General features: G+C 40.9%; 7 protein-coding genes and 7 long non-coding RNA genes across 21 annotated transcripts; 2 read left to right on the top strand and 12 right to left on the bottom strand.

The window, feature by feature from the left end:
* The first annotated feature begins 11,614 nt into the window (after nucleotides 1–11,614).
* LOC147571133 (uncharacterized) lies at nucleotides 11,615–20,902 on the top strand. 7 transcript variants are annotated; one of them, XR_015247676.1, is made up of 5 exons: nucleotides 11,615–11,631; nucleotides 15,102–15,234; nucleotides 16,188–16,780; nucleotides 18,675–19,102; nucleotides 19,214–19,688. It is a non-coding gene; the product is annotated as an uncharacterized LOC147571133 (long non-coding RNA). The 7 variants fall into 7 exon arrangements; XR_015247675.1 differs by lacking the exon at nucleotides 11,615–11,631 and adding an exon at nucleotides 13,050–13,182; XR_015247674.1 differs by lacking the exon at nucleotides 11,615–11,631 and adding an exon at nucleotides 14,782–14,913.
* On the bottom strand, nucleotides 12,807–16,188 carry LOC147571134 (uncharacterized). Of its 2 annotated transcripts, none has more exons than XR_015247682.1 (3): nucleotides 16,028–16,188; nucleotides 14,546–14,745; nucleotides 12,807–13,187 (listed from the first exon to the last, which is right to left on the bottom strand). It is a non-coding gene; the product is annotated as an uncharacterized LOC147571134 (long non-coding RNA). The 2 variants fall into 2 exon arrangements; XR_015247681.1 differs by lacking the exon at nucleotides 16,028–16,188 and adding an exon at nucleotides 15,002–15,116.
* A 4,294-nt stretch (nucleotides 20,903–25,196) lies between the features above and the next one.
* On the bottom strand, nucleotides 25,197–68,226 carry LOC147571130 (uncharacterized). The gene is given in 19 exon segments (XM_086696618.1): nucleotides 25,197–25,367; nucleotides 25,447–25,501; nucleotides 27,032–27,081; nucleotides 31,265–31,369; nucleotides 31,751–32,055; nucleotides 32,058–32,646; nucleotides 32,648–33,064; nucleotides 42,375–42,444; nucleotides 43,007–43,078; nucleotides 53,152–53,232; nucleotides 53,992–54,063; nucleotides 57,922–57,993; nucleotides 60,087–60,143; nucleotides 62,639–64,010; nucleotides 64,013–64,831; nucleotides 65,395–67,055; nucleotides 67,057–67,186; nucleotides 67,189–67,513; nucleotides 68,206–68,226. Coding segments are annotated over 19 exon segments (6,444 nt in total).
* On the bottom strand, nucleotides 45,270–46,461 carry LOC147571132 (uncharacterized). The gene is made up of 2 exons (XR_015247673.1): nucleotides 46,158–46,461; nucleotides 45,270–45,533 (listed from the first exon to the last, which is right to left on the bottom strand). It is a non-coding gene; the product is annotated as an uncharacterized LOC147571132 (long non-coding RNA).
* Nucleotides 48,188–50,067, top strand: LOC147571131 (uncharacterized). Its single transcript, XR_015247671.1, has 2 exons — nucleotides 48,188–48,377; nucleotides 48,663–50,067. It is a non-coding gene; the product is annotated as an uncharacterized LOC147571131 (long non-coding RNA).
* Nucleotides 68,227–70,426, bottom strand: LOC147571129 (uncharacterized). Its single transcript, XR_015247670.1, has 2 exons — nucleotides 70,239–70,426; nucleotides 68,227–68,867 (listed from the first exon to the last, which is right to left on the bottom strand). It is a non-coding gene; the product is annotated as an uncharacterized LOC147571129 (long non-coding RNA).
* A 1,169-nt stretch (nucleotides 70,427–71,595) lies between these two features.
* LOC147571128 (uncharacterized) lies at nucleotides 71,596–93,993 on the bottom strand. Its single transcript, XM_086696617.1, has 7 exons — nucleotides 93,752–93,993; nucleotides 92,651–92,739; nucleotides 87,327–87,495; nucleotides 80,673–80,737; nucleotides 78,782–78,890; nucleotides 77,828–77,960; nucleotides 71,596–75,413 (listed from the first exon to the last, which is right to left on the bottom strand). Exons 1-7 carry the CDS (start codon nucleotides 93,991–93,993, stop codon nucleotides 75,156–75,158), a joined length of 1,065 nt encoding a protein of 354 aa, XP_086552743.1. The 3' UTR covers nucleotides 71,596–75,155.
* Nucleotides 93,994–98,035: 4,042 nt separating this feature from the next.
* Nucleotides 98,036–117,359, bottom strand: LOC147571127 (uncharacterized). The gene is made up of 15 exons (XM_086696616.1): nucleotides 117,272–117,359; nucleotides 114,093–114,146; nucleotides 113,335–113,439; nucleotides 113,105–113,158; nucleotides 112,734–112,835; nucleotides 112,163–112,216; nucleotides 111,370–111,474; nucleotides 110,523–110,576; nucleotides 108,047–108,145; nucleotides 105,206–105,259; nucleotides 104,052–104,156; nucleotides 103,472–103,522; nucleotides 102,470–102,574; nucleotides 98,299–98,441; nucleotides 98,036–98,212 (listed from the first exon to the last, which is right to left on the bottom strand). Exons 2-15 carry the CDS (start codon nucleotides 114,106–114,108, stop codon nucleotides 98,036–98,038), a joined length of 1,224 nt encoding a protein of 407 aa, XP_086552742.1. The 5' UTR covers nucleotides 114,109–114,146; nucleotides 117,272–117,359.
* Nucleotides 117,360–119,222: 1,863 nt separating this feature from the next.
* On the bottom strand, nucleotides 119,223–127,728 carry LOC147571126 (uncharacterized). The gene is made up of 11 exons (XM_086696615.1): nucleotides 127,628–127,728; nucleotides 126,881–126,934; nucleotides 126,015–126,119; nucleotides 125,361–125,414; nucleotides 124,593–124,697; nucleotides 123,967–124,020; nucleotides 123,517–123,621; nucleotides 122,026–122,079; nucleotides 121,341–121,445; nucleotides 120,474–120,527; nucleotides 119,223–119,356 (listed from the first exon to the last, which is right to left on the bottom strand). Exons 1-11 carry the CDS (start codon nucleotides 127,686–127,688, stop codon nucleotides 119,223–119,225), a joined length of 885 nt encoding a protein of 294 aa, XP_086552741.1. The 5' UTR covers nucleotides 127,689–127,728.
* A 9,200-nt stretch (nucleotides 127,729–136,928) lies between these two features.
* LOC147571125 (uncharacterized) lies at nucleotides 136,929–146,593 on the bottom strand. The gene is made up of 2 exons (XR_015247669.1): nucleotides 146,488–146,593; nucleotides 136,929–137,385 (listed from the first exon to the last, which is right to left on the bottom strand). It is a non-coding gene; the product is annotated as an uncharacterized LOC147571125 (long non-coding RNA).
* Nucleotides 146,594–148,731: 2,138 nt separating this feature from the next.
* On the bottom strand, nucleotides 148,732–153,904 carry LOC147571124 (uncharacterized). Its single transcript, XR_015247672.1, has 2 exons — nucleotides 152,935–153,904; nucleotides 148,732–148,786 (listed from the first exon to the last, which is right to left on the bottom strand). It is a non-coding gene; the product is annotated as an uncharacterized LOC147571124 (long non-coding RNA).
* Nucleotides 153,905–158,249: 4,345 nt separating this feature from the next.
* Nucleotides 158,250–193,281, bottom strand: LOC147571123 (uncharacterized). The gene is made up of 15 exons (XM_086696613.1): nucleotides 193,174–193,281; nucleotides 192,752–192,793; nucleotides 182,047–182,151; nucleotides 178,845–178,898; nucleotides 177,502–177,606; nucleotides 176,932–176,985; nucleotides 175,696–175,797; nucleotides 172,536–172,589; nucleotides 168,220–168,324; nucleotides 167,618–167,671; nucleotides 163,444–163,548; nucleotides 161,626–161,679; nucleotides 160,916–161,020; nucleotides 160,046–160,099; nucleotides 158,250–158,507 (listed from the first exon to the last, which is right to left on the bottom strand). Exons 1-15 carry the CDS (start codon nucleotides 193,247–193,249, stop codon nucleotides 158,479–158,481), a joined length of 1,098 nt encoding a protein of 365 aa, XP_086552739.1. The 5' UTR covers nucleotides 193,250–193,281; the 3' UTR covers nucleotides 158,250–158,478.
* A 1,264-nt stretch (nucleotides 193,282–194,545) lies between these two features.
* LOC147571122 (uncharacterized) lies at nucleotides 194,546–222,987 on the bottom strand. Its single transcript, XM_086696612.1, has 8 exons — nucleotides 222,969–222,987; nucleotides 218,981–219,124; nucleotides 218,007–218,078; nucleotides 215,255–215,398; nucleotides 212,466–212,528; nucleotides 210,342–210,395; nucleotides 206,455–206,559; nucleotides 194,546–194,697 (listed from the first exon to the last, which is right to left on the bottom strand). Exons 1-8 carry the CDS (start codon nucleotides 222,985–222,987, stop codon nucleotides 194,555–194,557), a joined length of 744 nt encoding a protein of 247 aa, XP_086552738.1. The 3' UTR covers nucleotides 194,546–194,554.
* Nucleotides 222,988–233,256: 10,269 nt separating this feature from the next.
* LOC147571121 (EF-hand calcium-binding domain-containing protein 13-like) lies at nucleotides 233,257–256,958 on the bottom strand (the record flags this gene model as incomplete). Its single annotated transcript, XM_086696619.1, has 8 exons — nucleotides 233,257–233,282; nucleotides 236,789–236,929; nucleotides 240,374–240,442; nucleotides 241,025–241,168; nucleotides 247,358–247,429; nucleotides 251,324–251,467; nucleotides 254,950–255,021; nucleotides 256,815–256,958. Coding segments are annotated over 8 exons (812 nt in total), but the record flags the coding sequence as incomplete, so codon positions are not given.
* Nucleotides 256,959–260,161: the final 3,203 nt, after the last annotated feature.

Genomic DNA, 260,161 nt, shown 5'->3' with positions numbered 1-260,161 from the left:
GCTGTAGTTGTGTCCCAGAGGTGGTGAGGGGGTCGAGCTCAGAGAGCGGGCAAAGCCCAGAGAGAGCCAGTGGGGTAAGCATCCACTCGTTTAAGATGACAGACTTGTAGGAGAGCTCGAAGGATAAGGACGTCAGTCCCTGCAGGAAGCTGAGGAGGAACTGGCCCTCCTCGGCGTCTCGAAGCAGGGCTGCGGGCTGATAGTACTCGCACAGGCGGGCGGGCTCCTGGAGGAGCAGCTTCAGGTAGCACTCCATCAGGCCGTCATTGAGGGCCAGCCTCAGCCAGGCCCGGCAGCGGCCCACGTCCGTGCTGACAAAGATCAGGTGCTCCAATTCCGAGACGATGTGTCTGCGGGTGGAGAGGACAGGCTTGTTTCAAGAAATGATTTCAGATCACGGAGGATTGTTTTATCCACTGGTGAGCAGGAGCCAGTAATAATGACTGCAAGTATATACAGGCTTGGGAAAAAATCTCAGATAGCAGTGTTCTACAGGGAATTGAGAAATATTTAGCTACAACTCCCCACTTTTTCGAGGTTACTGTCATGCAGGATAATTGCCATTTTTGTTACAACTCCCCAGGCGCCCTTGACATCACCTGCTCATCCGGCATACATCTGATGAGCCCCTAAGTGCCAGGTCTTTGGAGCCGTGAAGATACAGGATACAGACATGGTCCTGCCCTCAGTCCAGGTTACTACCTTTCAAGGGCACACGGAGGTGAACCCTGTTGTCAGTAGAGCTGGGGTGGGGGGAAGGCAATCACTTCCAGGTTGCAGTAAGAACAATGCCTTAGGCAAGGCATTGAGGGATTAGGCATAGGGATTACGGATAGGCAAGGCATTGAGCTGGGCCTTGAGGGATTTCAAGCAGCAAAGATGGAAGGGGAACCTTAGGCACCAAGGACTGACAGCAAAAAGGCACCAAGGGTAGGGAAGCAGCAGCTGTGTAACAGGAGTGGTGAGCACTCCCGTTACAGCACGGGGAGGAGGAGGAGCGGCTGATTGCGTTGCAAAGTCAGGTGATGCAGGGTCTCGAGCATCCAACCGGTGAGGCAAAGTGGGGCAAGGGTCCCCACACCTGGCTCTGCGTCAGAATCACCTGGGAACCTGGTCAGGATACAGATTCTGGGGCCCCAACGAAGTGAATGGGACTCCAGGCTAGCACTGGGGAGCCTGAGAGTTTTTACACCGGAAATGACTCGACCGCAGTCACGCAGACTTCTGGGTGGGCTGCTCGGGATAAGATCAGGTACCAAACTCAGTTCCCGAACCCTTGGTCTGATGTAAATGCCCTTCCTCTGACCATCACAGTGCCCTGAGCACGTCTCGCCCATAGGCGTGCGTGCTCCACAGGGCTCAGGGAATGAGCTCGGGTTAGCTTAAGCTCAATAAATGCGGACCAGCTGCCTGACCTAAGGACAGACAGAATGAGATAAGGGGGACAATTAGAAAGCCACTGCCACCTGGGAGTGAGGTAAGACCCTGAGATAGGGCGGTGGCAGTCAGCAGGAAAAGGAAGATACAGACCGACAAGGCACCTTCAGGCTGAAGGTGGCATTTAATAGCCCTTAGAGGCAACGTGCCAGCAGCTGCTTGCTCCAAAGCCCAGGCAGTTAGGGCCAGGGCCGCAGAGGCAAACGTCCCAGGGTGGATATTCAGATGATCTGGATTCCACTGCTTTAAAAAATGCCACAGCCTCTTAGGATATAATACTTAGCATAGAGATGTTCAAACATTCCAAGGCAGGGTCAGCAAACCTCTTCTGTCAAGGGCCACTTAGTAAAGATTTTAGGCTTTGCAGGCCACACATTCTCTGTTCCAACTACCTAACTTTGCCACGGTGTGGCAAAAAAGCGGCTCCTGCTAAAGGCGACCAGCCAGGGGCCTGAGCAGCCCCAGGCCATTGCCTGTGCGCTGAGGGGCTCTTGAGGCTTGGTCTAACAATAACCCCTATCTCACCCATCTCCATTCTAGAACACAGAGCGTCTCTGCTGCCTTCCCATAGAGCTGTAGAGGGAGAGCCCAGGGTCACCCACACTGAAGCTCCTCCCCAAAGCAAAGCCTCCCCTGCTGATCTCACTTGTGGGTGACAGCTTTCAGGAGGGGCCAGAAGACAGGCTGAGGCAGAGGCTTCTGGTGGGCGCTCTTCTTCCTTTTCCCTCCGGCCTCGGCTCGGATGTGCTTGGCATGCAGTCCGTGGATAAATACAGCCTCCAGGGCACTGCACATGGTGCTGGCATCTCCGTCTTCGCTAGTGACCACTGTGTCCGAGGACACGTACTGCTTCTGCAACGCCTTCACAGATCCCACTAGCTTCTTCTTGATGACCTAGTCAGTGTCAGACATAACACAGGCCTTTAGAAGATCCTGCGGTGACCCCTGGAAGGGAAGTGCTTATCACCAAATACACGCACACCCACACACGCCTCACGTCTACCTGTGGGTGTGTATACAGCAAAACTAGCACAAGCTAATCATAGAAAACAAAGATGGGTGCCTGGGTGGCTCAGTCGGTTGAGCGTCCGACTTCGGCTCAGGTCCTGATCTCACGGTTCATGGGTTCGAGCCCCACGTCGGGCTCTGTGCTGCCAGCTCAGAGCCTGGAGCCTGCTTTGGATTCTGTGTCTCCCTCTCTCTCTGCCCCTCCCCCACTTGCACACGCACACACGCGCTCTCTCTCTTTCTCTCAAAAATAGATAAACGTTGGAAAAAAATTTTTAAAAAAGAAAGAAAGAAAACAGAGACAAAGCATAGAGGAGAAAAGGAAAATTACGTACTTATACCCCCCAGAGATAGTTATTTTTTTGCAAAGATAGTTGTATGTTTTTCTTTTGTTTTGCTTTTTAAACCGAACTTCAGTGATTTGATAGCCATAGAAATCTTGTGTTTAAATACCGGCTCCATCATAGTTACAGGTGTGGGAGCCTGGGTGATCCATCTAGGGCAGGGGTGAAGCTTTCCACCTTGTTTAGGGGTCTACGATTCCATGAAGAGGCTACAAGTGCCACTTTAGAACCATAAAAACACCAAGAAAACAGGAGCATGGTCCACATTACGAAAGATCCTAGGGGCACCTGGGTGGCTCAGTCAGTTAAGCATCTGACTCTTGATTTCAGCTCAGGTCGTGATCTCACGGTTTCTGAGTTTGAGCTCCGTATCTGGCTCTGTGCTGACAGTGTGGAGCCTGCTTGAGATTCTCTCTCTCTCTCTCTCTCTCTCTCTCTCTCTCTCTCTCTCTCTCTCTCCCCCCCTCTCTGCCCCTCCTCTGCCCCTCCTCTGCTCATGCTCACTCTCCCTTTCAAAATAAATAAAATAAACGTTATTTATTTAAAAATATCTTTTTAATGTTTATTTTTGAGAGAGAGAGACAGAGAGAGAGACAGACAAAGTATGAGGGGGGGAGGGGCAGAGAGAGAGGAAGACACAGAATCCGAAGCAGGCTCCAGGCTCTGAGCTGTCAGCACAGAGCCTGATGCAGGGCTCGAACCCACGAGCCGTGAGATCATGACCTGAGCCGAAACAGGACGCTTAACTGACTGAGCCACCCAGGCGCCCCTAAAATAAATAAATAAACTTTAAAAAGAAAGAAAGAAAAAAGGAAAGATCCTTGACCTGGCAGTCAGAGGCAGATGTTAGTCTCAGCTCTGTTGGTCAACAGCTGGGTCACTGCAGACATTTCACTTAACCTCACTGAGCTTAATTTCCTCATCTGTTAAACGGAACGAATACTTCCTGACCTACAGCACAGGAGTTGGGGGGTGGGGGGGGGGATTACTCTGAGGGCAGGACTTGCTTTTTTTTTTCATTCTTGCATCCTCAACACTTGGCCTGGTTCCTGACACATGTAAGTATTCCGTTAAGGTCTGTTACATAAATCAATTATAAAATACATATATGTAAAATCCTTTGGAAAGATAAAGACAGTTCTGTCATAATATAAGCATGTCAAAATACCTATGTTTTGGAAAAGGATTGGGAGGGAATACAGAAAACCTGGTTTGAACTGTTAGCTGATAGGATTATGGATAAATATTTTACTGTTTTATTTTTATCTTAGCCCAAACAGTTCATGTTAATGTTCTTAGAAAACTTGAATGTTCTTTTTTCTTTAAAAAAAAATTTTTTTTTAATGTTTATGTATTTTTGAGACAGAGAGAGACAGAGCATGAATGGGGGAGGGTCAGAGAGAGAGGGAGACACAGAACCCGAAGCAGGCTCCAGGCTCTGAGCTGTCAGCACAGAGCCCGACGCGGGGCTCGAACTCATGGACCGTGAGATCATGACCTGAGCCGAAGTCGGACGCTCAACCGACTGCGCCACCCAGGCGCCCCTGTTCCTTTTTTCTTTATAACAGCTTTAATGAGACACAATTTACATTGCATAAAATTCACTCATTTAAACTATTCAGTTCAGTGATTTTTGGTATATTCACAGAATAGTGAAACTACAGCCACTACCTAATTTTAGGACATTTTCATTCTCTCAAAAAGGAACACTGTGCCCATGAGCAGTCACTCCTCTCTAGTCCCCTCTCCCTCGACCCCTAGCAACTACTAATCTACTTTCTGTCTTTATGCATTTGCCAATTCTGGACATTTTGTGTAAATGAAGTCATACAGTATGCAGTCTTTTGATGTTAGACATCTTTTCATATGACTTATGGGTCATATACTTCTTTCATTGTTTGCTTATTTGACTTGAGAGAGAGAGAGAGAGAGAGAGAGGCAAAGAGAGAGGGGGACAGAGGATTCAAAGTGGGCTAGGTGGTGACAGCAAACTCCCAAATCGTGAGATCATGACCTGAGCCAAATGGACGCTCAACCGTCTGAGCCACCCAGGCCACCCTAATGCCTTCTTTTCTTTTCTTTTTTTTTAATGTTTATTTATTTTTGAGAGACAGAGAGAGACAGCATGAGAGGGAGAGGGCAGAGAGAGAGAGAGGGAGACCCAGAATATGAAGCAACCGCCAGGCACTGAGCTGGCAGCACAGAGCCCGATGCGGGGCTCCAACCCATGAGCCGTGAGATCATGACCTGAGCCGAAGTCGGATGCTCAACCGACTGAGCCACCCAGCTGCCCCTTCTTTTAATGTTTACTTATTTTTGAGAGAGAGAGAGAGAGAGAATGTGCATACGTGTATGTGCCTGTGGGGGAGGGGGCAGAGACAGAGCGGACCGAGGATCCAAAGCAGGCTCTGCTCTGACAGCAGAGCGCCCAATGCAGGGCTTGACCTCACAAACTGTAAGACCATGAGCCGCTTACGATCATGACGCTTAACCGTGTGAGCCACCCAGGCGCCCCATATGTATGACTTCCTTTGAGAAATCCTTGGTCTTTAGGCAGCCCGTATTAAAATCCGTCGTTTTTTATCAATTCCCATTCCATCACCAAGAAGATGTTCTAGAAAGGGCAGGATCTCCTCAGAGCCTGCTTCTGCTATAACTCTTTCTCAACCCGAGGCCTCGCTTTCCAGACAGTACTCATTCATTTCAAAGTGAGGAAAACCAACGACATGGCTGTCCCGTGCCCCCTTCCCCACCCTTGAGCCTCTCCGACTGCCTACCGGGATGGCAGCCCGGGGGTCCAGTCCATTCTCCACCACCGAGAGCATTTCCGCTCACACTGCAGCTCCCTCGGAGAATCACATGACACCTGCAGAGACAGACGGCGGCGGCCAGATGAGCAGGTTCCAGCTCCCCACCCGCAGCCAATTCTCCCCCTCCCCCAGCAGGCAGCGGGTCAGCCCATCTTCCTCAAACTGCAATGCAAAGGCCTCTGAATTCAAAAGTAAAAGCCAAGAGTGGATTTTAAGGAAGGAAACAAGGGAAGAGAAGAAATCTGAGGGCTCGGATCTCAGGAGGTGGGGAATCCTATGTGCCATGGGTGGGTCCACCCTAATCAGGGCATGGAAAGGCCTCTGTATGCCACACCACACGCTGGCACAAAAAAGCAGGGAATGAAGGGCTGATTTGGATACAGAACTAAGGGTGCGAGGGGGATGCTGCCGCTGGAGGTGCCAAGAGCCCACATGGACCAGGAAGCAGGGGCTCACAATTCACATTCGGAGCCTCTGACTCCTGTGCCAGCCCCATGTCTGCCAGCTCGGCGGGGACAAGCACAACCGAAGGAAGTTTCCAAAGGGAGGGCCTCTTGCTACATAGCTGCTTCCCCTCCAGGCACGAGGGTCCAGCTGGAGCAGCACAGGGACACGCCTAAGGGAAACAACACGGGTTCGAATCTCGATTTGCCACTAACCACTTAGGCATGCTAGGTGGGGCACCACGGCAGACGTCTCAAATGGAGGTTATGAATGTGGAAAATGCCCAGCACAGGGCCTGACGGTACTAAGGATAAATGGTGTCTATTACCCCGGTTGGATGTGGCCAAGCCTTACAGGCAAAGGCCACTGTCTGAATGAGTCCGCTCAACTACCTGAAGTCAGTACACAGGTAAATCCCTCAGGGCACTGGCTCCCCCCCACCCCCCGGGGGTGGCTTAGGTCGGGGGTGGGGGGGGCCTCAACCTGAGCCTCGGGGGGGGGGGGGCTGTTGGCTCGCCTGGACCGCCCCAGCCACTTGGACGGACCAGGATTGGGTAGGCACATTCCCATCTAAACAGATCTCTAGTGACCACACTGCCGAGCATGGAGGGACACCAAAAAACAGGTCATCGCTGTCTCTGTTCTCAAAAACCGATGGCCCAAAGAAGTTATCAAATGGAGGCATGCTGAATGGATTTTGTACTGTTTACACACATTGCTTCATTCATTCCTTGGAACCACCCTAGGCGAGCTCTTTTATTATCCAGATCTAACAGATACGAAATCAAAGCTGACCCAGGTCAAGGAACTTCCCAAGATCCCAGGGCTGATCAGTGGCGGGCTCTACCACCTTCGGCCAGGATGACATCCACCCTTCTGGAAGAGGCAGGTGTGAGCTAGGGCTAAGGGGTGGCTGGGGAGGGGGCAGGGGAGTCTTGGGAGGAGGGCTCTTCGGCCGGGGGCCCAGGTGGCGGGATGCAAGGGAGCATCGGGTTGAGTCTGGCAGGAAAGGTTTACAGGCGAACAGCGAGGCATGGAAAACGGCAGGGTGGCCCTAAATGATGAAAGACGCTCTGATTCACCCCTGGCCTCTGGATCCGGCAGAGGGTGAACAGGACCCAGCGCCGACCTTCCTAAGTAAGGACATGCAAAGGGAGACAGGTGTGTGGAGGACGGGCCCCACGAAACCAGCTCTGGTCAGCGCACAACAGACTGACAGGAGGAACACTAGCCCCTGGCCACAGCCCATCACACTGTCTCTCCCTCCACCACTTTCCCAGCTCCTACCCACCGGGAATCCTCAGGACCCTTTGCTGGAGACCAGCTCCATGCTCTGGCCACCAGGGCACCGGGAGAAGGGGACGTACTACAGAGTCGGTCCTGAAACCGTGCCTGATCCTAGAGGCTGGGTTTCTTCAAGGCTACCCTACGCAGCCCTGCAGGCCAAGTTCAGGCTCTCTGGCTTTGAGACCCTGGCATCCAATCCCCTTTGGTAATTCCGGGGGCCTGCCCTTCTAGACAGAGCCTCAAGCCCTAAAACTGCCCTTCCCTCAGCCGGCCTCAAGGCTTGGGCCTCAGCAATCTGAAGAGGAGGACCATTGAGGCCTCATCAACTAATTAACTGAATATAATATTCACTGGAGGGAGGGAGGCTTATCATTAAGTGGGTGTCCTGGCCAAGTCAGGATCTGCTGAAAAAACAAAGTAAACTGACACTGAGGTCAGAGCAGGGCCAGACAAGAGACAACTGGGACCTAAAACAGTGTCAGGAACGTCACAAAAGGACAACCGTGCAGAGAAACCTAGAAGAATGGCCACTTGACAATTCACAAAACAGAACTGAGACGTGGGGGTCAGGCCAAAGTTCCGGGCACATCTTTCTTTGCAGGAAACCAAAGCTCCCTACATAGGCCTGTCGGTGCTAGAACGCCTCAGGAAGGCAGGCAATGGCTCAGAGGCAGGACCACGACCATCTACGATGTGAGATCTCTGGGCTCTGGGTCTCCTGACTGCTAGGTCAGCACTCCAGCAGGCTCCTTGGGTGGGCCAGACCCCCATCTACCATGCTATGGGACTGGTTTCACTTTCTATCCTCAGAACTGTCTTCACTGACACCAAGAAGCAAACGAAAGAGGGGTGGGTCTTCAGGAGACCCAGAATAAAGAGAGCAAGTAGAGAGTTCAAACATCCCTGATACAGTTGAGCAGAAAAGGTGAGTGCCGTGTGCCTTTAGGAAACTCCTAAGCCACCCTTCGTCTACCTCTGCCCCTCGGTATCGGTTCACTCTGGCACAGGATCTCATTCTCTATCCTCATTTAATTCTTAAAACAATCCTGTGAGAGAAGGATGATTATCCCTCATTCACAGAAGAGAAAACTGAGGCTCAGTAGAAACACGCCTCAGGTGAGGGACAGAATTTTCTCATTCCAAGCTCTGTGCCTTTCGCCAGTTCATACTGTCCCAGGTCCTTGGTTCAAAGAGTTTCAGGCAAACTTATTATTCACAGACTCTTCAGAAGCTCCACCTTATCAAAGAAGGCCTAACACTGACAAGAAACAATCTTGCCCATCAGATCTGTGGCCCCACCTAGCTGACCACAGGTCCTTTCCATGGCAGCCAGGTTTCCGAGCTGTCCCTCCTCAAACGTTCCAACACACAGGAAGGAATCGTTGTGGTTGATTCTCTTCGTGATACTGCCTGGCCTTCTATAAACATCCAATTTCACTTCCTCAGGAGACTAAGGAAGAACGAAAAGAGGAGAAGGACTCAGATGAGACTTACATTAAAAGAAGAAATGGATAACCTGGCTTCACCACTTTCGAAACACTCCGTTCATCAGTAAACAGCAACCTCCTCTTCTGAGAGACTTCCCCGCCATCCGCGACAGCCTCGTCTCTACGGCCTGACTCCGATCCTGCACCTGGCTATGCACGACAACAGGCCGGTGTTTAAGCCCTCCAGCTGCTCTACCAGGTGATGAGTCAGGGTTTTCAGTTGGAAACAAATGACAAAGTTATCTTCTGATTCAGAAAGACAGCGGATACTTCAGACATGTGAGTGCTGAGTAAACAGCACCTCCTTCTACCTGAAGAAAGTCGGATTTCTAGACAAGAGCCCTGTGGGGGGTGGGATGGGTGTGTGTGGGGGGGGGGTAGGGCAGCAAAGCAACTGAATATCAGCTGGAGGGCAAGCAACTTCTAGCTCGTGATTCCCAGTCCAAAGGCTAGTGGGGGAGGCCAGAAATGTGAAGTCTAGGAACACTGGGTATCTTTCTTTCCTCCCTCCCTCCTTCCATCCAACAACACCCATCTCTCCCATATTCTTGTCCCAGGTCCCTTAAGATTCTGGCAAGGACCAAACTCTGAGTGAATGAAAGCAGGACCTTTGCCTGACTCATTCACCATTGTATTTCTAATGCTTCAAACAGTGCACGGCACAGGGTGGTGCTCAAGAAATACTTGCTGAATGAACAGATGAGTAAAATAAAAAGGCTCAGACCGTTGCAGACCGTAAGAGGTTGAGGTATACAACTTTTCAGTGGTGGGGTCACTGTGGAACTCCTTCCATTACACCAAGCTGCCAACAGGCTGAAACCCTTCAGAGATCACACCTTCACGGAAGGGGACATTGAAGGTCAAAGGCCATCCGATTCTCGAAGGCGTGAGACTACAAATGCAAGCAAAGACAATGGGTCTTCTTTGGGGTCCTTTACAATGGCTGTCAAATGGCCAATCCTTCGGAGTTTGGTCACCAGAACTTAGAGGGGAGGTGCACCCCCAAATCCCAGGAGATTATAAATGTTAACAATGGAGCCTGGGTGCCTCAAGAATGTCTAGCTACTCTGAGATAACTTGACTCTCTGTGTTCATGGGTAATCAAAATGGTCAAAACTCAATGCTCCAGCACCTGCCAAAAGAGGAAGCAATTCAACAGCCTCCACGGAGGCCTCGGCGTCCCCAGGATCCACTCATCTCTACTCTTCACAACATGTAACGTCACCTCTGGCACATTCGGTAGCGGGACTAATCTACAACCAGTTCTGGCCAGGAGGGGCACTGGGTGAGGGTCCTTTCTAAGCGGCAGGGCAATACACATGGACATGATTCTGTGACCACAGCCAACCCCACACAGTGGAACCCCTGGAGTTTCTCCAGATCATCACCCAAAAGGAAGTGATAAGCTCCCACTGCCCCAGCTGAATGAGTAGCTGTCCCTCACCTTCCAGGTATTTGGATGATACCTACCATTCCAGCAGCCAACGCGAGTGATGTAATATGGATGCCAGGAACACAATCCTTAAGGACAGCTACAGGGGACCTGACATCCAGGAAAAGCACTTGACCCACGGGAGAAGGATCTCTACTCCTCCACACTTACTTACCATCTGAGGCCCTGCATCAATTGAGGTGTTCGGCAAGTGCCTGGCTCTGAGAAAGCAGGTGGGGTCGGCAGGGGACTGCACTAGGTTCTCAGATCAAATGGGGACCACATCAAGGGAAGAATGGGCGCAGAGTTGGGATGAAGAGTTGAAACGGGGATAGGAAGACGTCAGTCTAACAAGATTGGGTAGGGGTGGTGGGAACTAGGGCAGCAAGAGTTGGGGGGTGGTTTAGCAAAGACTCAGGAATGAAGTGTCCTCAGGCTGGCTGGGGATGGAAAGAAAGTACGGGGTGGGCTTGGAAGTTAGGGGTTGAGTGGGCGAGGACAAGAAGATACATACAAGACTTGAGATAGGGCTGAGATCAGAGTTATCAAGAAGAGGGGGGTAAGCGCAATAGGGCATCTACTGTGGTGGTAGGTATTAAATGAGTGGGGGGAGGTGGGTGTTTTGGCTGAGCAGACCTTGGGGGGCTGAGCAGGGGGGCTGGGATAAGAAAGCTGAGCCTGAAAAGGGGTAAGCCAGAAAGACGGGGAGGGGGGAGGGGGGGTTCGAGGAGGTCTGCGTGGAGCACTGGGATCGCCAAAGGGGTTGAGGGGTGAGAATGAGATGCGTCAGAGGGAGGCGGAGGGAAGTGGCTGTCCTAGGGGTTGGAAGTGGGCTGCCGTGGGGTCGAGTGTGGCTGCACTTACGCAAGACCAGTGGTGAAGGGGTGAGGGTAAGGGCTGGGCTCGGGTCACGGGTGAAGAAGAGGAAGGGGACGGGTCAGCACTGGCTGTTTGGGCTGAAGGCTCGGGTCCGAGTGGGGTAGGGTGCGGGGCTCAGGCGGGGAAGGGAAAAGGCTCTGAAGCAGGACAGTTTCAAAGCAACCAAGGGTTTGCGATCACGGACAGGGCTGGTGACCCATCGCCCGTTCTCGTCTCGGCCCCGCCGTCCCTTCTCACCCTCCTCGCCCTCTGACCCCTAACTCACCAGAGGGAGCGGGGACGGGGCGCGGGGCACTCCTGGCCACGGCAGCCCCTAAGCCTCCGACCAGGCGCTGCGGCCTCCCGGCCAGCGACAACAGGAAACGGCGCTCGCGGCGCCGGACGCCATCACGTTGGTTCGGCGTCCGGCCCCGCCCCCGGACCGCGGAGCCAATCGCAGGGCCGGCGGAGCCTCGGGGCGGGGCCACCGCTCGGGAAAGCCCAAGTCACCAGCCCCGGAGCAGGTGAGTGATCTGGGAGGCTGGGGACTCTGCGACCCGAGATGCGCACGAAGAGGCGAGGCCACCGGGGTAGCCCACCAGTGTCGGGCGGAACGTGTCCTACTGCCCGCCCCCAGAAGTGTCTGCGTCTCACTAGATCCCGGCCGCCTTCTGGGTTCATGACCTTGCCTGGGCACAGCACTATCTACCATTGAGGCTGTCTGTTGGCCTCCTGCCCGGAAGGTTCCCACTTGTAAAATCGGACCAATAACGTCTACCCTAGTTTTGCCTCCCTGAGGGCATCAGTGCAGTAGGTGCTTCCCGCCTGGTGGTTCTCAGGAAAAGCATACAGGTTTTGATCACCGCTGTCACCAAGGGAGCACCTTTAGGTACCCGTCAGCCCCCAGGCATGAAGCTTAAGGTTCTGGTTATTCTCATCTAGCCAGCAAGTTGTTTGTTTCCTTTACTTGGTAGAGTTGATATTTCTCTTTCACATGGACTCGGAACAGAAGGTCAAGAGTGTGTGTTGGTGGGGGTGGGGAGAGATGTCTTGTGCTTTGGACACTTCATACCTGCAGGCTTAGGTCAAATGGGATCTTAGGGCCTGAGTGTGGGGTGAGTAGTGGGGTGGAGAGGTACTGCTATCTGCAGGTTCAGGGGGACTTTGGGGGTGTCTACAGGGCTGGTCTGGGAACGGGACAGTTCTTGGAAGAAAGCTCCACTGATCTGGGCCAGGCTCTCCATCAGCCTTTCTGGGAAGGGGAGAAGAAGGGGTCCCAGTGCCTGTTTCCATTTATAAAACCAGCTGTTGAAGATGTGGCACCTGAGTGTGTGCGGGTTGCCCCTTCAATAATTCTCTCTCTAGGAGCGAGAACCACCTCTCCTCGATTTTAGACTAGATGAATCTGAGTACATTTAGTATGGTTAACAGTTGAACAGAAAGTTAGAAATAAGGACACGGAGGGATGCCGGGGTGGCTCGGTCGGTTAAGTGTCTGACTTCGGCTCAGGTCACAATCTCACAGTTGTGAGTTCCAGCCCTGCATTGGGCTCTGCGCTGACCGTGCAGAGCCTGCTTGGGATTCTCTCTCTCTCTCTCTCTCTCTCTCTCTGTCTCTCTGCCCCTCCCTCGCATGTGCTCTCCCTCTCAAAAGTAAATAAACATTAAAAATAAATAAATAAGGACACAGAAGCAAAGCATTATCTTAGCATTAAACAACTTGGAAAGTAAGGAATTTACTAGGAAATCCAGCTTCCTGGGCAAAAGGATAGTGTTTCTGGTTATAATTATAGCACATCAAGAGCATCAGTGTCTTGATACAAGCATGCCCTCCCCCAGATGGAGCCAGCAACATTCCTCAGTTCTTCCAATGAATTTGTACGCAGCCGCTGTCTGCAAAAGCTGTGGGAACCCCGCATGGTAATCTCTTGTCTATCTTTTCAGGAGCCCCCGTCTCCTGGTCTTCTCTTACTTCTCAGGCCTCTCGGCCCCTCTGCAAAGTCGACGGGCTTGTCTTCCTCTCTCCATCTTACTCTGGCGCACGTTTCCACCATTCATGGGCCACGAGTCCACCAGGTAGTCTGAGGCCGGAAAAAAAAAAAAAATCTCCCATTACCCTGTTATTTGAGCAATAATAAAGGTACATGCAAAGTGCCATGGTGCCAGAGAAGAGGCCTGGAAGGTTATCCTGGCGGAAGCACCTTTTATCTGAGCCTTCCGGGTGGACACAGGAAAGGGCGATGCCGATGCCGGCGAAGAGACTGGTAGAGAAACGGCTGGTGGGTAGGAATGCAGACTGAGCTCAGGGGAGGGTGCACGGAGAGGTGGAGAGGAAGCTAGGAAGTAAGGCCAGAGTAAGAGGAGGGGGATCAGAATGGAAGGGGGAGATAAAGACAGATTGGGCAATGGGGAAAGGGAGGAGGCACAGACAGAGCTGGAGGCCAGCGCAGGAAGGGCTCAGACGCTCACAAAGGCACTGGTCTGTCAGAGTCAAGCACTAGGCATAGTCATTCAAAGCCAGGCAGGAGAACTGCAGGCATCTGAACTTCTCGGGGGTCTAAGGTGTCGATTCCTGAACCCCGCCCCTGCCCTGGAGAGTCACTCTGGGATGAGGCCCAAGCATTTAGCCTTGGCCCAGACCTTTTCTGTCTCTTGCCCTCCCACCCGTGGATCTGAAGGGTGAGAAAATGTGAGGATCTCTCTTTAACCTAGGAGCTGAAGGGCAAGGGATTTAACAGGTGTGGAAAACAGAGGCTCCTAGTTGCCAGATAGGAATTTTGATTTATCCTTAGCAACCACCCTGAAGGTAAGCACCATTGTTATGCCCATGGCATAGATGATAAAACAGGCTTAAGAGAGGTTAAGGAACTTGGGGGCCCAAGGCCATACAACTCATAATTACTACGGGTGGGATCCTCACCCAGCTCTGATTCTAGCTGGAGAACTAGCATAATTCAGTGGCCGAGCAAGTGGGCTTTGGAGCCAGGAATGCTTAGGTTTGAATACCGGCTCTACCCCATACCGTTTTCTAGGCCTTCCCTAAGACAGCGCGGGGCCCAGCACAACCCAGCAAGTGTGGGCCTGAGACCACTGCCACAGTCAGTGGTTTTCATAGGCCCCTCGAGATGGCACCAGAGATAGAAACTTCTAAGTTTGATTGGTGGTTAGAAAAGAGAAGTAAATCACAACACTCTGAGGCCCCTTCGCCTCAGGCAGAGGGGCCAGAGTGTGTGACTTCCGGGAAGTTCCCCAAACTATCTGAGCCTCAGTTCCTCATCTGTAAATTGGGGAAAATATCAGTTGCCGTGAGGATTAAAGAAGATAATATCCTCAGGACGGTTTCTGGTCTGAAGTAAGCACTTGAGGATAACTAGCTATATTATTATTATTATTATTATTATTATTATTATTATTACAGTTTTGGCTAATTTGTACCTACCCAGTCCAGTCAGATCTCCGTTTTCTAACTGGTCTTTGAGCACTGGAGTGAGAGCCTCTCTTGTTGGAACCCCAGATGTATCCTTACTTGGTCTCTGACCGAAATCATCTAAGTAGGACTAATGCCACCATTTCTTTTGAAACCGGAATAGGTAATGTTCTCATGGCTTCTGTTGCAGGAAGCTGGTTCCTCCCACTCTCCTTGAAGAAACGGATTTAAAGGGTTCATAAAAATGATTTGTCAATTCTATCTCAATGAAGTTGGACACAAATACAGCTTTGAGGTGCAGTTGACAAAAGAATGGACTCTGTAAGCCTCCCAAATGTTATCACACGTAGTTTACAGTTCAAATAGTACGAAATGAAATGGTGAGGAAACAGAATGACCCGCAGCAGCCTCTTGCCTCGACCATCCCCACCCTCCTGGGCCAGCTCACCAGTCCTCGGTCCTCCTTACCTCTCGCTGGGTCTTCGGGTGCTTATCTCCACCTGTCTTGTGTTTCTAGCTCTTAATTCTTCCATTTAAAAGATTTAAAAAAAAATTTTTTTTTTGAAAGAGAGAGAAGGAGAGAGAGAATCCCAAGCAGGCTCTGCACCGTCAACACAAAGCCCGATGCGGGGCTCGAACCCACGAACCGTGAAATCGTGACCTGAGCTGACGTCAGACGCTCAACCGACTGAGCCACCCAGGTGCTCTGATTCATGCATTTTAGACACTGTCTGTGGACGTCCTGGCAACACAGGCAAGGAGTTAGGTCTTTAACACCCCCCACCCATTCCATTCTTGGGGTTTACTTTTGTCACTCTTGCCCCACGAGTGACAGTGGTTGCAGAATTGTGACTAGGCAAGTATTGTTCACCGCAGAGCTTACTCATGTAGTCCGATGGCACTCGTTTCTGTCCCCCGACCCCCCGGGGTTTAATTTCTTCTCCTTCTCTTTCTGTGCTGCCCGCCACGATCACTCCTCCACTCCGCTCCAGTGCTCTGGCATGACAGTTAGTGCCATTCCCCTCGGCTACCTCCTTGACCTGTCCTACGCTGCTGTCCTGGAACCTTCCTTCGCTGCTTCCTGGGCTGGGCTTTTCCTGGCTCCCTTCTCTTCTTGCTTTCTTCACTCTCTCTCTTAATCTGCAGTTAAGAATCCCTTTCTAATATTAAAAAATAGAATGGTCTTTGGACCTGCTCGTGATCGTAGGTATCCTTTCGATATCTATTAATTGGGACAAAAAATACAGAAAGACCAAAAGTTACTATGAAGGCACTCCTGCTCTTAAGTGAATTTGTGTTTTACTCACAATAGCATCTATGAACGTGTGAAAGCCTGTTCAAAGTTCAGGCTTAGGGTTAGTTCAATCTAGCCTCAATGTCTGGTCTTCCATTTGTCACCTCACCCCCTCAACTTGCCGTGAGACAACCCCTCTCTTGACTTTCTATTCAGTTCCTGTGCCCTAGCAGAGACTTAAGTACTGGTTTCAGGCCCACCTTGCAGGTGCACGTGGCCATGGCTGGCCAATCAGGGTCTCCTCCTACCAGATACAGGGTCCAAGCAGACCAATCAGAGGCTTTTTGAAGACTGGCTTTCCTTTATGAGGCTTGCTCAACCTCAGTGGAGAGTTGGAGTTACTAACGACTATCTTTGCAGTCTTGGGGCATGCATCCTGAAGCCTGAAGCCATCATGGAGGAAAGCACAACTGAGGGACAGCTGCGGAGAGAATGACGTTTGAGCGCTAGATGCGGCCAGCTTTAAGATCTTAGGCTTCCCGGTTATGTGAGCCGATACACTGTATGACATTTTTGGTTTAAGCATATTTTAGTTGGATTTCTTTCACTTGGAGCATAAAGAGCGGCGACTGATACATTGTCTTTGCGAACTTGGGCAGGTTATACAAGCGGTGTGTACAGACTTGGACCGTGACAACGCAGCTCCCATTAGGTCCCCTGTGGCTGCCCTGTTATCAGCCTGAGCCTGAGACAGCTTGACGTGGAATAGTCCGTTTTAGGGTCTGGAGGAAACGACTTACCATGAGTCACTGCCCTAAAATATACTTTCTACCCACATGCCCGGTGCCTGGAATTCTGTGGTGATGGTGGCATTCCTTAGCGTCAACCATGGCTCTCTTCAAGCGGTTCTCCTTTGGAGTGTGGAGTCTGCGATATTAAACTTGTAGAAGTCCTTTCTTCTGGAGGTCCCTCTGGGAGGCAGTGGATCCAGGATGCGGTGTAGACAGACCTAGGTACACATCTCAGTTCCCAATGGCACGGTCCCTTTGCAGCTTTGGGGGCAAACACATAGCACTGTGTGCTGACCTTTAGGAGGTCAGTCTGTATTACATAAGGAATCCTATGCAGAGAGTGAAGAAATGGTCTCAGATTCACCCAGTAATATCCCCGAGTCAGCCCTGAGGGCAGGGTCTGGCACTAGGCGTTGGGAAGAGGAAGGAGATGTGATTCTTGTCTTGTCAGGGCTCCTGACCTAACAGAGAACTGCGGTTGAGTCTTCACATGGACGGACGCTATCTTTCACTCCGCGCCATTCGTAGGTGACGCCTAGAAGAGCAGGGCCACCGTGTCGTAGCCTCTAACCCACGACTCTGTCACATTCTGGGAGAGAGAATTATGGGCCCTCCCCGCATCCCCGCTCCTGCTGTGTCTCCTCGTGGCCACAGTGTACTTTCCCATCCCTGGCTTGGGGCTTGGGGCTGGTTCCGTGCTTAGGCTCAAAGAGAGCAAGAGTGCTTGCTCTCTTCCGCTTCTCTTGGGTAGCCGCTGCCTCTTCAGCCTGGGTCCCGGCAGCAACGCAGGGAGACAGGACCAGCAGCGAGAAGCCGAGCCGATCCAGCCAGCAGGGCATTAAAGTACAGCGGTAACGGCCAACCTGTGAGAATCGGTTTCCCAGCCTCCTGAGTTTTGAGGATGGTTTATTAGTTAGCACTGTTGTGGCAAAAGATAACAGATACATGGACTCCCTCCGTTATCAGGTTACGTACAGGTTCAGCTGCTGCAGTAGAGACCCGACACAACAGTGGGTTAAGTGAATTTTTTTTAATTCTTTTTTTTTTAATCCTTTTTTTCGGGGGGGGGGGGAGTGCAGGCGGGGGAGGGGCAGAGAGAGTGGGGCAGAGGATCCAAAGCGGGCTCTGCGCTGACAGGCTGACAGCACAGAACCCGACGTGGGACTCAAACTCACGAACCGCGAGATCATGACCTGAGCTGAAGTTGGATGCTTAACCGACTGAGCCACCCAGGCGCCCTTTAATTCTTTTTGGTTTTAAGTGTTTATTTCTTTTTGAGATAGAGACAGAGATTGAGTGGGGGAAGGGCAGAGAGAGAGGGAGACACAGAGTCCGAAGCGGGCTCCAGGCTCTGAGCTGTCAGCACAGAGCCCGATGTGGGGCTTGAACCCACAAACGGTGAGATCCTGACCTGAGCTGAAGTCGGACACCTAACCGACTGAGCCATCCAGGCGCCCCAACAGTGGGTTAAATTAAAAAACAGCTTGGGGCGCCTGGGTGGCGCAGTCGGTTAAGCGTCCGACTTCAGCCAGGTCACGATCTCGCGGTCCGTGAGTTCGAGCCCCGCGTCGGGCTCTGGGCTGATGGCTCAGAGCCTGGAGCCTGGAGCCTGTTTCCGATTCTGTGTCTCCCTCTCTCTCTGCCCCTCCCCCGTTCATGCTCTGTCTCTCTCTGTCCCAAAAATAAATAAACGTTGAAAAAAAAAAAAAACAGCTTCTTGGGGGCACCCGGGTGGCTCAGTCGGTCAGGTGTCTGACTTCGGCTCAGGTCATGATCTTGCCGTTCATGGGTTCGAGCCCTGGGTCGGGCTGTGTGCGGACGGCTCGGAGCCTGGAGCCTGCTTCACATTCTGTGTCTCCCTCTCTCTCTGCCCCTCCCCCGCTCATGCTCTGTCTCTGTCTCTCAAAAATGAGTCAACATTGAAAAGAAATTTTTTTAAGAAGCAGCTTCTTGATCTCTCATATGATAATCCGGTTAAGTACTGGATCTGGGGCTGGTTCGGTGGCTCTTATGTCAGGGAGCCAGGCTCCTTCTGTTTTCCTGCTCTACCACCCTGGGGTGTAGCCCTCATCCAGATGAGGCCTTTGTACTGTTGAAATCTTCATTTCCTCCACAGGGTGGCGCCAGACCGCTCTCTGCCACTGCCCTGGAACACAGGCAGCCTAAGCACCATTCCTGCCTCTGCTTCGGGCCTCGGGACTTTTCTTCTTCTTGAATGAGTGTGCTCCCGCCCCCCAGCTGGTGCTCCACGCCATCCCCCAGGTCTCAACAACATACCCCCACCAGGACCACAGGAGCCAGAGCTGGTCGTGCCTGGTGCTCCTCAGGACTGAGAGGCCCTGACCTCCGTGGGGGCAGGAGCCCGCCAGCATGACCAGTCGGGACTCCCAGGTTAAGAATCCAGTGGAGCCTCCTGGTCATCCTCAATCTGCTCTGCCCTTCGTCTCCCGCTCGCAGATCCCTGCTGACCTCCAGCCCTGAAGAAGCCGGAGAACCTCTGCTTCCCCCACCTCCCCGTCCGCCTTGTCCTACTTCAGTAGTTTGGTGAGCATAAAAAGGCCTGTCAAAGTGGTCCCTCTGTTTGGGGGATGGGCTCAGGAGGGGTGGGCATGTGGGTTCGGAGGGTGACAGATTCTTTCTCCAAATGCTCGCCAGGCTCCTCCGAGCCCTCTTCTTGATTCAACCTTGCTTGGCCTGTGAAGACTTGAACAACCACGGGCATGGTTGCTGGCAGCTCGTGGCCGCATCCCTAGTAGGACTCTAGCCTCCCTTAAAGTGCCTGCCTGCAAAACTCCCGGCTGTCTAAAGGATTGGCTGCTTAGTCCAGCCGACGCCTGAAGATCGGGCCCCTGTCTCCCAGCTTCTGTGAGAGGGCAGGAGCTTAACTCTGAGAAGTGTCAGCAAAGCCAGATGGGTCTCCTATGGGCCAGCGTCCCTTCCTGCTTTTTGTCATCTTTCACTTCTGATTATAGAGCCCCCACTCATTCCCTTCCCTAGTCCCTCATTCTCCCTGTGAAATACCCCATCACCTCTGTAATACTCCCAGTTGGGTGCCTGCTCACGATGAACCCTTTCCCCTACGGCACTGCAATACTATGTTACTGACTGAACTCTGTCTGGATTACTTTAAGTAGTGTCTGCTTTTGTTTATCTTCATCAGGGGAGGTGTGCGGGATCAGCCTTTTAATTTTTTTTTTTTAATATTTTGTTTTGAGAGAGAGGCAGGGTGCAAGCAGGGGGGTGGGGGAGGGCCAGAGAGCGAGGAAGACACAGACTCCAAAGCGGGCTCCAGGCTCCGAGCTGTCAGCACAGAGCCCGACGTGGGGCTCAAACCCAAGAACCGTGAGATCATGACCTGAGCCGAAGTCGGTCGCTCAACTGACTGAACCAGCCAGGTGCCCCAACAGCCTTTGAAATTAAATTATTTTCAGGATCAGCTTTTTAAGTAAGCATCCCAGGGATGTTTGCGTATAGAGGTCCAAAGGCTATATTTTGAGAAATCATGTTTCCCTGTGGAGATCTTTTCTCTGGCAGCCCTTTTGAATGGGGGCTATGTTTTCTCAGATACCGCATTGCCAATAGTCCATCCAGCTTTAATTCCAGTGAGAACGTTCCAGAGATGAAACTAAGAATCAACTCCAGGCGCTTCTCCAGTCACCTCTGGGAATGAGTGTATGTCGTCAGCATCCAGCACCTCACCTGCTGCCCAGCTAGAATGACACCTTTCAGGGTTTCTGACTTAGAAACACGACCACCAGGTTACTCCATGTGGACACCACCCCCCTTTTACAAAGCCTTTGAACACCCACCCATCAGGAGGGGTTTGCTGGATAATGTTGGTTGGCTCTTGACACCCATTTCTAGCCCCTTCTTTGCAGGTCCTGGAAACCCACGAACCATAGTTCACAGATTCCCTCGGCAGCAGAATTCTGCCAATAAAGCGTACCTGTGTGAGATTTAGAAGGCGGGAAGGAGGCGGAAGCCATGCTTTTCTCCTCTGCAGCAGCAGACATGCAGGCTGAATGTTGGAGTCCATACTCCCCACCAGTCAGGCTTGGGGCCATGGGGCTGTAGTGACCCCAGCAGTGGCTTCCCGAAGTTTCCTGACTGAGTGGCAGCAGCAACTTTGAATCTATGGAAAGCAACTGTGGTAAAGTAACCTGAGAGCTAGTGGTGCGATTCCCCCCTGGCCCTGACCTTCACCACCGCGAGCCCCACCAGTGGTGAGCACCAATTGCTTGTATAACCTTTGCGTGTGTGTGTGTTTGAAATATCTAGAATGGTTTGTTTTCCTGGCTATGGTAGTTTTAAAATATGTTCACAAAACTGAGGGTTGACGGGGGGTGGGAGGGAGGGGAGGGTGGGTGATGGGTATCGAGGAGGGCACCTTTTGGGATGAGCACTGGGTGTTGTATGGAAACCAATTTGACAATAAATTTCATATATTGAAAAAATATAAAGATCTACTGAATGAGTGCTGGAAAAAAATAAAAAATAAAATATGTTCACAAATTCTGACTCTTCTCTTTAATTTTTTTTTAACGTTTATTTATTTTTGAGACAGAGACAGAGCATGAACGGGGGAGGGGCAGAGAGAGAGGGAGACACAGAATCCGAAGCAGGCTCCGGGCTCTGAGCCATCAGCCCAGAGCCTGACGCAGGGCTCGAACTCATGGACCGCGAGATCGTGACCTGAGTTGAAGCCAGACGCTTAACCAACTGAGCCACCCAGGCACCCCGACTCTTCTCTCTTTAAAAGTTGGGGTCTAAATTCCCACCCCTTGAATGGGAACTGGATTTAGTGACTAAGTCACTGCTAAATGCTGCTCTGTGCCATCTGAGGTGAGGTCATAGGAAGGCTACCTTCTGTCATTTCTGTCTCTCTTTCTCAGCTCACTCACTCTGGAGGTACCCAGCCATCATGCTGTGAGGACATTCAGTCAAACAGCATGTGGGCAGGCTCATATGGCAAGGATCTGAGGCCTCCCTCCAACCCCCTTGACAGCCATGTTAAGTGAGTGAACCACCTTGGAAGTGGACCCTTCCGACTCAGTCAAGCCTTCAGGTGACTGCAGCCCTGTGGTATCTTGAGAATCTCACCAAAGACCCAGGGGCAGAAGTGCCCAAGCTATTCCCAAAAATTTGACTCAAAACTTTTGAGGAATGGGGAGCCTGGGTGGCTCAGTTGGTTGAGCGTCTGTCTGACTTTGGCTCAGGTCATGGTCTCACCATTCATGGCTTCGGGCCCCGCATTGGGCTCTGTGCTGACAGCTCAGAGCCTGGAGCCTGCTTCAGATCCTATGTCTCCCTCTCTGCCCCTCCCCTGCTTGTACTCTCTCTCTTGTTCTCTCTTCAAAATAAACATTAAAAAAGATGTTTTTTGAGGAATAAATGCTTATTGTTGTTTTAAAAAAATTTTTTTAAATGTTTATTTTGGAGAGAGCAAGAGACAGAGACATAGAGTGCGAGTGGAGGAGTGGCAGAGAGGGTCATAATCTCGTGGTTCATGGGTTCGAGCCCCGCATCGGGCTCTGTGCTGACAGCTCAGAGCCTGGAGCCTGCTTCACAATCTGTGTCTCCCTCTCTCTCTGCCCGCACGCTCTCTCTTTCTCTCAAAAATAAACATTAAAAAAATTAAAAGAGGGGCGCCTGGGTGGCGCAGTCGGTTGGGCGTCCGACTTCAGCCAGGTCACGATCTCGCGGTCCGTGAGTTCGAGCCCTGCGTCGGGCTCTGGGCTGATGGCTCAGAGCCTGGAGCCTGTTTCCGATTCTGTGTCTCCCTCTCTCTGCCCCTCCCCCGTTCATGCTCTGTCTCTCTCTGTCCCAAAAATAAATAAACGTTGAAAAAAAAATTAAAAAAAAAATTAAAATATGGCAGGGTAGCATTTGAGACTAATAAGTATTGTGCAAATTTGAGGTAGTGTTACAGAAACAACATTTTCTAAGCTTCACTCTATGAACCACATTTGCGCTAATGGAAATATTCCAAAATAGGAGAATGGAGTTGCCTGGAATCCCGGCCCACACTTTGGGAAGCCCAACGATGCACAGATGGGTCTTCTTGGTTTCTCGTCAGCTCTGTCTCTGTGTCCACCTCTCTTATTCAAAAAGTCACCACCAGCCCCCGCTCCACCCAGCTCATTAAGGAGTTTGGGCTGGCATGAGGAGTTTCTGCCCTTGTGACCTAAGAGTGACTACAGGGCCTGGTACTGCGCCTGGCTCAAAGCAGGTGCTCAACAAACAGTAGCTGCCACCATCCTCATCGTTCTAATTATTGATTCTTTGATGGTAACCATGGCTTAGACGTCTCTGTACCCCTGCACCCTGCAGCAGGGCAGTATAACCGTCAGCAGGCTTTGGAGTTAACAGGCCTGGATTAAACCCCTACCTGGCAGTTTTGGATTTGCGGCTTTGGGCACCTGAACAGGTTACCTACATCCTTTAAGCCCTGTCCCCTTATCTGCCAGATGGGGATAATAAAGTATGTTTTCACGGACTGTTGGGCGAAATTAAGACTGCAACACGCCCAACCCAGGCCTTGACACCAAGTAAGCAAATAGTGAACTAGCTGCTGCCGCTGCTTCCGATTACTGTTACTCTCTAGTCTTGTGCTTTCAACACAGTTATTTGTTGGCTCACTGAAGTCACCACACCGAGACAGACACTTGGGGGCCATTCTCACTAAAACGCTGGGGGAACGGGAGCAGGCACCCGGAGAACAGGTGTCCTTGCCCAGCAGCAGCAAACTAATAGAGCCGAAGAGGCACTGATGGGCCAATCACTCCGCTTGGAACCGTTCCTACCAACCCTGCCAAATCTGCTGGGCTGTGCCCCAGTCCTACTGTCCCCTCGAGGGACTCTGTTGGTGGCCAGCGGTTGGTGCCATATTCCATCACCTATCGCTAAGCCACCAGCATTTATTTGGGGGCATGTAAAGAGATTGTCAGGGGCGCCTGGGTGGCTCAGTCGGTTAAGCATCCGACTCTTGATTTCAGCTCAGGCTGTGATCTCACGGTCGTAAGATCGAGTCCCTTGCATCGGGTTCCACACTGAGCACGGAGCCCGCTTGGGGCTCTTTCTCTCCCTCTCTCTCTGCCCCTCCCCCCTTGCTCTCTTTCAAAATAAACAGACATTAAGAAAAGAGATGATCAAACCTTGTTCATTCAGGATTTCTTTTATTCACTACTGTATTTTGACTCGACGTCCTTTTTCTAAAATCTGTCATTCATTTACTCAGAAAGTATAGATGACTTCATTATTTTTAATGTTTATCTATTTTTGAGAGACAGTGTGTGAGCTGGGGGGAGGGACAGAGAGAAAGGGAGACGGAGGATCTGAAGTGGGCTCTGTGCTGACAGCAGAGAGCCCAATGCAGGGCTCAAACTCCCACACCATGAGGTCATGACCTGAGCCAAAGTCGGATGCTCAACGGACGGAGCCACCCAGGCACCCCGACTCCTCCCAACATCCCAAATGTGACTGGTTAACGCCCTCCTCTGCAGAAGTGGAGGGATGTTTGCGTCTTCTGCACGTTGTGCTGCATTATCTCTTGGAATCGTGCAGCCCTGATCCGAGCTGGGTAGGAAAGCAGTGGTAGGTGCGGTGCTGGGCTGAACTGGAGAGAGCCCAGCCGCACGCATCCGACCCTCAGTGGGGTCAGCAGAGGCTAGTGTGGTACAGGTGAACAGGAAGTGCCCCCACCAATAAGTTTTCTGAAATAAAGGCCTGAGCAGGGCAGTCCTGGGTGATTACTGCTCTCACACATTCTTTACTCTAACCCTCCAGCATCTCCCTGCTAGCTCTCTGAGGGTGGGGACTTTTTTTTTTTTTAAAGAAAACAAACACAAAAACCCAATGGGAATTGTCTACTAGCTTGTAAGGTTGAGGAACACCCTACTTCCCGCTACACATTTTGTGTCTGAGTTTGAGCTCTTGGGAAGACAGACAGGCCTCAGCCCGACAGTGGAGGTAGGCTCAGCGATCCAAATACTCTGGCAACCCCAAAGACCTCACGGAGGGGCCAGAAAGAGATGATCCTCTACGGGCAGGGGGTCAAGCGCGTTGTGAGTAACTGGTATTTGGTGAGCCAGGGGAGAGAGCACCAGAATAAGCTGTGAATGAACTTAATAGTCTAAGCCCCTTGAAGATACGTTGTCCGGTTTCCAGAGACTGACTGTATCAGGGAAATGAGGGAAAGACGCCCCATTCACCCTACTTTGCCCATTTGTGTCTTGCGGAAATCCTGGCTACCACGAGGGACTCTGGCTTCAGTCCTGCTTCTCTCGCCCGTGGCCCCTGTTGTCTGTAGATAAATTCTGAACTGTTTACGTTTTACTTCCTTACCACGTGGCTAGAATTGGTTATGGATTTATACATTTCAATATGAGAAGAAAAAGTATTTTATAAGCAATGCTGAGAAGCGAGTATCGGAAAGTAAACTTTGTAGGTGGCCTGAGGCAGGACGGCGTTCACTCTGTGACAACCTCACATAGTGTCTCACTCTCGTCACCCAGCTCTTCAGTAGTGGAATCTGTGGCCTTCTCTGCTGTGGCTTTGCCAGGCTCCCTGGGAAAAGGAGAAGAATGCCAAGGCTTTGACTCTCGAAAGGAACAATTCAACTCTTCATAATTGCCTCATTTTAGAGAAAATCTTCCCCAATCACGTACCCTAGTTCCATGTGGAAAATCTCATCTTAATGAGAAGAATCCTTGTCGTGTAGCTTCTGTGCCATGTTTTTCTTGCGTGTGGCATTGAGAGGTCTGTACATGTCCCTAAGCCAAAGTGGCCGCCTTCTCCAGAAAAAGCCCTCCTAGAAAACAGAAAGGACAATGTTAGGTCCGTTTCCCCTGCCTTCTCCAGCCACGGTACTTTATCCTCCTCAGATTTACCTGACTGTCACTTTCCTTTGAGCATCTCTTACGCAGCAGAGATCCAAAGAAGCCCCTTGAAGGAAACACACACACAGACAATTAGTGATTCGTACCATTTTCCATGCCTCTCACAATGTATTTCTCTAGTCTTATTAGCAAGCAAAATCAACACAGACCTGGGATCTCAGAAATAATTCCATACATGCTGGGCTTTCAGAATTGTCCTGTGTCTGTCCATAATGGCCCCACAGTGTCCCTGGGAGACCTTTGTATGTAACTTGACATGAAGTATAGGCAGGATTTTCACCCTGCTCCCCTTCTGGCCCTTGGCCAAGTGCCCTTGTGCAGTCAACAAACTGGGTGACCACACGGCAGAAGCACCTAACTCTCTCCAGAAGCATTTTACATCCGTCCCCGCCAGGCTTAGCCTCCCAGGCATCATTTGCTGGCGGGTGGGGAGGTGTTTCCATTTTCCTAGCTGCTTTGCCTTACGAGATGAATCGCACCGAGTGAATGCCTGAGTCCAACCAGCAGTTATCTAGCTCACTGACTGTCACACTGCAGGCAGATGAGGGAGTGGGTCGTGAAATCACCTTAAAACACACGGCTAGCGCTAAAACACAAAATACTCTTTTTGCATACAAACGGAATAGGGGGTACCTGGGTGGCTCAGTCAGGTGAGCAGCCCAAGTCTTGATTTTGCCTCAAGTGATGATCTCACAGATTGTGACATTGAGCCCTGTGTCTGGCTCTGTGCTGATAGTGTAGAACCTGCTTGGGATTCTCTCTCTCTCTCTCTCTGCTCCACCACCCCCCCACCAAATAAATAATAAACTTAAAAAAAAACAGAACAGAAAGAATCAGAGTGTATGGTAAGTTTGTTTTAGAAGGGACTTATGTCTATACGGTATGTGTGCACTGAGTTGTGACATAAAATGCAGTTCACAGCCCAAGAACAGTGTAGTCAGAGACGTGCCCAACTGGAAAGGAACCATCTTCTTTCTGGTTCTAGTGGTACTAGTGATACAACCGTCCGGCAAGACATCTTCCTTTTCTCCTTCTCCATCTCATTATTATAAAAGGAAGAGATAAATGATTATCTAAGGTCTCTCCCAGTTCAAATTCTATTGGGTCTGGATAAAGGGAATGGAGAGCGGGGCCTCGAAAACCAGAAGGAGGAAGAAGGAAGTTTCCCCCTCCCTCTATAGACGGACTCATGTATTCCACCTTCCATCATGCTTGAAGACTAGCCCCTTCACCCCACGACTTTTGGCCCTCCCTATCCCTTCTCCAGAGCCTCTGAGAAGGTCTGTGGCCAGGCCCGATGCCCACCGCCAAGAGCAACGGGTCTGAACATTTCCACCCCCGTCCCCCCACGATCTTTCTTTAAAGGTCTAGTGAGCAGGTGCTCTGTGCCAGTCCCATTCTAACTCGGGTTTGGCTGGGCAGCTAACTTTGCTGGATCCAGGTAAAGCATTAGGCCAAATATGTATTCTTTCTGCCTTTGGTGATTTCCTGGCTGTAAAACAAGGGGATTGAAATAGATGAGTTTGAAAATCTAGTTCTAAAATTCTACTGTAACGATTGCCAGACTAATATTTACCTTGAGCTTCCTTCTTTACCTTCCTTGGCTGCTGCTCTATGAGAATGAATCTGTTTTGGAAGAGAACATGATCACAGTTACCCATCACAATAACCACTCCCTCCAAATCTTTATTCATTCCTTTGCATTTTAGGTCTTCTCTACCCAGTGAGAGGATAACTTTTCCTAGGACAGGAATTTGTTTAATAGTCCTTTGACTCTTCAATAACACCTAACTTGTGTGCAGCTGGTAATACGTTTTACTGACTGTCTCAGATAACATTCGACAGATAATTCCTAATAAAAATTCTTGGGAGGAGGAAAAGAAAAGTGTCTACCAGAAACCTAAACAGCAGCACTGTTTTAAAGTCAAGGACAAGAGTAGGATGTGTGTTATCACTGCTTCTATTCATTGGTGTTGAGGAGGTCCTAACTGATGCACTGGGAAAAAATGGAGTCGTGGAAAGGAAGAACTAAGACGTATTTGCATACGAAATTACAGACAAACTAAAAGGCCCAAGAGAATCAACTAAAATTTTATTGGAAGAAATATGAGAATTCAGTAAGATGGCTAGATAGAAAATCAAGAGATCAACATGTAAACCTCAATGACTTTCCTATGTTCCATAAATAATTAATCAAAAAACGGAAGAATTATCCCATTTACAATGATCAATAAAAAGGCATAAAGTACCTAGGAATAAACTTAGCAAAGAATGGGTAAGACCTATGAGATGAAAACACTAAAGCTCTTCTGAAGGACATTAAGAAGAAACGAATACATGATGTGAGACACTATTTTCCCAGAATAGTGTAAAGATGTCAGTTCCCTTCAAATTAACCTACAAAGTCAAGGCAATCCCATTCAAATCCCAAGACAGTTTTTTAAACAAAAACTGGCCAGCTGACATTTGGTAGAGAAAATGTGCAAGCATAGCTACAAACTGTATGAAAAAGAAGATCACAGAGCAGACATTAAAATACGTTCTTACGGAGCAACTGCAGTTAAGTATGTAGCGTGATACTGATACAGGAAAAGAAAACCAGATTGATAGAATAGAGTCCAGATAAAAATAGTATTTTAGATCCATGAAGAAAGAATGAACCATTCAATAAAAGATTTTAAAGTAACTGGATCTTTACGTAAGGGAAAAAAGTTAGATCCCCTACCTCGACCGTACCAAAACACCACACAGATTCCATACAGATTAAAAATAAATAAATCACAACAAATATTATAAGAGTACAGAAGAAAATATCAGAGACTGTTTTTATACCATGAGGCGAAAAGGCCTTGTTAACAAGACCCATGTCCCATAAGCCATGAGGCAGATATGGTGACGGACTGTCCACACCCTCCTGTTCATCGTAGTCCTTGCCCCCTTGATCCCCTGGATTGTTTGTCCTCTTCCTGTTGATTTATAAAACTCTCTTCATATGAGATATATTCATCCTTTCAAGGGCTTTCACTGAATTTCAATGTTTCAAATATTTGTCAGTGTTTTTATCGTGAAGGAGACGGAACCGTGGGATAGGAGACAGGCTGACTGCAGGCACAGCTGGGTTCTGCTTTGGGTTTTGCCACAGGGGCCTTAAGCTGATCCCCTTCTATGTATGAAAGAAGGATGGTGATATCATCCTCACAGGACTGTGGGGATTAAATCAGATGTCTGGTTTATTCCAAGCATAAATCAGACAAGACGATCAAATCTATCAAATGTTTCTGCATGTGGTATCAGGTCACAAAGCTTTTTCTCACCACAAGATCATAAAAGTATTGATTCTATTTTCTTCTAATACTTGGGCGGGTTCTTGTTTCTCTTTTTTTACATTGACTGAAATATGTTTTTTTAAGGTGAGAAATAGGGATCTGTTGTTATTTTCCTCCCAAATAATTAAGCAGTTGTTCTACTACCATTTATTTATTTTCGTCCACTGATTTGAATACTAAAAGGTAACATTTCAATGTTTATTTATTTTTGAGAGTGACAGAGAGAGAGAGTAAGAGTGAGAGAGGGGCAAAGAGAGAGAGAGACACACACAGAATCCAGAGCAGGCTCCAGGTTCTGAGCTGTCAGCACAGAGCCCAACACAGGGCTCGAACTCCTGAACCATGAAATTATGACCTGAGCCAAAGTAGGACGCTTAACCAACTGAGCCACCCAGGCGCCTCTAAAAGGTAACATTTCAAAAGTCCTAGTCACCCACGGATCTGTCTATTGCTGGACTCTGTAGGCTACTTCACATAAATATTAGGTTGCATTATTCCTCCTTGTGAAATTGACACAATGCCTCATCTCTTCCTTTGAACATCATTATTGTCCACTACAGGAAAAAAACTGCATGGTCTCTGACCTCAAAAAGTGTATCATCTAAGTAGGGAGAGGAAATAATGAAACCACATAAAAAAATATACACACAAGGTTAAACCACATAGGAATTTAAAACAGCAATAGGAGTTTATAGAACTTCCCCAAAAGCAAAAGGCTGCAGGCCACCTCAAGATGCAGAGTACTGACTGGACAATGGCCAATGATTTCTCTTCCCAGAGGTCATGGTAAGCTGACCCCACGCTAGTTCCTAGGCTCTTAGGCTGAGAAATCAGACCCTGATCTCATCAAGAGAGAACGCACTTCTTTCTACATGGAGGCAATATCACCTCACCAATGTCACAGGATTGATCAAAATCAGAATGTCAGGTCAAGACTTGACAATAAGGAAAACATCCGTTCCATAGATAGGGCATCTGTGTCTACATGATTGGGCATTACCTCCTGTGGAGACAGGCCTCTGTGGCACGCTGAAGTATAATCAGAAGGCTATTTGGTGAGAAGAGAAGTGGAAGAAAAGTAATTAGCTGAATCCAGTGTTTAATGGAAAGGACTGAGGTAGCTAGATCCATCCATCTGCCCCGCGGGCACAGCCCGGCTGGTGGGCCTGACTCTCATCTGCTGCCTGAGGTGCCATCTCTACTCTTAGGCAAGGCTAGGTGGGCACTGCCCATGTTGGTCTCTTCCTCACCATTTCTATGCCTTTACTACTGACCAACCCTCCAGAAGACAGACATGTTTCTCCTTAGCAGTTAATACATCCAGTCAGGCTTTACTCGAGTCTGAGAGACCAGGAAGCCTTACATATCTCTGCTCTGATCCATGACCTTGATATTTCTCTCTTGAGGAGCTGCCTTTTAACAAACTGTTTAGCATATTTTTGTTATCAGGGGAGGGGAATGCGTCACTGTAGACCCTAAGAAATGGTGACAATCTCACAGAAGGACTAGGTCCAGGAGTATTACAGTATTCGGGGAAGGCTTTGTGAAGAAAGATGAACTCGAGTTGGCTTTTGAAGGCTCATGGGACTTCCACCAGCAGAGTGAAATAAAGGAATTTCAAGTGGGCAAAGTCACCAACAAAAGTAGGAATGGGCATGGTCTGACTAGGGGATGGTGGGGGGCTGCTTTGGCTGAAATGGAGGGTTGCCATGACAGATGGCAATATATATATATGTATATATATATATATATACATATATATACATATATATATATATACATATACATATATATATAATAAGCATATGTATATTTGAATAAATATATTGAATATATATTCAATTCATACATAATTGAATAAAAGGTAAACAGGCAAGCTCCAGGAATAGGCAACTGTAATTATGACAAGCTTTGAGTAGCCTGATGCAGGATTTTAGCTGCAGGGTTTTAACTGAACCTGTCTACACAATGCCTTGCGAAGTGGAGGAGAGAGCTGTAGGTACATCTAATTAATCAACAAGATGACACTTTTATCTCTAAGCCATGCCCTTTCTTCCGAGATGACTGATAGCTCCATGAAGGTGAAGACTATTTCTCTCTCACCATTTTAGCCAACGAGGAAAGAAATCAGTGGTAGGAGGAGGATGACTGGTGAGTGCATCGAATCGACATAATTTTTTTGAGTTGAAGAAATTTTACTATCGTGTCAACTGTGGCCTTCTTAGACCTAATGTCTCAGAACAAGCTAATGGCTTGTTATCTTGGTTACAATCCACAGATGTCTCCCGGCAGTGGGGTTCCTTTTAAAATCCCTGGAATATACTTTGCAATGAAAGGACAAAGCCTATCTCCTTCCTCCAGACTGAAGAGGGATATCAGGTCGTGATAGGTGGGAAAGTGGCTTTGATTTTCAGTTTGTGGGTTCTGAATCTATTAAAAAGAAGGAATATAGTCTGGGAATCTGAATTAATTGTTGTCCTTACCTCAATGAGACAGAAAACTATGATCAAAATCATCACTACTACAGTCACAGATATTGCCAAGATGAGTTTGTTGTTATAGCCATAGCCTGGAACTTCTTTTGTGAGCTAAAAAAAGGGAAAGAACAATGTTTTTAGAAAACAGAGATAGGATGAAAGTTAACTATTCTTTAACGACTCTAAAACCCCATTCTTTCCGATGAATCGCTTATAGGTTCTTAAGGAATATACCAAATCTAATGTGATATGTAATCTTAATCATTAGCATTTTCTTCAAGAATTTATGTATCTTGTATGTTAGGTCCTCTTTTTGTCTACTCTGGGAACAGCGGCACTGTTTCCTAAATGAGCAAAGTGGCAGATCACTGCCTTAGCCAAAATTATGTGGCCAAGACAAGACCCGGACTAGGAGCCCCTGGTCCTTGTGCTTGGGTCCATGTCCTAAACCACCTAAATGTCGAGACCCCACATTTTGGGATTTATCCTCACCTCCCTTGACTCCTGCCCTCTCTGTTCACTCTGGACTTCTGTGCTCTCACTGATATAGTTCTCATTTTCCCATTGGTCCGTATCCCACTCTGCCTTGGACACCTTTACTTCTTGCTGCTCGCTGAGAAGCTTCATCAGGAGGCCTGTTCTGGAGATGAGCTTGGCACAGGCCAGCTGCATGTGGGTCTCGGAGCAGTCCATTTTCAAAGTCCGGATAACATGAGAAATGAGGCTTCTCACGTCATTGTTGGGGATGAGGGACTGTAGCTGCTGGTTTAACGGAATTTCAAACAGATCACCTTTGACACAGTGAAGCCTGTGGCTTTTGGGGGCAAGCCAGTGCCCGCATTGTGGTATTCCCATTGTGTATCATTGGTTTGTTTAACGGTCGGCATAGAGTTGTCTGCAGTAACAGTAGAATTAGCAGTGGAAAGATTCTTACGGTTTGTGAATTCAGGGAGGGTTTGTGCTGGCACAGTAGTGTTTCCTGTAGAAATATTTTCGTCAGAAACATTTTGGGCAGTAGCGTTCTCTGCAGTAGTGTTTTCTCTGTAAGTTCCTGAAGGAGCAAATAATTCTGGAAAAGGATTTTTCTGAGGACTCAGTTCTCCCGGAGATGAAAAATCCTCTCGTGAAGGGGAATTTATGAGGCTCCTGACTGCAGAGGATGGAGGCCTCTTTGCAAGCAGCTGTCTATTACTGAGTGAACTTTCCTTTCTGGACTTTCGATTCAGTTTGGCCTAGGGTGTTCTGTGGACCACATGGGAGCGACTTTTATGGAAGCGGTGTGTTTTTCTGGGGTGTGAGGCTGGCCCGAAAGCCTTCATATTTCTAACTCTAGCATTTGCATCTTCTAAAACAAAAACGCTGTACATGAAGTCTTTTGATTTTTTTTTTCACGTCAGGTGGGGATTTTGGAGCGGGGGTGGCAGAAGGCCTGCCCAAAGAGTATTGCTTCAGGAAAGAAGAGACCGCTGCCTTGTGCTCCTCTACGAACGAAGGCTCTGTATTGAAGGAGCTTCCCATTAATTTGCTGGGCCTGTGCGCCACGTGAAGCTCCCCTGGGGATGGTCTCCTGAGCCTTCTTTCCTTGGCCATGTTCTCCACAGACGGCTGGGCGTTCTGTTTCCTCTGGATGTTCTGACGTCTCAGTTCTTTTAAGTGCCTTTTCCGTATGCCCTTTGGGCCCTTGATGACCTTGTTCACTCTCAGGAACTTTTTCCCCACACTCTCAACCTCGTCTAGGCTCTTCTCCTGCGGTTGGGCAGTTTCCAATTTCTTTGGAAAGATTTGACATTTAAACTTGGGACCTAATCACTTAGATTCCACCTACACCTGCCTAAATAACCCAGAAAGCCGCCAGAGGATTAGCAGAACGGAGTCTCCGGAGCCAAGCGCAGATGAGAGGCCCACAGAAGAGGGGCCCCTCCTGAAGTGGATCACCTAAGGAGAAGCGAGCTAAGCCTGCCCCTCCTGCCCACCCCAGCTAATACGCCTACCCACGTTGCCTACCCACCCCAGCTAATACGCCAGATCCCCAGCATCACAAGCCTGGCAGTGTGCAAGTAGCCCAGATGGGCCACGCCACCCTACAGTGAATCCCGCCCCTAGGAGAGGAGAAGGCACACACCAGTCTGACTGTGGCCCCAGCGGTGGGCTGGGGGCAGACATCAGGTCGGACTGCGGCCCCGCCCACCAACTCCAGTTATACACCACAGCACAGGGGAAGCGCCCTGCAGGTCCTCACCACTCCAGGGACTACCCAAAATGACCAAGCGGAAGAATTCCCCTCAGAAGCATCTCCAGGAAATAACAACAGCTAATGAACTGATCAAAAAGGATTTAAATAATATAACAGAAAGTGAATTTAGAATAATAGTCATAAAATTAATCGCTGGGCTTGCAAACAGTATGGAGGACAGCAGAGAATCTCTTGCTACAGAGATCAAGGGACTAAGGAACAGTCACGAGGAGCTGAAAAGCGCTTTAAACGAAATGCAAAACAAAATGGAAACGACGACAGCTCGGATTGAAGAGGCAGAGGAGAGAATAGGTGAACTAGAGGATAAAGTTATGGAAAAAGAGGAAGCTGAGAGAAAGAGAGATAAAAAAATCCAGGAGTATGAGGGGAAAATTAGAGAACTGAGCGATACACTAAAAAGAAATAATATACGCATAATTGGTATCCCAGAGGAGGAAGAGAGAGGGAAAGGTGCTGAAGGGGTACTTGAAGAAATTATAACTGAGAACTTCCCTGAACTGGGGAAGGAAAAAGGCATTGAAATCCAAGAGGCACAGAGAACTCCCTTCAGACGTAACTTGAATCGATCTTCTGCACGACATATCATAGTGAAACTGGCAAAATACAAGGATAAAGAGAAAATTCTGAAAGCAGCAAGGGATAAACGTGCCCTCACATATAAAGGGAGACCTATAAGACTCGTGACTGATCTCTCTTTTGAAACTTGGCAGGCCAGAAAGAATTGGCACGAGATCTTCAGTGTGCTAAACAGAAAAAGTATGCAGCCGAGAATCCTTTATCCAGCAAGTCTGTCATTTAGAATAGAAGGAGAGATAAAGGTCTTCCCAAACAAACAAAAACTGAAGGAATTTGTCACCACTAAACCAGCCCTACAAGAGATCCTAAGGGGGACCCTGTGAGACAAAGTACCAGAGACATCGCTACAAGCATAAAACATACAGACATCACAATGACTCTAAACCCGTATCTTTCTATAATAACACTGAATGTAAATGGATTAAATGCGCCAACCAAAAGACATAGGGTATCAGAATGGATAAAAAAACAAGACCCATCTATTTGCTGTCTACAAGAGACTCATTTTAGACCTGAGGACACCTTTAGATTGAGAGTGAGGGGATGGAGAACTATTTATCATGCTACTGGAAGCCAAAAGAAAGCTGGAGTAGCCATACTTGTATCAGACAAACTAGACTTTAAATTAAAGGCTGTAACAAGATATGAAGAAGGGCATTATATAATAATTACAGGGTCTATCCATCAGGAAGAGCTAACAATTATAAATGTCTATGCGCCGAATACCGGAGCCCCCAAATGTATAAAACAATTACTCACAAACATAAGCAACCTTATTGATAAGAATGTGGTAACTGCAGGGAACTTTAACACTCCACTTACAGAAATGGATAGATCATCTAGACACACGGTCAATAAAGAAACAAGGGCCCTGAATGAGACATTGGATCAGATGGACTTGACAGATATATTTAGAACTCTGCATCCCAAAGCAACAGAATATACTTTCTTCTCGAGTGCACATGCAACATTCTCCAAGATAGATCATATACTGGGTCACAAAACAGCCCTTCATAAGTTTACAAGAATTGAAATTATACCATGCATACTTTCAGACCACAATGCTATGAAGCTTGAAATCAACCACAGGAAAAAGTCTGGAAAACCTCCAAAAGCATGGAGGTTAAAGAACACCCTACTAAAGAATGTGTGGGTCAGCCAGGCAATTAGAGAAGAAAGTAAAAAATATATGGAAACAAGCGAAAATGAAAATACAACAATCCAAACGCTTTGGGACGCAGCGAAGGCAGTCCTGAGAGGAAAATACATTGCAATCCAGGCCTATCTCAAGAAACAAGAAAAATCCCAAATACATAATCTAACAGCACACCTAAAGGAAATAGAAGCAGAACAGCAAAGGCAGCCTAAACCCAGCAGAAGAAGAGAAATAATAAAGATCAGAGCAGAAATAAACAATAGAGAGTCTAAAAAAACTGTAGAGCAGATCAACGAAACCAAGAGTTGGTTTTTTGAAAAAATAAACAAAATTGACAAACCTCTAGCCAGGCTTCTCAAAAAGAAAAGGGAGATGACCCAAATAGATAAAATCATGAATGAAAATGGAATTATTACAACCAATCCCTCAGAGATACAAACAATTATCAGGGAATACTATGAAAAATTATATGCCAACAAATTGGGCAACCTGGAAGAAATGGACAAATTCCTAAACACCCACACTCTTCCAAAACTCAATCAGGAGGAAATAGAAAGCTTGAGCAGACCCATAACCAGCAAAGAAATTGAATCGGTTATCAAAAATCTCCCAACAAATAAGAGTCCAGGACCAGACGGCTTCCCAGGGGAGTTCTACCAGACGTTTAAAGCAGAGATAATACCTATCCTTCTCAAGCTATTCCAAAAAATAGAAGGGGAAGGAAAACTTCCAGACTCATTCTATGAAGCCAGTATTACTTTGATTCCTAAACCAGACAGAGACCCAGTAAAAAAAGAGAACTACAGGCCAATATCCCTGATGAATATGGATGCAAAAATTCTCAATAAGATACTGGCAAATCGAATTCAACGGCATATAAAAAGAATTATTCACCATGACCAAGTGGGATTCATTCCTGGGGTGCAGGGCTGGTTCAACACTCGCAAATCAATCAACGCGATACATCACATTAACAAAAAAAAAAAAAGAGAAGAACCATATGATCCTGTCAATCGATGCAGAAAAGGCCTTTGACAAAATCCAGCACCCTTTTTTAATAAAAACCCTTGAGACAGTCGGGATGGAAGGAACATACTTAAAGATCATAAAAGCCATTTATGAAAAGCCCACAGCTAACATCATCCTCAACGGGGAAAAACTAGAGCTTTTTCCCTGAGATCAGGAACACGACAGGGATGCCCACTCTCACCGCTGTTGTTTAACATAGTGCTGGAAGTTCTAGCATCAGCAATCAGACAACAAAAGGAAATCAAAGGCATCAAAATTGGCAAAGATGAAGTCAAGCTTTCGCTTTTTGCAGATGACATGATATTATACATGGAAAATCCGATAGACTCCACCAAAGTCTGCTAGAACTGATACATGAATTCAGCAAAGTTGCAGGATACAAAATCAATGTACAGAAATCAGTTGCATTCTTATACACTAACAATGAAGCAACAGAGAGACAAATAAAGAAACTGATCCCATTCACAATTGCAGCAAGAAGCATAAAATACCTAGGAATAAATCTAACCAAAGATGTAAAAGATCTGCATGCTGAAAACTATAGGAAACTTATGAAGGTAATTGAAGATTTAAAGAAATGGAAAGACATTCCCTGCTCATGGATTGGAAGAATAAATATTGTCAAAATGTCCATACTACCCAAAGCTATCTACACATTCAATGCAATCCCAATCAAAATTGCACCAGCATTCTTCTCGAAACTAGAACAAGCAATCCTAAAATTCATATGGAACCACAAAAGGCCCCGAATAGCCAAAGTAATTTTGAAGAAGAAGACCAAAGCAGGAGGCACCACAATCCCAGACTTTAGCCTCTACTACAAAGCTGTCATCATCAAGACAGCATGGTATTGGCACAAAAACAGACACATAGACCAATGGAATAGAATAGAAACCCCAGAACTAGACCCACAAACGTATGGCCAACTCATCTTTGACAAAGCAGGAAAGAACATCCAATGGAAAAAAGACAGTCTCTTTAACAAATGGTGCTGGGAGAACTGGACAGCAACATGCAGAAGAATGAAACTAGACCACTTTCTCACACCATTCACAAAAATAAACTTAAAATGGATAAAGGACCTGAATGGGAGACAGGAAACCATCAAAACCTTAGAGGAGAAAGCAGGAAAAGACCTCTCTGACCTCAGCCGTAGCAATCTCTTACTCGACACATCCCCAAAGGCAAGGGAATTAAAAGCAAAAGTGAATTACTGGGACCTTATGAAGATAAAAAGCTTCTGCACAGCAAAGGAAACAACCAACAAAACTAAAAGGCAACCAACGGAATGGGAAAAGATATTTGCAAATGACATATCGGACAAAGGGCTAGTATCCAAAATCTATAAAGAGCTCACCAAACTCCACACCCGAAAAGCAAATAACCCAGTGAAGAAATGGGCAGAAAACATGAATAGACACTTCTCTAAAGAAGACATCCGGATGGCCAACAGGCACATGAAAAGATGTTCAACGTCGCTCCTTATCAGGGAAATACAAATCAAAACCACACTCAGATATCACCTCACGCCAGTCAGAGTGGCCAAAATGAACAAATCGGGAGACTGTAGATGCTGGAGAGGATGTGGAGAAACGGGAACCCTCTTGCACTGTTGGTGGGAATGCAAATTGGTGCAGCTGCTCTGGAAAGCAGTGTGGAGGTTCCTCAGAAAATTAAAAATAGACCTACCCTATGACCCAGCAATAGCACTGCTAGGAATTTATCCAAGGGATACAGGAGTACTGATGCATAGGGGCACTTGTACCCCAATGTTTATAGCAGCACTCTCAACAATAGCCAAATGATGGAAAGAGCCTAAATGTCCATCAACTGATGAATGGATAAAGAAATTGTGGTTTATATACACAATGGAATACTACGTGGCAATGAGAAAAAATGAAATATGGCCTTTTGTAGCAACGTGGATGGAACTGGAGAGTGTGATGCTAAGTGAAATAAGCCATACAGAGAAAGACAGATACCATATGATTTCACTCTTATGTGGATCCTGAGAAACTTAACAGAAACCCATGGAGGAGGGGAAGGAAAAAAAAAAAAAGAGGTTAGAGTGGGAGAGAGCCAAAGCATAAGAGACTGTTAAAAACTGAGAACAAACTGAGGGTTGATGGGGGGTGGGAGGGAGGGGAGGGTGGGTGATGGGTATTGAGGAGGGCACCTTTTGGGATGAGCACTGGGTGTTGTATGGAAACCAATTTGACAATAAATTTCATATATTAAAAAAATAAATAAATAAAAAATAAAATATAAAACAAGGTAAAAAATAAAAAATAAACAAAAAACCAAATGAATGAATAAACAACAACAAAAAAGAGAAAACACTTGTAAATATGGAGAACAAACTAGGGATATGGACAAAATGAGTGAAAAGGGTTAAGAGGTACAAACTTGCAGTTATAAAATAAATAAGTCACCAGATGAAAAGTACAGCATAGGGAATATCGTCAATAATACTGTAATATACTTATTGTGGTGAGCATTTCATAATGTATATAATTGATCACTGTGTTGTGAGCATTTCATAATGTATATAAAAGATCACTGTGTTGTACACCTGAAACTAATTTAATATTACATGATCTATATATACTTCAATAAAAGAGATAATTGAGGGGCACCCAGGTGGCTCAGTCAGTTAAGCATCTGACTTCAGCTCAGGTCATGATCTCATAGTCTGTGATTTCAGGCCCCACATCAGGCTCTGTGTCTACAGCTCAGAGCCTGGAGCCTGCTTCAGATTCTGTGTCTCCCTCTCTCTCTGCCCCTCCCCCACTTGCACTCTGTCTCTCTCAAAAATAAAAAATAAAAAAAGATAATTGACTATTTAAACAAAAAAAATAATATGGTGTGCTAAAAGTAAAACGTATGAAAACAATAGCACAAAGGTCAGGAGGGGAACAATGGAAGTACACTATTTATTGTAAGGTTCTTATACTATTCATGAAATCATATCATATCATTTGAAGATAAACTGTGATAAGTTAAACATGAACACTACAAACCATTAAACAGCTACTAAAATAACAAAACCTGAGTTGTAACTATTTATCCCCCCACCAAAAAATAATAAAACGTACTAAATCAACCGAAGAGCAGGAAGAAAAAGAAAAAGAAAAGAAACAAAGAACAGATGGGATACATAGAAAGAGTAGACAGTAGCTTTAAATGTAATCCTATAAATAATTACATTAACTATAAATGGTGCAATCACCTAATTAAAAGATAGAGTTGTCATACTGGATAAAAAAGCAAAAGCCAACTATATGCTGTCTATAAGATTCATCTTCAATACAAAGATATAAGTAGGTTAAAAATATGGAAGAAATTATGCTTTGCTAACACTAATCAAACGAAACCTTGAGTGGCTATATTTACTATAGGACAAAGTCAATTTCAAAGCGAAGATATTACCAGGGATAAATGAGGTTATTCCATTGTGATAGAAATGTCAACTAATAGAAAAGACATAACTTAAAAATTTATGTATCTGATAATAGAACTTCCAAATATATTAAGGAGAATAGGAAAGAGAGACACAAAAGTACACAATTATAGTTGGAGATTTCAATATCCCTCTCTCAATAATTGACAGAAAAAATATATAGAAAATGAGTAATGATACATCAGACTTGAAAAATACTACCAACCTACTTGACCTAGTTGACATTTATAGAATACTCCACACCAAATCAGCAGACTACATATTTTTTTTCAAGTGGGCACATAATATTTATCAAAATAGACCATATTCTCATCTATTACCAGAATTCATTGGCTATAAAACAAGCCTCAATAAATTTAAAAGGATTTCAGTCATCCAACATATTGTTCTGTGACCACAATGGAATTAAATAACAAATTAACAGATCTGTAAAATCTCCAAATATTTAGAAACTAACCAACACACTCCTAAGGAACCCTATTGGTCAAATAAGTCAAAATGGATATTAAAAACGATTTTGTACCGACTGAAACTGAAAACACATGTCAACATGTGGGATGTTGCTCATATAGTATTCATCTTCCCCAGTGTCCAATTTTTTTTTTAAGTTTTTTTTTTTTTTAACGTTTATTTATTATTTTTGGGACAGAGAGAGACAGAGCATGAACGGGGGAGGGGCAGAGAGAGGGAGACACAGAATCGGAAACAGGCTCCAGGCTCCGAGCCATCAGCGCAGAGCCCGACGCGGGGCTCAAACTCACGGACCGCGAGATCGTGACCTGGCTGAAGTCGGACGCTTAACCGACTGCGCCACCCAGGCGCCCCCCCCCCCCCAGTGTCCACTTTGAAGAAACTAGAAAAAGAAAAGGAAATTCATCACTGAGTAAGGAGAGAAAATGGAATGATGAAGATCAAAGCAGAAATTTTTAAAAAGGAAAACAAAAATAGAGAAGTCAGTGTAATGAAAAGGCACTTTTTAGAGAAGATAAGTAAAACTGATAAACTTCTGGCCAGATTTATCAAGAAAAGACAAGAGAAGACACAAATTATCAATATCAAAAATGAGAGGAATGACATCATTACAATTCTACAGATACTAAAAGGATAATAAGGGAACATTATAAAATACTTTATGTCAATAACTTCAAGATGAAATAGATTCCCCGAAAGACATGAACTACTCCAAAAAATAAGTATGTAATTTAAGTAGCACTATTACAAAAATAAAATCTGTAGTTTAACACTTTCTCACAAAGAAAGCTTCAAGCCCACATGGCTTCACTGGTGAATTCTAGCAAACATTTAAGGAAAACATAATGCCAATTCTGCACAAACTGTACTAGAGAATTGAAGAGAGGGGAATACTTCCCAACTCAATTTTAAGGCCAACATTCACCTTATGAAAAATAGATCAAGACATTAGAAGAAAGGATAGATACAAGATCTCATATACTGCAGGCTGGAATGCAAAATGGTACATCCACTTTAGAAAACAGGTAAGCAGTTTCTTAAACAGTTAAATATACACTTAGCATATGATGTAGCAATCCTGCCATTAGGTATTTTACCCCCTCCCCCCCTCCCCCAATGAAAACATATGCTCATACGAAGACCTGCATGTAAGTGTTTTAAGCAACTTTATTCATAAAGGCCAAAAAGCTAGAAACAACTCAAATGCCCATTAACTGATGAACGCATAAACAAACTGGTATATCCTCACAACTGCAATACTACTCGGCAATAAAAAGGAAATGAACTACTGACATGTGCAAACACATGGATGAGTCTCTGGGGTGCCTGGGTGGCTCAGTCAGATAAGTGACCGACTTTGGCTCAGGCCATGATCTCATGTTCCGCAGGTTCATGCCCTGTATTGGGCTCTGCGCTGACAGAGCCTGGAGCCTGCTTCGGGTTCTGTGTGTGTCTGTCTGTCTCTCTCTCTCTCTCTCTCTCTCTCTCTCTCTCTCTCCCCCTCTCCTGCTTATGCTGTTTCTCAAAAATAAATAAACGTTAAAAAAGTTAAAAAAACACATGGATGAATCTCAAAAGGATTATGCTGAAAGGAACCAATCACAGAAGACTGCATACTGTATGATTTCATTTATTTATTTTTTTTAATGTTCATTTATTTTTGAGAGAGAGAGAGAGATGGAGGGCAAATGGGGAAGGGGTAGAGAGACAGGGAGACACAGAATCCGAAGCAGGCTCCAGGCTCTGAGCTGTCAGGACAGAGTCCGATGCAGGGCTTGAACTCACGAACCGCGAGATCATGACCTGAGCTGAAGTCGGACGCTTAACTGCCCGAGCCACCCAGGTGCCCCTTGTATGATTTCATTTATAAGACACTGTGGAGAAGGCAAAACTATAGGGACAAAAATTAGGTTGGTGGTTGCCAGGGCTGGTGGTGACAAAAGGGGATTGGCTGCAAAGGCACATAGGGGCCTTTTGGGGTGACAGAAATGGTCTACGTCTCAAATGTGGTGGTGCTTACATAACTACACGTTTGTCAAAACTCATCAAACTGTACGCTTAAAAAGAGTAAATTTTATACCTCAATAAATCTGACTTAAGAAAACAATAAAACAAATCTAAATCAACAACTAAGTGAAAATACACATAAGAAAAATCAACTTACAGTGTTTCCAAATTCAAGGGTCATCATGAGGATGCTCTCAACTGTTGTAAGTGACACCTGTGTTGATCCCATGTCTCTGAAGGAGAAAGCCCAAACATGCGTGATTTGAACCCAAGGATAAAAATTCTGTACCTAAAAAGATACTTAACAACATGTGGTTACTTCAATTCTGGCTTCTTTGTCAAGTCAGCTCAAGAGTTTTCTTGCTATGGACAATAATTTCAGAAAACTCCCAATGAAGACATTTTATGTGCATCATCAAATTAATCACCTTGGTGCTCAACAGTACAATCCTTTTTACTCTTATCCTCATTTTCATTCTCAATTGCATCCACCTCTCTTGATTAGTCTTTTTTTCTTTTAATATACACCTTACTCCACTTTCCACTTTGAGATAAATGGTATTTCTACCTACATCTGCAAGTCCCATGTCTCTTATGTGTTCTTCACTACTACGCCTTCCTCTGCAGGCTATCTTGCCCATATACGTTTTTTCTTTGCTAATAATGCTTATTTCAATAACCGAGTTAAAACTTAAATTAGGACTTTTTCCCAAAACGCAAAATACTTAATCTTTTGATGACAACAAAAAAGATCAGAAATCATCTCATGAGCCATGAGATTGTTGCAATACTTACAAATATTTTAATGCTGGCAACTTAAAAAGATAGGAATCTTCAACAGCTGACAGAGGGTTACGACTGATAATTCTGAAAAATGCAATGGAATTAAAATGATCTGCATTTCCAGTAATGACTACCACGAAAGTTTATGGTCATTTTGGGGGTATGGAACTGGAAGGTTAAAACTAATCATTTTCTGCCTTTGCCTATAAATCACCCTTACATTCTGTAAAGCACTCTTCCTTTGGGAACTACCCAGCTCTCTGGACGATAAAGTGGAGAACAGAAAGAGAAAAAAAAATTTTTTTTTTTTACGTGGACAGCAAAGCCAAGATATGCCAAAGAACTTTTTGGGCTGAAAACCCTAGAAGTGACTATGCTGGTAGGAAGCCCAGGCTCTGTAGGAAATACTGTTTCTAGTGTCCTCTATAATTCTAGGTGCTTTTCCTTTATCTCTAGAAATGTAAAAAATTCCACAGTTTAAAACACCCGGTTAAAGACAAAAATAGGACCAATTCCTCAGTTTGGGGGCCAAAGACAAAGGGATTAATCTAAGAGGAAATGGTGAAAGCTATACCCCCACCATGTGTATTCTCCTATGACAGCCTTTGTTAGGTGGCATATGATCCCGTTTCCTTATCCATCTCCTGGACTGCCAGCTCCCTGAGGGCAGGGACCATACTCTATTGTCATTTTTGTCCCTGTGCCTGACAGAGTGCTTGTTATTTACTAGTTACTTAGTGAAGGCTTGTTGAATAAATAACATTTTGTCACTGCTTGACACAAGTTTTTATTCCAAAATGCTGAGTAGATTTTCTTCTCAGTTCTTTACAGCAAAAATAAAGTGAAGGAAACAGGAAGAAAGAAAAGAAAATCTGCCTTTAGGTTGACTCTGCTCAAGAATCATCACTGTACTTTTGCAAAATTATAAGGATAATCATCACAACCAATACTATTGAGCTATGGGGCATCTGTGATCAGCATTTCACATTTAAACCTCACAATAACCTTATGTGATAGATACATCATTACCCCATTTTACAAGTGAGGAAACTGAAGTACAGAGAGGTTGTATAATTTGTCCCAGTTTGTCCAGCCAGTCAAGAAGCAGAGATGGAATCTGAACTCAGTTCTGACTCCAAAGCCTGTATTTAAATTGTATGGAAAAAAGGGGGTTTAAAATAGCCGTTACCTTAAACTTAACTTTGAGAGCATTAAATATAGAAACACTTTGCTGAACTTCATCTCTCCATCTGGGAGAGCTTCTCTAAGAATTACATTTTCTATTTTTATTCCTTTCCTCTAATCATCTCCCATGATTAAGTATTTAATTAGCCTGTGATCATTGAGACTTTACAGATTTCATTTCTTATTTTTTTATTCTATTTTTTGAGAGAGAGAGTACAAGAGTATGAGTGAAGGGAGGCAGAGGAAGAGAGAGAGAGAGAATCCCAAGCAGGCTCCATGCCCCGTGCAGAGCCTGACATGGGGCTTGATCCCATGACCGCAAGATCATGACCTGAGCCGAAATCAAGAGTCAGGCAGTTAACTGAGCCACCCAGGTGCCCTGAGACTTTAGAGATTTTAAAGCCCTGTTACAGGTGAATCAGTGAAAATGAGAGAGGAAGGACGTCTGAAAATTCATCCTTCCGTAAAAGCAACAACAACAACAACTAGCAAAAATGGTCAAAATCAACTTTCTCAGAACTTTGGAAATTTTAACCAATGGGCTTGCAGCAACCCGGAGAGCATGTATTAAAGAAAAAATTACTAATTTCTATAAGAACAGTGAGCTCTGTTGTTTTAACTTGTCCTCAACCTCTGCTCTCCATCCTGATGAGAACCTTAAAAATTGCCCACATCCCAGGGGAACAAAATGGAGCTGAAGTTCCTTAAAGCCTCATTCCCAAAGAACAAACTGTCATTGTTTTACCTGTCTAGTGGGGTCCCTAAAAAACTTCACTTGAAAGCCTTGCCCTTGACCTCACTGAGAACTGCACAGTGCTAAAATAGCCTCTTCCCAAGGGGCCTTTTTTGAAAACAATTATAGATAAATGTTTTAATCTGGCAGCTATGTGAGGCAATTGATCACAAGACAAAAAATAGCCTAAACAAAAAGCCTAAAAGGGAAAAGCTGAGAAATGAGATGTCCATAGGGACTTTGAAATGCTCCAACATCTTCCTGGGTAACTAGAAGACCACAAGACATATGCCTGGGAATGTAGAAAAAAAACCTTAGCACTAATAAATGAGTTCAGCAAGGTTACAGGACACAAGATCGATATGTAAAAATTAGCTTTATTTCTATACATCAGCAATGACTATTCCAAAAATGAAATTAAGAAAACAATTCCATGTATAACAGTACTCAAAAGAATAAAATACTTAGGAAAACATTTAACCAAAGAAGTGCAAGAATCACACTAAAAACCACAAAACGTTGTTGAAAGAAATTAAAGAAGATTGAAATAAACGTAAAGATATGCCATGTTCACGGATCAGAAGAAAATATTGTTAAAATGGCACTATACCCCAGATTGAACTGTGGTTTCAGTATAATCCCTATCAAAACCCCAACTGACTTCTTTCCAAATATTGGCAAGCTAATTCTAAAATCTGTATGTCAATTCAAGGGACCGAGAATAGCCCAAAATGATCTTTAAAAAAAAAAAAAAAAGTTTATCTATTCATTTTGAGAGACAGCGAGCATACACACCCGTGCAGAAGAGCAAACATGAGCGAGTGTGAGTGGGGAAAAGTGTGAGCAGGGGAGGGGCAGAGGGAGAAGGAGAGGGAGCATCCCAAGCAGGCTCCATGCTGTCAGTGCAGATGGCAACACGGGGTTCCATCTCACAAACTGTGAGGTCATGACCTGAGCTGAAATCAAGAGCCGGCCACTTAACCAACTGAGCTACCCAGGGGCTCCAAAACGATTTTGACAAAGAACAACCAAATGGGGAGACTCACACGCCCTGGTTTCAAAACCTACTTCAAAACTACAGTAATCACGGTGTGGTACTGGCATAAGAACAGACATGTAAGCTGATGGAACAGAACTGACAGTCCAGGAATAAATCCTCACATTTATGGCCCACTGATTTTCAACAAGGGTGCCAACACCATTCACTGTGGGAAGACTAGTGTTTTCAAATGATGCTGGGACAACCGTATATCCCCATACAAAATAATGGAGTTGGATTCCTACACTTCACACCATATATAAATATTAACTCAAAATGAGTCAAAGACCTAAATGGAAGAGCTCAAGCTATAAAACTCTCAGGAGAGAAATCTTTATGACCTTGGATTTAGGCAACAGTTTCTTAGACATGACACAAAAAGCACAACAAACCAAAGGAAAAATAGGTAAGCTGGACTTTATTTAAAAATAAAAAAACAACCCAAAACTATCATATGTCTGATACAAGTCTAGTATCCAGAATATCCAGAATATATAAAGAACTCTTAAAACTCAGAAAAAGACAAATAATCAAATGTTTAAATGGGTAAAGGATTTGAAGAGACATTTCGCCAAAGAAAATACATGAATGGCCAATAAGCACATGAAAAGATGCTCAATGTCTTAGGTCATTAGGGAAATAGAAATCAAAGCTACAATGAGATACTACTCTACACTCACTAAGATGGCTATGATCGAACAGAGAGACAATGATAAGTGGTAGCAAGATTTGGGGAAACCAGAATCTTCATACATTGGTGGGAATGTAAGATGGTGTAGTCACTGTGGAAAACAGTTTGGCAGTTCCTCAAAAGGGTTAAATATAGAGTTACTACATGACCCAGCAATTCCACTCTTAGGTACGTACCCAAGAGAATTAAAAACATATGACCACACAAAAACTTGTACATGAATACTCATAGCAGCATTATTCATAAGAGCCAAAAAGTCAAAATAATCCAAATGTCCAATAACTCACGAATGGATGAACAAAATGTGATTGGAGCACCTGGGTGGCTCAGTCGGTTAAGCATCTGACTTTGGCTCAGGTCGTCATCTCACAGTTCATGAGTTCGAGCTCTACATCAGGCTCTGTGGTTTTGGATCCTCTGTCCCCCTCTCCCTCTGCCCCTTCCCCGCTTGTGTGTGCGCTCTCTTTCAAAAATAAATAAACATTGAAAAAAGAATGAAGTACTGAAACATGCTACAACCGGATAAATCTTGAAGCCAACAAGCTATGTGAAAGAAACTAGACACACATTTCGATGAAATGTCCAGAATAGGCAAATCCATAGGGGCAGAAGGTAAATTAGTTGTTGCCAGGGGCCTGGGGGGAGGGGAGAATGGGGAGTAAAGGCTGATGGGTATGGTATTTCTTTTGAGGGGGGTGATGACAATGTTCTGGAATTAGCAGTGATTACTGTCTATCAAAGTATACCATTGCACTATATACTTTATAACGTTGCATATTCTATTATGCGGACTATATCTCAATTTGAAAAAAAAAAAAAAAAAAAGAACCACGTTGTGATAAATAGAGAACCAGTTGCCAGAAGATAAACATGTTAGTAGGTGGAGAAAAGGGGAGCGAAGATTCAAACTCTTCCACAACGGAGGTCAGAGGGAGTTAGCGGTGCGGCTGGGAGCCATGCGTTTTTGTTCCTGCCTTGGAAACTCCCCTATTCTTCCTATTCCAGCCCATTCTTCTACGTTTTTTCAGGCCCATTAACATGTCGGGTTTGTGTAACACTAGTTAATATCCAGTCAGACAATGTTATGAAGAGAAAGAACGTGAGTGTCACATGTCTGGTTAAACACAGTTCCTCAACCTTGAGGCTCTGAATGTCCTTTGGCTTTGAAACAATAACAATGGCATTCATACCTACAAGCTTACTGGTGGGCTCTGTGCAAGTAAGCTCTTCCACGTGTGTGTCTTCCCCTGCCCACTGCTCCCCCCCCCCCCACCCCGCGCCCACCCCCGGCTCCCTATTAAGAAAGACTATGAAGAGTTATGCAGCCAAAACAATTTAGTAGTTCGTTATCCTTCCCCCCAACTATCTCAGTGCTCTACCCCCACTGTCCCCCCCTCTTTCCTGGTAGCTCACCCATGGCCTTATACCCATCGGCTCAGTGCTTCCTCTTACCCAGGCAGCCCTCCTGCTGAGATGAATGCCCCGTGTTTATCTGTAGTGAAAGCAAAATACAGGCCACTCCAAATTATCCTATTTCCTCCTGTCTTTAGTGCCGCCTTTTCTTCATGGAGCTATTGTGCCTGAGCCAAGGGGAGAATGAGAACTGACCCGACAGGTTACCTCTGCTGGACCGACAGCAATTGTTTTTCCACAGACTGCGATACGAACGAACGGTGGACATTGCACTAGAGATCATCTCCATTTCCGTTCAATTCCCTCATCTTACAGATAAAAGGTGTGCTGACTCAGTCTATTGGCTTTTGGATATTCGTGGGCTTATCTTTATGGGAGTCAAACATAACAACAGTTATCCTCAAAGACTGTCTCATAATCAAAGTTGAAGAAATACTGTTCTAGGTATTCTTTTGTTTTTTAAAAAACTATCTTATTTGAAGAGGAAAACTCAAGTATTTTTGCAAAAGCTTTCTGTTGCAGAGCAACGGGACAGACTAAAGGTAGCTCACAAAATAAGGGAACATTTCTTACGTGTTATTTTTTTTTTCTCCAAATTCTTCTACAGAGGTCCAGACAGATGGGCTACGTTTCCTTTCTATTAACTGAGGAGACAGAGAAGACTTGAGGACTGAAGCTTGTCACCACTGTCCTGAATGTACTGAAATCCTAACAGCTTTAGCTGAAAAAATGTCCAAAGCAGGCAGTGAAAATAAATTTCAAATAGGACAAACTCCAAACTCTCTACGCTGGAATCCCAAGGCATGGAGGGAAAACTGGCTCGTTGGAGGAAAGCAGTTGAAGAGATAAGTGGAGTGATCTAGACCCTATTCCAGTCTGTTTGAAGTACCTGGGGATAGAATAACCCCTTTCCTTTATTCATCTACATAGGTCCATGAGCCATGAGAACGTGACTCCCCATGGGAAGCTCCTCAATGCAAGACATCTAAGGGCATCACGTAAATCCTTTCTCAGGGGTTGGGCGGGGGGAGGGGCGAAGCCTAAAGAATCTGAAATGGTGAGCCTATGTTTTAATTAAAGTTCTGAGAATAGCCTTGAAGAGGAGTTTCTGGCAGTGAGGACCAGCCCAAGAAGCAAGGGCCCTGGAATCAGGCAGACCTAGGTCTGAATTCTGGCTGTCACTTCCTGGTGAAGGGACTTAAGTAACGAACATCTCCGAGTCCTTTTAGCAGCATTTACCTCATAAGGCAACTTGAGGATTAAAGGAAAGAGCATGTGCAAAGCACCTAGCATAAGGCTGGGCACAGAGTGGGTGCCTAGCAGTGACGATGTGATAGTTGCACCAGGCGGTGAGCAGGAAGCCTGGGGATGCCCATAGGTGGCATGGCCAGGAACTCCAGAAGCATAGGGAAAAGGAGCTCCCTGCTCGAAAGGTCCTATTCCAGTGAGAAGCTGACTCCAAGGGACGACGCCCAAAAGGCCAGTTGTCATTCAGGTCCTACCTAGTGCCAGGGAATGCGGAATTGTATTACTCGCGAAGCTTCTGAAGTGGTTCTGTCACTTATTGACAGTGTGAACCTAGGCAAGTCACCCGATGTCTCTGAGTTTCAAGTTCCTCATCCCCAAAATGAGGATAATACTACCTGTGTCACAAGAGTTGCTGGAAAAACGAAAATGAAGTGCCGTGTGAGGGGCCACGTCCGGAGCACTTCCCACGTGCCAGGCTCTATTCTAAGAGTTTAAGACACATTGTCTTACTTGCAGCACAAGCGAAAGGTCTTAGCATAGTGCCGGAGCGCAGTAAATACCTAATAGAGGTCGGTATTAAAGAAATGATATGGGGCGGAGGAGCAACTACCATGCTTCCCAGAGAAAGAAGATGCCTTGGTATATACGTGGGAAGACTCAGATGCAGCTGGGAGAAGAAAAGTAATAGTTGGGTATGACTATGGCAAAGCTTTTGAACTACCACACACGGAAAATAATAAAAGTTACCCTAAATCACCCCAAAAGGACAGCCCTGAGTTGTTATCTTCATCCTTAACGTTTATGCCTTTCTGAATCTGAGAAGAAGCTGCCAGGATTTCCAGTACATACCAAAAAGCGATGACAATATCCTGAAGTGTGTCAACTTTTGTGGGCACACAGCTGTCTAAAAGGAAGCAGATGCCGGTTGACTGGGGGAGCGTTAGGGCGTGTCTGTGACTGGGGCTCGAGTTTGCCTTCAGAGGGTGGCCACACCTACCTCAATGATATTCTCAACAATAATTCAACAGGGGCAAGGCTTAGATTTTCCTTATTCTCCCTTAGAGCTTATGTTCTTGGCACAATACGGATGCGCCACAGACGAGCCAGCATGTGAATGTGCTCTATCCCGATAAGGTACAGCCTTTCTACATCGTAGAGTCCTTCAGCTTCTAAAATCATGGAGCTCGTACTGTTAGAACCAATGAAGTGAATTTTTTAAAATAAGCCACCAGTCTGGACCTGTGTAGGTGAATGAAGGAGAAGCACTTTAAAGTCAGGAAAAAAAAAAAAAACTATACTTAACATTTAGGATTATCAACCACTGTTGGTTTTCCATAATATATTTCATTCCTGATTTCATCTGAAAGAAACAGGATTATTACTACCATTCAAAAAGTGGTACCTTATTAATAAACTCTTGGCATGGCTTTGAGGTGGATTTCAGATTCAAAATAGACTTTACCACACCGCTAACGTGTTCACTCAGTGTTTATCAATAACTTAAGAGGCTTCATTCAAAAAACTTACTGAGATATAATTACCTGAAACCCAGGGGTGAATCAAGGCCTTGTAGGGTCTGAACCTCATCTACTTTGGGAAATCCTGCCTCATCAAAACATGCAAAATTATGCGTACAGGAATTGCGAGGGTCCCTCCCAAGACTTTGGAAGGGGCCTATGTAAGTGAGGAGACCTGAAGTTTAAGCTCCAGTCAGTTCAAGATAAATCCACCTCAGCTGGGGCCCAAAAGGTTTACAAACTTATTTAATGCTGGAGAAAATACTGTTTCAACTTATAAACACCCCAGTAATAAGTCACATAGGTAATAACGTGACTGAATTCACGGGATGGCATCTCCCCTGCGCACGCTCTCTTTCTCTCAGAATAAATAAACGTTAAAAAGAAAAAAGAAAAGAAAAGTTTGGCCCCAAACAAGGAGCCCAACCTCCAATACACACTTACTGTACTGTGATAATGTTTTGGAAGTTAACTGTGAATTCGTTTTAGTAGTACAGCTCTATTCAAACCACATTGAAAGGGCGGGCCTACACCGGCCGACTCCATCTTGTTCTGTGTCCTTCACCTTGACCACACCTCCTCCCCTTGAGTAACCCCCCCCCCAACTGCCTAACAGGACTCTTCCCCAGGACCCTTCCCCAGCCAATCAGCTGAGGCCGCAGCCATTACCTCACCAACTGCCACTAGGCACCAGTAAAACCTTTGTCCTTTTGAAACTGGCTCTCTCTCCCGGGTATCTCACAGCTTCGACAGTGCAGGTAGGGGATTGAGCTCGAGCTAGCTCCAATAAAGGCTCTTTTGCTTTTACACCGGACTCGGCTCCCTGGCGGTATTTGGGGATCACGAATTCTGGGCATAACACACATGGCATGAGTATTAATTTATTCTCAATACCAGCTAGCTCTGGTTCTTTAATTACCTTTCTCTGTCATGTAAGATTGATGAGGGAGCATGGGGCAAGTTGAGGGCAAAATACAAATTAGCACATGCCCCCGCCCCAGGTGGGATATGTGTCATTCTGGCTGCTGGAGGACAAAGGAAAGGAAAGAAAACAAATGGTTAACTGATAGAGATCTCAGTCGGGCAAGACAGGGGTTTCCATCAGTTTACAAATATCTTAGTAAATTACAAGAAAAAGGCCATCTTTTTCTCCTTTTTCCAGTATGAAAGATTCTTGGGGACAGTCCCTGTATATTCTTTGTACCCCCGGTACTTAGTACATTGTCGACATAGAGTGCGCGTGGCACGGATTGTTTTTCAATGAATTCATTCATTGTTATCAACGGATTCCACCCTATTTTGTCCTGTATTGCCTACATAACTATGAAATTCAGATTCTTAGAAGAGACTCTTGGTGTTATAAGATGCTTAGTAGAGGTGGTGACTTTTAAGACATTATATTGACACCACTAAAACCTCTTGGTGGAGAAACTCAATGAGCCCGTTCTCTGGCATGCTGGCAAAACAAAAAACTGACCCTCAGTATTCTTTCCCCAAGTTAGGCATCAGCAAATTAATGAGAGAGGAGGCCCCTGCTCTTGGGCACCCGCAGGAACTTACTCCAGCTCCAGACACACCGTAAACACTTTCATCTAACGGAAGATAAGCTGTGAAATCGGATTTCTGAACCACAAGACAGTGAGCCAGTCTTTTCCAGCGTCTGCTTTAGTGGAGGGTCTTCAACCTTGAGTCTCAACATCCCCCTCAGGCCACTGAACATGCCCAGTATGATTTGCTTTTTGACAGAGAAATCACAGAATGTCCCTGCTGAAAGGGAGTCACACACTTCTTAACTGAAGAGTGGTCAGGAAAGAAAGCACATGGAGAGCAGTGCCCTGTGGCAGGTGTTCAGGAGTTCTTGCTGCTTTCCTGATGGCTGAGGAAGCACCCACACCTTTTGCTGCCTGGAGAACTCTGTGCTAAACTTAGTTCTTCGCAGTTCTCTTTTGCACAGGAAACTTGCACGTGAGCCAGAATCAAAGTTAAATTCAGAAGTGGATTTCAAGGACCACGCACACCTTGGGGAAGCATCACTGTCACGAATTCCCATGATAATACTGACTTGGGTGTTACTTGCTTGGGGCCTTCACTGCCCACACAAAGCTGGGTACGAGGGAGGGCAGAGAGTGCCATTTAGGAGTTAAGACAAGTCTCTTGGCCTCTTTGTACCTTAGTTTCCTCATTTGAAAAAAAAAATGGATTTTAAGACCTACTTTCCAGAATTCATACTGGGTTTATTAACACACACCTAACCAATCACTGTATGATATTTTTACATGTAGTTTTTTTTGGTTTTTTTTTTTACATGTATTCATTTTCTGTTTCACTTACAGCTTGTGTAAAAACTGCATTCCATGCCAGGCCTGAAATGTTCCAAAGTTCAGTTTGGTGAGTAAATTGCAACCAAGATTTCTACACACACCAAAAAAAAAAAAAAAAAAAAAAAAAAACCAAAACAAAACAAAACAACAACAAAAAAAAACAAGACACAAACGAAGAAGAAAAACAAGATATTTTCAGAATATTTATCCTTTGGCAGTGATTCTAATTTATAGATAACGAAACATAACCACAATACAATCTCCATACACTAAAGAAATCTCACTATGAAAGATGCTTGCCTTTTAAAAAAAATATTTGCATGAAAGATTTATACTTTCATGTTTATACATGTGGTGCATTAGATACAAATCAGTAAATGCTCAATAAATACTTGTGTTAAGTAAGTATTTTTTTCTAGAGAAGTAAGTTTATTTCTCTAGAAAAATGTTTCACAACTTTAGCACTGTTGAGATTTATGGTTGGATAATCTTTGTTATGGGGGGGGGGGTGCTGCCCTGTGAACTGTAGGGTGTGACAGCAGCCCTGGCCTCCACCCACTAGATGCCAGCAGCACATCTACAGTCTGACAATCAAAAATGTCTCTAGACACTACCAAGTGTCACCTGGACGCAAAAGCACCCTGGCAGAGAACTGCTGCTCTAGAACGATTCACTCTGATCTCTATAATAACTCTCACACCAAACTTTGCCACAGACAAAAAAGATTTGCTACATAATTTTAGTAGCTTTCGACTAATAAAGTTTCATTCATTCAAAATGAATAACAAAGAGGTTTACAATTAAGTTTAATAAAAATTCCAAATACAATGAAATTATATTTGTAACTTACATAAACTGCAAAAAAGGTAGGGATTCAAATATACGTCTTTCAATAGATTGTATTTTATTGCAGGATAAATCTCTAGGAAAAGGAAAAGGAAAATATTGCCTCAATTAGCTCTAAGCTATCTAATTAGTAGGATGATAGTATTGAATAAGTAGCTTTTGGCTAAACTCTGAGTATTAGGAATTGTTATTTGAACCTTCCAGAGCCCCTAACCCTGCCCTCACCTTTCTTAAGAGTCTCACCTTTGTGATCTTCATACATAAAACATACAACTATAGATCTTGATAGATCTTGGAAGTAATCTTTCCTGAGAGCAGAAGAATTGATTAAATGACTTTCTGTGGCCTCATCAATTTCTAAATTATGAGCTCAAAGTTGTGATCTCCACATATAATTTCTAATATTAAAAGGGATATTCTCACATTAGCACACCTTCCTGGTTTAGTTGTATTTCTCGACACCAAGTCAATACCAGAAGAGATAAAAGATACCTTTTCATTTAACTTGAAAAGAAGTTACTCCTCTAATCAATACCTAACTTTGAACGAACTCAGAATTATATTATCATATTAATAGAAATTTATTTTTGGTTGTACATTGCCTAAACGCTCTATGAATTTATCAACTGCTTCAGTTGCAAGTGGGGCCAACAAAAAAACAACATGGTACTGGATTTTTATTTGGAAACACCCATTCTTGATTATAGTTGACCCTCTTATTTCCATTGATTTCAGCCGAGTCCCTCACTTTCCACCTACATGGGTACCACCATCTTCTGACTGGCATTGTCATCTCTGGTCTCTCCCATTCTAATCTATACTGCACACAGTCACCAGATTAATTCTCCAGGAGTGGTTCTCAAATATCAGAGTCACTTGGGAACTTACTCAAGATGCAAATTCTCAGCTCTACTCCGGACTGAGTGAATCAGGAACTGTGGAGGTGGAACCTGTGTCCTGACAAGGCCTCCAAGTGACCCTGGTGCAGTCTAAAGTTTGTCCTAGAGCACTGCTGTGATAACACGGTAGCTTGGCATATTATCCAAGGCCTTCAAAATCCTAAATCTGGCTCTAGTTTCCTACTCTACAGATACCAAAGAAATTTCTCCTGCATTTTGCCTTTCACTCACTCTATTTTGCAAGCATATTCTTCCCAAGATGTCTATCCGATGACACGTCATAGCCATTCAAGGTTCTGTTCAAACAGCATTTCTCTAGTAACTTCCCTGATCCAACTTGAAGTCTTCCCCCCTCTTCTATGTTCCAAAAACAACTTATACTTCTCATTGCCCAAATCCATTTCTTCCCCTCCCCCTCTCCTCCTCCTCCTTCTTCTCCTTCTTTGAATTTTTTAAAGTAGACTCCACGCCCAACCTGGGGCTTGAACTCACGACCCTGAGATCAAGAGTCGCATGCTCTACTGACTCAGCCGGTCAGGTGCCCCAATTTCTTCTTAATATAGTTATTCTGGCATTCCATTTCCTCTGGGCATAAACTCCATGAAAGTATGGACTAGTCTTGCTCATCTGCGTTGTCTACTGTGTTTAAAACTGATGCATGGACAAAGAACAAACTCAAATATTTATAAAATAAATTAACAGCTGGGTAGTGAGTAGAAGGAGCAAAATGACTGAAAAGAAATGTGGTTTTATGACTTTGTGGCTCCCGCTTCTGCACTCTGTCAGTGCTTCATCATCCATTTAGTGCTTATGCGTTATGGTTTAAGCTTCTGTTTATTTTCCCTGTGAAATCATGAGTTCCTACAAGGGTGGGAAGCCTGTCTTAACCATCTGCGTGCCTATGGTACTGGGCATAGGGCCTGTCACATTCTTTTTTAGGTTTTGATTCACATTTTTTTTTGAATGAATGAATGAGAACACTTCACCTAACATGAAATAATTGGCTTACAAAGTACCTCATAGTAGAAATAATGAAAGGCCCAATCCATTGCGCAGTTTGTCTCTTTTGTTTTTCTCCAAACTGTGTTTGTAACGTTTGGAGCCCAGATGGCAGAGGTAGCCAAGAAGACCAATACAAAGTGGTTGTCCCCTAAGACTTGGAAGGTTTGATAATTTGAAGGACTATTTTTAGTGTCATATGAGATTCCTTTTACTCACTACCCTTAAGCCTTCTACATTTGCAAGAAGAATCTATTTTCTAAAGCACATCATTAATAAGGATTAATGAGGGGCGCCTGGATGGCTTAGTCGATTGAGCATCTGACTTCGTTCGGTTCAGGTCATGATCTCACTGTTCATGAATTCGAGCCCCGCATCGGGTTCTGGGCCAACAGCTCAGAGACTGAAGCCCGCTTCGGATTCTGTGTCTCCCTCTCTCTCTGAGCCTACCCTGCTCATACTCTGTCTCTCTCATACTCTGTCTCTCTCTCTCTCTCTCTCTCTCAAAAATAAATAAACATTAAAAAATTTTTAAAAAAAGGATTAATGAAATACACAGCTTTGGATGGCATGGGCAAAGAATAAACACTGAACCTCCATAGCAAAGAACATTAGTATCTCTGTATGTCTAATGTACAGAGATATATGCAAACATTTCTTCCTTGACAATGAGGCTGGAGAGATGTTTATTCTGTAATTAGCGAAGTTAGAGGCATTTCTGATGTTTGTTTAGTGTAAACATTTCTAACTATACCACTTAACCATCATTATATTTTTAAAGATTTCATTTTTTTTAAGTAATCTCTATACCTAACATGGGGCTCTAACCTACAACCTCGAGATCAAGAGTTGCAGACTCTAATGACTGAGACAGCCACGTGCCCTTTAGCCATCTTTTTTTTAATGTTTATTTATTTTTGAGAGAGACAGAGACAGAGCATGAGTGGGGGAGGGGCAGAGAGAGAGGGAGACAGAATCTGAAACAGGCTCCGGGCTCTGAGCTGTCAGCACAGAGCCCGACACGGGGCTCGAACCCACAAACTGTGAGATCACGACCTGAGTCAAAGTCAGACACCCAACCAACTGAGCCACCCAGGAGCCCCAACCCCTTAACCATCATTTTAAACATCTATTTTTATGGTGGCATAAGCATTTCCACACCGATCACAGGAATCTGCTCCTGAAGCCAAGAGCACACTGTATGTTAGCTAACTTAACAATAAATTACATAAAAAATAATAATAAAAAAATAAACTAATAAAATTTCCCACACTGAAATCCCTAATCTGTTCTCTTGATAATTTAATATGTACTTGGTAATACTGCTTACATAATTCACCTGCTTAAATATTTCATATTTAAATATTTCATTTAGATTAAATTATTTAAAAATTCTGGGTTAATGGCATTCAAATTAATGTAAGTGTTCTATATTTTCTTGTCTTGTAGGTGACAATTTGAGGTTAACTTCAATTCCTCTCATTTTACTAAGCCAACTTTTTCAAACCTTTTCTGTAAAGGCCACACAGTAAATATTTTAGGCTTTGCAGGCCATATACGGTCTCTGTCACATATTCTCTGTTTCTCTCTCTTCTTTTCTCTTTTACAGCCCTTTAAGAACATGAAAATCATTCTGAACTCATAGGTTGTATCAAGACAGACCATACACAGGATTTGATCCATGGGCCATAAATAATAAATATAAATAAAGGCAGATGGTATATGAACACTTACATAACAAGGTTCATATGGGTGTCCATAATTGCTCAGACCTCATTACCCCTTTTCCTCTACAACTGAAGGGCTTTTTCCTAGATCTTGTCTATAAAATTAAAAAGTTGAAAACGCATAGGAGGTATTTAATGCTAGAGATGGGCTGGGTCCCCACAGACTTACAGAGTTATACAATTTAATAGAGAGAGTTACAGAATTCTACTGTTAGAAGAAATTGTTGCAATTATCTAATTTGAACCCTGTATTTTTTAATAAATAATATAACTAAAAACTCATAATAAATGATGAACTGATTAACTTACAAATACTGGAGGGATAGCAGGCCTTCAAATGTGTCTTTACGTAATTCGGTCAGATAATTTTCACTGAGAATTCTGCAAAATGAAAAGGTCATTTCTGGGTCAAAATGCAAAATAACTACAACTATTTGCTACACAGGACCGCTAGATGTGAGAGAAACCTGGGTAATGGTGCCACCAAATACACTAATTCTTATTTAATGTAGGGATGGCGACCTCTGCTGTTTGATTCAAATATTTTCTTCTCACATACTCCTTTGTCTCTCTCTCTCTCTCTCTCTCTCTCTCTCTCTCTCTCTCTCTCACACACACACACACACACACACACACACACACACACACCCCTATCCACTCTTCACACCAAAATGTACATTTAATGCCTACTCTCTGGATCACAAAATCTCTGTTAGAATCCAGCCCTGAGTGGCAAAAACATGGACAGAACTGCCACTTCCTCCTCTCTTTTCCCAAATTTTATTGTGGAAGCCCTATTTATAACCATATCAGTGCTACGAGTAAAGCCATCTAATTTTTTTCCCCAACCAAAAAGTATCTGTGAGAACTAAAAATGTGCATAAAATGCACATAACATAAATGCTCAGTTTAATATGTATAGAGTAAATACCCGTGTAACGCTATTTGTTCTTTCTACTGTTGGTGGATACTAGATTTTTCTAATTTTTAGTTATTATAAACAGTGCTGCTTTGAACATTTTTCTGTTTATATCCTAGTACACATTTGCCTAAGTTTCTCCAGGATTTAACAGGGGTACAAAATTGCCTTCCTAAGAGGTTGTGCTATTTCAAGCTGGCAGATTGAAACATGCCAGGTCTCTACCAAACTCCAAACTCCACCAAAGTCCCTAAGAATGATTAGAAAAGATACAATTAGAAAATCCACAACCTTAGCTCAAAGCCAAGGGAGTAGCTCTACAAACACTCCCCACCAGAAATGCCTTGGAGCCACCTACAGGGTGATTAGCTGGGATACTGCAGTAGGACCAAGGACAGCACATCAACCCCACATCCTTCCTCCTGGGATCTGGCAGCAAAGGGTGTTTTCTTCCAGGCAGGAGCCATTGGTGTTAGAAGGGGGCAGGGTCCCAGAACCCTGGAGGAAGGGTCTACACTCTGACTAGCCATTAGAAGTCACCTCCCACCTCTTCTTTAACTCTCAGGGGGACCTGTCACCAATAACAAGCCCCGTGGTTCATTTCACCTCTTCCTTAGGACCAGAAAACAGAAGCAAGTCAAATCTCAACTACAAAGATAAATTGCACTCAGGAATGACCATGTGGAGTGAGAAAGCCAATTCCATTCAGGACAGAAAATAAAAAACAAATATAACAGCTTATAGTCAATGACACAGTTAACAGAGAAAACACAAAAGGATTTGAGAATACCAACATTAATGGGGCACCTGCGTGGCTCAGTCGGTTAAGCATCCGACTTCGGCTCAGGTTGCAGTCCATGGGTTCAAGCCCTGCACTGGGCTCTGTGCTGAAGCTCAGAGCCTGGAGCCTGCTTCAGATTCTGTATCTCCCTCTCTCTCTGCCCCTCCCCAACTTGCACTCTGTCTCTCACTCTCTCTCTCTCTCTCTCTCAAAAATAAACACTATAAAAAATTTAGAATAGCATCATTAATATATCCTCAGATAGAGGTAAACAGTACATCTAATAAAAAGAACCAACTCAAGATTATATGAATGAAAAGTATTATCATTAGTAAAAAACTCAGTCTATGAGCAGCAGAAATGGTCGTTGAATAAATTAGAAAACTTGAGGGGCGCCTGGGTGGCTCAGTCGGTTAAGCGGCCGACTTCAGCTCAGGTCATGATCTCGCGGTCCGTGAGTTCGAGCCCTGCGTCGGGCTCTGTGCCGACAGCTCAGAGCCTGGAGCCTGTTTCAGATTCTGTGTCTCCCTCTCTCTGACCCTCCCCCGTTCATGCTCTGTCTCTCTCTGTTTCAAAAATAAATAAACGTTAAAAAAAAATTAACACAGAATTGCAATCGGTAGAGGTTGAGTTGGGATATGGAAGGGGAAACACCTTTCCTCAGAGCTACTGACTTCAAAGTTCTGGACCAAGAAGGACCTTAGAATGCAGTTAGTTTTTGTTTTTTTTTTGTTTTTTTTTTTTTGTATTCATATTTGGAGAGAATATACTCACAGTTTCTCAGCCCAACGGTATCCCTTCCATACATTTTCATCAATGTATTGGAAATTTCTGTGAAGAAACACAGTTCAGATCCTTGAACAGGTAGGAAAGGAATGAACGGAATAAATAAGAGAATCACTGGCAACCTTGTGGGGAATATTCAAATGCAGTAAATGCCAACTTTCTACTTTCCACAGCTATCAGCATCCCAGGTGGTGCAATTAATAAAGAGCTAGCGTGGGGCCACTGGCACAAACAAGGCAGCTCCTTAGAACCTGAACGTCCTATTTGTTCCATTCCTTGGGTAGATAACGCCTGTTCATTACTCTGGAGGTAAGTATTATTTTCCCCCAAATCACTTATGTGCCTAAAATGGTTCCTTCCACAAATCAATGAGAAAATAATAATCCAACGAAAAAAATGGTAAAAAATTTACCATTATCAGCAAACAAATGTAAAGAAGCCCTCTACTGAAACCTCTCTAGGTGTTAGAAGGATAAGGGAAATTAGAAATTAGAATAACTAACATGGAAAGATTTCTTAGACATATTGCATAGGGAAAAGCAACAAATCACTGGGCAAGGAATTAAAAAGTATCCCCTCATTAGGAAATTAGGAAAAAATGCAAAGGAAAGAGATGGGAAGGAAGGACACACATCAAAAAGGTGACAGGAGTTATCTTATGAGTGGTAGGGAGGGTGGGGTGGGATTTTCACGTTTTATCCTCTATACCTGTGACATTAAAAACAAAAAAAAGTATCCATGATAACTCATGTATCCATGAATTACACATGTTTAAAAGAAGCTATTAAATGCCTGAGGTTCAGTTTCAACCGCTAACCCTGCGTATGACTTTGAACCTTTACCTGTAGTTTTGTCCTCTTCCCTCAACAACAGCTTACCTGGTCAGTTTATATACACATTTTTTTCAGGGGAGTCAGGAATAAATTCAAAACAGATACCCATCTGCCCCTGTGCCTGGTGGACATTTCCAGTCAACCTGAAGCCTTCTGGTTGCTCCTATGTTCCCTGGTAAAAGATGCCTCAACTTCCATCATTCTCCTTTTCTGGGACAGAAGTTTCAGAGTAATATCTGAGTTTTCTCTTTCCCGTGCACACCCCACCCGCGACTGTCATCAGTTAGTCTATCTTGTCACTTCCTCCTTTGCAGTGCTCTCAAGGCTTTTCTTTCTACTCTTTTCAGCAACTCTGATTCGGCCCCTTGTTACTTTACCCCTAGGTTTTGTTAGAACATTCTATCTGGTCTCGCTGGATCAAGCTCTCCTCTCCAGATCGCCCTATATGGGGAACTGAAAATAATCCTCGTTTCAATGGTCTGTATCTCATGCTTGAAAACTTTCAATGGCCCTCTGTAACTCAGAATGTAACGTTCAAACCTCTCTAGCTGATAGTCAAGGTTTCTCGTAATTGGATCTTTAACTGCTTAACCTAATTCTTTTTTTTTTTTTAATGTTTATTTATTTTTGAGACAGAGAGAGACAGAGCATGAATGGGGGAGGGGCAGAGAGAGAGGGAGACACAGAATCGGAAGCAGGCTCCAGGCTCTGAGCCGTCAGCCCAGAGCCTGACGTGGGGCTCGAACTCACGAACTGTGAGATCGTGACCTGGGCTGAAGTCGGACGCTCAACCGACTGAGCCACCCAGGCACCCCTAACCTAATTCTTAATTCCTGATCATTCCTGCAGCCATGCCTTTGCCTAGACTTATACCCATTTTTTTCTCTATTTAACACATCAGAGCCACTCTTTAAGTCTCAGCTAAAGTGTTAGCTTATCCATGCAGCTCTCCCTGACCTCCATACTCCACTGAGTACAGAGTCTGCTGAATTCCAACACCCATGGTACCTCTTTTAGTACTTAATTACATGCCACCTCCCTTTTTATGACCATTTCCTTTCTTCCCACCTGTCATTTCATGTTCTGAAGACGATTTCATCCTAGTGTGGCGCCCATCGTACTTACTCTTGGGTTGGGCCCAAACCGAGTACTGTATGTGGAAGGCCGGGGGTCAAAGATGAGGTCTGGGGAATCAAAATAATAACAGCTAACACTCATATTTTGCCAGGCACTGATCCAAGTGCTTCATATGTATTACCTCATCTAGATCTCACAATAATCCCATGAGATGGTAGCTATCATAATTTCCATTTCACAGAAAAGGAAACTGAGTCACAAAGCTAATAGATGACAGACCTCGGCCCAAACGCAGGCAATCTAGTTCCAGAATCTCTACTCTTCACTACTCTGTTGTATCCTATTATAGAGGATGGAGCAAAAATGGGAGAGTAGAGGTTAAGGAATGAAATAATGGGGCTAAAAATTGGATAAGGAAAAAGAATAAGGACAATTACAAGTAAAAGATTGGAGAAGGGCGAACAGTAGTAAAAAGGAAAATGAAGATAAGGGATAGTTGACAAAGAAAAGGTAAAAACAGAAAGTCAGTCAACGTGGTTGGGGAGATGAGGAAGGCCCAGGACGACATTGAGGAAGAGACGGCCATGTCAAGCAGGAGGCAGAGAACGAACAAGTAAAGGCGATTCTTACAAGATGGTGAAGGTGCCGTTGTAGGTGTCGGGCTCCGGCTCGGGCACTCTGCGGAGCCTCTGCTGTAGGCTGAGACCAACACACGACAGTGTCTCATCTTTGCAGGTACAGCGCTCACATATTTTGAGGTCTGTGGCGGCATTCTGTTCTGGTTGCCAAGTTAAAGTTGTGTATGCCTTTTCTGAGGTATAGTTTACAAAATGCACCACAGAATGTTGAGTTGTTGGAGGAAAACCTGTCTCAAATGACTCTGGTTGCTGACTTACAGGAATTTCTAGGTCCATAGGTGGAACCGTGACTTCAGTCAGGTTTCGATGTTGACTCTGAACCTGTTCTGGATGTGCAAGTGTCACCTCAAGGTCCTTTGGGGGAGGAGCTGTAGTCTTCTTCAGGGTTGTCAAATGTTCAGCCTCTGTAATAGGTTCTGGAGTTATAGTAAGCTCCACATGACGAAATGGGATGATGGGTGATGCTGGATGCTGACCTTGATCCTTACTTGGAGTTGGAACTGTCACTTCCTGCTCGAATGGATATTGAACTACAACCTCCTTAGGTGGCTCTGGAGGCTGAGTTGGGGTGTCTCGCATGGTTGGAGAAGGTTCAGTCTCCACACTGGATCCTGCAGTTACAGTAAGTTCCAGGTCCATAGGTGGAACTGTGACTTCAGTCAGGTTTGGATGCTGACTCTGAACCTGCTCTGGATGTGCTAGTGTCACCTCACGGTCCTTTGGAGGAGGAGCTGTAGTCTCCTTCATGGGTGTAGAATGTTCAGCCTCTGTAGTAGGTTCTGGAGTTATGGTAAGCCCCAAGTCCACATGATGAGCTGTGACACTGGGCAATGTTGGTTGCTGACCTTGATCCTTACTTGGAGTAGGAACTGTCACTTCCTGTTGGGATGGATACGGAACAACCTCCTTAGGTGGCTCTGGAGGCTGGGTTGGGGTCTCTTGCATGGTTAGAGAAGGTTCAGTCTCCGTAGTGGATTCTGGAGTTATGGGAAGCCCTGGGTCCAAAGGTTTAACTGTGACTTTAGTTAAGGTTGGATGCTGAATGTGCTCTGAATGTGGAAATGTCACCTCAAGGTCCTCTGGAGGAGCGGTAGTCTGCTGCAGGGCTGAGGGATGTTTAACATCCGTAGTGGGTTCTGTAGTTACGGTAAGCACCAAGTCCAAAGGCTGAACTGTTACATTCGGCAACCACAGACGCTGAGCTTGATCCTGATCTGGTGTTGGAACTGCTGCCTCTTGATATACTGGAGGTTGAGCTACAAGTTCCTTAGGCGGCTCTGGAGGCTGGTCTGGGGTCTGTTGAGTTTTGGCCTTATTCAAGGTTGAAGGCTGAACCTGAACCTGCTCTAGATGTGCAAATGTTACTCAAGGTCCTTTGGAGGAGCTGTAGTTTTCTTCAGGGCTGTAGAAGCTTTAACCTCCATAGTGGGTTCTGGAGTTATGGTAAGCTCTAGGTCCAAAGGCTGAACTGTTACATTAGGTGACAATGGATGACGAGCTTGCAGACCTGGAGTTGGAACTGTCACCTCCCGAAACAGTGGAGGCTGAACCACAACCTCCTTAGGTGGCCCTGAAGGGTGACCTGGGATCTCTTGCGTGGTTGAAGTTTCAACCTCTGTAGTGGGTTCTGGAGTTATGGTCAGTTCTGGGTCTAAAGGCTGAACTCTGGCTTCAGTCAAATTTGGATGCTGAGCCTGGACCTGCTCTGGATGTGGAGGTGTCACCGCAGTGTCCTCTGGAGGAGCTATAGTCTGCTGCATGATTGTAGAATGCTCAGCCTCCACAGTAGGTTCTGGAGTTGCAGTAAGCTCCAGGTCAGCAGGCTGAATAGTAACATTGGGCAAGTTTGGATGCTGAGCTTGCTCTTGTCCTAGAGGTGGAACTGTCACCTCATTACGGACTGGAGGTTGTGCTACAACCTCCTCGGGTGGCTCTGGAGGCTGAACGGGGGCCTCCTGCTGGGCTGGAGGAGTTTCTGCCTCCTTAGAGGGCTCCGGAGGTTGAGTTGGAGACTGCTGAAGAATTGGAGATGGTTCTACCTTCTCAGGGGCCTCTGAAGGCTGAGCTTGTACCTCCTGTTGTGTTAGAGAAGGTTCTATCTCCTTAAGTGGCTCGAGAGGTAGAGATAGGGTTTCCTGCTGGACTGGAGATGGTTCCACCTTCTCAGGAGGCTCTGAAGGCTGAGGTGGGGCCTCCTGCTGTGTGGAAGGTTCTACCTCCTTAGGGGGCTCAGGGGATACAACTGGGGCTTCCTGCTGAGTTGGAAAAGTTTCTGCCTCATTACCGGGCTCTGAAGGCTGAACTGGGGCCTCCTGAGGTGTGGGAGAAGGTTCCACCTCCTTAGGGGACTCAGGGGATATAGCTGGGGACTCCTGGAGGACTGGAAACTGAGCTGGGGCCACCTGCTGGGTTGGAGACTCTGCCTCATTAGGGGGCTCTGAAGGCTGAGCTGGGGCCTCCTGCAGTGTGGGAGAAGGTTCTACCTCCTTAGGGGGCTCAGGAGATACAGCTGGGGCCTGCTGGGGGACAGGAGACTGAACCAGGGCCTCCTGCGGGGTTGGAGAAGATTCTGCCTCATTAGGGGGCTCTGAAGGCTGAGCTGGGACTTCCTGCTGAACTGGAGATGGTTCTACCTATCAGGAGGCTCTGAAAGCTGAGCTGGGGCCTCCTGTGGTGTGGGAGAAGGTTCTACCTCCTTAGGGGGCTCAGGAGATACAGCTGGGGCCAGCTGGGGGACTACAGACTGAGCTGGGGCCTCCTGTTGGCCTGAAGCAGGTTCCACAGCCTTACGGGGGTCTGGAGTCTGAGCTAGGACCTCTTGTTGGCCTGGAGAAGACTCATCTTCAGGGGACTCTGGAGACTGGGAAAGACGCTTGGACTGAGCTGGAGAAAATTCAACTTGCTCAGGGGGAATAGGAGATTGAGCAGGGACATCCTGCTGCACTGGAAGATGTTCAACCTCCTTAGTTGCCTGGGGACTTATGAAAATCCTCAGATCCACAGGTTTAACTGTGATATTAGGCAACACTGGATGCTGAGCTTCACCTGGACCTGGAGGTGAGAATGTCACCTCATGCTGTACTGGAGACTGAGCTACAACATCTGTAGAGGACCCTGGAGGCTGAGCTGGATGCTCATACTGAACTGGAAAAGACTCGACCCCCTCATTGGGCTTTGGTTGCTGAGCTGGGACCTCTTGCTGGATTGGAGAAGGTTCTCTACTTGCAACAGGCACTTGAGGCAGAGCTGAGCTCTCCTGCTGGCTTGGAGAAAGTTCAATTTCCTCAGGAAAATCTTCGGGTGGAGTTGAGACTTCGTGCTGGACTGGAGAAGATTCAACATTTTCAGGGGGCGCTGGATGCTGATGTGGGACCTCCTGCTGGGTTGGAGAAGGTTCAACTTCGCCAGGATATTCTGGATACTGAACTGGGGTCTCCTGCTGTGTTGGAAGTTTCTCCTGTGTGGTAGATTCTGGAGATTGCGTTGGAGTCTCCTGTTGAACTGGCAAAGATTCAACCTCAGGGGACTGTGGAGGCAGAGTTGGGGCTTCATGCTGGGTTTCAAAAGGTTCCACATTAAGAGGCACTGAGGGCTGAGCTCTAGTCTCGTGCTGAACTGGAGAAGGTCCCACCTCTGTAGTGGGTTCTGCAGTCATGGTAAGCTGCACATCTGGAGGTTTCAAACTGACATTGGGCAGGTTTAAATGTTGATCACGGTAGTGACCTGGAGGTGAAACTGTCATCTTATGATGCCATAGAGGTTGAGCTGGGTGCTCCTGCTGGGTTGGAGAAGGTTCCACCTCCCTGGAAGGCCACTCTGGAGGCTGAGCTGGTTGCTCTTGCAGGGTTGCAGAAGATTCTATCTCCCCTGGAGACTGAGCTGGAGTCTCCTGCTGGGTTGAAGATTCTGCCTCATTAAGGAGCTCTGCAAGCTGAGCTGAGACCTCCTCCTGGGTTGGAGAAAGTTCAGCTTCTCCAAAAGGGTCTGGAAGCTGAGCTGGGGGTTCCTGTTTGCTTAGAGAAGGCTTAGCTTCCTCACGAGGCACTGAAGGCTGAGCTGGGGTCTCCTGCTGCCTTAGAGAAGGATCAATCACCCCAGGAGGCTCGGAATGCTGACCTGGGGTCTCCCGCTCACTTGAAGGCTCAACCTCCTCTGGAGGCTTACCCGAGGTCTCTTGCTGGGTTAGAGAAAGTTCTGCTTCCTCAGTATGTTCAAGAGGCTGAGGTGGGGCCTCTTGCTGGGCTATAGAAGGTGCAACACCTTTCTCAGGCCCTGGAGTTGTGGTAAGTTCCACATCTAAAGGCTTACCTGTAACCCTGGGAAACATTAAATAATCCCAACCTGGCATTGGAACCACCTCTGGGAGCCTTTGATGCTGGGTTAGCTGGTCATTCAGATCCTCATCTGAATGGGGGTAGTCCTCCAACGGAATGTGTGTTCACGAATGGAACCAAAGTCTCCTTCAAATCCTTAGGCGGGGCCAACATCTGGGCTGGAGCAGAGGACCCCAGGTAATTAAAGCCCCCCAGCCCAGCTGGGGTGTAAGTGCCTGGGGCGATTCGGGTGGGGGATCAGAGGAGCGCGACGACCAGGGCTCAGCCGCCTCCAGGGGGTCGGAGGTCAGCTGGGCAGGGTCCAGGGCCCACTCTGGAGGCTGAGCTGCCTGGACCAGCAGCCACAACGGTTGCCACATAAGGACAAGCAGTGGGGCCAACAGGCGCAGCCGGGACATGACTTGCGGAGGCTCCGGGGCGCAGCGACCCAGGCGAGTGGGGTACTGGCGCTGGGAACTGAGCGGGAGCCAAACCATTATGGCAGCCCCCTGATGCGCGCGTGCACTGTTAGCAAGTGCGCGCCCCTCCCCCGCCTACGTCCCACCCTTTATTTATTGATATCTTTATTTACGCCACCTTTATTAGCTCCCTGGAGATGGGCTCTGCACCACCAGAGCGGGCCCTTTTCCCAGAATCACTTGGGGCCCAGGCCTCCCTCCACCCTGCAAAGGCCACCACTCCCCCCGTCCCTTTGGAGGAATGGGGCGCCTGGGTGGCTCAGTTGGTTGAGCGTCTGACTTTGGCTCAGGTCATGGTCTCACCATTCATGGCTTCGGCCCCGCATTGGGCTCTGTGCTGACAGCTCAGAGCCTGGAGCCTGCTTCAGATCCTATGTCTCCCTCTCTGCCCCTCCCCTGCTTGTACTCTCTCTCTCTTGTTCTCTCTTCAAAATAAACATTAAAAAAGATGTTTTTTGAGGAATAAATGCTTATTGTTGTTTTAAAAAATTTTTTTTAAATGTTTATTTTGGAGAGAGCAAGAGACAGAGACATAGAGTGCGAGTGGAGGAGTGGCAGAGAGGGTCATAATCTCGTGGTTCATGGGTTGGAGCCCCGCATCGGGCTCTGTGCTGACAGCTCCGAGCCTGGAGCCTGCTTCAGATTCTGCGTCTCCCTCTCTCTCTGCCCCTCCCCAGCTCACGCTCTTTCTCACTCTCAAAAATAAATAAACATTAAAAAAAAAATCTAAAAAAAAAAAAATTCACAAATCTAGCCCCAAATTAAGCTCTCAATGACATGAAACACATTTTTGCTTTTTTTTTTTTTTTTTTTTTTTTTAACATTCTGTATGTGGCACATTAGTATTTTCTTTTAGAAATTATTTTGGCAACTTAATCCCTAATTCAGGGCATCCATGTGAGTGATTTACAGAAAAGTTCTTCAGCAAGATATTCATGCAAGATATATATGAGATGCCTACATCTGGGTGACACATCCTATTTGAATGGCATAATGGTTTCAAACGCTGTAGTATAATCACATTTAAGGCCATAGTTACTCTGTTCCCAAATCCTTGAGATTCTGTTTGAGGGGAGCTCTAAAAGGCTTGTGTCCTCTCCTATGTCCACAACTGTGGGAGTGCTCTGATGAAATTTGCTCTCCAAACTTCAAATAAGGGGTCAGAGCCAAGGGTCAGGACTTGAGGAAAAGCCCCAGAAATCCCCTGCAGTCAAAAGCAGTTTCTGAGTTTCACATTTCCCAAAGGATGATAGAGCTAATGCCAAAGTCTTCCAAATTCTGCTGGTTGCTTTACATTATGGCTACAGTGGCTATGTCACCCCTGAACTTTAATCTCCACATACTTGAATTAAATCCTGTAGCTCGTCTTCAGTACTGGCATCTGTGATCTCTTCACAGGGTCTGTATTCCACAGCTATTTTACCACTTTCTGAAATAAAGTGAATAAGGATTGGAAAAAAAAAAAAAAAAAAAGAGGGCGCCTGGATGGCTCAGTCAGTTAAGCGTCTGACTTCAGCTTAGGTCATGATCCCATGCTTCATGAGTTCAAGCCCCATACCGGGGTCTCTGCTGTAAGCACCAGAGCACACTTCAGATCCTCTGTCCCCCTCTCTCTGCCTCTCCCCTGCTTACTCTCTCAAAAATAAACATTTAAAAAATCAATAAAGTTAACAAGATCAATTCAGAATTTTCCTTGTTCTAAAACTAGCTGTATCCAATGATAGCACCCAATAACTAGACATTCTTTTTATTTATAAAAGCAGAAAATAAAAGCATTTTCCTAGAAGTTTTCTCATCTCACACTTCAGTTTTTAATCATACCTATGTGTGAAAAAATACATATGAAGTTAACGACTGTGTGGTTCAAAAACGCTATCATCTTAAGAGATAGGAACTAAGGAATAATGACACAGGAAGTTAAAACTATGGAAACAACAATGTTCAAAATCAGATGACTAGACAGTAAGGCATTAGGTAGAGGTCAGTGTGAGTTCTGGAATAGAGACCATGGACTATAGCTGATACTTCATATTAGAAACAAGGCCAGTGTCTACTCCCCGGAAACAAAATCCCACCAGATACAATGAACAATGCTTTGGAGAGAGGGAGAGGGGGAGGGGGAGGGGGAGGGGGAGGGAGAGAATGCGCTTGGACAGTTTATTGGCAGAAACTGGCCCATGTCCCTTATAGACAATACAATTCCCCTTAAGGCAAAGTACAGCTACAACATTTTGATCGTGTACAAGGGATACCAGAGCATGTTAGGGAGAGGTCAGCAACCCAAAGGTTTAGTTTGGTTCTTAAAGGTTGTTACTCAGAATTGACAGCTAATGGAGATTCTACCTGATGACCAGGGAAGTCAACTTTCACTGCAAGAGCTGTCCAGGCTGGAAGCCTGAGACCAATCCAGGGTCAACTCTTATGGGCAAATAAGGCCTCTGAAACTTAGCTAGGCTTTCTTAGTCTCTAAGCCTGCAAGACTGTGAAGCGGCGAGGGCGGGGTGGGGGGGGGGGGCGATTGTCTGGGGACTCATTACTAATTATAAAGTTCCCTTGGAGCACAGCCTGTAACATTCACACCATTGTAGAACGCAATAGAGAACACAATCGATGCTATTCAATAGCCTGACCACTTTCAAGGTTCACAAAAATATAGCTGACCCTAATATAAGAATCATATTCACCCAATAGGTCAGTGCCAAAAACAAAAACTGAAGCTGAATGGATTCCAAAAACATAATCTAATAAATTCTCCAACAGGAAGACGATGATAACAAGTTAACATATTTTCTCTGCTTACCATGTTTCAGGGATAGTTTTAAACTTTTCCATCATCTCATTTGCTCTTACAATTCATCCCCCATGAGGTAAGTTGAATTACTACCTTTACTTGGCAGATAGAGAAATTGCAGCGTAGAGAGATTAAATACTTCAAATCTGACTATAAAACCTAAAATTGCATAAGAAATCTAGGAGACAGAGCTAAGATTCAACACCAGACGTCCATAGCTTCAAAGGTTTTTTTTTTGTTTTGTTTTTTTTGTTTTTTTTTGTTTTGAGAGAGAGAGCACATGGCATGTGAGAGTCAGGGAGAGGCAGAGAGAGAGGTAGGGAAAGAATCCCAAGCAAGCTCCACGCTGTCAGCACAGAGCCCAACATGGGGCTCAATCTCACAAATCGTGAGATCACGACCTGAGCTGAAATCAACAATTGGACGCTTAACTGATTGAGCCACACACGTGCCCCCAAAGCTTATACTCACAATAGCATTCTGTGTTATGAGCAAACAATCAAGAAAGAAGACTGGGTCAAACACTTTCTGTGTGGACAGAGGTAAATCACTGTATATCTATATACTGGGGACAAAAATATTTGTGGTCATTTTTCTCACAAATGCCACAAAGAACAAGTTTGAGACTACTGCTTTGAAAGCATTTGGTGAATAAAAGAATATGAAGTGTTTTCATCCAATTAACTTTTCAAAATGAGTTTATTTGCTCGTTGAAACTGATATACTGCAAGGACAATCAAGTAAGTCTTACCTAAAATCACAATCAACAGTTTCTGGAATGCATCTGACACAGCCTTCTGAATAGCAAGCTTCTGGACTGTCCGCCTTTTCATAAGAAATGATAATGGCCCTGCATCCAACCAAAACAAATGGATTTAACATGCCTATCTGAATGATAACTGATTTGGGGGTTATATGTGTAAAGGTGAAAATACATCCATGATTCGTCGTTCATTATCTTAGCAAGTAAGGGCAGGCACAACACAAGGCTGAATGACTCTGCTGTAGGTATATCCTGGCAGGGCACATTTTGACTGCCCTGATCTACTCCAGAAGTTTTGGAAGTACCAAAAGGGAGACTCAAGCCAAGAAAGTGGCACAGATCTCACATCGCTCGTAGATTTCAAATGGACAGGCGGAAACTCTAGTTTCAGACCCTACTGCAGACCCTACTCTCCTGTGCATCAAGGGCTGGAGTCACATGGGGAGAAAGGTTCGGTGGTAGTGCACATGACCGCCTGGTCTCTTCCTGGGCATCACCCAAGGGAGCCTTACTCCCTTAGCCTTGCTAACAGCCCTGCCCCTCCCGGAAAACCCTAAGCCTAAGTGCTGTAGGCACTGGGAGAAAACACAGTACCAATGGGAATACCTTTTCTAGGCATCTGTATTTGACTCTTTACACTCCAGCCCTTTGATAGGAGGCAAAGGACTCAACATTCACACAAGAGTTTATTTAAGTCTTTAGATGATCACTTTGCTGGGATCACTGCAGGCTGCAAGAGATATGTATTTGAAGGACTATTTTAGCACAAGGCGAATTCTTAACCAAAAATGGGAAAAACATTACTTCCCTCCTCCTAAACTTCTTGGCAGAAAGTCAGCTTTAGAATTTTAAAGTTAAAGGTTCTTTCAGGTATTGCCTGAGATAAAAGCCTGTACCGTAGGCCAGAAAAACTCTGCCTAGGGCTTTAGGAGCTTAGCAAGGGGGAGGGCTGGATGATGAATCTGAAAAGATGAGTTTTTAGAGAGAAAGAGGGATTCTGCCTCCCCTCCACCCCCACCCCCACCGTAAACGGGCCTTCCTCCAGGTTATCCAAAGGCTCCTCGGCCATGCCAGCTCCGGGACTCCGGCACTCATAGGATGGCAACACCACCTCTAAAGCACAGAAGAATTTCAGGCTCTGCTTCTGAAGTGGTGGCACAGTATCTTCATTTGCCCTTTCTTCAAGGTCAGAAAGATCCTGAAGCTGTTAGGATTTTATTTTTTTTTTATGTTTATTTATTTTTGACAGAGAGAGAGAGAGAGAGAGAGAGAGAGAGCGAGCGAGCGAGCATGAGCAGGGGAGGGGCAGAGAGAGAGGGAGACACAGAATCCGAAACAGGCTCCAGGCTCTGAGCGGCCGGCACAGAGCCCCACGCGGGGCTCGAACTCACAGACCGTGAGATCATGACCTGAGCCGAAGTCGGACGCTCAACGGACTGAACCACCCAGGCGCCCCGAGCTATGTTGCAGAAACCAAATACAGGCATGCAGAGAGGATGCAGAGGAAAGCGGTGTAGAAAGGAAGACTTCCTGGCGGGCGTGGGCTTGGAACTGGGTTGTCAAGGTGGTGGTGGTTAGAGGGGGAAGCGCCCCCGCCAAGGCTGACAACAGGGCTGGCGGGTGGGGTGCGTGGACCACACACAGAGTGCTCTCTGGCCCTGGGGCCACGGAGGCGGGGTTTCATCCCTGAGCGTACCCGGGGGGCAAAGACTGGAGGCTCCCCTCTCCCCGGGGTTAGCAGGTTAGCGGCTGGCTTCGGAGCAGCCTCGATTAGCATTATCTTGCTCTGGAGGCTGGGCAGAAGGGAATGGAGGTCTTCGATGGTAAGCTCCAGAGGAGAAGAGGGAGGTGACTGACGCAGAAGCAAGAGGGGGCCACTGGAAGCAAGTTCCTAACCCGGTTAAGAAGTGATTATGCGGTCATTTTCAAGGGCTATGCCGGTTACCAGGCACCTCCCAGGAGGTCCCGGCTGGCAGGCTGCCGATTCACCATTACACCTGGGATGCGGAGCTGGGCCCGGTGTGCAGCTGGGCAAGGAGCCCGGCCTCAGGCAGCTGGGGTGGATCTTTACAGATGAAAATGATGGGTAAGGACTCTGCTGTTGCCATAGAAACTGACTCTGGATGGATGAGATATAGTTCAGTGGGTAACGGGGAGAATGACACCCACCGCCAGGCTTCGCTCTGGAACCCACCATTCCAGCCGTGGTCATGGGCTCTGTCCACCGCCGTCTGCGTCCCCTACGGGACATCACAAGCCGGCAATGTGTGTGCCAGTTCACGTCAGTATCTGAGGGGCTCGGGAGAGGCCCTCAAATCCGAAAAGCCTTTGGTATGGCTCCTGCCACCCCAGTTAGCTGTGCCTGGCGAGAATATGGGACAGTGCCAGGCCAGGGGATTGTAGTTGGGCTGAGGGCCACAAACTAGCACCAGGCCAAGATGGCCCGGGGAGGTGGCCCACAGGCAGCAGGAATGGCGGGACACTGGCCCGGGAGTAGGTGACCTCCACTCTGATTCCAGACCGACCATTACCGACTGGCTGAATGATCCCTGGCAAGTCACTTTCCCTGAGGTCAGCCGTGGTGGTCCCTAGGGACCCCTTCCAGCTCCACTTTCCCTCTGTTCTGGGCTTTGGAACCCGACGTTTTCATCTCAGCCCCAAGTGTCAGCCCACTGAACTGACCTGCCGTGGCACAGGGTACCCGTCCCCCGTCCCCACCCCCGCGCCCAGAGACAAGCCCAGGACTTTCCCAGGCTGCCGCACAGGGTCTGAGACAGGCAAGATGCCGGGGCGGCCCCCATCCTGCCAGCCTCTGCTGCTCAGGGCCATCCTGCCCCCGAGCTCAGGGGCGTCTGAGCACACAGAGGGACGTTCTCCTGTGCAGAGGGGTGGGGAACGGAGCAGGGCAGAGAGTAATGAACCTGCTTTCAGATACCCCGTACCTGGCCTTCAAGCCCAAGCCCGAGCCCTGCCCCCACTAGGGCACACCCCTTTGCTCACACTGTTCCCTCGGAGACCTTCCTCCCAAGCTGCACCTGGTCAAATCTGACTCATCCAGGGATTCGGTGCCATTGCTTCCCCCAGCGAGTAGATGCTACCTGGTACCTATGGCGACAGAGTTTGAGTATTTTACTGTTGTGAGCTAGATGGGCGCGTTGTTCAAGGGGAGTGTGGCCGACTGTGCTTCCCTCAGATGGCCACACCCATGGGTTTATCCCACCCCACCTGCTCTTTCGTCACACTGTGGCTGATGGATGACACACTGTGGGGGAGTGGGGGGGAGGCTTGAGACTGCAGAAAGATGTCCTGTGACTTCCAAGGCTTGGCCACAGAAAGGATGCAGCTCCCACCTGGCTCTCTCTCTCGGGCCACTCACTCTTGGAACATGAGGCTGCGAGGAAGCCTTGTGTAGACGTTCCAGTGGACAGCCCCAGCTAAGGAGCGCAGCGGACATCAAGCACCAGACATGGGAGTGAATCTCCAGATGATTCTCCTCCCCGGCCGTGGAATCTTCCGGCTGAGGCTCTAGCATCATGGAGCAGAGGTGACCCATCCCAGCCATGCCCTGTCCTAAGTCCAGACCGTTAGAAACCAGGAGGTGTAGGGGCGCCTGGGTGGCGCAGTCGGTTAAGCGTCCGACTTCAGCCAGGTCACGATCTCGCGGTCCGTGAGTTCGAGCCCCGCGTCAGGCTCTGGGCTGATGGCTCGGAGCCTGGAGCCTGTTTCCGATTCTGTGTCTCCCTCTCTCTCTGCCCCTCCCCCGTTCATGCTCTGTCTCTCTCTGTCCCAAAAATAAATAAACGTTGAAAAAAAAAAATTTTTTTAAAGAGCACAAAAGGTCTCGGCTATCAGGTGGTCGGCAGGAGGGGCTCTCCGGGAAACCACGTGAGGGCGAGGGGCCACGTGTGGCCACGTGTGCCTTCTCAGAATCGTGCATTCTGTAATTTCGGCAGTTGTGGGATTTCTTGGTCTCAGTGGTGCCTATCGTAGCAGCCACTTTCATGGTAAGTTCAGTAAACGGAAAAAGACCCAGATACCAAGTGATGCCAAATTATGGTTCGTCGCAAGCACAAGTAGCAGCTGCGGGCGAAGGGAAGGTGGTCACTTGTGGACTCCTCATACTTCAGCTCCAAAAGAAAGGACCCCAGACTCAGGGCTCTGTCTCACCACCAAAGTAACAAAACGCGAGGATACGTAACCAAGACGTCAACGCGGGTACCCAACTGGTGGATGAGGCCAGAACGAAGGGCCTCCTCCCTGTCCCCCAGAAAAGCCCCCACCTTCAAGGTCAGTCTCTGGGCCCTCAGTCCGTCCAGCATACTGTGCCCGCCTCCGGTGAGGTCGTCCATGCCATGGTGAATTTTCTGGAGGGAGGAGTTGAAATGCAGCGAGCTATCCATTGGGATGGTCGTGTCGGAGTCCTGTGAAAGAGACGCAGGCACAGGATTAGCTCTGCCGCCTGGTCAGCTCCTGGGGTCCCAGCGGGTCTGACTGCTCCGCCTGTCGGCCAAGGCCAAGCCAGAGAGACAGCCAGATGCACACGGCCTGTGAATTCCTGCCTCTCCACCATGACCACCACTTAAGAAGGAACATCAGTCCTGCAAGGTCTTGCTGGGCTTCTCCTGAAGGCTTTCTCTGACTACTCCCCTATTAACTTAGCTTGTTCCAAATGTTCCTTTCCTTGGCTTTCCCTTAACACAGTATTACAGGTTTGCTTTTGTTCTGCAGCTGTTTTATCTACAGCTGTCGCTGCACTTAGACGGAGTCTGACTAAGGACAAAGGAGACGAAGGCCTAATGGGTAGTCGGGATGGGACAATTCTCCTCAGCGGTCCAGAAAGGGCTGTAAAGAAATGAAGGAAGAAAAAAACTGACACCGATCAAGTACTTTCCACCCTGATGCCCATTACCCTAAGCTCACTTAATCCTTATCCTAACGTTATAACACAGTTACTGTACTATCCCCATTTTAGAGGTGAAGAAACTGAAGCTCAGAGAGGTCTAAGATCACACAGAGCTGTTCAGTCCAGCGGGGCCTGTATCTCACTACTGAGTGCAGAGCCGGCCCTCTTAACCATCCTGTGGGAAGAAACACTGAGACTGGCCTCAGGGCTCTAAGTTTACACCAGAAGCGGACTGGATACAGAAGGCAGTCAGGACTGGCCATAGTTCCCTTCTTTCCCGCCTCCCGACAATCGCACATTCTTCTGCCATGCCCGGTCATTCTCCCCTCTTTCAATCACCACGAAGAGGTTCAACCACCTCTTCCTTGCTGCATACGTTCAGAATCACTTTTCATGCACCTGCTCTCAGTGCCCCTGCTAACACGGGAGCGTTTCGAGAAGCAGGCGGGGACCACAGCTTTTCACTTTTTCACAAGCTTTACTTTCACAAGCATCTTCAACAATGTTCTGCATACAGCTAATGCTCAGTGGGTCACAAGACTCCAGTGTTTGAACGAATCAAAGAGAGGCTTCTCTTCATTCGACAAGCGTTTATTGAGTGCCTTCTGTATACAAATCGTTCTTACCCTTCCGCCTGAAAGGGTAGACCTAATTGGGCATTATCACTCAGAAAAACATACCATAGTTCCAGCTCACAGAGTGACCGGCAAGAAGTTCATTTGGCAAAGTCAACTTTGATTAAGGGGCACTGCGTGCAGAGCACCGCACCGAGCTGATATGCAAACAAAAGAATTCTGAGCGACCATCCCTGACCTAAAAGAGGTCTGAGTACCCAATGCCATAGTGATCAAAAGCCCACACACCTTTTGGCATGTTGTAGAGTTCATTACACTTTTGAAAGGCAGCTATGAAAACTTGAAACTACCGAAAGGAAGGAAGGAAGGAAGGAAGGAAGGAAGGAAGGAAGGAAGGAAGGAAGGAAGACAGACAGCTGCGCCTACCACTATGCCTCCAACACGTCCTCATCACACTTCTGAATTGTTAATCAGTGTTACTTGACTGCTTACTCTAGAGAAGCAGAAACTACACAGGCACATTCTGAAACACTCGGGGAAATTTGCCGCAAGTGTGGACACAGCAGAGAGACTTAAGCATCTGTGAAACGTGGGCTGATTTGAATTCTGAGGGCAGGCTTAGAGAGCTAAGACCTCTTTAGAAAATGAACCTCTCTGTTAAAACAAAACAACCCAAAACCCACCTCACTTGGTGGAAATACATTATAAGGGACCTGAAAAAGGCCAGTGTGTCCTCTAGCCATCAACAGCCATGTGCAGGAATGGATCCTATTAAGACCGAGGGGCAGGGGCAAGGGTCTCCCAAAAACCAAACATGCACACCAACCAGGCCACTTTCGAACAGGCTCAAGTCAAGCAATCCATCCAAAACAAAAGACCTGTTAACAAATTCCTCCAAATTGCTGCTCAGATTTGGGGCAAAAACATTTTAAGGCATCTGACACGGGAACCACACACATACACAGCACGGTGGCAAGTGCCTGCAGGCAGCTTTGAAATGCTGCCCCTCGTGACAAATGGTTTCCGTTCTCATCATCTGTCTCTACCTGATCAGAAACCGTTTCCACCATGGGAACTTCCACCTCTCAGTCAAACCCAGGTCATTTTCACCCCTGCCCACTCCTTCACTTTAACTGCTTCCACTTCGGGTTTTCGTGTTAGAGAAGGAGGTTCCCTGTCTAGGTCTAGTGTCTGTGGCAAGGCACAAAGCCCACTGTTACTTCCAGTCCATCGGCTGCGGACACCCCCTACAAAGATGAAGCTCCAGGACCCGAGTTTCAGTGGCGACGAGCTGCCGAGTGCCTGTAGACACTGCCCCCCCACCCCCTCCCGCCCCCCAACCAGGAGCCTGGCTTACGTTAGTGGTGAAGGTTCGAGACAGAAGTTCCTCTCGCTGTCTCTCCTGCTGCTCCCTGGCGTATCGCCGATGCTGGAAGTTTCTGAGAGAAGTCTGCAGGTGCTGGACATCACACTTTAACTGGTCAACACGACTGGAATTGATGGAGACAGAGATTACATTCCAGAAACCCAGGGCCGCACATTCTGAGCGGCCAGCCTTCGTATTCAAGAAAGATGCTTCCTTACTTCTCCCTACACCACTGCATGCTGTCCCCACCAAAATGATCTGATTTTGATCACTGATGTTGAAAACAAAGAAGCGGCCTGTGGTTAAAGTACGGTTGTAGCACAAGAGATCCCAACAGCTTTACTTAAGCATCTGCTGGTCTCTGATTCTGGATGCATGACAGGGAACAGGTGACAGGAAGCAGGCTCAACGACCTCTCCCTGACCTGCCACGGATTATATCGCTTTTCAAGAAGGAGCCCAAGGGCACCTTTCGAGTAAAGCAACAACAAAGTTTCATAAGAACTTTTGGGAGCAGGGGCTGGGCTGGAGGTGGTGAGGGTTTTCATTTGAATTTCATGGCGGAGTATCAAATGTTAGATCAGTTATTTCATTATAAATCGGCTGACTGAAGTGATTAAGGGCAAGATTTCATCTCAATCCAAGAATGCAGCAGGAACCAGAGGGCAGTGCACACCTCCCTGGCTGCTGGAGGCTTCAAGTAAGGCCACGGGTCTGGCCAGAAAAACGGTATTGGAGGCAAAATTTCAAAATGACCCAATGTAAGGAGACACAGGCTTCTGAGCCCCTAACCTCACAGGCTTTTTATTTTCAGGAAATATCATTGAAACGAAACCGTGCCCTTTAGAGGGACTCCATCTTCACAGAGTCTCAGTTTTTCAATGTGTAAATGGATTTTCAGAATATCTGACAGCCTCCCCTGGACAAGAGGCGTCACAACACTCACAGTTTGGCATTCTGTCTTTTGTTCGGGGGCTCCTTGCTGGACAGAATCTCCAGACGTTCTAGATGGCTGAATATCTGGTCAATGCTTGCTTGGATTTCGTTTTCTACTACTGCACAAAAGAGAAAAAAAGAGTAATTGCTGGAAAAGAGACAGCTTAAATTAGAATGATACAATAAACATGTCTTTTTCCATATCCAATAAATTCAAAGAAACCCATTCGAAAAGGAGAAAAACGCATATCGTACTGAATAATGGAAAAAAATTCAAGTGATACGGATTCTGTAAATGTCGCTCTAAACACACACACGCATATATACATGTAGCTGTTAATGTCATAGCAATGCCAATTGTTTAAAAAGCTACAGATAAGTCTGTAGAAATATATTTCCTGCCTTTAGAAAATACAATGAATATTTGGGTTGTCCAAATAAAATATTTTAAGCAAAATGCAGTATCTTCTGAAACAGAATGAGGTCTCTTTTCCTTTGAGATTATTCTCAGATACGAGTTAGAAATATCTAGTAAGAAGGCTGCCAATTGAATTCCCTACAGTAATGAGGTTAAAAGAAAAAAAAGCACAAAGGGGAAGATTAGTGTGTGAAACACAGGGAAGAGCTCCCTTGAGGCTTTCCATAAGGACGGGCAGGCTGATGCTGGAATCCCCAAAATAGACTGAATATCACTAGGAAAGGCCCAGGAAAGAATCCACAGAGGTAAAGATATGATAAATACAGTCATTTTCCTTATCCCTCTTGATAAACAGTCAACATGGCCTCTTTTCCATTTCTAATCATGTGACAGTGAGACTGCTGGGAAGGCAAACAAAGCAGATGGATAGGAACTAAACCGCGTACAAAAAGGGCACCCAGGGGGGCGTCTGGGTGGCTCAGTCGGTTAAGCATCCGACTGTGCCCGACTGCTGATTGCAGCACAGGTTGCGGTCTCACGGTTCGTGGGATCGAGCCCCACACCAGGGTCTCTGACAGCTCAGAGCCTGTTTGGGATTCTCTCTCTCTCTCTCTCTCCCCCTCTCTCTCTGCCCCTCCCCTGCTTGTGTGCTCTCTCTCTCTCTCAAATAAATAAATAAATAAACAAACAAACAAACAAACAAACAAACAAACAAACATTAACCAAAAAAAAAGGTACCCAGATTGCTTCTTGCCCAATAAAGACACGACAGTAAAGAAGCAATGTGACCCTCCTAGGCCAACCTGCAGCAGCTAACATATGCACTCTAGATTAGAACAGGGTGGGGCACAGAACCCAGAAAAGAGATGCTTTCGATGCTCCGAAAAGGAGGCATGAGCAAACAGAAAAGGGCATGAGGACAGCCAGGTGGGGAGGTGAACGGGTGGCTTCAGCAACGTGTGGGCAACCAGTGGCATCTGTTGTGGCCAGCTCAGAGAAAGGACCTTTTCTGGCCAACAGAAAACTGTAAAACAGAAAGCAGCACTCTTCTCAAATGAAACCACAGTGTGGGAACTACACTAATTAATGTTGCTATTCGTTTCTGAATAATCCTCCTAAAAAGCCACCGTTCTCAGCTCAGAAGAAATGACCAATTCCAGTTAAACATCTCTGAGTTTGTACGGAGTACATTCCTCCCAGGGCTCGGTAATTAGATTAAGACAGAGGAGAGGAGGTCCATTCCCACAGGGCCCTGTCAGGGTGAGTTGAGGGGTAATGGGGGATAAGGCCTGTGGGATTCCACGGGGCGCAATGAGAGAAGTCAGAGGCTTTGCCAGAGGGTTTTTCTGTCCACCCCTAACAACAGAACTCCTTCGGCATGGAATCATTAAGCCCCTGAGGCAGCAAGGCGGTCAGGAAACCCAGCCCATTAGCATCGTGTCATCGGGAGAAAGGACTCTGCTCTCCATAGTTAATTACTCACAGTGCAGAGACTGCGTGTCCGCGGTCTCCAGGCGTCCCACGTGAGACTGGATCTCGTGGACCTGCCTATCCAAGGAAGAGAGAGGAAATGAGTGAGACAGGAGTCATCGACAGTGCTTCGGTCAGGAAAGACAAACTTTCTGATGCCAACGTGTAACTGATTTAAATCGACAGCATCACTGAACTGTAAACTTTGTTAAGTGGCACTTGAGGCCACATGTTTTGGCCCGGTTTCTAATATTTTACCATGAATATTAATAAGAACACTAACTTACTTTGTAACACTAACAGGCGGCGCTTACTAAGTGCCTGCCACATCGGAGACATTCTGCAAAGTCAATAACCCTATGCGGAAAGGACCATTATCATCTTCGTTTTATAAATAAGACAACCGAAGCCCAGAAAGGTTATGTAACTTGTTCAAGGTCACACAGCAAGTGATAAACCTCAATCCGGACCCAGCCAATCCCACTCTCTGTTCTTTGACCCGATGTGCTGAGCGCTGGTCTGTACTAGGGAGAGTCAAAGGGCAAGAAAGATATAATCCTTGTCCTTGAGAAACAATGTAATTAGGAACAACAGGCCAGAGAGACATGACAAGTCCCAAGAAGATTTAGGGGAACATCACTACATGTAAGTGTAAACAAAAAGGAAGCCGAGGGGCTCCGCGCAGTGGCGTGGTGCCAAGGAAACGTAAGAAAATAAGAGTAAAAGCTGGCGGAACCCGGTGGCGTCAAGTGAGTTCTAAAGAGCACTCTGAAGACAGAAGCTTGACCTGATGAGGGAAGAGATGAAGAAAAGGATCGGCAAAAAGGCACGTGGATTACAAGCAGGTGGGCCTGCCCGGAAGCGAGTAGGGGTCGGAGGGGAGAAGGGATGAGGCGATCAGTGCGAGAAAACTATCAGAGGAAGGTCCTGAAAGACGGGGATGTCCCGTCCGGTAAAGGCCTTTCCCTGGCAATCCCAGGCGAGTGCCACCTCATTGGGAAATGCGACACCGTACCCTGGCTCGCCAGCGTGGTCTCAGGTGGCGGGCCCTAGCGTGCTCTCCGGAGGCTCCTCGGGGCTTGACCAAGGTCACCCCCAGAGCCCTTCCTAGCAGTCGTCTGCGATCAGTTCTGGAATACTGCCTATGCTACCCCAACAACAGGCTCCTGGTGCTTCCGGTCTCTCACATCAGAGCCACAGGAAAGCAGTCTGCTGAGCAACTATATCACCTCCAACCCTTGAGGGAAAGGTCAGCAACCAGCCTCCACCATGGGCACCACACTCTGTGAACCCAAATTTACCAATGCAAGCCAGAAGCCCAAACTGGGTTTCAACTCTGTCTTGTCTTTTCCAGGGCTTTCCTGCGGACTCTAAACATGACCCACGGCACCAGAAGCAAGGCCAGCGCTCTACTGAGTCTGAGCGCACCTGGGTAAGACCCACGGCCCTGAAAGGAAACTAGAAATCACCACTAGAGATGGAGGGACCAGACTGCTCCTCCGGTAAGATAGGTCCTGATAGTGTAGAATGAGGGCACGTGGAGGTACGGAGGTAGATGGAGGAACACAGCTTGAGTTAACCAACATCTGGGTCAGGGTAACCACAGAGACAGCAAGAGGACTGCACGGCGACGCCGATGGGAAGACAATTCGGATTTTACCGAAGGCCTGCACGTAGGCCATGAGGTAAGTTGTCAATGGCAGCTTCATAGAGCAAATGTGAAAATTAGCAGTGTTGACAGGAACGGGAACAGAAGAAAAAAGGGAGGGGGGCAGGGGGCAAAGAGTATCCAAGACAACTCTGAATCAAGTATGAGAGGGATGACCTGGTCCACCTGCTATGAGGACTTATGACAAAGCCATAATAACAACACAAAACCAAACAAAACAACATCATTGCAGTGCGGAGACAGACAAACCCTAACCCTGACCCAGGAGCAAAGAATAGAGTCCAGACACAAAAAGAAACGCAAGATGGTTTAAAGCCCAAATGTAAAAGGCAAGGCTTCAAAATTTTCTGGAGAAAATACAGGAATGCATACTATGACTTCAGGTTGAAGAAGAATTTCCTAAACAAGGCAAAAAACAATACTGTCCCCCAAACCACACACACCACAAGACTCGTCAATTTGACTACATTAAAACAAAACACCTGTCTACACCAAAGACGCTCTAAAAAAATAAAAAGACAGGCAGAGACTGGAAGATACCCGCGGCAGATAAGAAAGGACTAATGTCTAGAGTATATTAAAAAATGCTGCAAATCAACAGGAAAAGTCAAAGCACTTTTGTAAAATGGGCAAAGAGCAAATGACAGAAAAGAAAACCCAAACATATCTGTATCTATATCTATATCCATATCTACATCTATATCTATATCTATTATTCCACTTGACTAGTAATCAGAAGAATGCAAAGTCAAAATAATGAGATAGTACATTTCTCCCATGGATTGACAAATACTTTAAACTTTAAGGACGAGGGCTTCATGGCAGGCTAAATAATGGTACCCAAGGGATGCTAGCAAAGATTTCCAGCATTCTACCACAGGACTGCCTTCAGCTCTACGTTTTGTTCAAGATTTTTTAACAAACCAACTTACGTTGATGACATTTGCACATCACTCTGTGCTAATGAGCCTAGGTTAGGATGTTGTACCACAAAACAAATAGTAATATTTTCATTTAGGCTAAAATAGTAAGATGAAATTTGTCAGGGATGAAAAGCATTCCCACTTAAGACTTTTTTAAAAAGTCCCCAATGTACAATATCAAGTGGCATTCCATCCTGGGAGCTGTCTGTTAAAGGCCCCTATTAAAGACTTTCCCTGGGGGCGCCTGGGTGGCGCAGTCGGTTAAGCGTCCGACTTCACCCAGGTCACGATCTCATGGTCCGTGAGTTCGAGCCCCGCGTCGGGCTCTGGGCTGATGATGGCCCAGAGCCTGGAGCCTGCTTCCGATTCTGTGTCTCCCTCTCTCTCTGCCCCTCCCCCGTTCATGCTCTGTCTCTCTGTCCCAAAAATAAATAAACGTTGAAAAAAAAAATAAAAAAATAAAGACTTCCCCTGATGGAAGATGGATGAAGAGGATGACCGGGAAAGAGTCTAGAAGTCAAGTCATGAAGAGGAATGGTCAAAAGAGCTAGTGATAATAAGCCTCTGAGAAAAGAAAAGAAAAGAAAAGAAAAGAAAAGAAAAGAAAAGAAAAGAAGAGAAGAAAAGAAAAGAAAAGAAAAGAAAAAAGAAAAGAGAAAAAAAACCCTCCATTAAAATGGGGCAGCTGGTGCTTTTCAAATACCTAGAGCTGACATACAGGCAGAGGAATGGGCTCATTCTCCACTGCGGCTCCTGAAGGGAGAGCCAGAACCAAGAGCCCCATTCAAGAGGGTAGCTTTCAGCTCAACCTGCCCCTCCCCACAAAAACCCCAGAATAATTATGAACTCTCTCTCTTCAAGCAAAGGAAGAAGGGGGGCGCCTGGGTGGCTCAGTCAGTTGAGCGTCGACTCTTGGTAGGCTCAGGTCATGATCTCATGGTTCATGGGTTCGAGCCCCGTGTCGGGAGGGCTCTGCGCTGACAGCTGGGAGCCTGCTTGGGGTTCTCCCTCTCTCTGCGCGCCCCCCCAACTCGTGTTCATTCTCTCTCTAAACTTAAAAAAAAAGAAAAAAAGAAAAAAAGGAAGAAGAAAAAGAGCTCCTGCATGTTTAAACACAGGGTACATGAACTGCTTCGGGTTTTATAAAGGGTCTTCCTGACTAAAGGGAGTTGGAATGGAAGATTTTGCCAGTCCCCTCCAATTTTTAAAGTCTATGAGGACAGGGTGAGAGATGATGGCAACACTCACCCTATAAACACCCTTCAGGTGGCTTATACCGTTTTCTAAGCCAAAATGGACAAACTTTAAAGTTGCAGGGAAACAATACTGACTTCTCCCACCTAAGCTCCGAATGCTCTGAATGAACTAGAAGAGATACGGCCAAGAAAATGATTCCAATCTCTACATTTCATGCCTGGGAGGAAATCAAATGCAAAACAACAAAGCAAGCAGGCATGGCATAGGGGGGACTACTATGTGGCAAGTCTGTTTTAAACCGACCTGGGAATTCAGACAACACACTTGAAGCCAGTAAGGAACAGGTGATGCACAGGCAGGACTTGGGGCGGGCGGGGGAGGGGGGGGCAGGTGGACACTAGAAACCAGAAGTCTTAGCCCTGTCCAACATGGGGTCCGTGGTGGGCTTAGGTAATGACATCACCAAGCAGAGAGACCTAATAGTAAGAAAACAAGGTCACTGTTGCTGACTAAAAACAAACAAACAAACAAACAAACAAACAAACAAACAAATCCAGTCTGTAGAAATGAAATTGCTTTTTTAAAGTCCATGGAACTACTCTCATCCTTTCATATACACCTATTTTGTATCCATGCTGCCTCTGACCCCTACGAGCAGGGAACAGTTTTAGAGTTAAAAGATACTGGTTGCAAGTTCTGGTCCCACTATGGACTGGCTGAGGAACCAGGAACAAGCCATTTAACTCCTTGGTGCCTCAGTCTCCGATAAAACAGGGTACACACATGAATCAATAATCACAACTATTTAAAGGCTCATAGATCCAAATGCAATATGAAATTGCTGTGTAACCTTTACGGCATCATACAAACATTTGTGGTTGTTTTTGCTTTACTTAAAAGTAGTGGGAACCATCTGGTCATTTTCACCTCACCCACCTTGCCGCTTCTACATTTAGCCTCTCACCAGAAGGCAAAATCAAAAAAAGGGAAAAACTGGTCTTCAGATAAGGTAACAGTTTTCACACCCAGCTGCTCACCAAAATCACTTGGAGAGCTTGTTAAAAATAGAGCTTCTTGTGCTCCAGACCTACTGAATCGGAAGCTCTAGGGATAGAGGGACCTAGGTGGCTTAGTCGGCTAAGTGTCCGGCTTCAGCTCAGGTCATGATCCCACGATTCGTGGGTTCGAGCCCCGCTTTGGGCTCTGTGCTGACAGCCTGGAGCCTAGAGCCTGCTTCGGACTCTGTAGCTCCCTCTCTCTCTCTCTCCCCCTCCCCCACTCACACTCTAATTCTCAAAAATAAATATTTTTTAAAAAATTAAAACCGCAAAGAATCTCTAGAGATAATAAGGTCCAGGGCACTGAGTGATCCTAGACTATACAGGGGACAAATATAGACACCTCTACAACCACTTGAATATCAAAAATAGAAGCCTGGCCACTTATTCATCTATAAAGTTCATCCTAATGCAGTATTACTTAAGCATAAAATGTTTATTCTGATTTTCACCTCCCCTCCCTCCCCCACTCATTGCTCAGGCAGTTAAGAAGGAGTTTTCAAGATACAGAACTTTCAAGTACTGATTTCATTCCAACGTACTGTCAGGGACATGGCCAGAGATAACCACAAAGTGGGTTCAAAGTTCCAGTAAAATTAAGATGCTCAGTTACTGTTGTGTCAATTCAGCCTCAATCATTAATTTCTGCAACTGCAAAAGTTAATTGCTGACGCTCGCAGGATTGTGTGTTTCCTTTTAAGACACTCAATCACCAGTATCATGAAGCTGAAAGGAGCCTCAAAGTTTATGAGCTCCAAACTAACATTTTATAGATCAGAAAAAGAAGTCTAGAACCAGAACTCCCAGGACTGGTTCAATACTTCAGGGGAAAGACACACTAAAAGATCTGTCCTTTCTTAGTAACACAAAAATAATTCTATTTCATTCCTTTTCCAATGGACTCACAGGTCTGATTATTTAAGTTCCATCATATATATAGATATAAAATTTTTTTTTCTAAAGTCGTCTCCACGCCCAGCTTGAAGCTTAACGCAGGGCTTGAACTCCCCACCCAGAGATCAAGCCGTGAGCTGAGATCAAGAGTCAGATGTCCAACCGACTGAGCCACACAGGCGACCCGTCCCTTCTTATACTTTTTATATGAGAATAGGGCTCCCTATTTTAAAGGGCTCCGTTTTAAAACTGTTACAAAGTAGGTTTTATATTTGCACTCAAACCAAACACTTCATCATTATGGTCTCTGGTATAAACCAAATCAAAAGAAAAGGGAAAAAAGTGTAGCAGCAACAACAGATTAGTGTCAATCAAGAGTTGGGGCCGACGTCATTTAGGAGCTGTGAGTTACAATGAAACTTATTCTGACGACCTTAGCTCAATGATGGCTCTTTCTAAACTAAAGAAGATTCCGTTTGTATTGTTCCTTTACACTCCATCCAATCCTGCCACACCTTAGATTTTTTTCGGACGTCCCTGGGCTCTCCAAGTGAATAGTAAACTAGGTGTAGGGGCCCTGACTCCCACCATCTCTACCAACCCAGAGCAGTGAGTTGGCAGGTGCTGGACAAACAATTTATCATCTGTAAGTGTGACTTTCCCTTCACCTAGTCTACTTAGCAGGTAGTCGCGGCCTCGAAGATCCCATGAGCCGTCCGGCCCAACGTCCCCACGCATCAGGCCGGACCCTCCATCCGCCGCCGACTTGGGCATCCCGCCAGAGACAGAACTTCCGAGCCGCCCCCGGCAGCGCCCCGGCGGAAGGACTCGGCCTCCACACTGGCGGGCGCCCGAGGCCCCAGCCAGGGGAGCCGGCCTCGCCCAGCCTGGCTGCGCCCCCGCCCGTGCCCCGACGCGGCCCTCACTTGTGCGTTTGCTGGTACAGCGGCTCCACGTCGCCGGCCCCGCCGGGTCCGGCCCTGGCTTCCCTGGAACACGTCCTCACGGCCCCCCCCCCCGTCCGGCTTCCGGCTGCCGGCTCCCGGTCGCAGGACCCGCCCCCTCCTGCCGGCCAGGGCTGCCCCGGCGCGCGCCCTGCCGGTGGTGATGGAGACAGAAGAGGAGGGCGACGGAGAAGAGGCCCGGACAAAAAGGCTAAGAGTAGTCAGAGGCACTGCCGCAGATCCGGGACGAGGAAGCATAGTTGTGGGTAGGGGGGCGGGCTTCGGCATCGAGTCAGGCGTTGACAAGGGCAGTCGGAGAAGTAGGGACGTGAGGTCCTCAGAGCAAAGCTGCAGGAGAGCTGGTGGACTCCTGCCATTCCCCAGCGGAGGCAGGCTTGGGGGGGCTGTTCTCGCTCTGCTTCCCAGTAAACTGCTCAGTTGTGGGTCTGGAGCTTGCGCTCCGCTGGGCTCCTGTGCGCAAGCATCTCCTATGTCAAATATGTCCGGTTACTACTCCCCCCCCCCCCCCCATTTATCCTTCCAATAAACTCCCAATGAATGAGTGGTAACCGTGTCTTGTGTGCTGTGGGGAAACCGGTTCCTCTTGCCCTCAAGAGAGGTCGCAGTCTAGGAAAGGAAGTGAGATAGGGGTACAAATAAACAGCTGCAAGGGAGAAAGTCCAAAGAGACAGCTGAGCTAGGGTCAGCCCCGTCGGAGATTCAGGAAAGACTTAATGTAGGAGGTGGCATTTGAGTTAAGACTTGAAGGATCTGGACGCTTCGGTCTCTCCACGTGGACCTAACCCATGTCCACCCTCCAGGCTTATCTACAGTTCCTCCCAAGGGAGGAGATGTTCCTCTTCCTTTGACAAGTTGATGCTTTTATTTTCCTGTATCCTGGAGCCCACCCAGTCTTGTGTCCTAAGAGACCGTCCACCCATGTACGTTCTTTCCCTAACATTTTCCCACTTATTCTAATATTTATTAATGAGCACCTGCTATTACCAGGCACGGATATTGGAGGAGGAATACAAGTAATAGAACCCTCAAATCTCTCATCTTCTCTCATAGCCTGTTGAGAGGGTTAGTCACGCCCTCAAGCAACATTTTCAGGTCGAGTAAGTACTACAGTTGATATTCTGGAGAAAAGCAAGAAGGGTTCATGGACTAAACAGCCTATGAATGGGGCCTTCAAGAATCAATAGAGTTTTAACAGTATCTTACACAAGCTCACTACTCTGTAAATGTTGATCTTGTTGGCCTAATGGAGATGAAGGGAAGGGCATTTGAAGCTGAGGGGATAGCTTGAGAAAAGGAAAAAAGCGGGAAAGAACATAGACCTTCTGTGGCTGGGTTTAGGGGGCTTGGGGGCAGTAATAGTGTTAGAAGGAGAGCTGGAGCCAGATCATGGGGGATCTTAAATGTCATGCTTAGATTTTTATTTATAGGTTTCTTTTTTAATTCTATAAGTAGTTAGAAGCCTTTAGAGGTTGGATAGAAATTTTAAATTTTCTCAAAGAATTTTTATGCCAATATTTTGCTCTTCTTTGGACCTCACAGCTTCCTGGTGAGGTGGGTTAGGCAGATAAGGGTACTGAGGTCCAGAAGACCTCTCCTCTGCTTCTCAGTCTCTAAGGTGTTTATATGGACATGGCCTTTCTCTAAAGAGAAGAAAACTCCATCTCCCCATCTTGCTGCACTTGAAACTTCTCATTTCTTTTATGACTAAACCACATAGACAACAGATCTACCCTGTCAACATCTCTATGGGTAGCTTGCCTTCCAACCTCTCCTTTGTTCTACTAGAACTATTTTTCTAGGCTCACCAGAGTCTACCTGACTTAGTCCGGTGGTGTCTTTCCATGACTCTCCATACAGGTATTCATTGAGTTCATACTACATATCAGGCACAGTGCAAGGACTGGGGCACAAAGATGAGTAAAACATACATCAGCTTGCCATAGAAGTTCTTTAATATACACATCTACACAGGAGGGAACCATCTACAGAAATAATTAGAATACTATGTAGCTAGTGTGGGATAGAGGTAATTAGGACCTGTGTGATGACAGAGAAGTGACACTTAGCCTAGTTTGGGGATTCAAGAGGGCTTCAAAGAGGAGATGATACCTGAACCGAGTCTTGATTTATTTATTTAATGCTAGTTACATTATTACTCGTGATGCTGCGTCATCCTTCACACTGAACGTGAATGCTGACTTCCAATGACCCAAAGTTTGTCACTGTGCTTCATTGATGATGACACTAATGGCACGTTTTCCCTAGAGTATGCAGGAAAATATGAATAATAATTCACTGTTCAGAATTACTCAGTATAAATTTACAATAATATATCTTCCAACTATGTTTTTTTTTTTTTCTTGAAATTTGTTAGGCCTTAATCACAGCTTTCCTAGAATATGATCTCTTTCAGTGTTGACTGCAACACTGCTTTCCACATACTGAAACCATTTGGCAGAGGGCAAAGGGTAGTTAGGCTACAGGTGCATGGGTGAAACAAAAAGAGAAGTCCCACTCATGTAAGGGATGCATGGCCCTCACCTCGCCCTACCTAAGACTGACCCAGAGGCTCGTGGCGTCAGTACAGTGATCAAAAGAAGGGAAAGACATTGATTGTAAAAGCCAGTTGGCAGAGTAATGGTCTCCAGCAGAAGATAGGCATGGCCACCTCTGGAGCACTGCCTGACCTGCAGTGCAAAGCCTGTGGTGGGTGTGGGATGACCACCCTTACCAGGTGGAGGTGGGGAGCCCCACTATTCTGGTGTGTTGTAGAGTGGAGGCAGCCTTGTGGTCAGAACACAGGCCGGCAAGTGCCATGGCACAGACCCAAACAGGTGGCTTAACTCCAAGCGCCAATGGTCGACTGTCAGTACCCCAGAATCCTGAACTCATCTTGTATCCAATGTGAATGGGAATCACCCCAAATCAGCAAGTCACTACCACGCAGGCAGCCTGATCTTATGCAATGCCACAAAAGAAATACTGTGCTGGTGGATAGAAGCAATATGCTCACCAGGTTTCCCTGGACAACCCACAGGCATGGGCCCTGAAGCTTTTCAGGGCACTTGGTCAGTCCCATGCATGGGACGGGAGTTTGGAGAGTACCCTGAAGAGGAGAAACAGACTAGAATGATTGCCTCCACTGAAGGGGGGTTTAGAAAGATTCAAAAATAGCACTCCAAAGTGTGGGGCCCACTGAGGCCTGGGTCCTTGGCCAGGGACTTTACTTGCCTGGGTCTTAGGACTATAGCGTGTAGTTGAATAAAGGTGGTTTCATATTTTTTGCTCCCATTAAACGATGGAGTCGAATTCCATTTCCTTTTTAATCTGAGCTGGATTTAGTGACTTGTTTAATGAATATAATGTGACAGAAGAGAAACTCTGGGTTTTCCAAGGCCAGGTCATAAGAAGCCTTGCAGTTTCCACCCAGCTCTTTGGAAGGCTTATGCTGGTAACCCCAAATCACCTTGGAAGAAGTCCAATTACCCTAAGGCCATCATTCTGGAAAGTCTATATGTGTAGGTGCTTCACTCAACATGCCCCAACTGAGCCAACTCTTCCAGCCAAGGCCCCAGACATGTAGGTGAAGCCAGCTCGTAACCTTTATACCAGTCCATCCACCAGCTGAACCCCTCAAGTGACCTCTCCAGGAAGAAGAATGGAAAAGAAGAATCACCCAGCTGAGCCTATGCCTGAATTCCTGTCCCAGGACATCAAGAGATATAGCAAAATGGGTGGTATTTTAAGCCACTGAGTTTGGAGGTCGTTTGTTATGCAGCAATAGCCCCCTGACCTCAAAAAGTTTATCATCTAAAAAAAAAAAAAAAAAGTCTATCATCTAGATGGAGAGACAGGGTACAGGGCTTATGAAAAGGCAACGACGCAGAGAAGACAATTAAGTTCTGCCACAATGCAGAGAAGAAAGAGATCTCTTTGAATGTGGATGATGAAAGAAGGCTTTCCAGAAGAGACGAGATTTCAGCTGGACCTTGAAATACACGAAAGATAAGACGCATGGAGAAGCGGGCCCCGGGCATTCCTGGCAAGCAGGGAAGTGATCTGTCCAACTTGATGGAACTTAATTCTTATCTCTGAAACCCAATGAATCTGTTGTGTGTCTCTGGCCCCCTAATTGAGATTGAATAGAGCAATTCTGTTAGCCCTTCTCCCAAACGGTCAGTGCTCCCTATGCTCCCCCACCCTGGTCTCTGCCCCTCCCTCCCAGTGCACCTTCTGGTCCTGTTTCCTCCTGAGCCCCCTTTGCCCCTACTGTCCATCCCACCTGTGCTGATGTTCACACACCCCTGTGTCAGCTGGGACTATGTCTCACTTCCCCTACCAGCCTATAAGAGCCCATCGAGACACCCTATCACTCCTCAACCACTCCCTCCCCTTTTCCATCATCTTCTTGAATGATGCCCAAGAGATCCTTAAAACACAGAGATGTGCTGTCATACCTACGCTGGAACCTTTGCCTGCCGTTTCAGAGGCCCAGAATTATTTGAGGTTGACTTTTAGGTGATTATAAGCTGTCTGCATCAGAGGAGCCACTCTTGCTGAAAGGCTTGTCACTTGAAATCGAGGCGGAGTGCTGAACACAATGCCTCCTCCTTAAGGACTTTCTCGGCAGGTTCTCATTCTGTGCTCCTAACTACCTGGGAGAGGCAGGACCCTGGTTTTCTAGACAAGTGTGCTGAGCTTTGAGAAGTGAACATGCCTGGCCAAGCTGACGGTGGGACAGGGGAGCCAAGGTCCAGGCTACGTAGTACTATCCTGCCTTTTGACCCAAAAAGGGCCTTGCCACAGATAAGTTAAGATGCCTCTGATGGCTTCTGCTTTGGACAGCAACAAAACCCTAGTCACTCTCCAAAGCCAGAGAAACATAATCTCATTGCCTCTGGGTTTGCTCCCAAACTCCCTCGATTAAAGCTGAGCAGACAGAAAGGATGGCATTTCTGAATTCAGGGGCTGCAACAAAGCTAAAACAAAAAACAAAAAACAAAAAAACCACCAAGCATGTGTGGCTCCTTCCAGGACCCACCAGGTGGAGGGGATGCTGCCCCGGGGGCTGCAGGAGGTGGGGAGGGGTCTCCACGGAAGCTGCCCTTCATGGACCGTCCATCAGCAAATTGTCTCATGTAGCCATAACAGCCAGGAGCGAGGTGGGGGGAGCAGGGTTTTGTCCAAGGAGAGCCAATGTATTGTAAACAGGATAAAAGGGGCTGGAAAGCCCCACTTATCACTGACTAATGTGTCCCCAAGTCATCAGGGAGCTAGACCCTCACCGACAGCCCTGAGCAAAGGGAAAGAGAATTCCCGATTAACCCCATCACCTGTGAGCAGAGCCAGGGCAAAGGTCTGGCTTTTCCTCTTGCTAAGTGATTCCCATGGGGATCAGCACAGTTTCTAGGGGGCCCTCTGCCAGACTGGAGAAATGCCTTCTGAGTCCTCAGCTCTTTGGGCCCCCACGGAACAAGGTGTATGTGCGGGTATGCTTGGGAGGAGGGGAGGCCGGAGGAAGACAGAGGTGGCATAAGGTTTGGGAGAAGTTGCAGGGGGAGGGCGGTGGTCTCCTGGTTCATCGTGGGGGACAAGGAGACCTGTGTGCCAGCACGTGGAGGAACCGATTGGCCTAACTTAGACTTGAGGGACCGACTGAGAGATTGCTGTCTGGACCCCAATGATCTCGTTCATTCTTTCCAAGCCCCTTGTGTGCAGGTATGTTAATTTACAGACGAGAAAACAGAGGCTCAGAGAGGTTATGTGCCCAAAGTTACCCAGTGGGTGGCCTCACTAGCTAGCGGCCAGGGCACCTCAGCACCAGCGGGAGCAGGTGTGTACCAGGTCGGTACTTGAGTGTGACAACTTTTGAGGGATGCTTGGCTCCACGGGGTTTTACTTCCCTCTGAACGTACCTCCCCCACCCCAAGAGCTTTCCTTGGTCATCTCCGGTCTCTTCCTTTCGGGCTCCCATTTTCCCGGACCATCGAGGCAAAGGGTAGTAGGCAGAGTTCAGGATTTGATAAAGACAGCCTGAGTTTGATTTTCCAACTTGACCCTTTGGACAAATCAATTCATTCCTCTGAGCTTCAGCTTCTTTATCTGTTAGATGGGGACACTCCCTGTCCTTTTACTGAATTGAAAGAGGATTCAAGAGAAGGGGAATGAAGGGCTTCGCACAAGATTTGAGTGTTAATGACTTTCACAGTGACTGTCGTGGGACCTTCTGAGTCCATTTCTTGCCTCCGTTTTTCTCCCCTCAGCCTGCCCGCCTCTCTAGACATATTGCTTTCAGATCCACCTGCCTAAAACGCCTCCTTATGCATGTCTCCTGCTCAGGAACCATCAGTGACTCCCTGCTACTGCTTCCTTGGCCTGGAACTCACCTTTCCTGGTCTGATCCATCACGAGCGCCCAAACCTAGAGCTTCTGCCTCCTTGCCTGACCATGGGCTTGAGTCACAGCTCTCACTTGGGCCGGGGTGGGGTGGGGGTGGGGGGGTCCAAACACATTGTGTGTTCACATCCTCTCGTATCTGCGGGCCTGTGGCTCCTTGGGCCGATCCATCACCTCTTCCAAGCTGGCTCAGATCCCAGCCCGTCCTGCAGCGGACTTCCTGACCACCCATCCTGCAGCAGCCTCTCTACCCTCTTGTCTTTATCTTCCTCTGTGCCTTAGCATTCACCTCGTGGAAGTCTTGGCTCTCCATGGATAATCAGTGTCCGGGTTAGATCATAAGCTTCTTGGGGACAAAGACCTGCTTGTATCTCTCAATGAATCTGCTCAACTAATCTAGGCTAGAGAGGCAGTGGGCTTACAGGGGATGTCCTCAGGAATCAATCCAGCTGAATATCAGGAGACAGTGCCTTACCTCAACACCTCAGCCCCTTGAACGGCAGTACTTTGAGGATCCGGCTTATGGGAGGACTCAATATACACCCATGAGTTAACCAAAGCTGTGGCAGTGTGTGTGTGTGTGGGGGGGGGGGGGGGGGCAGGGATTGTGTTTAGCAGGTGGCAACTTAGTGGGCCTTGGCAAAGGGTGCCAATCTAAAGGCCTCTATTCTATGGCCCCGTGGGCTTGCCCTAAGCGTGCAGGAGCCCCTGTATCATCCCTTCATTTCTGCCATTCAAAGAGTCTGCTGGGATTTAGGTGTGGCATGGGCAGTGAGAGGCATGGAGAAATCTCCTTCAATGACCTTCATAAACAGTGAACTGATAACCAAGCCACCCACTCATTTCCCATCAGAGAAACTGAGGCCCAAAGAGGGGATATGACCTACCCATATCAGAGAGTTCAAAGTGTAGCTGGGGTGGGAAGCTACATGTCTTGATTCCTGTCTGGGGCTTAACTCCCCTACCTCACGCTGCCTGTTGAGTGACACACGTGATGAGGCCCTGTAAACAGGGGTTCTAGAAGCGCAGGTCTGGGAATCGGAGCTCAGGACCCAGATTGTGTTCAACGTGCCAAGAGGCAAAACAGGCCAATCCAGACTGAAAAGTATCCAAGAAGGAGTCCCTAGGCAGGCCCCTCTCCAAGGCCCCCAAATTCGCCACACCTTGGTGCGTTCCATCTGGTTGTTTTCTCCCCTTGAAAGGAAGGTGCCGTCCCCACAGCCCTAGCTACATGGCGGTCACTAGCCACCAGCCACCTGTGGCTATTGAGGACTCGAAGTGTGGCTAACACACACTGATACGTGCTGCAAATGTAAGAGACACAATGGCTTTCACAAAATTTCGCGCAAAAATACGTAGAATATGTGGATACCTTTTCACGTTAATTCGTGTTGAAATGATAACGTTATTAAAATGAATTTCACCTGTTTCTTTTTCCTTGTTTAATATGACGTCTGGAAATTTAAAATTAAATCCGTGGCTCACATTTGTAGCTTCCGCTGTGCTTCTGTCAGGACGGCACTGGTCCAGGGTACTTGGCCTTGGCTTCCCTCTGAGATTGCAGGCTCTGGAGGGCAGAGAGCTGCCTTGAATAGTACTTGTCCACTCAAGTGGTTCCTCTAAGTCCGGCATCCCAGGACCTGCACGTGCTGATGCACAAACTGGGTACTTAGTTCTCCAGACTGCATAGCCTGTCCATATGGGCTCCTCTGGGGTGCCTTGGATCCACAGAGTCTCAGAACTGGGTATGGGAGCAATCAAGGCAGGCTTTCCGTTGGAGATGAATGGGGCTTTGGGTTTGGGTCCAGGATAAGGCAAGCCGGGTGCCAGGGGCACAAAATTTGAGTCACTCATTCTCAGGATGGGGCTAGAAACCTTACTTGCCACTTGGCTGTTCGCAGCCTTGCCAGCCTCCGGTATGGTTCCTTCAGAGGGCCCCAGGCCGGAACCACATCTCCACAGGGGTCCACAGCTAAATTCACCGCAGTCCCAGGGTGATCCTAACAGCCACCTTCCAGGGCAAAACCCCCCACTCAACACCCCGCCAAGTCAACCCCGCATATAATCCAGATTCAGCCCCGATTCCTCCACATCCCGGGCCCCTTCGCTGTACTTTGAGTGCCTCCAGGAGACAAGCGGCATTAATGGCAATAATTTTGCAGCTTTGAAAGGGAAGCGCCCAAAACCCTGAGGCGTGGGGGCTACAGGAGCTCTCTGAGGAGAGGGCCAGACAGCAGGCATCCCTCAGAGGCCTCCGTCCCGCTGCAGGCCATGGGGCCAACGTGTCCCAACATTGACAGGCTTCCTTGCACAAGCCAGACCTCACAGAGTGAGGGGGGTGCGTGAGGAGGGGGGACAAGGAGGCTCGACAAGAGGGTCGGGGGCTCATCCATCAAGAACCGTCAAACAGCAGGGCCACAGCCTGCCTGAACGTTAGGCTTTTTCAAGGGGACTTCTGCAGCTCCCCCACCCCAAAACCTTAGCCTCCTGAAATCAAGCACATTCCACCGGAGAGGGATTAGGGGGTTGGCAACCCAGGCCGGGCTGGCCCCTGCCTGCTCACCCACGGTGCTGGGACGGAACCCCCCCTCCACCGTCCCCCAACTGGAGCTGTGGTTATGGGGCCCAGGGCAAGGCAGAAATTGGTGGGGCCTTTTTGTCTGCCCCTGCTTTTAAGAAAATAGCACACAGTTTGAGAGGCGATATTTACTATCTTTTCTTTTTTTAAATCGGGAGAGGTGGGTCGCAGCGGGGGTCTCCAAAGCCTTGTTAGAGCCAAGGGCTGGGGCTGGAGAGTGGAAAGGGCCCCTTAGGTAAGAGCAGAGGACCAGTGCGGTCCTCCCCACTGAAACCAACACCTGCACTGGCTGATCGTCCACAACCACTGGGGATCAGCCAGCCTCAGGGGGCCTGAGTGCTCATGGACATGGTTAGGTCTCTCTGCCAGGGGGTCAAGGGCACAGGCTCCCTTGTCTCCTTCCCTCCACACTGGGACCCAGAGGACAGCGGGCCAGGAAGAACCCCAAACCTTGACAGTTGCTCATCAAGGCATCAGAAAGACCTATGTTCAGATCCTGGCTCAGCCCCCTGCCACCTGTTGACCTTGGCCGGCTACTTGAATTCTCCAAGCCCCGTTTCCTTAATTGGCAAGTAGTCCTAGTACGCTCTGGTATACTGGAAAGCCATCAGGTCTGGCTATCAGAGAGGCCCGAGTGGGGCCAGTGGCATGCTGTGCATCCTTGGGTAAGTTACTTGACTGCTCTGACCTTCATTTTCCTTATGAGGTTTTTACAAGGATTAAGTGAAATCACATGTTTGAAAGTACCTGGCACAACGCACGGTGGGTGGCGCCACCAGATGGAATTCATCCCCTTGTCTCCTGCCCTCCCCCCACTTCACGGTATAACTGCCCTTGGTGCCTGCACGATATAGCTCTGATCACCCTAATCACCCTAGCTGCAGTGTAGCTGTGGCAGTTATATGCTGGTCTCTCAGGTGGTGGGTTCCAGGCAGGACACTGTGATAGCGCCTAGTATACATATGGTGCTCAAGCAGTGCTCTTATTTTTGTACCTTTGGGAGGTAGGGTTGCATATGACTTAAGAGCATCGACTCTGCAGCCTGAGTTCAAAAGCCGGCTCTGCCCCTTACTGGATGGGCACTCTTAGGCCAGTCACTTAACTTCTGTGTGCTTCAACTTGCGCATTTGTAAAATGAGCAGGATGTTAGCACCATCCTCATAGAGTTGGGGGAGGGGGTGTTAAATAAAGTAATAATTATAAAGGGCACATACTACATGCTGCAAGCGTGTTTTGTTAAATCAAATTTACGGACGGGCACCTGGGTGGCTCAGTCGGTTGAGTGTTGGACTTCAGCTCAGGTCACGATCTCACGGATCCTGACTTCGAGCCCAGCGCTGGGCTCTGTGCTGACGGCTCGGAGCCCGGAGCCTGCTTCGGATTCTGTGTCTTTCCCTCTGCCCCTCCCTTGCTCACGCTCTGACTCTCTCTCTTTCAAAAACAAGTCAACATGAACACAATTTTTAAAAAATAAAATAAATCAATCAAATTTATTGACCACCTTCCTTGCCCAGAGATGCTCACCATCCATCTGCTGGCCCCAGTTCAGGCCTTTGGCTGGGCTCTGTCCTATTAGTTCAGGGAAGTCCTTTCTGACCCTGTGTCTATTTTCTTATGGGAGAGGGGAGGGAGCCGAGCTCCCAGAGAGGTGGGGGGAAGGCCTTGGCTTGGCCTCCGGGTCCTCGCCTCCCACCCATCAGCACTGGTCAGGATCCAGGGCTTGCTGCTCCTTTCCTGGGCTGGCTTTCTCCGGGGTGGGGGCTGGGCCGGGCTGGGTGGGCTGCCCCTCACTCTCAGGAAGAGATCCGACAGGCAGGGAATGCATTTGTAACCGCCCAGTGGTCCGCACAAAGGTGGCTACAGGAGGAGCTTCCTCTCCAGGAGGAAGGGAGAAGGTCAGCGGCCCACATCCGGCCCTGCCTGTTCCTCCCAGATGCTATGGAAAGATGTCCTAGTCACTTCGTCATTGCTGGGCGGGGTCTTTCCTTCACGCTGGGGCTGGTCCCTTGGAGGACTCTGGCCTGCAGGGCTGGGCACACACTCAGAGGCACAAAATCTCTCCTCCTTGCACTCCCTGGCCCCCCATACACACAGTCCAGAGCCTGCGGGACGAAGCAACCAGTTTCTGGAGAATGATCCATGTGCACTCGAGAAGAATGTGTATTCTGCTGCTTTAGGATGAAAAGTTCTGAATATATCTGTTAAGTCCATTCAGTCCAGTGTGTCATTCAAAGCCATTGGTTCCTTGTTGATTTTCTGCTGATGTGATACGTCCATTGTTGTGAGTGGGGTGTTGAAGTCTCTTACTATTATGGTATTATTATCAATGAATTTATGTTTGTGATTGATTTACATATTTGGGTGGAAACATTGGTGACACAAATATTTACAACTGTTAGATCTTCTTGGTGGACAGACTCCTTAATTACGATATAATGACCTTCTTCATCTCTTGTTATGGTGTTTATTTTAAAATCTAGTTTGTCTGATATAAGTATGTCTACTCCAACTTTCTTTTGATGACCATTAGCATGATAGATGGTTCTCCATTCCCTTACTTTCAATCTGTCAGTGTGTTTAGGTCTAAAATGAGTCTCTTGTAAACAGCATATAGAAGGATCTTTTTTCTTATCCATTCTGATACCCTATGTCTTTTGATTGGAGTGTTTAGTCCACTGATATTTAGAGTGAGTACTGAAAGATATGAATTTAGAGCCATCGTGTTGCCTGTAGAGTTGGTGTTTCTGGTGATAATCTCTGGTCCTTTCCATTCTTTGTTGCTTTTGGTCTTTTTTTGTTTTATCTTTTCTCCAAAGAGCCCCTGTAAAATTTTTTGCAGGGCTGGTTTAGTGGTCACAAACTCCTTTAGTTATGTTTGTCTGGGAAACCCTTTCTCTCTCCTTCTATTTTGAATGACAGCCTTGCTGGATAAATAATTCTTTGCTGCGTATTTTTCCTATTCAGCATGTTGAATATATCCTGCCACTCCTTTCTTGCCTGCCAATTTTCTGTGGATAGGTCTGCTGTGAATCTGATCTGTCTTCCCTTATAGATCTACGACTTTTTTCCCCCTTGCTGCTTTCACAATTCTTTCCTTGTCTGTGTATTTTGTGAATTTTACTATGACATGCTTTGTTGATGGTCCGTTTGTGTTGAATCTAATGGGAGTTTTCTGTGCTTCTTGGATCTTGATGTCTGTGTCCTTCCCCAGATTAGGAAAGTTTTCTGCTATAATTTGCTCACATGAACCTTCTGCCCCTTTCCCCTCTTTTCATCTTCTGGGACTCCTATGATTCAGATGTTATTCCTTTTTAATAAGTCACTGAGTTCTCTAAGTCTTGTATCATGCTCTTTTGCCTATATTTCTCTCTTTTTTTTCTGCTTCATTATTCGCCATAATTTTGTCTTCTATATCGCTATTTGCTCCTCCGCTTCATCCATTTTTGCCGCTGTGGCATCCATTTGAGATTGCATCTCAGTTATAGCATTTTTAATTATGTCCTGACTAGATTTTACTTCTTTTATCTCTGCAGGAAGGGATTCTCTACTTTTTCAACACCAGCTAGCGTTTTTATTATCATGGTTCTAAATTCTACATCAGACATCTGGCTTATATCTGTGTTGATTAAGCCCTTGGCCGTCATTTCTTCTTGTTCTTTCTTTTGGGGTGAATTCCTTCGCTTTGTCATTTTAGAGGAAGAAAAATTAATTAAATAAAAAATAAAAATTAAAAAATTGAAGACAAAATATCAAATGAAAGAAGCTAGATCCTATATGTGTTTTGGTCTGCTTCTTAAAAGAAGCTTGATAGAATAGAGGCAAGAAAGGGGAAGAAAAGGGGGAAAGAAAGAAGGTAAGAAAATATATATAATAGAATAAAATTAAAGAAAAGGTTAATTAATAAAATTAATTAAAAGGTTAATTAATAAAAAAAGGTAAGAAAATTTATATAATAGAATAAAATTAAAGAAAATGAAATGGAAGAAAGTATTTTTAAAAATAAAGAATAAGGTCTAAAAAATAAAAATAAAATTTTCTCTTTCTGTATCCAAGAAAGAGGAAAAACAGAAAACAATTTAAGCAAAAACAGAAGGAAAGGAAATGAAGAAATAAATGAACCATCAGGTGGAATGAAACCTGAATGAAGTTATATCCAGTTTCCCCTAGAACTGGAACTATGAAGTCTTCTTTAGTCCGTACACTAAACAGGTGGAGTGACTTGTGCTGGTCTTCGAGGAGATGTGCCTGGAAGCGCAGTTGGGTGGGGCTTGGTGTAACAGTCTGTTCTCCACTAGGTGGCGCTGCTTAGCTTGCTGGGGTGGATCAGTGTGGTGAGCATGTGCGTGCAAGGGAGAGGTGGCTTCGCCCAGCTCCCTAGTCTCTGGCATTGGAACTTTGTGCTTTCACTGACACAATCAAGCACCCCTCCTTTGTCTCAGGCCTTCCTCGACTCCCTGTCCCTACCCGGTCTGTGTCCAAGATGTCCACCTACCAGGTGGCACCTCCCTCTAGAGTTGATCTCAGATGGGGCTGTGTTTCAAAACCCCAGACACTTGAGAGACCCCTGAGGCTGGGACCGGTGCCAACTCTGGGGGAGAGTCTTGCTGAGCAATGGCCAGGTGCTGACTTGCCTCAGAAGACATCTGTGCGATCGTGCAGTGGCAGAGGGTCAGGGATTGTGGCAAACCACAACACACAGCCGGTTCCAGGTTTCATTGCACTCTGACGTCCGATACCAGCAAATGTGGCTGCTCTCTGGGGTCTGCGGGGACTTTTGCCCATGGGGAGGCCATATGGCCTCTACCAAATGCACCCCAAGGAGGAGAACTGCTTCTCCCTATTGGCACAAGGACCCGTCAAACCCCACTACCTGCCCCTGGGGATTTGCCCTACTTCCTCACCAGAGCACCACCAGGCACTGACCTCCAGAACTTCAGGCTCTGTGCTCCACTGTTTATAGAATCCTGGTGGTACTGACACCCTCTCCTTTCTTCCCATCAATAGATTTTGGGGGGCAGATTTCTTGTTCAGTCCCCTGAGAGTGTTTTCACTCTTTCTCTTTCTCTCCAGCTACTTTCAGGGAAGTGTTGTTCTTTCATGATTGTGATGGACCGCGCTCTCTTCCTCTCTCTTTTCCCTGTCCTCTCTCAGCAAAAACAGCTCCCTACCCTCCGTGGCTTTTCTCTCCCCCGGTCCACCTCTCCACACTGTGTACCTGCTGAGTTCTGTGGCTCAAGTTACGCAGATTGTTGTGTTGATCCTCAGCTCAGTTTCCTAGGTGCTTGACATGGTTTGGTCCTGATCTAGCTGCGCTTCAGGGATGAGGCAAGCTCAGGGTCCCCATGCTGCTCCACCGTCTTAACTCCCACCAAAACAAATCACTGACACAGACAACACCAGAGATGAATCTAAAACACGTATGCTGAGTAAAAGGAGCTGTGGCAGAACATATGTTTCAAGGATGGCTGAGACATAGATTTCCCGCCCCACACGATCTTATTACAGTGTGACTGATACATCTCCCACCAAAAGCTTAGACTGAATCTGGGCAGGGTCTGTGATTGCTTCAGTAACAGCATTTGGTGGAAGGGAGGCTCTGTGACCTCTGTGACTTCACTCGGCTACCGATTTAGAGAAGAACTGTTTTAAGTTGCCTGCAATAGACTTTTCCCCATAGGACCCATGTGAAGGTGAGACACAGACAGACACTGAGATGGCGGCCATGTAGTGCAGGGATACTCTGGACACATTAACAAAGGAAAAAAAACAACAACATTACAGATAGCCACACCTATACTAAGTACCCTTTTTGTAAATACTGATGTCACGCATTAGCAAATGTGGCCAAGGAGCTCAATTGTAATTTGAGCAATACCTATCAATTCTCCCTTACTCTGTAGGGATAAAAAGGTAAGGTTGAGTGAAAAAGTCGAGTTATCTTGAAATCTTTCTCTAGTGTGCATGTGAAACCAGCGACAGACAGGATGCGTTCTTTCTTTGGACCTGAGTTTTTTTCCCCAAGCTTTTCAGAATGCCTTCTTGATGTCAAACAAGCATTTTGAATGATTGTTTTAAATAGGCTTACAAAAGTAGTTTTTCTGGAGTGTTCAGTGGCATCCAAAATGCTCACCATTAACTGGCAGATTTTGCATTATGTCTTTAAGCTCCTTTTCAGTGAGGTCCATGCCCATAGCTCCCAAAACTTCACCCACTTTACTGGAATCAATCTTCCCTCCTTATGGAAAAAGAAGTATACAGGTAACAGTTAATGTCCCTAAAATGTGGGATAAACCCTCACCTCGAGAGGATGATGGTTATCATGTTCCTCCAAAAAACCAAAGCCTGATGAGATCTTTACAGGAGGACAGAGTCAATAATAAGAGTTCGAGTTTGAGTTTATTGTTTTAATTTTAATCTTAATATAAGCACGCCCAGTATAAAAACTGAAAGGTGACAGAATGACTTCTCAGAGAATTCTAGTAGGGTGATAACAATTCCAGCTTTTCTAACCACTATTGTCTCATTTTCATTGTGTTCGTTTTTACAATTAACGTCTAGTTACGTTAAGGCATGCTGTTTTTCCATTACCATTTAAAAATTTTTTTAATTTAAGTAAAAAGTAAATCAGTATCAGTGAAAATATTAATAGTAGTACCAATAGTGTGTGGATTTGGCAGAAATCATGAAGGTGGTATTCGGAACCTTGCTTAGACATGACCTTTTTCCTGGCCTGCTCCCTGTCTACCTATTCAGTCCCGTGTTCTTTCAGTTTCTTGGAGACTTTCTAGCACTCTCTTGCTCTCTTGGTCTAAATGTCAGATTAGTAGTCCTTTGTTGCTGAATAAACTAACTGAAGAGGTGCTAATTTTCCCTTTACTTTTGCTATGTAGCCTGGGCTCTGATAATTTCTACTTCTGTCAAAGTTTGAAAAATCCCAAGAAAGCATAGGAATTCTTTCCAAGTTACAACATAAAAGATGATCTCCTAAAGAACACGATCATCTACAAAAGAAACAAAAGTATATAATAATGTGTTAAGTGGCAGAGTTGACAATTTAATCACAAGGAATTAGTCTAAATGCCAAACGTGATGATCTCAGACTGATTTGTGTTTTGTTAAGTTTCTCCCTTACCTTTAAGAAACTTTATACCATCCAGCAACCTTCTTCGATAGACCTTTCCATCTGTAAGGAAAAGGACTATTCAGATCACAGAAGAGCCATGTGGAACTTCATTACTGTCTAGTAAGAAATCAGCAATTTCAGTAAGACATCTTTTGTGAACTGCCTTAGAAATTTTCTGATTTAGTGGCAAATAATGAAATTATAAGGGATGGGGATACTGACATTCTGCCATTCTGAAAAATATCTTTTATTTTTCTTTTGTGATATTTTCATTTTCCCCTATTAGATCACTCCTTTCTCTTTTTCTCATTTATTCTGGATTAAATTTTACATCTCTTGATAGACTCAAAAGTTATAAGTAATATAACTGAATCCTGATGATAGGAGTCATGATGATACAATGGTTACTTCTCAAACCAAAGATAAATTTGGCACAGAGAAAATTTTAACATATAATAGTCATTTAAAATTATGTAACATGAATCATAAACTTATTTCTGACAAGCAATAAGATAGAGACAATTTTACAAGTTTTCACAAGTTAACAATACACTTCCCTGTATGACTACATTTTTATTTAAATACTCGCTATCAACTGGCAGATTTTTCACCAGTTGTGAGAGTTCTTTATCTGTGAGTTCTATTCCCATGTTTCCTAGAACTGTTTCCATGTCATTGACATCAATTTCCTCTCCTTTAAAAGGACAGAAATGGTAACATGTGAGATTTTAAAGAACCATCTAGTTATTCTAAATAATAATGAAATCTCTTATTGCTGTTTAATTATTAGCACCAACTACTCAATCTGTAATAAAGTCAAATGAGTCCCGTTTGACTGTAGTTATGGTAAAATATTAAAGTGTTTATTTCCATAACTTTAGTAATAATAGAGACAAAATAACAGAGTGCAGAGTAATGCATTTCATAATATTCTGTTGTGGGAGATTACTAGTAGGTAATAAAACTTTAGTCTCTTTTTATTGCACTAATATGTGTTTAGTAAAAATCTGGAAAAAATGACATTACAGGGCCTAACAAAATATGGCACTATGTTTTGTTGTTAAAGCATTGACAAACCGGAGAAAGACAAATACTTTCTGATTTCAGTCATATGTGGAATTTAAGAAACAAAACAGATGAACATAGGGGAAGGGGAAAAAAAAGGGAGAGGGAGGCAAACTCTTAACTATAGAGAACAAACTGAGGGTTGATGGAGAACAAACTGAGGTGGGCAAGGGATGGGCTAAATGAGTGATGGGTATTAAGGGGGGCACTTGTTATGATGAGCACTGGGTGTTACATAAGTGATGAATCACTAAATTCTACTCCTGAAACCAATATTACACTATATGATAACTAACTAGAATTTAAAGAAAAACTTAAAAAAAAAAGAAAACCCTGAAAAACCAAAGTCCAGGAAATCAGTTTATTAAAAATTATGCCTAATTTATTTACTATTATTTTTAATGCCTCTTTATTTTGAGAGAGAGTAAGCAGGGGAGGGGCAGAGAGAAAGGGACAGAGAGAATCCCAAGCAGGCTCTGTGCAGAGCCAGGTGCGGGGCTTGATCTCACGAACCGTGAGATCATGACCTGAACCAAAATCAAGAGTCAGACATTAACTGACCGAGCTACCCAGGTGCCCCAAAATATCATAATTTAAAAGGAATATAAAGTAACAGGGAAGAATATAAAATATGTGTAAAGAATCAGAATCATATGTATTTGGTAACTTTTTCCTCACCTGCAACAGCTTCTACTTTCCTCGTCAGTTTTTGCAGATCAACTTTCTTAGAGCCTGTACGACAAAGTTTAATCAGAGAAGAACAATAACATGGACTCAGAAAAAAGATACACAGGACAGGAGGTTTTTTTTTTTTAAATCTAAGATTTATGGTTCCAGAAGATGACCAAGGAAAATAATTCATTAGCAATGAGGACCAAGATTTAATAATAAATAATGAAAAAAAATCTTAAATGGTTTTATTAAATAATAAAGATGAAAACTGTCAAAGTTTATTTCACCTAATATTTAAGAAAATTCAGGTTATAACTATTCCATGATTCTTAGAAGAAACAATGAATTCAATGCCGACTGTTACAAGTGTGTTGGGATGTGATTTTTTTCTGAGCAAATTAGGTTATTGTACTCCACAGCTTTTGAACTTTGAAATGAGACATATAAAAATAACCTTTACCAAAAGATTGACTTTGTTCCAAGAGGTCCTTTAAAATCTTTTGAAATTGAAAACACTGTATGTTGAATGTCCTATCATATTATTCATGTACATATTATTCATGTACAATTTTTTTTCTTCAATTATTAAATGTTCTAACTCTGCCAGGTCCACATTCGTTAGTGGCTTTGTGTGATTTGAGTAATCCTTCAATCTTACTTTCCTCACTTTTTAAAATTATGTATCTCTCAGTATTCGTTAGGATTGTTATCTTGTGTTAGCACATGTTGATGCAATGGGCAGGTAGAGACCAGTGTTAAGCAGTGAGGGATATTTGATAGGAACTAGTTACTTAAATGGTCAATTTAGTGATCCGCTGAACCTAATTGGTAGATAAAAACATAGCCCAAATCCTGTCATTTTACCACACCATTTGTATACATCTTTTTAAAAAATTTTTTAATGTTTATTTATTTATTTATTTGTTTTTTTAATTTTTTTTTTCAACGTTTATTTATTTTTGGGACAGAGAGAGACAGAGCATGAACGGGGGAGGGGCAGAGAGAGAGGGAGACACAGAATCGGAAACAGGCTCCAGGCTCTGAGCCATCAGCCCAGAGCCCCACGCGGGGCTCGAACTCACGGACCGCCAGATCGTGACCTGGCTGAAGTCGGACGCTTAACCGACTGCGCCACCCAGGCGCCCCTAATGTTTATTTATTTTTGACACACACACACACACACACACACACACGCACACACACACACACAGAATGTGAGCAGGGGAGGGGCAGAAAGAGAGACAGACACAGCATCCGGAGCAGGCTTCAGGCTCTGAGCTGTCAGCACAGAGCCTGATGCAGGGCTCAAACTCACAAACCGTGAGATCATGACCTGAGCCGAAGTTGGACGCTTAACCACCTGAGCCACCCAGGCACCCCATGTATTCATCTTAAATTAAACACAAAATAAATTAAGCTTAAAAAAGTAGAATTTAAAACATACTTTGTGTAACAGACTAAAAAAAAAAAAGAGCGTTTAAGAAAAGGTAAACGTCCCTTCTTTTACCTCTCCTCAGCTTCAGTACCTCTCCTATTACTAACAGTTTTGTGTATAGCCTTCCAGAACTTTCTTATGTTTATAAAGTGTATTACATATATTTTTTAAAAATTGTAATACTATACATATTTTTCTGTTAACTTTCTTTGTTATAGTGACCAGAAAAGAAAGCATCTCAATATCTATGAATAGAGAAATGAGGAATGGCTGAATAATTACATTTCATTTACATTTGTAAATAAAAAAGGCAGATGTTACCACTTTACACTGACAGATTCCTCAGAATGTGCCAATCTACACAGGCTCCTCTTTACACGGGACATACTGCATTATCAAGATTTGACACATGGAGCTTTCTCCTGAAGGCACAGACAGGTGTGTGGCATTTCTAGGTTTTAGTTTTGAGAACCCTGTGTCAATGACAGGTGCACTTAGTGGCTGTCAAATCTTCATATTCTTTTATAAGCGAATAAGCCATCCGGCTCAATGGTCAGAACACAGAGAGGACTGTATTTGGCAGGTACACACAATGGCCTTGGCACTGAGGAGTGGAGCCTCTCATGGATGATGTTCTGCACCATGGTGTGAATGGCAGTGATATATGGATCAGCGAGAAAAAATAAAAAAACCACATTGCAGATCCTATTTTTGTAAAACCAGACAACAAAAATCCCTCCCCTTCTCACTAGCATCCACCCATAGTCCAAGATGTATAAAGAAATAGATGAGAGGTTTTATTTTTTTTTTTTAATTTTTTTTTTCAACATTTATTTATTTTTGGGACAGAGAGAGACAGAGCATGAATGGGGGAGGGGCAGAGAGAGAGGGAGACACAGAATCAGAAACAGGCTCCAGGCTCTGAGCCATCAGCCCAGAGCCCGACGCGGGGCTCGAACTCACGGACCGCGAGATCGTGACCTGGCTGAAGTCGGACGCTTAACCGACTGCGCCACCCAGGCGCCCCGATGAGAGGTTTTAAAGCAACAAAAATGAACAGCCTTTGGGGCACCTGGGTGGCTCAGTCGGTTGAGCATCAACTTCAGCTCAGGTCATGATCTCACGGTTCCTGGGCATTGGGCTCTGTGCTGACAGCTTGGAGCCTGGAACCTGCTTCGGGTTATGTGTCTCCCTCTCTGCCCCTCCCCTACTCACATTCTGTCTGGCTCTCTCTCAAAAATAAATAAACGTTAAAAAAAAAAAAAAACACACAGCCTTTTTCCTCCCTGAGTTCTTCTGCAAGCTATTCAAATGCCTTCAGGCAACAAATAATTTAAACCTTCGAAACAGTCAAAATTAATTCTGCAAGCACAACATCTGTTTAAAATCACAGTGTTTTCTATAATGCTCACCACGCAGAAGATCCTTTAACAGATTCAGTTCCTTTTCTGTCAGCTTGACCTCCATGGCTTCTAAAACAGGATCCAGGTTATTTACATCAATCTTCCCTCCTTGAAAACATGAAAAGGAAAGAAAAAATGGAATGAATACAAAATATTTAGAAAAATTCATGAACGTATATTATTATCTTCAACTAACAGACATGAATGTTTTCCCCCTTTCCCCCAGTTTTATCTTATTTAAAAAAATTTTTTAATGTTTATTCATTTTTGAGAGACAGAGAGAGACAGAGCATGAGCAGGGAAGGGGCAGAGAGAGGGAGACACAGAATCCGAAGCAGGCTCCAGGCTCTGAGCTGTCAGCACAGAGCCCGACGCGGGGCTCAAACTCACGAACTGCAAGATCATGACCTGAGCCGAAGTCCATCGCTCAACCCCCGAGCCACCCAGGCGCCCCTCCCCCAGTTTTATTGAATAATTGACATATGACAGTGTATAAGTTTAAGGTGTACAATATATGCATATATATCCACTGCAAAATGATTACCACAATAAGGTTAGTTAACACATCTGTCATCTCACATAGTTACATTTTTGGTTGTGTGTATGGTGAGAACTTTTAAATTTACTCTTTCAGCAATTTCCAAAAATATGATAGTGTTGTTAATTATAGTCAACGTGCCTTACATTATATCTCCAGAACTTACTCCTCTTATAGCTGGAAGTTTGCATCCTTTTGACTACCTTCACCTATTCCTCTCCCCAACCCCCTGCCTCTGGCAGCTACCAATCAGGTCTCTGTTTCTATGAGTTTGGTTTTTTAGATTCCACCCATAGGAGGTTTCACATAGTATTTGTTTTCTTCTGTCTGACTTATTTCACTTAGCATAATGCCCTCAAGTTTCATCCTTGTAAATGGCAGGCTTTCCTTCTTTTCTGCGGTCAAATAATATTCTATTATGTATTATGTATGTACATATATATATATATATATTCTATTTTCTTCATTCATCTGTCAAGAGACATGTTGTGTCTTTGTCTTGGGTATTGCAGATAATGCTGCAATGAACATGGGGGTGCAAATATCTCTTTAAGATAGTAATAGTTGGTGCTGTTACATGAATATACTGCTAAAAGAGAATGACTTCACAATCTAGCATAACTGCTAAAATTTTCGAGCAAAGAACAAAACGACAATATATATGTACAGCTCTTTACAAGCTGAGTTACAATTTAAAGAGTTAAAAGCAGGGGCACCTGGGTGGCTCAGTTGGTTGAGCGTCCAACTTCAGCTCAGGTCATGATCTCATGGTTTGTGAGTTCGAGCCCCACATTGGGCTCTGTGCTGACAGCTCAGAGCCTGGAGCCTGCTTTTGGGTTCTGTGTCTCCCTCTCTCTCTGCTCCCTCCCGCCCCCACTCGCACTCTATCTCTCTTGGTCTCTCTCTTAAAAATAAAAAAGCATTAAAAAAATAAAAAAAATAAAGAGTTAAAAGCAGAGTTAGAATTAGAATTTGTTTCCTCAAACGTTAAACATACAGGCCCAGGAAAAAGTTAGGTGGGGCAGGGCTGAGCAAGTGTAACTAAAGAGCAATAACCAGTAATCTCCACCAAGAAGTAGAAATTATAGTCCTTTCCTAAACTCTTACTCTGAGATTGTTTTGTTTGCTTCTGCTCACATTTTGGAGTAAGTCCCAAACCTTCTTCCTTTCTCCTTGCCACCTTCCTCCCTTGCACACGCCTGCCTGCCTGCCTGCCTGCCTTCCTTCCTTCCTTCCTTCCTTCCTTCCTTCCTTCCTTCCTTCCCTCCTTACTTTCCTTCCATCTTTATTTCTGTTCATATAATTGTTTCTTCAGAGAAAGCTTCAAAAACACAATGCAGGGGCGCCTGGGTGGCTTGGTCGGTTATGCGTCCGACTTCAGCCCAGGTCATGATCTCATGGTCCGTGAGTTGGAGCCCGCGCGTCGGGGTCTGTGCTGACAGCTCAGAGCCTGGAGCCTGTTTCGGATTCTGTGTCTCCCTCTCTCTCTGCCCCTCCCCCGTTCATGCTCTGTCTCTCTCTGTCTCAACAAATAAATAAACGGGGGGCGCCTGGGTGGCGCAGTCGTTAAGCGTCCGACTTCAGCCAGGTCACGATCTCACGGTCCGTGAGTTCGAGCCCCGCGTCGGGCTCTGGGCTGATGGCTCGGAGCCTGGAGCCTGTTTCCGATTCTGTGTCTCCCTCTCTCTCTGCCCCTCCCCCGTTCATGCTCTGTCTCTCTCTGTCCCAAAAATAAATAAAAAACGTTGAAAAATAAATAAATAAACGTTAAAAAAAAAAAAAAAACCACAATGCAGTAGAGAACTTTTCATCTAAGATAAAGTAAGGATTACTACCAGCAAAAACATAGATGTGGTACAAGAAGCAAAATAAGGTGTTATATCCTAGTGATATAAATTTAATGCTTAAGGATATTTCATATGCCTCATCTTTGTGCTTCTTACTCACTTTTATTATACTTCACATCCTTCAGCAACCTGCTTTGAAACACCTTTCCGTGGGCTGTAAGAAAAAGTACAATTCAGATCTCCAGAAAACCAAAACATTACAAATTATATGATTGTAGAAAGATACATTTCAATGATTTGCTTTAAAAATGCATTTATTTTATAGTTATACGACGTGGACATTTAAAAATATAAATGTTTGTGGTGCCTGACTGGCTCAGTCGGTAAGGATCTGACTCTTGATTTGGGCTCAGGTCATGATCTCCGTCATGAGACTGAACCCCATGTCAGGCTCTGTGCTGAGTGTGGAGCCTGCTTGAGATTCTCTCTCTCTCTCTCTCTCTCTCTCTCTCTCTACCCCTGCCCTGCTCATGTGCTCTAGATAGATAGATAGATAGATAGATAGATAGATAGATAGATAGATAGATAGAGATAGATAGGTGTTTTCCACAGTGACAAACTTACCCATTCTTTGGAATTACAGACATTTATTAAACTCTCCCATGGTGCCATTCTAAAAAATACATTAAAATATTTCTTCCTTTTTATTCTACTGATGTCCTCTTTCTCCTTCATTATGTTTCCTTGCTCTTATTGCAAAACTAATACCAATCTGAGAGGATAGTATTAGTCACTCAGATTACTATATGGCAATGTAGTGATGAATTTCAGATTGTGTTCCACGAGGTAATGAAAGAATTTCTTTTCAAGTCAGAAGTGCCTTTCTCTATTAATTTATGGCATTTTAAGACAAAACTGTACTACTAAAAGATTAAGAATGGCTCGCACTGACCCATAAAGTCAGGTTCCCTGGAAGGCATGGTGGCATTTATGTGGCATTCACTTACCATCAAGGAGCAGTGTTTTCCTCAGTTGCTTGGCCTCCTTGTCTGTAAGCTCAATCCCCATGTCTTTTAGAGTATTTTGTAGGTCCCTGGAATCAACCTTTTCTCCTTTGAAAAGACAGAATAGTTACAGGTTAAACTATTAACGGACAATCTGATTATTTAACATGATCTAAACATTTACTTTTGCTGCTCTAGTCCTTACTCTGATACCAGAATGAAAAGGAAAGATGGAGTGAAAGATTTTCTAATAAAAAGAGTCAAATGCTAAATAAAAAATAGAATTTGTCCCTCGATATTAGCAAATGGGATGTATCCCTAACACTGGGAATGATATCACATAGTACAGAAGCAAATCTGGTCATATAATTATCCAGAAATAAGGTCAAGAGACGGTTAGTATGATACAAGACACAATTAACAAAGTGTGACATATTTTACTTTACTTTGTTAAAACTATGTAATTAGCTGTTGGTAATGGACTTTTATTTCTACAGCTCCACCCTGCTTTTGCTGTGATCATCTAGGTTTGGGTGTATAAATAAGAGCCAGGCACTTTTACTGAAAAAAAGCATCAAAGAATATATGACTTACAATGAAGAAATAGTCCTTTTGTTTTACTTATAAACCCAGATAATGTTAGATTAAGATGTTGATCAGTAGATGCACATATTTATCAAAATGAATACTGAAAGTATGTGAATCTGTAAAGCAGTAGTAGAATTTTGAGAAAATGCTATTAAAATTTTTAGTGTAAACCACAATTTGTTGCAAATCATTTATAACAAATTCTTGCCTGTAAAAGCTTTCACTTCATCCTTCAAAGTTTTCAGAGCAACTGTATTATCAACTGTAACAGAAAAAACACATAACTTGAAGCTCATAAAATGATATAAAATAGCATAAGAACGCTCTCCTCCCCTTCAGATTATAACAGCATTTTGTTACTGGGCATTTTGTTATGCACTTTAAATAGCCATTCAGCAATTCAAGCTGATTCAAAGAATATGCTTGAATATAGAACAGAAGAAAAGATTTAAAATATTAAAAATATACTTATTTAAAAAATGTAAATTTGACTTTCTATTTCATAAAATATCAACTCTTGAATTTGATAACAAAAAGATGAGATTCAAAAGCGGCCATTTTGGAAAGGCAAACTTTGTTGTCCTCAGAACTTCGCAGACTCTTCTAGTGGCCATGCCACCTGTGTCCAAATACTACATTCTCAACTTCTTTGTCAGTGTTCTTGTCCCATCTACAATCTGGACCTCTTCTGCGTAAAAAGTTCCCTCGTTCCATTCCTTTCATTGCTAACGGTACATAACACCTAAAGCTCAAAATCCAATGGTATCTCACGTGCTCACCACTGACTGGCAGGTTTTCTTTCAGATCTTCAAGTTCCTGGTCTGTGAGCTTGATTCCCATGTCACCTAGAACGGTTTCCAGGTTTTTGATGTCAACTTTCCCTTAATCAGAAAGAGAAAGGCTCGTGAGGGAAATTTAGTGACTCTAAAAAAGTTATTTTTAGATTATTTTTTTAAGAGAGTAAGGGTCTTCTTACCAAGACTTGAAGCTAAAATTTTATTACCAAAACACGAATACCACAAAGCCCAACTCTGGGCAAATATTTATAATACGGAGTACAGTAACAGAATCAACATGGCATTTAAGGTTAATGGTAAAATATAGTCAGTGTTCCAATGGGAATTTAGGTTTATAGTGACTTTGTGCTCACCTGTAATAGCTTTCATTCCTTCCATCACGTCATGCAGATCAACATTCCCGTTTGCTACAGAAGTCCAAAAGAGACATGTAATCAATGACATGAGCTCAGAAAAAGATACACTTTGTTTTTAGAGTATAATAAAGTCCAGCTAAATTTGTCTCACAACATAATTTTAATTGATACCCCTTTAAATCGAAGATCAAGATAAATAGATCCTGAATGCTACCTTTGGTACTCACCATCAACTTGTAGGTCTCCTGACAATCCAGCAAATTCCTCGTCTGTGAGCCCCATTCCCATATTTCCCAAACTAGTATGGAGGTAATTCTTTTTAATCTTCCCATCTTAGGAAAGAGACAGTAAAGCAACACTTGAAAAAAAAAAGTTGTATAATAGTAAAATTTAAAAATGTTTTTTAGGAAAACTATTATTAACTTCAATGACCACATATTATTAAAACAAAAGAAACAAAAGATAAAATATATTTCATGCCTCTGTTATTATTACACTTTGACAAGGCTGAAATCCCAAATAGGCTTTTCCACTTAAAGACTCAAATAGAAAGTCAATGGAGTCAGAACCGCATTTCCTTTAGTCTATTCTTGTGGACAAGCCTACAAAGTAAGACAAGGTTAAGGTGCTGGAACAAACAGAACTGCAGACCACTAACTTAATTACTCTGCATAAAAAGTAGGGTTCTTTTTTGTTTACTGGCTTGACTTATTAGTGATTATTGTAGCTGACCATTGCTTTTCAATAACAACCAGGGTTTTTTGTTTGTTTTTGCCAGGGTTGGTTTTTCTTCTTGAGAAAAAGTTGAAAAAAATCTAAGAAGACAGTGGACTTCCTGCCAAGAGAAAGTGTATATTAACAGCAGGTAAGATGTAGTTACGCTGGGAGAATTATAAATAAAAGCTTATATAGGGCCAAGATTCATGCTTGGATGGTGTACCTGGAGACCTAGATAACATGCCTTATAATTTCGTTTTTTACTTACTTTTGAGAGACTTCATAGCCTTCAGTAGTCTATTACGATATAACTTTCCATTGGCTGTAAGAAAAGTCATAATTCATGTAATGGTAGAATGAATACGAGTTTCACAAAAATAGCATGAACTGAATAATTTCAGAAGCAGAAAATGCAGTCTTGTATCAACATACAAAAATCAACTGTATTGCTATAGAGTTGCAACAAGCAAATGAAAAGAAAACTTAAGAAAGCAATTTCATTTACAAGAGCATGAAAAGCATAAAATGCCTAAGAATAATTTTAACAAAAGAAGTACAAAACTTATACTCTGGAGACTCTAAACCACTATAGAAAGAAATTAAAGAAGACCTAAATAAATGAAAAGACATCCTATGTTTATGGATTGGAAGACTTAATACTGTGAATGTAACAATATTCCCTAAACTGATCCACGGAGTCAATACATTCTTATAAAAAATTCCAGCTGGTTTGTTTGCAGAAACTGATGAGCTGGTCCTAATATTCATATGATAAAGCTCAGGCTCCAAAAAGCAAAAGTAATCTTAAAAAGGAAAAAGAAGTAGGGGACTCACACTTTTGAGTTTAAAAACTACAAAGTGACAGTAATCAAGACAGGGAGGTACTGGCATAAAACTAGATATATACATTAATGGAATAGAATTTACAATCCAGAAATAAACCTTCCAATGTTTGGTCAGCTGATTTTTGACAAAGGTACTTGCACATTCAATGAAGAAAGAACAGTCTTTTTAATAAATGGTGCTGGGACAACTGGACAGTCACATGCAAAGAGAATATTCTTTTGGATCCCTAGCTCACATTTTATACAAAAAGTAACTCAAAATGGATCAAAGACCTAATTGTAAGTGTTAAAACTATAAAAATGTTGAAAGAAAACATGACTGTAAATTTTCTTAACCTTAGATTAGACATTTTTGTAATATATGACACCCAAACACAAGCAACAAAAGAAAAAGTTATACCCTGGACATCATCAAAGTTAAAAATCTTTTGTGCATCAAGGAACACTGTCAAGAAAGTAAAAAGATAATTCACAGGACAGGAGAAAACTTTTGCAATCATGTATCTGATAAGGAACTTCTATCTAGAAAATATAAGGGACTTGTATCTAGAATGTATAAAGAACTTCTACGATTCAATAAGAAGAAGATAACCAAATTTAAAAACGGATGAGGGTTATGAGTGGATTTTTCTCCAAAGGAGGTATACGTTTAGCCAATATTCACATGAAAAGATGCTTAACATCATTAGCAATCAGGGTAATGCAAGTCGAAACCAGAATAAGATACCACCTCATACCCACTAGGATATTATCAAAGGACAGAAGTAACAAGTGTTGACCAGGATGCGGAGGAACTGGGACTCTGATACACCGCTGGTGGAAATGGAAAGTAATGCAGCCTCTTTGGAAAACAGCCTGCACTTCCTCAAAAGGTGAAACACAGAATTACCATATGACCCAACAATTTCTCTCTTAGGTATATACCCAAGACAAATGAAAATATATATCCATGTAAAAACTTGTACATGAACGTTCATAGGAGAATTATTCATAATAGCTAAAATGTGGAAACAATCCAAATGCGCATCAACCAACGAATGGATAAATAAAATGTGTTATATCCATAGAATAGCCTATTATTCAGCAGCGAAAAGAAACAAAGTACAGTTGACTTTAGAAAAACAGAGGTTTGAACTGTGCAGGTCCATTTATACGTGGGTTTTGTTTTTTTTTTTTATAGTATAGCACTGTAAATGTATTTTCTCTTCCTTATGATTTTCTTAAATTATTTTTTTAATGTTGATTTAGTTTTGAGAGAGAGCTGTCAGCACAGATCCTGATGCAGGGCTCGAACCCACAAACCGTGAGATCATGACCTGAGCTCAAGTCAGACGCTTAACTGACTGAGCCACCCAGGTGCCCCACCTTATGATTTTCTTATTAGCATCTTATTTTCTCTGGCTTACCTATTGTAAGAATAGGGTATATAATACATATAACAACAAAATGTACGTTAATTGACTTTACGTTACCAGTTAGGCTTCTGGTCATCAGTAAGCAATTAGTAGTTAAGTTTTTGGAGAGTCAAAAGTTATACACAGATTTTCGACTACACAGGGAGTCAGTGCTCTTAACCCGTGTTGTTCAAGCGTCAACTGTATTAATACATAACAGGACAGAGATAAACCTGGAAAACATTATGTTAAGTGAAACTAGTCACTACGGACCACGTATTATATGATTCTATTTATGTGGAATATCCAGAATAGGGAAACTGATGGAGACAGAAAATAGATTAGTGGTTGCCCAGGGCTGAGGGAGATGGAGAAATTGGGAGGTGACTGTTAATAGGTATGGAATATCTTTCTGGGATAATAAAAATGTTCTAAAATTGATTGTTGTGATGAATGTGGTGAATACATTAGAATTCACTTAATTGTATGCTATATTGGGTTACTTGTACAATATGTGGATGATAATTCGGTAGTACCATTATAAATATTTCACTTATGGGGTGCCTGGATGACTCAGGTGGCTAAGCGTCTGACTTCGGCTCAGGTGGTGATCTCGCAGTTTGTGAGTTTGAGCCTCGCGTCAGGCTCTGTGCTGACAACTCAGAGTCTGGAGCCTGCTTCGGATTCTGTGTCTCCCTCTCTCTCTCTGCCCCTCCCCTGCTCGTGCTCTATCACTCTCTGTCTCTCAAAAATAAATAAACATTAAAAAATTTTTAAAAAATGTTTCACCTAAAATTTTCATCTTTATATAACAGTGAAATTAAGGAAGAGAAGGCTTTTTCAATATGATAAGCTGGTCCCCTTGAGTGGGCCTACTGTACTGTACAAATATCTCTTTGCTTTCTTTTTAATTCTGACTTTTATTTTTAATTTCTTCCATTGCTCGCTTATCTCTCTCTTTTTCCTTCTTATGGTATAAGCCCTGAAGGGAGACAGTAGACATTTGTTGGCTCTGATGGCAACTTACATCTGAGGAGTTGCTTGGCTTCTAAAATAAACTCTAAACGACACTTACTGTTTTAAGATGTAGCTTACATTTTAGTTTTTTTAAAATGTTCCATCATGTTTGAGAAGAAGTGAAAATTTTCATGCAGATCTGCAAAAATCTAATTTCCTTGGAAGCTCCCACAGACACTTGTATGACTCACCATCAATTGGCAGTATTTTCAGCAGCTTCTCTAGTTCCTCATCTGTGAGCTCAATTCCGAGATTTCCCAGAACATTTTTTAGCTCACTAGATTCAGTCTTCTCACCTTTGAAAATAAGAAATTTGGTATACATCTTCATTTCAGATAGCAGTAATAATTTCTTTTTTTTTTTAAGTTTTTAAATGTTTTATCACTTATTTTTGAGAGAGAGAGCGAGTGGGCGAGGGGCAGAGAGAGGGAGACACAGAATCTGAAGCAGGCTCCAGGCCCTGAGCTGTCAGCACAGAGCCTGATGCAGGGCTTGAACTCACAAGCTGCGAGATCATGACCTGAGCCGAAGTCGGACGATTAACCGACTGAGCCACCCAGGCACCTCCAGATAATAGTAATTATTTCTAATGAAAAAAGTTATTTTAGGATAATTAATACCATCTCCTTGTTTTCAGACTGAAAACTACAGTAATAAAAACAAACAAACATTTTCAACTACAGAATCAATGTAGATGATAGGTCAAATTTATTTTCTTAATGTGAACAAGAGAGTCTTCTAAAATCAGGACAGACTACTTTCAGAATGAAATTTGATCTATTAGTTAGAAAAATAGATGCTTGGGGCGCCTGGGTGGCGCAGTCGGTTGAGCGTCCGACTTCAGCCAGGTCACGATCTCGCGGTCCGTGAGTTCGAGCCCCGCGTCAGGCTCTGGGCTGATGGCTCGGAGCCTGGAGCCTGTTTCCGATTCTGTGTCTCCCTCTCTCTCTGCCCCTCCCCCGTTCATGCTCTGTCTCTCTCTGTCCCAAAAATAAATAAAAACGTGGAAAAAAAAAAAATTTAAAAAAAGAAAAATAGATGCTTATATGAATTTTTCTTTGAAAAAGTATTTTAATTTAAAAAATAAGAATTATATGATAAATACAATAAATTCATTACTTCCATCAATTTTAGGCTTCACTCTCTAATTTGCTGTGCCATTCTATACTGTGGTTATTAAACACTGGTGAAGTGAATTACATTATTGGCATAAACAACAGAGATTGTAGAATTTGAAAGCAAGAAATAGTATGGTAATTTCATTGCAAAATCAGATAATTTTATATCAATACATGTAACACTAGAAGCAAATATTTCATTAATAAATATAGAGAAATGTCAGAATTTACAAGTCAGTGATGAAGTACCAGGAAATATTAGCAAAAACCAAAATTTAATGTAGATAATTGGAATCCTAATTTTATAGTAACTTTTCAGTCACCTGTAAAATCTGTGATGTTTTCCATCAGTGTTTCTAGAGGAATTTTCTCATCAACTATAAGAGAAGATAAAATCGCAGTATATTATAGATCCCATATATTATGGATCTCATATATCATATAGACTTCAAATATTACATTCTAGATATAATACAAAAGTTTGTGGGAAAACATGGGAAGAACTATAACAGTTGCACTTAACTATGTGTCAGGCCCCATCATAATTGCTAATATTTACTTAAACAAATATTTTTGAACACACTTTTTAGATTATTATTCTAGTCCACTTTTATTCTAAGACAAGCATGAATAACAAGAAAATTCTAAACATGAAAACCACGCAATCGCAATGGTGCAGTTTGGCCTATAATATCTCAAATTTATTTGTGTTAGTAAGGGGAGGTTACTTAGAAGTGAATGTGTCTAAAGAATCTGCATTCTTGTATTCAAAACTGGAAAGACTCAACTACTAAACATGATACTTACAGAGAACATAAAAGTCATACATATCACACATATAGAAAACTGGTTTAATTTTGACTTTGTTAACTGGATACTCATAAACTCAAATGACATTCTCTGTGTTTTAGTCATTGATATGGTGTCTCACACTGCTCTTGGGCCTTCCCTTCTCCCTATGAAAAAGGGCATTTCCCCGCCCCCCCCCCCCCCCAAGTTTCTTGTAACTAACCTCTCTCCGGGGTTAACTAGTATATATGATAATATGCTTATCACCAACATGTATGTTTTCAGCCAGATCTTTAAGTTCCGTATCTGCAAGCTTTATCCCCAGGTTGTTCAGAACAGTGCCCAGGTTGTTCATATTGACCTTCCCACCTAAGAAAAGTGACGGTCCATAAGGAATATTAAATGACTTCAAAAGAGAATTTCTTACACTTTTTTGATACACATATCCCATTGTGAATTTCTTAAGCAGTAGATCATTATTCACAAAATTTGCTTCGGACCAAACAGAAAATGTTTGCTCTAAAGTGAAAAAAATAAATTAATGTTCAACAATTTTAGCACAGAGACAAAATATTCTAAGCAGTCAATTACAAATTTAGAACTATGGCTACTTCCCTTGAGACTTGTCTTGGGGACCAGCCTACAGAAACACAAGGTTTTAAATGGCATTTAATACTGAAATTAGTTTGAGAATAAGGTACAGAAATATGGGCTCAGAGTACAGAAAAGTCTCTCAAGAAATGGATGAAAAAGGGAAGAAAGAGATTGAGTTGTGGCCAAAAAGGGGTGTGGAGAGTTCTAGTTTGCTTATTTTATAGGATGGTGTATGTGGAACATGTGAATGGGCTGAAGAGGTTGAAAATGGCCAGTGGGGCAAGGTCTTAAAAGATACGGGAGACAGTGGAGTCAAGGGCATCCTGGTAAGCTTTGAGGAGGAAGAGGGACTTCTCACTCATCCTTTATACTAACATGGGTGTGCTTAAAGATACCTGAATAGGGAGGGATTGAAGATGTAAAGCTGAGGGCTATCACTCTTGCCAGCCTCGATTTTCTTAATGAATTAAAAAAAAAAAATCTGGTTGAGAAAATGGTGTTCAGTGAATGCTTAGGGAATTCTGGTACTGGAGGCAAACATTATTTAGTTCTAAACAATAGTAGGTTGACTTTTGATGAATGAACTGCCAATTTAGTTTTTTCTATTTATTACGTTCTCTGGATCACTGCTAATCATTTATATTTTTTCCCATGTAAACATGAAATTTGATATTTCTCTTCCTGAAAATTTCGAAAATGACAAGAAAGTGTGGTGCTTTACTTCCAAGATAGAACATCAGATTCAACTGCTAAAATAAAGATTGAGGTCCAAAAAAGCATACATTTGCAATCAGTACATATGACAGATGGCAGCATTCAAATTCACATCTTGGAAACAGTATAAAATGAAGATCTCATATTCATTTGTATTCTTATTATGTTTCTCACTCACCTTTAAGGGACTTTACACCATCTGGCAACCTGTTCTTAAAGACCTTGTTTTCATCTATAAAAAAGAACACAATTAAGGTCATAGAGAAATGATGTGGCTATTCACTAAAACTTTAGTAAAACTGAGATTTTCATGATTTGCCCTAGAAACTTCCCTCATTAAAATAAAGTTTGAGAGAAAATTAGGGAAAGTTTATAATATGGCAAGTCTATCTAAAATTTAGCATAGAAGGCACTCTATAACATACACAGCTTTTTTGGAAAATATCACCTCTGACCTTTTATCCCCTTCTAGTCTAACACCACTTCTTTCCCTTGGTTGCTTCCCACAATTGCCTATACGTATCTAAAAAGGTAAGGGTAGCCTCAGAAATGTAGTCCCCTTGATGGCATGAGTCAGCATCATGGGGATGATTATTCCAAAACAGAGAGTTAAACTGCATAGATGGAAATTTCCCTCTAGAATGAGTGAACATTTAAATTATTTTGTTTGGTATTTGTTTGTTTATTTACTGTTGCATCTTAGTAAATGGGGATAGTTTGAGTTTCTAAAAAAAAAAAAGCTTAAGAGGAGACAAAACAAACACGGGGTAAAAAAGCCAGGCAAAACAAGAAACAGACTCCTAACTATAGGGAACAAACTGATGGTCACCAGAGGGGAAGATGGTGAGGGAAGGGTGACACAGGTGATGGGGATGAAGGAGGGCACTTGTGATGAGCACAGGGTGATGTGTGGATGTGTTGAATCACCAAATTGTACACCCGAAACTAGTATTACACTGTATGTTAACTAACTGGAATTTAAATTAAAAAATCTTTAAAAGCTTCAAAGAAGACTTTAAGGTCACATCAGTATATAAATGCCTACCGTTGAAAGGCAGATTTTTCAGCAGCTTCAAACGTTCCTTATCTGTGAACTCTATTCCCATGTTTTTCAGAATAGCTTTCACATCTTTGACATCAACCTCCCTTCCTTAAAAAAATAGACATCATTACATATATACGAATTTAAAGGATCATCTAATGACTCCAAACAGGGAAAATTAATCTATGGCTATGTAGATTAAATCGGTACAGAATAAAGAGCATAGGCCAATGAGACCTCTCCAGATATACTGACGATGACTTTCACAGAAAAAGAATTTGATCTCTAAGTGCTAATAAAAGAAGTCACAGTCACAATGACAATGGCAAGGCAACTCTGAACCCTGTGAGATTTACATTATGTATCTGCTATTCAATTGGAATATTATAAATTACTTATTCAAATAAATGTATAAAATAAGGTAAGATCTGTTAGTCTCATTTTTTGTCAGTTATCTGTAGTCTTTATCAAAATTTTACTTCATATATTATTTCACTAGTACAGAGTTTGGCCATTCTAAAAAAGAGAAGAGCAAAATATACAAATAAAAAATATACCAGAAAACAAATGAGTTGCTAGTAATTTAATGAACAAATAAATGCCATAACTAATATGGCAATTGAGCAATAATGATGCAATATAATTACTATAAATACTAAATGTTTTAGATTCATAATTTCTCTCTTACCTGTAGTAGCTTTTACTCCATCCATCACCTCTTTCAGACCAACCATTCCATTAGCTACAAGAAAAGGCACAATGAAAATAATGTCAGAAGCCCAGAAGACAAATTTAAGGCATATATTTTAAGGAAACAATTCCATTAAAAATTCCTTACATCTTCATTTTACCTGAGACCATTTAGAAAATGCCTGGATCTCAGGGAGTTAAGATGATCTCCATTAATACAAAGGTCTCTTGTATACTAGAAACTGGGTCAGGAAAAGTGTGCTCTTCCTAGTATTTTGGATGCCATTATAAGCCATAGCTGAAGATACTATTGGAGTTGGCCAGGTATTCTGGTAACTTTACTTCATGTACCAACAAACAGCTGAGGAAGGGACCACTAATCCAGCTTGGTATGTTCTAAGATTGCTTCCTGCAGGAGATGTGTGTGAACTACATTAATGTATCAGAGCAGTTGATATGAAATATGGAAGGATGGAAGAGACTTCACATGGAGGAGAAGTTGAGAAAAATGTCCAGGGACATCATGCTATGCATGTGAAACTACAAGCAGCTCAACATGGCTTGAACAGTTAGAAAAATGAGAGAAGATATGTCCACACAGGCAGATGGAGCTTGAAGGTCTCATGCACTATGATAAAAATCTTTGAACACATTTTCGAGTGAAGATTTCATTAGACAGAAGGATAGATAGAAGAATGGCTTGACTTCTCTATAAATAGATTTTCATATCCCTATTATTTTGCTTTCTTATTATTTAGGCTATTAGAGTCCTGACAGCACCCTCTGCAGTTTTTGGTATATTTACGGAAAGATGATGCTGTTTTAGGTTAATTGTAATGAAGATCCAAGATTTATTCTGACTTTAAAATTGGGCTCTCCTCCAAGTGTCCATCAATAGATGAATGGATAAAGACGTAGCACATATGTGTGTGTGTGTGTGCATGTGTGCATGTGCGCGCGCGCGTGCGTGTGCGTGTGTGTGATGGAGTATTATTCAGCCTTAAAAAAGAATGGAATCTTGCCATTTGCAACAACATGGATGGAGCTAAAGAGTATAATGCTAAGAGAAATGTTAAAGACAAATACTATACTATTTCACTCATATGTGAAATTTAAGAAACAAAATGAGTAAACAAAGAAAAAAAAAAAAGAAGAGAGAGACAAACCAAGAAGTAGACTCTTAACTATAGAGAACAAACTGGTAGTTACCAGAGGGGAGGTGGGTGGGGGAATGGGTGAAACAGGTGATGGGGACTAAAGAGTATACTTATCACATATATATAGAATTGTTGATATATTGTATACCTGAAATAATATAATTTTCTATGTTAACTATATTGGAATTAAAATTAAAGACTTAAGTAAAAAAAATAAAATTGGGCTCTCCTCCAAACTTTCTAACATGTATCTGTCAATTAAATCTATTTTCAAACCTATCAGATATAAAGGAAAAATTAAAAAATGGCCTGAGGACATCTGTAGTGTTCACCATCAACTTGTAGATTTTTGGACAGCTTTGCAAGTTCCTCTTCCGTGAGCTCAAGTCCCAATTTTTTAAGGGTGTTGTCCAGGTTATTTACATGAACCTTTCCCCCTTAGGAAAGACAGAAGGTAGGAACATGAAAAAAAAAGTGTATTATGCCAAAATTCTGCATGCATATCAACTTTCTATTTATTTACTTATTATGTTTGTTTGTTTAAGGTGAAGTGATTTTTTCGTGCATGGAGAAGGGGTGTACAGAGTTGAAAAAAAATGCAAGTTCCATATGGAACTTCCTACAAGATAAAATATACGCTGTTATCAGTTAAAATGTGGGTAGACTGCAAGAATCATAAATAAGGAATGATACCAAAGTGAGGAGCCAGAATTCATAATTGGAATAAAAGTGTCAAGTTGGGGAATGTCAGACAGTATGACTTTTAATTGGGTCTTACTCACCATTGAGAGATTTCACACCCTTTAGCAACCTGTTGTGATATACCTTTCCAGCAGCTGTAAGAAAAGCCATAATTCATGCAATGGGGAAATTAACATGAAATCACAAAAATGGTGTGAAATAAATAATAATTTAAATAAATAATTTCAAAAATAACATTTTAAGAAGAGTTGTCTCTAATTTTTAGTTTATTTCATCTAATATAATGAAGTTTGGAAACAAAAACCTCTCTCCTTGTGACAAACTTCTTTATTCCAGTACCTGAGGAAGTCTCCTTGCTCAAACATGAGTATAGCTTCCCTGTGCTTTTAAATTTCTGCTTCCCATCTTTATTTTTTTGTCATGGATCTCCAATCTTTCTTTTTTTTTCTCTTCTCATGATATGAACAAATTAGTAGCTTGATAGGTAACAATATGTTTAGCTGTTAATGTCAACTCTTGTCTAAAGGGTTATTTAACTTCCAATATAAATTCTAAGCGACAGTAACAGGTTTCTATATACTTAAAACTCAATTTAATATTTTTTCTTTTATACTTTTGGAGAAAAATAAATAGAAACAAAGTTGGAAATATTTACACAGACCTAAAGACCAACAAAAGACCTCCATGACACCTCTATCAATCTCACCGTCAATTGGCAGTGTTTTCAGTAGCTTCTCTTTTTCCTGATCTGTGAGCTCAATCCCCAGGCTTCCCAGGAAAATTTTCAGGTCATTAGAATCGACCTTCTCATCTTTTAAGAGAGGGAACAATAGACATATAAGCTTTTGGAACTCTGGTATTCTATCAAGTTGTAAAATATGTTCTATGAAGTTTAATGATATCCTAATATCAAGATGAGGTGTTAGGCGAAGATGTTCTCAATTGCAGAACCGTTGAGCATATCTTATGGTAATAAAGCATATCTTTAGGAGCATATCTTATGGTATCTTATGGTAATAAAATACCACATTTATTATAAATTAAAGACCTTTTTTCCTAAAGCTGGAAAAAAACAACTTTCAGAATAAAATCTGATGAGTGAATTAAGATAACGCAGATTCGTATATAAATTATTCTTCAAAAACATTTGCTTTGGTAAGAATTATTGATGATATCAGGAATACATTATCTTGATCATTTCTAAGCTTCACCATGCCATTTTCTATACATTTCTAGATATTTTTCATTTAAACATTTGTGACCCAAAGCATGTTACTTGCACAAGTAACAGAAAACTTAGGATTTAAAATTGACATATAGTCTTGTATCCTAGTGTAGAAACTTTCCTAATGTCAATCCAGGATTCATATATTTAAAAATAAAACATCAGAATTTATAAGATACCAGAAATACCACTGAAAAAAAACTATTATAAAGGACCGAAACCCTAGATTTACATCAACTTCTCATTTACCTGTAAAAGTTTGCAGTTCCTTCATCGGTGTTTTAGGAGAAGTCCTCCTATCAACTGCAAAAGAAAATTAAAGTCATAATGAGATATAAAAGACTCATGAAATATCGTGAAAAACAATGTGGGAATAAATATAATAAATCCTAACTTACTATGTGCCAGGCATTATCTTAAGTACTTTATATATGCTTACTTAAGAACTATTTACTGAAGAATATCTTTCTAGGCTATTAATTTATTCAGTTTTCATTGTCTTCATTAATACTAGAAAGAAAAGCCTAAACATAAAAACATGCCATTTCAAAAATATTAATTTTACTTATAGTTCTCTACCATTTCAAAGCTATACGCATTAGTAATGGGAAGAAATTCAGAAGTACCGTCATCTAAGTGGCCTGCATGTTTCTTTTTAAAATGTGGAAGACTGTCCTCTAGTGACCATAATATGGGTAAAGAACATAAAAGACATTCATACAAAGGGCAATGTTTTCACGGTGACTTGGTAGCTGGCTGCTTATATGCTGTTTACATGCTTTGCCCGTACTTATAGCTTCCTACTATCAGTGTAGATTACCATTCCTAAGGGCCCTTTCCCTCGCAACCTTTATTGTCCAAGCTCTCCCAACATGGAACTATGGTATCTGGAAACTTGCTCACCATCACCAGGGAGATTTTGAGTCAGAGCCTCAAGTTCCTTATCTGAGAGCTTGATTCCCATATTATCCAGTATTGCGTTCAAGTCGTTGACATTGACTTTCCCATCTAAGGAAAGAGAGTCCATGAAGAAAATTATGTAACTTCAAAAAAGAGGTTCATAAAGCTTTTAGAGACACATGCCCTGTTGTGAATTGCATGAGCTATATGCTAGTGTTCACAAAGATTACATATCATTTCGGGAGGGGGGGGGTCATATATTCTCTAAAGCCTATTCACAGACCCCCCTTAGTAGTAAGGTTAATAATCCTTGTTCTAAAATGTGAAAAAAAAAAACACACCAATTTTAGAACAAGAGACTAAGGACCTTATTATGCCTATAGAGAAAGTCAACTATGACATTAGAACGAAGGTCACTTCTCGTGAGATTTGTCTTGGGGATCAGACTATAAAATACAAAGTTTTAAATACCATTGAATAAATGCTAAGTGAATTCTAGTTCTGGAGGCAAACATTTTTTACTTCTAAACAGTAAGTTTTGATGACTGAATTCCCAGTTTAGTATTTATCTGCAGCTGATTAAATTCCCTGAATCAGTGCTAATCTTGTCTGTCACATTTTGCTATGCAAACTTGAAATCTGGTATTTTTTCTCTTGAAAAGTTTGGAAGAATCTTGAGAAAGTAGAAGGCTTTCTTCCTAGATATAAAGTAAAAGATCAGCAGCTAACGTGAAGCTTGATCTTCAGTGGGAGCATAAATTTGCAGTCAGTATATATGATCAGTATAGCAGCAACCACTAACACCTTGGAAACAGTATAAAAGCAAGGATCCCATATTGGTCTGCACTCTCATTATGCTCCTCACGTACCTTTTAGAGACATCACAACTTCTAGCAACCTGTTTTGAAAGATCTTGTCATCATCTATAAGAAAAGGCAGAATTTAAGTCACAGAGAAATGTGGAAAATCACAGAGAAATTAGGAAAAATGACTTTTCAAGAGTTTTCTCTTATTTTAATAAAATTTGAGAGAAAATCGGGTGAAATTTAGCACATCATGCACACCTCTGTTCTTCTTCCCAATCCTGCCTTTATTCACTTCCAATTATTAATCCTTTCTTCTTTCACAAATCCCAGTTTAACCTTTGTTTTTTCCTTGTTTGTTTTTCACTATTGATAAAAAGACCCATCGTAATGGAAATGCTGCTTCCTAATCTAAAAGTAAAACCACTTAGGGATTCATTTCAGGTATAAGTGGACATTCTAAAAAAAATTTTTTTTGAAATGGATTTTCTATTTTCTAGAACTTAGGAAATGGAGATAATTTTAGAGCTTCTCGCAGACACAGAAATCTAAAACTTCTTTTTGGGGACAGCTGGGTGGTGCAGTTAATTAAGCATCCAACTCTTGGTTTTGGCTCAGGTCATATCTCACGGGTTGTGAGATCGAGCTCTGAGTCCGGCTCTGTGCTGACAGTGCGGAGCCTGCTCGGGAATCTTTCGCTCTCCCTCTCTCTCTGCTCCTCCCTAACTCACACATGTTCTCACCCTCTCAATATGAATAAATAAACTTAAAAAAAAACCTCTCTTTGAATACATCAATATTTAAAATGCTTACCCTTAAAAGGAAGAGTTTTCACCAGCTCCAAGCATTCTTTACCTTTGAGCTCGATCCCCATGTTTCCCAGAACAGCTTTAACGCTATTGACATCAACATTTTCTCCTTAATAAAAAGATTAAAACAATGACATACATGGAATTTAAGTACAATCAAATTATTGCAAATAATTAAACTAAATTAGGATGCTAAAACAATAGGATTATGAGCTGGGGAAAGTAATGATCACTGAGCTCTGCCCAAATACATGGAGATAATGTCATTTATGGAAACATAATTGCCTTTTTTAAAATAAGTTTATTTATTTTTGAGACAGAGAGAGACAGAGCATGAATGGGGGAGGGGCAGAGAGAGAGGGAGACACAGAATCAGAAGCAGGCTCCAGGCTCTGAGCCATCAGCCCAGAGCCTGACGCAGGGCTCCAACTCACGGACCGTGAGATCGTGACCTGAGCTGAAGTCAGACGCTTAACCGATTGAGCCACCCAGGTGCCCCAGCTTTCTAAAGGCTAATAAGAGATGGCACTGTCACTCTTAAATACTGAGAACAATACTGAGGGGTGATCGGGGGTAGGGGAGAGGGGAAAGTGGGTGATGGGCATCGAGGAGGGCACCTGTTGGGATGAGCACTGGGTGTTGTATGGAAACCAATTTGACAATAAATTATACTTAATAAAAAAACAAGAGAGAGAGAGATGGCACTCTCAACGGTGGTCATGAGAATGTATCCACAGGAGTTCCAACTATGGAGAACATAATTAACCAAGGGCCCCACCTTCTGCTTTGAAAGTAACCTGTGTTTTTTTGCACTAATGCCATATGTATCATTGGCACTGGCCAATCACAAGTGCAGCCAAGATACTAGGGGAGCCCTGTTCCTGGAAGATACAGGATGGTGATTCTAACCAGAGGATTCTTGAAAGCACTTTTGCCAGGCCCTCCTCAGACTGCATGACAATCTAGGATGCTTCCGCCCAAACATTTCTTCCTCTTTCCTTCACCTGGTGACAGATTTGCCCTGCAGTCTGACAGCCTCCCAGCCTTTCAGGCATCCTCCTTATTTTCTCTTACGCAGGCATTTCCCCTAATAATGTCCTGGCATGTTTAACCCTGCCCCGGCTTTTGCTTCTTGGGAGGCTTGGACTAACATACTCAAAATGACAATGACACAAAGTGGGTATTATAGATCTCTTTTGTCAATTTTCAAGCTGCAGATGGCTTATCTTCATAATTCTATTGACATGAAGAATGTATCACCTCTCCTTTAAGTAATTACCAGGGACTTTTCCAAAGATCCATTTCACCTTTTATTGTACATTTTGGCTGTCTTAAAATAAGGAAAATGAAGTGTATTCGTGAAGAATACATCAGAAAATTCTCCAATTTCTGGGCTACTGGTTATGAAAACCTTAAACAAATAGGAGGTAAAAATGATAGAATTAGCCTAGCAATTAAGGCATGAAGAAAAACAGTTCTGTAAAAATTAGGATCCTATGTTTACATTAACTTCTCAATCACCCGTGACAGCTTTCACGCCATCCGTCACTTTATTCAGATCAACTTTTCCATTAGCTATGAAGAGAAGGGACAATTGAGACATGTAATCAATGTCATGAGCTCCAAAAAACATATACAAAGGACATACGTTGATGGAAAATTCCAGATAAATTCCATTAATATCATAATTTTATACACACTTATATTAAATCTCTGAATTTCAAGGATTTAAGCTGATCTATTTTTCCAGTGTTTCTGGATCATTGGTATTTATCAGCTCTCTGGTAGCACTTCAGGTACTGCTGTGAGCCATGAGTGCCATAGCTCATATAGGAACCACTAATTCAAACTAGAGTGTTAAATGAATACATCATAGAGTATGTAGTGCCTGGCAAGTTAAAATATCAGATTTTAACTAAAGGAAAGGGGAATGCATAGAAAGAGTCTTCTACATGGAAGAGAGGCTGAGAAATATAAAGTAAAACCACACCTGGGTACAACATATACAACATATACATATGCAGTGCATGGAGAACTATAGTCGGTTCAGCACTGCAGAAGAATAAAGTATGGATTTGGGAAAGGAAAGTTCATACAAGAGAGGAAGGTTGGACTCAGATTATTAAGGGATTTGTAAGTAATTTTAAGAAGCTTAGCCTTTATCTACTAGGTTATATAGAATCATTGAGTGGTTGGTTATAAGTTCAAGAATGATATGGACCAATTTGCATTTTATTTTAATTTTCTTTAACTTTAAATTATAATTAATTTTATTATTACAAAATTACATTTATATTGAAATATATAGAGAGTGATGTCATCAAGATGGTGACATAAGTTTTTCCTGACTTCAGTCCCCCTCACAAAAAGACCATCTTGCAAGTATCCACAGACAAGACACCATTGTGAAAATCCCAGGGTATGGTTGTGAGGCTGTGAATCTCCCTGAAACCACAGAGACTGAGAAGGACCACATTAGAAGGGTAAGACAATCAGCTATGCTCTGACTGCACTGCCCTCTCCCAGGCTAGTATAGTGCTGCACTGAGAGGGCTTCCCAGAGCTATGGTTTCTCTGGTGGGAAAAAGAGAGCCCAAGGTAGACATCCAGCTCCTCCAGAGTTGTGGGTTGCTTCCTGGAAGGCCCACCTGGGTCCTGTCCCATAGGTATTGGGGGGGAGGTATCCGTGGGTCTTAACCATTTGAGATCAGAATGAGATGGAGAAGGGAAACATGGCTTACGTTAACCAGCACTTGGATCTTGGCAGATTGTTTCTCCTAGCAGCAGTGCCTGAGTAGATATCTGACACAGTGGTTTTGCCCATCTGCAGAGCCAAAATGGTGGTCCCTCTGGCCAGGGAACCATTCTGCTTGAGTTGGGTCCCCAGCCAATAAGCCTTTCTGGCCTGGGAACCTCTTCGATCACCCCATCCAGATGAGGAAGCAAATTCATGGCTCCTGCCTATTGCTGAGTATAGATAGTCCTCTGTCCTGCCTGACCAGAAAACCTATTGAGACCATCCCAGAGACTGTGTAGATTACCCTACAGCCCCTCTTACAGCAGCGCCTGAGTGAAGAGCCCACTCATTGGCTCTGTCTCTCTGCAGAACTGAGCTAGTGGCACTATCTGGCCAGGGATACTGATGGATACTCCTGCCCGACTCAGGTACCCAGCCAATAAGCCTTATCAGCAAAGGAGCCTATGATATAGAGACTGGGCTGGGAAGGAAATTCAAAGCCCTGACCAGGGATGAATATAGCTTCCAGCCTTATCTGACCAAGAAGCCTAACCAGAACACCTGGGAAGTTGCATAGTCCATCCTACAGATCTGGTTATAATGGTGCCTGAGCAGAGACCCCAAAATTGACAACCTAGAAGAAACGGATAAGTTATTCCTAGAAACATACAACCTACTGAGATTGAATCATGAAGAAACAGAAAATCTGAAGAGACCAAAAACAAGTAAGGATATTGAGTCAATAATCAAAATCTTCTTCCCCAAAAGTCCAGGACAAATGGTTTTATTGCTGAATTTTTACCATTTAATGAAGAGTTAACACCAATCCTTCTCAAATTCTTCCCAAAAAATTTAAGAGGAGGGAACACTGCCAAACTCATTTACAAGGTAGCATTTACCCTGATACCAAAGCCAGACAAAGATACTACAAAAAAATTAAAACTATAGGCCAATGTCCCTGACGAATATAAATGCAAAAATTCTCAACAAAATTCTAGCAAACCAATTCAATAGCACATTAAAAGGATCATATAGCATGATTAAGTGGGATTCATCCCTAGGATGCAAAGATATTTCACCATGTGCAAATCCATAAATGTGACATACTGCATTAATAGAATGAAAGATAAAAATCACATGATCATCTCAATTGATGCAGAAAAAGCATACGACAAAATTCAACATCCATTCATGATAAAAGCTGTCACTAAATTAGGTATAGAAGGAAAGAATCTCAACATAATAAAGGCCATGTATGACAATACTCAATACTTAACATCATATTCTAACAGTGAAAGGTTGAAAGCTTTTCCTCTATAATCAGAAATAAGACAAGTGCTCACTCTTACCACTCCTATTCAGTATAGTACTAGAAGTGTTAGCTAGAACAATTAGGCAAGAAAAGAAATAAAAGTCACCAGAATCAGAAAGAAAGAAAGAAAGAAAGAAAGAAAGAAAGAAAGAAAGAAAGAAAGAAAGAAAGAAAGAAAGAAGTAAAAGTGTGTCTATTTGCAGATGACATTATTTTAAGTATAGAAAATCCTAAAGACTCAACCAAAAAAAAATAATAACTTGTTAAATTTAATGAATGAATTCAGTAAAGATGCAGGATACAAAATCAACATACAAAAATCAATGGTGTTTCTATATACTAACAATGAATTATCAGAAAAAGAAATGAAGAAAATAATCTCACTTACAACAGCATCACAAACTATAAAGTACTTAGGAGTAAATTTGGAAGAGACACAAATAGAAAGATATCCTGTGTTCATAGATTAGAAGAATTATTAACCTTAAAATGTCCACACTAAGGCAATGCCATCTATAGATTCAGTGTAATTCTTAAGATTCCAATGGCATTTTTTACACATACATAAAACATAATCCTAAAATTCATTTGGAACCACAAAAGCTAAACCAATCCTCAAAAGAAGGGTAAAGCTGGAGGATCACAATTTTTTACTTCAAACTGTATTATAAAGCTATAGTAATCAAAACAGTATGGCACTGGCATAAAAACACACACTTGGACCAATGAAAGAGAATCAAGGGCTTAGATACAAACTCATACATATATGGCCAACTTCTATTTGACACAGAAGCCAACAATATTCAAGCAAGCCTAGAATACTCAATGGAGAAAAGAGTGTCTTCATTAAATGGTGTTAGGAAAATTGGATATTTACATGACAAAGAGTGAGATTAGACCCCTGTCTTATACTGTTCACAAAAATCAACTCAAAATGAATTAAAGAATTAAATGTAAGGCCTGAAAGCGTACATAAAACTCCCAAGGGAAACGGAGAAAAAAGCTCTTTGATGTTGCTCTTGGCAATGATTTTTTGGATGTGACTCCTACAAAGCACAAGCAACAATATAAAAAATAAATAAGTAGGGCTACATCAAACTGAAAAGCTTCTCTGCATGGCAAAATAACCATAAGAGACCCTTAAATACAGAGAACAAACTGAGGTTGATGAGGTTTGGAGGGGAGGTAAATGGGTGACAGGCACTAAGGAGGGCACTTTTCAGGATGAGCACTGGGTGTCATATGTAAGAGATGAATCTCTGGGTTCTACTCTTGAAGCTAAGACTACACTGTATGTTCACTAACTTGAGAATAATAATAATAAAAAAAGAATCAACAAAATGAAAAGACAGCCTATGTAATGGAAGAAAATATTTACAAACCATGTATCTTATAAGAGGTTAATATCCAAACTATATAAGGAACTCATATACCTCAATAACAAAGAAACCAAATAACACAATTTAAAAATGGGTGAAATATCTGAAAAGACATTTTTCCAAGGAAGATATTCAAAGGGCCAACGGGTCCATTAAAAGGTGGCTCATCCTCGCTAATCATCAGGGAAATGTAAATCAAAACCACAATGACGTATCACCTCACACCTGTTAGAATGGCTATCATCAAAAAGACAAGAGATAGAAAGTACTGGTAAGGATGTGGGAGAAAGGGAAGCCTCGTGCACTGCTGGTGAAAGTGTAAATTGGTGCAGCCAACGTGAAGAGTATGAAGGTTCCTCAAAAAATTAAAAATGGAACTACATATGATCCAGAAATTATGATTTGGGTATATATCCAAAGTAAACAAAATCACTGTCTTGAAGAGATAACTACATCTTCACATCCATTATAGCATAATTTATAATAGCAAAGACATGGAAGAAACCTAAGCATCCATTGATGGAGGGATACATAAAGAAAATGTGGGGTATATATACAATGGGATATGAGGGTATATATGAGTTTTGGAAGCGTGTGGGTGTTTAGGAATTTGTCCATTTCTTCTAGGTTGTCCAGTTTGTTGGCATATAATTTTTCATAGTATTCCCTGATAATTGCTTGTATCTCTGAGGGATTGGTTGTAATAATTCCATTTTCATTCATGATTTTATCTATTTGGGTCATCTCCCTTTTCTTTTTGAGAAGCCTGGCTAGAGGTTTATCGATTTTGTTTATTTTTTCAAAAAACCAACTCTTGGTTTCGTTGATCTGCTCTACAGTTTTTTTAGATTCTATACTGTTTATTTCTGCTCTGATCTTTATTATTTCTCTTCTTCTGCTGGGTTTAGGCTGCCTTTGCTGTTCTGCTTCTATTTCCTTTAGGTGTGCCGTTAGATTTTGTATTTAGGATTTTTCTTGTTTCTTGAGATAGGCCTGGATTGCAATGTATTTTCCTCTCAGGACTGCCTTCGCTGCATCCCAAAGCATTTGGATTGTTGTATTTTCATTTTCACTTGTTTCCATATATTTTTTAATTTCTTCTCTAATTGCCTGGTTGACCCATTCATTCTTTAGTAGGGTGTTCTTTAACCTCCATACTTTCGGAGGTTTTCCAGACTTTTTCCTGCGGTTGATTTCAAGCTTCATAGCATTGTGGTCTGAAAGTATGCATGGTATGATCTCAATTCTTGTATACTTATGAAGGGCTGTTTTGTGACCCAGTATGTGATCTACCTTGGAGAATGTTCCATGTGCACTCGAGAAGAAAGTATATTCTGTTGCTTTGGGATGCAGAGTTCCAAATATATCTGTCAAGTCCATCTGATCCAATGTATCATTCAGGACCCTTGTTTCTTTATTGACCGTGTGTCTAGATGATCTATCCATTTCTGTAAATGGAGTGTTAAAGTCCCCTGCAATTACCACATTCTTATCAATAAGGTTGCTTATGTTTATGAGTAATTGTTTTATATATTTGGGGGCTCCTGTATTCGGCGCATAGACATTTATAATTGTTAGCTCTTCCTGATGGATAGACCCTGTAATTATTATATAATGCCCTTCTTCATCTCTTGTTACAGCCTTTAATTTAAAGTCTAGTTTGTCTGATATAAGTATGGCTACTCCAGCTTTCTTTTGACTTCCAGTAGCATGATAAATAGTTCTCCATCCCCTCACTCTCAATCTAAAGGTGTCCTCAGGTCTAAAATGAGTCTCTTGTAGACAGCAAATAGATGGGTCTTGTGTTTTTTTTATCCATTCTGATACCCTATGTCTTTTGGTTGGCGCATTTAGTCCATTTACATTCAGTGTTATTATAGAAAGATACGGGTTTAGAGTCATTGTGATGTCTGTAGGTTTCATGCTTGTAGCGATGTCTCTGGTACTTTGTCTCACAGGGTCCCCCTTAGGATCTCTTGTAGGGCTGGTTTAGTGGTGACGAATTCCTTCAGGTTTTGTTTGTTTGGGAAAACCTTTATCTCTCCTTCTATTCTAAATGACAGACTTGCTGGATAAAGGATTCTCAGCTGCATATTTTTCCTGTTCATCACATTGAAGATCTCCTGCCATTCCTTTCTGGCCTGCCACGTTTCAGAAGAGAGATCGGTCATGAGTCTTATAGGTCTCCCTCTATATGTTAGAGCACGTTTATCCCTCGCTGCTTTCAGAATTTTCTCTTTATCCTTGTATTTTGCCAGTTTCACGATGATATGTCGTGCAGAAGATCGATTCAAGCTACGTCTGAAGGGAGTTCTCTGTGCCTCTTGGATTTCTATGCCTTTTTCCTTCCCCAGATCAGGGAAGTTCTCAGCTATGATTTCTTCAAGTACCCCTTCAGCACCTTTCCCTCTCTCTTCCTCCTCTGGAATACCAATTATGCGTAGATTATTTCTTTTTAGTGCATCACTTAGTTCTCTAATTTTCCCCTCATACTCCTGGATTTTTTTATCTCTCTTTTTCTCAGCTTCTTCTTTTTCCATAATTTTATCTTCTAGTTCACCTATTCTCCCCTCTGCCTCTTCAATCTGAAGCGTGGTCATTTCATTTTGCAGCTCGTTTATCGCATTTTTTAGCTCCTCCTGACTATTCCTTAGTCCCTTGATCTCTGTAGCAATAGATTCTCTGCTGTCCTCTATACTGTTTTCAAGCCCAGTGATTAATTTTATGACTATTACTGTTAATTCACTTTCTGTTACATTGTTTAAATCCTTTTTGATCATTTCGTTAGCTGTCGTTATTTCCTGGAGATTCTTTTGAGGGGAATTCTTCCGTTTGGTCATTTTGGATACTTTCTGGAGTGGTGCGGAACTGCAGGGCACTTCCCCTGTGCTGTCTTGAATAACTCGCGTTGGTGGGTGGGGCCGCAGTCAGACCTGATGTCTGCCCCCAGCCCACCGCTGGGGCCACAGTCAGACTGGTGTGTGCCTTCTCTTCCCCTCTCCTAGGGGCGGGATTCACTGTGGGGTGGTGTGGCCTCTCTGGGCTACTTGCACACTGCCTGGCTTGTGGTGCTGGGGATCTGGCGTATTAGCTGGGGTAGATAGGCAAGGTGCATGGGGGGCGGGAGGGGCAGGCTCAGCTCACTTCTCCTTCTGTGATCCGCTTTGGGAGGGGCCCTGCAGCAGCTGGAGGGAGTCAGGCGCGCCGCCGGAGGTGTGGGTCCGCAGAAGCACAGCGTTGGGTGTTTGCGTGGCGCAAGCGAGTTCCCTGGCAGGAACTGGTTCCCTTTGGGATTTTGGCTGGGGGGTGGGCGAGGGAGATGGCGCTGGCGAGCGCCTTTCTTCCCCGCCAAACTGAGCTGTGTTGTCCCGGGGCTCAGCAACTCTCCCTCCCATTGTCCTCCAGCCCTCCTGTTCTCGGAGCAGAGCTGTTAGCTTATAACCTTCCAGATGTCAAGTCCCGCTTGCTGTCGGAACACACTCCGTCCGGCCCCTCCGCTTCTGCAAGCCAGACTCGGGGGCTCTGCTTGGCTGGCGGGCTGCCCCTCCGCCCCGACTCCCTCCCGCCAGTCTGTAGCACGCACGGCCTCTCCGCCCTTCCTACCCTCTTCCGTGGGCCTCTCGTCTGCGCTTGGCTCTGGAGACTCCGTTCTGCTAGTCTTCTGGGGGTTTTCTGGGTTATTTAGGCAGGTGTAGGTGGAATCTAAGTGATCAGCAGGATGCGGTGAGCCCAGCGTCCTCCTACGCCGCCATCTTCCTCTCCGTCCTAACTCTACTATTCACTGATTTAATACAGAATATTTTTCCCCCACATAGAAGAGGTGTCATATATTAATGTCAAATTAAAAAAAAAAAAGAATTTGCTACCAAGACACACAATTGAAATTATTTATTTTTATTTATTATTTTGAAAGAGAAAGAGAGACAGAGAGAGAGAGAGAATGAGTGAGTGAGGGGCAGAGATAAAGAGAGGGACAGAAATCCCAAGCAGGCTCCATGTTTTCAGGGCAGAGCCCCATGTGGCGCTTGATATCATGAACCTCAGACCATGACCCGAGTCAAAATCAAAAGTCAGCTGCTTAACCAACTGAGCCACCCAGGCACCCCAGAATTTAAATTTTATTACTAACATGCAGAGATTTAAAAGTGTAACTCTAAGAAATTAGATAAAAAACGATCTATCAAATGAAGGATAAAATGGTAGAAAAAGCAAAGAAATAAAAGTCTTTGAAATATAATTTTGAGTAAAACTTATATTCTTAGATTTATATTAACTTCTCACCTGTAAGAGTTTTCACTCCATCCATCAATTTATCAAGATCAACCTTCCCATTATCTATAAAAAAAGGTAAAGATAAAAATAATAAAATGATGCAGACTCAGAAAAACAGAGTATGAAAACCTTATATTGTGAAAGTCCACTTCTTTTCATTGTGCTCTATGTCAATCCTCAACTTATAAATCCAGTTCTTCAGAAATTCTAGGATAGAAGACGTGCCCTATTCCCTATCAGAGGTGAGCCAACTATCGTCCATTGGCCAAATCCAGCCCACTGCCACGTACCTTTTTATTTGTTCACCACCTAGCTTTATATGGCCCATGAGCTAAGAATCATTTTTACATTTTCAAATGATTGTAAAACCCAAAAGGATATTATTTGTGACACATAAAACTTACACAAATTTAAAATTTTAGTGTCCATAAATAACATTTTATTGGAACACAGCCACACTAATTTGTTTACACATTGTTTACAGCTGCTTTTGTACTACAACAACATTACTGAGAAGTAGGACAGAGATCACATCAACCACAAAGCCTGAAGTATTTATTATTTGACCTTTATAGAAACATTGCTGACCCTGCCCTAGAAGATAGAGTCCACTCAGAGGCAATTTATACTCCTGAATTGTTTAGATTCACCCTACTTTATAAACCTGGAAGAAACTATTATTGATGTTGGCCATGTTCTATGACCCTGCTCAATTATGGTATATCCATAAAGCCTACCTATCATTGTATGATAAAAGGAAAAATGAAGTAATCTTTCATATATTCCCAATATAATTTTTTTTGAAAAGTCTTTTCAATTACTATGATAATCATGGAATGGCCAGTGACATATGACTGGTGTATTTTTGAAGCAATTGTTAAAAAACTTCATTCATCTCATCATAGGCAAATTTCCCTTTTTTTTCTTATTTTCCACTCTTTACTTAGTCATCATACATTAGTTACTGACAAGTGGTCAAGAAGTTCCTAAGAAGAGTTCCTAAGAAGAGGTATGGTATTTAACAGGATCACAAAAGATTGCCACTGAAACTGCTAGGTTGGCTCGTCACATCTCCACAGATTTTGATGGTAATGAGACAATGAGCCCAAATGGATTAAGATAGTTTATTACTTATACCCAAGAAGTAAGATCAGCATGGTGTTGGATCTCTGCCACTTTAGTCCCAGAATACAACACGGAACCAGCTGGACAGTGGACGGGTGGGACATGCGATGAGTCGTTCTGCTGCTGGGAAGCTCACTCAAATGGTACCCAACAAGTTTTATAGACTTATACAGAAATCTGCAGCTCTATCCTAAGGGAGAGAGGCGGAAAGTTGTGTTCAACTGAAACTAAGGAGATGAATGAGAAATGACCTTGTGACCGTCTCCTGTAGATAGGGAAACAGATGGAGACACTGCTTGGTGGCAGCTCTTCACAAGGCTGTCTACTTCCCCTTGTTCCAGGAGGAACTGTGACGCTTTCAAGAAAGACTATGGTAAGATTGTGGTCAAGATGTATTTATGTGGCCTAGGTGGAGATGTGCAAAGTTGTGAGAGAAGAACCATTTCCCTCAAATTACGTATCTAATATTTGAAATGTGCTAGGTCTTAAGGGCACAAAGATAATTAAAGTACACTTTCTACTTTCAAGGACTTCAGAGTTCGGAAAAACTGGTTATGCTGAGTAAACAAAATTCAGAGATAGTGTACTTTTATGGAAGACTCTGATCAAATTGCCTGAAATTTTCCCATATACACCACATAGGAATTTTCCTTTTCCATAAATAACAAGTTAAATTAGGAGATTAGTATCTATTATTGTCGAGCCAAGTATTTTATTTATTGATATATATTTTTTAATATAATTTACTGTCAAATTGGCTTACATACAACACTCAATACTCATCCCAACAAGTGCCCTCCTCAATGCCCATCACCCTCTTTCCCCTCTCCCCCACCCTCCATCAACCCTCAGTTTGTTCTCTGTATTTAAGTATCTCTTGTGGTTTGCCTCCCTCCCTCTCTGTAACTATTTCTTTTTTTTCCCCTTCCCATCTCCCATGGTCTTCTGTGAAGTTTCTCAAGATCCACATGAGTAAAAACATATGATATCTGTCTTTCTCTTACTTATTTCACTTAGCATAATACCTTCCGGTTCCATCCACGTTGCTGCAAATGGCATGATTTTATTCTTTCTCATTGCCAAGTAGTATTCCATTGTATATATAAACCATATTTGCTCTATCCATTCATCAGTTGATGGACATTTTGGCTCTTTCCATAATTTGGCTATTGTTGAAAGTGCTGCTGTAAATATTGGGGTACATGAGCCCCTATGCATCAGCACTCCTGTATCCCTTGGGGAAATTCCTAGCAGGGGGTCATAGGATAGTTCTATTTTTAGTTTTCTGAGGAACCTCCACACTGTTTTCCAGAGCGGCTCTACCAGTTTGCATTCCCACCAACACTGCAAGAGGGTTCCCATTTCTTCACAGCCTGGCCAGCATCTATAATCACCTGATTTGTTCATTTTAGCCACTCTGACCACTCTGATCACTTGGTGTGACGTGGTATCCCAGCGTGAGTGTGGCTTTGATTTGTATTTCCCTGATGATGAGTGATATCGAGCATCGTTTCATGTGTCCATTGGCCATCTGGATGTCTTCTTTGGAAAAGTGTCTATTCATGTCTTCTGCCCATTTCTTCACTGGATTATTTGTTTTTCAGGTGTGGAGTTTGCGAGTTCTTTATAGATTTTGGATACTAGCCCTTTATCCGATATGTCATTTGCAAATATCTTCTCCCGTTCCGTTCCATCGGTTGCCTTTTAGTTTTGTTGATTGTTTCCTTTGTAGTGCAGGAGCTTTTTATCTTGATGAGGTCCCAATAGTTCATTTTTGCTTTTAATTTCCTTGCCTTTGGAGAGGTGTCGAGCAAAAATTGCTGTGGCTGAGGTCAAAGAGGTTGTTGCCTTTAAGCAAAGTATTTTAAATATACATATGTCCTATTGTAAAAGATAGATTACAAACTGTAAGAAGAATATGAAAATCATCTAGGCCTGGAAATCGGCTAACTTCCTTTTTTTTCCCTATAATTTAGAAAATTTATTTTATATCATTGAATGATGTTTAGAGTTAAGCCGATTTTTAAAATATCACTCTTATGCAGGGGCGCCTGGGTGGCTCAGTTGGTTGAGCGTCCGACTTCGGCTCAGGTCAAGATCTCGCAGTCTGTGAGGTCAAGCCCCCCACCTCGGGCTCTATGCTGACAGCTCAGAGCCTGGAGCCTGCTTCAGATTCTGTGTCTCCCTCTCTCTCTGCCCCTTCCCTGCTTGTAGTCTCTCTCTCTCTCTCTCTCTCTCTCTCTCTCAAAAATAAATAAGAAACATTAAAAAAAATTTAAAAATTAAAAAAAATTAAAATGTCATGCTTATGCAAACATAAAAATATGTGAGATACACTTGCAATTACTATAATTTCATATTTAGAATCTAATTCTTTTAAATTGCTGTTCAGCTCTTCAACTCAGAATCACTGGTGTCTGCTTTTGTCTCCAAAATATTGTCCAGTGTGCTATCAACAGCACTGGTGACACAGCATTTCTTAGATGAGGGCTCCATTAGAGTTTTTTATTGAAAGCAAACAAGAAATTAAAAATGTTTCTTGAGAGTAGTTGACACATAAGGCTACATTGGTTTTAGGTGTACAACGCAGTCATCGGATAGGTTTTTATACGTGATGCCACAGCACCACAGGTCTAGCTACCGTCTGTCACCATACAACGCTATTACAATATCATTGATTATATTCCTTATACGGTGTCTTTTATTCCCATGACTTATTCATTCCATTACTGGAAGCCTGTATCTCCTACTCCTCTGCATCCATTTTGCTAATACTCACATCCCCACCCCTCCGGCAATCAGTTTGTTCTCTGTATTTACAGGTCTGATTGGTTTTTTTGTTCGTTTATTGACTTTTTTTTAGATTCTACGTGTGAGTGAATTGATATATTTGTCTTTCTCTGACTTACTTCACTTAGCATAATACCCTCTAGGTCCATCTGTGTTGTCCCAAATGGCAAGATTTCATCTTTCTTGACGAATATGGCTGAGTAATATTCCAGTGTGTGTGTGTCTTCTTTGTCCATTCATCTATTGATAGGCACTTAGGATGCTTCCATATTGTGGCTATTATAAATAATGCTGCAATAAACATAGAGTGCATCTATCTTTTTGAATTAGTATTTTTGTTTTCTTTGGGTAAATACTCAGTAGTGGAATTATTGGATTATATGGTATTTCTAGTTTTAATTTCTTGAGGAACCTCCATACTGTTTTCCATAGTGGCTGTACCAATTTACATTCCCATCAGTAGTGCACAAGAGTTCTTTTCCTCTACATCCTCACCAACAATTGTTATCCTCACCAACACTTATTATTCTCATTGTTTTGATTTTAGCCAGTCTGACAGGTCTGAGTTGATATCTCATTGTGGTTTTTATTTGCACTTCTCTGATAATGAGTGATACTGAGCATCTTTTCATGTGTCTTTTGGCCATCTGTATGACTTCTTTGGAAAAGTATCTATTCAGATCCTATGCTCATTTTAAAAATCAGATTTTTTTTTTTTTTTTTTTTTTTGGTGTTGAGTTGTATAAGTTCTTCATATTTTTTGGATATTAACCCCTTATTGGATATATCATTTGCAAATATCTTCTCCCATTCAGTAGGTTGCCTTTTTGTTTTGTTGATAGTTTCCACCACCGTGCAAAAAAGGCTTTTATTTTGAGGTAGTCCCAATAGTTTACTTTTGCTTTTGTTTCCCTTGTGTTAGAAGACATATCTAGAAAAATGTTGCTACAGCTGATATCAAAGAGATTACTGCTTGTGTTCTCTTCTAGGACTTTTATGGTTTCACGTCTCACAGTTAGGTTTTTAATACATTTTGAATTTATTTTTGTGTATGGTATTAAAGAGTGGTCCAGTTTCATTATTTTATATGTAGCTGTCTAGTTTTCCGGACAAATGGTCCAACAATACCATTTGTTGAAGAAACTGTCTATTCTCTATTGTATATTCTTGCCTCTTTTGTCATAGACTAATTGACCATATCATCACGGGGTTATTTCCGGGCTCTCTATTCTGTTCCTTTGATCCCTGTGTCTGTTTTTATGCCAGCACCATACTGTTTTGATTAGTATGGCTTTGAAGTAGATCTTGAAATATGGAATTGTGACATCTCCAACTTTGTTTTTCTTTCTCAAGATTACTTTGGCTATTGGGGGTCTTTTGCAGTTCCAAACAAATTTTAGGATTATTTTTTCTAGTTTTGTAGAACGCGCTTTTGGTAAATTGCACTGAATTGTAGGTTGCTTTGGATAGTATGGACATTTTAACAATATTTGTTCTTCCAATCCCTACGCATGGAATATCTTTCTATTTGTTTGTTGTGTCATCTTCAAATTCTTTCACCAATGTGTTATAGTTTTCAGAGCACAGATTTTTTTTCCCTCTTTGGTTAAATTTATTCCTATTTCATTCTTTTTGGTGCAATTAAAGTTAACAAGAAATTTTGACAAGTTGATGTCTGATGTCCATCCTCATTGCTTGGAACTTTATTTTACCTTTGTGAGGGATTTGGCAGTTTCTTTTGCCTTCACTTACACTGTATGGTGTATCATAGGCAATTCTTTTGTGTATGCATCATTAACAACAGGTAGTATAGATTTTCTACTTGTGGGTTTCTTTCTTTCTTAGGTCCAAAAAGCATTTTGTTGTAGCTTTGCAATAAAATTTTGAAAAACAGAATTGTGGTCTTTCCTCCAATGGTGAGATGTTTTCTTCACTAATCATAAATTTATACTTTGCCACTGTTCCCATGCTTTTCCTGTATACACAACTTTCCCTTCAATTCTTAATGACAGCGCAATTTTTTTGGAGAAGTTTTTAAACAGCAATTAAACTCAACGCATGGGGTACCAACAATACACAACTGAAAGTGGTAATGTGCCACAGTGACAGGCTAAAACCAAATTCACAAATGCAGACTCAATGACAAGAATGTAATAACTCTACTATGTGATTGGTAACAATTATAAGATGCATCCTGATTCACATGCTAAAATGTGAAAGTATTATTTACATATATATATTTTTTAATTTTTTTAATTTTAAAGAATATATATTTTTTAAATAATGAAATATGAGGCTGATTCTGATTCTGCCATGGCCGTATCAGCTCTCTACAATCTATTTTTCCTGATGATTAGACTAAAAGTCTAAAGAAAACACAAAAAGCAACAACACTAGACTATAGAAGAGAACCAAAACTTGCAGAAGTGACTGGCAACGGGGGTGAGCCTTCTGTTTTGGTTTTCTCTTTTCCCTAATGGCTTTGTCCTGAGGGTGGGGCCCCAATCACAGAACTGCAAGGCAGAGCAGGAAGCTAAGACTGATTAAAAACTCCATCTCTTTGACCAGGGAAACCTGGAAAAGAGGCCCCTTCAGGCTGGAAAATATGGGGTAATTCCAGAGAGGAGAGAACAATGGAGAAAGGGATCCCCTAATTCTGTGTATGAATCTGTAAAAGTCTTGGGCTCACTTTTGAGTTGTGCATGCATGAGACAGATACAAAGAAAGCATTCTTGCAATGGCTTTGAGAACTGAATTAAGATTTAAACCAGGGCCCAAGTCTCAGACTAACCCAAGTGGCACATGCAGACAGACCCATAGCAGTAAAACAGAGCTTTGTAGAATGAACTGAGACTGGAACCATCCAGAGAAATGGGAGATGGAATTTGTGTTCTGAATCTCAGAGTTGATTACCTGCTAAAACAAAACCCACCAGCATTGTTCAATGAATTTTAAAAGGACCCAGAGTCTACACAACAAAATAGTTGACAAGGTTGAGGATACAATTCAGAATTATTTAACATACAAAAAGTTAGGAAAATGAGATCAATTATCAAGTGAAAAGGCAATCAACACATGCCAATCCTTGGATGACTCAAGTGTTAGAATTATCAGAAAAAAAAAAAAAAAAAAAAAAAGGCTCTAAAACAAATATTTTGGTCACAGAATCCCTTTACACTGTTAGAAGTTTTTGGAGACTCCAAAGAGCGTCTGATTATCTTGTATGCTAAATCGTAAAACAAGTGTTAATAAAATTCAAAGGACTGAAATCATGCAAAGTATGCTCGCTGACCACAACAGAGTTAAATTAGAAATGAACAACCAAAGGAAATCCGAGACATTCAAATATTTTGAAATCAAACAACACATTTCAAAGTAATCCATGAGTCAAAGAAGAAATTACAAGAGAAATTAGAATGTATTTTTATCTGAATAAAAATTAAATACATGAGACACAGTGAAGGTGGCGCTTAAAGTAAAATTTATAGCCTTAAATAACTATGTTAGAGAAGAAGAGAGATCTCAAATCCATAATTAAGTCTTTATCTTCATCTAGGAAAGTAAGAGCAAGCCAAACCAAAGACAAGCAGAAGGAAGAAAATAATGAAGATTAGAGAGGATATGAGAACAATGACAGAGAAACTCAATGCAACCAAACATTTAGTCTTCGAAAACATCATCAAAATTGACTAGCCAAGAAAAAAAGAGAGAGGACACAGATGACTACAATTAGTAATGAAAGAAAGGATTAACCCATTGAACTTAACAGTAATTTAAAGGCTAAAGAGGGAATACTGTGAACAACTTTATGCCAGAAATTAAACAACTTACATGAAATAGATTCCAAAATGGACACAAGCTGCCAAAATGGAATAAAAAAGAAACAGAAAATCTGAATAGTGTTGCAACACACAAGAAAATTTAGCATTGGAAATTTTCTCAGAGAGAAGGGACTATGTCCAGATGGCTTCTTTGGTAAATTATTACAAATAATTAAAGAAATAATATCAGTCCTACATAAATTATTTCAGAAAACAGAAGTGGGAAAAAACACCAATTCATTCTATGAGGCTAGTGCTACCTTAATACGAAAGCTAGACAAAGACATCACAAGACAAACTCCAGTGGTGATGCCTTGTAATGATACTGGGAAGGGATGAGTTTTAGTAGAAAAATCAAGAGCTCAGACTAAGACAAGTTAAGTTACAAGTTATTTGAGCTATCCAAGTGGAGATTGCAAATAGGTAGTGAATAAACCAAATAGAGATCCAAGGAGTGTTTTAGGTTAGGAATAGCTATCAGTGATTCATTACCATACAGATAGAATTCAGAGCTCAAAAAGTAGGTAAGATCACTTAGAGAACCCATCAGAGCCTTGAGTTATTTCAACGTTTTGAAAGAAGGTACAGAAAAGTAGAAGAGGGGAAGATAAGATGGGGAGAAAAAAACCCCAACTAGTTTTATGATCAGGTTTACATAGAAATGGATCATTCTGCCCACTGTGTGTAGAGTGGATTTAAAAGTAACAAAATTATAGGCAGAGAGAGAGTTATCTAGCAGTCTAAGAAGAGATAAAAAGAAATAGAAAGAAGGGTAGTGATACAGAGCTAAAGAGTAGGAATGGATTTTAAAAATATTTAGGAGTTTAAATAGGCAGCAGCAAGTAATTAAGTGGGTAGAGATTTCTGGCAGGGTCAGTGAAGCAGAAAAAAGGATGATCAGTTTAAAAAGATATGGAATATATTAGATTACAAATTTTATCCTTGAACAGCTATTTGGGGTGGACTGAATAGAAATGTCTCAGAAGATTTAGAATAAAATAGTTTGAAGACTGGGGAGAAGACTGGAAAGAACATAACTGATGGTTCAAACAGATGGTTAAAAGTAGGGGTTCATAAAATCACTCAGGGAGAACACATAAGACAAAAAAGCAAATGGTTCAGATTGGAAGAACTAAGAAATGAAGCGTTAGCCAGCGTACGATCACTTTTAAATTTAATCCGTAGAAGTTTTATTCTACATTCTGACTATTCCTCAGATAAGCATTCTGGCTTCTCTGCTTTCTGTATGAAAACATGTTGATAACTTTAAATTTTAAAAATGAGGCAGGATTTCTTTTTACTTTAGAATGGGTTCTACTCTAAGATACATTTCCTTTCAGCATCAAATAATCCTAATTTCAAAAATTCTCATATGCACATTCACAGGCAAAGCTCTGCAGAAACGCAGAGAAATAACCACAGTGCTTACCGTTAACTGGTAGGTTATCTGTTAGACTTTGAAGCTCCTCTCCTGTGAGCACGATTCCCATGTTTTCTAGAACAGTATTGACTTTACTTCTTTCAACCTTCCCTCCTCAGGAAAGAGACATAAGGAATGACAAAAAATACTAAAATATGAAAGAACATTAAATACTAGAAATCTATCAGTGCTCTGTTACTATTATATTGAAAATGTTTTTACTATTAATATGAAAAAACTAGGAATAAGGAAAAATAGAATCCTTTTCAGTACTATTAATATTGCTTTGAAACATGAGTACCAAACTCTATTTTAACATCGTGTTAAAGAGCCTTAAGCTTTGCCTTGATGAAACTATGGACAAGAAATAATTTATGAAGGGATTTTGCAACTTAAGCTAAAGACAACTAATTGAATTTGCTTTGTGTCTATGTCAGACAAAGCATTATATAGATGCTCAGAAACATAATACATATACTTCAGAATTTCAGGGAGAGTTTTCATTTACTGAGTAAATATGTTCTTATTCATCCTCGAATAACAACAAAAAAATGAGACGGGATACAATAGTGACAATTATGCCATTCTAAACCCCTGACAGAACAGTTGACAGTCTCTCTATGCTGGTTTCTTTATCCTTTGATTTCTCTTGTCCAATTCTTCTAAAATTCTCTCCCCTAATCACATTCCTTCATTTTTTTTTCTAATAGTTTTGTCATTGGCCAGAGGGCATGACATGACAGCATTTATTTTGCCCCTGGTGGCCTGGGTTATATATAGAGAGAGAGATATATAGATTGATAGATATAACTTAAAATCTGCCTTTTCTAATTACTTTAAATATATATATATTTTAAATGCTAGAAGAGAAATTTAAAAAAAATTAAGTTTATATATTTAGAGAGAGAGAGAGTGAGTGGGAGATGGGCGGAGAGAGCTAGGGAGAAAGAGAGAAAGAATCTCAAGCAGGCTCCATGCTGCCAGCACAGAGCCCTGCACAGGGCTCAGTCTCACAAACTGTGAGATCATGACCTGAGCCAAAATCAAGAGTTGGACGTTCAACCGACTGAGCCACCCAGGCGCCCCTAAAGAGAACTTTTAAAACTTCTCCCATGGTACCATAAAGCTAAGTATTCTAGAAGGCTACTAAAGTATCTTTATGGCTTACCATCAACTGGAAGCTTCTTTAGCAGCCTCTTTTGTTCTTTATCTGTTAGCTCAATACCCATGTTCCTCACAAAATCTGATAGATGTTGCACATTAATATTTTTCCTTTGAAAATATGAAACGTGATCATTCAAGAATTTTATAGAATAATTATTTCAAGTAATAATTTAATAGTGTTAAGCATGTTTCTTCCTAACTTGAGCAAGTTCAAAGATATAATAAGATATATACATCCATACAGAATTGAGAAGGGTCATATATCAAATTTGCTTAAAAATACTGAAAAGTATGTTTTCTTAATCTGACAAGAAGTCAAAGTAGAAGAGAATAGATTTTACCTAAATAACTGTCTGATTAATGAAATATCAACATCAATTCATTTATCCATCTTACCAGAGAATACTATATATTTTAATTTTTTTCTGAAATATGTTATTTGCTCTTGATACTGACAATAAATAAACTTTTTTAAATGAATATAATCTATTGTCAAATTGGCTTACGTACAACACCCAGTGCTCATCCCAGCAAGTGCCCTCCTCAATGCCCATCACCCATTTTCCCCTCTCCCCCACCCCTTCATCCACCCTTAGTTTGCTCTCTGTATTTAAGAGTCTCTTGTGGTTTGCCTCCCTCTCTCTCTGTTTGTAACTATATTCTTCCCTTCTCTCCCCCCATCATCTTCTGTTCAGTTTCTCAAGATCCACACATGAGTGAAAACATATGATACCTGTCCTCCTCTGACTTATTTCACTCAGCATAATTCTTTCCAGTTCCAAGAATGGAAAAAAAAAAAAGCTTTATTTTGCTGTTGCTTGATATACTCTGATTTGGGAATCTATTAATAATGTTGAAGTAAGTATTATTAGTATAAAAACTCCAGAAAGTTCAGAAGTTATTAGTAAGTTATAGGCTTTTAATTACTATATATAAAGGTAAACCGTGGGACATTAGGAGCAAATGTTCCATTAGAAAAGGTTGAAAGCTACAATTTACAAATCAGCAATAGAATGGTAAAAAATATTATTTAAAACTATACTACTACATAAAGTCTGCAGATCTTGGTTTTATATAACTTCCCACTGACCTGTAAAAGCTTTTAATCCACTACACAACTTTTTCATTGTAGTTCTCCCATATACTGTAAGAAGAAATGCAAATAATAAAAAGAGACAGTGAAACACACAAATAATAGGAGAGGAAAATATTCCAGCAACACTTCCGTACTAATAATATTCTCTACTTTTACCCACTTCTTGAGAATGAGTGTAAAGAGGTTAAATATGAAAAATATAACATCAACAATACAACTATGACTTAATTCTTCTATAAAAAAATCAAACCTACAATAGTCAAGGGATAAGAGTCAAAAGCCACTTACTGTCCAGGGTCTACTTTTTAGCTCTCAGACTTTGAAGAACTTTCTTATTTCTATCAGGCCATGACAATGGGTTTATGTTTGGTACATGCTATTCAAAAATGTTTAAACTTGGGTTTCAGCAGTGATTTTCTCAGGTAATGTGTTCTCATTCAATATTCCCTGGTGTTTTAACAGACCCAGAAAGATTTATTTCCTCCATTTGGATTACAAGATAAATTATTAAGCACTTTGAAGACAAATCCTTTATATTAGCAATTGGGGGGGGGGGCAGTTATCACACTGATAGACTAACAGATTTTATTTCCAATTTAATATTTTTTTTGAAAATTTTATTTGGGTAATTGTAGATGCATATGAAGTTAGTAGGAAAAAATAGAGAGAGATGCCTTGTACATTTTTGTCCAGCTTCCCTTAATGATAAGACTTACAAAGCCATAGAATAATACCAAAAACAGAATACTGGCATTGATACAATCCACCGATGTTATTTAGATTTCCTTAGTGTTACTTGTACTCATGTGTATGTCTCTGTATTATTAAATTCCAGACAATTTTATTACCTGTGTAGGTTCACGTATGCACTGCCACAGTCAAGATACTGAACAGTTCCAGTCCCACAAGGACCCTATTATAACCACATCCACCTCCTTCTGCCTCCACCAATCCCCTATCTCTAAATCCAGGCAAGCTCTAATCTGTCCTCCATTTCTAAAATTTTGTTATTTCAAAAATGATATGTAAAGATCTTACAGTATGTAAGCTCTGAGGTTGGCTTTTTTAGCTCTGGATAACTATCTGGAAATTTGTCCAAGATGTTGCATGAATCAGATAGTGTACTTTTACTGATGAATAATAGTATTCCATAATATGTATGTACCACAAGTTTGTTTAGCCATTTACCTGTTGAAGGAGACTTGGGCTGATGCCAGTTTTTGGCTCTTACGTTCATGTACAGATTTTGTGCGAACCTAAGTTTCAAAGGTGTAATTGCTACGGTAGCTCTATGCTTAGTTTTGTAAGAAACTGGTACTTTTTCTATAGTGATTGTATCACTACATTCCCACTACCAAGTATGAGTAGTCCGGTTTCTCAAGCATCCTCATCAACATTTGGTGTTGTCATTATTTTTTATTTTAGCTATTCTGATAGGTATGCAATGATATCTCACTGCAGTTTCAAATGGCACTTCCTTAATACCTAATGACGTCAAGCATCTCTTCATGTGTTTATCTGATACCTGTATATCCTCTTTGGTGCAATGTATTTTCATTCATATAGTTTCATATATTTTCCCCATCTTCTTATTGGTTTGTTTGTATTTTATATTGCTGAGGTTTTCTCAAATAAAAAAAAAAAAAACCCCTTTTAATGTTTATTTTTGAGAGAGAGAGAGAGAGAGAAAGACAGAGCACGAGAGGGGGAGGGGCAGAGAGGAAGACACAGAATCTGAAGCAGGCTCCGGGCTCTGAGTGGTCAGCATAGAGCCCAAGACGAGGCTCAGCCAAAGTCAGACGCTCAACTGACTGAACCACCAGATGCCCCTATATTGCTGAGTTTTGCGTGTTCTTTAAATGCCATAGATGCTGCTGCTTTGTCAGATGTATCATTTGCAAATATTTTCTCCCAGACGGTAGGTTGTCTTCCACCATCTCCACACAGCTTTCCAGAATAAAAGCTTTTAATTTTAATGAAGTACAATTTATCAATTTTTTCCTTTTGTGAATCATGCTTTTCGCATAATATGTTTCTAAATCAATTTATTCTTACTAGGCAGCATAAGCATAAATTACATAACTCAAATGTTACCAATAAGAATACAGTGAAAAATATGTCTCCTTTATAAACATCTCCATTGTCAGAATTCTCTTCCTTCTAAGGAACAAACATTGACATTTTTTGTTTATCTTTTTTAGAGATACTCTATGCATATATTTGTATATAAGAATAGAGCTGACTGGTTCTTTTGATGGCTCCATATATTAAATTGACTAGATGTTCTGTAATTATGGAATCAATTTTAAAATGCATCAAAATGGGTATAAATTGCTTTTCCTTGCATTTTCAGATATATTGTTTTAAGAGAATATATCTTGTTTGTTCAAATATTCTCTTCCCCTCTGTATCAAGTCTGTCTTATGGGAGGATTGTACTTCTGTTCCCAATGATATCGTGCAATTTGCTTTGTCAAATGAAATATTTGAGTGTCTTCTGAGTAGAAACTTTAAGAACTATCACATGGCTCCATCATCTCTCTTTTTCCTGTTACAAAAGTGACACTGTCCAGACAGGGACTGTTCTTGCATCCTATGTCCTATAGTAGAGAACAGATGGACAGCCAACCTATGGGCAGTGTCTAATATTGAGTGTCATGCAAAAAAACTCTGTTGCCACTGAGATTTGGGGGTTGTTTGTTGCTACTGCAGCATAGCTAGCTGATAATAGGAACTGGAACCACAGGGCGCCTGGGTGGCTCAGTCGGTTGAGCGTCTGACTCTTGGTTTCAGCTCAGGTCATGATCTCACCGTTCATGAGTTCAAGCACAGTGTTGGGCTCTGCACTGACACTGAGGAGCCTCCTTGGGTTTCTCTGTCTCTCTCTCTCTCTCTCCCTCTTACTCTGCCCCTCCCCTGCTTAGGCCATCTCTGTCTCTCTCAAAATAAAGAAACTTAAAAAAAAAGGAACTGGAACCACAAGTGTGTTGCTGTCTTAGCAACAACAAAAGTAGTAGCAAAAACACCAAAACTATGTGGCATTGGCTCTGGTGCTGGAAGTGTTTGGTGAAGAAATTGTTACTGGAGGCTGGAATGAACCCATGCCTTGCAATGGTGTTGGTGAGTTTAGCAATTTCAACAACTTAGAAGGCAGAAAATGTACTGAATATGCTTGTACTTTAAAAGAAGAAGCTGTGTGGGGCGCCTGAGTAACTCAGTCATGTAAGCCTCCAATTCTTGGTTTTGGCTCAGGTCATGATCTCACAGTTTGTGGGTTCGAGCCCCACATCGGGCTCCATGCTGAAGCCTGCTTGGGATTCTCTCTTTCTCTCCCCCTCTCTGCATCCCTCCTCCACTCCCTCTCTCTCTTTCTCTCAAAAATAAATAAATAAACTTAAAAAAAAAGAAGAAGCTAGGAAATACAGTGTTACTAGAGTATCTGGTTGATATTGGCAGCAACGGACAAGTTACTACAAAAAGAAATGAACCCAGAAAACAACTGGCTGGCTAGCAAGCAAGGATAAAGGAGAACAGAGAGAATCCAGAGATTCAGGGTGCGACATGGCACAAAAAATGAACTAGTTCTCATCTTCTACAAATAGAAGATAACACCTGGAATTTCTTTTAGTGACCAAGGGCATTCAAAACTAAGTCTTCTGGCAAAGGCAATATGAAGAGTGTGATCATCATTCCTTTTGTTGAAACCTCTGATTTGATTAACATGGTGCCTAGTAAATCCTCCAAATTTGAAAAAAATAATTCAGGAACAAGCATCTTAGGTTGTGCTTCTCCCCAGGGAAGTCTGATAAAACTCAAGGGGTCTACAATTAAATCTAATGAGAAGCACATCTCAAAAAGAATTGTAGATGTAACTATTGGCACATTAAGCAAGTTGTAATCAATCAGATAAAAAGTCAACCCTATTTTAGTATAAAACTTAAACTAAAAGGTACTCTGTTCATGACTTAAAGTGGGGTTCCTGCCCTCTACAAATAGGAAGTACGCTAAGAAAGTTGCCCCAGCCCCCAAGAAGGGGTTATTCTTCAATGCCTTCTTCAGATGTGAGAAGAAGAAGAATGGAAAAAGGTAGAACTTCTTCAATCCCATAACCAAGATCCATAAAGAACAATGAGCTGGGAATCTAATCATCATGGTAAGATTTTTCCCAAAGAACTTAAAAATATTTTCAATGCTTACCATCAGTGGGCAGGTTGCATTTGAGATCCTTAATTTCGTCTTCTGTGAGTTTCCATCCCATGGTTTTCAAAACTGAATCAAGTTTATTGGCATTAACAATCCCTCCTTAGAAAAGCAAAATGGTCAAGAAATAGCCAAAGGAAAGAAAAATACAGTTTATATATTTAAATAACCTATGGGCCCACATGGCTGTAGTGTAGGTGGAAATATAAAGGGTGTCCCCTGTCAGAAATATTTTTCTTTTGCAGGCAAGGGATCTTTTTCTAAAATTTTTGTTTGGGGGATTTTAGTTCTTAGAAAGTTCCGTCTGCAGAAAAAAAAACCAAAAACTGAAATCTTGAACTAATTGTCCAAGATGCATTATTATAGTCAATTAGCATGCTGTATAGTTTTTGGATTTAAATAACTTAAATAGGCTCATATATAGCATGACAGTTGACTTGTTTTAGCAAATACATCAAATTGTTGACATATACTAACGTCATTTTCAGCAGGAACATCAAGTGTCTATAGTACAAAGCGGGTCAATAATAGATAATAATAGATAATAGCTCTTTAAAAAGAACCTCTTTCTTTAGTGGGATCATGGGGACAGGTTTACAAAGCATAAGCTTTAAAAGGGCCTGCATTAGTATTTAATAATTCATAGTAATGAAAAACATTATTTTATCTTCTCACTAATAAGTGGGCTCATTTTTGTTTATTTTATTGTCTCAACGCCTAACCAAATTCCCCAAATATTTTCCCTTTAATTTTACTGTTCTGACACAGACTTTATTTTCTCTTATGTAAAATTTATTTAAATTTCTATATGGAGATAATTTGCTCACAGGTCTATATCAGAAGCTAGGAATGATATCAGTATTTAAGGAGGTTAGTGAAGTTCACAATTGGATATCTAGGAGACAGTATAATGTGTCTCTTAGAATCATCTGGCTTGGTATTATGCTTCTCACTTACCACTAAGAGACTTCAAACCATCCAGTAACCTATGCTTGTAGACTTTTCCTTTAGCTACGTGGAAACATAAATCAGGTCATACACAAGTAAGTGATGTGGAGATTCACCAAGGCAGCAAGTCATTATTTAATGTAAGGAGGATTTGTAATTTTCTCTAGAAAATTTCCAATTTACTTTCAAATTTTTAAAAATGAAATAGCCACCAATGTATCCACTCTATTCAGTTATTGACACTTAAGCATGTGAATCTTGTAATCTTGGTGCTTTTTTTTAATTCCTTTTCAGCTCTCTAATGTCCTTTTCTGTTCTCTCACCTGGTTAGCACCCAGTATAACTTTTACAATTCCCCATCTATAGAACCACAACTACAAAAGGTACTTCTTAGCCCTGATGGCAGGTTGTGAATAAAGCAGCAACTGATTTCCAACTAAAAATTAATGGAATTCCTTCTTAAAAATCTTCTCTTGAAATGTTTTTATTGTAAAGAATTTTAAATATATACAAAAGTAGAATGGAAACAATGAATCCCCATAAACACTCAGCTTACAGTTACTGATGTTCTACCATTAGATAGCATCCTTTTAAGGTGAAAACGTACCATTCATTTTTTTAAAAAAATTATTTGCATACATAAGTGTATAAATTGAACCATATCACAATGGCTGTACTTTTTCGGTCTTTGTTTTTGTTTAAGTGCCTTTTTCTGCTTCTTCCTTCTCAGTCTATGGTGCAGCCACAAGTCCCTAGATGATTCATGTTAACAACCTAGAATATACCTACATATTATCTATCAGTATGTGAAGATACATAATTACATGAGTGAAATCATTCATACTAAGTAGTTTTTGAAAGCATTTTTTCTATGCTATCAGAAAGTATATAGAAGTTCTCATAAACAAAATAAGAAATGTGTGCTTCCTTCAAGACCATATTAATATTTTAAATGCTCACCATTAACTGGCAGCTTTTTTACGAGCTCTACACATTCCTTATCTGTGACAGTTACTCCCATGTTTTCCAGAACACCTCCTACATCACTGACATCAACCTCTCCCCCTTCAACATAACAAAATGGTCACAGATTAGTAGAGAGAAGGGCCTAACCACAGCCCCCCCCAAACCTGTTGACCCTTTACAGCTTCAGCTACAATAGCTGAATGAGCAAACACACACAATATGTTAACTGTTCGCCACTGTCATTAATTGGGGGTAGAAATAGAATTTCTCTCTTACGCTTAGTAAAGTAATAGACATACTGATGCAGTTTATATAATACAAATTAGGACACTGTAGGCATAAGATCCATTTATTTTGTAAGGATATTCTCTCTCCCCTAATCTCTTAATGATAACAGAATTTTATCTCTGTGAAAGTTTGCTGTATCATCAGCTATGCTAATTCAAATTTAGGCTTTCAAAATCAAGAATAGTGACTATTCTTGGCAAATATTCCAGAAACTAAGAAATTTGCTACTATAAATTCACACAGAAAAATTAGTGCTAAAATGCAAATGTTCTAATGTGTAATTCTGGGCAACTGTATGCAGATATTCATCAATATAGAAGAAAAATGGGTAGAATAGAATAAAAAAGGGAATGTAAAAATGATGGTTCTACATAAAAATATAAATTAGCTAAAGAATAAAGACATTAGATTTATAGAAGCTTCTAATTAACCTGTAATAGTTTCCACTGCTTCCATCAATTTTTTGAGCTCAGTCTTCCCATTAGCTGTAAGAAATACCATAATTTGGCAATATTATAAAAAGATAAAGGAGCTAAATTAAGAAATAGAGATTCTCCCCACAATTTAATCTCACCAGCCAAAAACTTTTATGCAATGGATTGCAAAGAATTCATTCTATGGTAGATAGAGGGTTTACCCAAGAAAGCTTTCTCTGTCTTACACTTGCAGGAATGTTACGGTAGGCTAAGTATGTTGTTGTTTGGTCTCTGATAGCCCTTCTGATGCAAATGCAAGGTTCTTCCCATGATTGATGTTGAAAACATTTTTCATGTTCTATCTTTTACTAATACTTTTCTTTAGTTATTTCAACTATTAACTTGGAATGGCTGGTTATGTGTTCTCAATCTTTTGTTACCAGCACATGCATAAAGTTTGGGTAAATGTTTCTACCTTTCTATGTTTGGGAAAAAAGAAATCATTAGCTAAAGCTAGAGAGTTATAGCAATATGGCATTGTGCCAATATCAGGAAGGATTGGTCAACCCCCTAAGACCAGCTACTTTATTTACTGGGCCAAGTACAAAATGAAAACGTGGGACCCCTTGTTCAAAAATCAGGAAGAAAAACTTTGCTTTTTTTTTTCTTCCACAGTCTTGTTCCCAAACTGTCATGGTGGTGTTTTTGTTTTAGTTTTTGTTTATAAGTCAGCTGGTAAATGTTGCACTGTCACAGGCATGGCATCTTCTAGGGTTGAGTGCAGAACCTCACAGGCACCCTGGGTGGTCCCATTACTCAGCATGCACGAGGCTCACTAGCAGCAGACTTCCTTCCTTCCTCCTGCCGCCAGAACCACACATCTGAAAAGTGAGTCACGTGTCTCACTTTCCAATGCACTGGTTGCCTCAACTCACTATGGACAGGCGACTCCCAAGAGTAATGCAGCCTTGACGTGGGGACACACTAGATACCTGGAAGGGGATGAGGAACAGGCTTGACCCTGCCAGCCCAAAGTGGGGACTGCTGCTGCCACGTCTTGTCACAAGATGCCTTCAGGTACAGGTTGCCAATGCCAGCCCTCCCTGCATCCATGCCCAGGTCCCTGCTGGGGTCAGGGGATGCAGATGTTGCCAGGCATGGTGGTGAAAGGGAGGTTGGCCATACCAGAGGCTGTGGAGTGGTTGACCCAGAATACATCCTGGGGACTAAATGGCAGCGGCAGTCACATGCCTGAGCCAGGGTGCCAAGCCCCAGCCATGCTCTAGTTTCCCATCAGACTTCAATTAGGAAACACAAATTCAAAGATAGAATTGTGAAGACTCTCTTGTGGCACTTGGGCAGCTCAGTCGGTTAAGCGTCCAACTTCAGCTCAGGTCACGATCTCACGATCCGTGGGTTCGAGCCCCGCATCGGGCTCTGTGCTGACAGCTCGGAGCCTGGAGCCTACTTCAGATTCTGGGTCTCCCTCTCTCTCTGCCCCTCCCCTGCTCACGCTCTGTCTCTCTCAGTCTCCAAAATAAATAAACATTAAAAAATTTAAAAGCAAATTATGAAGACCCTCTTGATGGCCAAATCAGAGCACTAAACCCCAAGCATGGCACTCTTGAGATCACGGCTGTGTCCAACTAACCTCACTGGTTGCACACCACCATTCCCCAAAGCAAAATAAAGGAAGGCCTACAATGCCACAAATCTATAAACCAAAAGCCTCAAGAGGATAGCTGACTGCATAAACCATAACCCCTGTTCCTTAGGTCTTTCTAACATTTCTGAGTGATGTTTTAAAACATAATGAGAAGGTAAGTGATTCGACTTGAAGAACGTGAAGCTGGAATGGGCAGGTGACAGAGAAGCCAAGCATGTGCAAGAGAAGCAAAGAAGCCCAAGACTACACCTTTTTTCTGTTAACGAGCCAGTTTCCCCATTGCGGAACTCAAGGCTTGTCTAAGTTGTGGTTGGTTACAGGCTCCTTTAGGCATTAACAGTCCTCAGCTGGGGACAAAGCAAAACTATCTGCTGCAATCTGGTGTTGGGCTTGTTACCTGGAAATATATACTGTTAACCTCAATGAAGATGACTAGGAAACAGTTTTCCTTTATGGATTTATTTTGATTTGATTTCGTTTTATTTTATCTTCTTCAGTTCTAGTCTCACGGAGACTTTTTAGGGAAGGTCTCCTGGGCTTCAAATCACATGGTGCATGTATATTTGAGGCAACTGTCAATGAATACAAAACAAAACACAAAAAGCAGCTAACTACCTACCAATACTCTGATTTCCTCTCAGAGCATAGAATCATAAATGGAAGTGGATGCCCAGATACTACATCTCTACCGCCCCACCTCCGCCTCACATTTATTTAGGTGCAGCCACGTGACCGGTTCTCCACAGAGGAATGGCTACGGAAATAACGCGTGCACTCTCTCTCCTTCATGCTCTCCTTTCCATTCCATTATTAGACAGAAACGATGACAAGGCCTTAAAAAGGAATCCGAGAGGCAAGGAACCTGGGTCCCTGGATCGCTGAATGGAGAAGAGCCACTGTCCATTACCCAAAGATACTCTCGCCTTGGACTTTCACGGGGGAAAGAATTTAACTTCTGCTGCATTTACCCGGGACATAATTTTAGGTTTGTTTTTAAATAAAAATGTAGTTTACCCTAAACAATACGTGATCTGTTCTTAAATGAAGACTGTTCATCCCTATCTTTGCAAATGCTTCTAATTTCTTTTGGTATACCAAATATCACTAGTTAATATACATTCTCTTACACAAGCTCATAAATGTAAACTCCTAAGGCTCATTATTATCTACAATGCTTACCACTAAGTGGCAGATTTTCTGCCAGAGCTTCACGTTCCTTTTCTGTGTGTTCAATTCCCAGATTTTCCAGAACATTGTCTAGGTTATATTGGCTTTAACCATTCCTCCTTAAGAAACAAACAGGAAGTAATCATGAAAAAAAAATTACGTGATTTCCAAAGATTATATATAATTTTTTTTCTCACATGCATTTTAGTATGATAAAAAAAACAAAGAAAAAGTACAATTTATTTGTATTAGTGAACAGGCATATAAGGTTGACTCAGTAAATCACCTAAAATGATGTCAAGAACAACTTAGATAAAATGTTCTGAGGTTGGGGGTGCCTGGCTGACTTAGTCAGTAGAATGTGTGACTCTTGATCTTGGCGTCGTGAGTTCAGGCCCCACATTGGGCATTTAGCCTACTTAAAAAATATTCTGAGGTTGAAGCATTACTGGGTGACAGGCTGTGATTATGTGTTTAAAGTTACTATTTGTAGTATTAAGTAATACTCATCTGTTAAAAGAGGGGCCGAAAGAATACCAATGATAGGACTGTCCCCATGGGGAAAACAGAGAGAGTACTGTGCAGGTCTGTCCCCAAAACAAAGCCAAGGTATCAGCTGAGAGGGATAGTTCAAGATTCAGATCATCAATGTTCTGCTATTGCAATATACAAAAAGTGTATGAAAGATGAAAAGACTATAAAAATGGATTCAATGCTCTCGAAGAGAAAACTGTCATGAACAACACATTCACCACAAAATTCTCCAAGAATGTTGCTGACTGGAATTATTCCAAGTATCTGGGATGTCAGGAGGCCAAGTGCCACCTGCAAGAGGCTTCTCTCATTAAATAGCAGCAAACCTTCTACCCTTTTCCTCTTTCCCTTCCTACTTCCCCTTCTGGTCTCTTTTTCTAAGGACCTACAGGAAGAGGAAGTAAAAAAGCATTTTGGCCACAATACCATGCTTCTTTTCCACATTTGCTGTTGCTGCTATTGTTGTTAACTGGTCTTTAGGAAAGAATGTTTTAGAGAAAATAACTTGAGGGGCGCCTGGGTGGCTCAGTTGGCTGGGCGTCCGACTTCGGCTCAGGTCATGATCTCACAGTTTGTGAGTTCGAGCCCCGCGTCGGGGTCTGTGCTCACAGCTCAGAGCCTGGAGCCTGCTTCCAGTTCTGTGTCTCCCTCTCTCTCTCTGCCCCATCCCCACTCATGCTCTGTCTCTCTCTGCCTTAAAAATAAAATAAAATAAAATAAATAAATAAATAAATAAATAAATAAATAAATAAATAAAAAAAAATAAAAAAGAAAATAACTTGATTTGTGCCATAAAATTATTAAAGGTCACTCCAAAATCCTTTGTATTGTTGTTGGGCAAACGCTCAGAAAAACTGCCTATGATATTCTGTATATTATGTGTTGTATAAATTAGATTTCAAATGATTCTTTGGGGGTGCTATTTAGAAATATTCTCCAAGAGTGAATGGATCCCTTGCAATACTATACCATGGGTGATTATGCAAACGTGCTTAACATAATGAAATAAAAAAATCTAAATACAGGAATGTAGACATGACTCAAAACCTGGTGGTAAGATGTTTGTGTTGATATTTGTGTTGACATTTAGCAGACTTTTCTGCTAATCATGGTTCTTAAATACCTTTTACAGACTTCACACCATCCAACAATCTGTTCTTATACACCTTTCCAGCAGCTATTAGAAAAGAAAAACCATAATTTATATCCAAAGGAAAAGAACATGGACACACAGTTTTTGGGCAACTGGGTAATTCTAGGAGCAATCTTTTTTACTCTTTCCCTAGGAAATCTGTTCTATCTCCTCATCAAATAAAAATTATTTTAGGAAAAAAATTGTGACAAAAATGTACCCAGTGTTCAGCAACCAAGAAGACTGCTGGGAAGACTATACTGTGCAGGAAAAAAAAAAAAAATCACTACTTCTTTGTGTCCCCTCCCCCTTTTTTTTTTAACCTGTGTCTCACTTCCCTCAGTTTCCTTCCTATCATGCAGGCCTCTCAGGGCCGTGACTGGGTAGTGTTATTACAACCTGCATCAACTCTGATGGCAATATGGTTATGGTTAAAGAGCTGGGTTGACAGATTGAATCTGTACGTCAGCAAACTTAATTTGTTTTAAAAATTATTTTCAGTACTTTTTAGGAGAAACAAAGAGACAACAATTTAGAACTGCTGACAATGGGGCGCCTGGGTGGCGCAGTCGGTTAAGCGTCTGACTTCAGCCAGGTCACGATCTCACGGTCCGGGAGTTCGAGCCCCGCGTCAGGCTCTGGGCTGATGGCTCGGAGCCTGGAGCCTGTTTCCGATTCTGTGTCTCCCTCTCTCTCTGCCCCTCCCCCGTTCATGCTCTGTCTCTCTCTGTCCCAAAAATAAATAAACGTTGAAAAAAAAAAAATTAAAAAAAAAAAAAAAAAAAAAAAAAAGAACTGCTGACAATGACCCCACAAAACCAATGTCCCCGGAAAGGCTGTTCTGAGACTTAAATGGCTCACCGTCGATAGGTACCGTCTGTCTCAGCCTCACTAGTTCCTTTTCAGGGAGCTCGATCCCCATGGCTCCCAGGACCTTTAGCAGATCGTTGGCATCAATCTTTTTTCCTTTCAAAAGACAGGAACATCAGTGCGTGACAATTTGGAATCTAATGATTCCAGATAATGAAAAAATGATCACCTTCGGCTCGGAAGTAGCGAGCGAGTAAAAGGAAACACATACAACTACACAGAATCACAGGGAGGCCACAAATAGAACACAGGTCCTTAATCTCCTAAAAGGCATACTCTCTTAGTGATGGATCTGTGTGCATCTAATGCAGCAGAGGGTAGATTTGCTTTTAAGATTGGCCAGCAAGTTAGAATGATGGAAATCATGGAAATTTATAACTTTGGCAGGGGAACTTAGAATTCTGGGGAGATCCTAAATTATGTGATTTTTCTCTTCATATATGCCTATCAAGGTATGGGATTATTTGAATATTAGTGAGGTAAGTGATATTATTGCTTTATTAAAAACATTTGGGCCAGATTTCTTACCAAGACACAGAATCGTCATTGTATTTTTAAAATTTAAGTTGTACAAATAAATACAGCCTAAGACTCTGAAAACAAGTATTCAATGAGACATAATATAAAGACATATAAACAGTTTGGGGCAGTTGAGGAGATATTTTTAAAATAGTACAATTTTATAGTAACTTGCCACTCACCAGAAAACATTTTCAATGCATCCATTAACTTTTTCACTTCAACCTTCCCATTATCTGTTAAGAGAGCCACGTAAATCAAATACAAATCTAACACCGGCACTCATTAGCAATATGGAATTTAAAAAAGAAAGCAATATATGTATACTCCAATATTTTATCCTATATTCATCTTGAGCCAGAAGTTCTAAAATATTACTAGAGCTTTGATTCATTGAACTACAGAAAATTAAACCTCTGGTAGTTAAGGATGAGATATAAAATTAAGTCACCATTTCCCACAGAGTCGGCTTCATGACTCCTATACGTTGGGAAACTCTCCACTGTTTACATCAGGCACAAGGAACAGAATTTACAATTTTTGTGTGCTACATATTAATGTTTGTATCTGGCTCTTACAATTGATCTCCTTATGTAATAAGCTGATACTTAGTAGTTCCTGACTTTTTTTTTTTTTTTTTTTTTTTTGACACAGAGTTTCTTACTCCTTTATTCCCTATGAGTAAATTAATGATCACTTCAGTGATTGGCTTGAGATAATTTTAAAAGTAGAGATTCTGTATATTTTTAAATCAATATTTAAAGACATTAACATGAAAGCATATTACAAAGATAGAAATTTGGGATTCTATAGGATCTCAGATTCATTTTTCCTTACTAGACCAAAAACAACTAAGACACTGCATTTGCACACATTATTATGTTTTGTCTAATTTGTAGATGACAAATATGTAAATAGAAGCTTCATGTCACTTTTGTTCTTTATTATCTTCTGGCTCTAAAAGTACAGAGCAGGCCAATATTCATTTTTAAACAATTTATTGAGATATAATTTGCATACCAAACAAATTCATCCATTTCAAGTGTACAAGTGAACAGTTTTAGGATATAGACTGAATTCTGCAACTACCACTGCAATCTAATTTTGGAACGTTTTCATATTCCGCAAAAGAAACCTCATCATAAAAAAAAAGAAGCCTCATGCCATTAATTTGCAGTTCCCATCTACAGCCCCAACCGCAGTCCTAGGCAATCACTAATCTATCTGTGTCAGGGAAAGTGTCAGGACTAAGTGTCAGTATATTATATGAGGACAAGATTTCTAAAAATCCAAATGGAAACATTAATATGTAGTACATACAGATCTGCTTATTCTGGACATTTCCTATAAATGGAATCATACAATACGTGCTCTTTTGTGACTGGCTTCTTTCACTTAGCATAATATTTTCATTGAACCACTGCATTTCAGCCCTCATTCAGCTTCAATTGTATTTCAGTGTTTCTAGTTCTTCAAGGGAACTGCCTGAGAATGTGGCCTTTATTTAGATCATGGAATTTGAAATAGGAGTGGGATATTATGTAGCTTCAGAAAAAGGCAAAATTCTGTATGTGATAGCCTGAGTGTTTGCAGACCGCTCTGAGAAAATGAATGAGTGCTATCATACGGCTTTGGAATGTGCCTCTCATGTTTAGACTCCCACATTTTCTCTTTTATTTTCCTATTTTTTCTGTATTCATCTCCTCTAGACCGTTTTTCATGCTATTTTCACCCCTAATTATTTATCTATTCCCTCACTTTTTGTAGTCCTAATCAAAGAACTATGTTTTTAGCATTCCTTTGGATCCAGAATTAAAAAGATTGATGAAATATGTTAATAAAATGACAAGAAAGAATATTACTTTATTTTCTTTCCGAGCTCATTTCTAAGTTTTTACAAATATCTTCTTATTGGCAAACAAACTTCTTCAGAGATGATTTTAGAGAAGCTCACAACTCAAGTTATATTCAGTGATGCAAAAATTTATATGCTTACTCACCATCAACAGGTAGGTTCTTTATCAAATCGCTATTTTCCATTCCTGTGAGATTCATTCCCATGTTTTGCAAAGCAGTGTCTAGGTTAGCAACATCAACAATCCCTCCTTGGAAGAAAGAGAAGAATGTAAGCAACATTGAATAACCTTAGAATGTGACAATAGCTATGAATTCCTGTGTGTTATAGATATTGGTTTCACCTTAAAGAAAAAGGTCGAATGTATATTCAGTTGTATCTAAGAGTGTCAGTAATAAAGGCGGAATTAGAATTTCCTCCAATGAGTAATTGTGGGAATCCATTTATATAATTAGCTTTTAAAGACTGTGGCAGAACTTCAAGACGATTTACAGAAATACAGAAAACAAAATTCATATGCTTCTGCCAGTAGGAAAGTATTATTTTTGTTTGCTGCACAGTTTACATGGTTCTTTCCTCTGAATAAATTTTCCCAAAAATGTCTAATAATTTCTCTCATCTTGTGAGATTGAAATATATATAGAGTAGAATATGCATGACATACATTTACCATTTTAACCATTTTTCAGGATAGAGTTCAGTGGCATGGAACATACTCACCTTGTTTTAGAACCATCACCCACTATCCATCCCAGAACCTTCTATCTTCCCAGATTAAAAGTCCGTACTCCTCAAACAACACTCCTCATTCCTCCCTACACCCAGCCTCTGTCTCTATGAATCTGACTGCTCCAGGTTATCTTACATTAATAGAACCGTACAGTATCTGTCTTTTTGTGATTGGCTTATTTCACTTAGCAAAATGTCTTCAATGTTCACCATGTTGTAGCCTGTGTCACAATTTCTTTCCATGTTAAGGTTGATGAACACACAGACTGAGCCCATCTCTTGGCTCTTTGAATAGTGCTGGATATACACATTTGGATACGCACTACAAAAGCCTGAATGTCTGTGTGCCCCCCTACCCCCTGCCATTCATATATCGAAAACCTAATTCTCAAATTGATGGTATTAAGAGATGGGTCCTTTGGGAGGTTATTAGGTCATGAGGGCAGAGCCCTTATGAATGAGATTAGTGTCTTTATAAAGGATAACCTGCAGAGATCCCTTGCCCCTTCCACCTTGGAATGATACAATGCGAAGTCACTGTACAAATACAACCCAGAGGAGGGCCCTTACCCGCCATGCTGGCATCCTGATCTTGGGACTCTAGTCCCCAGAACTGTGAGAAATGAACTTCTGTTGTTTATAAGCCATCCAGTCCCTGGAAATTTATTATAGCAGCCTGAATGAACTAAGACACAAGCCCAGAAATGGAATTGCCGAATCACGTAGTAATTTTAAGTTTTTGAGGAACTGCCATACTGGTTTTCATAGTGGCTGCACCATTTCACGCTTCCACCACCAGCGCACAAGTGTTCCAACTTCTCCACATTTTCACCAACACTTGTTATTTTCTGTTCCTTTTTAAAAATTTTAATTTTTTAAATGTTTATTTTTGAGTGGGGGGGAGTGGAGAAAGCATGAGCGGGGTGTGGTGGTGGGGGGGGGGGGGGCAGAGAAAGGATAGAGGATCCAAAGCACAGCCTGATGTGGGTCTCACACTCACGAACTGTGAGATCATGACCTGAGCTGAAGTTGGATGCTTAACTGACTGACTGAGCCATGCAGGCGCTTCTGTTCCTTTTTATAAAATCGCCATCCTATGGGGTGTAAGGTGGCATCTCATTGTAGTCCACTATAAGTCTAATTGCTCATTTGTAGGTAGTCAGAATGCACTGTGGTTGCCCGTAGGGTTTTTTGTTTTGTTCTGTTTTGGTGTTCTGTGACTTGCTTACGATTTGATTAACCAGAGACCTCTGAAGCAACCTTTTAGGACTCATTACGTGCCCTGTGTTTTAGGATCCATGTCTTTGAACAATCACAAAAAATTACCAACTGTTAGGTCTTCAAATTAGCATTTTCTTTCTTTGTCTCTGCTAGCTCTTTTGTATACTGTTGGATAAACGGGCCGATTTTTCACTCTGACCCTCAGGCCTCTTACTCCTCCTTCCTGTTTGTTACTTTTTTGTCTTCATGCTGGAATCTTGGCAATTTTTTCAGAGTTCTATTCCAGTAATCCAATTAATTCTTCATTTCCATCTGCCAATAAAACCATTATGGTTTTAAATTTTCCAGGCTAGACAGTTCATTTCTAGAAATTTTGACTCCTTTCAAATCCATGTTTTCCTGTGCTAGTTTTTAAGAGTATTTCCATTTTCCTTTTGTGAATTCAGTCATTTAAAGCATACTTATTTTATGGTCTATCTAAAATATTTGTGTCATAGGAAGTCTTTGGGCGTTCCACTTTTTATCGTATATATTGGCAAATTTTTTTTAAATATACTTTATTGTCAAATTGGTTTCCATGCAACACCCAGTGCTCATCCCAACAAGTGCCCTCCTCAATGCCCATCAGCCACTTTCCCCTCTCCCCCAACGCCCATCAACCCTCAGTTTGGTCTCAGTTTTTAAGTCTCTTCTGCTTTGCCTCCTTCCCTCTCTAACTTTTTTTTCCCCCTTCCTCTCCCCCATGGCCTTCTGTTAAGTTTCTCAGGATCCACATATGAGTGAAAGCATATGGTATCTGTCTTTCTCTGCCTGACTTATTTCACTTCGCATAACACTCTCCAGTTCCATCCACGTTGCTACAAAAGGCCAGATTTCATTCTTTCTCATTGCCAAGTAGTATTCCATTGCATATATAAACCACATCTTCTTTATCCATTCATCAGTTGATGGACAGTTAGGCTCTTTCCATGATTTGGCTATTGTTGAAAGCACTGCTATCAACATTGGGGTACATGTGCCCCCATGCATCAGCACTCCTGTATCCCTTGGGGAAATTCCTAACAGTGCTATTGCTGGGTCATAGGGTAGATCTATTTTTAATTTTTTGAGGAACCTCCACACTGTTTTCCAGAGCGGCTCTACCAGTTTGCATTCCCACCAACAGTGCAAGAGGGTTCCCATTTCTTCACATCCTGGCCAGCATCTATAATCACCTGATTTGTTCATTTTAGCCACTCTGACCACTCAGCGTGAGGTGGTATCTCAGCGTGGCTTTGATTTGTATTTCCCTGATGATGAGTGATGTTGAGCATCGTTTCATGTGTCTGTTGGCTATCTGGATGTCTTCTTTGGAAAAGTGTCTATTCATGTCTTCTGCCCATTCCTTCACTGGGTTATTTGTTTTTCAGATGTGGAGTTTGCGAGTTCTTTATAGATTTCGGATACTAGCCCTTTATCCAATATGTCATTTGCAAATATCTTCTCCCATTCCGACGGTTGCCTTTTAGTTTTGTTGATTGTTTCCTTTGTAGCGCAGAAGCCTTTTATCTTGATGAGGTCCCAATAGTTCATTTTTGCTTTTAATTCCCTTTTGGCAAAATTTTTTCATCTTTTGTAATTTTCTGTTTCAAGGTCATTTTAAGAAAAGTTTTACAGGGAAAATTCTTCGGACCATGATATGAGGATGAATTTCTTGAATACTAGAGTTACTACAATGCTGGCGCAAACTTTAAAAAATTTTTCTTTTAATATTTATTTCTTTTGAGAGAGAGAGAGAACGCACATGCGTGTGAGTGGGGGAGGTGCGGAGAGAGACTGAGACAGAGAATCCAAAGCAGGCTCTGCACTCTCAGCACAGAGCGTGACATGGGGCTCAAACCCACAAACCATGAGATCATGACCTGAGCCAAAGTCACACACTCAACTGACAGAGCCACCCAGGTGCCTCACTTTTTGTTAAATTTTTGTGAGTTCCTGGCCCATGCAGGGAGTGCAAATATGAATTGGAACCAACATGAACATAGGTCCATAGTCATGAATTTTCAAAGAAGACATTTCTTCATGATCTTAGAATCCATGACTATTCACATAAACTTCCTTTTACCTACTTGTGCTGATTAGACATTTTTCTAGTTTACCATTTCCTTAAGGGTGAAGTTATTCAAGAGTTCTACTTTTATGTGGACTTTTGCTTCCATCTTAAGGTAAAAGAATGGTACAGGAGGCCATTTCGTAAAATAAATACAGAAAAGATCTTTGGAAAAAACATGAATGTAGCTTTACACGCACATACACACACAGTGGTCAAGGCTTCTCGTCTGCTTTTCAGATTCAGATTCATCTGCTTTTTTGCTATAACTGTCACTCACCTTTAAGGGTTTTTACACCATCCATCAACCTATTTTGGTACACCTTTCCAACAGCTGTAAGAAAGAAACAAAGCAGACCACACCCATGAAAGATTAAGTTAGGCATTTAGGAAAGACAGACATCATAATTTACCCCCAGAAAAGGCCTAATTTAATTGTAAATAACCAAGAAAACAGTTAACAAGTAGAGAAAATTTTCAATATGGCCCCCTGGCTTCTGAGGGAGTTATTATGGGCACTCTACTATGCTGAAACACACACATCTTAATTCCCTATGCCTCCCTTTAATGTCCCCATTTTCCCTTTCTGGTATTTTCTCACTCTTTTTACTTTCCTGTATGTCCCTGTTTATTCTTGAGGATGCCTTCTGACTAGAATCAAAAGTTAGAATAGGCACTTCCTTGACTTAATACCAGGTTAGTGACTGAAGGGGCCAATGATTCTATAAACAAAGTGGCACCGCTGGGGTTACTTCTTAAACTGGAACTGCATAATTCCTTCTAAATCCTGTTTTTATCAAATGGAAATAATTCTAGAACTTCTCAAAAAATAAACACAAGTCTGAGTTCCTTAAAGGCTACATTGTTTTTTTAAATACTCACCATTGACTGGCAGACATTTCTTTAGTTTTGAGCACTCCTTATCTGTGAGCTCTACCCCCATTTTCTCCAGAATACTTTGAATATCACTGACATTAACTTCTCCTCCTTCAAAGAAAGAAATGTAAGTCGATGAAAAGTTTGACTATGACCTAAAATCTCCAAAATATGAAGAAAAAGAAGTCATTTATCTATTCAGCAGATCATGCAACAGCTATAAACAAAGTAGCATGAGACCTTTGCGCCATCAGACATCATGGAAACAGAATTGTTACCTTTACTCAAAAAATTCAATATCTATAATTATGGAGTAAAGCAATTTTTTTTTTTTGAGTAAAGCAATCTAAGCAAGATGTAAGTGGCTTGGGGGATTCCAAGTTATTTAAAATATCACAGACATTTAAAATTCAGTGTCTCTGTTATTACCTTAATTATGAGTGTTGTGTCTGGTTTTACTTCACTGCTTAATATGTTAAATCAGCATAATGTGCATTTGCCTTTGAGAACATTTAATTCTATTACACAAGTGAAGTAAGTACATTAGTTCAAGTTTGTAGTTTACAAAACATGGGCTACATCTTTTAAGATGTTTTGCAGTACATGGGGCGCCTGGGTGGCGCAGTCGGTTAAGCGTCCGACTTCAGCCAGGTCACGATCTCACGGTCCGTGAGTTCGAGCCCCGCGTCAGGCTCTGGGCTGATGGCTCGGAGCCTGGAGCCTGTTTCCGATTCTGTGTCTCCCTCTCTCTCTGCCCCTCCCCCGTTCATGCTCTGTCTCTCTCTGTCCCAAAAATAAATAAACGTTGAAAAAAAAAAAAATTAAAAAAAAAAAAAAAAAAAAAAAAAAAAGAACTGCTGACAATGACCCCACAAAACCAATGTCCCCGGAAAGGCTGTTCTGAGACTTAAATGGCTCACCGTCGATAGGTACCGTCTGTCTCAGCCTCACTAGTTCCTTTTCAGGGAGCTCGATCCCCATGGCTCCCAGGACCTTTAGCAGATCGTTGGCATCAATCTTTTTTCCTTTCAAAAGACAGGAACATCAGTGCGTGACAATTTGGAATCTAATGATTCCAGATAATGAAAAAATGATCACCTTCGGCTCGGAAGTAGCGAGCGAGTAAAAGGAAACACATACAACTACACAGAATCACAGGGAGGCCACAAATAGAACACAGGTCCTTAATCTCCTAAAAGGCATACTCTCTTAGTGATGGATCTGTGTGCATCTAATGCAGCAGAGGGTAGATTTGCTTTTAAGATTGGCCAGCAAGTTAGAATGATGGAAATCATGGAAATTTATAACTTTGGCAGGGGAACTTAGAATTCTGGGGAGATCCTAAATTATGTGATTTTTCTCTTCATATATGCCTATCAAGGTATGGGATTATTTGAATATTAGTGAGGTAAGTGATATTATTGCTTTATTAAAAACATTTGGGCCAGATTTCTTACCAAGACACAGAATCGTCATTGTATTTTTAAAATTTAAGTTGTACAAATAAATACAGCCTAAGACTCTGAAAACAAGTATTCAATGAGACATAATATAAAGACATATAAACAGTTTGGGGCAGTTGAGGAGATATTTTTAAAATAGTACAATTTTATAGTAACTTGCCACTCACCAGAAAACATTTTCAATGCATCCATTAACTTTTTCACTTCAACCTTCCCATTATCTGTTAAGAGAGCCACGTAAATCAAATACAAATCTAACACCGGCACTCATTAGCAATATGGAATTTAAAAAAGAAAGCAATATATGTATACTCCAATATTTTATCCTATATTCATCTTGAGCCAGAAGTTCTAAAATATTACTAGAGCTTTGATTCATTGAACTACAGAAAATTAAACCTCTGGTAGTTAAGGATGAGATATAAAATTAAGTCACCATTTCCCACAGAGTCGGCCTCATGACTCCTATACGTTGGGAAACTCTCCACTGTTTACATCAGGCACAAGGAACAGAATTTACAATTTTTGTGTGCTACATATTAATGTTTGTATCTGGCTCTTACAATTGATCTCCTTATGTAATAAGCTGATATTTAGTAGTTCCTGACTTTTTTTTTTTTTTTTTGACACAGAGTTTCTTACTCCTTTATTCCCTATGAGTAAATTAATGATCACTTCAGTGATTGGCTTGAGATAATTTTAAAAGTAGAGATTCTGTATATTTTTAAATCAATATTTAAAGACATTAACATGAAAGCATATTACAAAGATAGAAATTTGGGATTCTATAGGATCTCAGATTCATTTTTCCTTACTAGACCAAAAACAACTAAGACACTGCATTTGCACACATTATTATGTTTTGTCTAATTTGTAGATGACAAATATGTAAATAGAAGCTTCATGTCACTTTTGTTCTTTATTATCTTCTGGCTCTAAAAGTACAGAGCAGGGGCGCCTGGGCAGTCGGTTAAGCGTCCGACTTCAGCCAGGTCACGATCTCGCGGTCCGTGAGTTCGAGCTCCGCGTCAGGCTCTGGGCTGATGGCTCAGAGCCTGGAGCCTGCTTCCGATTCTGTGTCTCCCTCTCTCTCTGCCCCTCCCCCGTTCATGCTCTGTCTCTCTCTGTCCCAAAAATAAATAAACGTTGAAAAAAAAAAAATTAAAAAAAAAAAAAGATGTTTTGCAGTACAGACAAGTAGTTTTTAAGTAAAGGGTATGTAAGTTAGATAGAAGGGAATGAAAGAACTGAGCAATATTTAATACTCATGAGGCATTACATGCACATGGAGAACATGTTCACTAAATACATGTTAGACTAAATGTATAAGAAGCGTTAAATATTTGTGATACTCTAAAATTGCTTGAGGCACCAAATATTCAAGATGTGGTAAATATTTATGACACTTGTTCAAATGACTCTAATTTGGCAATCCATTGGTGACACCATTTTTAGGTCTTCTGTGTCCTCTGCTCAAGGAACACAAAACCTATGGCTCTTTGATGGCCTTAATGGCAAACTACAACTATTAACAACAGGTACTTGTCCTTGTGTCTTTCTTTTTTTGTTTTTGTTTTTGTTTTTTTAAGTTTATTTACTTTGAGATAGAGTGGGGGAGGGGGCAGAGAGACTGAGAGAGAGAGAGAGAGAGAGAGAGAGAGAGAGAGAGAGAATCCCATGCAGGCTCTGTGCTGTCAGTGCAGAGCCTGACATGGGGCTCGATCTCACGAACTGTGAGATCATGACCTGATACAAAGTCAAGAGTCAGATACTCAACTGACTGAGCCACCCAGGTGCCCCTAACCCTGAGTCTTTCTGAAAGGGTTTGTGTCACAGGCTAGAGCACTTTCCATCTGTGGTCCATCTGCTTGAATCTCAATTCTGGTCCTTATAACCACATCAGCAGCAGGAAAAACTAATGCTGCTGAACAGAGAGAGACACAAAACTTATTATGCACATCACACACCTTAGATTCAAGTAGTGTAGTCCTTCCATTCACTCTACCCTGAATTTGTTAATGTATTCCATATTTCTGCCCCATTTTTGCTGTGTGTTTTTATTTTATTTTATTTTATTTTATTTTATTTTATTTTATTTTATTTATTTTTTTTTTTGCTGTGTGTTTTTAAATGATTTAATACTGTGTGACTCAAACATTTTAACTGGGTCCATCAGCCTTTCTGTCCTGCGTACTCTGGGCTAGTACTTTGAGGCTACAATTGCAGAAAGTCTGTTTCCCTTGACACTCAGATTATGCATATCAAAGTACTGTTTGGAAGAAACCTCAGAGGATCAAGAATTTTTTATCAAGCATTGCACTTCAGTATATAGTGTAAATATCAAAAGTTAAAATTCCATACAATTTATCACGTATACAAGGACTACTTGGAGTAAAAGAGGGTATTAAAAATAATTCGTTAAAATTAATCTCCCTCAGTGGTAAACCATAACAATCTAGGATGTAAGATCACTCTGAAGTTAAACTCTAGGCTAGGAGTCAGCCAACTTTTCTATAAAAGTTTATAAACAATAGAAAATATTCTAGGTTTTGTAGGACTTATGATCTCTGTCACAACTACTCAGCTCCACCTTTGTATGGTAAAAGCAGCCATAAATAACGCACAAACTAATGGGCTGGATGTGTTCCAATGAAATCGTTTACACAAACGGAAGCAGATTTGGCCCAAGGGTCAGAGTTTGCCAACCCGTAGTTTAGACAATTAAAGTAGAAACACTTCCCCAATAAAATGGTAAAATGGCAGAGTAAAAAGGTAGTGATGGGAGAGTTGGAATAGAGCATTAAAATATAACTTAATGTACGAATTAGGAGCTTAGAGTCACAGTAATTGTTCACTAACCTGTAACAGTGGCCACTGCATCCATCAATGTGCTGAGCTCAACCTTCCCGTTAGCTACAAGGAAAGCCAAAATAAGGTAATAAGGCCAGAGAGCCATATATAAACAGACAAAAAATAGGGTAAATTGGGAAATAAGAGATCGAAGTTCATTAGCTCCACTGCTTTATCTGACTCAACTATAAGGATATAAACCCTGGATTTAAAGAATTAACTCCACATTAGTTGAGGGAGAGTCTTTATCTCTTGGACGAAATGGAGTCTTGAATGTACCTCTTGAATTTGAAGGCTGCTCTCCATCTTACTGGCAGGGTGAAAGGTCCCAGTGACTTATTTGGCTGTGTAGCCATTTATCAGCTTTGGTTCAGCCACATTTGTCAGAGGAGTCTTTGGGGACCACCTTTCTTGTCTTCTTACCTTTTCCCAATTTGTCTTTCTCTAGTTTCTGTGTCTATCACAACTATCTTGGGATTTTTGATCACACAAATTGGTGACCTGTTTCTTCTATTAACACTACATATACTTGTGTGTAAAGATAGGTATGTATTTCTCTTTAACCCTAAAAGACGGGTAGATATTTCAGAGAGTCTCCAAACTGAAAGGACTTGTGGTAACATCATAACTAGTCACAAAGGGGATTCAACAGTTCACTGAAAGCTAATGGGTTAATAAAAATTCTATGGGGCGCCTGGGTGGCGCAGTCGGTTAAGTGTCCGACTTCAGCCAGGTCACGATCTCACGGTCCGTGAGTTCGAGCCCCGCGTCAGGCTCTGGGCTGATGGCTCAGAGCCTGGAGCCTGTTTCCGATTCTGTGTCTCCCTCTCTCTCTGCCTCTCCCCCGTTCATGCTCTGTCTCTCTCTGTCCCAAAAATAAATAAACGTTGAAAAAAAAAAATTCTACATGATGAGTTGAATGTGTAGACTTGCTCTCCTATGTCCTAAGGCTTCATGAAGTCCTTGTGTAACACTAGGAATTATTTTTTTTTTTAAAGGGTAACGAGTCATAAAAAAAAAAGCAATAAACTTTAGAAGAATATTATGCCTTATTGGGAATAACTTGGAATGAGGATGGTTCTGAGGGGGGGGTTCAAGAGAAGGCCAAGTTTGCACCCGTGTGCTGAGTATGAACAAGTATTCCCTTGTATGCCACTGAAATTGGCCAGGATGTTGCTGGTTGTTTCAAAATGAGTATAATTTCTGCCAAACCTTCTTTGGAAAGCAGAAAACTGCATGAGTGATGATTAGGCAATTGTCTTTTTGCTTTGATAACATTTATACCAATGATTTGGAGCCCTTTGGTTATGTACTGCTCAAATGAAGTGTTAGAAGGCCAGCCTATATTTGACGTTCCTCTTGAAGACTTTCTGTCACTTTGAATTATTTGTATTTTTCACTGTTTTTCATTTGTTTAGTCTAATTATTCCATCATTCCATTCATTCTTCAATATTTATTGCCTCTAAATATAAGATGATGTACGTATGGTTTCTACTTACAAGAAAATCACAGTTCATAAACAAAGAAGAGTGATATAAAGACACTCCCTTTTTATACAATATGCTAAGTGTATAATAATATATGTGTGAATAGGATGAATTTTAAACTAAGAGGAAGAGTAAATAAAGTGAATTCCATGGATCAGGGAGCTCTGGGAAAGGTAAACTTTGAGATTAATTTTATGGGCAAGAATTGGCTGGTGAAATATGCCTAAGTATTTTTGTTCTAGGAGTTGGAGAGTATGTGGAAAAGGACAATTGGATAATCAAATCAGATGCCATGGTATAAGCATTAAATAACAAAGAAGATCTGTATATTAATTGAAGAAAATTTTATGAATTATCTACTAAATTTCAGGCACCATATGAGGCACTAAAGATTAAAATATATTTAATAATAAATTTAATATAATTTCTGAACAAGTCAGTTTCTGGGGTGAGACGGACAAGTAAACATACTGTAATAGAGTAGTTGGGTTGACATACAGCAAATGATAAAATCAGGAGATGCTCCCGCTAAAATTCATCCATTTATAGCTACTGCTTTGCAACAGGGTGGAGAGCCGACTATATAAGAATCTTGCCTATATCCAATACTATGGTTCAGACACCTCAGTGTTATAGGGCAATGTGGAAGCAGGAAATAATGTAAGATAAAGCTAAAAGGAAAGCAAGGGTCAGATCACAGATGTATGAAATAGTCAGCACTCCTAATTGGTAGGACTTGGTATTCAATGAGATGTGGCACTAAGGAAAAGTTGCAGTGAAAAATACCAATTCGGTTTTTTTTTAATATTTATTTATTTTTTGAGAGAGAGAGAAAGAGAAAACGAACAATTGGGGGAGGGGCAGAGAGAGAGACACACACAGAATCTGAAGCAGGCTGTAGGCTCTGAGCTGTCAGCACAGAGCCCAGCACGGGACTCGAACTCGTGGACAGCGAGATCATGACCTAAACCAAAGTTGGAGGCTTAACCGACTGAGCCACCCAGGTGCCCTGAAAAATGTCAATTTTTAAATTTGTTTTACTAAGAACATGATGGTGCCACCAGCTGAGAAAGGGAATGTATAATTAGGAGATAGTTTGGGGTAGGTATTTTTAAATATAGTGAATTTAAGATCTGAGGCTTTGCTGAGCAAGAATGAATTTGGCAGATACAACCCAACAGGAATCTGGATGTGGTTTTACCCAACCCATATTTGGGGAGGAATTTGGGCTGCAGAAAAACATCTAGAAGTTTTCAGCATATAATGACACTTGGAAATAGGAGTGTGGATAACACTGTCCACTGAGAATTGTAACACGGAATTGTAAAAGTTAAAGTGATTAATGGGCTTAGGACACAACTATTTGAGGGATACTAATAATACGGAAATTAGTCATATTTTTCTTCCTTCCTTTCTATTCGCCAGCCTATGAGATTCATTTTGCTCCTTGTAAATTCATTACTGGATCAGAAAGTAGTTATAATAGTTCTGTGTGTGATGCCTGGAATCCAAAAGAGAAGAGGTTAAAGATATGGGGCTTATAGAAATGAAGAGAAGCCTAGTTTCTTCTCTAAGCTTTGCAAAAATGTCATTTTGATACTAGGTAAAACTAATTATGGACACACTCATGTACAAGTGCAGAAAGTCTCCTGTAAGATACAGTAGTATGTGAAACACGCACCGGTAAGTGGTAGATTTTCTGTCACATCTTCGTGTTCCCTTTGTGTGAGCTTGATTCCCAAGTTTTCCAGGACAGTGTCCAGGGTATTCACCTTAACTCTGCCTGCTTAGGAAACATACAGGAACGAAACATGAAAAAAAAATGAGTTTAAAATATTAGAAATATATTTGTGAATGCGAATTGTTATCTGAATATATATACTTTGTCATTATTACAATAAAAAACAAAAGAGAAAATGTACTTCTGTGATTATTACTTTTCTGTATGAACTCCCATTTAACATGTCTAAGAGCATTAAATAATCAACAGAAAAATCAGAATTAGTAATTCGTCCTTTAAACCTTGAATGGAAGCCTGTATTATAAACAGCTCATGAAGGGATAGGCTACGTGATTTGATTATAACCAATATTAGAGAGAATAGGAATGAGCTTTGATGATAGGACCTCACTAATTTATTAACTAACTAATATTAAAACAGAGTGACGATCATAAGGTAACCTTAAAAACAAGCAGAATCTTAGCACTTTTTTAGATAAAATCAATCATTTTAAAGTGAACACCTCAGTGGAATTTGGTACATATTCACAATGTTGTACAAATATCACTTCCAGTTCCAAAACATTTTCATCATCCCCAAAGGAGAGCCCATACATATTAAGTAGTCACTCCCCACTCCCCTCTCCACCCAGCCCCCCACAACCCTAACCTACTTTTTGTTTCTATGGATGTGCCTTCAATCTTCCTTCATAACAAGCTTTCCTTACACAACTCCCTAAAAATTCGGTAATTCTTTTCTTCATAATTTGCTGTGTATGATTAGGTTTTTGGGGTTGTGAGTATGGATTCCTAGCAAGATGGATTGAGACATGATAGCGTAAAATATTACGATGACGAAAGTAACTAAGTAACTGGGGTGCCTAGGTGGCTCGGTCGGTTAAGCATCCGACTCTTGATTTCAGCTCGGGTCGTGATCTCAGCGACGGGGAGTTCAAGCCCTGCGTCCGGCTCTGCACTGTCAGTGCAGGGCCTGCTTGGGATTCCCCTTCTCTCTCTCTCTCTCTGCACTCCCCCACTTACCATCTTTCTCTCTCAAAGTAAATAAACAAACTTAAAATGAAAGAAAGTAACTAAGTGATCTATACATAGGAAGCTAGACAGGACGCTGTCTAAATGATAAATGTGAACCTTGAAGATTTCAGATGTCTCTGCCTTTCTTATCAGGCTTTTAACCTACCCTGAGTGGATTTCACCCCATCCAGCATTGCATTCTGAAATACGTTTCCAGCAGCTATAGGAAAAGGAACAATTCATGTCAGAAGGGAAATGGTATGAACATCCACTTACTTATAACTTCAGTAAAACAACTGTAACTGAGTGGGACATGTGTTCTGTCTCAGTATTAAATTTAAAAAGAAGTTATGGAAAAGAAAACTGTCTCAGTGTGACAAATATATATATTTTCTGGCAAGTAGGAGACTGACAGCTGAGGGAAACACTATTCTGTTGAAACAATCACACCTTTCCTTTTTCTGTTCACTTCCCCTTTTATTTCTTTTCCTCGTCCCCTCCAGTTTCCTTCCTTTTCTTCCTGAGGATATAGGCTGATCAACTACCTGACACTCAGATGGCAAAGCTATGGCTGAAGGGTTTGGTAAACTGCAGACTAAATCCAAATGACAATGCCTTTTCCTAATCAATTTCAGGATTTGTCAGAAAGCCCTCGACAGGTAAAAATTTTAAATTGTTCACACGGGCCACAAAACCAAGTTCCCTAGAAAGTCTTTGTGGCTTCTGTATAGCTCACCATCAATTGGCAGAGTTTCCTGCAGCTTTTTAAGCTCCTCAGCTGTGAGCTCGATCCCCATGCTTCCCAGAACTTTCTCCAGATCACTGACATGAACCTTTTTTCCTTTGAAAATACAAGAACATTAATGTCTGAGAATAATCATTCCATGAAATGGTGAAAAATTCATTCTCATTATAATGCATCCCCCCCCCATTTGAGGAAATGGAAGGGGACAATGAGACACGTCTACACAGAATTATGGGGAAGTCACATAATAGAACATAACCCCTTAGTGTTTACAAAAGGAAGGTCTTTTATTTCTGGGAACAAGTCTGCCCTGCTGAGAACAAATTTGTTTTATAATTGGCCAGCAAATTAAGATACTAGATGAAAATAGTATAAATTCAGCTATCATTTATTGTATTTATTCTTGTCTCTGAATAATGTGACTTTTTTCTTCATAATGACAATAATTTGATCCTGTCAGGGCTTTACAATGTAACTGGAATAAGTGTACAATGCACAATATAATGATTCCACAACTCTAGACCTTAATCGGTGCTCATGATAACAAATGAACTCTTAATCCCATCAATTTATTTCACTCATCCCCTCCCCCACCTCCCTTCTGGCAACAATGTGGTCTCTATAGTTCAGAGTCTAGTTTTTTTTTGGTTTGTGTTTCTGTTTTTTTTTTTTTTTGTTTGTTTGTTTTTTAAATTTTTTTTAATGTTTATTCATTTGTGAGAGAGAGAGAGAGAGAGAGAGAGAGAAATACAGAGCGTGAGTGGGGGAGGGGCAGAGAAAGAGAGGGAGACACAGAAGCTGAAGCAGCTCCAGGCTCAGAGCTGTCAGCACAGAGCCCAATGAGGGGCTCAAATTCATGAACCATGAGATCGTGACCTGAGTCGAAGTCGGATGCTTAATTGACTGAGCCACCCGGGCACCCCATTCCTTTGTTTCTTAAATTCCACATGAGTGAAATCAAACGGTATTTGTCTTTTTCTGGCTGATTTATTTCACTTAACATTGTATCCTCTAGATCTACTTAAAAGTAATTTCTTATTGAAAGATTGAGCGACATTGGCAAAAACAGCTGAGCAGTGAGTGGGTTGCTTCATGAAACTATCCTTCCACCGGAACACAATGAGTGAGAAAGAACTATCAGAATCAACTTCCTTAGAACTCTGGAAAATAGTCAAAGTTTGGTACCTCAACCAAGTGAAAGCAGAATTGAGAAAAAGGTGACTTATAGTAAGAGAGCTTTGTGGCATTTTGACCCCCTTCCCCAAACTGTTTTTGATCATCCATCCCTGTGAGCAAAATATTTTCCAGGACAAAAGTGACAGTCTCTTATTTACCTGTAAAAGGTTTCATTCCATCCATGTGCGTTCTCATTTCAACCTTCCCATGAACTGTAAGAAAATGTAAATCAAATACATAGTGGCATTCACTGAGAAATGCAAAACAGGAAGCACAATGGCATTCATTGGCTACTTTTTATCCCCCACCTACCCCAAGGAGCACAAAAGGACATGGAAAATAATCACTCTGCTTGTTATAAAGGTGCCCGTTTTAACAACTGCTTTCATCCATTGTCATATGGCAAAACGCTAAAGGTGTGAGATTCAAAAGTCACCTCTTTTCATCAGACTTTGTTTTTAGCTTTACACTTTGGAAAACCAAAGATGATTTGGGCCACGCCAGGGAAAACAAAATTTAAAACTGGGATCTTATTCACCACTGTTTTAACGGGACTTTTGAAATGATCTCTTTCTTTACTGAGATTCTAATTACTATTTCCTTTCATGTTCACTGACCCAGGCAGACCAGTTTACTCTTGATTTGCATGACGTACGATTTGCTTGAGGGCAATATTCATTTTGAGCTTAACTTCCCAACTCTAATGATTTGCATAGTTTTCGTAGTAGACATAGTAGACAAATTGAATTTCATACAAATTAATATTTAAAAAGACATTAATATGGTAAAGAACAGAAATATCTCACGAATAGATGATTTTTGAGATCTATATTTTGCCAAGAAAGAAAAACGACCTAAAAAACTGTCACTGTTGGTAAGTTACTTGAAAAATTCCTGATTTTAGATTGTAAGTAATAAATTACAGTATACAGTATCTAAAAACCCCTATACCATGGAAAATTTACAAATGAAGGTCCTGGATAACTCAAAAAGATTTACTGAAGTATTAGAAGTACGCAGTGACTCTTAGCAGAAGCTGTGTGACACTTACATGTACACAATAACAAGTATTAGAACAGTGAGCAGGATAAATATACATTTATTCATTGGTTGCTAAATCTAGGCTAAACGAGAATCTTCCTTGTTTTTCTTCTGGATCTTTTGAGGCAGAACATTCCAAAAGTTATTTCTGTAGTAAAACCAATTAGTGAGGTCAGGAAAGCATGAAGATATGTGTCAGTTTTACGGGGCCACCGGAAATTCTCAGAAACAAAGATGATAACACCTATTTGGTGTAAAATTCGCTATTTAACTTGGGTCCCATTTCAACTGAATCTTGCCCTCTCCAGTAAATTCATATCTCCGTCCTGACAGACACAGTATGAGAAAAGCTTTGCCCTAAATGGGGTCTTTCTGTCCCAAATGATATAATTGGGGCTCTATGCTTGAGCCTTAATCTTTCACAAAACTTCTTTTTAAGCTCAATACTGATGGTAACTCTTCAGATGAGCAGATCACCAATAAGCAATAACTTAAAAATTTTAACTCTGGGGGTGCCTGGGTGGCTCGGTCGGTTAAGCATCCGACTTCAGTTCAGGTCGTAATCTCACGGTTCATGAGTTCAAGCCTGCATCAAGCTTGCTGCTGTCAGCACAGAGCCCACTTTGGATCCTCTGTCCACCCCCCTCTTTGTCCCAGCCCCCGCTTACGCTCTCTTTGTGTCTTTCAAAATAAATAAATTAACTTAAAAAAAATTCTAACTCTGATTTAAAGAAAAAAGGATTAATCATTCCACATGTCCATTTTATTTCATGTGTACTTTTTAATCTCACAATGATTTTCATTATGTTGGTTGATCTGAAATTATTATTTTAAAATAAGGAACAGAAATCATTGGCAATACCAGAGGATAGTTTCAAATAATTGCTATATTTCCACCCATAATTCTGCTTTTTTTAGCAATATGAAAAAAAATTCCACCATAATCTCAAATAGACAAAAAATAGTTTTCTATTATGAAAGCTGATTGTTCCATATCTAGTCTCATTCACGGATACACCATTGCAAGCAAAGAAAACAAGACAGTGAAGACCACTTGCATGGTCCTTCTAGTACACTACCAGAGGTAAAAATTAGAGAATAAATCAAATGAATTAACAAAAATATTTTTAAGGGTACACTGCTTATCTTACACAATGACGTGAATAAATGCACCTTAATAAGATGAGCAAGTATTGATTCATCTAAGGTTATATGATAGTTAAGGCATGTTCCAGACAGATACTTCTTAGCCCTACTATAACGTTCTCAGGCTGATATTTAACATTTGCTTATTTAGCTTGAGAATTCTTTTAGCCCCAATTCAGAATGTACTAAACTTGAGACTTTGTCTCTAGCCCATCAAGGGAGATTAGAGCTTTGGGAACAGTCAGTCCTTGGACCATGGAATCCAGCTCAGAATGATGGGATGTAAGCAGAGGCATAGGTGGGGCCGCTGAGCATTCAGACATTCCACACATTCAGGCCTGAGTGGTTACTGTTCCTTTTCCCCTCAAGGGTATCTGGAAAACTTGGTCCTATTCTTTTGGTGCAGGAAATAGGTCCTACACTTCATATTCCTCCTTTATCATGCTTTTTTTTTCTTTTAAGAGAGAGAGAGTGAGCGCGCGTGTGCACGAGAGAGACAGAGAGAGAGAGAGAGAGAGAGAAAGAGAGACAGAGAGAGAGAGACAGTCCAAAGCAGGCCACACTCTGCACAGAGTTGGATGCAGGGCTCGATCCCACATCCCTGGGACCATGACCTGGGCCGAAATCAAGAGTTGGACGCTCAACAGACTGAATCACCCAAACGCCCCTATTCTGCCTTTCTACGTGTCCTTGAAAATGGTGAGGCAAAGACAGAAATGCTATTTTAATAACCTCCCACTTAGGGGTACCTGGCTGGCTCAGGTGGTAAAGCATGCAACTCTTGATCTCAGGTTGTGAACTGAGCTCGACACTGGGCCTAGAGCTTACTTAAAAGAAATTAAAAATAATTTCCCACTTCGGGCTCTGCTCTCTTTTCTCTATAATTTTTAAAAATTTTTTCTGTGTTAAAGTTTCTTCTATTTAATGCACCCCACTCCCTTCCCTCCACAGCAGTGTCTCTCTCTAATTTTGTTCAGTTCTAATAGCGGCCTTGGCCTTGGCCATACTCCAAGTGGAAATGAAGTTACTGAAAATGCCAAGGGGCAAAACATGTTTACTTCCAGTCTGAGTCATCTTTCATGTTTTCCGTCTTCTTAATGCCAAAGTAGAGTTTTCAGAGATTCTTTTATAGAAGCTCAGATTAACCGATTCAAACGTATCTTCAATACTCACCGTCGGCTGGTAGGTCACGTGTCAGATCATTAATTTCCTCTTCTGAAAGGTTCATCCCCATAGTTTGCAAAGGAGAATCCATTTTATCGACATCAATAATCTCTCCTTGTGAAAAAGTAAAGAATACGGGGAAAACTCACTGATTCCAAAATGTGACCACTCGCATTACTCATAGTGCATTAATGATTATCAGTCTCATGGGGAAAACAAGATTTAATATAGTCTATTCACATATATCAAGGGGGTCAATAAGGATGTTAGAATTCGAATAGAAATCTTCCAGGTGAATGAGCAATTTTCAAATCTTTCACAGCAAGTGGTAAAATCAAACTGTGGCTGACAATGAGGGTTTTTGTTTTTTTTTTTCCTGAACTCCCAGATTAGATGCCTCAACTCCTGACAAAAATCGATCATCAAGTTCTGTTTCCATTTATGTGGAGGACGATGTTATTCAGACCAACCTTCCTCTGGAAACTGAAATCTTGGATAAAATGTAAAAAGCATCTCCTCAAAAGTGCTAAAGAGCTGATAAGAGAGTACGTTACTAGTGCAAAGCCTCATCAAAAGTAGGAACCTAGGGAGGTAAGCAGAGCCCTGGTACTGCTTCTGTTCTAAATATACTTGCTCCATCTGGATTTGAACTGTCATGTTGATGACCTCATGGAGTGTGGGTGATTCTGTCCAAGTGCCCAGCAGAAGCAAAGGCAAGTATTCCTTGGGAACATGCTTCCATCCTCACCCTCAAAGGTTTCTTTCTATAATTTTCCAAGGAAAATAGCTCACACTCAAAAGAATCAAACACAGAGCGAAACAAGCTACTTGAGAGAGAATAAGCAGAAATAACAGGCAGCAGCAACATGCTCATAAAAACTTTAGATTTAGAAGTTATCAGGCACAATGAGAAAAAATGAAATCTGGCCTTTTGTAGCAACGTGGATGGAACTGGAGAGTGTGATGCTAAGTGAAATAAGCCATACAGAGAAAGACAGATACCATATGGTTTCACTCTTATGTGGATCCTGAGAAACTTAACAGGAACCCATGGGGGAGGGGAAGGAAAAAAAAAAAAAAAAAAAGAGGTTAGAGTGGGAGAGAGCCAAAGCATAAGAGACTGTTGAGAACTGAGAACAAACTAAGGGTTGATGGCGGGTGGGAGGGAGGAGAGGGTGGGTGATGGGTATTGAGGAGGGCACCTTTTGGGATGAGCACTGGGTGTTGTATGGAAGCCAATTTGACAATAAATTTCATATATAAATAAAAAATAAATAAATAAATAAATAAATAAAGAAGTTATCAGTCACAAGTTACAAAACTATTGTGCTTCCTATGTGTAAAGCAATGGAAAACAAGCTAAAAGTATCTGCATCTGCAGGAGATAGGAAACAATACAAAATGACCCAGGATAGCCGAAAAAGAGAAAAAAATGCTTAGAAATGAAAAGAAGGGGGAAAGAGGAGGAAGGAGGGAGGAAGGAAACAAGACAGCTGTATGGGAACATGAAGGGGACCTTGAACCACATGGAACTCATCCTCTACCCACTAGTGAATCTAGGGCTGCGGGAAAGTCCTTTGGGACAATCCTTGGTTTAGTGCCAAGTAGCGGTGGTGTGTCTTTCCCGAGCTTCCTAGTGGGCAGCTCACGGTGTCTATGGGGCACTCTTACTGGTGCACACCGTGCATATGGCATTGTCTGCACCCACGGAGGCCGGAGCTACAGCCAAGTGGGTACATCACCACGTGGTTAAATCTTGACTCACAATAACGCGGATCTGTATTGAATGTGGAAGATTTCGATGTTAAAGTTGAAAGGGTAGTCAGTATTTCTATACCACAGAAAACAAGAAATAAGGGTGCATGATATGCTTTCATATTTCTTCATTATGTTGGGATTTAAACTTGGCACAACAGTAAACACGTACATGTGATAAGTCCTCTCATAATACAAGTGGTTTTCAAACCCTAACAAATCAATCTTCTCACCAGGAAATATGTTACACAGCAAATGGAAAATGAAAGAAAAAAAAAAAAAAAACAAGACAAATACACTCCTACTAAAAGTCACACAAAAAAGATGTTTCTATAAAGAACAGCCAGAACTGGGCGGGGTGGACAAGGGAGCGTGTGTGTGTGCGTGTGTGTGTGTGCGTACAAGGGCTGAGGAGTGAGGGGTTAGGTCTACTCATATCAAAAGACTATAAAGCTGTTATACTCAACACAATTTAGAGCATGAATAAGCAGACCAATAGAACAGAATGGAAATTCTCAAAATAGACAAGTGCACATAGAAATCAAGTATATAGTTAGGATGGCATCTCAAATTCAAGGATGTGGTGACAGACTTTTAAATAAATGATTTGGGACACCTGTAGAGCCGTTTTCAAAAAGATAAACTAGATTTGTATTTCCCGATGGAATGCAATGTGAAATAAACAGTATTACTTATGAAGTATTCTTGTCAAAAAATGTTGAAGATGAAAATAATTAAGCCATCAGAGCTGACTCCTGGTTTATGAGGAATACGGACAACAGAGAAACGAGAGATGAGAAAACAGACAAAAACGGGTAAATTTAGTAGATGGGAAATTTTTCTTTTTTTAGTATATAGAAATGCTACCAGACGATCGGCAACCCAGTTTCTAAAAAAAAAATCAGTGCCTAAAAAGAAAAGACAAAGAAGGTAGAGGAATAGCTGTAGAGTACGTGAGATTTAAGTGTCATAATAGATGCAGTGTGTAAAGCTTGTTGGGTTCTTTATTTGAATAAGCTCACTGTAAAAAATATTTTAAAGAAGGGAAATTTAAAAATAAACTGTATAATGGTATTGCAGTCATGTAAAAAAATCCATACTTTTTAAAAAAAAATTTTTTTTTTTAACGTTTTATTTATTTTTGGGACAGAGAGAGACAGAGCATGAACGGGGGAGGGGCAGAGAGAGAGGGAGACACAGAATCGGAAACAGGCTCCAGGCTCTGAGCCATCAGCCCAGAGCCCGACGCGGGGCTCGAACTCACGGACCGCGAGATCGTGACCTGAGCTGAAGTCGGACGCTTAACCGACTGCGCCACCCAGGCGCCCAAAAAAATCCATACTTTTAAGAAGATGTGTACTGAAGTATATAAGGACTAAATGAAAATTTGCTTTGAAATAAATAAGAGGGGCGCCTGGGTGGCTCAGTCGGTTGAGCATTGGACTTCGGCTCAGGTCGGGATCTCGCGGTTTGTGAATTCGAGCCCCGCGTCAGGCTCTGTGCTGACAGCTCAGAGCCTGGAGCCTACTTTGGATTCTGTGTCTCCTTCTCTCTGCTTCTTCCCCGTTCATGCTCTGTCTCTGTCTGTCTCTCAAAAATGAATTAAATAAATAAATAAGAAGCAAGTGAGATGAATCTTCATAACTGTTGAATCTAGGTTCATTCTATTATTCTTTATTCCTTATCATTCATTATATTATTCTTCCTACTTTGTATATATTTGGAAATGCTCATTAGAGCCAAAAGGCAGAAAGAACCCAGATGCCCATCAAAGGATGAGTGAATAAACACAACATATACACATACAACAGAATGTGTTATTAGGCAACAAAAAGGAATGAAATTGTATACGCATGTTCACAGAACATATTCACCATCACTAAAATGTGGAAGCAACTCGAGTATCCACTGATGGATGAATGAATATATATACCTATAGTAGAATATTATTCAGTCTTAAGAAGGAAGGAAATTTTGACATATGTTACAACCTGGATGAAACATGAGGACAGTAGGGTAAGTAACATAAACGAGTCACGGAAATAGACACTGCATGATTCCACTTATATAAGGTATTTAGATTAGTCAAAACCATACAGACAGAAAGTAGAAGGGTGGCTGTCAGGGGCTCGTGGCAGGGGAGAATGGGAAGTGTTTTTGTTTTTGTTTTTGTTTTTAACGGTTATTTACTTTTGAGACAGAGAGAGACAAGGCATGAACGGGGGAGGGGCAGAGAGAGAGGGAGACACAGAATCGGAAACAGGCTCCAGGCTCTGAGCCGTCAGCACAGCGCCCGACGCGGGGCTCGAACTCACGGACCGTGAGATCGTGACCTGAGCCGAAGTCGGACGCCTAACTGACCAAGCCACCCAGGCGCCCCTAATGGATACAGAGTTTTAATTTTACAAAATGAAAAGAATTCTGGAGACGGATGGTGGTAGTCATTGCACAAAAAATGTGAAGGTGCTTAATAACACTGAACTGGACACTTAAAAATGGTTAAGGTAGTAAACTTTATGTTATGTGCATCTTACCACCATAAATAAATTGGAAAAAAGGAAGAATGGAATACTGATACGTGCTACAATATAGATGAACCTGAAACCGTCATACTAAGTGAAAGAAGCTAATCATAAAGACTACATACTATCCCGCTTATATGAAATGTCCAGAATAGGTAAATCTATAGGGACAGAAAATAGATTAGTAAGTTGCCTAGGGCTCGTAGGGTGGTGGGGAGAGAATAAAAGGGTGATAGCTAAAGGATATAGGGTTTCGTTTTGGGGTGTTCTGGGTATTCACAGAGTCCTTTGATAAAGCTACTAACTATAATGAAATTGTAATTAGTCCCAATAAAGTAAATGATAACCCAAAAAGGGACATTCGGTGCCTCAGACTAGAAGGACATGGGGGTAGAATGGGGAGACGACAAAGAAGAAATTGGAAGAAAATAAGGGAAGTTTCGGTCTCGATCTCTGCATTGTCTATGAAACCATCTTTCTACCATGTCACTGAGACTTGAACAGACTGCAACAGATTACAAGGTTCCTTGAGCGGAGCACCTGGGTGGCTCAGTTGGTTAAGTGTCTGACTCTTGATCTCAGCTCAGGTCATGATCTCATGGTTCGTGGAATTCAGTCCTGCGTTGGGCTCTGTGCTGACAATGCAGAGCCTGCTTGGGATTCTCTCTCTCTCTCCTCGCTCTCTGACCCTCCCCCACTCTCTCTGTCTCTCAAAAATAAACTTTAAAAAGAAAGAAAAGTCCTATAAAACTTACAACACACAATATTTGAGTGGGAAAATTGATCTGAAGACATAAATCTGAGTATTTTGAGGATATAGGGATGATGGGGGAAAGGAAGTTTTTTCAGAGAGTGTTAAATGAAATAATGAACTACAAACAGAACTTCATTCTGCTCCCTGGAGTTTATAAAAATGAAGAAATAGGACTTTTACATTAGGAATTAATCCCTCCTTAAGATCTGCAAATATCTTCTGAGTGCTTTAGAAATTCTGGTATGCGTGTTCACAAGCGCTAACTCCCTTCAAAGACACAGTTATTTCTAAAATCCTCACCATTAAGTAGCAGGTTTTCGGTCAGCTTTTTCTGTTCCTTTTCTGGGAGCTTAATCCTCATTTCCCCCAGAATGCTGTCCAAATTACCCACATTACCCTTCCCACCTTAGGAACGCAATAGGGATGGGAAATAAGAAAAATGGAATGTTTCTACAATATTAAAAATGCATTCGTTTCTGTGTATTATTAACTTAATTAGCCCGTGCTAAGGATATGAAAAAAGAGAGAAAGTGTAATTTATGTCTTCATAGTATCATTTAACATTTTAAATAGGAGTACCAAGACTCATTTGACTTTTCTAATTATCTGGAAAAATTTAATAGGATGGGTAAAACTAGAACCTGTCGCCTTTCACCTTATCTTGGGACAACTTGAGACAGCAAAAGGTGCCTAAGGTATATTTTAGCACCTTAGGGCTATTAGACCACAGATCTCATTGCTACAGACAAGAACAGGAGCCATTCTCATTTTCCTGAACTCCCAGGTCACTTCCACTGAACCATTGCCAGTACTTCACTTCAATGTCTGCGGTATAGACCTAGATTTGATTTTCCAATTTAAGATGCTTTTTCATCTTACTTCCATGCTCCCTATCCCTCTGACTCTTCTCTGGCCTTTTGTGGCCTGTGGAAACCTCAGCATTACTTATGATTCACAGTGAAAGAAGTTGTTGATATAATAAACTTAATATAAGTTTTTAGGATAGCATTCATTTCTATTTAGAGATGTGTTCTGTGAGTTTTTAAAATGTCTTCTTAGTGCCAAATTAGTGGCTTTCGAGAGTCTTTCCATCACTTCCTAAGCCCAAGATTTCCCAAGTGGTTCAATGCTATATTAAATGCGCAGCATTAATTTGTAGATTCTGTCTCATATTTTTAGGTTCCTTTTCTGTAAGATTCAACCTCATGTTTTCCAGAACAGTGATTGTTGTTATATCAACATGATTGTTGATATCAATCATCCTCACCCCTAGGAAACTGAAAGAAATAACACCAAAATGTAGTCACTCTTAAATGTGACCAAAACTATTAATTCGTGGATAATATATAGTTACAAGTTCTAGCACAAAAAACATAGCTAACTACATTGTTCAAATATTTAAAATATGTTCAATAATAGAGTTAGAATAAAATATCTTCCTTTGGTCAGTCCATAGAGCAGAAAGCTTTAAAGGTAATCGGTGAGCTACTCAGTGAAATACACTAGTGGGGATAACAAATTTCATCCTTCCATCCAATAAGCATGATTTTTTTGTGGATGATACCCAGAGAAAAATATCTTTTTCTGAGTAAATTTCTTTAACCATTACTAATTTTTTTGTTTATTAATCACTTTTCAGACTAGACTTATTTTCTTCTTTGCCACAAATTATAAACTTTTCAATAAGTTATGGAACTCTATCCCCCAGGATAGAACATACATTGTCTGCAAAAGTATGGGCGGATTAAAAGAAGCATAAATATGCTATCAAAATATCTGAAAAGTGGCAAGTATCAAAATTTAACATCTTATGTATATTTTCATCTTTAAAGGCCTTCATTGCACAGCAAAGGAAACCATCAACAAAACAAAAAGGCAACTACTGAATGGGAGAAGGTGTTTGCAAATGATATATCCAGTAAGGGGTTAAAATCCAAAATATGCAAAGAACTCATACGACTGAACACCGAAAAATGACAAATAATCCAATTTAAAAATGGGCAGAGCACATGAATAGACTTTTCCAAAGAAGACATGTAGATGGCCCACAGACACATGAAAAGATGCTCAGCATCACTAATCATCAGGAAAATGCAAATCAAAACCCAATGAGATATCACTTCACACCAATCAGAATGGGTAGTATCAAAAAGATAAATAATAAGTCCTGGTGAAGGTGAGGAGAAAAGGGAGCCCTTGTGCACTATTGGTGGGAATGTAAATTGGTGCAGCCACTCTGGAAAATAGGAAGGAGGTTCCTCCAAAAACTAAAAATAGAAGTACCATATGGTCTAGTAATTCCACTTCTGGGTATTTACAAGAAAAAAATGGAAACGCTAATTTGGCAAGATACTATGCCGTTTTGTTTGCTGCAGCATTACTTACAATAGCCAAGACGGGGAAGCAACCTAGGTGTCCATTAACCGATGAATGGATAAAGAAGAGGTGGTACACATACACATAACGGAATACTACTCGGCCGTAAAAAAGAATGAAATCTTGCCATTAATGACAACATGGATGGACCTGGAGGCTATTATGATAAATGACGTAAGTGAGACAGAGAAATACAAATATCATATGATTTTGCTTACTTGTGGAATCTAAAAAGTATAACAAACAAACAACAGACTCATAAATAGAGAGAACAGGTGGTTGCCAAAGTAGAGGTGGGTGGGGGATTAGGTGAAATAGAAGATTAAGAGGTGCAAACTTCTAGTTATAAAGAAAATAAGTCAGAGGGATGAAAAGTATAGCATAGGGAACAGAGTCGATAATGTAATAACTATGACAACAGAAGGCAACTACACTTACCATGGTGTTTCATAATGTGTGTAATTGTTGAATCGCTATGTTGTCCACACGAAACTAATGTTATATGTCAGTTATCCTTTTAGAATAAATTAATGAAAAAGGCCTCTGTGCCAACCATCAGCCTATCCTGATAGATGTATCAGCTTTAAGAAGCATACAAATCAAAATCTCACCAAAATTCGTTATTAAGCAACAGAGAAGCCATCATTTCACAAAGTCAGACTTTACCTTTCCATACAGTACAAATATACTCTCAATGATTTTTAAAAATATATGAAACGGAGAAAATAAGGCCACTCTTCATTCACTGGCACCTAAGGCACTTATTGCTGGCCCTCTAACAGGCAGAACCCCTCCCATCCATTTATTCTTTGTAATTTCTCATTTATTTCCATTTCATACTTTTCAATGCCTTCCTTTTCCTCTTCTCATTTTAAAATTTCAGAATCACAGTGTATTCAAGAATAATAGCCAGGATTTCTCAACCATGGTCGCAGGATTTCTGACTAAAGCCACCTCATTCCCAACTAAGAATGAGAGGACCCCGTAGGTATGTCTTCGTAAGAGAAAACAGTCATTACCTTGTAAAAGATTTTTTTGGACAATCTTTTTCACTTAGATATGAAATAGAATTGTTAGAGAAATTCTCACCATCGACTGGCAGATTGTTCACCAACTCTCCCTGTTTCTTATCTTTGAGTTCTATCCCCATGTTTCCTGGAACTTTTTTCATGTCATTGACCTCAACCTCTCCTTCAAAGCAAAAGAAGGGAGACTTCTGGTATTACTGTGAATGATGTCGTGATTCCACACAATTAAAAAAAAAAAATTGCCTTTGTAGCATTACAGCTAACTGCTGAATGAAAAGAGACCCAGCCTAAAAAATAGGCCTTTGGGCCTACAGAGGTTTCTTGTTATTTCTAGTATAATCTCTGAATGATAGGCAGGGCAACAGAGCATGCGATTATGAGTATAAACTTCGCAGTGCATTAGAATGATACAGATTGCTGATCTAAATAGTTTTCTCAGCACTTTTATTGCTTTGAGATCGCCTCTAACTTTACCAAAACTTTCCTTCACTTTTTACTGTGTTAAACTGGAATTTAGCTTTCCGCCATAAAAGAAGGTATGCTAATTATTGGCAGAGATTTCAGATAATGACTTGGGAAACAACAAAGAGCGCTGAAGTTTTATTGCTAAAAGTTCTGATAATCTATTATCTAACTGTAGGCATTTATACATAAACATTTTTATAAGATGTGTAAGACAGATTTTAAAAGTCCATGCAATCATGATGTGGAAAGAGCATTATATTGTAATTTAGTGGAAAGAATTTGGTTCTTAGATTTCTAGTAGCATCTTACTCTTAGTTGTTATTCTATTACCTGTTTTGGCTTTTATTCCATCCATTCCATCCATTAAGATACCAACATCAAAGTTCCCATTAGCTGTTAAAAAAAAAAAAAAGACTTAGTTGGGATCCAGAAAATGATAGATAGAGCTTTAGAATGAAAACATAAAGTACCCATACTGTAAAAAAGCTTAAGGCAGAGTCCAGTATTTCCACTATTTTATTTGAGTCCATTTTTAATTTTTAATTTCAGGCTTTCTGGGGTTCAATTTGTATTTGCAAAATGGACTCGGAGTCTAGGAAAAACATTTTATGATGCCACACTAGTTCATAAACTCTACAGGACAGTTCATGCTCTCTGTGTTCATCTTTGTTCTGGCAGGGACAAGACTCATGCAGGTACCAAGAGTAAAAGAAGTAAAGGCCATAATTCTCATCTCTTGTCTTTTACTAACATACTTTCTCCTCTTCTTTCTTAATCACTGCGTCCATTTCAGTATGGCTGCTGACTAATTATTACTCTACCACTGCAGTAATTGCTATTAGTTCTTTATGACTCCAAATAATTATTATTTTTTCTTATTCTTTTCTGCTCTTTTCAGTTTATCTCTTGATTCATCTTTCCATACTCATGAATTATTCATTTATTAATTCATACATAAAGGGAGACAGATATAAAGCCTCACTCCAAGGAACCACCAAACAGACCAAATAATGACAGTTCTTAGGCAATAAGGCTTTGAAAGAGCTCCAGTTCCCCTCTGCTCCCTCCAGTGGTTTCCAGGCTACTAGCTTTCACTGCAAATAGAAAATGTTATTTTTCAAGGCTATTACGGAGCTGTAAGACAGAGGATGGGAATAGGGCAAATTAAAATATCACAAAGCTCACTATTCTTACTGAGATTCAGTCTTTTTTCTCTTAAATCCTCCCAGATTGCAGCAAACCTTTGGTTAATTTCCAGTTCTGAAAATGTTAATTTTGACCATTTTTGCCAGTTTGCTCATTGCTCTTATGGAGGAGAGAGTTTTTCGGTGGTTCCTATTCTGCCTTTTATCTGACATCCCCAAGTGAGTTTCTGAAGCTAAAAATAACCTCTGGCAATTGTTGATAGTCCCACTTAGTTATTTTTTTCCAGATGTCCCAGGGAAACTTAAAAGCATAAAGAAAATAAGCAAATAAAAAACTAACTACATGTTTTTCATTGGTACACAGTAGTACTTGAAAATTAAGGAATGATTCAATAAAAATATCTTTTGGGGAAAAAAAAAACTCACCCTATCAGAAGGGTATAAAACCCATGGCAAAGACATAACTAAATAGTATATGAATCATGTGAAAAAAAATATTTTTTCAGGTAAGAGGCAGTATTCAGTAAAATGTTTCTAGGTGATATTGCTTGACCTCAGTGGATTGTGCTCAGCTAAATATATTCTTTTTTGGTTTATTTAAAGTGGGGATTACTTTGTGATGCATCACACTTCAATCCTAATATTTTATTTAATACATACAATACTGACCTTGAATCGTGAAGTCTGGTCCAAGGATATGATGATCCATGCCTATATAGAAGTGGCAAAAATGTCATTCATATTGGCTGAAACCAAAGCCCTTGTTCCTGTGAAAACTACTAACCTGACTGAGGCCCCAGCAACATTCTCAGCCTCTACTAGAATACTAAGAATTGTGATACACTAGACATTAAGTTCCTTGGGTCAAGGACTATGTCTGTATTTCGTGGTCATTGTATTTCTGGCACTGAGCAGAATACATGCTATATAGTGCTCAGTAAATATTTGTTAAATAAACGAATAAGTATCAACTTTAGATTAATATATTGAGAGAAAAAATAATTCTTATTTCAGCTACATAAGTCCTATAAAAAATGTCAGCTGCAAAACCCAAATTTTCATGAAGGCATAATGATATCTAAATCACTCACCATCAACTGGTACATCTGAAGCATCTGAAGCAACTCGTACATCATTAAGTTCCTCAGCTGTAAGTCTGATTGCCATGTTTTCAAGAATAGAGTCAAGGTCATGGTCATCATCTTGCAACCCAACAAAAGAGAAAGATACGAGGATATTAAAATAAAAATCAAAATATAATATAAATTCCTAATGTATGGTGGTATCAATTTCATCATAAAAAAAAGAGGCTAAGGACATTTAAATTTTTAAAGAGAAATACTAATGGACTAAAATTATCTATTCATTTATACCCAAAATATCCCACACTGAAGATAAGCTTACATAACACAATACATCAGAATAAGGCTGAGACACCACTCGGGTTAATTTTAGCAGCAAAAACTGCAAATATAATAGTTATTTTTTATATAAACATTTATACAAGGAGATTCAGTTTGGTCACTGTATTTCAAGATATACTATCTTAAATTTTTATAGCTGGGCCTAAATTTTATTATTTCCACATCAAAAATCTAGGTAAACCTAAATATTTAGAACACCTTTTAAAAACAAGACAGAAAATTATTTAATCAGTAGGAACATATGTGTGTATTAAAACTAATCATGGAAATATATATGAGAATGGCAGGGGGCAATATTTAATAAGAAAAAAAGCAAAACACAAGAGTCTCAATCTGACATCTTTATTTGAATCTCACTCACCTTTTACATCTTCTGCACGATTCAGCAAACTAGTCTTATATATTTTTCTACTAGCTGTAGCTGCAAGAAACACATAATTTAGGTCATAGAGAAAATATCTAGACATGCTAAAACAATATCAAATATCCAAGTTCAGAAATATACAGCATAAAATAATTTGCTCCTAAAATTTACCTAGTATCTTCTAGAAATAATAAAACAAAAAATGTAAACGAAATTCTTAATATGGTAAATCAATTCTTTAGCACCTGAGACAATTATTAATATTTGCCAGGCCAAAGCAAAAACACTTCCTTATGTTGTGTTTTTTCTGAGTCCACATTTTTCCCCCTCTACTAGTAAGGATAGTTCTACATCTCTCCTCGTCCTCCTCCTTTGTCCTAGAGGTCTTAACCCAAGGCATCTCAATGGAAGGAAAAATAACTATCAATATTCCTTAGTCCAGATGGCAAGACTGATGATTGATGAGCCTCTTGATTTTGACATATTTTTAAATGGCAATTTATGTATTCCTAAATATGAAAAATAATTATCTTTAGAATTATGGATATTTTTAACTCTAACTTCTAAGTGATCTAGAATAAACATGGAGATTTGGATTATACAAAATTTGTAGGCTATAATTCTAATTCCCTCAAGATTCTACCTGATACTTGCAATGGCTGAACAACTCCCTGGATGACTATATTAACTCTCTTGAAGACTATTCTGATATTTGAAATGCCCACCATTAATTGGAAGTAATTTCTTTAGCTCCGAATGCTCTGGTGAGGACTCTATCCCCATATTTTGCAAGACATTTTCCAGGTCACTGAGGTCAACTTCTCCTCCTGCAGAACAAAAGAAGTAGAGAAAGATGACACTTTAAAAAATAGCATAATTTCCAGTTATTAAAGAGAAATAAAGCATAATGATACCTGCTAAAAAATAAGCAGTCAGCTACAGACACAAAATGAACAGTGTTTCTTTAACACTGGCAAAAGAGATGCTCCCATAATAATGGTTATAAAGTAATATTTCACAATTGAATAAGGTTCATATAATTTAAAAATTATTAGAATAATAAAGATGATCGGTACAAATAACTTAATATAGGGTATGGAAATTAAGCTAGAAATCAATAGCAAAAGCTACTAGGAAACTCCCCTAACTTTGGAAACTAAAGAATGCCTCTCTAAATAAATCATGTGTCAAAAAAATAAACCAAACTGGAAGTTAGAATATTTTGAATTGAGTAAAAATAATAATATTACATATTAAAACTTAAAGGATATGGTAAGGTTGTGCTGAGGGAAATTCACAGCCTTAAATGCATGTAATAGAAAAGATGAAAAGATCAATAACCCAAGGTTCTATCTTAAAAAGTTAGGAAAGAACAGCAAATTAAACCCCTCAAAAGGAGAAGAAAAGTTCTAAGGACAAAAGCAGAAACTACTGAAATGAAAAGCAAACTTTAAATAAAATCAATACAGCCAAATGTTGGGTTTTGGAAAGACCAACAAAAGTGATACATACCCGCACTAAGACTGACAAAGGAAAAAAAGAGAGAAAGCACAAAGAATAAATATTTCTAATGACAAAAAGGACATTACTAAGAATAGCCAAGAAGAGTTTAGAGAAGTAAATAAAATTGGGAGGATTTATGCTTCAGATATCAAGACAGATTAAATCTACATTAAAAGAGTAGGTATACTGGTGCAAGGACCAGCAGATAGACCAAAGAACAAAAAGAATAAAAAGTCCACACGTTTATTATCTTTGATTTATGAAAAAGCTAGCCTTACATTAAAGTAGGGAAAGGATCATCTTGTCAATAAATGGTGAATATCCATTTAGAAGAAAAAGGGACCCTTATCCCACATCATGTAGAAAAATCAATTGAGTGGATTATAGATCTAAATGTGAAAGGAAAATAATAAAGCTCCCACAAGATAAAATAGGAGACGTTTTCATGACCGCGGTGTATGGAAGGATTTCTTCAACAGGCTCCCAAACATTCTAACTATAAAAGAAAAAAGGTTGACTAATTCAACTACGTGTCAAAGAGAAACTTTTGTTCATCAGAAGATAAAATACAAGAGGAGACACCACACAGCACTGCCAATGCCCCCGCGGAGAAGCTGAGATCACCACCGAATTTGAAATATTTAAAGTGGATTCAAAATTGTTTCAGTAATGCAGACAATTAAGTGCGTTGTTGTGGGTGACGTTGCTGTTGGTAAAACATGACTCCTGATATCCTACACAACAAACACATTTCCGAGGATGTACCGACTCTTGGTGACAACTATGCAGTCACCATTATGATCGATAGGGGGCCATACACTCTTGGACTTTCTGATACTGCGGGGCAAGAGGACTATGACAGATTACAACTGCCAAGTTATTCTACAAACGTATTTCAATGTATCTACGAATACATTTCTACAAATGTATTCCAGTCTGTTATTCAGTGATCTCTGCCTCCTCATTCGAAAATGTGAAGGAAATGTGGGTGCCTGAGATAACTTACCACTGTCCCAAGACTCCTTTCTTGCTTGTCGGGACCCAAATTGATCTTAAAGATGACTCCTCTACGACTGAGAAACCAAGAACAAAGAGAAGTCTATCCCTCCGGAGACTGCCGAAATGATGTGAAAAGCTGGCCCATGACCTGAAGGTGGTCAAATATGTGGCGGGTTCTGCACTCACAGAAAGGCCTAAAGAATGTATGTGACGAGGCAATATTGGCTGGCCTGGGGCCTCCAGAACCAAAGGAGAGCTGCTGCTATGAACAACTCTCCAGAGCCCTTTCTGCACTGCTGGTGTCAGCATTGTACTAAAAGCAATGTTAAACTAAAGATGAAAAATTCAAATTCATTTCTGCAATAATGACAAGTGCCTTGCACCTACAAACATGCACTTGTGTGAGACAAGGCCCATAGGTATGATTCCCTTCCCTTTCTCAATATTAGTTAATTCAGTAATTGTGTATTGTCAGAAAGGGATTAGTACTAGGTTTTTATCTTGTTGTTTCAAAAATATTTTTTTTGTTGTTTAAAAGCAAGGCATGCTTGTGATGACTCTGTAATCGACGAATTTGGGTTGTTAAAGCTACTCCCAGGCTCCATCCACTCTCGAGTTGCAAATATTTATGTGCCCAACATGAAAGCAGCCAAATCCATAAAGCAACTATTAATAGATATGTAAAGGAAGAAATTGATAGCAATGAACTAACAGTAAAGGACTTTAACATCCCACTTATACCAAATATATAAAGCAACTATTATTCTGGAGAACAATCTGGGAAATCCAGTTTTTTTCTTTTACCTTTATTGGCGGGGAGGAGAGAGTATGTGGGCATTTGTTTTTATTTAGTCATGCTTTTTAAATTCATTAGCCACTGGACAGCTCTTAGGGGGAAGAGGATGGACTGACTCCACATTCCATTTCCTAGATCAAGTTTAGAACACTTGTCCCCCACCTGGTGCTCTTAGGAAGGAGTATAGTAAATGCCTCATTTAATAACATACTCATAGTTAAAAGTTGCCTTTTCTCTCCACCCATGAGTAGGCCCAGTACTGGATGAAATTCCTGAAAGTAGGGAGAACCTGTCTGGCCCCTCCTCTTTTCTAGGATGTACTCTATATGTGACTGTGACTTTCAGGGAAATTTGATTGCCATATGCTATTTTTTTGACGTTACTTTCTAACTTCTTTCACTGATAAATGAAGAAAAGTGTTTTGGGGGGTATTTTGAAATACATCCAATGGATTGAGTGTGTAATTAAAAAACATTTTTCCCTATCAAAAAAAAAGACGATAAAATATAAGTGAAAAGTCAAACTATACAGCAAGATATTTATAGTTTATATAACCTGCAAGGGACTTGTATCTAGAGTACATTAAAAAAAAAAACAAACAAACAGGTAAAAGATAAACGAAAAATGCAATAGGAATTTCTGGGAAAGATGGCAAGGTAGGAGGATCCTAAGCTCATTTGTCTCATGGATACCCCTCGATACACCCATGTCAGTGTAACCAACCCAGAAAATAACCTGAAGACTGTCAGAACAGACCCCCCACAGTTAATTGAAGAGAAGAGGCCACAATGAAAAGAATGGGAGGAATAATGGAGATGTGGTTAGAACCAGACCCCCAGGAAAACCAACCACAAATGTGAGGGACGCCACAAGCACGGAAAAGGGAGAGGAAGAGATCTCCTACCAGGCACCCCAGACATGGGTGACCTGCACTGTAAAGACAAACCCCCATAATATTTGGCTTTGAAAGACAGAGGGGCTTAACTTTTTTTTTTTTTAACTTTTACAATCACTGGAGCTTAACACCTAGAATTTTAAAAATCAGTTGGCTTGGCTCTGGGAGAGCTGGAGGGCAAGAGGAAACAGTCTCCATCCTTAAAGAGACAGCATAACAAACAGCCCTGCAGGGATCCAGCATAGAAGTGGCAGTTTGAAAAGTGGCTGGGATATAGAGAAAGGAGATTTATTTACTAATCTCAGAACTTCTCCTGGAAGGGCAGGGATCTTTAGGAGACTTCTCCAAGAATAAAAGACCTGGCAGGCACCATTTCTCTCCCCTACCCCCACCCTAATCCAGATACCCAGACAGCTGCAGGAACCAGCTGGAACACTTGCCATGTAGCTTGCTAACACCGCTTGACCCACCCCTGCATTCTCCTGCAGACTGCCCCCTCCAACCATCCCCACTGGGCAGGAGTCCATCCAAAGCAGCACTAGATGCCTCTCATTTTGTAAGCAGCAGGCAGCTCCAACACTGTCCAGGACCACTCCCAAGTGACTCTTGCCCTGGGAGAGGGAACATAATCACACACATCAGTTTGACTATATTCCCAGCTCTGGGATGGGTACAGACCTCTGACTGCCAGCTCTACCCACCAATGAAGATCTCACAGCGGGCAGCAGAAAGTGAGCACCCTGATGTTTGGTGCAACCACAGCTCTGGCAAATGGGGTGAGGGCAGGCATCTGGTCTGACCCAACTCAAGCCCAAGGTGGCCCCAGACTGGCCCTTTAGCATCACAGGGACCAAACCTTGTCCACAACAGGCAAAGAAGGCCATTGCAGATGACAACTGATGGCAAACATGACTCAACAATCACAGCCCTAGGGCATGCAACACCCAGAGAAGACAGCTGAAATGCTAGTTTTTGGTGAACAGGGGACATTACACAACAGGACACTACAGGGCCTCTTCTTCATAAGACCGCTTTTTTCAAGATCAGGGACATAGCTGACTTTCCCAATACATAGAAACAGACACAGGGAGTTAGACAAAATGAAGCTGCGGCCTATGTCCCAAATGAAAGAACAGGTCAAAATCACAGCAAAAGAGCTAAATGAAACAGAGATAAGCAATATACCCGATAGAGAATTTAAAGTAATGGTCATGAAGGTACTTACTGGATGTGAGGAAAGAGTAGAGGATCATAGTGAGAAATTCAACAAAGATATGAGAAAATACAAAAAAAGAACCAGAGATGAAGAACTCATTAACTAAAATTAAAAACACACTAGAGTGAATAAATAGTAGACTAGAGGAAGCAAAAGAACAGATCATTACTGAAAGAACAGTAATGGAAAGCAACTAAGCTGAAAAGGAAAGAGTAAAAGAACAATATAAAATGAGAATAGAGAACTCAGTGACACCATCACATGTAATAACATTAGCATTATAGGGATCCCAGAAGGAGAAGAGAGAGAAAAGCGGCCAGAAAAGTTTGTTAGAAGAAATAATAGCTGAAAAATTCCCTAATGTGGAGAAGGAGACAAATCAAGATTCAGAAGACTCTGAGTCCCCAACAAAATAAACCCAAGGAAGTCTACACCAAGACACATAATAATTAAAATGGCAAAAAATAGTGGTAAAGAGAGAACTTTAAAAGCAGCAAGAGAAAAAAGTTATATGCAAGGGAAACTCCTTAAGTCTATCCGCTGATTTTTCAGAAGAAACTTTGCAGTCCAGAAGGGAGTGGTATGATATATTCAAAGTGCTGAAAGAAAACAACCTGCAACCAAGAATACTCTATCCAGCAAGGCTATCATTCAGAATAGAAGGAGAGACAGAGTTTCCCAGACAAACAAAAGTAAAAGGCATTCCTCACCATTAAACCGGTCTTACAAGAAATGTTAAGAGGAATTCTTTGGAAAGGAAAGGCCATAATCAGGAGCAAGCAAATTAGGAAAGGAAAAAAATTCACAGGGGCATACAAACATAACCAAAGTGGTAGATCAATCACTTATAAAACCAGTATGGAAGTTAAAGCACAAAAGCAGTAAAATCAATTATAGCTATAGAAATCAGTCAAGGAATTCACAAAATAAAAGGAAGTAAAATATGAAATCATACATATAAAATGTGTGTGTGTGGGGGGGGAGGGGAGAAATTTAGTGCTTTTAGAATGGGTTCAAACTTAAGCAACCAGCACCTAATATAGGCTGCTTATATGCATAGGATATTATATATAAACCTGATGGCAACCACAAATAAAAAAACGTGTAATAGATATGCAAAAAACAAAAGAAAAAGATATTGACGCATATCACTAAAGGCCATCAAACCACAACGGAAGAAAGCAAGAGAAGAAAGGAACAAAGAAGAACTACAAAAGCCACCAAAAGCTACTAGAACCGATAAATGAAATCAGCCAAGTTACAGGGTACAAAATCAATATACAGAAATCTGTTGCATTTCTACACATTAATAATGAAGTAGAGAAAGAGAAATTAAGAAAACAATCCCATTTTCAATTGCACCAAAAATAATAAAATATTTAGGAGTAAATTCAGCCACAGAGGTGAAAGACCCATACATTGAAAACTATAAAATATTGATGAAAACATTGGAAGATGACATAAACAAATGGAAAGATATTCCATGCTCATGAAGTAGAAGAACAAATACTGTTAAAATGTCCATAGTATGCAAAGCAATCTACAGATTTAATGAATTCTCTATCAAAATACCAGTAACAAATATAACAAATAGTCCTAAAATTTATACGGAACCTCAGAAACCCCGAACAGCCAAAACAATCTTGACAAAGAAGAACAAAGCGGGTGGTATCACAATTCCAGATTTCAAGTCATACTACAAAGCGGTAGCAATCGAAACAATATAGTACTGGTATAAAAAGAGACATATAGACCAATAGAAAAGGGTAGAAAGCATATAAAGCATATTTAGGCATATAATCCACAATTATATGGTCAATTAATCTTTGACAAAAGATTATACAATGGGAAAAAAGACAATCTCTTCAACAAATGGTGCTGGGAAAACTGGACAGCTACATATAACAGAATGAAACTGGACCACTTTACACCCCACACCAAGGGATACTAAAATGGATTAAAGACCTAAATAGGAGACTTACTGCTATAAAAATCTAGAAAAGAGCACAGGCAGTAATTTCTCTGACATTGGCCGTAGCAACATTTTTTTCTAGATATGTCTCCTGAGGCAAGGGGAATAAAAGCAAAAATAAACTATTGGGATGCCATCAAAATAAAAACTTCTGCATAGCAAAGGAAATAATCAACAAAATTAAAAGACAACCTATTGGATGGGAGAAGATATTTGCAAATGATGTATCTGATAAAGAGTTAGTATCAAAATGTATAAAGAACTTACACCAAGTCAACATCAAAAAGCCCCAAATAAACCAATTAAAAAATGGGCAGAAGACACAAGCAGACATTTCTCCAAAGAAGACATACAGATGACCAACAGACATGTGAAAACAAGCTCAATATCACCTATCATCAGGGATACACAAATCAAAACTACAATGAGATATCACCTCACACCGGTCAGGATAGCTAAAATCAAAAACACAAGAAACAACAAGGGTTGGTGAGGATGTGGAAAAAAAGGAACTCTCGTGCACTGTTGGTGGGAATGCAAACTGGTGCAGCCACTGTGGAAGACATTATGGAGAGTCCTCAAAAAAATTAAAAATAGACTACCCTATGATCCAGTAATCACATTACTGGGTATTTATCCAAAGAATACAAAAACACTAATTCAGAAGGATATGTGCACCTCTATGTTTATTGCAGCATTATTTACAATAACCATACTATAGAAGCAGCCCAAGTGTCCATCAGCTGATGAATGGATAAAGAAGATGTAGTGTGTGTGTGTGTGTGTGTGTGTGTGTGTATATATATACACGCACATATATATATATATATACACACACACACACACACACACACATACACATACATATATATAATGGAATATATATATATATAATGGAATATATATATAATGGAATATATATATAATGGAAATTATATATATAATGGAATATATATATAATGGAAATTATATATATAATGGAATATATATATAATGGAATATATATGTAATGGAATATTATTCGGCCATAAAAAGAATGAAATCTTGCCATTTGCAACAACATGGATGGAGCTAGAGACTATAATGCTAAGTGAAATAAGTCAATCAGAGAAAGACAAATATCAAAGGATTTCACTCATATGTGGAATTTAAGAAATAAACAAACAAAGAGAAAAAAAAAGAGTGAGAGAAACTAAGGAACAGACTCTGAAGTACAGAGAACACACCGATGGTTACCAGGAGGCAGATGGGTGGGTGGGTTGGGGGATGAGTGAAGTAGGTAATGGGGACTGAAGAGTACACTTAGCTGATGAGCACTGAGTAATGTATAGAGCTGTTGAATAATGTATAGCTGTCACTAGAATGTATACCTGAAACTAATATAACACCTTATGATACATATACTTGAATTTAAAAAACAAAAATTTTTTTAAAAATTCAGTATGTAGAACACAGACATCCAAGCAAATAGGCAACAGACATGAAAGGAGCTTTATAGGGGCGCCTGGGTGGCGCAGTCGGTTAAGCGTCCGACTTCAGCCAGGTCACGATCTCGCGCTCCGTGAGTTTGAGCCCCGCGTCGGGCTCTGGGCTGATGGCTCAGAGCCTGGAGCCTGTTTCCAATTCTGTGTCTCCCTCTCTCTCTGCCCCTCCCCCGTTCATGCTCTGTCTCTCTCTGTCCCCAGAATAAATAAACGTCGAAAAAAATATTAAAAAAAAAAAAAAAAAAAAAGAAAGGAGCTTTATAGCAGAGGTATCCAAATAACCAGTAAACATGAATGCTCAACATCATTAATCATTAGGGAAATCCAAAAATAACAGTGGGATACCACAGCATGCTCACCAGAATGGCTACAATGGAGAAGAGAGATAATACCAAGTATTAGCAAGGATGTAAAGCAATTGTTGATGTGTCAAATGGTACAACTGCTTTAGAAAATGGATTGACAATATCTACTCAAGTACACACAATCCCATCTTACAACAAAGAAATTTCATTTCTAGGTGGATGGCCTAGAATTGTGCACATATGTTCACCAAAAGGCATATACAAGAATATTCATAGCAATATGTTCTTCATAACTGCTCCACACTAGAAATGTCCTGTGATGGTAGACTGGATACATATCTTGTGGTATACTGACCCAGTGGAATATCGCACGGCAATTCAGGTACAACGAGCTAGTCAGAAATCATTTTACCTACTACCGCACATTCTCTAAAGATCTCCTTGACTATAATTTGACTGTACAATATGCAGCAATGAAAACTAACAAACTGCCGCTACATGCAACAATGTGGACAAATCTCAGAGAATAAGATGTAATACAATGTTACATGAAAGAAGTCAGACATCATGGAACACAGATCAGATGACTGCATTTATACAAATTTCAAAAGCGGGTGAAACTAATCTGTGGTCCTAGAATACAGGCTGCAGTTACCTCCAGAGAGTCCAGAGGACATGACTGTGAAGTGGTAGAGTGGCTCTTCTGTATTATTGATAATGTATTCCTTCATCCAGGTGATAGATAAATACGTATGTTCACTTGGTAATAATTCTTAAGCTGGACACATTACACAATGTAGTAATTACGTGTTTCATACTTCAGTAAAATCTCTATCACAGGAAAAAATATAATTTAGTGTAGACTTGGGATCTCATATTTATAGTAATTTCTCACTGACCTGTAATAACTTGTACTGAATCTATCAATGTTTTTAGATCAGTCTTCCCTTTAGCTAAAAAATAAGACATAATGGAGATACAAAGCAGGTTCTTTAAAAAATTATAAAATAAGAAACCAGAAATAAGCTACATTTCATTATTCCACATCACCATTTGGGCTCACTTGAATTGCTTAATTCTTAGTTTTATGACATTGATTCTATTTTACTTTTTTAAATTTTTTTAATGTTTTAATTTATTTTTCTTTGAGACAGAGAGAGACAGAGTAGGAGCAGGGGAGGGGCAAAGAGAGAGGGAGACACAGAATCCAAAGCAGGCTCCAGGTTCTGAGCTGTCAGCACAGAGCCTGACGCAGGGCTCGAACTCACAGACTGTGAGATCACGACCTGAGCTGAAGTCGGACGCTTAACCGACTGAGCCACCCAGGTGCCCCAAGACATTGATTCTATTTTAGTAAGCTGGCCTTTGACCCTTGAACCATAAAGTCTGGCCCATGGAAAAATATGCTTTTACTCAGCTCTTTTAGTCCTTATAAACAGGATAGAAAATACCATCCATGCAAGTTAATTCTCTAAAGGCCCTCAATTCTGGTAATGCTATGACTCTTAAGTATGAGTCTCTAGTGAAGAAAAGTCTATTTTCATCTCTGGTTCATTGCTAATATACTCTGATTCTCCCTGTTGCTCAGAATTGCTGCAAATGATTACAATGTACTAGAAGTAAGTATTAGTGGCCTGACCAAAGGCAGTTTTTGTTTTCCTTAGGAATCATTCACTTTTTCGCTCATTTACTCTATCATCTCTCACTCAACATTTATAGGGTGCTTACTTATAGGCCAGACACTCTGCTACGTACTAGATACAGAATAACCTTTTCTATTCTAAGGTCACATTAAAGTGACAAGACAGGCAAATAAACATACATTTACACAATGTGGCAATTATAATGAAAAATGTATGCAGTTATTGTGGAAACACAGAGAAGAGACATCTAATGGAGCCTGGGTATTTAAAGAACTTACTAGAAAAAGTGCCCTCAACTCTAATAAGCAATGGTGAGGAGTAGGTCAAACAAAGGGGAAGGGGAAACCCTCTGAATAGCGGGGAAAGTATAAACAAAACAAAGATGCGACAAAAAGCATGATATATGTATGCTTGGAATAAAAGTTCAATGTTAGTGAGGGTAAAATACTAGATTGAACAGATAAGGCCAACCCAGATAATGAAAGAGCTTGTTTGCCATAAAAAGGACTTGAGACAATCCCAAGTACCTAACTGAAAGCCATTAAAGGATTTTAAATTGGTGCAGAATGTCATCAGATTTGCATCTTATATGGATCACTCTAACATCTAATATTTTGTGGAAGCCGTTGTAGTAGCTGAAGTCAGGAATGAAAGGACCTAAAATAGGGCAGTGGTAGCAGGGAGTGAGAGAAGCTGATGCATTTACCTATGGGATTTTTTCCAATGGTTTATTATGAAAATTTGTAAACATATAGCAAAGTTGAAGGAACTGTGCAATAAACACCCATATGCCCACCATCTGATTCTACTATTTAACATTTTACTATACTTGGCTTGTCACATATCCATCCATCTACCCATCTGAGTGCAGTAATTTTTAAATTTAGGTTTATATAAAGGTAAAACTTACAAAATTAGGTGACAGATAATCCAGATAGTGGTTGACAGGAATTGGGGGAATCAAAAATGAATTCCATATATCTAGCTTAGGTGAATAGATGGATAGGGAGAGCACAAATGAGATTGAGAATACAGGACTAGGAGACTGGACAGGAAAATACTGAATTCAGTTCTAAATTCTAAATTCAGTTCAGTTGGGAAAAAGAAGCATCCCATGGAATATCCAAGTAGAAATGTCTAGCAGGCATTTGGATACACCAGTCTGAAGCTGTATAGAAACACAGATTTACAGTCATAAGCATGTAGATGATAGGTTGAACAAAAGACAGTGATGAGATTACCCAGGTAGAGTATGCAAAATGAAAATCAAAAAATGAGAAGATCCAGGTTAGGAGGAAAAAAACACAGAAGCCAAAGGAGAATAATTTCAAGAAGGTGAGGATTATCACCAATACAAAAGACCGTAGAAAGCTCCAATGAAAAGTGAATAATGTCTAATGCAACTAGCAAATGGCAGGTTACTGGTGCCCGGAGAGAACTTTCAGTGGTATTATGGGGCTGTGTCCGAAGAGAGGAATGATGGGGAATGTGGGAAGGGTACACAGTGGGCTTGCATTTATTTCCTTTCCCATCGTTTAACTGTGCTTCCTCAACATTCCCAGATGTGAAAGATGGTCTTGGAATCAGTCTAGTCAAGTGCTTTGTGTTCTATATACATTCAGAAAATGGAAGACAGGATTAGTTCTTGTTCTAGAACTACATTTTTCCCTACATTTTACATCACAAAATTAATCTGGTTTCAGAATAACGCTTACATAGACCCTCGAGACCAAATTTTCCTGAAAGACTTTTTATATCTAAAATGAGTCACCATAAAGTGGAAGTTTTCTTTTCATCTCTCCAGAATCTTCTTTGGCGAGTTCAAAGCCCATGTTCCCTAGTATCTCGTCCAGGTCTCTGACAGCTACTGTCTCTCCTCAGGGAAAGAGAAAAAAATATGAAAATTCCTACTAATGCTGAAATGTTCCATATATTTTACCCATTCATTATAGACTTGGCAGAAATATGCAAGATCCATGGAACATGTTTCAGTTTACGGCAGGGCTTCAATACGGTTAGAATTAAGCTCACTTCTCTTAAACCTTTTTGGAAAAATAACCATATACACCATAAACTTCTAAAGGAACAGAATTAGTTTCCAGTGTATAATTTTTATGATAGAAACAGGCAGGGGGCGCCTGGGTGGCTCCGTCAGTTAAGTGTCCGACTTCAGCTCAGGTCATGATCTCACAGTTCCTGGGTTCAAGACCCACATCTAGTTCTGTGCTGACGGCTCAGAGCCTGGAGCCTGCTTCAGATTCTGTCTGTCTGTCTGTATGTCTCTCTCTCTCTCTCTCTCTCTCTCTCTCTCTCTCTCTCTGCCTCTCCCCCACTCATGCTCTGTCTCTGTCTCTCAAAAGAAAATAAATGTTAAACATTTTTAAGAAAAATAAATGGGCAGTTCCAGTGAAACGAGAACATCACCATGGTTGGAGTAAGAACACAAGGGTTGAATATTGTTCTCTACTATTTATTATCTACTGGAACTTAGGTAAATAACCTAACTTTGAGTCCTAGTTTTCTGTTGTATGAAACAAAGATGAGACTATCTTGCAGAGCTTCTGTGAAGATAAAATAACACTTATGAAAAGATCTAGAATTCTGTCAGGTATGTAGCAGACGTTTGATACGTTTTGTTTTAAATTTTTTTTTACATTTATTTATTTTTTAGAGACAGAGCGAGACAGAGCGAGACAGAGCAAAGCGGGGGAGGGGCAGAGAGCGAAGGAGACACAGAATCTGAAGCAGGCAAGCATTCAGCACAGAGCCCAACGTGGGGCTCGAACCCACGAACAGGGAGATCATGACCTGAGCTGAAGTCGGTCACCTAACCAACTGAGCCACCCAGGCGCCCCGCGTGATACATTTTAATAACTACATCTAAGCCAAAGTAGCATTGGCTTCCTTTTTTTTTTTTTTTTTTTTTTAGCTCTAACTAGATTCATTGCCTGTGCTAACCAAAATCACAGAATAATTACATTCTTATTCTGCATTTCACAATTAACCTGCAGTAATAAATTCTGTCTCTTGTCTTGGAAAATTTGTTAAAATTCATATCAATAAGATCAATATAAAAGCCCCAAAGAAAACAACCTGCCAAGATAAAATAATTTCAATTATATTGAATCCATATGTTGGAGAGTATCAGGATTCTTTATCACACGATTAGGAAGTAAGACAATAAGTGATCCATTGCGAGTGGTTTGTTGATTCATCATCAATCTCACCTTGGAAAGGTAAGATTTCACAATGATACAGCTTCCTGTTAGCTAAAGACAAGGCAAAATTCAAATCACAGAGAAAGAGAAGTAGAATTCATAAAACTGCTTAAGTTTCATAAAGAAGCACTTTTCTCATTTGGCTTATACATCTGGAATACCTATCTCCATAATAATATAAAAGTTAGGTCAAAATCTTTTCCCCTTGAAGCAGCTGTGAGTGACATCCTGCCATGTTGAAACATGTGGAACAGGTATGACATTGTAAATTGTACTCATGTATTTTTCTTCTTCATATTCCTTTTCTTCCATAAAATTTTTCCTATTCAGCCATAGAATTTATATAACTCAGAGGAAAGAGGGTTTTTTTTTAATTTTCAAAAGCTACTTTTTATAAAGCAAACCTGAAAATCTAACATTTCGTTTTACTGTGAACCAGAGGGTTGAAAGGGAAAAAAAAAAATGACACAAGGAAGCTCCCTTTCCCCCTTCTTCCCATATCCTATTTGGTAAGAAGAGGAGGGGAAAAGTCTGTTAACTACCTGAAGGGAGTGGGTGAGGGGAGGAGAAACAGGTGATGGCGGAGAAACAGTTTCACATCTGAAAGTGGTATCACACTGTATGTTAACTAACTGGAATTTAAACAAAAACTTAAAAAATAGAGTTAACCTAGCTTCTTCCGGTTTAATATAAAAAGTTCCTTTTTGGGGGCGCCTGGGTGGCGCAGTCGGTTAAGCGTCCGACTTCAGCCAGGTCACGATCTCGCGGTCCGTGAGTTCGAGCCCCGCGTCGGGCTCTGGGCTGGTGGCTCGGAGCCTGGAGCCTGTTTCCGATTCTGTGTCTCCCTCTCTCTCTGCCCCTCCCCCGTTCATGCTCTGTCTCTCTCTGTCCCAAAAATAAATAAAAAACGTTGAAAAAAAAAAAAAAAATTAAAAAAAAAAAAAAAGTTCCTTTTTGGTTGACCTAGTTTATTTTGGGAAATTCTCAGTTTTTCAAATCTTTCCGCACGTCCGCTCTGAGAGGCCTCCTCGTAGTATCAGGGAAAGCTTGGGGGTCCTGCTGCCCGTAAAGGAGGGCGGCCAGACCTTGGGTTGCCCTCTGGATTCTCGATAGCTTCTTCAACAAAATCCACATTTCATGAGCCCTGACAGCCCATTTCATGAGTCCTGACATCTCCTGCTGAAGTTGATGGCCTGAGAAACTTGTGGTCTGTGTCGTTGTGGTCTGTGTCGTTGTTGTTTTGTTTTTTAGCAAAGTCAAGGTTCTTTGGTCCTTCCTTCACTAACTTGGTTGGCTAAGCCCTAGCATTCACTGGTGATGAGGTCCTCTGTGTCTCAGTCAAGTATTCTATTAGTCCCGAGACCATACTGCCTACTCCATAGCCTCTGGAGGGATCACCTCTCCCTTTGACTTGGTGTCCCATGGCAGACCCACTGACCTCCATCTCTGAGAAACCTTCTACATTGCTTACTGGGAGTACGTGGGAAAACTGGATATCCTTCATACCACACAAAGCCAAAGGGGGCAAAGCGGCGGCCTGTTTCCAGCCCTCCCTCTGCCTAAGAACACCATACCACAATATCTATTCTGGTGAAAATGGCATCTTGTCTGGACACCCAATGAGGTGGTGACATCCCAGAGTTCCAAATAGGAAGCACGACAAAAGGTCTCCTTGGTTTTTTCTATACCCTCACTCCCATCCCATCAACACATCTAGAGTTTTTCTTCTATCTTACCTCCTATCAAGGTTTGATTAGAAAGAGGGGTTGAGGGTAGAGATGACGGGGATGTGCAGCAGGCAGCAAGAACACTTAAACCTTTTTTTGAGAGAGAGAGAGAGAGAGAGATCTTTATCTCTATTTCTCCCCCCAGTTGCACTTTCTTAAACCATAGATTCATAAATACAGAGAACAAACTGTTGGTTGCCAGAGGAAAGGGGAGTTGGGGGGGGGGATGCATGAAATAGGTAAACAGAGTCACAAAGATGAAAAGTACAGCATAGGGAATATAGTCAGTAATATAATAACGTTGTATGATGACAGATGGTAACGACATTTACCATGGTGAGCAGTTAAATAGATAATTATTGAACCGCTACATTGCACACCTGAAACTAGTATAACGTTGTATGTCAACTACACTTCAATAATTTAAAAAATATTGCTAAGAATACTGTTGCAAAAATATGTTTTAAAAGCATTACTATCTCAGGTGCGCCTGGGTGGCTCAGTTGGTTAAGTGTCTGACTTCAGCTAAGGTCATGATCTCATGGTTCATGGGTTCAAGCCCTGCATCGGGCTCTGTGCTAACAGCTCAGAGCTTGGAGCCTGCTTCTGATTCTGTGTCTCCCCATCTCTCTGCCCCTCCCCCCCTCGCAAATCAATAAAACATTTAAAGAAGTTTAAAGCATTGCTCTCTCAGTTTTATATCAACTTCTTACCTGTAACGGTTTCAGCTTTATTCATTAGTTTATTAGGTTCAACTGTTCCATCAGCTGTAAAATGAGGTACAAATTACAGAGATCATAATGAGATTCAAACACATGAAATTCTTTTTTTTTTTTTTAAATTTTTTTTTTTTTCCAACGTTTATTTATTTTTGGGACAGAGAGAGACAGAGCATGAACGGGGGAGGGGCAGAGAGAGAGGGAGACACAGAATCGGAAACAGGCTCCAGGCTCTGAGCCATCAGCCCAGAGCCCGACGCGGGGCTCGAACTCCCGGACCGCGAGATCGTGACCTGGCTGAAGTCGGACGCTTAACCGACTGCGCCACCCAGGCGCCCCTCAAACACATGAAATTCTTAACTGTGAAACAGAGCATAAGAAATCAACAATTTCCCATGATTTTTACTACAACTGTACTTCTCTCCCCCCGCTCCGCCCGTGCCTTCATATTCTTTTCTGTGCTCCACCCCACCAGGTACATAACCCTACACACCAGTATTGCCATTCAAAATGCTTTTATTACCTGCCCTGGTCTATAAAGTCCACGTTAGGACTACCTCACCTCTATTCCCACTTCTCTGCAAACTAGGGGGTCTGGGACATGAGCAGTCATCTCATGTAAAAATAATTCCATTTTTACAGACTGATTCATTTAGTCCTGTTTCCTTCACATCCAGTTCCCTGTCGATGTCAGTTAGGCCCTTCCACTTTCATGCTCCCCTTGCCTGTGGAACCCTGTCTGGTCCTAGCTGTGGTTCCCATTGCTCGCTCATCGCCCTCCTTGGTCAACCTTGTGACCGTCTCAGGTATGATCATATCACCAAAAGGGGGGAGGCAAGATAAGGGCTTTTTATCACATTTTGATTTTTTTTAACATTTATTCATTTTTGAGAGACAGAGAGACAGCGCGTGAGAGGGGGAGGGGCAGAGAGAGAGGGAGACACAGAATCCAAAGTAGGCTCCAGGCTCTGAGCTGTCAGCACAGAGCCCGAAGCGGGGATCAAACTCACCGACCGCCAGGTCAGGAACTGAGCTGAAGTCGGACACTAAACCGGCTGAGCCACGCAGGTGCTCCTCACATTTTGTAATCATATAAAAATAGTAGATAAATTGCTTAATGGTTAGGTTGTTCCACAACTTTCAACATTTTGATATTTTTTCATCAGATTTGCAAGTTAAAGGATTTGTCAGTGTTTCTTTAAATGACAGTAATGCACGTTACCCTATGCATAAAATGTTCTTAGATTTATAAAGTTGAAACTCCTGCCTTTTAATATTGTAAAAAACAAACAAACTTGTATCTTGTAAATTTTTTCCTGCATTGAGCTATTTAATAGCAGTGTAATACAGCTGTATTTATTCTATAGAAATCCTTTTCTTCGGAAGCTGATTCTTTATCATGTCTTGATTCTGTTTTCAAAGTGCAGAATAGCATTTTAAAAGGAGAAAGGAGGAAAAATTGAAAAAAAAAAGTTTAAAGAGCAGAATGTTGTGTGCCAGGCCTTTCGTGGTGGATTGGACTGGGTATACATGGTAACGGTGGCAGTTTAGGATGCTACCCCGCTCCTAAAGTCCGAGCCCTTCGTCGGGCTCGGTGCTGATGGCTCAGAGCCTGGAGCCTGCTTTGGATTCTGTGTCTCCCTCTCTTTCTGTTCCTTCCCCGCTCATGCTCTGTCTCTCTCTCTCTCTCTCTCTCAAAAATAGAAAACATTAAAAAATTTTTTTTAAATAATAAAAAGAATATTGTGGGATCTTAATGATGCTTTTTGAATCAGTGATACAGAGGAAAGGTTGCCAAAGTATTCCTAGAAACGTAAGTTTGGATCTAAAGTACTAACATAACATAGCAAATACATTTCCATCTTTCTTCCACACCTCCCAAATGGAACTTTTGGAAACCGTAACATTTATTCTCAAGGAGGAGAGCCTAAAGCATAACACTTAAGGTAACTTTTTTTTTATTTTTATCATTTTCTATGGTTCTTTCTATAAGAATTTTATATCTAAGAAGTTTACATTAATAAAAAGACTTCTCACAACATAGAACCATGTGAACCATGTCTATGTCTATGTCCCCTTCCACTGACAGGTGCTTCAGAATCTTACAAAACTCTTTACCTGACATCTCCATCTTCATGTTTCCTAGAAAAGTGTCTAAGTTGCTGTCATCAACCTTACTTCCTAGGAGAAAAATAGAAGCGGTAAAAGCTATGAGAATGGGAAATGCTAATAATTTTCAATTTCAGAAAAATACTTCCTATTATCTTCACATCGCTATATTCCATTTCAGTGTGAAAAGAAGAGTCTTTTGACATGTATTCAGATGCACACTTTCAGTTATTCTATCAGAAATAGAAACATGTTCTTTTGATCATTTTAAAGAGAATATGGCTATAAGCACAGGAACATTTAACCCAGTACAGCCCATATGATATTAGACAAGAAGTGTTACTGGCTGATGTTGAGGGAACAGTTAGGAGCCAGTATGTAAAATGTGGTAGGGGCACCTGGGTGGCTCAGTCGGCTGAGCGTCCGACTTCGGCTCAGGCCATGATCTCACGGTCTGTTAGTTCGAGCCCTGTGTCGGGCTCTGTGCTCACAGCTCAGAGCCTGGAGCCCGCTTCGGATTCTGTGTCTCCCTGTCTCTCTGACCCTCCCCCGTTCATGCTCTGTCTCTCTCTGTCTCAAAAAAATAAATAAACATTAAAAAAATGTGGTAAATAAAGAGTCATGTAGCCATAGAATGAGGAATCAATTTTCAGCTTGTACTCAGAGGAAAAAGTGATTTCTCTTCCAATATGATACATTCGGTATTCTCTGCCAGCCAATTCATCAGGAAGATATAACAATCATAAATGCAGATGAGCCAAATTAGAGAGTCTAGAAAGTATATAACAGAACTGACAAAATTTCATGGAGAAATAGAAAATACAACAATCATAATGAGAAATGTGAGCATCAAAAACACATGAGAAAAAGGTAGTAAATAACAAACAAGGCCAACATGGTTAATAGTGCTTAAATATTAAGTTTAGATCTGAAACTTTTTGGAAGCTAAGGCATAAAAGGGAACTCAGGTTATTACCTACACAAAGAAGCACACTGGTCTTTGGAAGAGAGAATTTTTTTTTCTGATATTAAATTTCAAGGAGTGCCTGGGTGTCTCAGTCAGTTAAGCATCCAGCTCTTGATTTCAGCTCAGATCAGGATCTCATGGTCAATTGTGGGATGGAGAGCCACATCAGGCTTCACGATGGAGCCTACTTAAGATTCTTTCTCCCTCTCCCTCAGCCCCTCCCCTGCTGGTGAGCACACGTGCCCTGTCTCTCTCTAAAAAATCAATCAATCAATCAATCAATCAATCATCTAAAGTTCAAGACACTTTTCATCACTAAATAATCTAATGGGCAACATCTTCTGAAGATATAGTGACACTCTTGATATGGCTATTTTTAACACCAGTTCCCAAAAGCAGTTGATATATACTATCAGGAAGTTGTCTCAAAAAAGGCATTTCTAGGGACGCCTGGGTGGCTCAATCAATTAAGCATCCGACTCTTGATCTCAGCTCAGGTATGGATCCCAGGCATTTCTACAAAACATCTCTCCATAAATATTTTTTTGCTTATCAAAGCTACATATATGTGCTTATCCAAAAGTAGGTGGAAATGGTCAAAGAAGTAAACCTTGAATTTCTGCAACCATAGAGGGCACTTAAAAATGGACAATATGAAGTGGTTTGAATGTGTGTATAATTTTGGCTTGGTGTCAGAGATATTCTTCTCACTTAAATGTGCAAAATGTAAATCATTCCTTCCTTTTCAGCACCATCTGGCAAGAAAGGGCAGCTTATCAGAGAATTCAGAGGCTTAAGGTTACAGAAATACTATGCAAACCAAAAGAAGAAAAGGGTCCTTAACATTGTAATTGACAAACATTGTGCTAAAATTAAACTTTGAATTAGTGTATAAAGAGAAACTAGGGGCAAAAACATGGAGCTCATACAAAGAAATAACCGAAGAAAACAACGTTGAAATAACAAAAGAAAAAAAACAAACCTGAAGAAAAATTCTCCTAACAGTAACAAAGATTTTCACTCATTTCTTAAAGAAGAATTATTGTAAATCAATATCAGGAACCCACTATTTATCATACTCATATGTCTCACACAATTACACTTGAGTTAAAGTAGAGTAACTTGCAAACAGTGTAATTCTAAGTGCTGGTTTAGTCATTTTAATTAATGTGATTTTTTTTCTTCACAAGGTCCTTAGTGGAAAGATAACTGCAGTCAAGACTCTGGTCTCAGACTAGGCAGAAGAGGTAACTAGAACTCTCTAAAGGGCATGTTCTCATGTGCTACATACACATTTGACATGTGTGGAGTAAAGATACTAGAAAATTATGCCAGTGGTAAATCAGTTTAAGACCATCTCAAAATCTAGCTAGGGTTTTCCCAAGAGATCTATAACCTACATATCATTAGCTATCTCCATTCAACTGAAAATTCTTACTTTCAGGTAGAAATGAAAATCCTGAACTGACTAAATTGCCAATGAACCCTTCTAAATTCACTTTCCCATCTTCTGAAAGAAAACATGCATGTCAGAGAACAAGGAATATGAACAGAGATTGGCAACTGTAATTGCTATACTGAAAAACGTTTGATATTTTGTAGATTCCATCAAAAAGACAGACTCATGCGTATCATTCAGACACATACCCTCCTACCGTATAGATCCTCCTCTGTATGATGCTACTTAAAATAAGTAGAACCCAAGTGGGTAGTTGGTAGAAAAGAGCTCGGATAATCCATGAAGTGGATAAACGCTTTAAGGATTCTTGAAAAGTTCAAACACATGCATGTCAGCTAAGATAAAGGATACCTAGAAATGTTAAATACTCACCCGTGATAGCCACATTCTTCCGGGATCTTTGAATCGCATCTTGGGGTAATGGAACTCCTATATTTTTCATCATGGAGTCTAGATCATCAGGAGTGACCTCATTTTTCCTAATGGCGGCCAAAGTTTTCAAGGGGCCTTCTTTTTCTATATTCAAAAAAATATGCAATACATGAAGTTAAAAAATATGCAATATTCAGTGGGTCCTGAGTGACAATAATTACTACTAGTAGTACTACTACTGCTACTTCTACCACTTATTAAGTATTCAGCTTAGTGCTTGCTAAGCACTATGCTGAGTGCTTTATACACACCATCCCATTTTATCGTTTAAAAAAATTTTTAGAATGTTTATTTACTTTTGAGAGAGACAGAGACAGGGTGGGAGTGGGGGAGGGGCTGAGAGAGAAGGAGACGCAGAATCTAAAGCAGGCTCCAGGCCCTGAGCTGTCAGCACAGAGCCCTAGGCGGGGCTTGAACCCACAGACCGCGAGATCATGACCTGAGCTGAAGTCGGATGCTTAACTGACTGAGCCACCCAGGCACCCCTCCACCATCCCATTTTAATACAAAGATTCTGTGAGGTTGTTACCAATATTTCCCTTATTTAACAGATAAGGAAACCTAGCCTTAGAGAGGCTAGTCTGTCTAAGCATACACAGTTATTAAATGTAAAGCCAAGTGTGAAGTGCAGGCTATCTGATTTCATAGAATGTTTAGGCGCTAGGCTAAACAGGGCATTGTAAATATTTAATTTGAGATTGAGGAATGATTACATATAAAGGAATCTCAGGACATCCGCTTATACTCATCTCTGGCATATCAGAGGCTGGGAATTCCATTAAAGCTAGGATAACTAAGCATAAAAGTAATTCTAGCAATTCTCTTGCCAAAAATTAGATAACCAGCCATAGTTTGATGTGACTATTCTTAATTTTTTTCATTCAGTGGATACTTGGATATATCCAACACATACATACAAAAAGTCCCCCAAATAATGGAAGGATTAGTTAGCACTGCTATCAATACCAAAAAAAGGTAACATTCATTTCTGAAAGTATCATGGTTCAATTGTTCAAGTAAGAAAACACATTTTAAACGTATTATGATAAACACTATCACATCATAAACATTAATCCTGTAAGAGATTTGCTTATAAACCACATACCTAGGAGAGTTTTATAGATCCCATTCAGAAAACCAGAGATTAAGGACAAAATATTTTGTCAGTTGAAAAAACATACCATTTGGGTCACATCCTAAACACCTACACTCTAGGGAATAATTTCATTTTTGTAGCTACCTAAATTAGGCCTTCTGAATTTTGTTCAGTTTCAATCTTGGGAATTAAAATTTAGAGGAAATTAAGCCATTTCAATTAATCTCAAGAACAAAGGCTCCAAGGAGACCCAGAAGTTCCACAGATATCACAGATATCTCACAGTTGGAGATGTCAATTAAATGAACACATTAAAACCAGATTACATTCAATGCCTCATGGCTAAGGCAGTGGAATAATGAGATGAATACCTCTTACAAAATATGGAGGAAGCTTGTATGTTTCAACATATTCCTACATGTTTCAATAGTTAATCTTCTCATGATAAAATCCCATTTTTATGAACATATAATAGGATAAAAAAAGAAAAGGTAACATTGATTTTTTTTTTTTTTTTTTAGTATAGCTGACACACAATGTTACATTAGTTCCAGGTATACAACTTAGTAATTTGACAAGTTTATACGTTATGCTCTGTTCACCACAAGTGTGAACCATCTGTCCCATTACATCACTATTACAATATCACTGACTGTATTCTTTATGCTGTGCCTTTTATTCCTGTGACTTATTCATTTCATAACTGGAGGCCTGTATCTCCCTCTCACCTTCACCCTTTTTGTCCAACCCTCAAGACCCTCCCTTCTGGCAACCATGAAGTTGTTCTCTGTATTTATAGGTCTGATTCTGCTATTTGCTTATTTATTTATTTGTTGTTTTGTTTGGCTTTATTTATTTATTTATTTATTTATAATTCTTCTTTGTATTTTTAAGTGAACTCTACACCCAATTTGGGTCTTTTTTTTTTTTTTTTTTTAACATTTATTTATTTTTGAGACAGAGAGAGAGCATGAACAGGGGAGGGTCAGAGAAAGAGGGAGACACAGAATCTGAAACAGGCTCCAGGCTCTGAGCGGTCAGCACAGAGCCCAACGCGGGGCTCGAACCCACGGACTGTGAGATCGTGACCTGAGCCGAAGTCGGACGCTTAACCCACTGAGCCACCCAGGCGCCCCCCCCCCAATTTCAGTCTTGAACTTAAAAGCTTGAGATCAAGAGTCACATGCTCTACCAACTAAGCCAGCTAGGTGACCCTGTTTGGCTTTTTTTAGATTCCACTTATAATTTGAATCATATGGCATTCATCTTTCTCTGTCTGATTTATTCCACTTAGCGTAATACCCTCTAGGTCCATCTATGTTGTCTGCAATGGCATGATCTCATCCTTTTTATGGTTTCCTTATTCATTCAGCTATTAACACTTAGTTAATCCCTTTTGAGTGATGGAAAAATACTATAAGTTCATAAAATTTAAGTCAAGAAAAGGTCAGGACTAGGATCCCTTCCTGATTCATCATCCAAAGTACATTTGTTACATACATGATGTGCTTCAGCATTAGAAAACTGCACAAATGCATATAATCAAAGCTAAAGGATTCCACTCAAAATTTTTATTGTTAAAAAATTCTCACTTACTTTGAACTTTTGTAAGATATGGCATTTTCATTAACTGAGTCAGGAAATCTTTTAAGTTCACTTTCCCCTCGTCTGAAAATGAAACATCAAGAAATGAATGGTCTTTCACCCAAAGATACAAAGGGATGAGGTCAAAAGATATGCATGCTTACCAAATCTTCAGAACCAAGTTAGTCCTGTTTTCTAACTCTGATTCTGCTAAACACACCTCAGACTATAAAAAGGAACATGATTATGATAACTCTTGCAGTCTTTTTTCTTGTAGAGCCAATGAGTGTTTCATGAATTTTACACACATTTTAACCACTTGGGACCATTGTTTTTTGGTAAGTTTCCTCTCTGGTATGACATTCTCTGAATTTTTCAGCATTACAAGTCCTACTACCACTATCTATGTTACGAGGGAAGAAGATATTCCCTACAAGTACCATAAACCAAACCCCAACCGAAATACCTAATGGAGACTATATATATACTTATAAGCAAAGATATATTAGTAAAGGAAGTGTGCATCTTTTGTTTTTTATTAGCCATGTATTTGGAACTGAAGAAGAAGAAAAGTACCCCTTTGCTCTGCATGTAAGTTAAACCTCCCACTGGCAGGATTCCAAAAACACCACTGTAGCCCTCTGAGGACCGTGGGGAAACCAAACTGGTAAGTGTGTGTCACCACACTAAGGCTTGGCCCTGCATTTCAGGGGCTTGAGAGAGCTGCACAGCTCCTGTCCAATAAAAACGTATGATTCAAACCTCAGGAGGCAAAGCGATGGGATGAAGACAGGAAGATTATACATCCCTAGGATAATTCAATATGAGACTAATCCAAAGCAAATTCTCAGCCAAGCCTAATAGGGAAAATCTAATGTTGTTGAACTCACTGCATCTGATTCCTAATCAATCAGCTCTGTGGGTTTATGAGTGAAAGTAAACACGAGTGTGATATGGAATAAATGACTCAGAAAAGAAATACTTACTATCCAGAGAAATGGATGTAAGCATCTCCTGCAATTCTTCCTCTGGCAAATAAATCCCCAAGCCTTTCAGTATAGGTTTTATATCATCAACAACAACTTTTTCATTGGTGACTTTGTTTAACGCCTTTGCAAGTTCATTAACTTCTATCCGGAGAAAATACTTTCAGTTTAGATGCAAATTCTAAACAATTAGCTTAAACTATGATTCAAAAAACTAATATAGATACCTAGCATTTTTTAAGCATTCACCTTAAACACTCTCTTGAGGTACATACACATCTAACTCTCATTGTATACCTACAAAATAGATCACTTATAGGGCAAACTCATAGTAGAAATTAAGCCTTGATATCTGTCTCCTTCTGTCCATCTATCTTTGCCTCTCAAGTTTCTTACATCCTTTCAGTATGTGTCCAGGGATCTCTCTGCTGCCCCTAGTCACTGCCACCTCAAATCTGCCTCTTTCCCGTCCCTTTATTAAACTTAATTTGTCTTATACTGATTCTCTTGTACTTAGAGCTGAGAACCTTGGTATACACAAGTAACCGCTAATTAATCTGCTGATAGAATTGTTATTGTTTTTAATATATGAAATTTATTGTCAAATTGGTTTCCATACAACACCCAGTGCTCATCCCAAAAGATGCCATCTCTTCAATACCCATCACCCACCCTCCCCTCCCCTCCCTCCCACCCCCCATCAACCTAGAATTGTTATTTTTTTAATAATTGGAAACCAATGTTAACAGAAGAGAGAGCTTTGCTTCCCCCTCCGTGTCAGTTTCCTTCTTATTTAATAACAATACTTTAATAGTGGCCTAAGATAGGTAATACAAAAGAATGTCTTAATGATCGTAATTTCTGATGCTGTGAAAGATCCTAGAGAGCTTTTTTTTTAGAGGTTAACTATCCTTCCTAGCACTTTAAGTACTTACGTATTCTGTCTAGGAAAAACCCGTATTTATTCTCTAATAGTATATAATCAATCTGAATTTAGCACTTTGGAATATGGATTTATAACTTCTGACTGTGATGACTGTACTTCCTAGGTACAAAATGTGCTGACACTGCCTTTGTATTCAGGTAAAACTTTTCTGCCTAGAAATAGACACCTAAAAATATGATAGCTATAAGGTAGTTAGTAATTCCATTATGTATTTGGGGAAAGACAAACTCAGCCATATTATAATTTGCACTGTTATAAAGTAGGTATTTTATCATTCAGATTTTGTGCATTCCCAAATCTATCCCACATCTTTCTACTTTATTCCTCACAGACATCTAAGTCATTCTCACATGTTTTCTTTGGGCAGGCTAGTCTCCTCATCTAGAATATACATCTAAATTCTCTCCCCAGTCCAGCAACCGGTTCAAGGTCCATCTGCTCCTTTAGGCTTCCCCAGATTATCATAGTTCATTCTGATATACCATGATATATAATAATGGCATAATATCAGTATATATAAGATGTATTCTTCTCATTATACTTAAATTCTTGTAGCTCTTGTGGCTGGTGCCACATGATCTAGTATACAATCTTCTAAATGTCTTTTTTCTTTCATCTCACCATAACCTCCCTTATGAGCACAAGACCCGTGTGCTATAATACTTCTACGATCTCTACCATGCATACCAAATAGACTCACTAATTGTTACTTGATTATTGACTAATGTATTTTCTCCTCTGCTCCCTTAATGTTTCCATTCCTCTAGCCTATTGTCATGCCTACCTACTATTCTACTTCCCTCCATTCTGTATTACTGAGCTTCTCAAATGAGTAATTTAGTATTTCTTGCCCCTATTTCATCACCCAATCTCTATTTTAAGCCCCCATAGCCCTCTTGGAATGATACTACTTTACATTTGACCACTTTTTATAACTTATGGGGTACTTCTATATTACTTCTTTTGACAGCCACAAAAAAATCTTACGAAATATATAGGACATGTACTATTATCTATAGTTCAGCACATATACCTGTATTTTATATTTAGATGAAGTGATTTGTCCAAGATCATGAGGAAGAAAACATGAGACTACAGGTCAAACATTCTGATGCAGAGCACAATGCTTCTGCTATTACAAAGAACAGCAAATAACCTCTCAACCCCCTTCTTTGTCAGATCTAATAATCTTAGCCTTCACCGTCCTCTGTACAATTTGGGTAGCTGACTACCTGCCCTCACGTCTTAATTAGCCTCCTTCCTTCCAATTACAGAATGAGTACACGCCATGCCACGTGCTTAATGATTTACATTTTAACGGTGTTTGGTCTTAATACTCTTTAATATCAAGTTTCATTTCATTTAGCAATGTATTTTCAACATTTTCCCTTGTCAGCATATTATTCTAGGAGTATTATTTTTAAATGACCACATAGTATTCCACTGCATCCTATCTTTCTAAACCAAAATTCAGTGGAATCCTAATAATGAACCCTCTTAGAATTTTCTTTCAGAAGAATTGGCCCAATTTACACGAATACGTAGGAAGTGAAAAAAAAAAAAAAAAAGCCATTCATTTCACCACATCCTTTCCAACTCCTATTTTCTCCTTATTCTCTTCTTATTCTTCTGGAAGAACTGTAAGATCATGCTGTCAATCATTTCCTCCAACACCTTCCCACAAAAACATCTCTTCAGGAATTATATTACATTTATCAATTAAAGAGAAGTGACTTATGCATGATATGCGACATCTATCCATAAGATGGTAAAATCTTTCTCATTTTACCTTAAGGGGATTAGCATTAACTCAAAGATTGATAAAACAATCAAAGTAAAGAAATTGACTAAACAGATTAAGAATCTAGCCTAGAAGGTCTTGGTCATTGCTTTTTCTTCTCTATATTATCTCTGAGATTTATTTCTCCTGATTGTTATCCAGCTGTTACCTCCATGAGGCAATTACATGGCCAAATTACAGCTCCAGCTTTTCTCATGTGCCTATTTCTCTGGATAGTCTCTGAGGTACCATCATTGCTACTAACTTGAAATAAATATACTTTCAACTAGATTCATTCCTTCATTAACCTAAGTTGGAACCCATGGTTCTGTTTTCATTTGTTTCTCTCTAAACCCAGACACCACAGTTTTTTCCCCTTTTAGCATATCTCTTTCATTCATTTTTCCCTACTAGTCCATACTGAGGACCCTTTTCAGGTCCTCACCTCCCCAGGCCTGTATTATTTCCAAATGTTTCTAAATACTATTAAATACCACTCTTTCCCTCTCTCAATCCAATCTCCACACTGCAACGGGAGTGACTAGATTGATCATATCACTCTGTTGTTTAAAATCATTTCATTGGGGGCATCTGGGTGGCTCAGTCAGTTAAGCCTCTGACTTCGGTTCAGGTTATAATCTCGTAGTCCGCAAGTTCGAGCCCCACATTGGTCTCTGTACTGACAGCTCAGAGCCTGGAGCCTGTTCAGATTGTGCCTTCCTCTCTCTCTGCCCCTCCCCTGCTCACTCTCTCTCTCTCTCAAAAATAAACATTAAAAAAATAAATAAATAAATAAAAACACTTCATTGGTTTCCATTATATTTTGAACTCGATTCAAATTCCTTACCTTTATTTTCATTAAAGAATCTGAATGATCTGGTCCATGACCATCACTCGAACATCATCTTTTGCCAGTCTCTCCTTTTTTCACTAGACTTCAGCCAGAAAGGCCTTTCAGTTTCTTAAACATATGTGTTATTTCCTACCCTAGAACCATTCACAGCTTCTTCCTCTTGTCTGAAAGACGCTTCTGCCAACTCTTCCAGCAGCTGATTCCTTCTAATCCTGTAGGTTTCAGCCTAAATGTCACATGTCAGAACACACGCTTCCCTGGCCATCCTATTTAAATTAAGTCACTGCACCTTAACGCTCTACCGCCTCCTTGTACATTTCCTCCTTAACATTTAGCACAATTTGTAGTTATTTATTTGCTCAGCTGTCTTTCTTCAGTGAATTCTCTGGGGTCAGAGACCAGTATTTACCTGTCTTGGTTACCAGCATAGTGTCACTCATTTGCTGACTGAATGGATTAAATAAACGATCTTCCTGCTTCTAGTGGCTCCTTAGTCCAATCCACTGTTAAATCAATCTTTAGAGACAGCTTAGTACCTGACACTCTCTTGCCCAAAGAGTGTATTGAGACCTGTTTTGAGCAAAACATTTAACAGCTCCTCCAATGTAGACCTACCAACTATCTCTCATTCCTTATCTTTCAAATCCTACTTACACCTCTGATCTTTTCTTCCCTTTTAAATCTCTAGGTGTCAATGTTTTCTGGCTTTCCCTCTACCTATCAAGCAAGATGCTACCCTTCCTTCACAGTTCCTCCATTTTTTTCGTAGGAATCTAATCTTCACCCAAACTCTTAAAATAATATGCATCACTAATTTGCCCTTACAGAATACTAGTTATATTTTCATGTCAATGACCTATCTTTTCATCTAGATTTTAAGATTTCTCACGGCCTACTTTATGCATATTTTTGTGTTCAATACATGTGTGCTGATCACGATAATATTAATCGGTAAGTTACAGCATTGAATGAATTTTGAAACTGAACCATTAAACTACAATACAGTAAAAGAAATATCTGCACATGGAGTCCAACACTTGCTGTGGGGTCTTAGGTAAGGTACAATTTCCTCGAACTTCACTTTTCTCTTTCTTTATTGTAAGATTTCTACTTAACAGGATAGTCATAAAGAATAGTTAAAAAATAAATTATGTGAGGGGCGTCTGGGTGGCTCAGTCGGTTAAGCGTCCAACTTCGGCTCAGGTTATGATCTCATGACGATTTGTGAATTTGTGATTTCGAGCTCTGCATCAGGCTCTGTGCTGATAGCTCAGAGCCTGGAGACTGCTTTGGATTCTGTGTCCCTCTCTCTGTCCCTCCTCTGCTCATAGTCTCTGTCCCTCTCAAAATAAATAAATATTTTTAAAAAAAGAATAATTATAAAAAAATAAATTATGTGAAAGTGCTTGGTAAAACATCAAACACTATGCAAAAATATTATTTGCCAACCATTAATGATATTATTTGAAACCAAAGAAAATAAAGTATACCTTTAGAGACTATGAGATAAAACTATGTACTTTTGACCCTAAGATACTTTTAATACTGAAAATAAGAGTTAAAGAAGAGTTTTGGTAAGTTCCTAAAACATTAGGCAATTAACTCATTTTTAAAGTGAGTTAGATATTTTCAAAATTATACTCAAAAGTTAGAGCATCCATCATGGGACGCTGCAAAATGTTTCTTGGTACCACAATCGAAAAGACAAAGATTCAAGTTGGAAGGATCACTGATCCCAATAAGTTAAATATATGAATTTCCATCAGGGGTGCCTGGGTGGCACAGTCAGTTGAGCGTCTGACTTTGGTTCAGGTCACGATCTCGGGCTCTGTGCTGCCAGCTCAGAGCCTGGAGCCTGCTTCGGATTCTGTGTCTCCCTCTCTCTCTCTGCCCCTCCCCTGCTCACACTCTGCCTCTCTCTCTCTTTCCAAAATAAATAAACAAAAAAAATTTTTTTAAATAAAAATAAATTTCCATCAGAATGAGAATTCACATGTTCTCTATGCAACTATAAAAAGGAATGAGAAAGGCCTTTATATTCTGATATGAACAAATATCCAAAATATATTACTGTATTAAAAAATCAAGGATACAGAACAATGTACATGTCATGCTCTCACGTAAAAAGTGAGGGAGGGATAGGTATGTGTATATATATATATATATATATATATATATATATATATATATACATTCATACATATATATACATACATATATTCATATTTTCTCGAACGATCTAAGTACTTCCTGTCTCAAAAATAAATAAAACATTAACAAAAAATTAAAAAAAAAAAAAGAAACTAGTTACTTATTAGTTAGTTACTGGGGAAAAGGAATAGGAACTGAACAGACCAGGCAAGAAGGAGATTTTCATTGTGTATCTTTAAATACTTTTTTATTTATTTTTACTTAAAAAAATTTTTTTTAATGTTTTATTTTTATTTTTGAGACAGAGACAGACAGAGCATGAGCAGGGGAGGGGCAGAGAGAGGGGGAGACAGAGAATCCAAAGCAGGCTCCAGGCTCTGAGCTGGCAGCACAGAGCCTGATGCTGGGCTTGAACCCATGAACTGTGAGATCATGACCTGAGCCGAAGTCGAACGCTTAACCAACTGAGCCACCCAGTGCTCCAATACTTTTTTATTTATGATCTGTGTGAATGTATTACCTAATCAAAAACCTTAAATTTATTAAAACATTTTTAGGGTCACGTATTTTTGGCAACCTTGTTAGAAGACATATTATTTGCTTCAATTACAAACTTATAATGTTTCAAACTAGACTTACATGAACACAGGAAGCTCACCTTCATCTGAATACCCAAAATACTGAATGTATACCATTCATTTAATCTTGTAGCATATTAGTTATATGTTGATGTAAGTAGCCCATCACTTTTCAACAACTAGCTAAAAATTTCCTATATTCTGTGTTCAAAACTTCCTAATTATTCTCACCTCTAAAATCTCGAAAACGCTTAATGCTCTTCAGTGCTAAAAGGGCAGTCTTTAGAGAAGTATCTCCCTTTTCTGTGAAGACAAAAACAGAACAAAGAAAAATTAGTAGATTCAAGAAACATAAAGTACTTCCACAGCGAGCTAAATCGGTTCTCTTGCTGGCCCTTAAGGCATCTTATGGTTTTCTAGCTACGTAAACTTTTGTCCTGAATGCAATCTACAGTCTGCCTATTTAAATCCTATTCATGTCAAAACCAGCTCCTAAGTCTAGATTTCTAAAAAGCCTTCTGTTGAACCTAGATGATGCCCTCTAACCACTACTCTTTCCTTTTCCTTTCCTTCCCAAACTATTTTCTGGAAAGAAATGTTCTTATTCATCACAATCATATTGTCATTCACACATCAAACTGGTCTTATCTAGCTTCCACCCTCTCAAAACTGCTTTTACCAAGTTCACCCATTAACTATTTATTGCCAAATCAATGAATACTTTTTTGGGGTCTTATTTAATACTTTCCTCTTTCATTCCCAAATTAATGAATACTTCTTAATTTGTTGGTCTTATCTAATACTTTCCTCCTTCAAACTCTTTTTTCTCTTTGTTTTGTTGCTATAGCTTTCTTTTGGTTTCTCTCCTACCGTTCGTTCTAGTTACTTCCTGTTACGTCCTTTATAAACTATTCTTTCTCCACCATTACTTAAATGTTAGCATTTCAGTGTCCTTGGCCCTCTTCTTGTTGCACTCTATAAACCATTCCTGAATTCTCTTGTCACTACAAACTGTATGTTGCTGACTCTCAAGTTTCTATTTCTAGGCTAGACCATTGTCTACTGCACATCTTCAACTCCGTGTCCACTCCATGCCCTCAAACACAGTATTTCCTTTTTGTGTGATATATTGAATGTGGTTCAATGAATTCAATGTGCGATATATTGAATGTGATTCAATGAATTCAGTGAATTCAAATGAACTGATGATTTTATTTCCATGCAAATAACAACTCTTTGGGACAGATCAGATACATTTTTTTACTTCCATATTGCCAAATTTTAATTTGACCGGTTCTACATTTATCCCCCTGTGGCAGCTGGAGCATTGACAGCAGACAGAAACTTTCCTCATTCCAGTCTATCAAGGAAAATCTGCAGTTAAAAACTTTGATCAGCAGGCATTCAGAGAATGGTAGGTGGCAAATAAAGATCCTAGTGGATTATTCTAATTGCATTTTGTTTTACCTTCATAACTTAAGAAGCTGTAAGAAAAGAGAGAGGACAACTTTCTCTGTGTGTGTTTTTCTTTTAATATAATTTATTGTCAAGTTAGCTAACATTCAATGTATACAGTGTACTCTTGGCTTCAGGAGTAGAATCCATGATTCATCGCTTACATACAACAACATACAGTGCTCATCCCAATAAGTACCCTCCTCAATGCCCATCACCCACTTTCCCCTGATCCCCACCCCCCCATAAATCCTTAGTTTGTTCTGTGTATTTAAGAGTCTCTTATGGCTTGCCTCCCTCTCTGTTTGAAACTATTTTTTCCCTTTCCCTTCCCCTATGATCTCTTGTTAAGTTTCTCAAATTCCACACATGAGTGTACACATATATCTCTCTTTCCTTGACTGACTTATTCCACTTAGCATAATACCCTCCAGTTCCATCCACGTTGTTGCAAATGGCCAGATTTCATTCGTTTTCGTTACCGAGTAGTAGTCCACTGTATATATAAACCACATCTTCTTTATCCATTCATCCGTTGATGGACATTTGGGCTATTTCCATAATTTAGTTATTGTTGATAGTGCTGCTATAAACATTGGGGTACATTTACCCCTATGAATCAGCATAATTTAGTTATTGTTGATAGTGCTGCTATAAACATTGGGGTACATTTGCCCCTATGAATCAGCACTCCTGTATCCTTTGGATAAATTCCTAGTAGTGCTATTGCTGGGTCATAGGGTATTCTGCTTTTAATTTTTTGAGGAACCTCCACACTGTTTTCCAGAGAGGCTGCACCACTTTTCATTCCCACCAACAAGTGCAAGAGAGTTCCCATTTCTCCACATCCTCACCCACATCTGTTGTTTCCTGAGTTGTTAATTTTAGCCACTCTGACCTGTGTGAGGTGGTATCTCAGTGTGGTTTTGATTTATATTTCCCTGATGATGAGTGATGTTAAGCATCTTTTCATGTGTCTGTTGGCCATCTGGATGTCTTCTTTGGAAAAGTGTCTGTTTGTGTCTTCTGCCTGTTTCTTCACAGGATTATTTGTTTTTCATGTGTTGAGTTTGGTAACTTCTTTATAGATTTTGGATACTAGCTCCTTATCCGATATGTCATTTGCAAATATCTTCCTCCCATTCCATCAGTTGCCTTTCAGTTTTGTTGATTGTTTCCTTTGCTGTACAGAAGCTTTTTATTTTGATGAGGTCCCAATAGTTCATTTTTGCTTTTATTTCCCTTGCTTTTGGAACTCTCATCACTGTTATTTAACAGAGTGTTGGAAGTCCTAGCTTAAGCAATCAGACAGCAAATGAAATAAAAGGCACCCACATTGGCTAAGAAGAAGTCAATCTTTGGCTTTTTGCAGATGACATGATACACTACATGGAAAACACAAAAAACTCCACCAAAAAGCTGCTAGAACGGATACATGAATTCAGTAAAGTCACAGGATATAAAATCAATGTACAGAAATTGGTTGCATTTCTATACACCAACAATGAAACAACAGAAAGAGAAAACAAGAAATCAATCCCATTTACAATTGCACCAAGAACCATAAAATACCTAGTAATAAACCTAACCAAAGATGTAAAAGATCTATATGCTGAAAACTATAGAAAACTTGTGAAAGAACTTGAAGAAGACACAAAGAAGTGGAAAAACATTCCACGCTCATGGATTGGAAAAACAAATACTGTTAAAATGTCGATATTACCCAAAGCAATCTACACATTCAAGGCAATCCCAATCAAAATTGCACCAGCATTCTTCTCAGAGCTAGAGGAAACAATGTTTCGATTTGTAGGGAACCACACAAGACCCCAAATAGCCAAAGTAATGTTGAACAGGAAAACCAAAGCAGGAGGCATCACAATCCCAGACTTCAGGCTCTACTACAAAGCTGTAATCATCAAGACAGTATGGTATTGGCACAAAAACAGACACATAGACCAATGGAATAGAATACAGAACCTAGAATCGGGCCCCCAAATGTATGGCCAACTAATCTTTGACGAAGCAGGAAAGAGTATCCAATGGAAAAAAGACAGTCTCTTTAGCAAATGGTGCTGGGAGAACTGGACAGTAACATGCAGAAGAAGGAAACTGGACCACTCTCTCACACCATACACAAAAATAAACTCAAAGCGGGTGAAAGACCTAAATGTGAGCCAGGAAACCATCAAAACCATAGAGGAGAAAACAGGCAACAAACAACCTGTTTAACCTCAGCTGCAGCAACTTCTTTCTCGACATGGCTCTGAACTTTCTGTGGTTTTGACAGTCGTATTTACATCCTTCTTTAATGAACACTGTACGAAGTTTTCACAGACTCTAAGTATGGATCTAGTTTGAAGTGTCTAGTGTCAATTTGCACAATGGATGCAGAGAAAAAAGAACTAGGATAATTGGATGTGCTAGATATATAAAAGTATTGACTAATGTTATTACAAATTATTTTTATCATATTCTCTTATTCATTTTCACCACTTTCTTTACTGGTGTATTACTTTATATTGAAAACAGAAGAGAGAATCCAGGAAATAAATATATATGTATATTTATATGATTTGTTACAAAACTACAAAGGAATTTCAGTATAGAAAGTATAGAGAAAATACAATCTTTTCAACAGTGGTGCTGGAACAAATGAAGGTCCATATGCAAAAACAAAACAAAACAAAAAGGAACTCTGATCCATACTTTATTCCACATACAAAGATTAACTCAAAATAGATCACAGAGCTAAAATACAAAACCAGAGGTGCCAGGGTGGCTCAGTCAGTTAAGCAGCCAACTTCAGCTCAGGTCATGATCTCCCGGTGAGTTTGAGCCCCGCCTCAGGCTCTGTGCTGATAGCTCAGAGCCTGGAGTCTTGCTTTGGATTCTGTCGCCCTCTCTCTCTGCCCCTCCCCCACTTGTGCTTTCTCTCTCTCTCTCTCTCTCTCTCTCTCTCTCTCTCTCTCTCTCTCAAAAATAAATAAAAATATTAAAAAAATATTTTTTAATGCAAAACCAAAACCCATAAAACTTTTAGAAGAAAACATATAATAAAACATTTGTAACCTTGGGTGAGGCAAAGTTTTCATACATGTGACACCAAAAGCACAATATGTAAAAGAAAAAAAAAACTAACTGGACTTCATCAAAATTAAAACTAATGCTCTTCTAAAGACACTTAAGAAAATGAAGACACTCAGAGAAAAATGTGCTCAGTAGAAGACTCGGAGAAAATATTTGCTAAGTATATATCTCATAAAGGACATGTATCCAGAATACAAACAGAAATACAAAAAAAACCCATCCAACTTTATTTTTTTGTATTATTTTTTTTAACGTTTATTTATTTTTGAGACAGAGAGAGACAGAGCATGAACGGGGGAGGGTCAGAGAGAGAAGGGGAGACACAGAATCCGAAACACGCTCCAGGTTCTGAGCTGTCAGCACAGAGCCCGACTCGGGGCTTGAACTCACGAACCGCGAGATCATGACCTGAGCCGAAGTCGGCGGCTTAACCGACTGAGCCACCCAGGTGCCCCAAAACCCATCCAACTTTAAAAGCGGGCAAAAGCTCTGCATAGACACTTTATAAAGAAGATACACAGATGACAAATAAGCACAGGAGAAGATGCTCAACATCATTAATCAGTGAGGAAACACAAATTAAAACCACAATGAGATACTACTACACACTTATTAGAATGATTAAAATTAAAAAGACTGACTACACCAAGCACTCCCGAGGATATGGAGGAATTGGACCTCTTCATACACTGCTGGTGGAAATGTAAAATGGTGTGGCCACTCTGGAAACCGTTTGCAGTTTCTTAAAACGTTAAACATACACCTACCATGTGAACCAGCCAATCTTTGGTAACTACTCAAGAGAAAGGAAAAGCATACATTCATACAATAAATTGTACACAACTGTTCATAACAGCTTTATTTATAAGAGCCCCAAACTGGAAATAGCCTAACGAGCCTCACCAGGTAAGTAGATAAACCAGTGTATCAGTAAAATGGAGTGCTATGCCAGTAATAAATAAGAATGAACTGCTGATACATGCTACGTGGATGAATCTCAAAATAATTATGCTGAATGAAAGCATCTTGCAAAAAAGAATATACCCATTTTATAAAAGTCTGGTAAATGCCAATGGATCTATACTGGCAAAAAGCAGATCAGTGGTTGCCTACGGATGAGGAACAGGATGGGAAAAAGGCAGGAGAGATTACAGAGGAGCATGAGGCAGTTTTGCAGGTCAGGGATGTGTTCATTACCTTGATTGTGATGACAGGTTTATAGGTGTGTGCATATGTCAAACTGTGTACTTTTAATTATAAAAATATACAGCTTTTGAATATCATTTATAGCTCACAATACTGTTTAATAATAACAAAAGGCAATGGGAAATATGACCCACCTTCAAATTCAGGAGCTGGCTTATTTGTGTTCAAAGCCTCCAACATTTGTTTGAGACTTACTTCACTATTTTCTAAAAAGTAAAGTATAAGGATTACAAAATGGCAAAGGTGTCAATGTGAATAATCATCATTAAAATAACCATGACAGGGAATGGTGTGTGTGTGGGGGGGGGGGGCAAATTTTGTTAATGTCTGAAAATTAGCCAGATAAAAACTAATCAATTTAAAAGAATTTTACCACGAATCTATTCCCTTAAAACAAGAAAAAATTCTAACCGTATTATTTGTCTTAATTAAATATTGATGTATACATTTTACAAATGTGATGTCAGACAGAGGGTGACTCTTAAAAATACTTCCAAGAGTAAAAAAATATTAATTTTAATTTGTTCTCAGTATGCCTACATTCTCATTATGTTTCTAAGACCTAGTTTATCTAAAACATACATATATAAAACATATCCCAAGCACACAGTAAAACTAGGACTTCAACAGAGATTGTTCTTTTAAAAAGGACTCACCATCAATAGATGCTTGACCCAGAATTTCCTGGAACGTCTTGTTGCTTAATAGAATTCTAGCGTTCCGGAGTTGGGACCTCAGCTCATTTATAGGCATCTTATCATTTCTGATCTTATCAAGAGTTGTAATCTCTTTAAATAAATCTGTAGACATGTCAAGAATAGAGAACTGATGAGGAAGTTGAGGCAAAGCCCTTTTTTAGACTTAACACCCTAACCTGCACAGAGTAGATGCATTACAAAAGGAATTCTGAGTTAGAGGGCTTTCAAAACATGTCAGTGGGCTTTGTTTTCAGAAGTCACTTAAACAATAAGCAAAATTTAACATACCCCTAGCCAGCTAAAAGTTGAGTTTCTGCAACATTTTTGTACAAGTTTGCTTTTATTTATTAACTATTTCTCCTCAAAGGTTTTTCTACTACATGCTCCAGTCTTTCAGAGACTGTAAAGCATTTCAAGAACAGCTTGATAATAAATAGCTCTTGGAATGAAGTCAAATATCAAAAATAGAACCCAGCTAGTTGGCAAAAGGAAAACTGAAAAATATAAATCTGTTATGCACTGAAAAACAGTCACACCCTATCCTAGGCATTAGAAAGCCTCTCTTTCTTGCTAGCCTACCTACTAGTATTACATGCAGTAAATCCTTTTTTTTTTTTTTTTTTTTTGTACTTTTTTTTTAACATTTCACTATAGGTGAGAAAAAGAAGCATATGGAAATTATTGGAGGTGAGAGAAAATTGTATTAGATTCACCAGGGGAGAAAATGTGTACCTTATACTGGAGCATATACTGAGACAAACTATTTCGCTTTAAGAAAGCATATTCTAGGAATGTAATTCTAAATAATTCATTACAGTCAAAGCACAGATTAAATATGATAAGGAATAAGAAAGCAGATTATAACATCTTGATACATTAAAAAGAAAACTTAAGGAATTAAAAATACAGGGGAAAACAAACCATATTTTAGAAAAAGAATACCATTGAATTATCTTAGAAATTTACTTTTAATTTTCATTCTTTTACTATACTTACTATTGAATGGTGTTGATGGTTTAGGTGAATTAGTGAAAACATCAGTTACATCTTTTAAGATCTTTTTACTTTCTGCAAAGTTAAGAAACAAAATGGAATTTAAATAGATTTTAAGCTCATGAAAGCAGGGATCTGGTATTGTTTCAATTTCATTCAGCTTTCAAACTTCTGTGACCATAATGCATGGTAAGAAATACACTTAGATTATGAGCATGTGCGTGTACACACACACACACACACACACACACACACACACACACACACAAACAGGGAATGCAAGGAAACACAATCTGGGAATTGCAAGGTACAGTTAGGATTCAGACCTCCCCATCCCCTGCCCCGAGGCAGGTCATAAGACACTCATGTGAGAGATGCTCTTGCTATACCCAGAGGGAGGGTGCATCCTTATCTCTGAAGACTGAGGGTTGGAGGGACACCAAGAGGAATCTGAACGAACAGACCTTACTAAGTTTCCCCTGGTTGACCACCCTCAGCTCATATCATTTTGTCCCATCACAGTTTTCTACCACTTTCCACGCTTCATCAAAGCTAACACCAAAACATTAAACACCAAGGTTTAACAACTCCTTATGAATATTCCCCTTTCATGTAAAATTTATATTAAATTTGAATGCTTTTCTCTTGTTGATCTGTCTTTTGTTACAGGGCTCCAGCTGGGAACCTAGAAGGGTAGAAGGAAAAGATTGTGTTCCCACTCCTACAGAAGCCTGCTTCAGGGATCATAGGCTGGTAGCCCACAGACTGAATATAGCTGAGATTCAGTCATGTTCATTGTCCTAGGGAGTGGTGGGGTTTTCTTTCCATTTGAATTTAACTATCTTCATCTAGGACACATGCTCTCAAGTTACCTTACAGTCCACACCCCTTCCTTTTGTCTTATAACCAACTCATTTTATTAATTTTGCATTACGTGCCTGGCTACTGCAGGCATTTGAGTTAGCGGACTCTGCAGAGCCTGATTCAAAAGTTACCCTTCTCTATTGAAGTCTATTGTAATTTATCTAAATAGCAAATATTGGAGCTATGGCACTATACCTCTTGAAGTGGCAGGATAATTTGACCCATCTTTCCTATTCGAAGCAGTTAGCTTGGCCTTAAATATTTCCTCACTCCTGAGATTTTTGTAGACTGAGAGTTTTTGTAGGGACTGTGTTTGCAAAAACCTAGAGTCATTGAAGAAAATATGCCAAATGCCTAAATAGAGAGGCAGAGTTTGTCTGGAGACAGAGACAGAAGGAAAGAGAGGGACAGGGAGGGGTTGAGAGACTAGAGGTTTGATGGGAAAGAGTGAGAATTACCCTGTGGGAGCTTCCCTTCACACAGATGCAGGATTACCACAGGCTCCAACAACAAAGCGTCAGTAGAAACACAATGCAAGGAAGTTTTACCTCTGTCTCCCACATTATGGTGTGACTTTGGAATGGGAGAGGGTGCCAGTAATCAACCACCCTGCCCCCAGGGTCTGATTTAATTTAATTGAAAGAAAAAAATGATTTCAATTTCTGGTATTTAGTAGCTAGATATCTGGATCAGCCCTCCTACTAAAAACAACTAAAAATTCTAAATAAAATTATTGCTATAAAAAAAAATCTTGGGGCGCCTGGGTGGCTCAGTCGGTTAAGCGTCCGACTCCGGCACAGGTCACGATCTCACAGTCCGTGAGTTCGAGCCCCGCGTCGGGCTCTGTGCCGATAGCTTGGAGTCTGGAGCCTGTTTCAGATTCTGTGTCTCCCTCTCTCTTTCTGACCCTCCCCGACTCATGCTCTGTCTCTCTCTGTCTCAAAAATAAATGTTAAAAAAAAAAAATTTTTTTTAAATCTTGAATTCATCAATGTGCTGCCAAGAAAGTAAGAAATTCCCAGACCAAACAACTGATGAAAGGCTGTAATCCAGAAACACGGCGACTGTTTTTACCCAAAGAGTGTTTGCCAAACACAAAACTAAAACAAAACAAAATTGGATGAATTTTAGTTTGTACTTTCAAAGGCTCAGACAAAGCCTAAGTTCCTCCCAAAGTGGAGGGGAACGTGGGGTGGTTATCCTCAATTTACAAAAATGTTTCTCTAGATTTCAAGACCCAGAAAAAAATATCAAGAATAAGAAACAGTTCCTCCTTTATAGATAATCTGACTTTTCTCTCTAGCTACCTTTAAGATTTTTCTTTCTCTTTGGTATGTCACAGTTTCATCATGATAACCCTACGTATGGATTTCCTTTCATCCTATGTGGGATTCACTGGAATTCTTGTATTGGTAGGTTTAGGTCTTTCTCATTCTGGAAAATTCTCAGCTATAGTTCTCCAAATATTTTCTCTGCAACCACTCTGTCTCTTCTCTCCTGTGTGGATATATATCACATCTTTTCATTCTTTCTTTTTCTAGCTTTACTGAGATGGAACATTATATTAGTTGTAACTAATATATAACGTAATCAGAGATACACATATATATTTCAAACTGATTGCCATAATAAGTAGACCTCTTCATTCTGCCTTCCTTTTAGCTTCTTCTTCTTCTTCTTTTTTTTAATGTTTATTTATGTGGGGGAGAGAGAGAGTAGGAGATGTGCAGAGAGGGAGACAGAGGATCTGAAGAGGGCTCCATGCTTCCAGCAGTGAGCCCAATGCAGGGCTCTAACTCACAAACCACAAGATCATGACCTGAGCAGAAATCTGATGCTCAATCAACTGAGCCACCCCAGCGCCCCTAACCTCTTTCCTATATTCCAACTCTGTCTTTCTATGCTGCATTCTGTATAATTTCTTCAAACTCCTTTGCACTTCATATTTCTCTCTTCACCCATGTTTAATCTGCTAATATTGTTGTCTGCTAATTAATTTTATTATATTTTTAATTTCTTTATGTCCTGTTTCTTTCTTTTCAAATTTTAGTTTCCCTTACATGTTTTCAAATTTATCTTTTTTTAGAAGAGTACAGAAAGAGTGAAATTAAAAGAATAGAAAATACATATATATCCAAAAATATACTGTATTGCATATTTGCAGGTTGCTCAGAGAGTAAATCTTAAAATTTCTCAACATAAGAAAAAAACCCCTTCTTTTAACTATGCATGGTGACGTGTTAACTAGATCTATCGTTGTGATCATTTCATTCTATATGTGAAATATATATACAAAATGTCACAAAATCAATGGTAGAGAAGAAAATGATACAGATGAAAACATAAATCGAGGAAACAATAAACACACACGATAGAGAGGATCAGAAAGCCAGGAATTAGTTAAGAGTTATTAAAATTGACAAACCACTAGCATAAATGACCTAAAAAGAAAAAAGATGGGGCGCCTGGGTGGCTCAGTCGTCAAGCGTCTGACTTCGGCTCAGGTCATAATCTCATGGTCCATGAGTTTGAGCCCCGCGTCAGGCTCTGTGCTGACACCTTAGAGCCTGGAGCCTGCTTCAGACTCTGTGTTCCCTCTCTCTGACCCTCCTCCACTCTCTCTCCCTCAAAAATAAATAAAAACATTTTTAAAAATCTTTAAAAAAGAAGTATCTGATTTTATTTATTTTTTAAAATGTTTGAAAACATCTTTTTAAACATTTTTTAAATGGTTATTTATTTATGTTTGAGAGGGAGAGAGAGAGGGAGAGAACAGGGGAAGGGCAGAGAGCAAAGAGAGAGAGAGAATCCCAGGCAGGCTCCGTCTGTCAGTGCAGAGCACTGTGAGATCGTGATCTCAAACCGTGAGATCATGACCTGAGCCAAAATGAAGAGTTGGACGCTTAACTGACTGAGCCACCCAGGCGCCCCAAGACGTATCCGATTTTAAAACCTGGATAAAAACAGTACTTGTTTCTACTAGTCTTCTCCAAATAAAGAAGAGTATCCACACACTTTCCAAAAGGGTTACAACAATTCTCAGTAACCAATTTATAAACATAGCAGTCCCATAACAATCTTCCTAAACCTATGGTATTAGTATTCTTAAAAAAAAAAAAAAAAAAAAAAAAAATGAGCCAGCATGAACACATATAGTCTAAACAGGAAAACTGAGAGGTAACTCAAGAACTCACCATCTGTTTCAGAGTTCAGTAACACCCCAGGTTTTTCTTCATTTAAAGGTTTCTCCAGGCCCTCCAATGCAGATAAAAGGTCTTTAACTTCAACTTTCCTATCAAAGACACTATTAACAATGTTACATGCATCTTCTATTCCTAAACAGAGACATGACAAAATACAAAGGTATCTAGTAGGTCAGTCTATCCAGAGACGCACATAACAACTTGATTTGGGTGAAATGTATTCATTTTCTAGAATACCCAGTCTTGAGAGATTTTTGTCTCTCTGAAATATTCTCCAAACTGAAAGCTCTACAACATTTATAGGTTTACAATGCTTATATCAGAAAACAAGACACACTGAAATAGTTTACCTTACTAGTTCAACGCAGGAAGCTAAACAAAACAACAAAATACCAAAATTATCTCTAAGAAAATAGTGCCATGATGGGGAAACAAAAGGGGGCACTTGGGTGGCTCAGTCAGTTAAGTGTCTGACTTTGGCTCAGGTCTTGATCTCACGGTTTGTGAGCTCGAGCCCCACATCAGGCGCTGTGCTGTCAGCGCAGAGCCAGCTTCAGATCTGGCACTCTCTCTCTCTGCCCCTTCCCTACTCATGCTCGCTCACTCTCTCTCTCTCAAAAATAAATAAACAAACATTAAAAAAAGGCAGCCCTTTCTGTCTTTATCTAAACATTTGGAAAGAATGACAGTGTTGTTGATGACATGCCAATAATTTGTTGCTTTACTAACTTAAGTGTTATTCATTTATATCTTTTAATCTCCCTTGTATCCAAGTTACAACTGTCTTCTTTATTATGTCCTCCCTATTTTTTCCCCTTCATCATACTTCCTAAAGAGTTCTTTATTAGTCTTTTGAAAGAACCAACTTTTGGTTATATGGATAAGTGCGTGTGCGTGCGTGTGTGTGTGCGTGCGTGCGTGCGTGCGTGTGTGTGTGTTCTATTTCACTAACTTCAACTTTCCACTTTGTTAGCTCCTGACTAGCACTTTTCAGGGGGATTGTACTGCTCTTTTGTTGTTTATCCTGCTGGTTAGCTCTGTAAGCTGAACGTTTAAGATACATTGTTCTGGAGGCGCCTGGGTGCCTCAGTCGGTTAAGCGTCCCACTCTTCATTTTGGCCCAGGTCACGATCATGTCAGCTGCGCTGACAGCAAGGAGCCTGCTTGGGATTCTGTCTCTCCTTCTCTCTCTCTGCTCTCCCCCCCCCCCCCCCGCCCCCCCATACGCACTCTCTCTCCGAAAATAAATAAACTCAAAAAAAGATAAATTATTTTTGATATTTCTTGTTTTCTAATAAAAGCATTTAATGCTATAAAATATCCTGTAAGATTGTTTTGGTCACACTCTACACGATTTGATACATAGTGCTTTCACTGTCATCATTTCTAAAATCTTTCAGGTTTCTTTTATTCTTCAACCAAGGAATTACTTACAAGGCAATTTGTTTTTCATCTTAAAAGCAACACTTTTCCTTTCTTTCACAAATAATTTTAATGTCACAACATCATGGTCAGACTATGTGGTGTGAATGACTTCTGATTTTTAGAATTCACTGAAATTTTTATTTGTGGCTTAAATACATCATCTATTTTTGTGGCTATTCCATAAGTATTTGAAAAGAATGTGTATGTGTTTAGGATACAGAGTACTCTAATCTGTTTCTGAAGTCAACTTTGTTAATACTGTCACTTCAATCTCAATCTCTTTCTCAATTTCTTTCAATCCGTCTATTTCAATCTCATCTTTCTATTTAGAATTCAGTGTTTACCTGGAAATAGATATAAATATGGTTGTGTTTTATGGGCATTAGTAGAAACCCAACCTATATAAAGCATTCTTTGTTATACACTTATTCCATTTTTTCCTTTCTTCATGGAACCGTATTGTTACTGAGGTCTCTCTCTGGTGCAAATGTAAATCTAGTTTACTGTTATGACGTGTATGTATGGACCGTATTTTATTCAACCATTTCCCCAATCGTGGACTCATAGATTGTTTTCATTTCTTTCCTCCCATAATGTTGCAGGGAGCATCCCTGTACATGTCTCTACAAGAAACTTCTCTGGGCTATTTATCTGAGAATAGAATTATTGGATCATAAGAAATATGCATACTGAATTTGACAAGTACTGCTAGATTGCAATCTGGAATGCTGTACCACTTTACCTACTCACTAGCAATTTGTGAGTATTGCCAACTCTCTTCATACACATATTTAGCTATGTGGGTTTCTCCTCCTGTATACTAAGTCTTATATCCTTACTTATTTTTCCAGTTGATTTCTTTCTTTCTACTGTTGATTTGCAGAATTTCCTTATATTTGAGATATTAATTTTTTGTTGGTTATCTTGTAATTATCTTCTTCTCCAGTCTGTTACATGTTTTAGAGTCCTTGATTTACCAGAAATCCTTAATTTTGATGTAATCAAATCCTTTTTTACCCCATGGTTGTGCTTTTGGGGAGTAACATCTTTACGAAGGTATCCATAACCACAAGGCACAATAGTTTTTCTTACATTTTCTTCCATCAGCTTTATAGTTTAATCTTTGAGATCCATTTTAACATTCATTTGATTCTTTGAAGGTTATTTTTGTATATGGTATGACATAGGGATTCTACTTCATTTTCTCTGCATTGTAAGACAATTTTCTCAAATCAGAAGCTAAATAATACATCTTTTCCCCACTAACTGATGATGTCATTTCTATCACATTCCGAGTTCCCATTAATAGAAGTCTCTACCGGGTTCTGTATTGTGATGCACTGGTCTATTTTCACAGGTCTATATTACAACAGCATTATGCTATGTACTAACATGTGACAAAGCAAGATCTTTATCTTTTTTTTTTCCCAAAAGGGTCTTAGCTATTCATAGATCTATAATCTTCTATAATGAATATAGAATTAATTTGTCAAGGTTCCCACCAAACTTATCCTGAGATAGTGAGTGGAACTGCATCCCAAGTACAGATTCTTTAGAGAGAATCCACTTATTTCAATACTTCTTTTAAAACCCCCGTTTTAGGACTACAATTCTCAATCTCAATGTCTGTGGTCCAAGGCTGTTTTAGTGTCCTCATGATAGAACTGTGCTGAAATGTCAAAACAAACCGAAAAAAGTTAAGCATTTAGCCAATGTTTTTCACAAGGAGATAGAGAGCAAATGTAAAAATATATATATATGAAGAAATAAACAAGAAAGATAAGAATACAGAGGGGAAAAGTCATTAGATGTGATTTAAAAAACCAAACTTGATTACTTTGATTATAAGATGGATAACCCCATCAGCATTAGGAAGGACAAAAGAAAGAATATAGCAATAAAACACATGACAAGGAAGAAAGAGAGACAACAGAAATTTTTTTAAATAATTCAAGAATATTACAGTATGAAAAATATGTATCTATGTGTGAAAACCTAGAGTTTACAACATCAACTGAGTTTAAATGAGAAAATGCATAAAAGGGGGGTTTGGTAGAGTATATATAAAGTCTATATACGCACATAACTATACATACACCGACCCCCAAAAATGAAGTTCCTGTTCATATGCATTTTGAATTTCATACTTACTGTGGCACTCGATAAATTCATCACTGTTGTCCAATTCTCTGATGAAATCCTTAAAACTCACCACTTCATCTTTTTTTAAAAAAGAAAAAAAGAAAGAATTTAGATATTATTGTAAAAAGGACCACTTGATGTTATAACACCAGAGCTATAAACACAAAAATAATGGAGAGGACTGGTAATCCTATTGTGACACGTGTGATATGCAGAATCGACCTAAAATAAAGCTGTCAGAGATGCACTTTGAACATCAATTCCTCTGATAAAAACCCATAAATTGATAGACAAGAAACAATTTTTAATTTCTCTTTTATTTATTTTTTTTTTTTTTAAATTTTTTTTTTTCAACGTTTATTTATTTTTGGGACAGAGAGAGACAGAGCATGAACGGGGGAGGAGCAGAGAGAGAGGGAGACACAGAATCGGAAACAGGCTCCAGGCTCTGAGCCATCAGCCCAGAGCCCGACGCGGGGCTCGAACTCACGGACCGCGAGATCGCGACCTGGCTGAAGTCGGACGCTTAACCGACTGCGCCACCCAGGCGCCCCTAATTTCTCTTTTAAAAGATATATGGCAGTATATTTCCTTTGGCATTTAGAGTGAAACTTCTGAAATACGCAAAATTTGTTATTTTAAATTGAAATAATTACTCACCGTTAGGATGAGTGTTATCCAAAGTCTCCTTTATTTTATCATCTGTTAGATAGATTCCAATGGCATTTAAATTTTGCTGAAGTACAGGAATGTCTTTAAGTTCATTTTTGTAAATGTTGATGTTGTAAAATTGATTTTTATTTCCTGGGAAGAGATAATCACCTTCACTTAGAAAGGAATTTTCATGTTTCTCCTTTATACTTTAATTTTTTTTAATGTTTATTTATTTTTGACAGAGAGAGAGAGAAAGACAGAGCATGATCTGGGGAGGGGCAGAGACAGAGGGAGACACAGAATCTGAAGCAGGCTCCAGGCTCTGAGCTGTCAGCACAGAGCCTGACACGGGGCTTGAACTCACAGACCGCGAGATCATGACCTGAGTTGAAGTCAGACGCTCAACCGACTGAGCCACCCAGGCACCCGTCTCCTTTATATTTAAAAAAGAGTGGGGGAAAAAATCTCCCAAGATATAAAATTATACTTAAGAGAAAAGGCAGTATTTGTATTTATTTATGTACCTAAAATAATTTAAAATAGGTGACAATAGGTACACATAAATGTATAAATATAAGTAAGGAAACTGGGGGAAAGAAACAGAAGAGCAGCAAAAATAAGACAAAAGAGAGCAACAGACAAAGTACATTTCATAAGGTCATATACATTAAATTTTGCAACAATATCAAATGTGTATGCATCTAACAAGAGCCTTCCAAATATAGCAAAAGCTTGCAGAATTAAAGGGAGGAATGCATGAACCCATAATCAGAACTGCAGATTTGAAAATCTTGCACTTAGTAATTAATTGAACAACTAGAATAAACATCAGTAAGAATTAAGGGCGCCTGGGTGGCTCAGTCAGTTAAGTGTCTGACTTTGGCTTAGGTCACGATCTCACAGTTCATGAGTTAGAGCCCTGTGTTGGGCTCTGTGCTGACAGCTCAGAGCCTGGAGCCTGCTTTGGAGTCTGTGTTTCCCTCTCTCTCTGCCCTTCCCCTGCTCGTACTCTCTTTCTCTTTCTCTCTCTCTCTCTCTCTCTCTCTCTCTCTCTCTCTCTCTCTCTCCCCCTCTCTCTCTCAAAAATAAATATTAAAACAAAAAAAAAATTTTAATGTTTAAAAAAATCAGAAATTAGAATATCCAACAAAACTAGCAAACAATCTAACCTAATGATATTTATAGAACACTACCCAACAACTACAGAATATACATTCTTTCAAGTGCACATGGAATATTCACCTAGGTAGACCACATGCTAGTCTTTAAACCAAATCTTAATGTATTTAAAAGAATTTAAATTGTACGAAATAAATTCTCTGACCAAGGTGTATTAAATTAGAAATCAGTAACAAGATCCCTAGCACATGTCCAAATATTTGGAAATTAAATAATATAGTTCTTTAATTTTTGTAATGTTTATTTATTTTTGAGAGACAGAGAGAGGCAGAGCGTGGGTGGGAGAGGGGCAGACAGAGAGGGAGACACAGAATCCGAAGCAGGCTCCAGGCTCTGAGCCGTCAGCACAGAGCCCGACACGAGGCTCCAACCCAGGAACCATGAGATCATGACCTGAGCCGAAGTCGGACACTTAACCAACTGAGCCACCCAGGTGCCCCTAAATAGTACATTTCTAAATAACTCATGTTTCAAATGAGATATCACAAGGTAAATTAGAAAATATTTGAAATAAGTGATTATCAAATCACAACATATAAAATTTTGTGAGATGCTGTGAAAGTGCTCAGAGGGAAATTTGTAGTTTTAAATGCTGGAAAGGTATAAAATCAGTAGTACAAAAAGCAGAGGTATGAAATTCTTTTTTCTTAATGTTTATTTTGGAAAGAGAGAGAGAGAAAGCATGAGCATGAGTAGGGGAGGGGCAGAGAGAGATGGAGACACAGAATCCAAGGCAGACTCCAGGCTGGCACGGGGCTTGAACTCACGAGCCGTGAGATCATGACCGGAGCCAAAGTCGGACGCCTAACCGACTAAGTCATGCAGGCACCCCTGAAACTCCTTTTTAAAAAATTCTTTTTTATAGTTGTATAATACTCTACTGTACATAGAAACTAAAGTTTATTCAACTAACCTCCAATGTTTACACATTAAGTATTTTCATTATATTTTGCCATCTCAAATAATTCTGTAATGAATAATCTTATGTATCTATATTTTCACATTGTTGGAGGGTATCTTCAGGGAAAATTCCTAGAAGCAGGATTGCTGGGTCCAAAGGTAAAGGCATATGTAGTTCTGTTAGACATTGCCAAATTCCCTCCATTAGAATGGTAGCATGTTAAATGCCCACCAGCTATAGGTAAACGTCTTTTTCTCTACAACCTAACAGAGTATGCTGTGAAGGTTTTCAATTTTTGCCAATCTAATGGGTGAGAAATTGTATCTCCATTTTAATTTGCATATTTCGTATTATGAGTAAAATCAAACATCTCTTAATATGTTCATAAGCCATTTAAGATCTTTTTTATGATTTATATATCCATGATTTTTGCCCATTTTTCTATTTTTCTTCTGTGATATACATTGTAGTTTCTACCATATTGTTATTTGTTCTTTGACTTTACCTATGATATCGTATTAATAGACAAAATTGTTTTTTTTTTAATTTTTTCCAAGATGGATGTCAGAGAGCTTACTGCCTATGTTTTTTCCTAGATTTTTTTTAAACGTTAAAAAAATTTTTTTTCAACATTTCTCATTTGTTTTTGTGACACAGAGAGAGAGATAGAGAGAGAGAGAGCGAGCGAGCATGAGCCGGGGAGGGGAGGAGAGAGAGGGAGACACAGAATCCGAAGCAGGCTCCAGGCTCCGAGCTGTCAGCACAGAGCCCGACGCCCACAGACCGCGAGATCATGACCTGAGCCAAGCCAGACAATTACCTGAGTCATCCAGGCGCCCCTCTTCCAGGAGTTTTATGGTTTCAGGTCTTACAAGTGCAAGTATTTAATCATAGTCTAAGATAGGAATCCAGTTTCATTCTTTTGCATGTGGTTGTCTAGTTTTCCCAACACCGCTTATTGAAGAGTCTGTCCTTTCCCCACTATATATTCTTGCCTCGTTTGTCATAAATGAATTGACCGTATACGCAAGGGTTTATTTCTGAGCTCTCCGTTCTGTTCCACTGATGTCTGTTTTTATGCCAATACCATAGAGTTTTGATTACTATACTTTTGTAATAAAGTTTGGAATCAGAAAGTATGATGGCTCCAGCTTTGCTCTTTCTCAAGATTGCTTTGGCTATCAGGGTTTTCTATGGCTCCACACAAATTTTAGGATTGTTTGTTCTAGGTGTGAAAAATGCCATTGGAATGTTGATAGGGATTGCAGTGAGCCCGTATATCGCTTTGGGTAGTATGGACATTTTAACGTTATTAATTCTTTGACTCCACAAGCATGGAATATCTTTCCATTCATTTGCATCATCTTCAATTTCTTTCTTCAATGTCTTATAGTTTTCAGTGTACAGGTCTTTCACCTCCTTGGTTAAATTTATTCTTAGGGATTTTGTTCTTTTCAATGCAATTGTAATGGGATAGTTTTCTTAATTTCTTTCTGATAGTTTATTAGCAAATAGAAATGCAACTGGTTTTTCTATTGGATTTCATATGGTGCAACTTTACTGAATTTGTTTATTAGTTCTAACAGTTTTTTTTAATAGAGCCTTTAGGGTTTTCTACATATAATATTGTGTTATCTGCAAATAGTAACAGTTTTACTTCTTTCTTTCCAATTTGGATGACTTTTGTTCCCTTTTCTTGCCTAATTGTTCTCAGTAGGACTTCCAATACTGTGAATACAAGTTGAGTAAAAATAGTGAGAAAAATTACGGCATAGGGAACATAGTCAATAACACTGTATTGTGACACTTTTATTGTGACAGATGATAACTACACTTATCATGGTGAGAAGTGAGCAATACATAGAATTATTGAATCACTATGTTGTATGCCTGAAACTAATATAACATTTTATGTAAACTATATTTTAGTAAACAAAACAAAACAAAAAAACTGGCAAGAATAGGCATCCTTGTCTTGTTCCTGATCTTAGAAGAAAAGCTTTCAGTTTTTCCCCATTGAGCATATATGTGGCCTTTCGTATACGGTCTTCATTAGGCTGAGGTATGTTCCTTCTGTACACACTTTGTTGAGAGGTTTGTTTTTTAATCATAAATGGATGTTATCTATCATAAATTGATGTTTGGCAGTTTCTATCAATTTAATTATATATATCCCAGCAATCCCATTTCTAGGTATTCAACTAGGAGAAATGAAAATATATGTCCACACAAATACCTGTACATAAATATTTATAGAAGCTTCACTCATAATCACCAAAACCCAGGAAATTTCAATAGTTTATCAATTGGTAAATACACAAACATTACATTCATGTAATGCAATAATACTCATCAATAAAAATAAACACACTGCATGCAAAAAGTTGATGAATGTAAAGTATAATATGCTATGTGAAAGAAGCCAGACTCAAATGAGCTTCATATGTTCTGATTCCATTTACATGACATCCTAGAAAAGGCAAAACTTTAGAGTCAAAGAACAGATCGGGGGTCACCAGGAATGAGGGTTAGCGAAATGGATGGACTACAAAAGGACACAAAGAAACTTCTGTGGTGATACAGTCTATGTGCTGTTTAGTAATGGTTACATGACATTATTTTTAAGGATTCAAAAAACGATATACCTAAAAAAAGGTGAATTTTACTACATGCAAGTTATACTGCAATAAATATAAATTTGCTCCTCAAAAATATAGTCAAGAGAGTAGTTGAGAATACATAAAAACAGAAAAGATAGGTATAAAATCCACTTTGCTAGGTTGGTCAAAAGTTTTAAAGTTGTCTTCTTTTTATTTTTCAAATTTTTATTTAAATTCTAGTTAGTTAACATATAGTGTACTCTTGGTTTCAGTAGAATTTAGTGATTCATCACTTACATGTGACACCCAGTGTTCAACGTAACAAATGCCCTCCTTAATACCCATCATCCTTTTAGCCCATCCCCCGCCACCTCCCTCCATCAACCCTCAGTTTGTTCACTATAGTTAAGACTCTTTATATGGTTTGCTTCTCTCTCTTTCCCCCACCTTCCCCTACGTTCATCCGTTTTGTTTCTTAAATTCCACATGTGTGAAATCATATGGTATTTGTCTTTCTCTGCCTGACTTATCTCGCTTAGCATAATCCAGCCTGGTTCCATCCACATTGTTGCAAATGGCAAGATTTCATTCTTTTGATGGCTGAGTAATATTCCATTACATATACATATACATATGCATACACCGTAACTTCTTTATTCATTCATCAGTCCATGGACATTTGGGTTTTTTCCATAATTTGGCAATTGTTGACAATGCTGCTATAAACATCAGGGTGCACGTGGCCCTTCAAATTAGTATTTGTGTACCTTTTGTGTAAATACCTAGTAGTGAAATTGCTGGGTCATAGGGTAGTTCTATTTTTAACTTTTTGAGGAAACTCCATATTGTCTTCCACAGTGGCTGCACCAATTTGCATTCTAAAAATTATTTTCTCATCGTTTATAATATTCTGATAAATTCAGGTCAGATATACCTAGTGAATAATCTCAGAGAACAGTATATAATCTAATATTTTTCTAGCACTATCAAAGTAAAACTACCCATAACTTTGAGTTTGGGGTAAACTTAGCAGTCTTTGCCATATAATTCAAACACAAGTTATATAAACTAATACTGTATTGTTTCATCTTTAAAAAAAATTAATGTTTGTTTATTTTTGACAGAGAGAGAGACAGGGAAACCGAGTACGAGTGGGGGAGGAGCAGTGAGGGAGGGAGACACAGAATCCGAAGCAGGCTCCAGGCTCTGAGCTGTCAGCACAGACCCTGATGGGGGGGCTCCAACTCACAGACCACAAGATCATGACCTGAGCCGAAGTCTGACGCTTAAACAACTGAGCCACCAAGGTGCCCCTATATTGTTTTATCTTTATATTGTTTCTTACTTACCTGTGCTTTATCTAATCCTGTGTGGTTTTTAAAAGATTTTGTTTGTTTGTTTACTATTTTAGGGAGAGAGAGAGCACAAGCTGGGGAGAAGGATGAAGGGAGAGAGGAAATCTTAAGCAGGCTTCATACTCAGCGCGAATGGATGCAGGTTGAGCCCATGACCCTGGAATCATGACCTGAGCCGAAGTCAAGAGTCAGTTGCTCAACCGACTGAGTGACGCAGACGCCCCAATCCTGTGTTGTTTTAACATGAAAACCACTGCCTGTCCTTCCACACGGAGCCAGTAGATACATATTAAGTGGAACTCACCTGAGGCTTTAGGCATGTTCAATGTATCACAGAACTTAATAAAAAATTCTTGAAAGGTAATCTTGCCATTTTCTGTAATGCAAAGTAAAATGTAGATGAAGGAATTACTGCTTCTGAATTAATCTGTCAGCAGTTAATAGTCAAGTTATAACAAAGGTGAAAAGCCCGGGGGTCAGCCTGTACTGTTCCTTCTTCCTTAACTTCTGCATACATATGATTATCAATTTCTATTCAATTATTTCCAAATACTTCTTGAGTATATCACTATATTAGTTAATGCCTATGCTATTACAATAGCATTGCTAAAAATCTATCGCATCAGTCTCATTGCTCTCCATTTATTTTAAACAATGCAGCAAGAGAGGTCTTTCTCTTTAAAAAAAAAAATCTGGTTACTCCTCTGAATAAAACCCTTCAGTAGCTCCTACTTGTCCAAAAACTACAAAAGCAAAACAAAACAAACACATGGTGGGTAGGCAAAGAGGCTATAGGCCAATATTCCTTACAAATGTGTTAACATCTAAGTGAAATTCTAGAAAATAGGGTTTAGCAGTATAAGCAGAAACTAAAGTTCTAGATACCTTTAGGACATGCATTGTCACTGAGGGTGATAGGCTTTCAGGAAGGAAAACAGGTTCTTGGAGGGGAAAAAATCTTAGCCATTACAATGGTTTGTGGCCACAGTACATAAGCAAGTATTTATTTTTGGCATTAAACATTCATAGCGTGTGGGATGGTGAAAACGACAAAAACGTCTAAAAAGTCTCCTTAGGGGAGTGATTTTTTTTTTTTTTTTAAAGGTTAAGAAACACTACTTTTAGGATAATGGTAACCACCTAAATTTACTCTGGAGAAATCTAAGAAAAAGGCTTAGAAATCCATAGGACCAAAGATGGCATCTTGATGTGGAACTCAGTGCATAGGATTTGGTGGTGAAGGAAAAGAAAGAAGCAGTTAAAGATGAAGTCCCTACCAAACAGTATCAAAATGTCAGAAGGCTCACTACCCCCACTTCCCACCCTCTGCCCCAAAGGTGCCATTAAAGTAAACGGACTTCATTTACTTCAGTAGAAACTGAAGACAGAGCTCCAAACTGAATGTGCCACCCAACACCCTCAACTCTTTCAACAAATCAGGATAGAAATGGACAAAGGAAGATTTGAGATGGGAGCCAACAACTCAGAAAATAGATTGTGTAGAAAGACCAAGTCAGCTCCAAAATAAAGACTCAAGTAAAGTAAAGGTACACAAGGTGGAATGGATATGACAAACTATAGTAAGGGACATAAAGGATAGACATGAAAAGAACCAAAAGGAAAAAAAAAAAAAAAAAGGAGGGGGAGAGAGAAAAGGAAGAAAAAAAACAAACCAATGCAAAAAAAAAAAAAAAGTAGAAAAGTTTACAGCAGAAGTGACAGAGCCCAGAAATAAACCCCACATACGCTCAACTAATATTTGACAAGGCAGCCAAGAACATTCAATGGAGAAAGGATGGTCTCTTCAACAAATGGTGTTGGGAAACTGAATAACCACTTGGGATACTCCCCAAAATCACCTCAAAATAAATTAAAGATTTAATTGTAAGATCTGATACTGTAAAGAAAACATAAGGAAACAGCTTTCAGACATTGGTCTTGGCAATGATTTTTTGGACATGACACCAAAAGCACAAACAACAAAAAGCAGAAATCAACAAGTAGAACTAGATCCAATTGAAGATTTTTCTTTTTCTTAATGTTTATTTGTTTGTGAGAGAGAAAGACACAGAGCATGAGCAGGGGAGGGGCAGAGAGAGAGGGAGACACAGAAACTGAAGCAAGCTCCAAGCTGTCAGCACAGAGCCCGACGTGGTGCTTGAACTCAAGAATCATGAGATCGAGACCTGAAGTCGAATGCTTAACTGGCTGTAGTCGGACGCTTAACCAACGGAGCCACCCAGGCACCCCAGAACTACCTTCAACTTAAAAACTTTTGTACAGCAAAAGAAACAATCGGCAAAATGAAAAGGCAACCTACAGAATGAGAGAAAATATTTGCAAACCATATATCTGATAAAGGATTATTATCCAAAATATATAACAAAGAATTCACACAGCTCAATAACAAACAAACAAATGAACTATTTTAAAAATGGGCAGAGTAATAGAATAGGCATTTTCCCAAAGAAGACATCCAAAAGACCAACAGGTGCATGAAAAGGTGTTCAACATCACTAACCATCAGGGAAATGCAAATCATAACCACAATGAGATATTGCTCAAACCTGTTAGAATGGCTATCACCAAGAAGACAGGAGATACGGATTTGTGATGATGTGGAGAAAGGGAACCCTCATACACTGTTGGTGGCAATGTAAATTGGTGCAGCCACTATGGACAACAGTATAGAGATTCCCCTCAAAATTAAAAATAGAACTACAATATGAACCATCAATTCCCCTTATAAGTGTATATTCAAAGGAAACGAAAACAGGATCTCGAAGACATACTCCTGTGTCTACTGCAGCATTATTCACAATAGCTAAAATATGGAAACAATCTAAGTGCTCATCAACAGATGAATAAACAGAGGTAGTGTGAAAATATACAACAGAATATTTTTCAGCCATGAGAAAGAGAGAAATCCTGCCATTTGCAACAACATGGTAGGATCTTGAAGTCCTTATGCTTAGAGGAGATAAGCCAAAGACAAATGTTGTATATGTCACTAATATGTGGAATCCAAAAAAGCCGATCTCATAGAAAGAGAGTAGAATGGTGGTTACCAGGGACTTAGGGGGTGGGGTGATTGGGGAGATACTGTTAAAAAGTACAAATTTGCAGTTAAAATGAATAAATTCTGGAAATCTAATGCTGTGCTGATCTAATACTGTATTACATAATTGAAAGTTGCTAAGAAACTAGATCTTAAATGTTCTCACCACAAAAAAAGAAATCGTGATAATTACGTGATGTGATAGAGGTGTTAGATAACATTACAGTGATAATTATATTGCAATATATAAATGTATCAAATCAGCACATTGGACACCCTAAACTTACATAATGTTATCATATGCCCATTATATCTCAATTTTACAAAAAGGAAAAGAAAAACTCTGTGGAGGTGGAGTGGGGGAAAAAAAAAGCTCTAAGTCACTAATATCGAGGATGAAAATGAAGGTATCATTACAGATGAAGCAGAAATCAAAAAAGATAAGAAGCAGATGTCAAGGACAACTTTATCCAATACATTTGAAAAGTCAGATGAAATGGACAAATTCCTATAAAGACACAGCCTGCCAAAACTGACAGGAAAATAGAATATTTTCTTGGTAATACCATACAATTTAAGAAATTAAATCAATAATCCAGAATTTTTCCATAAATAAAACTCTAGGCCCATAAGGCTTCACCTGTGAGTTCTGCTTAACATTTGAGGAAGAAAAAAATCTCTTACAGAGAATAGGAAAGTAAAGAATATTCCCCAACTCTTTTGAAAACGTAGCAAAAATGATATTCAACAATACCAGTCATTAAAATAACGCAGTTATTTTCTACATTTATAAACATCTGCTTCCCTGAGCCAATGCCACAGGCAACACCCCCTGAGGTATTCCTGGATATCAGCATAGTTTCCATAGTTTCCCTTCCAAAGGGTTAACACGTGGCAAAGGGCCTCACGGACTCTGTTGTACTCTGTGCATGGCATTCTGACTGAATACTGCCCGCGCCAGTCAGTTCGCAAAGTGACCTCATCTCCCAAGTACCACCACCCACAGGGATAAAGTAGGCCCAGACTCCCCCATCTGTTCAGTCTCACAGAGCTCAGGCTTGGCACACTATGGTGGCACCGGTGCTCACCAGTCATCTCACTGCAGCCCCCCCGCCCCAGGGTGCCCTCCATTGCTGTATACCCCATCCATACATCTCCCATCCCCACTGGTAGATGATGGCCTTTACAACTAGATGCATTCAGACTACTAACCGTGTTCAGGTCCATGTCTTAATACTTCATCAAGTAAAACATTAGCTGCATGAAAGTCATTGTTCATCAATAATGCCTTGAGGTCAGAGACATCAATCAGATCATTCTGGAGAATTTGAACAGTAACGAAGAGTAGCCGTGTAACTGAGAAAAAAAAAAAAAAAGAGCAAAAACATGCTTCAACAGCAGAAATAAGAGTACACTGTTCACTTTCACTTAATGGGCTTGAGTTGCATAAAAGAAGTTTACATGAAATTACTAGTAGTTTTAAAAACCATTGTGTATTATAATAGCTAGCAGTTACTGAACACTAAGTGCTGGAGACTCTTCTGAGTACTTCTACTTTACCTATTTAAGTCTATTATTACCTGTAATAATTCCAAGATAGGCATTATTATCCCCATTTTTCAGATGAAGGAATTGAGGTTAGTGAGAGTTAAAAAAATTTTTTAATGTTTATTTATTTTTGAGAGAGAGAGAGAGACAGACAGACAGACAGACAGAGAGACAGACAGACAGACCATGAGCAGGGAAGGGTCAGAGAGAGACAAAGATGCAGAATCTGAAGCAGGCTCCGGGTTCTGAGCTGTCAGCAGAGACTCCAACGTGGGGCTCAAACTCACTAACCGCGAAATCATGACCTGAGCTGAAGTTGGGCGCTTAACCGACTGAGACACCCAGGCGCCCCGAGGTTTGTGAGATTAAGTGATTTACTGAAGAATATACTGGTATTAAGTGACAGGGCCAGGATTCAAATCCAGGCACGATATTTCCAAAGCCCATGCTCTTAACTACTGTGCCTTTCAGGTAGACATATGTAACTGGTCAACCATTATGCCTACAGCTACATAATACTTCATATGTGGACCCTGAAATAATTGTGAAGCATTACAAAGAAGTTTACATCAAAACTTTATTGCCTTATTTCACTTAAAGTTATGTTACAGAGACAAAATAAGAAGAAGAAGGTGCTGTTTCTGTAAGTCGTGCTCTTTATATTTATCTTATAGCCCCACAAATGTTGACAGCCTTGGTCACTTTCCAATGCCTTCAAACAGTTGTGGTTGTTGATGCTGTTTAATTTAGTCCACATTTTACTAGTTGTTCTCAGCAGGAGGGTTGGTTTCACATAAGCTACTCCATCATAGTCAGAAGTAGAACCAGGTAACTCAAGCTTTATCGGTAAATTTGATGCCCTGCTCTGGTTGAAAATTACTGTTTAGGTTATTACTTTACTACAAAGCTATAGTGATTAAGACCATGTGGCATAAGAATAAATAAAAATCAGTGGAATGGAACTGGAAGTCTAGAAATAAATCCATACATTTCTGATCAATTGATTTTTTACAAGGATGGCAAAACCATTTATTTAAGGGGGAAAAGAATGATCTTGTCAACAAACGATGCTGGGGTAACTGGCTATCTGCATGCAAAAGAATTAGAGTGGACTCCCATCTCACACCACATACAGACATTAACTCAAAATGAATCAAAGATTGAAATTAAAAGGCTAAAACTATAAAATTCTTAGAAGAAAACATTAGTATAAATCTTAATGATCTTGGATTATGTTTAGACATGATATCAAAAGAAGTGACAAAAGAAAATATAAACTGGATTTCACCCAATTTAAAAACGTTTGTGCTTCAAAGGACACCACCAAGAAAGAGAAAAGACCCATAAAATTGGAGAAAAGATTTGCAAATCATCTATCTGATAAAGCTACAGTATCCAGGATATAAGAACCCTAGCAACTTGACAAATAACCCGATTTTAAGATAAGCAAAGGATACATATCTCTAAATGGCCAGTAAACACATGTAAAGATGTTCAAAGTTATTAGCCATCAGGGAAATGCAAAACAAAACCACGGTGAGATACTTGTGAGACTAGGCTAGAATAAAAAAGACGGACAATGTAACAAGTACTGACAAGGATTTAAAGAAATGTACAATGCTGTTGGGAATGTAAAATGGGGCAGCTGCTTTGGAAAACGTTCCAGCAGCTCCTCAAGTTGAATGTAAAGTTACCACGTGACCCAGCAGTTCCATTCCCAGGTAGGTACCTGAGAGACATGTAAATGTACGTCCACACAAAAACCTGTACTCAAAAAAATGTACACATGTTCATAGCAGCATTATTCTTAGTGGCCAAAAAAGGGAAACAACCCGAATGTCTATGAACTGATAACTGGCCAAAGAAAATGTGGTATAACCACAGAATATTATTCTACCACGAAAAGGAATAAAGTACTCATTTATGTTATGATACAGGTGAACCTTAAAAACAGTATGCTGGGGCGCCTGGGTGGCTCAGTCGGTTGAGCGGCCGACTTCAGCTCAGGTCATGATCTCATGGTTTCGTGGGTTCGAGCCCCACATTGTGCTGACAGCTCAGAGCGTGGAGCCTGCTTCGGATTCTGTGTCTCCCTCTCTCTCTGTCCCTCCCCCGCTCTCTCTCTCTCTCAAAAATAAACATTAAAAATTAAAAAAAAAAACAAAAAAAAAAAACCAGTATGCCAAATGAAAGAAGCCAGACACAAAAAGCCACGTATTCTAGTTATATGAATAACTAGAATAACGATTCTAGTTATATGATGTTCAAAAATCAACACAGATAGAAAGCAGACTAGTGGTTGTCAGTGGCTGGGGAGAGCGGGGAAATAAGCACTACAGGGTACAGGGGTTTTTTTTGACGTGATGAAAATGTCCCAGAATTAGAGTGTGAAGGTTGCACAACTTTGTGGATATACCAAAAACCACTGAATTGAACACCTTAAAAGGATGAGATTTTATGGTATGTGATTTATATCTCAGTAAAAATGTACATTTGATAAATAATGCCATTGATTATAAAGGTGTTCTAATTTTAGAGATATTCAAACGTGAAGAAAAAAAGACATTTGTTTCCCCAAGGCATTTAGAAATCCATTGTTGGCAGGGGTGTCTGCATTTGTGGAGGGTTCTTCGGTAGGTGTTCTCTGTAGACATGGGGGTTTAGGGAAAGATGCTGGTGTTGAAATGGTTTCCCTAATTCCAAGGAGCACGAGAGGAACTTTGGGGACAAAGACCAAGCACTTGTCTTTATGCAGCAGGGGCAAAACGATGTGGTTAGGCCACAGAAATGACATGGTAGTAAGAATGATACAGGGATTAATGGCCCAAGCATTTAAAGAAACTAGCTAGATGAAGCTAAGATTTCTATAAGTGAAATCAGTGGCCAGTCCATTTGGGTAAACCTGAAAACTCCAAAGGCCTGACTTGAGACAGCACAGAGGGTAGTAGTGGTCCCTCACCCAATTTCCACACCTGATTTAATTCATAGATCCAGAACCCCTTGAGTGAAGAAAAATTTATCTCCTCTTGAGGAAGGACTTTATATTAACAGCAAAGGTATTTACTGTGTATCTTCTTCAACGCTGTTTTATTTCTTTTCCCTCCTTTATAACTAACTTTGCCCCATTTTCACTTGTTTTTTTTTTATATCACATAAGCTGCTTGAAATCCTTTTTGAAACTATAGACACTACAAATTAAACACTTGAAATCCATTTAGTGATTTTTTTTAAATGTGATTTCATTATCTTTATTTTACAGTCACTTCTTTAAACTGGAAGTATTCACTTACCTATGGACTCTTTGAAAGGTGGACTTCCTTTAATTCTTTCAAAGAAATCTTTTAAATTCACCTCATTATCATCTGGAAATATCAAAATCAAGCATATTGTCATTAAAACCCTGATACTCAATCGGTACACAAAATAAAGGCTCTGACTAACAATACCTAAAATCTCATTCTACCTCATTTCTCTCTCAAATGGCTGAAACTATTTCAATGTAATTTTTCATACTTTCAGGAACCACACCCATTGATCAGTTAATGATATTAATAGTTCACTTTTTTTGACTTCTTACTCAAAAGTAAGAACTTAAAATAACTTTGAGTTCCTTATGTATATATACTAAGTATCCTTTTATGATGCTTCACATTTATTAACTAAAATATGCACAAGAATTCTATAACATGCTTGATATGCCTATCCTTAAAAGATGAAAGCAAAGAGAAATTAAATAACTTGTCTAGGTCACAAGAGCCAGAAAGTGCTCGAGGCTGTATTTGAACTAAGGCAGTCTAAGGCCAGAGGTGACAATGTTAACTATTGGGACACACACACACACACACACACACACACACACACACACACAGGAAATAAAATGCAGTAATGTAACCACAGCAGAAAATATAGGGCTATAACTACATTGAAAAGACTTTAACTTATAACAAAATGGCAAGCTGGGTAGCACAGGAACGATTACAAATTCCTAAAGATGCTGTATGAAATATTTTATTCTATAAATGCATTATCAAGTTGTATGAAAAGGAAATAATAAAACGTTAAGTGGGCACAGAGATCCAGAGGGGAAAACCAAGTGAATACTAAGCCTACAGCTATTTGGGGATACATATTAGATCCAAAAGCAGCAAGGTGCTTGATTTAAATGTTCATGCATATTCATAAAAGAAAACTTGGGTCCTGCTACACAGAGAGTTTGAATTTAGATACCAAATGAAACTGGGATGCTTAAAGAATTTCAATCCAGTGAAAGGGAGATTAAAATATTATATTCACTGGCCCATGTAAACACCAAGGTGACCTAAATCTTCCCAATTTTGAGAGGCAGTGGGTAAAAAAGATCACCTGTGAAAAATCTCCTGCATCTCATGTGGGCTTAGGGCCTAAATTTATACCACTCCCATGATATGAAAAACCCCAGGTCAAAACATAAAAATTGATTGAGGTCAATAATAATCTATGGCAAAAGCAATAACCAAACAATGCTGGGGAGGTACTCTTAAACCTAAGACATGCTCATGGGATTCCCATAGAAAAAACAAGCTGGTTAAGATAAACCCCAAATAAAAAGCCACCTAAAACTGGTAAAACTCACCAGCTTCTAGAAGTATTCCCACACGATTTGACACTTAAGAGTGGATGTAAATAGGAAAGGAGATCAAGTACACAATACATGAAGTCAAAGATGGAAAACAAAGATAAATATGTGACCACTTGGAAACAATGATCAAGACTAAATAATTATTCTTCTGAGATGTAATGAAACTTTGGGTATTTCCTTTGGTTAAAAAAGCAGAATGGGACAAGCAAAATAAAAGGTGAAAGTGGGTCTCCTCTGAAGAAAGACTGCAGATCAAAATGAAGCTGCTGATGTCATGTCTTTGTTTTATTACATAATGGTATTTTCCCACCCATGCTTACAAGAAATGAATGCTAATTATCTAAATTAGCATATGTAGAGTATGAACAGATAGATATGGTCAGTAAATAAATTAGCAGACTATTTTGGCTCTAATTTATATCAACCTAAGCCTCATCGCGACTGCCTTTAGCATTTTACCTCCATATAAAACACTCTAAAACTGGTTCCTATAAACAGGGAAAAATGAGCAGAATCTCAAGCCAAAAAAATGCTCACCACTGATGTCACAATATTTAAGGGCTTCACTGCCGTCCTCCGCAGCTAAATTAACATTCAAACTTTTCAGGGCATGCTCCAAGTTACGTATGCCAATCTTGCCATTATCAACACTTGTCAAGATACAAGCAGCTTCTTTAAATGCTACAAAGATAAATAAATATATATAAGATACTATTATTTTAAAAAATGCAAAATAGTTTGTCCAGAGTCCACTATAGGTGAACTCTCAATTTAAGTATATATATTTAACTAAAATCTCTGCAGAAAAAAAGCAAAGTATTTTCTACTTGTAACTGACAACCTATTTATTTCAAGCAGCATTTAAAAAAATTAAGGGCGCCTAGGTGGCTCAGTCGGTTAGCCATCCAACTTCAGCTCAGGTCATGATCGCATGGTTCCTGGGTTTAAGCCCCGCATTGGGCTCTGGGCTAAAAACTCAGAGCCTAGAGCCTGCTTCAGATTCTGTGTCTCTCTCTCTGCCCCTCTTCCACTTGTTCTCTCTCTCTCTCTCTCTTAAAACTAAACATTTAAGAAAAGAAAAATTAAACCAAAAAATTATATGCAGAATTTGATGGGTTATCTGAATCCATTCATCCATTAAATACTGAATAAGCTGTGACCCTTTCTTAAATAATAGTAACGTCCTGTACATGTAGATCTAAAGACTTCTATCAACTGATGAAATAAACCAAAAAAAAAAAAAAAAAAAAAGCTAAAATTTGAGATTAAAGCTCTTGATCTCCAGGGCCACTACCAGTCTATATTGTGCTTTTGTGTGAATTGAAAAAAGGCACCCCTCTCTATGTATCAATTACAAAGAGGCATACCTTCCTCTAGGTAGCTGCAATCTAGCATTGGTGGTCCCAGCCTGGAGAGCACAGTGGAATGTAGAATGCATTTCAGTCTCTACTTGTACCCTTTCAACCAGGCATCTCTGTGCAAGCACAACCCATGCAACCAAATGTAGTCCTGTTGATACCACACCAATTTAAAATATAAAACATGATCATTACTGGGAGTTTCAATTTTTTGTCAATACCATTTCTCACCCCATTTCTCTCTCAACCCCAAAATGAAGTTGTCGTGTATGTTTCCATAGTCCGAAAATCGTTGCATTATACTAACAGATCTAAACCTTCAGTTGGAAAGAATACCATAATACCATTTTAGACCTATATTCATTTTTACTAACATTTATTTTATAGCTACTAAAACCAACAATGAAAATTTCAGCCCTCTTAAAGAGTTTCCTTTAAATTCCTTGAAGACAGGGACTTTAGAATTTGTCTTGTCTATAAATAAAATTATAATACATTATATAGTTGGTACTATGAGAAAAATGTGTGCCAGATATGAGCACTGAGCACTCAGATATAAAGCACTGAGACAGTTCACCTAACCTATAACTCTGAAAAGTCTTATGGGTTGAGGAGTGATGTTTGAGCTGAGTTTGGGGGGAAAATGTGAATTTGTTTGACAGAAAATATACAGAAAGGAAACAGCACATGCAAATATATGGAACCAAAAGCACATGGAAGATATGGAACCAATTTAAATTATAATAAGTAATATGGCTACAGAATAAATACAAATGCAGAAGTGATGAGAGATGAGGCTAATGAGATAAGAAGACAGATTTATTGTCATTCTTTAATTCCATAAATATTCACAATTATATAAGTCAATAATATAAAAGATTTGAAACAATGCCTAGCACAGTAAATATCATATAATATTAGCTATTAAATTAGCTATTAATAAGGGGCTTCTGAAAGCCAAAATTGTGCTAGGATCTGGAGAAACAATGCTAGGACTTCTGGCAAAATGGAAACATGGTTCTTGGCCCAATGATGCTTCCAGGCACGTAAGAAAAAGAATCATTAACCAAATAATCAAAAATATGACTAGAAAACAACCAGATTTTAACATGGGCAGAAGACCTAAATAGACCTTTTTCTGAAGAAGACATACAGATGGCCAACAGACACACGAAAAGATATTCATCACCAATCTCAGGGAAATGCAAATCACAACAACAATGAGATATCACCTTACACATGTCAGAATGACTAAAATCAAAAACATAAGAAGTAACAAGTGCTGGCGAGGACGTGGAGAAAAAGCAGCCCTTGTGCAATGTTGGTGGAATGTAAATTGGTACGGCTGATGTGGAAACAGTATGGAGGTTCCTCAAAAAGTAAAAACAGAAATACTATTTGACCCAACAATTCCACTACTGGGTATTTACCCAAAGAGAACAAAAACACTAATTCAAAAAGGTATATGCACCCCTATATGTTTATTGCAGCATTATTTACAATAGCCATGATATGGAAGTATCTCAACTATCTATCAATAGGTGAATGAATAAAGAGGTGGTATATTATGGAATTTGACACAACCATGGAAAAGAATGAGATTGTTTTTTTGCCATTTGCAACAACATGGATGGACCTAGAGGGTATTATACTAAGTGAAATATGTCAGACTGAGAAAGACAAACACCATATGATTGCACTCATAGGTGGAATCTAAAAAACAAATAAAAAAAAAAGAAAAGCAAAATCAGACCTAAAAATACAGGAACAAACTGATGGTGGCCAGAGAGAAGGGGGGATAATGGGTAAAATGGGTAAAGGGGAGTAGGAGATACGGGTTTCCAGGAATGTAATGACTATGTCATGGGAATAAAAGGCACAGGAAAGGGAATATAGTCAGTGATACTGTAATATTGTTGTATGGTGACAAATGGCTATGTTTGTGGTGAGCATAGCAAAATGTATAATCACTACACCTGAAACGAATATAACATTGTGTGTCCACCGTACTCAAATAAAAAAATTTAATGAGAAATTATATTATTTTGGTCTTAATGAATTAAGATAATTCAAAGTTCTCTAATATTTTTGCTACTTTTTTTCCTAAGTAAGCTCTACACCCAACATGGGGCTTGAACTCATGACCCTGAGGTCAAGAGTTGCATGTTCTACCAACTGAACCAGTCAGATGCTCCTACTTTTGTCACTTTATAAGCTAAAATATATTGAGCATTTCTAGTGTCATTTAAAAAAATATTAATGGGTATTTATAGTATGAAGTAAATGCTATGAAAAAGACATAGTTTAATGAAAGCTTATAATAAAAGAAGCTGACCTCGACTACCAGATAATGACAGGCTCCCTAGAGGAAATTGACATTCATTCAATTTTTTTTTTTAATGTCTATTTTTGAGACAGAGAAGGAGACACAGAATCTGAAGCAGGCTCCATGCTCTGAGCTGTCAGCACGAAGCTCAGCACAGAGCTCAAACTCACAGACTACGACATCATGACCTGAGCCAAAGT

Source organism: Puma concolor, unplaced genomic scaffold, assembly GCF_028749965.1.
Source record: "Puma concolor isolate L17-30 unplaced genomic scaffold, mPumCon1.1.hap2 unalloc_scaffold_57, whole genome shotgun sequence".
NCBI lineage: Eukaryota > Metazoa > Chordata > Mammalia > Carnivora > Felidae > Puma > Puma concolor.
Note: the sequence above shows the minus strand (reverse complement) of the source record. Positions and strands in the feature narration are given on the sequence as shown.

What these genes read in the sequence shown, in the direction of transcription:
- LOC147571127 (XM_086696616.1), bottom strand. An exon ending in AGAAAACCTGCCAGTCAGTG is followed by an intron (nt 112,217 to 112,733) that starts GTGAGCACGTGA and finishes TTTCTGTTACAG; the next exon opens with TTGATAATACAGTTGCTCTG. An exon ending in GAAAAATCTGCCAGTTGATA is followed by an intron (nt 103,523 to 104,051) that starts GCGAGTATTTAA and finishes TTTTCCTTACAG; the next exon opens with ATGGAAAGGTCTATCGAAGA.
- LOC147571123 (XM_086696613.1), bottom strand. Translation starts at nt 193,249, where the DNA reads ATGGCAATCAGACTTACAGCTGAGGAACTTAATGATGTACGAGTTGCT. An exon ending in AGAAAATCTACCACTTACCG is followed by an intron (nt 172,590 to 175,695) that starts GTGCGTGTTTCA and finishes CTTTCCTTGTAG; the next exon opens with CTAACGGGAAGGTTGAGCTC. An exon ending in GAAATGTCTGCCAGTCAATG is followed by an intron (nt 167,672 to 168,219) that starts GTGAGTATTTAA and finishes TCTTTCTTACAG; the next exon opens with CTGTTGGAAAGGTGTACCAA.
- LOC147571126 (XM_086696615.1), bottom strand. Translation starts at nt 127,688, where the DNA reads ATGGGGATCGAGCTCAAAGGTAAAGAATGCTTGGAGCTGGTGAAAACT. An exon ending in GAAAACTCTTCCTTTTAAGG is followed by an intron (nt 126,935 to 127,627) that starts GTAAGCATTTTA and finishes CTTTTCTTATAG; the next exon opens with ATGATGACAAGATCTTTCAA. An exon ending in TGGAGTAAAAGCTACTACAG is followed by an intron (nt 121,446 to 122,025) that starts GTAAGAGAGAAA and finishes TATTTTTTTAAG; the next exon opens with GAAGGGAGGTTGATGTCAAA.
- LOC147571128 (XM_086696617.1), bottom strand. Translation starts at nt 93,993, where the DNA reads ATGGGTGGTCAGGAAGTCCGCTGCAGGACGGGCTGGGATCTGAGCCAG. An exon ending in GGACACGCAGTCTCTGCACT is followed by an intron (nt 78,891 to 80,672) that starts GTGAGTAATTAA and finishes TCTTTTGTGCAG; the next exon opens with TAGTAGAAAACGAAATCCAA. An exon ending in AAAAGACAGAATGCCAAACT is followed by an intron (nt 77,961 to 78,781) that starts GTGAGTGTTGTG and finishes CATCAATTCCAG; the next exon opens with TCGTGTTGACCAGTTAAAGT.
- LOC147571122 (XM_086696612.1), bottom strand. An exon ending in GAAGAATGTGGCTATCACGG is followed by an intron (nt 212,529 to 215,254) that starts GTGAGTATTTAA and finishes TTTTTCTCCTAG; the next exon opens with GAAGTAAGGTTGATGACAGC. An exon ending in CATGAAGATGGAGATGTCAG is followed by an intron (nt 210,396 to 212,465) that starts GTAAAGAGTTTT and finishes CTCATTTTACAG; the next exon opens with CTGATGGAACAGTTGAACCT.